At 44.0% G+C, this 243,793-nt stretch overlaps 1 protein-coding gene and 1 non-coding gene across 3 annotated transcripts; both read left to right on the top strand.

The window, feature by feature from the left end:
- The first annotated feature begins 2,798 nt into the window (after nt 1–2,798).
- Nucleotides 2,799–205,605, top strand: PID1 (phosphotyrosine interaction domain containing 1). Of its 2 annotated transcripts, none has more exons than XM_037029295.1 (3): nt 2,799–3,068; nt 98,744–98,890; nt 203,441–205,605. In XM_037029295.1, the coding sequence occupies exons 1-3, from the start codon at nt 3,039–3,041 to the stop codon at nt 203,915–203,917; spliced, it is 654 nt and encodes a 217-aa protein (XP_036885190.1). In that variant the 5' UTR covers nt 2,799–3,038; the 3' UTR covers nt 203,918–205,605. The 2 variants fall into 2 exon arrangements, with proteins under 2 accessions (XP_036885190.1, XP_036885191.1); XM_037029296.1 differs by lacking the exon at nt 2,799–3,068 and adding an exon at nt 22,510–22,531.
- A 31,609-nt stretch (nt 205,606–237,214) lies between these two features.
- Nucleotides 237,215–237,285, top strand: LOC118975458 (small nucleolar RNA SNORD55/SNORD39). Its single transcript, XR_005064061.1, has one exon. It is a non-coding gene; the product is annotated as a small nucleolar RNA SNORD55/SNORD39 (small nucleolar RNA).
- The last annotated feature ends 6,508 nt before the right edge of the window (nt 237,286–243,793 follow it).

The raw sequence follows: 243,793 nt of genomic DNA, 5'->3' as shown, positions 1-243,793 counted from the left end.
TCTCCCTTGAAACAGTATTTATTAAGCTCAGATCTGCTTAGCACATTATGGGGGACGAAGGACATGAAATTAGGCATGCACTTAAGTGCCAAATATTCCTACTCATTGCACCCGAACACCTCCTGCTTACTTGAAGAACGATTCTTCGCTCGGAACAAACCTCTTTGCTTGTAAAGTGGCACCTTCAGACTCACCGGGAGGGGCTGTCCCGCAGCCGAACGCCCAGATCAGAATGCATGTCCGCGTCTCGCCAGTAGATGTCTCTCTTTCATTCACCCTCTCGCCGGCGGGTTCCTCCTGAATGGGAAGGCTGGAGAGCAAAACTGGAGGGTGGGAGGTTGTCCCATCCTGTGTGTCACCATCCACCAGCCTCCCCTTCCCCCCCACCCCGCCCAGTTTTCTGATTCGTGGCACAAAGGTAATGAAACAGAAGTGTCGTCTGAGTTTCAACACATTCTCTCCTTGGCCCTATCTTTTTGCAGGGGGATTGGTAACTGAAAGCAATCTCTATGGAGCCGGAGACTTAGCTCTTTAAATTGCACTGCACCGGGACGAAAAGCTGCATTACTGAGTCACAACAATTAATTACACTAGGAGGTGAGAAGACAGGATTTAACGCTCTATTGGGATGTGAATTGAGGCCCGTTATCTCAGCCTACTGCTATTTAAAACAAAATCACTTCTCCTCAGAGGCATCTGCGACTGAGGAAGGTTTCAGAGCTTAGGTCTGAAGACATCCCTGGCAACCGCATATGCCTGTTTTAGCTTCCCGAGTGGTTTAATAGGCACATTTGGATTTTCTAGATTTTTGTCACGAAAGGCATCTCTTTCTGCTTTGGGATTGGATAAAAGAGAATTAGGAGGCTGGGAAGGTCTATTATTGTCGCCAGGATTTTTTCAGGTGTGGGAGTTGTGCAAGAACAGTTATTGGAGAAGAAAAAACATCGTCTTAAAACAGAGGCCACATGACCGAGCACCCGAGAGGCACGGCCACGTGGGGCTGACACCCTAACCCCTCACCATGAGGGGTTCACTGATGGGCGCAGAGCAAGTGGCAGGGACTGTGGAGGGAGCAGAGAAAGTGGGTCCCAGGGTCTGCAGTCAGGAGGGGGGTTCGGGGGGGGGGGCTTGGGGACGTGGGGGGTGTGAGTGAATGGTGGGTCCTATGGCTATCTGGGGAGACAGAGACCAACCTCTCGGAAGCATCTCTGTGGCTTTGCCAGAGGCTCCTGCAGCACAGGCTGCAGGGACCACAGGCTGCAAGCTGCCTGAGTGGGTGGTACCAACCACCCACTGTGAGGTCTGGCCTGGAAAGGGGCACCGTGGGCAATCGGAGCCCCGGGTCCGGAGCACCACTGGGCCACTTTCCTCCGAGGGCCTCTCCATGGGTGGGTCTGTGGCTCTCTGCTGCACGAGCCTTGGGGGACATACTGGACTTCCTCCCTGAGATTGCTGCTGGGAGGACCTGAGCTGAGTGCTGGGTTCAGGAGGGCTCTGGCATCACTCTACACGCAGGTGATAACGGACAGAGCCTTCTCCGGCATGGGGTGTTGACTTTGACAGCGTGAGGGCTGTGCCCAGGTCCCACTGTGGCCCGTCTTCCACCTTGGCCCCTCCAGGCACTGTGTTCTCCTTCCCATCTCTCCGGTCCTTCTGTCCCACCATCTTCTCCTCCCACACTCTTCCTCAGCCCTCCAGATGCAGCGGGGGCATCTCCGTCCTGCCCAGTTTCTCCTCCCCAGGACCAGGCGGCTCCTCTCTTCTCCAGGTGTTTCCGTGGTCCCACAGCAGTGAGAGCTGCATGGCCAGAGTTCTGGCCTCAAAGTCATCTGAGTGTGCACTCCACAAGCCCAATTTGTTCTCTCTCTATTTGGGAATATTAATACTTATCTTGCCCAGTTGTCCAGATGTGAAGAACCAGGCCATTTTAGGAAAGGTGGTTATTTAGTGGGGAGGGCAACACTAGCCTCTTCACCTGGGAGCTCAGGGTGGCCGGTGGCTTATCTCTGGGTTTGCAGAGCCCTGTAGCACCTGGCAGACGGCAGGGACAAAGGATGGAGAATCTGGGGTTGTCCTCAGGCTGATGGACATGCCCCAGTCTTCATTGGCATGCCGCCTCTCACTACGTATTTTGGGTCTTACTCCAGGTGTTTCCAGGGCCCCATCTAACAAGGTCTCCCCTTCCCTTCTGCCCGCTTCAGCTGATTTGTTTTCTTCCCAAATTTATCACCACCCTGCCTAATGCTAGTTCTCATGTTTTCTCGGGGGTGACTGTCTCCCCAACTGGAATGGAGATTCTTCTGTTCTGTTTGACTGTATCCTCAGACCCCAGCTCAGGGACTGGAGCATGTAATAGGTGCTCAGTTAACTCGAGTGGGAAGAATGAATGGAAGTTTGATGCCCAGCACAGTACCAGGCACATCAGAGGCAATTCAGAGCCTAGGGCCTCAGGGGCTGCGGTTTCGGTTTCTTTCTTCAAGAAGCACCCCTTTCCAGGCCCTTCTCTCCCCAGCGAGTTTGTCTCCTCTCCCAGGCTCCATACCACCTGGGGTTCTTGCCGGGAGCGGGGTTGAAAGGTCGCAGGCTCTGGCCTCCCCATGCTCTCCTCACGGGCATCTGGAGGCCGTTGCAGTGCGTCCCGCGACCCCCACGGCCCGCCCGGGGGTGCTAGCTGTCGGGCGGGCGCCGGCCCCGGGCATGCTCAGAGCGCGCAGGTCCGGGAGGCGGTGGCGGTGGGGGAGGAGGAGGGAGCGGTCGCCGCCGTGCGCTCGCGGGCCCAGGCGGAGCTGCGCAGTCTTCTCGCAGCTGCGCCAGGACAGCCGGCGCACGGCCGAGCCCACAAGTTGCCGGCAGCGGAGCACGGCGCCGCCCCCTCCTGCTTGCAGCCCTCTGTGCCCACCCCGCGGTGTTAGCCCGCTTGAGGACGCACATTCTGCGGACACCGACCCCAGATGTAAAGCGGCACCGAAGCCCCTCGCCCCCAGGCGCATCCACTGAGTCTCGCCAGTGTCTCCTCTGCCAAACCCCGAGGCTGGAAGATGTGGCAGCCGGCCACGGAGCGCCTGCAGGTAAGGGGCACCGGGGGCCAGCCTGGAGGAGGAGGTGCCCGGGCCAGAGGAGCAGAGCTGGTGCCTTTGCCCACTTGCAGGGATTTGCCCCAAACCGTGTAAGACGCATGGATAGGCACATGATGCTGCTGGCTTAACCTAGCGCCAGGCACCCGGCGGGGTGAGGGGGTGATACACTGATGAAGGCATCCCTCCGGGCGTCACAACTTTCGGCTCGGGGGTGCTCGTGCGCGTGTTGGAATACACACGGTTGGGCTTTCTGACCAGCAATGTCAGATTGCATTCCACTGACACAATTTTACCGGTCTGGGGTTAGGGCTTTGGCATCCAGATATTTTTCTTCTTTTTGTCTCCAGGAAAGACAGAACAAATGATTTGTGAAAATATCCATTTGCCAATATAATTTGGAAATATCAGGCTTGGTTTGGCTTGGTCGTGGTATGCTGCTTCTCTCCTTTCCCCCCTTTCGCCGGCGGGCGCTCTCCTGTCCTCTCCCTCGAACCTGAGCTCCCCCAGATATTTGAAAATCAAAAGTTAAGTTAAGCCAGGAATAATTAGGTCCTGGGTCATCCCATCCAAAGTTCTTCATTGTTGTGTCCTGAGATAAAACCCTTTCTTTCATTTGGATTCTGAAACTGTGGCGTCGGGAAGGGGGTCAAAGTGAGAAAGAGCTGTGTTTTCAGAGGGGACACCAGGGACCCTGGGGTCCCCCTGACTTGAGGTTTGATGACGTCGTTTTGCCCAGAGATATCCTCAAGAGGGGGGGCAGCTGCTCCGTGGGATACGATGCCCGGAGCCCCGCAGTGAACTTGTGGCAGGCTCAGAGCCGCAGTGTTCTGTAGTAAAGTTTGAAGAAGTGTGCAAGTGGTAAAATAGAGCACAGTCGGAGGCTGAGTGTGTCTGCAGAGGCAGACGGTGAAGGCCAGGGGCCCTGCCTGGCTTGGAAGGTTTCTCAATGAAAATTCAAAGCTCCAGACTGGCCTGCCATAGGCAGGAGTCACCTGCTCAGATCCTAGCAGGATCAGAGGCCCCTCAGCCCCCCTCTGCACCTCTCCGGGCCTGAGATAAGCGGGGAGTGGGTCCACGGGAACAGAACTGGAGCCCTCAGGCCAGTCTCCCAGGGTGTCAGACTAAACAAGAAAAGGGACCTGTAGCCTTGGGAAATGGGGTGGTGGGTGAATGGCCTTTAGCCTCCTCCTTGTCTTAGTGAGAGAATATCAGTGTTGGGCTCTGAATGATTGATTGATCAAGGGTGATGTCAATGTGCTTTGGCAGTGGCGCCAGTTACCAACTGTGTGTATGAATTCTTCCTTCCATTTAGAGCGTGGATTCTGTTCTAAAGGAGGGGGCAATGGAGGGCTGGGGGGTGCAGGGCTCCCCATCAACTGAGGTGGGTAACTCTCGGGAGGCCTCAAAGAACAGAAGCCACAGTTCCTTAAGGTGGTTCTTATGGCCTGGTGGTCCATGCTTCGGCAGAGTTTGAGGATTGTATCCCTTGAAGTTATTTCTACCGGCCTGTTTCCTTTAGGGACTGCTGTGTGCTCCAGAGCCTGTGACCCTTGGCAGGCGAGAGCTCTGGCTTGCATTCTGCGTGGCGATCGTTCCTCACTAGAAATGTCCTCCTGGCTCTTCTGTGAAATGTACACATGTACAGTTGGCACGAGTCGGCTCATTACAGTTTGTGTTTGCAATGCATGTATTTCATTTAGAGGTGTCATGTTGAGAGAGCCCGGGTTTTGGCTTTTGAAACCTCGAGTAAACACGGCTTGTCGCTGACGAAGATCAAGTCACTGCTGGAAGGTACTTGTCCATGGGGGGCTCAACCTCCGGCTCCTCTAGTTGAAATTAGTAAACAGCCCAGTGCTCTTTTAAAAGTCCATCCCAAGCCTCGTGATGATCAGAGTGAGCCCAAGTGGATAAGCAGACGGCTTCGTACTCATGGTTTCTCCCCAAAGAGCAGCTCGACACTGTTTGAAACACTCCTACTTTGTTTGTTTTTACTTTTTGCTCTGGGGGAGGGAGATGTTGAGTGTGAGGTGGTGAGTGAGCTGCTTGTAATAATATTTTATTTACATTCCTTGTGGTTATCTTTGTCACGGTCTCTGGCATCTGGGATTTTTGTCTTCCCCTTCTTGCCCTCAGGGCACCACCGTTTCTGAACGTAGGTTTCCGATTCCTCCGGAATTCCTCAGTGGATGGGCCGCGTTATCGCGTCCGATTCTGTGGCTGTGGAAATCAGTCAGGTTCCGCGGGGAGATAAATGACAAACCTGCTCTTTAGCAAAGCCCCGCCTTTCTCGCACCAATTTTTTTGACCTTCTCAAGTAACCTCATTAATTTTTTAAATTAATTTTTAGTGCAAACATTCTAATTTAGATGAGCTAGAATGAAGAGAATGCTCCAAGGATGCTTTTCCCAGAGCTTCCTGTAAGGCCTCAGCTGTCAATTTATTGTACAGACACCTCGAAACAGAAGAGGCACCGGAAGTGAAGAATGACATCTTTTCCTCGTTGGTTTAATTAGTTCCTGTTTGATGAGGCCCATTCAAAGGGCCCGTAGCCCAGGGAGTGTGGCAGACCTTTGCCGAGGTCAGTTACCCTCTAACTAATTAGAACTGAGCAGATGGCATCTTTGATCTGGTGGGATTTTCATGATCAGTACTCACTTTTTTTTGCCAAACAAAACGATGCTGATGTTTTCTGATCGGGGTGTTGGCTGTTTGACCCACATCTAGTAGAGGCGAAGCGACCCCCTGCCCCGAGCGGCCCGAGCTGGGTAATTTCTCATTCAGTCACACAGACCGCGGCGAGTTCATCTGCTCCCTTGAATGTTAAAACTTCAGCTGTGTCGCACTCCAGCCCTGGCCGGGAGCTTCTGCCGCAAAAACCATAGTGGGATCAGCAGGGACGCGAAGGTTTACGTCGCTACCCCGACTTCTGAAAACATGAACGGATCTGAATTCTTCCCTTTCACCGTCTCCTCTGAGCCACAGACTTTTGTTCTTGGATGAAGCAGGGCAAGTTACACACTTTTAAAGAGAGATTTGGAGCAGGTTCTGCTCAGAGACGCAAAGGGGACTTTTCCGTGGAAAAAGGCGAGGTATGGTCGTTTAAAGATAGAGATGAGATTACTTCTGGCCTCAGTGTTTAAAATTTGCGTGGATGTTCTGATTGTCTTGGTTATTGGGCTGAGTGGCTCCATTAGAAGTGACAGAGTCATCTGTGCCCGAATGGGGATCTCACTTAGATGTAAAGAACATGTATTTCCCCGAGCATGTGTCTTCTGTGAGCTCTCAGAGCCATTTCTCTTTAAGTCAAGAGAGGAGGAGAGCCCGAGAAGGATGAATGGAGATTGTTAAAAACAAAGGCCAGCCCGTGCTCGGTGGCTCGGTTGGTTGGAGGGTTGTCCCGCACACGGAAAAGGTGGGGGTTCCATCTTCGGACTGGGTGTGTGTGGGCGGTACCCGATGGGCGCTGCTCACATCCATGTCTCTCTCTCTCACTCTCCCTTCCTCTCTCATTAAGATCAATAAAAAGATGTCCTTGGTGAGGATTCAAAAAAAGAAAAAGGAACAAGAAACAAAGGAGGCTGACACATCCTCGCCTGTGGTGTGGGTGTTACAGGGTGGACTGGAATGGGGTCATCAGAAAGGATGGGGAATAAGTCCTAGCATTTTCTAATTGCAGAGTCTGTGTCTAATCATCTTCTCGTGACGCGTTCCATAAAGATTCTGATTTAATCATTTGCCTGTCTTCCCTGAGAATAAGGTTCTCCTTGGCAGATCCAGAAAATACAAAGCCTTTATCCATCAAGCCAGATGTGGGCTTCTCAGCCTGGCCCATTTTTTCCTGCCTCTTCACTTTCTTTTCCCCTCTCATGTTGGCCAATGGCTGGATGTGAGAGCCTCCAAAAGAGGGTGAAAAGAGGAAGTGCCATGAGAAAACCAGAGCCTGAAGAACTTTCTTTTGATTCCTTGTTAAATGTTTGGCTGATGAAAAGGGCGGTGTTTTTAACGCAATAAAATTTGGAGATTTTCGGAGGGAAGAGTCCTTCTCCCCCAAGGATTATCCTGCCCTTACTCTGCCCGGTCGTGTCTGATAAGTCTCACCGTGGCTTGGACTGTGGGTTGTTTCAGATTTATTTCTCTACCATTATGTCACTTCTGCTTTTCCCCGAAGGAGTGAGACCGAAGAACCCTCCAGAATGTCAGCTGGAGATCCTCAAACCTGGCCCATTAGGTGGAGAGAACACCTTGGTAGACAGGACACATTTCTAGGTAGACTGACTTGACGAAAGCGGAGCGAGGAAGATAATGACGAGGCGGCTTTGGTGGGACACGTGTGAGTGTGGCACTGTGCTGAGGAATTTCAGCTGAATTATCCAGCACAGTTACCTCCCATACCCACTTTCATCCCCATGTTATAGATGAGGAAGCTGAAGGGTAGAGCTTCGACGTGACGTGGCTAAAGTCAGACAGCTAGAAATGAACTGAGTGGGCACTTGAACCAGAGCTTGCTTCTGAACCACTTCTCTCTGGCACAGAAGGATTGAGTCCAAGCAGGACGCTCTGCCCGTGCTGCTGCCGTTGCTATTAATAAATAGAATTAGGATAATGGTGGTCTTGTTTGCTCCGAGAGGCTGTGTTCATATTTCTTGTCGAAGCAGAGCGCTGCAGTTGTCTGTGTTGACCCAGGGCGGCCTTCTTTTTGGTGGCCCAGGTCTCTGAGGGAAGTAAGCTGCTGTGTCATACTTAAGCTGAAATTCCCAAGGGCCCTTTAAGACTCTCTTCAACATCAGCGTGTAGCAGATACTCAGACTAGAGACCTTGAAAGCTGGTAGTCAAGCCTTGTTTAGACCAGAAGTGGGGGGAAGGGAGGAAGGAGGTGGGGGCGTTCAGGAGCAATTGCTTGTACAGAGGCACGCGTTTCTCACTAAATCCATTGGAGAGTGGGTTGTTTTCCTTCGTCCCTCATAGTTGAGTAAGCACAAAGCATTGGGTCTTATCGTTGGTAAAGAAAACTCACAGTTATCATTCATTTACTTCTCTCTGAGCTGAAAGGCTGCCTTACATCATTGGGTCTGCCTCTGAGTTTGTCAGCAAAATCTCTAGGAAGTGACTTGCAAAATGCTAACCTTGGGGAAATTTCTCTGTCCCTTGTCACATTGCCTAATGTTGACCCTACTGGGTTATCTTGGGGTGTTAGGCAACTTGTGTGTTTTCTTTGATGTTCCAGGTTAGCTCTCTTCTCCCCCCTTCCCTCAGCACTGACTCCCTTCTACCGTGTCAATTATTCGTCCGGAAAGGTGGATCCTGGAGGAGTCGGCCCTGGACAGCCCCTAGGCTGCTGGAGAACGGCCCCCCTCCACAGTACTGTCTGACTCCAAATAGCAGCAGGCTGGGGACCCGTTAGTGGTCAGCAGAGAAAACTAGTCCAGAAACCCTCAATGACTGCAGTGTGCTTCGTTCAGCCCCGACGGGCACACATCTAAACAGAGGCTTTGTTTAAGTAGAGCAAATAGAAATAGTTGGGATGTTTGTCCACAGACCTCCTAAAGTCTAGTGGAACTAGCTACTATCATTTTGTGTTAATTTAAAAAAAAGTTTTCATTCCAATTTAGTGGCTAACCAGTGATAAAGCATCAGCGTATTCACCAGGTCCAAACCCTCCGGCCACGAACTGGGAAGGGACAGCTCAGGGGTCAGCCACAGACTGGCTCTGTGCCTTTGGCGTATGGCACTGTCGCCGAAGTCTCAGCGAGCTGTGCCCCCTCAGCTGATGCAGGGGCCCCTCGGACCACTCATCCTCCTGAGGTCCTAGGGCTCATGGCCTCCTCCCTCTTCTCTCACTCGTGATGACTGAGGTCTTACTTTGGCAAGAGAGGTTTCAGTTGTGAGAGAAACACCATCTCCTGCTTCTTGAGTGAGGCCTATATATTAGTTGAGTCTTTGATTACTTGAGGCATTTAGACTCACATGGCTACTGAGGGACCAAGATTCAGATTCAAACCCTGGTCTCACTCATAGTTGTGGGTTGACTTAAGTCCCCCCCGAAAAGATATGTCGAAGTGTTAACCCATTGCCTGTGAATGGAGCCATGTTTGGAAATAGGGTTTCTGCCGACGTAATAGAGTTAAGATGAAGTCATACTGGATTAGGGTGAGAGCTAAATCAGTGGCTGGTGTCCTTGTTAGGAGGGCTTTGAGGACACAGAGGGGACACAGGATGGAAGGGCATTGAAGATGAGTCATTGAAGGCCACTGAAGATGGAGTCAGAGCACGGAGTTATGCTACCACGAGCCAGGGACGGCCAGGGTGGCCGGCAGCCACTGGAAGCCAGAGGAGTCAAGGGCGCATCCTTCCCTAGAGCCTTTGGAGGGAGCGCGGTCCTACCAACACCTTGATTGTGGACTTCCAGGCGTTCGAGCTGTGAAAGGATGCGCTTCTGCTCTTGAAAGCCACTGAGCCTGTGGCAGTTCGTTAGAGCGGCCCTGGGAGACTGAGGCCTAACGGAAGCCACACCGCCTTTGACTGTTCTCTGTGTTTCTCAGGGGTTAGGTGTGCCCAGTGTTTTACACCGGGACTAAGTGAACGTGTGTGAGGAGTGTGCTCTGTTTAATGCTGAGTCTGAATTTATTTATAGTGGATGTGAAAAAAAATGAAAGCAGATATTAGAGAACCACCGACATATTCCCTTTCTTGCCCTGATCTAGTTCCGGTTTCGTAGGAAAAGGCAGCAAACCAAGGGCCCCTGGAAAATTCAGTAGATACCTGCTTCAAGAAATAGTTAACTTTGGTAATTAAAGTTATGGCTGGTACCCAGGTAGTTCAGTTGGATACAGCATCATCCCGATGTGCCAAAGTCAAGGGTTCGATCCCCTGTCAGGGCACATACAAGAGTCAACCAATGGAGGCATAAATGGGTGGAGCAGTGAGTTGATGCCTCGCCTTCTCTCTGCCTCTGTCTTTCTTCCTCTTCTTTATTCCTTCCCCCCCTCCCTCGCTCGCTCTCTTCCTCTCTCTCTCTCAAATCAATAAATAAAAAATTCAAAAAGTACGGCTGGGGTGTGAAAAATAGTCACGCAAGGTGGATCTCAGGGGCACTTTTCCAGACAGGCAGAGGCCAAGGGAGGGCTAGAGCTTTATCCCGAAACAGGCCAGTCTGTGCAACATCTCCAGGTGGCGGGTTCTGGGGTTCGCTCTTCCCAGCCAGGAAAATGTGGAGGTTGACCTTGGAGTCCATTTCCAATCGGCCTCTAGGTCAGCCTGAGCGTGTGTCTGGTTGTTGATTATTTGTGTCTGGTGGGGTATCTTGTTTTGTTTTCATTTTCACGTAGTAACGGTATAAATTGTTTCAATGAAGAATGCGTTCCTATTCTGGGACTCCCTGGGAAGACAGAAAATAAACGTCAGGAGGAGTGGGAACCCTTGCTTCCCGGGAGAAGCTGCTCTTTTCCGTGCAGCAGCCGGGAGGCGCAGACGTTCCTAGTCCTGGCGACGGTGAGGAGCTGCAGGGCGGCTCTCTGGGGTTGCGCTTCTCAGAGCGGAGGTGCTCACGTGTCCAGATGCTGTCTGACTTCTCGCTCCCCTCCTCGGTAGGGAGCGAATACCACGTGCATGTGTGTGTGGCGGGGCACAGGAGCCGAGGGGACAGCTGCCAGGAGAGAGGGCTCCTTAATTGTCATCCTTGCTCAAGGATGGAGCCATTCTAATCCTTTCATGACCAGTCTTTCCTCCCAGTGTCTCTGTGATTGTGGGGCTGAGGATCAGCACACAGATTCCCAAGCCCCTTCTGCCCACCACAAGCTTTGATGCCTTGACTGCAGGATGGGCCGGCTCGTCCTCAGGTGTGTGTGACATCCTGGCGGAGGAGCCACCTGTTCGGTGGGGGTCGTGGAAACCCCTGCTTACTCTCTGAGCCTCCTGCCGATGTCCCCTGGGAGTGTGCTGGGCTGTGGGACCGTGGTGCTGACGTGGAGCTATTTTCCTTTGGACTCAACTTCCTGGTGGCTGAGCGCATTAGTGTCCCAGGGTTGCTATAGGACAGTGCCACACGCTGGGTGGCTGAAGCAACAGACATTCACTGTCTCTCAGTTCTGAAGACTGGCTGTGTGAAATCAAGGTGTAAGCTGGGCTGGCTCCTTCCGAGGGCTGGGAGGGAGGCGCTTTCCCACGCCTGCTGCGCTGCTCCTGGCGGTTTGCCGGCCATCTGTGGCGTTCCTGGGTTTGTGGCAGCGTCACTCCAGGTTGTGCACGGCACTCTCCCTGTGCGTCCCAATTTCCCCTTTTTAAAGTAAAGACACAAGTCCTGTGGATTGGGATCCACCCAATCAACTAATTACATCTGCAATACCCTGTTTCCAAAGAAGGTCACATTCTGGGGGATAAGCCTTCTATAATACGTATGAATTTGGGGGGGACAATATTCAACCCATAACACTTAGTGTGGAACTTTCTTTTGAGTACCCTCCATTCACCAATATATTTCTGCCCCGCCAAAAAACCCCAACCATCCCTTCCTCAAAAAAGCAATGGGATATTTTTCTAGGTGGGGGCACTGATGTGAAATGGACGGAGTGACATCTCTGTTACATGTCCCGAGGCCATGATACGATTTTCCACTTGATGAAAAAATGCAAACTAATATCTGCTTAGAGTAACAACGTAACAAATCAGACAGTTTGGGAGTGTTTAAAGAGGTTAATAATACCGTCTTCTCCCTCATTCTCAGTTCTACCCGTGAAGGAAACTGATGCGATCTGTCTGGTGGTTATTTTCCCAAAACTTTCCCCAGCTTTTTGCAAACTTACACAAGTATGTAGCCACATATTTGGGCTTTCTCACATATCTCAAGAAATATATACACATATATAATATATATAACATATACCTACACACACATATATAATGTAGATATAAAATCACTCTGCAGTTTTTTTCTTTGCTTTATCCATGAGAATGTTTCAAGGGTTCCTCTTCTGCTCAGTGTGCGTGGCTGCGGCTCATTCCTTTTAGTTCCTGCGTAGAGTTTGTGGTGGAGCTGGACTGGGATTCATTCGGTCCTCCCTCATTTGGGGAGTGTTCTTGTTGTGTCCGTGTGACTGTCACAAGGACCCAAGCCTCGCCCTTCTGCTGGTGCTCCTGTAGACAGAATGGCTAGGACTGGAGTCGCTGAGTCGAAGCATCTGCACGTTTTAAATTTCAGCAGCTGTCAGCGAGGGCCTTTTATGTGAGTTCTGCTTTTTGATCCCGTGTATGTGATTTTGACAAAAGTGTGAAGAAGATAGTTTGCTGGATAAAGGATAGTCACTTATTCCCAACAAAATGATGCCGGAATGATTGATTATCCCGTTGCAAAACAACAAAAACGACATCAATGACAATAAACCTGCAACTCCAGTCCATAGCTCACCTGGACTGTCTACAAAAATTCACTCACAAGGCATCGTAGGCATACGTGTGACACCTAAAACCATAAAACTTCTAGACAAAAACAGCAGGAACTCCCTGTGACTTTGTATACATCTGTGTAAACAACCAAGATAATGAACAGATCCATCACACCCAGAAGTTTCTTTAGTTTGGGCAAAGATTCCTTAGAACAGTAACAAAAAACATTCAATAAAAAGAGAACTTGGATAAACTAGACTTCATCAAAATTAAGAAGTTCCACTCTTTAAAAAGTGTATATAGGAGTATGAAAATATCAAACAAAGACTGAGAGAAAATACCTGCAAGTCACGTATCTATAATAAAGGACATGTGCCAGGCTATATTAAGACCTGTAGAAACTCAGTAATAAGGTAACCTGATTACTTTTTAAAATGAGCCAGTGATTTGAACAAAGAAATTACATGTATAGAACGTAAACGCATGAAAAGGCATTCAACATCCTTAGGAAAATGCAAATGAAAACTACAATGAGATACTGCTACGCAACTATAGAATAGCTAAGTGAGAAAGGCTTGGACTGTACCCGGTGTGGGTGAGAAGGTGGAGGAAGCAGAACTCGGACTCTGCTGGTGGGGTTGTAAAATGATTGACAGCAGATGGCCTGGGTCTGGGCTGGGAAGAAAGGATTTGAACAGCAGGTGTCCCCTGAACATCTCCTGGCCACCAGGATGTGTGGTCACCCCCATGCTTGGCAGGTAGGATACTTCTTTCGCTGACTGCATTTGCTCTGGAGGAGAGGGAAGAAATAAAATAGGTTGAGCTGAGGGAAAGCAGATGGGCTAGAAAGCTGGGAAGAGGGGACATCCCACTGGGGAGTCTGGGGGGTGAAGGACGATGTGCAGACAGAAAACGAGGAAGCGACGGCAGTGCGGAGGGAGTCGCCTGGGGACTCAGCCGCCCACACGTGTGCAGGCCCAGCCACCTGTCACCAGCTGCTGGCCGTTGGTGCGTTGTTCCTGCCGGTAAAGGTGTCAGTGCACACGTCTGCTCCCCATCCCGAGCGCTTCCGTGGACTCTCTGGTTCTCTTGGAAAGATAGTGTTTTCTCGTTGAAGAGCCTGCATACTCTGCGGAGAGTAATAGAGTATTTCCAAAGTATTTTCAATAGGGGGTGGGCAGCACGGGGGACAGGGGAGGTGACGAGACCGCTTCCGGAGGCTACGAGCCAGCCACCTGTGGCGCACACAGGCTACCATGCAGTGGAAGGAGCGTGGAGTTCAGAGTTAGGCCCCCACAGATGTAAATCTTGGCCATTCCCTATTTCGGGGTTACTTCAGCTTGCCGATTTGTATTTTCTCAACTTTAAAATGGGGATAACAACATTTAGCTCCTGACTGTTCATTGAGATGAGGAATGCAAAGTGCTGCCAGTTATCTGGCAATCTGTGGGAAGGAGGAAGTGCTAGTGTCTCCCCTACTTCAGGTCCAAGGGTCAACGAGGTGGAATGCAGCACAGCATTTTAGAACCAGGCCTCTGAGAGAGGTCTGGCGTTTCCCAAAGTGTGTTCCACGGGGCACCCATTTCGGCGAGCTGCTCCCGTGAGTCTTGCCACGGAGGGTTCAGTCTGCACATGAGTTTGGGAAGCGCCAGGTGGAGCAAAGCGCGTCTGGTTGATGGCAGGACTTCTCACAGCCGTTAGGATGCCATACCCGTGAGTTTCCACGCGGGGGACAGGATGATCCCAGTCCCTTGTGAAGGAGCTTCCGCCCAGGCCGGGGCACTTCAGTGCAGAATCTGAACTCCTTCGAGTTGACAAACTGCGCCTGAGGTTTGGCTCTAGCTTAGAAAAATGTTTTCTTTGGCCTCCTTCAGTGTATATAAAAACTTTACAAATTAGTCTCTGGGACTGAAAAATCAGAGGAATTTATAAGGCAATCTGGGCTTGCTGATTTTCTCCGAAAATGGGAGGGCCTCAGCAGTGTGGGCCTGATTCTCACGTAGTGACCACTGACCGGCTGGTGTCCGGCTCGTCCCAGGCCTTGCATAGCACATCTTCCCCGATTCACCACTTGCTTCGGGTGCTCGAGTCTGGGACCCAAGTCTAGGTCAGGCCTTTCTCTTGGCTGGTGGCAGAACTGAATCCCAAGTTCAGGCAGTGTTGAAATCGGGATCAGATTCTTGGCCTCCTGACTCTTAAAGGCCAAGGTGATAAATAATTGTGTGACTAAGTTTATTTGTTCAGCACCGTTCATTGCTCTCCAGGCACAACTCTGGAATTCACCTTCAGTGCCTGCAGCCCAATTTCTCTCCCCTTTTTGGGAGGAGCTGTGGGGTGGAGTTTGTGTGGCTGGAGTGGGGAGACACCACCGTCTCTTCTCTCCCGGGAGGACATGCCCAGGGGTTGGCAGTGCTGTTCCCCATCCCTGTTTTCTGATCTTGAGCATCTGGGAGGGCTTCCAGGCAGAGGTGGGAGGCTTCACCAACTTGTCACTAAATGCCAATCTCTGTTTCCTTCGTATCCCACGCCAGGCAACTACAATTTCTCATTGTTAGAGTATTGGCTCATTTCAGGCGTTGTTACTGCCAAACATTGGAACAGACTGCTTCCAGAAAGGGGGGGGGGAGTTTGGAGGGTGGCGAGTAGTTTTTAGTCCTCCCCGATTATCAGTCTGCGAAGAACCATTCAAGTGCTATTTCAGGAAACCAGAACTGAAAGCCATCTGTAATGGTGGCAACCCTTTTATATTTAAGAATTCCCATTTCCACCCAGAAAACACTCAAAAGCGCTTTGTTGATGTTTCCTGATCAGCCTGGGAGCTGATCTTGCTTACCTTCCCGGGTATGCCAACTTTCTCTCGACTCTGCCCATGCCCTGCAGAGCTACGGGGTTCTGATTTCAGCGTTAGGCTTACAAGGAAGTTAACCAGAAAACAGCTCCAGCTGTCAAACCCCAGAGCCTCCCACGCTCTACCAGTCTGCCTAGTCCCCGAGGCTCTAAGCTGCGTGCTTCCGGGCGGCTCCCCAGCTTGCCCACCGAGCTCCGCTGCCTGAGCTATAGGTTGGACAAAGTTGCCTACTGCCCTTCCATTGGACCCCCTCCAGTAAAAGTTTATGCACTTTATTGGTAACTATTCTAAGAGTTATTGTGCCCTGTATTTGGACTCTGAGTTAGGTCTGTCCACTCTTCTATCTCATCTAATACAGTCTAATCTTTTTTCCCCCCATAGCACCTTTTAGGACCAGAAATTCATCTGAACTAGTCTCTGCTGCTCAAGTTTCACTCTCCAACAGCAAAAAAAGAGGGAGACACGATGCTGAATGCAAAGGTCCTGGCCAACCTGAAAGTTCAGAAAATGTAGTTGTATATTAGATGCTTGTAGAGTTCTGAAAAGGTTGGTTTTTGGTTAGTAACAAAAAAATCCAAGTGCTTTGGAAGTTTTAAAAATGAAATATAGAATCATTAAAGTATTAAAATAAGAGTGAAACAAAACCTTCAAGGACCAGTCGTACCAGGAAGGGAGGGTTTAGTTGTGCCCGAAAACCTGCACTGAGGATAGCTGCCACACTGCGCTCGAAACTTTTATTTAGCTCTGAGCTTCCTAGCGGCCTAAGTGAGAAAAGAAACATGATGAGTTACTTAGTTCTCATTATCTACTAGGAGAATGTGTGCCAGCTCATCTGGAGCTCCGAACCTTTCCCTAATTTGAAGACCCTGGAAATTACCACGTGGGTCTTTACATGGAACATCGTCACACAGCACTCTGGGCTATAGCATCAGTTGTAGTGTTTGCCAAGGTTGTCCCTAGAAATTGAAAAAATAAACAAGTCAGTGGGAATGCTAAGAGTATTTACGTAGAGTAGAAGTGGATGTCTCCATTTTGTTTTTTTTTCTGCCCAGCTTCATTTCCCCTCTTCTCGTAACAGCACCCTGATACGCTTTTGGGGACTATTCTCCCCCCCCCGCCCCGGGCTCCATTCAGGGGAGACTCCACTTTAAGTCAGTCAATGGTTCCCTTTTAGCCAAGAGTCAGTGTGTGCCCCACGTGTCTGGATCACTCAGGCAACTTTTCTCAGGAGTTGGAACCCAGAGCAGGGTGACAGAAAGGCTGACAGTAACCCAAACTGGCCATGCTGACCACCGGGGTCCGAGGCAGCTCTGTCGTCCTGCTGCATGGACCCAGGCGCTGCTTGATCCCGCCCTTCCTGAGGGTGGTCCGAGTGCCTTCCTTTCCATCCAGCGTCGTCACTGCCGTTGTTTACTTATGTTTTCGGCTCCAGTGGGCCGGCCTTGGTGGCCATTGCGTGCAACCACAAACTCTGATCGCTCCGCAGGTGGAGTTTTCCGTGAACTGTTGCTATGCAGTCTTCAGATTCTGACCCACCAAGTGTGATGCGTGTGGAGCAGAGCGCATGTGTGGAGAAATGTGGGGGAGTCGTGCTTGCCGTACCTGTGAGAGACCAGCGGGACACCCAGGGACACGCACGTCTCTCTTGATGCGTCTACTTTGCTTGTAAAAAGTGTGCGTGCGTCACTGGGGGCATAAAGAAAGGCTGCAAACATTTCTTTCCTTGGCCTTTTAGTGCACCTATCCTTCCTTTAGTGAGTGCCACTGAACAAAAGCGATCCTGGGTATCCTATAGTCCTGGCCCGTAGCTCCCATGTTTTGGCCCATCGTTGGAGAAAGAATTTTGTCTTCGTTGTTTATAAGGGTGTAGCCCTCCTCTGGCATCTGCTATAAATCTTAAGGTTTTTATAACTTGGATGTGTCACTCTCACCTTCCTGCCAAATATCTGTACTGAAAAAGCAGAGTGTCACTGTAAGTAATGATGCTTTCACTGCATCCAAAATAAATAAGGTAATTTCGGTACACATTATAAAATGAATCCTTCTTGTCTCTGAGTCGGGGGGTAGAAGTGGTTTCAGGGACACAAACAGCCGTTTTGGCCAAAATAGCCAAAAAGACACAGTCTCGGGCTGTCTGAGCCTTAGATCTTAAGAAGGATTTGTAGTTGTTGGTTAAAATGTGAATGGCTCCGTAAGTTCACTCTGGGACAATGTGGGTTCTTTAGCCCAGAGAGTTAAATACCTCCAACTCTGGCAGTCCTGACATTCTGGGTAGAGAATGCAGTTCCTCTGTTAGTCTTCAAGATCTGCTTTGCCACTTTGGTTTAATGCAAGGCGGACATCTTCAAAACCCATCTCTCTGGATCCAGGACAGGTCATCTGGCCTCGGTTAGCTTGGGCATCCCCCCCACCCGCCCCCGCCCACCCCCTGCCCCCTTGCCTTTTCTCTAGGGGCTCAAAGCTTTGTGGAAAGTGAATGGCTCTGCAAAGGTGCAAAATTGGGAGATTGTTGTACAACCCAAGAAAATTCAAATTCGCATCCCCCCTGTGGGAACCCTCTTGGGGGAATTGAAATAATTGAAATACTTCATTGCAATATTTCATTCAAATGTTGAAATATTACACTGAAATATTCCCAGGTAGAGTGCAGCGGGGATCTGTTTTAGGTTGTTGACAGACTATCTGCGTGACATAGCTCAATGCTTTTCTGGAAGTGGGGTGGTTTTGAGAATGAAGAATCGAGTCTAGAAACCTCCTGATTGGTGCTTCCGTCTCTCTGCTGTGCTCATGGTGAACAGCACAGACTCAACGCTGCTCCCTTTACTCCTTGGCCCAGAGAAGTGGCGTTTTTCTTCGCAAGGTAATTTGATGCCCTTGTTGAACAGGGGCTGGCCCGTGGGAGACGTGTGTTGGCAGCAGGATACCCAGGAGAAGGGCAAGCGGTCAAGGATGGTTTGGAGGGGGTCTTTTGGACATAAAACTTCATTTGCAAGGATCTCAACTCTACATGTAGGGTAGGCTTACTCTGTGATTTGGGGCAACATCTGTGGGTTTTTTTTGTTTTTTTTTGGACCCTCTTTCTTCCTCACAATTGATGAGTGATGTTCTTTCCATTCCTGAATTTCTTTGAACTCTCTTGCTAACTGCTGAGCCTATAGACATTTTTTAAATGGCTTTTCCAAGAGGCGATCACCACCTCTCCTCTCCCAACTTCCTGTCAGCAGCTGTGGGTTCTTGGTGGGCTGGAAGTCCCAGCTGAATTGGACAGAAACAAATTTGCCTGTTGCTTCAAAGCCATTGCTTTTTGGGTCTATTAAAAAATTCTTTTTTTGTGTGCTTATGATTAAGAGAGCATTTATCTTTGCCTCAGATGGTCATCAAAACTCGTTTCTTGGGTTGTGGATAAGAGAACAAATGGATTCATTTTGATCGTAGGGCTGGAAGAAATCATTATGTTGTTGATTTCTTGTAACGCGCACTTGAAAAAGTCTACCTTAGAACATATCAGATGCCTGTTTTTGGTATCTGAAGGGCCTGATACTCTTTATCTAATTTTATTTCAATCACTGGCCCCTCTAAGTGGGACAGGTAACTTTGCTTTGAAGCTATTAATGCCTACTGGAAAATAAACCATGTGTCATAGAGCCAATTCTTTCTCATCTCTTGCATTCCTGTGGGCATATCAGACTCGGGGGAATGTTTATGTAGTATAACAATTTTATAAGTGTTTACGCTTTTTTTGTGTTTTAAGCTTCACATTGTAAATAGGAGTCGAAGCCTGCCTCAGAAAGGTAAAACTACATTGAAGTTGGCCAGAGTGGAAGGCAGATTCGTAGTTCTGTCATGGCTCTCATCGTCGGGGTTCTGGGTGGTGTGTTGACCGTGGAATGGACCCAACTAACACACTCTTATTAGGGATTAATAATTCTTAACCTGTGGACCTGGGAGCTAGGAGGGTCATGGGATTATTTCAAGACATCTGTGAATCCTACATGCATTACATATATGTACACATTCTATACACCAAAAACATATGCTTTGCAAGTATGTCAACCACATTTCAAATCCTATGTGTTTTATTAAAAATATTTATTTAAATTCATTATTGATCTATAGTGGCTTTTGGACTTTATGCACATTTTCAATTAGTGCACAATTGCTATGTGACGGTCAGCATCCTTTTGGGTATAAAAGGGACCATGGTGTTTGAAAGAGCTGGGCATTGCAGGTTTGATTAGTGCTGAGTACAGGGCGGTAAAACCACACTGAATTTGGTTGAGATTTGTCTCAGAGCTTCTTCCCATGTCCCTTTCTCCCAGGCTTTACTTTCAACAAATGTGTATTGATCTTTTACTTGGGGGGTGAGGAGCCGAGCTAAATTATAAGGTGTGTCTACAGAGGTGGCTACAGGAATTGCACATGCTGGAGAGGGTTTCTTTCGGTGAGGGAAATATAAAGTTGGTTGTTACTATGTGGGGGGGCGGGGAGGAGCTTCCATCCTCAGAGGCTGTGAATGGGGAAGGATGAGGGCCTTTTTGTGAGGAACAGGAAAGCGTCCCCTCAAGTCCTATCCAGGCAGGATTCTAACAACTCAGGGACGAGGACTGTGCGGCATGGGCACATGTTACTTGGGAGGACGCATACTTTGTTTAACTGGGCCCGTTTTTGCTCTCAGCCGAGTCAGAGTTCTGTTAGTAAGGACGAGGGGAAGAGCGGCAGGCATTCCAGCATCAAGCACCACAGGCGCTAACCTGAAAGTGACGGCAGATGCGGGCAGCAGGGCATCCCCGGACTCCGAGAGTTTCTTTGTCTGTCTCAGGACCTTGGCACTTCTCCCCGTGGTTGGGTGCAATTACGTTGAGACTGACACGGTCCTAGACTCGAGCAGTCAGCTGTTGCTGGTCTGATGTGATCCCATGGTTTTCTAGCCCATCTTTCAATACATGTGCTTTGTCCGAGGGCACGTATTGAGAATGGCTGAGAGTACTGAAAAGGGAGACACTGTGGTTAAAGTAGAAATGGCCTCTTGAGTGTTCAGAAGTTTAGAATTTTTGTGTTTATTTGGACAGATGCTGTTTGGCTAATTTCTTATTTGGGAAAATATTATTTAGTTTACATCTCTTGTTTTTTTCCCTCTCCTTGCTGCAGTCTTTTGCACATTGGATGTGGGATGATTGCCTGGAATAAAGCCAGTGAATTAAAATGCTGGTGATTAGGCAGCACCTTTTCTCTCCGCCCTTCCGCGGTCAGTGTTTGCGAAGAAGTGTCCTTATCAGATGCTGGGGAGTTGCTCGGATGCTTGGGTTCAAGCTCATGTGCTATCATTCTCCTCTCTCTTTTCGTGCACCCTGGGCCGCTGTCCACACTTTTGTGTTTTGATGTTCGATGCCTTCACTGTGTTGTTTCCTTAGTTAAAATGTTCTTCACGCCCCACATGCTCTGGTCAGGGGACCATAATTCTGCGGTGGCAGATGGAACCGTCCCTTTTCTGCCTTTGCTGATATCCAGTTGCCATCAATTACCCCTTTTTTTCTGGGTGCCCGCACTTACGTTGCAGTTATACCACTTAGCTCATTCTAGTTGTTCTGGTTATTAGAATTATCTGTGGACTTCCATCTCCTAAGTCTCTAGAGGAAAGAGCCTGGGTCTTTATTTCCCATTGCGTGTCTCATTGCACTTGGCACAAAGCTTGGAGCATAAAGCTGGGAACACAATATAAGCCCGTTAAATATATTTACTTAGATGGTGCTCCAGTAAACTAATGCTATTTTATAATTATTTGCCATCTCTCTTAATTTCTGTGGAAGGGAAAGCAAGAGGCAGTAGGGCGTACATACCTTTGTAAATCAGTACGGGTGCTAAGAGTAGAGGTTGATTTTTGGATTGGGGGGCGGGGCGGAGAGAAAGTGAGAGTCAGAGTCACTCTGCATTTATCTTTAAAGCCAGCTATTAATGGGGATGAGCGCAGTTCCATGTGCCCACATTAAGTTCTTCAGGACATATCCTGGGGCTCCTTGACATTTAAATGAAAATATCAGACATTGTATCTATTTCGTACCCAAGCCATTTCTGCTTCTGGTGGGGATATTATCTGTTAATTTCAGGAATGCAAGAGACATCAACCGTCTCAACAGTTAGAGCTATGTATAACAAGGATGATTGATTAAGACACAAAATACAGAATCTATCTCGTTTAGAGTTACGTCTGTTTCTTGGTCATTGATTATGCCGGCATTTTCGATGGGAGAACTTTTTCAGTTGCTTTTCCTTATGCAAGAGACACTGAATGGCACTGGGCATCAGCAAGAAGCCTGGAGGGTTCCTGGACTGCTCAACATATTACTCGCTGTGCTATAGAGCACCCAGTGTGGAGCCCAAAGTAGACAGTTCTTAAGTGTTGGATGGTTGCAAGGACCCCAGGGCCTTGAAGTCTTTGGAGCTGGGGAATGTTGATTTTTGCACAATTGCAAATGCCATTTTCTGCTATTTTAAGTAGAAAGTTGCACTTAGTTGCACTTAGTTGTGGCCGTATAGCAAGTCTGTTGTAGGCAGTGGGATGTAAGCAGGTAGGATCTTAGAGGGAGGAGGCCTGCTTGTCTGTCCCTCTTCCTCTGCCCTGGTGGGAACGGAAGTGCAAAAGCTGGAGCGTGAACGGCTCTTCTGGACCATCCTGGGGGAGCCCCGTGGGAAGGATGCTGGGGCAGGAAGCTAGGCGGTGGGTCCTTGGTGCCAGGAAGCTGCCACAGTAGCCCCAGGCTGCTTACCCAGACTTCATTTTTTTGTGTGTGTGAGAAAGAAATAAATGTCTGTTTTCTTTAAATCACTGTTATTTTGCTTTTCCTTTCATTTGCAACTGAAGCTAATCCTAAAGGCTACACTGTACTTTCTAAAAATCATCACTATTGAATTTCTGTTCCTCTCCGAGCTTTGAATTCAGTTGGACCCACATACACATTAACTATAGATATCCTCGGGCCTTTCAAAATCTTTTTTTCTTCTTCCTGTTTTCCTGGAGTAGACTTTTTCTTGGGGGAGGGATTCTGTTTCTATCCTTGAGTTGGTAGGTTAGTGTTTGTGGTTTGGGGAAAAGTACCCTTCCCTTTCCTGTGTCCCAGCAAACCTCCTGCGTGTTGCAAATTGCTGAAGTGTCTGAAGAGGCTGTGCGAACCAGCTTTCCCTGGGAGCGTTCTTGTCCTGACAGAGCCAGCTGGAGACCGGATGTGCAGAGGTAAGCCCTTGGAATGATCAGAAGATAGGAAGTTTTAACTACTTCCAGTTGTCAAAAGCATTTTACTTCAGTTGAAGGAGTCGGAGCAGGTTTTTAGAAGAACTGCTTCTGCCCAAAGCGTTTTGTTTAGCAAAGCTTTGTACTTACTGGAATCCACTCCTGTTCTCACTTGTCCGGGGGGCGGTGCTTCCTCTGGAACTGTGTATTGCCACTCAGGTTTGCGGTGCGTCCGGTCCCACAGATGATAAGTGGGGGTGTGTGCCCACAGCACAACATAAATAGGGCAGCCGCCTCCCAGCTTGTGTATCGTTAGGCTGGTATGTAAGCAATGGGCTCAACACGCAATTGTGTGTGTGTGTGTGTGTGTGTGCGGTGAAATCCGGGAACCCTGAAATGGACCTTGCAGGGATAATCCACGGTGTTCTGTCGTTTCCTTTGATGTATTCATTTTTTTTACTGTTACATGAACAAAGATTGTATAGACTTGTGTAATTTCCATCGTAATGTTATTTCATGACCCGGGGGCTCTGTAGTTTGAGCATACTAAGCCTCTGATGGGCCGTATTGATTACTGGTGCCCTGACCAATAGGACTCTGAAAGATAACTGTTAATCACTTGAATATAAAGGATGGATTTTGGAATTGCCATGGAGGAAGTCGTTCAGCTCTTTAAACTCCAGCTAGCTTAGATGGGAATCAGGAATTGCCGTCATATGCAAATTTTGATTTTGTTCCTATAGCAAAAAAGAGCAAATACCTTATGTTCCTAGGGTCAGCTGAAGGATTCCCTGCCACAGTTTTGTCTGCAAAACAAAACATCAAAGGAAAACAATGATCAAACTAACTAAAGCCAAATTGCAGGGGGGAATGCATGATAAAAATGACTTAAATACTCCCCTGGCCTGCATGATTCTGAAATAATAGGACCAGGGCAGAACTGGGAATCAGGAAATCTTCATTCCATTCCAGCCTCATGAGGTCATCTTTGTACGGGCACCTCACACCAACCCCTGCACCTCAGTTTCCCTATATAATAAAGTGAGTCCAATCATGGAGTTCTTCTGAGTGCGAAATGAGATCGTATACGTCAAAGTGTCTTGTAAACTGGAAATGATGTTCAAACATGGTTTAGCAGTCTGCTTATTAAAGGATTGGTATGCCCTCCCCCAGGGCTCCAAGTGCTTGTTTTCCTGTCCTTTGGGCTCTAGGTAATAGTAATTGTTCAGGATTTGTCAAAATTTATATATGATGTGAAAAAAAATATGTTCTGATGAAAATGAATAGCATTTCCATACCCCCAGGATTATTTCTGTTAGTGAAAGCTTATGAGAGAAACTAGGCAAAGTAAAGCAAAGTTGCTTTCGTCCCCTTGCACTTGAGAGCAGGTACACAGCTGTGGCTACCAGGAGCCTTGGGGGGGTTACAGGAAACATCATTTCATCTTGGCCCTCCTTGGAATAGAGAGGTGTATGTCCGGGAGAGAAACTTTATGAGGTTGTGTGTTCTGAACAACCCAGAGAAACTGTGGTGTGGGACACCTAGTCATGCAAAGGGGTTTTAACCAACAGGTGGGTTTTTAAAGTGTGTGATCAAGGAGAAGGTGCCAAAGCCACAGTTAGGTTGAACGGCTCTCTTGGGTAAAAAGAAAAACCTGCCTACTGGCAGGAGATGGGCTTTGTTACAGGACAAACCTACATGTGGGATTTTGGTCTTAGACCATTGAAAAGCAAACAATGTTACTTTTATATTACCTGAAACTTCTGGGTATGGAGCTTTGAAGTTTCTCAGGATGGTGTCATTACTTCTGGGAGCATGAAAGTGACTCCAGCCACAGCAGACACCGTACCTAATACCACCAGAAGCAGCACACTGGTTGGGGAGGCTTGTGTAGGAACCTTCGGAGGGGAATTCAGAGAGCAAGTCTGGAATTGAGGCTCTTAGGAGAAGTGGGAAAGGAAGACTACATAGTTTTAATTTTAAAAGAGTGGAGAATTGCTTTTGCTGCTTAGGCAATGTGTTCAGATTACGGGATGAAAAGGTGTGTTGTGCATTTGTAATAAACACATTATATGGGAAACAAAAAATACAGACCCAAAAGAAGAGAAGATAAGCAGTCTTCCTAGGAGTAGTTACATACTTTTAATTGAGTTCAAATGAAGAAACATGAAAGAATTTTGAAGGACTGATTTAACCAAGGTTTCTATGAGGCGGTCTGCAGAGTGGGGATTCGGGGAAGAGGGTCGTGCGTGTGTTTTTGATGAAACGGCCATGCCTGGTGGCTCCGAGGGGACTCCCTGCAGACGGACTTGATCCTCAGTTCTAGTTTTCTCAGCTGGCTTTAGTGGCTTGGATGAGGATAGGACGCGGGGATATTTGGTCCTGTATTTGGAAAAGGTGATGCTCCACTGCTCAGAAATGGGACTGGAGAAAGGCGACTGAGCGGGAGGTGCTTTCGGAGAATGCCGAGTGCTCAACGAGAAGTCCTGGTTGCTCTCCCTTCCATGAAAACCCCGAGTCTCAGTGGAAATAGTGGTGAAATGAGGTTGCACTAATTTTCTGTCGAGAACTAAAACGAAACATATTTTGTTTACACAATGCTGGTTTTTGCTTTATTCTTATGTTTGTATTAGAAATGAGTAATTTAGTCCCGGAGAAAATACACGTGGGGCTTTCTGCCAATTCCTGGTGCCAAACATGAATTTTGTGATTAAGCTATCCAATATTAATCTTCTCTTAACAAAAACCCAATTATGGTTTCTTAAAGTACTTTTCATAAGGTAAAAAGAAAACATTATAACTAAAATGTCTGAGCTAGGAAATGTTGAAAGCTATCAAACTGGGCTTTGACTAGTATAGCTATGACCTTGATCTTGTCAAAAGAAGAGATTTTTATTCCCCTTGGTATTGGAGAAATGCAGATAGTGATGATTGTGGTTTACACTAAGGCTCCTTGTTCCTTGTTTATTTACTGGGAGGCAAATATTTTATTTCATTCTTGTTTTTCATCTCTGAGCTTTAATACTCAAATGCTACATATTTATTTATTAGTTCAATACATGTTTATTGAGCACCTGCTAGGAGCCAGATACTATGCTGAACATTGTCTTTGTCTTCTGGGAGCTCAGTCTTAAGAATGCAATAGACATAAATATGTCTATTAATGCAATAAATGTGTCATTATAGTACAGTGAAAAACAGTTATGAACCCTGTCCTAGATGGGAACCCTCTACAGAGGAGGGGATGTCCTCTGTTCAAGGATGAATAGGCATTTTCTAGGTAGAAGAGATTACCTTAGGCATCAGTAAGAATGTGCATAGAGCTGTGAATTCAGGCTCATCCAGCTGAGAGTGAGTGCACCATGTGAGGCTGGAGGGCGGGGGCGGGACTGGGGCGAAGGAATGAAGGAGCTGAAGTGTAGATGTGGCACCGTTCGGAAGGGACTTGTGTGGGACATTTCTGGGCACGAACTTCATCTTTCAGGCACTAGGGGACCACTGGGGGCTTAGAGCAGACAGAGGACTCAGATATAGTGGTCTTAGAAAGATCATTCTGGGGTGGCATAGAAAATGAATTAGAAACAGCGAAAGGAGGAGGCCCTTGGAAGTGGTGCCGAGAAAAGAGATGGAGGTGCCATCTAAAGCAGTAACTTTGGGACGAGGGGGTGGCAGAGAGTGGAGTGAGCTAAGGGGCAGAATGGACTGACAGCAGGTTAGGAGGGAGCGGGAAGGGGCTGGATAATGTTGGGGTGCCTAGTCTGGGAAGCTGAGGGAAGCCAGCCAGGTTTTGTGGTAGAAAGAGCAGATTTCAGGTGGGATAGGTGGGGTCCACATCCCAAGTTTTCCTTTCAGACCTACAACCACTTATTTTAGTTTGTGGGCATGGAGTTCTCGTTGTTGTTTTAGTTTGTGGGCATGGAGTTCTCGTTGTTGCGCGGAATATGCTGAGTCATAGCAAGCGGCGTGAGTTTTGATTTTCGCTGGCCTATAATTAGGCAGACCAGGAAAACTGTATTTTAGTTGTTGGATTAAACTTTTTTCCACCTCCTGCTCTAAAGGCAGAAATCTCTGCCTTTAGAAATGACTACTCACTGAGCAATAGCTCTCTGCCTGCTATTTTGCTTAAAAGGTACCTAGTGTTGCAAATACGGTATTTTACAGGTGAGGAAATAGATGCTTATAGAGGTTAAAAATTTGCTAGAAGCAAATTTACTAGGTGAAATCAGATCATGTCTGTATTAAATGTAAAACCAGTTTTGTATTGAATTATTAAAACATGATAAACTTCTGTGCAAAAATTATTGAAAAAATAAAGAGATTGTGTTTTAACAGCAGCAGCTAAATTCTAAGGTATTTGGGTTCTTATTTGGTCATTTAGGCTGATCATTATAACTTCTCTGCACATATGGGAAAATAAAATTTGATTTATACACTTTGTGATTTTTGTAGTACTTACAAGCAAAAATCAGCATTCCTGTTATCACAGAGTAACAGCAGACTCCAGAGCACTAAAATGTGTCATCCACCATGATCAGTGTTAAAAAACATTCTGGCAGGAAATAGAACTTATAGCCAAGAGAAAAAGGAATCAATAAAAACAGATTGTAAGAGGACATAGATGTTGGAATAGCAGAAAAAGGCTTTGAAGCAGCTATTAAAAGTATGTTTAAGAAACTAAGGTTTTTATGAGTGGGAAAAATGGAAAATCTCAGTAGAGAAGTGGAAACTGTACAAAAGAGTCTCCAGAATTCTAGAACTAAAAAGTAAAACATCTAAAATAAAAAATAAATATCTAAAATGTGGACTTAACAGCAGATTGAAGAAGGAAGAAGAACAGGTGAGTGAACTCGAAAACAAGTCAACAGAAAGCAATCCAACTGAAGAACAGGAGTAAAAGATTGAAAAAAAAAGCAGAGCCTCAACAACTTGTGGGACACGTCACATTGTATAAGGTACCTGTTGTTGTGGTCCCAGAGAGGGAGGGAAGACACTGGGCAGAACAAAAAAATGAGGAAAGTGTTTAACCCCCCTGCCCCCAATTTACTAAAAAAGATCAACTTACAGAGACGAGAACCTGAGAAAACACCAAGTAGAAGAAACCCAAAGTCAACTAGATTTCAGCTAATTGTCATCAAAATGCTGAAAATCAGAGAAAATTGAGGAACGTCACAAACAGCCAGAGGAAAACAATCTGTTACATACTGGGTGACAAGGATGTGAATTATCACTACTTCTCAGAAGTCGTGGAGATCAGGAAACGATGGAATGACTGCTTGCAAGTGCAGAAAAAAGAGAACAGCTTGTCAGTTGAGAATTCTCTCTCTGTGTACCTGGGAAAGAGGATTTTCTGCTTACTTAGTTGGAGAACCTCTGAAGCAAGCAAAGTTACACAGGTTTCTGTATTTCATGATTTCTTAATGAATTGAGTTCGACAAAAAGGACATCATGTACCACATTCACCAGTTTTCAAGATTTTCTTTTTTTCTTTATACCAGAAATCATTTATTCACACAGTGTCTCAGGGGATTAGTTTTATTCATTAGACAGTTCTGGAAATCCTAAACTCTGGGGATGAAATGGGTATTATTTGTTCTTTATTTTCACATTCCTGGTATCTCAGGATGAAGTGATTTTAGAAGTAATTGGCAGTCTATCTGTCTGTATCTGTAATAATGAAAATGTGACTGAAGTTTTACTTACACTGCACTTTCTTCCTTTCAGTAGCTCATTTTGGGGGGTTGAATGGCTCTGGGTTGTTGCCAGGTGAGATATTTTCCAGCGGGGCTGTATCGTTCGGCCTTGCCTCTTAGACGGCCTGCGTGTGGATGGAGATAGACCGCCACCCTGAGCTCCCCGTGCATCCTTTGTGAGCATGGTAGCGCCAGGGGGGTCGTGTGGTTTGGATCGCCGTGAAATCGTTATCTTCTGGGTCTCCGTCTTATGCGTATTTCTGTGTGCTCCCATGTGGGGTTTGAAAATGCAGTGTTGTAAATCAATGCTGTAAAAATGAAAGTGATAAAGGTAGTCCAGAACTATATTGTAAACGACTTAGGCCATCTAGTTATAATAAAATTTCAGTTTCTTGAAATGATTTAGGGAAGGATTGACTTAAATTTCATTGTTACTGATGAACGTGACCTTCTCTGGTATATGAGAAAAGGGAGCTTAAGAAATCATCATTTAAATAAAGTTTCTTTTGAATTTGTTTGTTGTGCTCATTTCCCATTTTTAAGTCAGTTACATCTCCCCCAGAAGTCTATATTCCCTTTCCACAAGGACTGTATTGAGGCTCTCATTGCATTAACACTGACTGATAGATGAACTTGTGCTTGTCTTCTTGCTTGTGGGTGTTAAGGATATGATGGGAATTTGTCTCTCTCTGTCTCTCTCATTTTCACTAGGAATATTTTATTTTCCATTTATTTATTTATCTATTTATTTTTAAATTTCTATTCTTTTTTTTAAAGATTTTCTTTATTTATCCTTAGAGGGGAAGGGAAGGAGAGAGAGAGAGAAACATCAATGTATGGTTGTCTCTTGTGAGTCCCCTGCTGGGAACTGGCCTGCAACCTAGGCATGTGCCCTGACTGGGAATCGAACCGTGGTTGTTTTGGTTCCCAGGCCCATGCTCAATCCACTGAGCTACACTAGCCAGGGCTTATTTTCCCTTTAAACCAAAGATTTAAACTTCTTGTCCAGCAGTGCTCTGTAATCAGTCACGTGGACACTCGTTAGGAATGCAAATTATTGGCCCCTCCCACTGACACTGAATCTGACACTCTGAGAGTGGGCCCGGCAGTCTGTGCCTTAACAAACTGCCTCTGTGATTCTGAGCCTCACTGAAGTTTGAGAACTACTGCCCTAAATAAAGAAACACATTTGAATACTTTTCCCATCCTGCTGGTTTTTCAACAGCAGAGGTGAAACAGAAACTAAGAGTCCTTGGTGGTGGTGGTAGAAGGTGTTGGATGAGTCCCTTTCAAACCAAATGAAATATTTTAAACAATAGCAATTGTTAGTGGTGATCATCAAGAAATAATAGGACTTAATATTTAGAGTGTACTTTTCATGGGCCAAGCCCTTTGCATGTCTTATCTCCCCCAATTCTGGTAATACTGAGGTCAGTACTAATGTGATGGCTCCTTATGGGCAGGATACAGGTTTAGAGAAGATACTGGCCAAGGTCAAGATACTCAGTAGGGCAGCCAGGATTATGATTCCGGTCAGACGTGTACCAGCAGCAATGTCATGACCCACTGGTCATGCTGTGCCAGACCTCAGACAGTGCCTCACTCCTCCCACCCCCACTCCCATCTCCCTTGTGAAGCTGGAGACCCGTTTGCAAATTCAAGAAGGGGAGCTAAAGTTCATGTCTTTGCAGATGAGCTCATGTCTTGCTTACTCATCTGTGATGTACCCCCCTCCCAAATTAATATTCAAAGCTACTTTGATCAAGCAGAATGAATCTCCTACTCTCTGCCCTGTGCAAGCAAACTTTTTAGAGCCTGTTTTTTGTTTTCAAAAGTTTATCTCATTCTGGAAGTAACCAATTCACTGACCTTTTATCTTTGGGCTCTAGTTTGTGGTTTTTGAGGCTTTCCAACACAACAGTAATGTGTTTTGGCATTTTTAAACAGTTAATACAGTATCAAGCTGGGTGATTTTGAAAGTAATTAATGCTTGAATGAAGTCTTTATCCTAATGAGCTACGATGCCTCCCTTTAAAAGAAACTTTATTGGATGATTAGAAGCGAGCTTTCAAATACCATTCCTGGTAATTGAGGGATTTATTTTACCTCCAAGATATTTTTGTCTTCTTGAGCAAGAAGGAAATAGAATGTTTTAAAGAAGACAAACCATGTTAAGTTAAATGGGTAGAAAAGGGTCCTTTAGGTTGAAATTCAATATCATCAATTTTTTAACATGAAAGTAAAAACTTAAATGAACCTTCAAAGTTATTAATTAATTGAATGCTAGCCCCACGCCTCCCAACATGTAGCTTCCTTTTGGTAGACGAGCCTGAAAGAAGGACATTAATTAGAATTGGAATGATTAATTTTATTATGTGTAAGTCAGAAAAAATTAATTCCAATGTCAGTATAAATTAGCTCCAGTGTTAATAATGCCACAGACCTCCTTTTCGTGGTTTGCTTCAGTAATTGAGAGTTTATCAGATATTCCTAAGAATTCAAGAAGAGCCTTTGGGTATTTAGGGGAGAACAGGGATGGAGGGTATAAAAATATGCAGATACTTAAGAAATGTCACTTACACACCATTTCTTATTTCTGTTAGCGTAGCTTTCAATTTTAAGCAGAATACCTATTTAGAAGGATAGGAGTTTCTTTTCCACCTCCTTTTTCCTCTCCCTCTGTATTATGTCCAGTCCCCTGTTCTTTTCACATCACACATACGTGTGGAAACAAATGAACAGCTTTGCACCTGCCTGAGATTCAAAGATTGGTTTTTTTTTCTTTGCCTGAAGTGGGTCATTGCAAATTATTGCTTCATCTCCAATCAAGGCTGCACACTACCCAGAGAGTAATGTTTGTTAGGTAAGTTTGATGATGATATTTTTGGAGGACACTCTTAAACGGATATGAACGGCAAGTGGGAATGCCCGTTGTGACATTGGTTTACTTCTTTTCCACCTAAGTAATTCAGCACCGTGGTGCTCTTTTTATGGGTCAGCTATTCATGCTGCAGCATCGAGAAGTGTGATGACTGCACATTTTCTCCTAAGTTCTTTTAGTGTGTTTGCAGAATGAATAAAACTTTGGTTTGAGTTTTATTATCATTCCCTGGAGGTAAAAGGATCTTGACATCCATTATTGGTTTCCAAAGTGGACCATTGTCTTACACATAACCTACCACTGAGTTCTTCTATTTGCTTTAGTCTATTCCTATTCAGGTGAGGTTTTACAATATTTTAAAAACATTTGATCATCACCTATATATCAGGGGTCAGCAATATGTCCGTGTGTGTTTGTGCGTGTGAAAAGAGCTGGGCAGTAACTTTATTTGGCTTTGTGGAACATTCTCTACCACTACACTACACTGATGTGTGAAAACCTAGACAGCACATAAAGGAATGGACATGGCTTCATTGCAGAAAAACTTTACACATGAAAACAAATTGTGAGTTGTTGTGGCCCTGGCTGTAGTTTCCCATGTCCTGTCCTATGCTAATAGCTGTGGACTTATCTGTTCTCTACAACTTGCCTTCTCCATTTCAACCTGTTGGCCCATTTCTTTCTCTCAAGGAGGATTATGGGCTATCCTTGTTCCCCACCTTTGCTCAAGCTGCTCCTCCCACCTTAGAATCCTTTCGTGTCTGTTCAAGCACAATGCTGCTCCTTGAAGGCTCTGAGGATGCCAGGTGACCTGGTGGCAGCCTCGGTGCCCCAGGACGACCAGGGTTTATTCAGTTGGTCTGAGCATCTTGACTGGGCCTCTCTTTCCTCCTTTCTGTTCCAGGAAGGCCCCTCCTGAGGTTGCGGTCTCGGTGGAACAGTGTGGCCTTCTTAGATGAAGGAGGCTGTTTCTTGGTAAGGGGGACACGTGGCTTTGCTCCCTGCCACAGCAGGGCTTGTGGGAGAACCAGCTCCATGCAGATCTAGCTGAGGGCCCCCCTGGAAATGGCTTCCCCTGCCCCCCCAACCTCCCTAGAGGTTTTTGGATCTACCATCATGGGGTGCCTCCTGCTCCTCCCTCCTCTTTCTTCTCTTACCTGCTTTTCTTTGGGCTGAGTTTATGTTAGGGGGGGCCTCTGTTCCTAAAGAAGGGCCTCTTCCTTAAAAGTGAATACCCGAATTGCCCCTTTCAGCGACTCTTTACATGCACTGCATATCATTTTTTAAAAGCGGACACCCCCTACCGATATGGTCACAAAGTAAGCTGCATTGGCCATCTTTGGGGTGATCTGTTGTCACCAGATCTCATGGAGTGTTGTTCCAAGATCCTATTTGTCCCTCTTTCTCCCAAACACAGGCTTTGGTTTGCTACTCCACTGAAGAACTCCTGAAGAAGAAATGTCTTATATTTTATTTTTTTCAAATCATCACCAGAGGGTATGTTTATTGATTTTAGAGAAAGAAGAGAGAGAGAGAGAGAGAGAGAGAAAGAGAGAGAGAGAGATGCCTCCTGTTCATGCCCCATCCAGGAATCAAACCTACAACCTAGGTATGTGCCCTGACCAGGAATTGAACCTGCAGCCTTCTGGTGTATATAGGACAATGCTCCAACCAACTGAACCACCCAGAGAGGGCAGAAATGTCTTGTATTTTGCCAACTTTGGGACAAGCTGCTTCTTGGTCCAGCTAACCATGAGTCCGTTTTCCTCTTGCCCTGAGGACACCTGGAAGCTGTAACAGTGACTGTCTTTTCAGAGAGCTCCTCCTGGTTCAGGTAGCTTCACTCCAAACTAGAATGGCTGGTAGCCGCTTTGCTGGAATGATTTTACCCTCTCATGCCTACTGAAGACCTACTAGGATTCCAATGTCACTGTGATGACCTTATTCCCTTGTTCCAGAACAATAATTATCATTGCTTTATACTGGTCAATTATTGCAAAAGTAGAGGAAGATGACAATGCCAGTGTGCTCGTGGCTATTTCAGGGATTAATATCAGCACTTAAAACAAGAAGTGAATGAAAGAAGGGGAAGGGATTAGTCAAAGAACATATATGCATAACCCCTGGACACAGACAGCAGTGTGGTGTTGGCCAGAGGAAAGGGGTGGGGCAGGGGCTAGATGGAGATGAGCAAAAAGGAGACTAGTGGGCACATTTGTAATAGTGTCAATAATAAAAATAAAGACATATTTTTAAAAAGGAGTGCTCAAAAGTCAGATAAAATCAGTGAAAGGAATCTGAAATTTCGAACGGAAATGAAAAACTGTATTGGAGGGTACCCATCTGGCTGCCGCGGGCTCGTCTGCACCCTGCCCTCCCGCCTCGTCTCCCTGGAGGCTGCTTCTGCTGTCTTGCTCAGCCTGCTTTGGGACTGCCTGCTGTTCGGCTCCCCGGAGCCTAACTTTCAGGACCACAACCTCTGGGCAGCTCCTCGGCTCTGCCTGCTGCTCTCTGGGTAGAGTTGTGTTAGTTTTGATTTATTTCTCCTCCTGAACTGGGTCTGACTTTTTTTTTCTCTCCAGTGGCAAGACTCACTGCTTCAAAGGGCTTCTACTGCCATAGGTGTCAACATTTGGGTGACCAGGGTTGGGGTGGAGAACTGCACCTAGAGGAGCTGAATAGCAAAGAGGAGCAGAGAAGGCTTTGAGGGTGGGTGGGAGGAAGAGAGCCTGGGAGGAAGAGGGCCAAGGGGGTGGGGGAGGGTGATGGGGGCTGCGGTGGGGCAGGGGGGAAGCTGTTGATCAGAGTCCGAACTGGCAGTGTCACAACTAGCATTTCAGTACTTAAAGCATGACCTTCTGAATGACCAGGATGCAGAAAGTGGGACTTTGCAGTCACTAACAATATAAAAGAGAGCAGTCAATATTTATTGAGGGTGGTTATAAGTCAGACACCATGCTAGGCACTCAAAATTCTCCATCTGTTTTCATGGCAATGGCCTTTCAAAATAGGTCCCTGTTTGACACTAACTAGACCTTCAGGAATTCCAGGCTTGTCCACCTGGTCCTGGTAGTTTGCTGCCCAGTAAAAGAGAGGAGCCTGTAGTGCAGTCCCCCCGAAATGTCCCCCCTCTAATACCTGAAACTTAAGAATGCCCTAAGTGTTAGTTTCCTGTTCCTGTTGTGGCCTTGTCACACCTTCGGTGGCCTGAAAGAGCAGTTATCTTTTTTTTTGAAGATCAGAAGTCCAAAATGGGCCTCCCTGGGCTCGAGTGAAGGTGTCGTGGGGCTGACTTTCTTCTGGCCACTCCAGGAGGAACTTCCTTGCTTTTCCAGCTTCCAGAGACTGCCTGCGTGTCTTGGCCCAGGACTCCTGTCCTCAAAGCCAGCCGAGTCTTTTTCGCTGTGCATCACTCTGGCTCTGACCCTCCTGCTCCCCTGTCTCCTCGTAAGGACCCCTGGTCTTAACTTGGACCCACCAGCTAACCCAGGCTACTTACTGTCCCTGGTCTCAAAGGGCAACTTGAGTGCCATCTGCGGTCTTGATTTTTCCTTGCCTTAACATGTGACGCATCGACAGCTTCTGGGGATTAGGATGTGGACATCTGTGGGAGCCATTATCCTGCCCACCACATTACAAAGCGAAAGGAACTTTGCAGATATAATTAAGGCTGTGAACCTTCCATTAGGGGGATTAGCCTGGATCATCCAGATGGGGCCAAATGAATCGAATGAGCCCCAACAAGCAGAGAGTTTTCTCAGGCTGGCATCAGAGACGTGCGGCACCAAGGAAGGCGTTCAGTGGTTCACCTTGCACGGCGCTGCCGCGTGAAGCTTTCTGAGTTTGCTTTTATTCCACTTCGTTTTCGTCCAGAGACCGCAGTGAATTGCCTTTGTCCCTCTCGCAAGCCCAAAGCACTGCTTCAGAGTCTGGCAGTCAGTGGCTCTGTGAGGCTTCGGGTCCTGTAGCCGAAGACGAGCTGCCTGTGTTTCTGTCTGGGCCCTTCGAAGCTGCGTGTTCTCTGCCCGGATCACCTGTCCTGCCTCAGTGTCTCCAATTCCTCCTCGTCTTTCAAAGTTCAATTCAGGTCACACCTTATCCATGAAGCTCTGGCCACTCTGGCCAATGTGCCGATTTCTCCCCATAGCATTTATGATCTGTTATGTAGTGTTCAACTTATTTATTAAGCATTGGGCATTGTTCTCTGGGTGTTTCTTGCGTAAGTCTTCACCCTCCAAAGTGTGTGAATCTTGAGAGTAAAGACATTTTTTCCTGCATCTTCCAAGACGATGTGCCATAATTAGTAATAAGTGTTTGCTGATTGGCTCACTGAAAGTGAGTCTATAAAAATAAGTGAGACATATTTGGTCGTACAGGTTTCCTCACAGCGTTGTTGCCATCAAAAATCTCACACACTGGGTTTTTTGTTACTGGGACTTTAAAACCTTCCATTTCTGTTACCCCCCCGCCCCGACCCATGTACACCTAAAACTAGTAAGTGGCTCAGAAACCCTGGCGGTGGCCTGCTGGTCGGCCTGCCACCCTCCAAGAGTTTCTGCATCACGAGATTTGTCACCCTCCCACTCTCTCTGTAACCTAAAGCCCTACGTTTCACCTTTGAACAAGAAATCCGATGAAAACAGAACAGCTTACACACTTTGAAAAACTGATAGGAAATTTTAACCATTCTGGGTTTTTGTTTTGTAAGAAAATCTTATTTTAAAAATCTGAACCAAGGGGTTGTGGTTTGTGAGGAAAGTTTTCTTGTCCCCCCTGTTCTTGGAAGGATCTCAGCGCTTCGCATCTGAACGTTAACGGCTCAGCTTTCCTGGTAAGTGGGGCACACGTTTGGGTTAGTGGTGATCTTGAATGAGGGTATTGAAAAGAAGACTTAATACATACATCCTCTGATCTCAAGTCAGAGTGATTTCCTGCTGGTTTAGTTTGTAGCGCACATTTCACATGCTTTTGCCAGTGGTTTCTTTCTTATAAGAGTCAGTGTGAGGTGGTAAATACACGTGTGTATGTGTCTCTGGTGGCGTGTAGGTGGGTGACGTTAAGCATGGGTGGGAGCGGTTAGGAGGCACTGCCTTCTGCCACCCGTCTCTGCATGTAGCTGAAGGTAGCAGAAGAGGTGTGGGAAACGGGTTGTGGAAAACAGCTTCTCACATTGGGACGCTGAGATGCAGTGACGGCAACACACATGGTAAAAACACTGTTCTGGGAGAGAACTGACAACAGTTGGGGACCTTTGGTACAGTTGGGAGCGTTCTGCTTTGCAGCCACACACATGTGGGTTGATTTCTGGCTTTGCTACTTGATCAGCTAAGCGATTTCAGCCAGGCTTCTCAGAATGCCTGAGCTCCATTGTGCTCATCTGTAAAATGGGGCTGGTCATCCTTGCCACGAAGGGCTGGGGTAGAGGTTTGGTATCTGGGAAGTGGTAGATACTGAGTCGTTGTCTGAAGGCTGGTGTGCCATAGTCCTGTGATGCCTATTCCAGAGTGACTAACTGTGCAGAGGGGTCCGCTGTAAGGAGAGTGGGAGCATCCAACTATGTAATTTACATAGGAGGACAGTTTGAGGCTTGGGGGACAGTTCCCTATAGACCAAAGGGACAGTTGGGTCTGTGAAGAGGATTATGGGATTGAAATAGACCTTGTTTGCTCAAGGCCTGACCTCTTTGGCTGTTAGAAAACTGAGACTTTGCCCTTGCACGTGCTTTCTGGCCAAACGGGTGGGCTGAGGTGGGCTGAGGGCTTTGCATTGTCCCTGATGCTCCATGGCTGGCTTTTTGCTAGAACCCTGGTGGAGGGGTGAGAACTTGGGGACTCTCATGCCTGTGGTTTCCCCACTGTGGGTGGCCCTTGTTCAAAAGGCAAGGGTGGTGACTGATGTCCCTGTTTGTCTTGTGAGTAGGTCTTGGTGAGACTTTGCATTTTAATAAACACTGCCGAGTGTTATGTGAAACAAAGAGAAACAAATCACGAAAAATGACAGTATATTATACATGTGTATATGGCCAGGAAAGTATATGTATATATTGAGTTCTGTTTCTAGAGTGTATATTTGCGTGTATAAAATATAATCCTTTTGGAGATTACAGTGAGCTGTGTTTTGAAAAGAAGACTGTGACTTGATATAACAAATGAAAATAAGAACTTTTTTCATCCACAGTAACTCACACAAGTCTCCGAGAGCAGATATGACAAAAGCCCAAAGGCAGCAATAAATTTCTCTTGTTGATTTAAATCCCATTAGGGTTCAAGCTTGTGAAACAAATGTTGAAATGGTACAGCTGACAAACCAGATGACTTAGGGGGCTTTATAGCAAAGGGGCTTATGGAAGTTATTCGGAGAAAACCTCGCAATTGTAAATGAGATAAGCACGCCCGGGATCCGAATGGCGTCTGATCTGAGTGTGCAGTCAGGGCCAAGGAGGGTTCTGACCGCAGAGCACGGGGCTCAGTAAGGAATTCCAGCCCCATAAAGCCCTAGTGGTTTCTGCTTCACTGACCAAGTTTATCATTTTTACTTTCTCCCTTTCTCCTGTTGATGTAAGAAACTCCAAACCTGTAGAGAATTTCTATGAGTTTATCTGAGCCAAACTGGTCACAATTGCCAAAAAGCAAAATCTCAATGGATGGAGATAATGCTCTGGAGGATGGCAGTATTGTAATTTATATTATACATTAGACTACAAGGAGGAGATGGCAGGAAGGTTACATGAAATCCATTGGTGGTAGGTGAAGCTGGTGGGAGAAAGCAAAGTGAGGGAGTCTCTGGGATTAGAGAAAAAGCAAAATGGAGAGACACAGAGTTCTTTTTCATTGGAGGCTGTAGGACAGTTAACATTTATAGATAGCGCATAGAGATGTTTGTGGGCAACAAGATAACCATGAGGGTCCTGTGGTCTCACGCTCTGGTGTCCAGGTTGTGTCCTGAGAGGTGTGGGAAAAGGGGATCGCTCTGACATTTCAAAGGTAGGTTAGCTTAGATGCAAAAAGACAATAGACAGCCCTGGCTCGTGAGGCTCAGAATCGAGTGCTGGCCTGTGAACCAAAGGGCTGCCAGTTTGATTCCCAGTCAGGGCACAAGCCTGGGTTGCAGGCCTGTTTCCCAGTACAGGGTGCACAAGAGGCAACCGCCCATTGCTGTTTGAAAAAAAAAAAGACAATAGACAGGCTCACTTGAGGTAAACATTGACCTTTGTCAAGGAAGCCACAGGCCTGGGACATAATTACTCACCGTGACCTGCTTTCCACTAGGAATTTTTATGTTTGGACCATCCTATGTGATTACTTTTGGTGTCTGAGTTTGTAGGGCCCAGCATGTAGGCCTGCCCTGAGCTTCTCTGGTTTAATATGTGACCCTTTTTTTAATTCAAACTCCCTTTATACCTTTCTCTTTCTCCTTTCCCCCCCCGCCCCCCGATGGTAGAATATAATGTGGTACCTGATGTTGGCACCAAATTACAAACATGTTTAATTTACCGACAGCTACATCTAAAACCCCTTGAACCACCATATGTTAGAAATGATTATTTTTAGATTGGCACCCTTTCCAGGCCAAGGTTGAACATTGAAATTTCTCAGATAAGTGGATAAGCAATGAATTAAAATGTCATAAAAATTCAAACGATTGGGTGCACGGAGACAGACAGTAGTGTCACTTCATGATGTCTCAGTGGCACTTTCTTTCAGCGTGCCTTGTGTCTTCATAAAAGTCTTAATATGTACTGTGTATATCAATAGAAGATCTAAATAAAACTTAATAGATCACCTGGGTGAAGTTGTTGAATGAAACATCTGCTCTGAGCCAAGTTCAGATGTCTTCTTGGTAGAATCAGCGTACTGTGATAGAGCCTACATGAAGCAAGGATGGGTTCCTATGTTTTGGATTTTGAAGATGAAATGTAGCTCCATGAAGAAAGAGCACATATGGGAGAAGCCAGGTGGTAGATATGAGATGCCCTCCTGAAAATCTGTGGATATCCTGTATCTGAGTTGTCTGTATGGGGGATCATTTTGCCATGAGGAAAATTATATGAGTTTTTTTATCATAAGCTTATCATCATATCACTTTTAACCATTCCCTTTGTTTGGGACTGTGTGAGGGTATTCAATCATTTTGCAAGTTGGTGTAAAAATAAACATGATGCATTTCAGAAAACTCATGTTTGATGTCTAGGAGGCAATAGTGGCCTCAAAGTTACGTTGCTGGCCGCACTCTGCGAGGAGGTGGTACAGCTTGGGAAAGTAGGTATTCCAGAACAAAGGGTCCGGTTACTCTTTCACTCCCTCCCAAATCCTTGCTCAGCTCCCACTGTGAGTCAGTCCTTGCCAAACACAGAGATGTAGTGATGGGCCTCGGCTAAACTAGATGACATTGGGACTAGGTTGAAAAGGGAGGTCAGTCGACCATTTTGCTATCATACCACCTTGATGTGGAATGTTATAGCCCTCCTGAAGGACACTGCAATGTTTCTTCAGGATAAGGTGTGTTTCTCCCGCCAAATAATGTAAAATATCAACAAGAGGTATTTTTTTTCAAAGCACATTTTAATTTTTATTTAAATCACTTGTTATTGTTAAATTTCAGTTTATGAGAATTACATTTTTAATGATCTTCAAAACTATTTTGCTAAAGCCAAAGATACTTCTTTTATTAATTGTTATTCTATTACAGTCGTCCCAGTTTTTCCCCCTTTGCTTTTCTCCTCCTAGCCGCTACCACCGGCCCACCCCAGCTCCCACAGTCAATCCCCACACTGTTTGTCCATATCCATGGGTCACTTACACAGGTTCTTTGAGTGGTTCCTTGCCCCCTCTTTCCCTGCTTCCCTCTGGTCCTTTTCAGTCTGTTCCATGTCATCATGTCTCTGGTTCTTGTGCTCAGTAGTCTTTTGTTCATTAGATTCCTCTTTTAAGTGAGATCACATGGTATTTGTCTTCCACCAACTGTCTTACTCACTCAGCATAATATTCTTCAGTTCCATCCCTGCTGTCAGGAAGGGTAGGAGCTCCCTTCCTTCTTTCTGCTGCGTAGTATTCCAGTGTGTAAATGTACCCACTTTTTTGATCCACTCATCTACTGAGGGGCACTTAGGCTGTTTTCAGAACTTGCCAAAGATATTTCTTGTGGTGAGATTTCAGGTACCAACAAAGGGTATTTCTATGTATAAAGGAATCTTTCCATTGATCTTTAAGATCATTTCAGGAAAATGACTACCAACATGGTTTTAACAGATACTTTTTTGCTTAAACGTGAAAGAGTGTGAAAACTTCTATCCACATACATTTCTTGGGTGTTTATAAATTTTATATACACACACAGCAGGGGCATATGCTTGTTAAAGAACACCTGTAAAGCAGATGACTTATCCACACGTGTACCTCAAAGATATTTGTGAAAACTCTCTGGGGTATTGCCATTTGCTCTATAATTTCTCATCATACTTTTGAAAAATATGTAAGTATATATTTATTATATATATGCACATATTAAATAGTAAGTGTAAAATTTAATTTTTTGTGTGATTATGTTATCTTCTGAAAGATATGACCCTTAATAGGAAAGTATAAATATAAATTCTTGCTCTGGCCTGTGTGGCTCAGTTGTTTGGAGTATTGTCCTGTCCACCGAAAGGTTGCAGGTTTGATCCATCCCGAGTCAGGACACATACCTGGATTGTGGGTTTAATTCCTGGTCAGGGTGTATATGGGAGGGGACCGACCAATGTTTCTCTCTCTTTTCCTTCCTCTTCCTTTCAAATCAATTAAAAAGTGTCCTGAAGAATCTATATCTATATATATCTATATCTCTCTCTACATATATATTTTTATTAGCAATTTGATTATTCTGTACTTAATGATTCCAACGACTTGAGTTATCAGATCTTGGAACAGATAAGTCTGTAGAGCCTGACCGTTGTAGATGGAGAGCGTAACAGGAGTACGACTGCTTCTGATAGAAACGCTTCTAACAGCGGTTTAACCGCTAGGCCTGCAGTTCCCCGTGGAGCCCGTGTAGAGACCTGCGAGTGTCGGCTCCTCCACCGTCCGTCCGAGTGGCAGGTGCTGTCCGTCCTTCTCTTCTGCTGAGTTCGGCATGTTGACCTTCATCCTCGGGCTTCTCGAGGTGGCTGCTGCGACTCCAGTCTTCCTAGTTAGGTGTGAAGATGCAGAAGGAACAAGATACAATACCTTCACCAGGGAGATCAAGGTTTCCAGGGAGTGGCCCAGCACAGGAGTGTTTCCGTCTCCTTGGCTGGCATCGTTTCACAAGCCTACCTAGCCCATTTAGCCTTTCCAGCCTGGGAAGAGGAAGCCTGAGGGGCAGTGGAGAGCGGGGATTGTCCCCACGGACAGGGTTTGCAACTTTAATAAATTGCCGATGCGTCCCTGCTGCACTATCCGTGAATATGTAGATGGGCATAGTGCACAGAGTGGCGTGGTCCGACCCAGTGCGGTTGATAGAACTCCCTGTGATGGGGAAATGTTTAGTAATCTCTTTGGTCCAGTGTGGTGGCTACTGGCTGCCTGGGGCTTTTGAGCACTTGAAATGTGGCTCTTGAAACTGAGGAACTGATTTTTAAAATGTGTTTAACTTTGGTGAATTTAAATTTAAGTAGTCATCTTTGACCAGGTAAGTGGCAACCATATCGGGCAACACAAGTTTGACCATTGAACCCCTTTGAATAATTTTGGGGAGCAACGTTGGCATTTGAAAGATCAAGTCCTTTTGTGGTTAAGTGAGATTTTATAAAAATATATGTTGCAGAATAGTTATTTCCTCATGTGTGTGTCTTAAGTTTCTATTTATTTATCTGTGCTGTGTAAAGTTAGCCCGAATATCAGTTACCCTGACCAAGCAAAGATTTCTTTGAAAGAAAATCTCAATCCTGGAGATTGCTCTTTTACCGTGAAGAAAATATGACACCCTTGCCAATTAACAAACTAAATTTTAAACACCGTGTTGTCATCCCCATCAGCCATATACGGTAACAGGGGACAAAGTGGCCCTTAAAGGGGGTCATTCTAACAGTTTGGCTCCTTATGGTCTGCTGTTATATAAACTGTAAGTGAATCCCCCACTCCCCATCATGAAATGGCCCCAGTTGTTGAAACGTGTGAGTTTACTTTGGATTTAGTTTTATTCCTGGCACACAGCATGAGAAAGAAATCTTAGAGAAGACCAGGGAGTTTTCAGTGCGGGAGCCTTCCCGGCTCTGACTCCCGGGTCCACATGGGGGAGGGTGAGCACTCTGGCAGGGCTGCATGGCCGGAGCTCTGGCGGCCAAGGCGCTGATGGAACAAACATGTCTGTGCTGGAACAGTTCGCGCATGTGCTAATGGGAAACATCCCTGGAGCTTGGAGCTCCAGAATCTCCGGTGAGGTCACGTGGACTGGGGAGGCGTCATCTTGGGCTAAGTTTTGTCAGGCGATACGGCAGCAGCCAAGCTAGAATGTTCACGCTACTTTGAAATGTAGCAATGATATGCCCTTTGCCTTCTGGGATGTTCAGGACAGAAGCGTTGACATTCTCAAATGTGAAAGTCTATACCCTCAAAGGCAACCCTTACACTAAGCCTAGGAAGTTGGGAAAGGTAAGAATTGCTTACATTTCCACTGAGCTAAAGACTGAGGTGAGACACAGGCCCGGCCACCTGAGTATCGAACCTGGAGTGCTTGAAGTACTGTGACCAGTTCACTTGTTAATTCAAGCGGGAACCAAGATTTGTTTCAGTGTCCCCGCTGAAAGTCAGGTGGCAGAGGATTAACAGGTGACTTTAAGAGCACACTCTCTGTGAAGTGGGGACAGGGTTCAGGGGTGTGCGTGAGAGATGGTGAAACACGAGAGACCAGCATTGGTAGGACACGGGTACATCCTCTAGGTCTGAAAAGGGCCCAGTGGAGCCTGGGCCTTGAAGGAGACACCACCTGATGGGAGCTTTGTCCCTGGAGAGTGGCCACTGTGGAAACCTGGCCCTGGAAGAAGAGCTAGAGAGAAGATGAAAACCCCTGTCTCGCTTTCTCCAGTCGCTTCCTCTGCGTCCCATTGCCTGGCACTGCTCAGGAGCCTGAGGGCCAGTGAAGGGGGGGCGGGGCTGTTCAGTTCTCACCCTGCATTAGCTAAGTCCTTCCTCACCGCAGTCTTTATTTCACTAAGGAGAAGGTTGCAGCTCGGGGAAGTTATGCAGATTTCCTCAAATCCAACAGTTGGTCAAGTCAGACCCTGGCATCCAAGCTCCTAACTTCGATGATGTGAAGTAGCACAAATTGAAGAAATATGGAAGCAAAATCTGTGGTTCCAGTTGTAGTCATGATAATAGGAAGGATGCCCCGGCCTCCCGTCTCCAGATATTATCACACTAGACCTTGATGATATTCTTGCGAGTTAACAGGTTAGGTATTATTATCCTCACTTGGTCAATGAATTATGTCACAGGTTGAGGCCAAATGCCTGGCTACAAAACAGCATCTCAGAGCTGGCATTGGAACACAGGTTTTGTGATTCCGAATCCATTGGTGAGGCAAGCACACCACACTGCTAATTAGAAAAGGCTGGCAACAGGACAGCGTAATTAAATTAAGCTGAGAAACAAAGCAAAACAAATCCAGCGCCATGTCGTACAGATATTCTGCTTAAATATCAGTCTCCATTTTGCCTTATGGATCACTATTTCATTTGGCCCATATTGAAATACTTTGTGGCCCATCAGAAACCTGGGGCACAAATAACATGTGAATCAAAAATGGGAGAAGGAGTAACCCCCCCAGATTTATGCATAACCCATGGACATGGACAGTGATGGGGGTTGACTCAGGTAGAGGAGAGCCTGGGGCGGGGTGGAGGTGGAGAAAGGGAGGAAAAGCAGGAACAGCTGTAATAGCATAAACAATAAAAAGAAATAAATTAAAAAAGAGAAGAAAATGGTCATTGAATAAATGAGTAGGACTTCCTAAAGAAAGAGATAATTTAAAATTTGTGTGATATACCCAACACCAGAAGGAATTCCTGATGGCGCCAGAGGGGTGCGAAAGCTAACGCGCAGGGATCCCACGGGGACGTGCGGTGAAGTGGCCACGTTGCCGGTGCCGTGGCCACGTTGCCGGTGCCGTGCCTGCTGTGTGCCAGGTGCCGGGGAGGGCCTTCACACGGGNAAGAGAAGAAAATGGTCATTGAATAAATGAGTAGGACTTCCTAAAGAAAGAGATAATTTAAAATTTGTGTGATATACCGAACACCAGAAGGAATTCCTGATGGCGCCAGAGGGGTGCGAAAGCTAACGCGCAGGGATCCCACGGGGACGTGCGGTGAAGTGGCCACGTTGCCGGTGCCGTGTCTGCTGCGTGCCAGGTGCCGGGGAGGGCCTTCACACGGGCGGTCTCATCCACGGCTCCCCACCGCCTTGTTCGGGAGGTCGCTGCCCTCTTCCCAGGTGACAAATCGGAGGCCCAGCAGCCGGCCTGTGGCCCTGTGGCCCTGTGGCCCACAGTGGTGCATCCCAGGGCCCTCATCGGCCTGACTGCAGATTCGGTGCCCTAACCACCGGGAGCTCTCAGGGTCCTTCCCATTCTGTCCAGGAGGATGTAGCTGGCAGTTGATTTTCTAGAGAACCTGTTAGAGCTCCGCAAAATGAGCAATAATGTAGCTGAAAGCCGACAGTAAAACAAACTGGGAAAATATTTGCATCCAGTTTAAAAACGGGTTAAATTTTATAACAAATATTTTAACTGCGGCATAAGAAACACCATGTAGATAAATAGATACAGGGTATGAATAAACATTAGCATATGCTTAGTAAACAAATGTGATAAAATTAAGCTTATTAATAATAAAAGAAATGCAAATTAAAGTAATAATGAGTGGGTAGTTTATATGTTCCCAATGAATAATAGGGTGTTTTTTTTTTGTTGGTTTTTTAAGACCAAAGCTAGGGAACATGCAAAGTCGTTGGTGTGGTGGAATTTGTGGGGCCTCCTTGGGGAAGAAATCTGGCAACCGTTATAAAGAATCATGAAATTTCCACACCCTTTGACCCGGCAGTTTCACTCCTGGGGATTTACCCTGAGGCAGTTGTTAAAAACACAACGGGAGCCACGTGTAAGGAAACACTCACGGTGTCATGTTTGTGCCAGTAAAACATTGGGAGCCTCCTGAAGGTCCACAATGGGGAAGAGAGTCGGTAAATTGTGGGTCTTTATAGCCATCAAATTAATTATGGAAGCTCTATAGTAATTTATTCATGGTGTTATGTACTAATAATGCTAATTGAAAAAGGAATGAAAAGTATATCTGTGCTGTGCCTTAACTGCAAAAGAGTCCACATAGGGATTAGCTTGGAGAGCAAGTCCAAAAAACTAAACAAGAATGGATGTAATAGGACAGGGAGGTCGGCGGCTCACCTGAGACTCGTGACCACGGGGGATGTGGTGGTGTGGGCGGGTGGGGTCTGGCTGTATGAGGGGCGGTGGCCCAAGATCAGGCTGAGTGGGTAAGTTGAAGCCAAGTTAGAAAAAATTTCAGATGCCAGCCTAAAGAGTTTGAATTTTGTCCTTAGAGACATTGGAAAACCATTGGGCATGTTATAATTACATTTATGTTTTAGGAACTCAGTTCTGAGAGCTACCCAGTGGGAGGGAGCCACTCAAGAGACCTTTTAATGGCCTTGGTGGGAGGTACTGGGAGCCTCAGTCAGGGGCCCCAGTGGGGATGGAGAAGAGTCGGGGGAGGCCTGAGAGAAGCACTGGGGGCTGAATCACCAGGATCTGTCAAGTGTCAGATTCGGGAATGTGGGAAAGAGAGGAGGGAAAGAGGACTGCCCCCTTTTTTCTTGTGGGGAATGCTATCAAAGGAATGCGAGGCAAGATGACGGGTTCCATCTTGAATATATTGGAAGGTGAGGTATGAGGCATCCGTAGGTACTTGGAATGCGAGTCTTGTGTTCGGTGGAGAGGGAATGGTTGGCTTGTGGGCATAGTGGAAGGTGGGAGGGTAGCGGATGCCCAGGGAATGTGTGACAGGAAGAAGGTGACCAAGGGCAGAACCCTGGGAAGGCCAAGGTTTAGAGATAGATGGAAAGAAGGATCGATGAAACAGATGGAGAAAAAGCCCTTGGAGGTGAATCTGAAGTGGCATTTGGGAGGTTTTAAGAAGAGAGTTGACAGTGGAGCTGAGCAGGCCTGCAGGTCTGAAGGCTGCAGTCCCAGGATGGCCTTTGTTTACGCCCTTGGACCTTGGCCAGAACAGGTCACCTTGGAGGGAGGAGTGGGGAAGGTGGGGGACAGAACCCAGATGACTATGGGGTGGTGAGAAGCTAAAGGGAAGCACGAGGTAGACACGTAACTCTGAAGTACTCTAGACTTGGAGAGGCGAAGACAGAGCGCCCAACTGTCCCCATCACAGGAGACCTGGGGGCACTCCAAGGGTGCAGAGTTTTGATGCCCCAACCAGGAAGGTCCTGGGCCACCCAGGACGGGTTGGTCACCCTACTTACACAAAAATGTGGTAAGCTAAAATATTGTTCTTTGGGAGGCACTGAAGTTGGATGACAGTATCATATATACATACATATGTTTTATATACATATATGTGTGTGTGTGTGTGTGTGAAATGTAGTTAAGTAATAACACAATGGGACACGTCCATGCCACACTGCCAATTAAGTGGGATGGAAAGTTTGGGAAGACTTTTGGAATTATTTTTTGGTTGAAGCAATCTGGTAAAATTTGGAAGAAAAAACGTGGTTTTTCCTTTTAAATTTTTACTTAAAAAATAATCAAGTCAGAGTGGTGTAATAAAACCATAGGAAGTGAAGCAGTGGTGTAAATATCGATGGTTTAAAATGAAATGGCTTCCTTATCTGGGTTTTCCAATTATGATTTTATTTATTTGGTTTTAATTTTATGCCAAGGGGGATGAGAAAACATGTAACAATGCCTCATTAATTTGCATTAATGGGGAAGTAATGGGCTGTCTGATAAGAGAAAGTGCTGAGTTTAAAGAGTAAGTGCTCACAGACCCTGGGTCTTAGAAAAGACACTGGTCCTCTGTGGGTCACCAGGTTCCCAGAGAATCCTTGTTGGCCAGGCTGGGCCTTCACTGATGCCACCTCCTGGGCATTGGAATTCCAGACCTTGGTTCCGATCCCCAACCTCGTAGCCTGCTGGGTCACTGGAGAGCGTAGGCCCCTGGAGTCCTGACTTCTGGTTCTCTGTGACTCAGTTTCCTCATTGGCAGTACAACCCTTTTGTTAGAATTAAATACAATGTTTGGGAAGCAAAGGTGATCCTGTGTCTAGGGCTCTTTCTCCTGGCTTCTTGTCACTTGCTATGAATCCTTCAGTGTTTCAGGACCTCAGGTTTCCTGAAGAGGAAGTTTTGAGATGTTGGGGGGTGGGGTGGGGTTAAAGTTGATCATATATGGAGTGATTCATACAGTGTCTGTTCCACAGTTTTACCGCTATAAGCTGTTGCCCAATCACTTAGTAGCTGCAGGACCTTAGACAAGTCCTTTGGCCTCCAGTTGTTTTCAATCTACAAAAAGGTTCTGAATTAGATGACCCCTAAGGTCTTCTGTCCAGTTCTTGAGTGATGCATTTTTTTTTAGTGTTTGAAGCTTGGACTGGGGATTGATACTTGTGTGTTTATGTGGTGATTTGAGAGACAGACTTCAAGAGAAAGTTTCAGTTGAACACATCTCGACATTTGAAAATGAGAATTTAGTCCGGAGCGAGAAGGACTTTAGGAAGGCTCTAAAGAAGCGAGTGTGAGTCAAGATAAGTTCATCTGACTCTGCAAAAATCCACACAGAGGTGTCTGTTCAGTGAAACATCCCATTGGATAGGTTCAGGGCTTTCTTGCCTGCATTCTAACTACCCATCTTTCTGCTTGTTACCGTAACTCCTTCTTCCTTTCTAAGATTTCACTTATTTATTTATTTATTTTCAGAGAGGGGAAGGGAGGGAGAAAGAGAGGAAGAGAAACATCAATGTATGGTTGCCTCTTGCACACGCACTACCGGGGAACTGGCCCTGGTCTACAACCCTGTGAACCCTTGTTGGTTCACAGGCTGGCACTCAGTCCACGGAGTCACACCAGCTAGGGCTCCTTCTCCCTTTCTAAATGAGACCTTGGTCCTATTTCCACTCCTCTCTTCTCTGAGTCCTAGCCTTTCTCTCTGTTCATGGAATCTGCTTGGAGGCTGGGCCCATCCACCCTATTCTAGGTCCAGGATATCAAAGGCTTGGGGGAGTGAAGGTCTGACTGGTATATTTAGAACAGGAGCAGGTTTGGGGTGAGTAGAGGGTGCAGGAGGAGAAGTAGAAGCTGAAGCTATAGAGACAGAACCATGCTTACAGGGATCTGGGTATGCTGTGGATAAAGATAAAGAGATAGTCAGGTGGTGGTGGGGAATTAGTACAGAATCTGAATGAGTTGAGTCTCAAGTAATGAGATCTGACTGTGAGGAGCTTGGGACATAACAATTTGTAGTTTCAGGTTGGTGCGGTGTTATCTGAAGCTTTTGAGGGTCTTGTTAATAAGGCCAGTCATCCTGGCTCCTCTTCGCACTTGTCCACCGTGCATTGATTTTCTCCCACTGGCCAGGCACTCGGCCTGGGGCCCTTCATTCTTTGGCGTGTCCCTATCTTCAGGGGGAGCTCCCGGCCCACCTGCCGCCTCCTCCCCCTTTTTGGCCTCCCAGGGAGATTAACGAATCTTGTTTACTTCAGAACCAGGGCCAAAGGAGAGGCTTTGAATAGATCATTTCTGACCGTATTTCTTCTGCATGTTATTTTCTCTCCAGAAAGGCACTATCATTAATTAAAGCGCCAACAAACAAAGCAAATCCGAAACAGCTGAGCTTTGTATTTTTAAAGACTCCTACACCTCATCAGCATAAAAGAAATTAAATCCAGCGCTTAGCCGGGGCAGACGTTCCTTTTGATGGAGTGCTCCGAGCCTGTCGTGACTGCCCAGGAAAGTGCATTTGCAGTCACCCCCGCGTGCTGACGGGTCTCCCTGTAGACGCTGGGTGGAAACGAGCTCTGTGCCCAGAAGGCTCCTCCAGCAGAGAGGCGAGTGGAAATGAGGGGACACTTGTGGTCAGCGTATCCCCGGAGATTGGAATGTGGACCCCTGGGCCCTGGTTGTGTCTGTTACGTTCATCTGTTTATTGATTTAAAAGCTGAATCTACTTGTACTTGACCCCTGTACCTTTCTCTCTCTGTAAATTATAACTCTTAAAAAATTCTAAGTAAAAATAGCAGTTTGTTTAAAAATTAAAAAAAAAATAAATGGGAGCTTCCAGGTGCCCTTTTTAGGAGAGGACGTTGAAAATCAAAGGGACGATGACAACATTGAATCATTTCTGGCATTGGGTCCCTTACTTGTACTTTCTGTTTATCAGTTACCTCATTTGAAAAGTTCTGCTAGGTTTTTATTTTTACTTCCGAGTCTTGCCTCTGGTTTACTTTTCCTCCACAGTGGAGTCATATGTAGCAAGTATTTTGTAAAAAACAGCTTAAGGTGTCAAGAGGAGGAAGAGTGATCGTTATTTACTTTTTAAGAACTGGCCAACTCAAAGATAACCCATACATTTCCTGAAAGATCAAATCCACTAACCTTAATCCAAGACCTTAATCCACTAACCCTTTAATTTATAACGTCTCTATCAGTTTTCTGATCCCCTCTCTGGGTCATGTGGCTCTTTAGGGGCTGGCCATCTTGCTGCTGGGTTAGTCTTCTTTCCTGAGTCTCCTTGTTGCTTCCTTGGCCCAGTCATTTTGGGAGCTAACACCACAAGCACCCCTGAGGCAGAGAGATGCAGGATGTCGGGCCCGGGGAGCAGACTGGCAGTATCACCCCCTGCACCTGGTGGGGAAACCTGCAGCTTCGTATGAGCACCCGCTTCTGCTAGAGAGCTGCCCACGCCCGTGGTGCCGGAGTATGTTGCGGGGCCTCCGTGACCGGCAGCATGTCTACTGTCAGCCTTTGAACCAAGCGGTCGCCGTGTTCGTTCCTCTGCTGCCTTGGATGCTGTGGTCAGGATCGCAAGGCCAAATTTACTGATTTCATCTTGTGAGAGTTCTTTTTCTCTAGTGGTGCTCTGCTGGCCTGATGCTTCATCATTTCCAAACCACGTTTAGCAGAGTCGATTCAGGTGTCCCACAAATGATTTTGATTTGGGTTTTATTTTTGAGGTAGGTTTTCACTGCTTAGAAACCATAATAACAAGGCAGTACAAATGGTCAACTGGGTTAGAGATTACAGTTTAGTAGGTTGGGGACCACCAGTCCATGGAATGGAGACTGTGAGTACAAGTTCAAGTTTTTTATCTAATTTAATTTTCCGATTTGACCACAAAATTTGGTCTGTCATGTCTGCACACACATTTGGACTCCCTGACTGGGAGTTAGCTGTACACAGTTTGTTTTGGGATTCAAGCTTGCACCTGTTCATGTACATAACCTTGTCACCGGAACAGCTGACCGCACTGTGATCAAGGGCCCCACTGCAGGTTCAGAGGGCTCAGGTGCACCTGCCGGGTCCACACTCTGCCCATAGCCAAGCGATTTTGTAAGAATAAAGAAGCATGCTGTAATCCAGTACTCTTGATTAAGTAAGCATTTGAAACTTTAATACAGAGGTACCAAAAGGTAAATGACACATTGGGGAAAGTGCCGTGCAAAAGATTTGACCTGTGAAGGGTCTACTTTGTTAACAACCCGAGTACTTGCACCATTGATGTGAAAAAGACAAGGGATCTAGTAGCAAAATGGGCAGAAGACTTCGAGTCACAGAAAAAAAGTACAGACTTCCAGTAAATGTGCAAAAACACGTTCAGCCTCATTCGCTTAAAGAACCGAAAAATGAAGCAATAGAAAGAGTTTCGCTGTCAGGCAGGTGGTGGTTACAGAGTGAGATCCACCTGCGGCTGTTGGTCGAAGCCTCACTGAGGGGTGACCGTCACTTTCTTACGTTATTGGTATTTGTAGGCATGCACGGTGCTTCTGCAGTCCCTTTTTGGAGGGTTTGGGTGATCTGTGTCAAGAAAGTTAAGGCACACTCTTTTGATACATTTTTTTTCCCTTTTATACATTCATTTCACATTTGCCCCAAATAAGCGTTCTCTGTGTTGTTTGTTATAATAACAGCGATGTCCCCGAACTGCTAGAAACAACCTAAATACCCGTGCCATGATTGAACTTGGCACTGAAGAGCTCAGAAAGGAGGGCTGGGTGGAGGGAGGGGGCGGAGGGAGGGAATGAACAGGAATCTGGTGTGCTGCTGTTAGGGGTGAGGACTTACTACAGAGCAAGAGAAAAAGGTAAGCGGTCAAATAGGAATTCAGTGTGGCCCTATTTATATAAAATGGAGGCAAAGGAGAGCTCTTCTTCTGCTTATTACCTGAATGAAAAAATTCTGGAAAGAGATGCAAAAGAGAAAAGGTAAAACAACACAACGCAAACCCTGCTGAGAGTGACTGACTCTGGGGTTTGACACTGCCATTCAGGAACGAGGAGGGGTCTTTCATGTCTCACCCTGTGCCCTTCTTTGGCGATTCAATTTCCTTCTTTTACACCAAGCACAAAGAAGGAAGGATCTTTAGTGGGAGAAAACTATTTGCTAAAAAAGCCCTCCATTCCTTCACAATCATTCTCTAATAACGCCCTAATCCTTCCTTTTATCTGCCTCTAGAATTTTATTTTGTTAAACCTAAGTCGTTGTAGATTTGTTTTTAATAGCCTGAGGCTTCAGTAGACTTCCGATGTACTTACTTAAGGAGTAAGTACTTTCTGACGAACTTATCCTGACAGTTCCCTGGATTCTCTGCAGCAGGATCGGTCAGAGGTCAAGGTCTTTGGGGTTGTCCCCAGTGGGAGAATCTGTGCTGCCAAGGTTCTCAGTCAGAAGAAATGGTCATGAAAGTGGACGTTGGGTCAGATGAGTAGATGACTTGGGTTTAAGTCTTGGCTCTGTTAGCTGTTGCAGATACGTTGTTGGGCCGATTGCTTACCTTCCTTCAGCCTCTGTTCTGCAACTGCACTGGGCTGTGTGAAAGAAAAGCCATACCACTTGTAAAACACTTAGAAGGGAGCTGGGAACACAGTCCTAATCACATCGGGCGTTATTCTTTCATTCTGTGTTTGGAGACATGACCACCTCACCTCTACAGTTCAGTTTTTTAACTTTTAGCTGAAGATGGTTAGATAAGATGAAATGGAAAGTCTTTTCTGGTGCAAAATTGAATGATTTAATGCCTGTATTTCTGGCATACTCTTCCTTAAGATCTACATGGCTTGAGATGGCGTCCAGTTGTTGTATTTGATAGTGAATTTACTGGTTTGATTTTGTGATCAAATGTCTTTGTCTAGCTTATATGGCTTATGGATTTTTTTCATTGACAAAACTCGTATGGATTCTGTACCTAGTAGTGTCAAGTGCTCACTGTGCTGAGGACGGAGAATGGAAAGAATGTCTGCCCTTGAAGGCATGGGGAATGCGGCTTGTAGATTTGGGGGTAACGGCCACAAAATGGACTATGTCAGTCAACACGTTGTTGACTGCAAGGGTATTTAGGGGAAAATTGTGAGCAATTTGTTATTCTTGCAGGGTGCCCTGGAGCTTAAGATGTGGAAAGTGCCCTTCCCTGAACCAACACTTTCGCTGCCTTTTCTGGATTTTGTGTTTTGCCTTTGTGTTTGGCTCCGATCCCCTGAGTTTAATTTCCCTAATTGAAAAAAGCCAACCCTGCAGGCAGACGAATGGTGTGGGCAGGCATGTGCTTTGAGAGGAATGACACCGGAAATGACCAGAAAGCCTGAAGAGCTGAATGAAGGCTGTGGTGGGGGTTCCGTGTTGAGGATGGGGACAGGCTGCCCCCTGTAGGTTGGGCCCCCGAGCTTGGCTTATTCATCTCAATACTCACAGATACCCTGGCAGTCAGACATGTTAGCTGTGAAGAGTAGAGGCGTAGGGGATTCGTTTACTTTACGTGCCCGAAGTACAAAGTTGGGAAGTCACAGAGCCTGCTTTGGATGGAGCCCAACTCTGACCTACTCCTTGACTCATTTTTTTCTCTCTCTCCCTCTAGTCTCTGTGGTTGATTTTGTTTTATTTCATGAGCCTCAGAGTATACACTTAATCCCTTCCCCTGACGTCATTAATTTGTGTTCTTGGTTACAAAGCAGATTGGTTTTTAGAGGGAGTTTGGAAAAGGAGCTTCAAATCGTGGAGTGGGGGTGAGGTAAGTGTGTGCTGGATGGTGGGTTGGCTGGGAAGCACTGGAGAACGCCTGTGGTCGGAGTTCGAAGTCCTGCCTTCTGCTCCTGTTTCTTGCGCTTGCCTCGTGGGGCTTTGGGGCAAATAATGAAGCCTCAGTCTCCTCATATAGAAAATGGGACTAGCATTACCTGTAAAAAGCTCCCTGTAGTTCCCGGCCCACTGCCTTGTTCCCACTCTGCCTCTGAACCTTCATACGGCGGCAGTGACCAGGAGGTCCAGCCTTTGGAAAAGAAACCTGGTCTGTCTTTGTGGCACATTCCTATTGGCCTTTTGGCAAGGATATCTTTGTGTGGCAATGGACTTCAGATGGCACTCGGGAAGGCATACTCCTCCCAATTGCATCCCCTCTCCAGCTCTGGTTAGAACAAGGTACTACTTGAGACTTGTCTTCAGTTCTTAGTGACATTTTCACAGAAGTTTCCTCGGTCTGCTCTGTGGGAACCCCGGGTGTGTTCCTTTTGACAGAGGAGGGGGAAACAGAGACATCACAGAATATGTGGCAGCTATAACAGATCTTTGGATGATGGCTTCCTGTGTAATCTTTAGGAGAATTTTAAAAAGTTGTCCTTTGAAAGAGAATTATAAATTTCCTCAGAAGAAACTTTGGTCACTTGATTCAAGGGTGTGAGGACAAATCTCTTTTAAACATGCCTTAGGAAGCACTCTTTTAGAGGAAAAAAGAAACCAAATAGCTAGAACCCTTAACCAAGCATCGCTTCTTGTTTTCTGCATTTCCCCCCGAAAATGCAAATTCCAAGAAAAAGAGGGTGAACTAAACGTCTACTGTAAATGCAAACTTAGTGTGTCTGCAGTTATCACACAGTAAGCCAGCCCAACACCTTGCATACTAGAGAAACTATGAAATTGATTTCTGAGCCCCACCAAGCTTCTTATTCCTTAGAGAAATCTTCAGTTACTTTCTGAATTTGACTCAACCTCAAGTTGCCTGCGATATAATTTTCTTAGAATTCTGATTAACCAAAATTTGGTAATAATGCCAAGCGGTATGGATAGGGTTGTATAAAAAGGCTCTCTTTCTTGGGAAGTTACTTTTACGACAACTTTGTTCATCCAGAGTGCAACCAGGGTATATGCACAAGCAGGTAAAAACTGCCCCCGCCCCCGCCTTGAGACTCAAACAGCTGGCACAAAGCTCACACATCACGCTGCGTGGAAATCACGCCACTTACAACACACTTGGAAGGGAGTGGGACACGGTTCTAATACCATCCGATGTTATTCTTTCACATTATGTTCATAGGTATGACCACTTCACCTCCGTATTTCACAGTGTTTTAACTTTTAATGGAAGATGGTTAGAGAGCTTACAAATGGAGTGGTACCAGTAGCTTAGGGACAGAGAAGGATACGCTTTTCAGTGGCCCACAAAAGCATGTCTTTGCTGAAGCTTAGTAATGTAATCGATGTTCACATCGGTAGTAAGTGTGGTCAATAAATAGCTATGTTTTAATTGCACACTCTAAGAAAATGATGAGTACCGAAATAAAGATCTGTTCATCGCGGGTGACTGAAGTTTGATGCTTGGAGACATCAGCTTGGCCCTAGACCACTGTCCCCAGATCAATTTCTGCCCAGAAATGGACTGAATGAACAAGTGAGGAAAGAACAGAAGGAGTATAGAATAGACGTTAGATTACACAGAACACCTCATTTCTTGGGGCTGGCCTAAACAAAATAGGACAATAATTTTGAGCCTAGCACATGTTCCTTTATGAAACTCTTTGATTTATTGATAACTCCCTGTCCCCAAACCAGCCCCCTATTTGGTTCACATATTTTATTATATAATCTCCTTCCTGTAATTGTTTTATGGCACCCCGCCTCCCTTTCCCACTTTTCAGGAGAGAGCTCAACATCGCTGCATTAAGTACGTCTTCATTATAAGGCAGCTTTATTTGGAAAAGGGGCTGTAGAATATACTAGTTAATGAAATTTTCAGTGGAGGCTGTCTGCTGCCACTCAAAGCATGATTCAATTTTAATTAAACTATACTTAATTAAATCCTGTTGGTGGAGAGTAAATGGAAAAAGTGATTAACCCTCGTTAGCTGTTTTCGCCAGGCTTTCAGGTGCCCTGCCTGGAGGGGCCGCTGCTGCCGGCAGATGCGGGGTCTGTCTGGAGGGAGGGGGCTTACCTCTGGACCAGCCGGGGTGAGCTGCTGGCTTTTAGCGCTGTACTACCACATCGTGTCTGGCCCTTTTTCTCACTTTCCCAACAAATGACCTGCATGTACAGAAATTATGAGGCCAAAAGCTATCTTCTTTGAATTTTGTGTTGGGAAAATTGTGATGAAGTCTTGTGACTTCTCCCACTCTGGATTTTTTTTTGTGTGTGTGGCAAACTCTTCCTTCCAGTCTACAATGTTCATCTTCCCAATGTCTTTACATAGTTTATTCATGTTAAAAAGTTCACTTATTCCCTTTTTGTTACTAAATTTTCTGGTAGGTCATCTCAAGTGGAAGAAAGGGCAATAAGCAAAAATTAAGGAAATGGAAGTCTGTAAAAAGTAATCACCTTATTCTAATCTATCAAGGATTTGTAATTGGAAATGGGATATGTTATCTCTAAAATCAGAGTGTAGGAACATACGTTCTTTTTTTGGTCTGAGAATTCTTCTCTGGACCAATTACATACACATGTGGAAAGTGATAAAAGACAAAACGCAGTGGTGAGCTGAGAGGAAGTTCTTTCATTTTTCCTGAAAAGGCTGTTCACAGGCCTCGATGAGGCCACTGCACGAGGCGTGCGCCGAGTCACGGGGCAGTGATGGGGCACTTGTCCTGCTTTGCAGAGGCGTGTTGGAGAAAGCCAGAGTTCAGAAGTCAGCTGACAGGGGCTCACTCACTAAGCTTAGACCCAGTGGGGCCATCTCCGTACTATCTGTTTGTGGTGGTGACTAAAAGAGAGAAACCTCAGGCCCTGGAACTGGCCATTGCCCTTGATCCGGACATGGCTAGTGAAGTGCAGGGCCCGTCAGGGGAAGTGGAACCCCAGGTCCGGGGAACCACCGCCCGTTCACCCCTGAGTCTCTGCGTGAGGGTAGGAGTGACCACAGCCTCCTCTCCGGTGCCAGTTTGCTGTTTCCTAAGCCCTGTTGTGAGAGAACCAGTGGTAGGGGTGCAGCATCTCAGCCATGCTCGAGGTGAGGCTCTAGAGATGAGACAGTGGTTTCCAGTCCTCTCTGCCCATCCGAATCTCTCCTCAAGGAGCCAATCAGAATCTCTCCTCAAGGACTTAATAATGCAGAATTCCAAGGTTCCATCTCGGGCTGGAGAACCAGCTGGGGAGAGGGATCTGAATTTTAGCAAGTGCTGCTTACTTACCTGGCCAACTTGGTGCAGGTCTGGCAGTCCCCATCAGAGAAACTCCAGGGGAAGTGATTTCCCTAAGGATCCGTAGCTGAGAGCAGAGCTTCGTCCAACCGAAGCTGCATTTTTTACTACAGATTGAATTCATTCTGTTGGAGCTGGGGTTAGACTGTGTGATGACGTTTGATGATAACCAAAGATAGCAAGAAAGGAGACTCATATTTGTGGAGGACCTCCTAAGCTAAAGCACTATTCATATGCTTTTATTTCATCCTGTGCCGACATCACTAGTACTTTCCATTCCCAGTGTGCAGATCAGCACCCTGAGGCTGAGAGAAGTTCAGGAGCACATTAGCAACCCCATGGTTTTGTTAATGGAAGAGCAGAATGGGATTCAAAGCCAGCTTGTCAGTAGGGTGACCCCTTAGCAATGCCAGGCCAGTATTTCTCTAGATTTCTGCACTTTAAATCTTACTCTAAATTAAAAGTCACATAAAACATGGCTCTAACTCATGTTTACTGATTTAAATTAATAATTGTATTAGTCACAGGAAGAACAAAATTAAACAGAAGCATTTCCATTTCATGCCTGAAGAGAGCTAAGCTCATGAGGTACCGAGCCCTAATCCCAACAGCTTGCTTCTCAAAGGGTGGCCCAGGGAGTCACGTGTCAGCAGCCCCAAGGGATGGATAGAAATGTGAATGATTAAGGGCCGCCCCACACCTGTTGACCCAGAATCTGCATGCTAACACAATTCCCCTGCGGCCCGTATACATGCACAGTCTGACAATCACTGTGCTGCCCCGAAGCGGCGGGGAGCCAGCCCCCTCCGGAACACAGAAACAGGCTCCATCTCAGTCTGGCCAGGGCTCTTGTTTGAAGAGATGGCTGTGGGAGCAGAGGCCTGGGCTTTAGCCCTGCAGACGGTTTTCTAGGTAGAACTAGGGGGACTGACATGGAAAATAAAATGTTTGATTTGGTCCTGTTTGTAGAGCTGTCAGCAGATTTATTTAACTTATGGCGCCAGGGTTGAAGGGCTAGAATTGGATCCATTGAACTTGGAATGTACAAACATACAGCAAAGTACTTCTTATGCAAGGGTGTGTATCCAATGCCTTTTGATGGAGAAGAGGTTTGCTGTTGAAGTTCCATTAAACTTAATTTGAGAGACTTGTCAGATCACAGAGTGTGTTTAATCTAAATAAGTGTCTCATGCCCTGATTATTGTTTCTCTGCGACTCCAATTCTTTTCATGATAACTCTTAGGCAGGATATAATGAACAATGAAGAGAAATCCATGTTAATCATTGCTCACTATAGTTGTTAGGGTCTTTGGTGTCTTTTGTAGTTATGCTAGCTATAACTTAGTAGTAATAATTATTTTTAATGCAATAATTTAAAATTTGCTTTTATGACGAACGTCCCCAGAGTTTGGCTTGCTCACGAATCTGAGCAACTAAACTCACCTTGGCAAATGATCTTGTATAGATGTGTATTTTGGGGTCTTAGTAAGAAAAAATCTACATTTCACCCAAAGTACACAGGATCTATTTTGGCATCAGCCTGTTAATGAGACAGTAATTGGTGTGTAAGCCGTTCATTCTCCAAGTTTTCTCACGGGGCATAATTTGTCTCTTATTTGTCAGGGATGGGCCCTGGGAAACAACACTCCCATTCATGGCGAGCAGAGCAAATGTACTGAAACATTATCATAGCTGGGATTAGCGGTCCACTATGGATTTATGTCAAGAATGTTAATGATTTGTTTATGAATAAGTGGGCCTGTCGCATGGTGAAACAGTGGCCTGCGGAATTGCTGAATGGACAGTTCGCTTGCAGGGGATTCTGGAGGAAATAAATCCTCTTGCCAGGCCTTTTGCAGCTCTTAAATTGCTACTGTGAATTGACTTGCGGATTTCGAACGGTGGCATTTACCTTAGGAAATCCTGGGCTCACTCTTGCTGGTCTTATAACTCTGGGTATAATATATTTTTAGCATTGAACCTAAAGTATTTTTTGTAGAAGATTGTGAAAAAAGAGTGATTTGATTGAATCTCTCATTGAGCAGAAACCACCCCTCCCAGACTACGTATTTTTTTTGAAGTGCATATAAATCTGTGGAAGGCCTAAATTTGCAGATTTTAGTTGGTACGTAAAAGTCAGTGATTGCTAGCTAGAGTACAAGAAATGAAACTAAATTAAGATTATCTAGCCCTGGCTGGTGTAGCTCAGTGGATTGAGCCTGGGCCTGTGAAGTACACAATCACGGTTCGATTCCCAGTCAGGGCACATGCCTGGGTTGCAGGCCAGTTCCCAGCAGGGGACTCACAAGAGGCAACCATACATTGATACTTCTCTCCTTCTCTCCTTCCCTTCCCCTCTAAAGATAAATAAATAAAATCTTTAAAAAAAGACTTAAGATTATCTAATGATTCATATTTGCACACTTAGGTTGATGTGAGCATATGTGTATATACCTGTGTTTGTATGCATGTATAGAGTATGCATGTGTCATGTGTGTGAGTATGCAGGTCTAGGGCTTGCAGTGTAAAGTTTTATGATGGAATTTAATCATGTGTATTCTAGCTACTTTTTAAACATTTACCTTTTTATGTATGATGATGTTGGCTTTCTCTCGAGAAATATAAAGTTAAATGTTATTCTATTTATGGAAAGAATATAACTTCTCTTTACGCTGGGTTAAGTTAGTACAGTCAAGTTTTTCTTGACTTATATTCAAAGGGTCTTAATAACTTAAGTACCAAAGAAAGTTTATATCAAGTTCTAATTGGAATATGAGAAATGTCCTACCACAAAAGTAAACTAAAGGATATTAACGTCTAGGCTCCTATATAATCAGAAAAAAATGTGCAGTATTTTTTTAATGAAAGTGACATCTGCCTTTACTAGCCAGAGAGCACCCATAACTCACTCGCCCCTTGTAGCAGTCCTGGCCGTCCCGTGGTTATCCAGTTCTGGAGACAAGCTTCAGATCAGGACCAGTCGGGTCCAGCTGTCATGTTCTTTCTGCTGTACAACATCGCAGGATCCAAGCCCTGCATCCGGTATGTCCCCCTTTCACCCTCTGTATTGACTGATGCCTAGGTAGGTGGATGAACCTACTGGATGGTATTGAAAGAAAATGGTGGGCACAGATGGCCTTCTATGAATCAGAGAACTCCCTGATACAATGTGACAATCTAGCGTAAATCTTGTATTCCTTGGGTTTTATCTTATTCTTTAAGGGGACTACGGTATGCCCAAAGATCATTTTTCCATGTGGCAAATTATGAACTCAGTGCAGATCTGATCAGACTGGAGTGGATGAACCTGTGGTTTGTCAACTTTTCAGCTTCATTAAATTCTGTTTTCATACTGTAATGGACCTCAATAGTTTGTTATTGTTAGGCAAATGGTTGGATTTGGAACAGAGCTGTTAGCAGAGACATAAAATTAAATCCAAAGGGCATGTGCTGAGCCTCCACTGTGAACAAGGCATTATTCTTCGTGCTTGGGGATGAGAAGATGTGTGGGGCTTGGGCAGGATGCCCAAGGGGCTGAGTCCGTCCACCGACACATAGACAGTGTTCATGGTTCACCTGTGTGTGTGGCTCCTCCTTATTCCACTGCTCCCGTTTCCATCCCGTACATGTTAGCACACACTACACATTTTAAGGTAAGAGGACTTTAGAAATGCTAAATTGTAGTAATATAGCACACCACATATGCCATTGAATGGATATGTACTTACAGTGTTTATTTATGACTGTGTGGTTATTTATTTTTCTTTTCTCCATAGGTGTGATTATAATAAGACTGATTCTGCAGAGAGATAAAAACCTCTCTCTTCACCCCAAAGGCCTCCTGTCTGTGTCAGGTTTTTCCCTCGCTCCATTACCCTCAAGGTCTGTCACCCTCAAGGATGCTGGTCTCAAATACGGGTGTTCATGAGAAGCACCAGGCTTTTGCTAGGAATGAAGATGCCTGTCTTCTGCTCAGGGGTCTTCTGACCTAAGCAGCACTGCAGAGGGTTCTGGTGCGGAGTGGGCTCTGTGTGTGGGTATCCCAGAGGAGGGACCACAAACCCAGAAACTGTTTTTTAAATTTGGCTTCGGATCATTTTTTTCTCGGGGCAGGGGACCAATTCATAGTTTTATTTACATTCTGAAATGCAAAAAGAGTAAATGAGCTATTGTTCTTTGGCTGGAATTAAGGACGTTAATCGTAACCATACACCTGCTATTTTTAGAGCTCAGGAGGTAAATTGATTGAATTTACAGGCAGTGTGATGAAATCATATTGTAATAGAAAACGATCCAAATAAACCATTTTTACTTTCAAACTAAAAGAAACCTATACTTTTAGAATATTATTTTGTGTACTTTGTTAAAAGCACTTAAAATGTCATAAAAGTGGATGCCCAGGTGACATTCATAGAAAGATGAAGCTGGCGTTGTAGATGCAGCAGTACATTAGAAATACCGTACCTGAGCCACGGCTGGGGGAACGTGCAGACACCCTGTGTCCGTTTGGTACACCAGGCAGCCTGAAGAGCCCTTCAGACCGTTCACCAGCCTGGCCCAGTGCCCCTGGAGGTTTCCAGCTCTTGCCAAACCTATCATCTGCCATTCATTTTCATAGGAATAGGATGATAATAAGGCATTAATAACCCAGGGCAGACACATGCTAGTATAGATGAAATAATAATCTTATCTTAGTAATTGACTGAATTCAAAGAACAATTCTACTTTGAGATTCAAAGAGGGAAGTGAATAAAACCCAAATCCGTAGCTTCGTCGGTTCTCTGAAACTTCTCGGTAATGAGGGCTTTTTTGCAGAGTAGTGATAAGAACCTTATGTTCTTCAGACATGTTTTCTACACTTCGAGACAGAGAAATTAATAGGTAGTTTTTCTTTAGGGATTAGGTGTGCTTTTCTCTTTTAAAAATATTTGACAATTGTTTCCTGGAATTGTCAGAGCACTCTCTGTGAGCACAGGTACAAATAATTTAAGTACTAGCTTCACTTCTGTGCCTTTTCACATAATCATGGGTGGCAGGGAGAGAAACACAGGCCCAGAAATACTGTGGGAGCTGCCGTAATGTGGCTTTGGCTAGTTAACACAGGAAATGTGTTCTATCTTCAAGTCAGATAAAAATGTCATTCAAGCAAAAGCGAATATGATGTATCATTAGGGAAATGCAAATCAAAACTACAGTGAGATACCCAGTACCTCACATCCATTTGGATGACTACTGTCAAAAACAAAACAACAACAACAAAAAGCTTAAAACAGAAATTAACAAGGGTTGGCTAGGAGGTGGCGAAATGGGAACCTTCGTGCGTAGTTGGTGGGAAGGTTAAAACAATACAGCTACTGTGGGAAAGATAGGGCAGTTCCTCCGGAAGTGAAACATAGAGTGACGTATCATCTAGCAGTTCCATGTCTGGAGATATACCCCAGTGTAGTCAAAGCAGAGTCTCATGGAGATATTTGTGTATCCATATTTATTGCTGCGTCACTCACAATAGCTAACACGTGGAAGCAACCTGCGTGTCTATTGATGGATGGATGGATAAACAAAAACATTTCATGTGTGTGGAATATTATTCAGCCTTGAAAAGGAAGGGCATTCTAACACATCTACAACATGGATGGACCTTGGGGGTGTTATGCTAAGTGAAGTCAGTCAGAGAAGACCAAATCTTGTGGGCTTCTACGTATAGGAGGTGCTTAGAGACAGAAAGCAGAATGGAGGTTGCTGGAGGCTGGGGAAGGGAGTGTGGAGAGTTCCTGTTTAGTGGGTACCAAGTTTTGGCTTTGCAGGGTGCAGGGTGCTGCCGATGGGTGGTAGTGACGGTTTCACAAAAGCATGAATGTCCTTAATACCACTGCCCTTAAATGGTTGGGATGGCACATTTTATGTTATGTGTGTCTTTCTATGGTAAGAAAGATTGAAAAGGAAAGAAAATGATTTAAAGATGTTTTCATATAATTAAAAAAAAAAAGTCTCTCTTAGTTCTCTGTCTCCTGTGGGCCTGAAACGCCTTTTAAATGAGACTGCGGAGTGCAGAGGTCCAGGTCAGGCTGGGTCTGCTGGTGAGGACGCCTCAGTGAGCGTTCAACACGAAGAAACGGTTGCTGCATTTATTGAACAGATGTCTATTCTGAGTTCTGCTATCCCGGGTGTTGGCTCACACGTGGATGAATGTGGATGAGGTCAAGCTCAAAACCAGACGTGTTTCTTCTTCTGTTTGAGCTGGATAGTTCTACCAGGTTAAAGGTGCCATTTTATCCAAATAATTTAATAGTCTTGGAAGTCTGGTTTTTTTGATGTTGTTGTTTGTTTGACAACAGTTGTATTGTCATGGTAGGAGGTTTCATGGTGTAGAAAAGTATAAAAAATAAACAGAACTCATTAAGGCCCTACTGTTAATGCTTTAGCATCTGTTTATGTTGTTTTTTCCATATGTACATGTATAGGCACACGCATTTATTTACAAAACAGGAAACAGTTGACGAATTCTGATATGTGACCTGCTCATTTAGGTTAATTTGACATAATTCCATGATAATATGATTAATTCAAGGTTTGCATTTTTAATGGCTGGGACAAAATGTAAAAGATTGTTAGATTTTTCAAAGAACATTGTATCATTCTAATGGAGGAGATACATTAAGTCGTCTTAATTCACAGCATGGAGCAACATGGTTGAAATGTAAGGAGAGGGAGTGAGCTGCTAGACAGACGCCTAGCACAGTGGGAGCTCTGTGGCAGGTGCTGGAGCTCAGGCTGGTAGCAGAAGCTGTAGCAGCCGTTAACATGGAAGTTTGGGGAGAGGAGACCTAGCAGGGGTCTCACATTCTTCTTGGATGCTGAGCCTTGTCAGTCTTGTTTTGAGTTGTTTATTCACTTGACAAGTGTGCCTTTGAGCGCCTACCATGTGCTAAGCAGTGTGCTATTTGTAGTAATACTGGGTTACTTTTTCTTTTCCAAGGAGAGCTTCTGGTATAGCAGGGGAGGCAGATACAGTCCCTCACAATTATGCTACAATGGGATGTACAATATATAGAGATTTGGACCAGCTTCTCAACAGCTAACTCAGCAAACATAGACCTCAGACCGGGGATAGTTTCTTTTCTTTTTTTTTTTAAGATTTTATTTATTTATCTTTAGAAGGGAAGGGAAGGAGAGATGGAGAGAGATGTCGATGTATGGTTGCCTCTTATGCGTCCCCTCCTGGGAACTGGCCTGCAACCCAGGCATGTGCCCTGACTGGGAATCGAACTGTGATCCTTTGATTTGCAGGCCCGTGCTCAATCCACTGAGCTACACCAGCTAGGGTAGATAAGTTTCTTTACAGCGTCTATATGGTACAGGGCCCATATTGATGTTAATTCAGCCATCTATTATTCTTTCAGTGTCTTTTTTGGTTTAAAAATGACCAAAAAAAACAAAACAAAAGCAAACAAACTTTGGGATAAACTTTCCTGAAAGTGCTCTCTGTATATATTCACTTGACTATTCAGCCCCTGTAATGAAGGGAGGTGTAAGCAGTTGTGCTCGATGTAGAAGGAATTACAGTAACTACATAGACGGCCATGGCCTTCCTCCCTGCTACATCCAGGGTGAGTTGGAGGAGTGACGCAGTAGAGCGACCACTTAGCTCAATGGCTTCACAGATGAACCAAATTTCCTTCTCCAGGTTCTCCTTAGTGGGAGGATCTCTGCCTCCTGCCAGATGGGAAGAAGTGGGCCTGAGTTTCAAGGTGACTTCCTAAAAGTGTTGGTGATGGTATAATTCCCTTACAGTTGTGTGTGTGTAGCGTGTGTAGGAATATTTTTTTATTTGATAACAAAAGTAAATTTCTTTGATGTAGATATGTGTTTAATCATACAAGAAAGACTGACTTACCGAATACTGAAATATTGTTGAAATACTGTTAGAATTGATTGACTTTGATGGGAAGATATTTTTATATTTTATATTTGCTTATTTTAAATTAGAAATAGTCCATTCATATTAAACAGCTATATTCTTTGGAACATTAAGCAGCTCTCCTTAAATTCAGTCATGGAGCTAGTTTATAGATTTTAATAAATTCACAATATTCCTGCTTAAGGAAGCATATCCTGATGGACCTTAGCTTTTTTTTTTTTTTTACCATCTGTATGGTTGTTATTTGAAAGTTTTTTGTTGTTTTATTATAGCCAGCCACAAAAATGCATACCTATTAAATTCTGCCATGAGCCAGGTACTGTTCTAGGTACCAGGAAAAGTGTTTCCAATAGTATAGTGATGGAGAGCCCTGTCCTCCAGAGCAGATATTTCCATGTTGGGAGACATACAGTAAGTACACCAACAAGAATTGAAAATGTAGTAGAATGTAGTGTGATACTATAACGTAGGCTAACACCAGGTAGTGCTAGCAGTGTGTAGAAGATAAAATGAGGTGACGTGGTGCTTGGTGGGGTCTGTTATCTCAGAAGCAAGGCCTCTGTGAGAAGGGGCCCTTTGAAAAGGTGGTTGTCTCATGAATGTCGAGGGAGGTACATTGCAGGCAGAGGAAACAGCACCGGCAAGGGCTTTAGGTTGGGAGTGAGCTTGGGCACCGAGTCTGGAACATTGTGAGGAACAAGACAGAAGCAGAAAATGAGGTTGGAAGATAGTCAGGAGTTAGACCTTGTCAGCCATGGTCAAGAGTTTGGAATTTTATCCCATGAGCGATGGGGACCTGGGGGTGCATCTTAAACACACAGCAGACACATGATCTACTCTTTCGGAAAGAGCATTGTCTGCATGTGGTTTTGGAGCAAACGTAAGTGGAGGCAGGAGGCCGGTGATGAGGTCATTGCAGTACGTCTAGAGGAGAGATGATGCTCTATCAGGGGAGAAGGTGAGCAGTGGTTGGGTTTGGGACCTACTTTGAGTATCGAGGCAATAGAATTTTCAATAGCTAAGGAGTGGACTCTCAGAGAGGACAAGAAATCCAGAGGGTTTCTTAACTCAAACCAGTAGGAGAAAGGTGGTACCATTCACCGAGATGGGAAGGGCTCCAGGGAGAAGGTGATGGAATATTTTTGGAAAAAGAGCTGTGTACTCTGTTTTGCCCATATTTATTTTGAGGTATTGGTTTAAACGTCAAGATAAAGATACTGAGAAGGCAAGTGTTTATACAATTCTAGAACACAGAGAGGTCCAGTTATGTGTGTTTGAGAGTTGAGCTATTGGAGTAGAGCTGGCATTGAAAACCCTGGGGCAGAATGAGATTATGCTGGAGAGAGTATGGGCAGAGAGTGGGCCTGGGAGCACAAGTCCTCAGTTGGCTACTCCTGTACTAGACCTTGAAACACTCTACTACCATATCGACTGCTGCTGAGGACAGATGTTGAGAACAGATTATTATCCCATTGCATTGTGTAAACGTTTGAAAGCTACTCATGCTGCATATAGAAATCCCCAATTAATTGGGAAACTTTTATGCAAAAACCTCACATGTTTTATTTTGCAACTTCCTAGTGCAATGGGAAGGATAATAAATTTGGGGAGGATTTGTGTCTACAGTTTCCAAGAAATATTTGTTTGGAGAGATGAGATTGCTTTTTCAGTGTGCCAATATTTTATAGCCTCCAGTTACTTTAAACCTGGAAGCGATGAGGATTTTTATTTGCAATTGGTTGGATTTGCACCAACGCGTCAGAAAATTTCATTTCAGCTGTTCAGTGCTACCACCACTTGGATTTTGAGCCCTAGTACTAGATGTTCAATTAGTTTTTCATAGTTGTCTTTTTGTTTTTTAGTAAAAAGATAAAATGTATTTGAAGTGGTTGTAAAACAGTCATAAAAGGAAAAATTATTTAATAAAAAGCAACATTCTATCGTTTCAAGAATTACAAAGAAAATGTACGGCTTACGCAAGGCGTTGATGTTCTCATGCTCCCACTCTGTGAACCTCAAAAATGAAAGCAAGATGAATCGCACCAGTTGTCCTCTGTTATGGGAAGAGATTTTTATCTTGTCATGGTACCAGACTGTAATTGTTTACTATCCACGATGATATGTTTAACACTAAATGTGCACCGTGTCTGTAATTTTAATTATGTTGTATGTGACCTGTGTAATAGCAAGTTTTATTTTATTTGTGCCATCAACAATATATGATTTCCAGTACATAAGATAGCTAACGTATAACCCTAATTACTGTTGTCCAATGCTGCCTCATTCTTATAATGTATCTACTCTTTTCAAGTTTGTAGAGTCAGATTAATATATTGATACCTAATGATTTTTCCATTGGATAATGGGTTCAATTTCCAAGGGTCTTTACAACAAAAAATAATGCCCCAAAAGCCTTTTTTTAACCTTAGTAATTTTATTATAATTTGTTTTCAAAGTTACCATGTACCATCAAAGGGTATTATTTTGATTTATATTACAATATTTGATATAGAAAGATACATGATCATTCCTGTTTCATTAAAAAGTGTGCTTTTTGTCAATATACAGTTAATAAGTGTTTTTGTTTTATATTCTACAATTGGTATTATTTTACTTTTTGTCTGTTTTCTCATTCTTCTATTTTTAATTCAATTGTATAATAGTATATCAGTGTTACTATAATGTTCTAGTGGTAAGGTTTTTCAGGGGGGAGGAGAAGAATGGGGGAGAGGTAGAGGGAATAAGAAGCATAATTGGTAGGCATAAATTAGATGGGGAGAGGTTAAGAATGGTATGGGAAATGGAGAAGCCAAAGAACTTACATGTACAACCCATGCACACAAACTAGTGGGCAATGCTGGAGGGTTGGGAGGGGCAGGGTGGAGGGGGATAGAGGAGAAAAAACTGGGACAATTGTAATAGCGTAACCAATAAAATTACTTCAACATAAATAAAAGGATTAGTTAAGAAAAAAATAGAAGATCTAACTTGGCTGTAAGGAAAGCATATAACTCCCTAACTCCCTCCCTCCCTCCTTCCCTCCCTCCCTCCTTCCCTTCCATCTTCCCTTCCTCCCTCCCTCCCTTCTTTCCTTCCTTCCTTCCATCTTCCCTCCCTCCTTCCCTCTGTCCCTCCCTCCCTTCCTTCCAACACAGTTATTAGAGTGCTGTTGCTGTGGGTCAGGAGTCCAGGTATGGCTTAGCTGGGTTCTCTGCTTAGGGTGTCATGGGGCCGTGATTTCAGGTGTCGGCTGGGCTGCATTCTCATTCAGAGGCTCAAGTGGCCATGGATGTGCTTCTGAGGCTCTTGGCAGCACTCAGTTCCTTGGCTGCTGACAGGCTCAGGGCTTTGGTTTCTTGCTACTTGTTGGCTGAGAGAAGCCTCGGGCCGATATACATCCTTTCTAATCCTCACACAAACTTTGGGAGCCAGGTATTCCATTATATGGGTAAAGGAAGTGAAACCAAAGCGTGAAGATGACCTGTACAGACAGGATTAAATATTTAATAATGGTGGCATTATTAAAAATAATGACGGCCAGGCCTGTCTGACCTTGAAGTTTGCCCGGCATTGTCTCTGCAGGCAGTCTTATAAGCAGTATGACTTGGGGTTCATATGTACCCCAGTTTGATGAAGTGGAACAAGGTGTTTTGACTCATTTAGATTTACTGTGACAACTGATATGCTCATAACCATTTCCGCCATCTTATTTTGAGATTTTTTTTACATGCTTTCTAATACTGTATATTGTAATTGATTACTTTCAATTTTGTTTTCTCAAGTGGTTTTTGGAAGTACAGAAACTTTTAATCTTTGAAGATACAGATCTCTGGGTTATCTTTGAGTTTTGGAAGTACAGAAACTTTTAATCTTTGAAGATACAGATCTCTGGGTTATCTTTGAGGAGTGTTTTAGACACGTTTAACTTGTATTTCTTTTCTTATCAATGTTAACAATGAAATTGTATGTTGTTACTTCAAGTATAAAATGAAATTCAGCAAACTTCTATTTTCTTCTCCTCCCCACCTTTTCATTCTTTTATGTTCCGTCCCGCGGAACAGTCAACGGGGGTCCCGAGTCTACCTGAAACGGATGAATAGGGATGGGAGCAAGAGGCGCGTAGAAAGGCAGCAAGACAAAGGATTCTGATCAAGCTGCGAATTTTATTTTGGGCGGGGCTGTTATATAGGGCAGGGGAAAAGGGGAGGTGGTTCTGATAGGTTGTCCTGTGCATGCTCACTGCATGCTCCTGGCGATGATTGGTAGGTGGGCGCGTGATCAGCATCTTGATTGGTAGCTAGTACTCGTGATCAAGGGATGCCCACAAGGGTGGGGGCTACCTGGCTCGGCTGCAGCATCCTGTTTGGGGCTGCCTCAGCCAAGCCCTCCTGGTGCGATTTTCTTAATGGATTGCATTCACCGTCTTTAGGCCCCGACACTTTTAAAGTATAACCTGAGGGGCTTTTACATAGGCTGCTTATTATTGAATTTTTGTTTTTGCACTATATTTCTTCATGTTCCAGAAATAGTTTGACTTTTATATGTAGTGTTAAGTGTGTATGTGTATACATATATCTTTAGATTAACCTTAGTGTTTAATTATTTTAGCAATCAGTTCTTCAGTAGCACACCTATACTATCCTTGGGTTCTTATCTGTGTTACTTCTTTTAGTTTGCATCTTTTAGCACGTTTATAAGAAAGAATGAAATGTGGGTGAACTATACTTCAAGCACTTGCAATCCATACAAATGACCTCTTATGTGGATTCTTTATTGTTTTATCAAAATTCTGTAATGCTCTGATTGAAAATATAAAATGACGTAATCCTAGGGCTACTTTTTACAATAGTGAATTAGCAAAAGCCAGGAGTAGCAAAAAATACGGCATCTCAAAATCCACAAGGGAGGGGCCAGTTTAATAAACTGTGGGACACGTACACTCTCAGTTCTATGCTGTTATGGGAAAAATTAAGAATTATCTCTAGGGCTTATTGCCAAGTTAAAAATACCTGACATGGGAAGGATTGTGTATATTATCCTTTTGTTTAAGAAAGGAATGGATAAATGTGAATATATGTGGGTGGCAGGATGTATATATATAAGAATATGTGCATGTATGTGCAGAATGTGTATATGCAGACTGTACATACATTCTCCCTATGTATACGAGGTAAGCCCAAGAACTAAAGAAACTGGATTCCTATAGGAAAAGGAGGAAGAGGTAGAGGGGCCAGGGATAGAACCAGAAAGTTCTAACTATAGACAAAATTTTTGGAATCATGTAAATATTTTTACATAATTATAGATAAAATTAAAGTCCCCAATGTGCAATCTCTGAAAACTTGCAGGAAAATTTAAACAATCATGATAACTGCATATAAGGTTAATGATTTAACCCCATAGAGAAGAATTATTCCAAATGAGGATAAAGTGCATTCATCTAGTGAGATAAACTGAAAAACAAAGAAAATGGTCTGCAAAGATATCTTAAAATATTTCTGGTAATAATTTGTTTTACTGATCTTTTTATAGTAATGATATTCACATTGTTATTCTGAGCCTATTAATGTATATATAACTGAATGATATTTGTATGTATATATACATAGTATATATGTATATGTGTGTATTCATAATGCATGTCTAGACCATCATTGTTTTATTCTAATACATCCTACTGTACAGTCTGCTATTCTCTATTATTTATTTTATCTTGTGTGTTTATACCTTCACACTCACACACACTAACAAATGAATAGTAGGCTATACATTCTATTCTATTATGTATATTCTGTATACATTGTAAGATAAAGCAAATCAGTGAGCACGTTATGTTATTAACAGGAACCAAAATTTTAAATATGTGCTGAACACTATGTGTGAATGTCTGTCTCTTTAAGTGTTGGAATGACATTCTCTTTCTTTTGTTCTAGGATATTTCTCAAAGGCTCCGTGTTGGTTTCTTTTTCTTTTTCTTTTTTAGAGAAATGCCTAAGTTCATAAAAATGGAGCTCGTCATAAATCTTAGGTTTTCTGCTTTAATTGGATTACTGAGTTTTGGGGTGTCATTCTTCCTTCTTTTGACCTGAGATTAACTAGCCATTTTGAAATTGCTTTTCAAAAACTCAGAAAGTTCAATATACTGTTGGAGTAGCTGGGTGTCTGCTGTAAGCCCAGCACCACAGATTAAATTTAATTTCCTCCTAGAATTTTCATTAGGTTTTCTGGACCGCCGCTCGGTGGCAAGGGACTGTGGATTATTCTCGTTGTGCATGAAGGTAATAAGTCCTCTTTGACAGTGTCTCCATTTTGCAACCTCAGTGCATCCTCCCGGTGTTCCTTGCCCTCCTGGGAAGCCATTTTGAAAATAGCATATGGCTTCCCTTTGATTTTGTGAAACCGATGTTTAATTTGGCTGTGAGCAACTTGTACTTGACATCAGTTGCACTTGTTTTTATTTCTGGAAAAACTACTCTGAAAGGCCATTTTCCAATAAGGCCACAGTATAATTTTATTAAGTGGATACTATTTATTTATTACGTATTAGTTAAGTTCTTTTCATACACAGTCAGACACTCACTCACACATGACATACAACGAAACATCCTTTTTGGTAAGGCCTCACAGACCTGACTCACATGAGCGGCACTATTATCCGGTGTGTTGACATGGGGCCTGTGTGGTAGATTAACAACAGCTGGAAATGAGTTGCTACTTTTCCCACTGGGAGATGGAGTCCAATTTCACTGCCCTTGAACTGGCGTTGGCTTTAGTAATCTGACCGACAGGATGTGGCAGAAGCAACTTTCCGAGACTTCGGATGCTGGGTGAGATATCTTGCATCACAGCGTTTCCCAGGCTTTTGAAACATGGTCTCTGGGAGCTCTGAGTCACCAGGTGCGGAGCACGACTACCGTGAGTCCATCCCAGAGAGTCATGTCCAAGGATTGTAGCAAAAAGTCCCACTCGAACCCAGCCCTGCAGCCATCCCTGCCAAGGCGGCAGATGTGAATGAAGCCATCTCCATCAGCCTGTTCTTTAGCTGAATGTCACTGAGTCATCCATCTGCATCTTCAAGAAGATGACAATCACCCAGCTGAACCCTGCCCAAATTCCTGATCAAGTAAATTGGGAAATTCAGTAAAAAAAAAAAAATTAAGCCACTAAATTTTGGAGATAACCAGAATAGGATATGAATACTAATCTCTTAAATGCAGTTTAAATATTGTGATGAATGGCATCTTGAGAAGGCAGCATGGAATGAGGAGCTCGGAGGTGTAGGCTTAGTTCTGGTTTTGTTCCTAATAACCTGTGTGGCTATTAGCAAACTATGGGACCTCTTTAAACTTTATTATTTTAGATATAAAACAAGAAAATTGACGTAAATAACAACAAAAACTAGAACAAACAATCTCAATGTAGTAAAAGTAAATGCTCATTGAATGCAGATGTGTAAGGCACTGAACTGAGTGTTTTAATTAATTATCTAATTTAAGCTCCATACCAACCTGGTAACTTGTAGGTATTATTATTATTATTATTATTATTATTAGTATTGCCAGTTTATAGATGGGGAAACAAGTTCAGAGGAATGAGGGCCCTGTTCTTATGTGCTTTGTAAAATATTTTTTTTAACCTCTAGTCTTCTATATTTTGTTTCTAAGATTCTTTGAATTATTTCCAGTGAGTTAGTTTTCTGTGTGTAATAGTTTGAGAATATCTTTTTTATTGCACAAATATAATTTTGTGTTAGTTTTAAATTAGTACAAAATTAGTCACGTGAAGAGACTGCAAGAGTCTTCTGCACAATTCATCCTGGTTCTGTTGGGATATTGGGACCAGAGAAAGAATGGAAGCTTCCAGTGGTTCTTCTGACCTCCTGTCATGCTGTAAGGAAGTCACACTAGAGAATGGGGGACACATCTTGTAAACAGAAACTGCTAGTCATGGCAGTGCACAGGTAGTTCGTAGAAGTGGACCTTGGCAGAAAGAATGGAGAAGGTGCTCCAAGATGACTGGTGCACTGTTTTGGGTAGAGAAAGAACTGTATCTTCATCTTAATTACTAGTAAAAAATAAATTGCTCCTGCAATTTTAGTGTTTCTCTTTCTGTTTTGATTTTTTATGTCCCCATTTTCTTCTAATACTTTTTCTTTTTTTTATACTTGTAGTTACAAAGAGTGTGTGTCATGCTCATTTAAAGAAGGAAAGGAGGAGGAAGGAAAGAAGGAAGGAAGGAAGGGAAACCACTAATATTCATTGATTCATTGGGTCATTCACTATTAGCATAACATATAGCATAGCATATATTTCAGGTTTAAATTTTAAGATGCAGAACATTTACATTGTTGAGATTTGCTCTTCCAAATCCACATGGTTAGTAAAAGGTGGAACTGGATTTTAAATCCATCTCGTAAATCCCTGTTTCTGATACACAGTACACCTGGCTGTCTCTCATAAGCCTGCTCTTTAGTTGACAAGATTTACTTTACTTACATTTGACTTACCAGTTCTTTAAAAAGTCTTAATCCAATTTAAGAGTACTGATTCACATACTGCTTAGCAGTCCCTGGTGCTCTGAACCTATTAATTTCAGTTGAAGTATTAAGAGTGTCTGAATGTAAGCTCATGAATGAACTTGCTGAGTGGATTGAAAAATACCCCTAAGCCTTTTAGGCTTTTGTGGGAGGGTGTGTATTAGCTGTGGAACTCACATTTATTCATGGTGAAGATCTCTTCAAAGCACTGATGATGTACCATTTCGTGTGATTTAGTGGGGATGGCTTTCTAGGTGGGGCTGGCATTGCACCAGGCCGAATAGGCCCCGGGAGAGGAACCTGCTTATATAAGAAGTTCCTTCCGGTCTCCTGAGAGAGGATGTTCTCATCCTTGGAAACTCCCTCTTATGAGAGCACTAGGCCATGTGGCTGAGTTGCTGGCTACCTTCTTGTGATACCCATTTTCTGTAGCCCAGTTGTTCTTGAAGGCAGCAATTTTGCCCTCCTCCCAGGAGGTATTTGGCAACTTCTGGAGACAACTGAAATATCCAGGTGTTATCTAGTGGGTAGAGGCCAGGTGTGCTGCCAAACACCTCACAACCCAGGACAGCCCCCCAGCAAAGAATGATCAGGCCCAAGTGTCAGTGGTGCCAAGGCTGAGAAACCTTACTCTAGTTTTTTGACCTTTTTTTCATTGTTGCCCCTTTAAGGGGCTGCTTTAGACATTTCCCCTAATAACACCCTTCGTAGTGAAGTTTAATATCTTATGTAATGGTTTATGTACTGTATTACGTCTGTACATACTACATAAAAAGAGTAAGACTTTTTTCAGCCACCAAACTCCTCTTTGCCCAGTTGGAGGTGAGGTGGCCTCCACTGAGAGTGTGTGTCCCAGTGGACATGCTTGGGAAGTGAAGGGCATGCAAAGAACCCAGGCCACAATTTGTCCTTGCAGGAGACACAACAACAATGACCACTCAGGCAGAGGTGAAATGCCTAGGACGTTAATGAGAGAATGCCTGGGAGCGCAAGGTCAGTTCACAGCAGTGTCGACAGTGACTATGAGTTGTAGGTGGGTGGATAAAACGATTCTTGCATTCTCTTTCTCCTGCCTCTTAACGGATGATAAAAGCCCCCCACATCCTCCTCCTACACAATCCATAGATGGGACTTCATATCCTCTCTCTGCATGCCCGTCTCCCCCAGAGTTCAGAGATGCCCAATGAATGAACATCCCCGTTTTCCACAATTCATTTGCACAGTACTAAGTGACATCTGTTACATGTGTGGCAGCGTGCCAAGTGCTGGCAATGCCACTGGGGCAGAAGACAAGGACCTGCCCCTCCTGCAGCCTGTGACCCCACCCAGTGCTGGTCCAGCTCTACTTATTTGTATAATATACAATCAGTGCCATTTTGATACCTATGCCACCTCCACAATTTTTACGTAACTGTGGCCTAAGTGAAGTGTTTGCTCTCTGTTGGCATTAAATTGGCACACCTTATTAGGTAATACGTTTTTTTTAAAGGAAATATTTATGCTGTTGCCTTGCATGGGAAACCTTGCCCTGCCACTTGCCATAAATACGAGGTCGAAATAAAAATAAAGTCAGAAAAAGTGCATGAGATATTATTGCTCTCTGAAGGCTCTGAGTTTGGAGCCAGTATCCTTTGGGCTTAAAAGGAGATGAAAGTTCAAGAAAGGCCTTCAGGATCCACCCAGAGTTTCTCCCTGATACTCTTTGTGAAATAAAAAAAGAACTTTCAAAAAAAAAAGACAATTGCAGCGGGCATAGATTTCTCAAGAGGCAATGGGATGATGCGCAGTGCTGTCTCTGTGTACCACTCAGATCGTCTCGTGTCCCCCAGGGGTGCGCTTTGGGAGCCCTTACCAGCCTAAGCCGAGTGAACTGTGGGCCCCTCCCATTTCTGCCCTTTGACTGTCTGCCCCCAAGTGGCATCATCAAGAGTCAGCCATAACATTTGAGGTTTCGTATTTGCCCTTTGTATTCCTGGGCCAAGCACTGTGTCTGGCACAGAGCAGCAGCCCACTGTTTACCTGTCACGTGCTTGGTTGGTTGAAGATGTGTGCTCCCTGACCGCGTGTGCAGGGCCCCAGGTAGGCCGTAGGTTGCGATGGTGTGAATCAGGGTTGGATGCAGCTTCCAGGGTGCGGGCTGCTGAGGGGAGCTTCAGGAGGATTTCAGTGTCCTCCTGCCATTGGCTGAGAGGTACCCTCATGCAAGAGCAGCTCACCCAACCACACCCAGCTGCTTTGTATAAAGGTAGAGGACCTGTGTTTTCATAGGTGAAGAGAGGGCTTTGCAGATGCTCCTTGTGATTGAGGGGTAAGCAGAGAAGCCCAACTTTTCAGGTGTGCCTTCGATGGATTCTGCCTGTTCTGAGGAGCATTTCAGGAGCAGTTACCAGTCCTTGTCATTGAAATTTAACATAGAAGGAAAACAGACTTGGCATAAATACTTCAAAGCGTCCTTCCTGAAGACCAGGGTGATTTAAGAAGCTTGTTTTATATAATCATCTTTTGAATGGTGCTACCTTCCTTTTGTTTCTTCTTTTCCTTCCTTCTTTTATTCCTTCCTCTCCTCTCATCTCTCCGGAGGTTTCCTCTAACCTCTTTTCCCTCTCTCTCTCTTCTCGTTCCCTTTTCTTTTTTAAAGATGTTATTTATTTATTTTTAGAGAGAGGGGGAAGGGAGGGAGAAAGAGAGGGAGAGAACATCTATCAGTTGCCTCTCACAGGTCCCCATTGGGGCACTGGGCCAGCACCCAGGGCTGTGCCCTGATGGGGAAACCAACCTGAGACCTGTTGATCTGTGAGAGGGTGCCCAGCCCACTGAGCTGCACCAGTCAGGGCTCTTTGCTTCCTTTCAAAGTCCCCAATCACCCGAAGGTGAAAGTGTTCCTTTTGTGTGTAGTGCTGATAGCCTGTAGCCAACCCCCCGGGAATGAATGGGGGTCGTTCACAGAAAGTTACGGCAGGGTTGGTTCAGAGTCAAGTCTTGATGATTCTGTTTCAAAGATGAAGAAACAGAGAGATCGAAAGATGTCAGTGGCACAGCTTGTGTGGTTTTGACCATGCATGTTTTGAGACTGTTATTTGTGGTATCCATCATGATTGATGAGGGAACTACAGTTCTACAACCCAACTATAGAGGGACGTGAGGGTAAAAATGGTCCCAGGGATGGAACAGGACAGTTTGTTACTCAGCAAATATTTTTGAGCCCGATCCGTGGAGTGAGGGGGCACAGGCTTGATTAGAAGGGGGTTCTAAAAGTGTGGAGGATTGGGATGGGAAAAGAGGGTGAACAGAACTTAGCAAAGTGCATTTTGCTGCAGAGGAGAGAAGAGAAATGGGGGGGAAACTGTTGTGGGAGGGGTCAGAAGGTTTTTTTTTTCTTTTGGCCATGGGAAATTATACCATGTTTTAAGTTTATGAAAATGATCCTCTGGAGAGGGGAATGTAAATGATGTAAGGGGGAAGTGGCTGGAATGATGCCTCTGAGTGGACAGGCGGCTGGTGTCCCTGTGCAAGAACTGAGAAGCAACAACTAGAGCAGCGTAGGTAGGGGCATCTATACAAAGATGAGGCAGGACGGGGGCTCAGAGGACACAGGGGAGGGATGCGAGTGCAGACAGGCTGTCCTCTCTGTGCACTGACTTCCTCAGAGAGATACAAAGTGTATTCCGTCTCCTAGGGCTGCCGCACCAAGGTGCCAGGTGGCTGGATTAGTCAGGGTCTCCAGGGAAACAGAAGCAATAGGATGTCTGTAGATAAAGAAAGGTTTATTATAAGGAATTGGTGCCTGTGACTATGGAGGCTGAGAAGTCCCAGAATCTGCAGTTGGCAAGCTGGAGACTCAGGAGAGCAGACAGTGTAGTTTTATTGAGTCTGCAGGCTTGGGAACCGATGGCGTGAGTTCCATTCTGAATGTCGGCAGGCTGGGGACCCAAGGAGAGCTGACATTTCAGTTCGTGTCCAAAGGTAGGAAAAGATTGGTGTCAAGACAGCCAGACAGGAGGCAGGTCAGCGTTTTCATTCTATTCAGGTCTTCCACTGAATGGACCATGCCCACCCACGCTGGGGACAACAGTCTGCTTTACTTGGTGTCTGCCAATTTGAATGCAAATCTCACCCAGAAGCACCCTCACTGAAACACCCAGAGTAATACTTAATCATATATCTGGGCACCCTATGGCCCAATCAAGTTAACACGTAAAATGAACCATTGCAGTGGCTAAACAATAGAAATTTATTCTCTCACGGTTCTGGAGGCCAGAAGCTAAAACCCAGGTGTCAGCAGGGTTGGTTCCTTCTGAAGATTCTGAGGGAGCACCTGTTCTGTGTCTCTTCCTTGTCTTCCGATGGTTGCTGGTGGCCCTTGCCATTCTTGGACTTTTTAGACCCATCACTTCAAACTCTGCCTTGGTAGTGACTTGGTATACGCCTGTGTAAGACTGTGCTTGCGTTGCCTTCTCCCTAAAAGAACACAGTGGATTAAGGCCCGCCCTAGTCTGGGATAACCTTACCTTAACTTGGTTATGCATGCAAGGGCCCTGTTTTCAAATGAAATCACATCCACAGGTTCCAGGGTTTAAGACTTCAGACATATCTTTTTGAAGGACACAATTCAACCCATGGTAGGAAGCAAGATGCTCGCTGAGGAAGAGGATGGGGAAGACAAAAGAAGGTATCAAATATACCAAAATATAAGAGAGTGGGTGAGTACGTTTTCAGACATGTGCAACTCCGGGCATTCAGCCTGACTTGAGCAGAAAGTTGGTTTTCGCCAGGGTTGGCTTTCCAACGCAGTTTGATGAAGTGGTTATTAAAAAGCTATGAAAGGGATTTGTTACGATGCTTGCCCTTGGCTATTAAGTTGGGTAAGGAAAGCTGAGGGGACCTGAGAGGGTGGGTCACGGGGAACAGGTGGTAGATGAAATCAGTTGATATTTCTGTCTTGTTGAAGACGGTGGGAATCCAAGATATTTATGGGAGTTAGCTGAAAATATAAGAGATTTTGGTCCAAGAGTTGGATGCTTAAAATGGAGCTGAGGACTAGTGGCCTTTCAGTACTGAAGATTTTAAATAAACTTAAAATCATTCCACTGTTCTTTAGGGAGCTTCTTTTATTACTTGTAACAGTCCCCTTCAATCCTTGGCCTAGGCAAATTCAGAGGGTTATCAATTTTCATTACGGGACAGTAATCTGTTCATGGTAGTGATGCTACCTCTATTTCTTGTCTGTATCATTGAAGTGAGAGGCAGCTCTGGTCATATTTACCGAGGGAAGTAGAGCAGAATGTCACTTCTGACCTGCTGTGTTGCAGTTCAATGATTCGTGGCTTCGGAATGCAAAATTAAAGTGCTAAAAATATTGTAACTACGAATTGTCATCCTTTGATTACCAGTGGTGATTCCTCCCTCGGAGGAAATCTTCAGAGATAAGTGTGACTTCCGGCTTCACTGTCACCTTTTGTTATTTGTAATGTGGTAGCAAATTTGATTTCCGAAGATATTTACTGATGGGTACCGTCCATCTTGTCAGGGCCTTCCCCCGAATTCTCATAGGCTTTGCACAGCCTGCAGAATCTAGTAGAGTCTTTTCTGACCTGACCTGTGTCTAATTTTCCAGCGCCACCTTCTGCCATTCACCTCTTCGTACTGTGTGTTTCAGCCAAACTAGCCTGCCTGCCGGTTCCCAAATACTAAGGTGTGCTTCTTGCCGTTGGGTTTTACCTCGTCCCGTCCTTGGCCTTGTTTACGGACATTCTGTCTTGTCACCTGACTATCAAGGTCTTGTAATTCTCCAACACTGGCACCTATCAGAATCACTTGGAGGGGCTGCTGGGGGCTGATGACCCGTCCCCATCCCCAGAGGTTCTGACTCACCAGCTTCTGAGGTGGGACCTGACACCCTGCGATCCCAGAGAGTTCCCAGGTGACGCTGAGGCTGAGCACCTGGATGCCACACTTGGAGAATGGCCATGCTAGAGGGCTGGTCTTTGTATCGGTTAGACTGACATTTTTGAGACCCTTTCCCCCTAAAGCTTCATGCTGCCATAGGGGAAACGTAATATTAGCAAAGAATTATTAAGCAGTAATTGTTTATCTAATGTCTTCTAGATGCACACAGATTATCATGCTGGATGGATTTCTCATGCCGAAACGCCCCCACAGTATTTACAACACTGAAATGATATTGAAGGGAGTTTAATCTTGGATGAGTCAACAGGGGCCTGTTCTGTGCATTGCCTAAAGGAGTGTCATTATGAATGTCAGTCACAATTTTATGGTACTCTAGAAAAAACTGGGTCATTTAAACTTTCTGCAAAAGCTGATAAAGCAGAGATGTAAAGGGTGGAGACTTCAGATTTGGAATTTGTATTAAAGCGCATGAGGATGTAATTGTCGGCATTTATCAGCAAACAGGCGATTTAGCCAGTCCATAGGACCCAGCTGTTGTGTTTGGGGCGGATGCGGGCTTGTGCTGGAGGGGGGCGTGTCCCGTGAGGGGCTTGGCTGAGGAGAGAAGGAACAAGGCGAACCTGGGCCGACTGGCTGTGTCTGAGCAAAGGTCCATGTGGTCAAGAAGCGTCCAGCCTCTCTTGTGGCTTTGCGTTGCTCCAGTCAGGGCTAAATCCAGGACAAACAAATGACCTACCCGTAGCTGCCTTTGCCTAAATCAGCTCGGCAGATTGTGTTCTCGTAAGCCAGATCAAATCTGGCATTTATTCTTTATCTATCGACTTTTGCTTGTAGTAGAGTTAAAAAAAATAACAAGTTGGGAATCTTGCATGATTGAGTTTTATGATAATGTTGCATTAAAGGGAAAATACAATTTCCAAGAGATTAGTAATGAGAATGGTTTGGTTTTTAAAAGAAATGCTACCATCTGTATGTAAGTGGTATGAAAATGGAAGGGTGTCTTCCACTGCAGACTGCCTTTTGAGTCCTTTGTCTCCCCCCAACTTCCCTCTCTTTGATGTTTCCTGCTCATCACTGTACTTGCTCAGGTTGCCCTTACAGCTGTGAAAGGGGAGCCTTTTCCTAATGGTGCACAAAAAAGAGCAGCCGCCCGTGGAGCCCAGACTTATGCTAATATCCAAGCAGTGATGGAAGTGAGTTAGCTTTGTCCCTGAAGATGCAGTGGGGGCTGATCGGCGTCATGAGGGTCCCAGTCTGCCGGCTCTGTCTTCGAGGACCAACCATCCCCTGGCCAGTTGCCTTCCCTTTTGCCTTGGCTTGTGGGAAACACAGGACTTGCAAACCTTTCCTGTGGGAATGGGCTGGGACACAAAGCCTTACTCTGAGGAGAGGTGGCGTTGAGCTCAGGGCTGGGGAGAGTTGCCAGAGGGCTGGGGACCCAGTGGGGGGTGAGTTTTCACCTTCTCCAAACGTGTGGCAACCAGAGGGTGCGTGTGTAAAAGAGCCACTGGTTGCATGGCTTACGTGCACGTTCTCTGGAAGGAGTTTTTGTGTCCGACCTTCATAGTGAGGGCCTAGCTTTGGGGTGGGGCCTTAGTCTCCGCAGAGTCAAACCAAGCCTCCCTGAGTTGGCTTGTCTCCTTGCCTTGTGAGTGCGGATTTCCCACCATCCCTCCCTCTGCTGGTTCGAGCCCCGGGCACAGGGATGATCCCAGGTCCTCTTTCACAGCTTTTGCTGACACCCCCAGACCAAGAGAGCCTTCCCTCCTCTGACTGTTTGGACATGCACAGCCTCAAGCCCATAGTTTGGTCCTTTGTAATTGACGCTGAAAGGGTAAAAATGAATTTCAGGTTGGGGAAGTCACGTGTCTTTATAACTAACAAAATACATTTAATTGAATATAATTAAGTAACATACACAAGAAATAAACAAAAGGCTTTTTTTTTATCATGACTAGTTATAGAGCATTATGCTAAGTGAAATAAGCCAGATGATGAAAGACAAACACCATATGATCTCATCTATAAGTGGAACCTAATCAACAAAACAAACAAACAAAATAGAACCAGAGACATTGAAATAAAGAACAAACTGACAGTAACCAGAGGGGAGGTAGGAGGGGGTTAATGAAGGAGAGAAGGGGAAGGGTTTGTCAAGGAACATGTATAAAGGACACACGGACAAAGCCAAAGCGGGTAGGATTGAGATGGGAGATGGGGTTGGTGGGGCAGGGGATGGTGGTGGGGGGAAAAAGGAGACAACTGTACTTGAACAACAATAAAAAAAAAAAAGAATGGACCATGGAATTTAGGGCATAGTTTCAAGGAGGATTGAATAAGTGAGAATGATGAGTGTACAACAAAGATAAGAAAATAGAAGGATCACCAACCAAAAATATCATCGGCAGAATTTTTCTTAAAAACAACAACAACAAATGGAAGCAAATATGCTAAAATCTTTTTATAGCACTATTTAATCAAGATGCCTTTTGAGATTATCAGCTTACTGTTTGGGCTGGAAGGAGCATGGCACGGAGGTGGCCTTCCCTGCTCTGGTGTTTGGGTCTGTTGTGGTCACTCTCTGTGGATGGAAGACCCTGCAGGGGGGAGTCACAAGATAAATCTGTGACCACCTCATGGAGGAGAGGTTGTACCTTTTCCCCTTAGCTTCTGATAATATGGAAACACAGCCCTGGAGGGATGTGACAAAGAGAATTGGTTGGATATTTTGATTCAGAGAATATGCAGTTTAAGAAGGGGAGAAGTAAAACTTCAGCCCTAGTCCCTGGCTTTGGCCTCTGCATTGATGCTGGGGCCGCGATGGGCTCCGTGGAGAGAGGAGAAGGTTCGTGGGAGCGAGGTTGGCCCTTGGAGAAGGCCAGTAGCTCATTTTTGGGCATTTTGACTTTGGGCTACATATTGGCTACATTATTTAATCTCTTTGCTCCTCAGTTCTGAGCTCTACAAATTGGGTTTATTTAAGGTTTCCACTTCGGAGGGTCACTGTCAGCCTTTCCTGAGTCATTACACCCAAAATAGCACCTAAGACACAGCTCAATGTTGGGCAAGATAATGGTGATGATGGTGATGATGGTGATGATGTAAGATGTCAGGGGTCCAACTGGATAGTCATTCCCCCTGGCCTGTCTGATCAACATCTTTTTATAGTGATCCTTCCCTCATCAGAGGTCAAAAATAGCAGTCTGCAGAATTCACCCATCAACACATCGGTCTCTCATGGAAAGAAGTCGTCCCTTGGTATTTCACAGAGATGAAAAGAAGACATATTGAAATCAATGTTCAATAAGGAGGGCAAGAAAAGTCACATAACGAGAGTTGAGAGAATGTAAAAAGCAAAAGCAAAAAAACAAAACAAAAACCAAAGGAAGAAAAGAACAGTCCTAGTAATGAGTGCCATTGATTGTGTAGGAATGGCTTGCTTCCCGGTTACAGCCAACCCCCCAGCTCTCGCCCTGTGTGAGGACCTGTGCTAGTCACGCTGCCTGTGCTGGCCAGTCCACCCTTACGCAGCCCTGTGAAGTGCAGGTGCTGTAATTACTGTCACCCACAGATGAGCGCACTGCAGCTTGGGAGGGGAGATGACCCCCGGAGTTCATTCATCTAGTGAGACATGGAACCAGGATTCAAAATCACGTAACCCCCTTGCTTTTGTGGAAGAAAGGAGCTTCTTGGAGCTGTTCTCGACCTACTGGTGGATTCCTCCTACCCCACCACAGCTACTTTTGCTTCTTTTTGTTAAGTGCATGATTAGGAAGAAAGCACATGAAAATATCTGTCATATAAATGAAATGTTTGGGTGCTTAGGACTTATACCATTCCTCCTTTTCACGGTAGGGCTGCGTGAACCATTGATGGCAACAGATGACACGGTAGCTATAGACTTCCACCGAGAATTGTTGAAGTCAGGCATGACTACTCTGCAGACTATATGTTATAGGAAAAGATGTTGCATCAGGAAGTATCCTCAGAGCTATCAGCATCAACTAGAGTTTTCTAAAGTTGCCGGAATATAGGCTTTTGAATTCGGGGGTCTAGTTACTTAGTAAAAACAACATATAGCACACAGTATATTGGGAATGTGCGCTGAATCCAAGAACTAAAAGTTTCCTGCCCCAGGGCAGATTAAGCTGGGTGTGTTGCTATGAGCTGGGGCAAGACGGGGGAGCTGGGAGCCAAATGGAACCAATTAATGCACACTTGGATGTGGACCCAAGGTTGGTTACCACGCCATTGCTAGTGGAGAGTCAAGTTTCTTTATCCTTCTTGTTTGTAATTTAATTTACTAATTGTCTTTAAGGAAAAAAAAGTTGTAGGAAGTTGGGACTAAACTATAAAAATCCAGATTTTATGAGCATGTTGAAGGCAACTGAGGAAATATAAAGTTGTTCTAAATTTACATGCTAAATGGGCACCTGTTTTGAATTTGTTAGCTCTGATTGATATTACTTTTTGGAAGAAGTTCAGGGGGCCTGCGTCTCTCTTGATGCCGACGATGGAAGGCTGCAGGCGTGGGGACAGTGAAATCCATCTTAGGCAATCCCAGAATTCCCTCCGAAAGTCCAGTTCACCAGCAGGAGATTTTATGAGGGAAATTGCTCCCGGCTTTCCCAAAACTCCCTTCGTGGGTGCAAATGCAGAAAAGCCCATTTAAGTCTGTTTCCTGGGAGAGGAAATGAATGAAACCCATGTCATTTGTATCATACAGCTATAATAGCGTGGTGATTGGCGTTAGTCCTATAAAAATATCCTTTCTGATAACTCTGAATCATCATATTGAGTGGCCCGTCTTTAGGTCAATATTTGACTGAGGGTGGTAAGTGAAAGCAATGATGAGAAATGGCCTCATTTTAATCAAAAGACAGTTTGTTTAAGACCAGTGTTCCTCGCGGAGGGATCTGTGCAACGTGAGAAGGGGAGTGTGTCTCCCCCCTTCCTCATGCCTCATTCTGTCCTTCTCCAGGACGAGTGAGGGGTCAGTTTGCCCACCATGTGACTTTGGGAATATTTCCTGCTTGGTTCGGTCCTGTTCTGAATGACTCTTTGGGGGCTGGCTGTTTATTTTCTGTATTTGAAAGTAGTTATCAAATGTCTTTCTGCCTCTTGGAAATACAGTAATGCCTATTGTTCAGGGGGACTTGTGCTGGTTCTTATTGACAGGCCAATGGACTCATAAATAAGAACAGCTTTACTTAGAAAAATGGATATGTATTTGACAGGCAAAGTATGACCTCTGACACTAATAACGAATCCGTCCCTGAAGAACTATGGTACTTGTTTACCCAGGGTTGGCTTGAGTTTCTTCGTACGCAACTCCGTCAAAAGCAGTGAGCAAAGCTTGGTTAAGACTGGATGGTGAAGGGATTAACCACAGACAACACTAGGGGGGTTGGTTTGGGGAGGGGAGAGAGTGAGACTGGGTAGAGGTGGGGGAAGGGAGAAAAAGGGGGGACAACTGTAACAGCATCACAATAAAATACGCATTTAAAAAACCCTGAAAACTTTAAAAAAAGACTGGGGGGTTGGATTTTGCAGTGACTTTGCTGTGAGGTTTCGGAGCTTTGAGTGAGCAGTGTCCTACCAGCATCATGCTTTGGTTGATTATTGCTGTGTTGCAAACCACTTCTGAAATTAGCTGTGTAGAACAGTAACAGTCGTTTGTTTTACTCACAAATCTGCAGTCTGGGTAGGGCTCTGTGGGTCTGGCTGAGGCAGCTCCACGGGGACTGAAGCCTCCCCTGCAAGACGGCTGGTGCTTGGGTCCGGCAGGCGCGTGCTGGTGGTCCGCCTGGGGCAGGGCAGGGTTGCCCTGTTCTTCTGCACCTGCGCCTCTCCTCGGGGCCGCGTGGCTGGACTCCAACACTTGGTGTAGCGAGCTGGAAGCTACCCGTTTCTTAAAGTTGAACCAGCAGGAACCTAGAGACCCTTCCTTTGGAGGTGAGAGGTGTCAAAAACCTGCAGCCATCTTTGATGTGCCACAGACCGAATTGGACTGCTCACCTTTGTCCCTGTAAGCTGTTCACTTTCGTACCTTTTGGCATTTCTTAAGGCACATCTTTACCTTTAATGTCCCCCTGCCCTGCTTCCTTTTTTTTTTTTTTTTTACTTCCTGCATTTCCAATGGGGGCAAAAATGGATTCTTCAAGAGGAGTCAAAAAACTTGGATATCACAAGGCAAAGAACTGTACCACAGAACATAAAGATAAATACCGCGTATGTGTGATATGAAAACTTCGTGGGGCTGGGGGGAGGCAGTGAGGAAAAAAGTCCGTAAAGGCTCCTTGGGGGCAATCGGGAAAAGACTCTAAGAAACACTGCTTCAGTTCCAGCTCAAACCAGGTATCCTCTCTTCCACGATACGTGTCCCAACCCAATGCCAGCGACCTTGGTCCCACTTTCCACAGCTGTAGCCTTTTTATTTGTATGTCTGCAACATATCGAAGCTGGTTGCGTGACGCCTCTTTCTTACCCGACGGCGAGCTGCTTCAGTGCAGGTGCCAGGCATCTACAGAAGGCCTGTAATCCTTAGCTGGTTAATTGAATGAAAATGGTCTACAGGGACATTAAGTTTTATCTTAGTTTGGGTTCTTCCAGAAGCAGATGCTGAGATAAGGACCTAAGTGCAAGTAGCCTTTGGAATGTGCTGGAAATATGGGTGGGAAGCAGGGAAGGGGGACAGGGAAGGAGAAAAAGCCAACGAAGGGGGAGCTAGCAAACCAGCCACCGTGTGTGAGTGGAGCGTAACCCCGCGGGGCATTTCTCAAAAATGTAAAACGCCCACACCGACATCAAGCCAAAGGGAAGTAAAAAGCCCCACAAGTCAGAGTTAAGCCTCTTGCAGGGCGGAGGAGCAGGGGTGTTTTGACTCTTCCTCTCTGTCGCTGATTGACTGAGGCTGCCCAGGGTGTTCATCTACTACACTCTGTTCCTGTGGTTTCGGAAACAGGCCTAGACACGGAGAAGCAGGGTACTGACGTGGAAGTTACTGGGGGCCGGAGTGGGGGGGCCTTGGGCGAGCCGTCCCCAGGACATGATGATGGGAATGGCCAGATGCGTGCTCTGTGTTTGACACGGGGAACTCTTACTTTCTTCTTGTCGTCTCCTGACGTTGAATTCCAGCTCCATGGAGATGGGAAGCGTGCCCGCCAATACTGTATGCCCAGAAGGGTCCCTGACTCAGTAAATAAGAGAGTTAATGAATAAATGCTGAATAAACCAGCACTAGGAATTAAGAGCTGTGTTCTTTTCCTGTGTTCTAATTCAAGGGAGGTCAGAGCAGGTGAGACATGGCTGGTAATAAAACCTGACAGGTGTCAGGTGCTGTTTTCCTTCAAGAGCTCTTAGGGAACAAACAGACTAACCACAAGATAGATTTTTTTTTTCCTGGTGGTGGCCTGGGCTGCTTGTTGAATCTCTGACATTTCTGTGACAGGTAGCCTAGAGTCACATTCAGGTCCACTGAATTCAGACAGGCCCCGGCCAGGTCCTGCCCACCTATTTTGGGGTCTACTCCTGAGGTATTTAACATTATCCTGAGTTCAAGCACAGCAAAAATTAGCAATGTTGCCTGGGGTGGCCAGTGAAACATCTGCGTGCATGAGGAGTCCACATGGTGAGCACCTCTTCTTTCTGGGATGCGCTAACTCCCTGCCCCCCCAAACCTGTGTGTTGAAATCCTAACCCCCAGTGTGTTAGAATGTGACCTTATTTAGTAATAGCATCTTTGCATAGGTAATCAAGTTAAACTGAGGTCCTTAGGGTGAGATGTAATCCAAACGGTGCCCTCACAGAGGAGAACAGTTAGGCTCAGAGACACAGAAAAGAGATGATTTGAAGACACACAGAGAGAAGATAGCCACGCGCCTGGAACGATGCACCTGCAAGCCAAGGCATGCCGAGGCTCTCCGGCCAACACTAAAAGCTAGTCAAGGCCGGGTTCTCCCAGAGAGCATGGCTCTGCCAGCACCTCGATTTTGGAGTTCTAGGCACCAGAACCGTTAGACCAGGGGCATCAAACTCGTTTTCACCGGGGGCCACATCAGCCTTGCAGTTGCCTTCAAAGGGCCGAATGTAATTCCAACTCCTTAACAATGAAGGAGTACTTGTTTTTATCAGCCCTAAAATTATTTTGGCCCTTTGAAGGCGATGATGAGGCTGATGTGGCCCTCGGTGAAAATGAGTCCGACACCCTGCGTTAGACAGTAAATTTCTGTTTCTTGCCACCCAGTTTTTGGTACTTGGCTATAGCAGCCCGGGGAAAGTAGTGCCCTTCGTTTTCTTGTTTTCTTTTGGCAAAGACTCTGCCAAGTGGTAGTCTCCTCTCTCTTCTTCCTCCCTTTTGCTTGCTTTCTTGTGTGTGCTGCATTGATTAATACTTGCTGTTTATCTGTGGTTCCCTCGGGTTAGGAGGGGCGAACCACTGAGAGGACAGAGAAGTCCTTCTTCAGGTGTGTGGCTGTTACTGGGAAGGGAGTTGTTTTCCACACGGAAATGGTTTGCCGGCCCTGCCAGCATCCGGTGTGGACAAGCCTCTGTCGCTGTGGTCGTTGGGCGAGACTGGCCTGGGAGGTGGCCTTCACCTCATACCGGGGCCTGCGGGGGCCTTGCAGGCAGAGCTTGTCCTTCCCGAGGGCATGTGTGTGGTCTCAGTGAAGTCTGGCGAGGCCGCTCATCGTGGTCTCCATGCCTGAGAGTCGTCAGCATCCTGCTGGTGAGACTGGAGCTTTGTCGGTTGAGCACTTGGACCCGAGTGCGTTCGAGGTGGTTTTCCAAACAGGGAGCGCGTTCAGCTCATCGATGGTAGCTGGTGGCAAGGTGTAGGCAAGGGCTGGAAAGGAGTGAGGTCGGAGAAGAACAGCATGATCCATGTGTGTGTTTGGTCCGAAGCCATTGTCTTTTCATTCCGGTAGTGTTGTTTTTCTTCACTCACTTCATCATTTGTTTACTCATTACACGTTCATTTAGTGACCCCTCCCTGTCAGGGGCTCTGCCGGAGACGAGGGATACAAAGCAGAAGGGGCAGCACATAAACAGCACATGCAGGTGTTATAGTCGTATGAAAATACTGATTATTGTTCAGGCATAAAGCAGGCAGAGGTGGGGGGTGAGGAGTTTGAGAAGAGCCTTTATAGGTGTGGTCATAACTGAGAGGAACGTCAATCAAATATTAGTTGCTGTCTCCCTCCATGGAGGCAACGTTTCCCTCCCTCTCTTCCCCCCACCCCCGCTCTCCCCCCACCTTTGCTTCATAAACTCTCTTGAAGGTAGCATCTCTGGCAAATGACTCCCCTGTCCTCTGTGGTGACTTTGCAACACAGCACTCTCTGCGGAGCCTGATCAAAGTGAACTCTGGCTCGCCGGAGCTCTGGCATGTCACCTTTCTGACCCCTTGAAGCCTGGGGACAAAACTATTTTTACTTTCCTTCCAACCTGCCAAGGTAATGTTCAATCCTGTATTGACCAAAACATTGTCCCGCAGAGGAATTTCATGTAGCAAAAAGGCAGTGGAAATAAAACCCAGCGTCTGGGGCTGTAAATACACGTGTGTTTATAACCCATACCGGCTGTGTCGTGATGATCTGGGCGCTCATGGGCACCACGAAGCCAAGCATTTCCAAGGCAAATGTGAGGCTGCCGTGGGACGAGGCTCGGGCTGAAGGAAGTCCTGCGGGGGGATGTGAGAAACCGTCTTTGGAATCTTAACCTCATAACATCCCATTTGGTTTCCAAGTGTCGCATGTTTTGCGGGACTTCTTTTCATTCTTTTACAAGTGTGTTCATGCTGTCCAGTGTGCAGCCTCTTCTCTGTGCTTTCCTTTTTGGGCCACACACACAACACATTCAGAGAACAACAATTCCTCAGGAGGAGACAAAGCCATTAGCAGAACCAGACTCGGAGGCTGCTCAGATACGGAATGGAAAAAATAATTTTGATTAATATATCAATGGTTCTGGTGGGAAAAGTGGAGAGTGTGGATGAGTAAACAGGGAATTTCAGCAAAGGAATGGAGACTGTAAGAAAGAAGCAGATGGAACTGCGAGGGAAATAAAAATACTAACAACAGAGGAGCAGCGTAAAGTCTGTAATGAGCTCGTCGGTAGCCGACATGCAGCCAAGGAAGAATAAGTGAACTTGAAGACAGACCATCGCATTGATTGTGTTGATTTTGTTGTATAGTTCATCGGTCTCTCCTCTGATTTTTATTATTTGGCTTCTTCTCTTCACTTTGGGTTTTAATGCCATTGCCTGGAAATTATAACATCAGTGTCACTTCTGGGTAGGTTTTGATTCGTTTATTCATCTCATTATTTTATGGATTCTGTTTTTCCTGCTTATTTGTATGTCTGGGGATTTTTGATTGGATGTGAGACATTTTGACTTTTAGCTTGTTCATTGCTGGATATTTTTGTATTCCTATAAATATTCATCAACTTTTTTGTGTGTGGAATTCAGTTAAACTACTTCAAAGCATATTGATCTGTTTGGATCTGCTTTTTTTTTTTTTTTAAAGATTTTATTTATTTATTTATTTATTTTTAGAGGGGAAGGAGAGAGGGAGAGAAACATCAATGTATGGTTGCCTTTTTGTGCATCCCCTGCTGGTAGTTAGCCTGCAAGGAACCGGTTTGCAACCCAGGCATGTGCCCTGACTGGGAATCGAACCGCGATTGTCTGGTTCGCAGGCCCGCACTTGGATCTGCTTTTAAAGAATTGCAGATGGAACCAGAGTTGCGCTTATTGGAGTGCTAACGGTCGCCCACCCCCGAGGGCAGGCCTCCTGGAATACTCCGTCCAGTGCCCTAGGACTCCTGCCATTGTCCAACCTGGCTGATGGGACCAGGAACGTTACTGGCTCTGTGAGAACCAGGACTCTAATCTCCAGCCATTTCACTGGTTAGCTTCCTTTCATGCATATGCTGATTAATGCTCAGCTGAATATTTAAGGAGACCCTTGCAGATTTACAGAGTTCCCTCTCTCTGTGGATCCCTTTTCTTTTTTGTCTCCCCAGGCTCGCACCCCTGTCTCTGAAACTCTGGGACTCGGCAGGGTCCTTTTAGGATTTCTCCTCCCTGCACTGCAGGCTGTGTAGTCTCTCAAGGTCGTAAGCTGGACAGGGGCGCAGCTTGCCTCACTGATCTTGTCTCTCAGAGATGCCTGATGTCTCACACATTGTTGCTTCATAGTTTTTTCCCCCAGTTTATTTGGTCGTTATACATGTCAGTGTCAATTTGGCCTCTAGGACTCCATCTCACTTGAAAGTGGAAGTTAAAAATACTGAAATTTAGCAGTTTAATTATATGCAGTGAACAAGATATACTACCAAGGTCGTGTGGGAGTATCTTACACAGAGGAGGATAGATTCCTAGTTCCTGGCCCATGCTAGTTGTGTGGAAAGACAGACAGACACATTGGCCTGCTTATATTATTATGTCTCTCTGTTATTCATTCACTCACGCCTTTTCAGTTGAATTTTCATGATTTAAACACAGAGATGCATTTGGGTGGTGAACGTACAGTACGGCAGACAGATGATGTGTCCGAGAGTTGTGCGTTTAGAACTTGTGTGGTTTTATCAACCAGTGTCACCCCCATAATACAATCAGGAAATAAAAAGACAAATATGTGTGAATGCAGCAGTAGATCACCTTTTTATTTTTTTTTTTGATCGTGGGTGGAATTTTTGCTCTGTTTCTAGCATCTGCTATTTTACGTCAGGGTCGACGTTCGAAGGCCTGTGAGGGTCAAACGCGTGGCGTAGAGGAGCGAAGGCGGGAGAGCACGCGATGTCTGTGCGAATAGTCCCTGGTATTTAGTGCAGAAAAGACGCTGCAGCAGGGGAAGAGCGACCCTGGCAAGCTGCGGAGGAAAATGTCTAGGTAAATAAGGGCAAGGGCAAGGGCAAGGGCAAGGGCAAGGGCACGGCCAGCGAGCACTAGTTGTTGCCATGACAGCATGCAAGTTGCTTTCGCAGATCTTCTGATCTATGGAGAGAAGTGGAAATGCAAATTTTAATCATATATACCCCAATATTTAAATACTCTTCAAAGTTAAGCAGTCCGCAAATCAAATAAAAAAACATTTCAAGGCTAAATGTTGCCTTTGAGCCGAGGGCTTGCAATCTGTGTTTTACAATAGTTCAACTGTTAACATGTAGAAAAATGGTTTGGAAGATGACAGAAACGAGTTAAAACTGAAACTATAGCAAGTGTGTGTATATTTCAGATCAGTAACCAAAAATGACTATACACACACACTCACGTCCCTGAGGGAGCCTTCCACAAGCCTGTGGGCTTTTTGCAAACTCTGTGGGCATGGAGCTATTTTGTGCCCCTCCCACATAATCTTTTGAGGGAATCTGTGATATTCAAAAGAAATACTTCCATAATTAAAACTGCCTGAATAAGTATGGGTGTGTGATCCTGAGTATTTTCAGTTAGTTTAATAATAGCTATCACTTTAATAGATACAGACAGTCTTTTAAATGTATAAGTGTCTGGATGTAGGCTTTTAAAACTAGGCTGCAACTTTTTGAATAAGACACTTACTAGAATAATTGGCAGCCGTAAGGCAAATGCCAAGTTGTTGTAGGTCTTCCTTTTCTTGGAATGCTAGACCAGCGTAAACTACATTAAAAATTAATTCTTCAGGTCAAATAGGGCAATTTTGTATGTGCCAGCTAGAACTGGGGGGACTATTCAACCCTGAACAAAACCCCTTGCATGAAAACATATTTAAATAAAAGGTGAATGTAGTGAAGTAACATGAACCAAAGCAGGCTCTTTGTGTGGAAAATCCCGTGGAAGTGGCTTGGGTGTGCCTGAGTGAAGTACGGGGTCTCAGCTCAGCGAATCCCCAGGGTGGGGCAAACAGTGTGAGCCAGGTGGATGGAGACTCAGATTTGGTGCCTGGAGGCTGGGGTCAGGCCGGGCTCATCAAAGGAACTGATGGCTCCTGTTACCACTTTTGTCTCCCTGAAAGCCACCAGTCCTGCCTGTGCCCTGAAGACAGATCATTCATTTCCTCCCCTTATATCCCTGGTGCCTTTCAAGCTGCTGCCCCAGTGCTGGAGCTCAGTGCTGGTGAGGGCAGCAGCAAGTATCTCCTTCTGTGGGCCCTTTAAGAGGAGCACCAAGGGCTCCAGAAGCTTCTGTCTTACTCAGCCACAATCTCTGATGGTTTTTACAACTGAAAGTTACGGGGACTTTTCTTCCTGGCACTGAGCCCTTGGTGGGGGGTGGGGGGGTGGCCCTCACTCCTCAGTGGTCACCTCTGCAGTGGAGGTATCTCTTCTGATTTTTAACACCCACACGTGGGTGTGGGACCACCCTCATGCTGTCCTCCACTCCTTCTACATGTCTGGATACAGCTTCTTCTGTATGTCCCGAGTGATGGGACTTCTGTCCGGCTGGATTTCCGGCCGTGGTTCTGGAGTTCTGCTGTCATTTCGGCGTGGCGGCGAGAGGAGGTGAGCACTGCGCAGAGGTGCACTGGGCTGGGTGTCCCTCTTTCATTCACTCTCGCTGTTTACTTAACAGAAAAATATTTCTCTGACTTTCATGTTTTTTTTTCTGTGTGTGTGTGAAAATGACTGTTTAAAAGCAAAAATCTAAGAATTTATATTAACAATGGTAAATGGAAGATCTACTGAAGATCACAAGAGAGTATCACAATTGTTTCTTTCCTCACCGGTGGACCTTGAATGTTCCTCTTTAAGGAGTAAGTGCTATACAATGTTAGGAAAATACCACTGAGGGAATTCTTACATGCCCCACAAAGTAATAACACGAAGTGTGGTCACGAACAAATGTCGAAGCCCCACTGGTTTTTGCACACCTGTGTGCATGATTGGGGTACTGAAGTTTTGCACTACTTTCGTTCACCCACTTGTTCCCTGTGGTTCTCTCAAGGAGACCAGTTGCAGTATCGTTGAAGTTTGATTAGGGCATTACGGACTCAGTAATGTGCGAGTTAAAACGGACCATTGTAGTCAGCCTTCGAAATGCAAGGAGGAACCAGGGATTGAAACCTCAATGCCTTCCCTTCATGAGAGTGAGGATTATGGTCCAGTTATCTTAGTAAAAGAGGAAGCAGCATTGCCTTCCAAAGATGCTTTACATTTGCATACAGGATTGATACAAAGGTGGGACCCACCCAATTTGAATGGATATAACATGTAGATCCTTGACTGCTACACTGTCAGAGATTAACGTCTGAACAGGAGGAGGACAAGCCAACTGGAAAATTATACAGGGCGTGGCAGCGATGACCCCATCTGCATACTGGGGCTCGATTCAGAAGCTGTATTTTAAGGTCGCACGGAAAGCGCCAAATGCAGAAAGCCGAGCTTTGTTTAGCGTGTCGGGGGCAGCACCCTAAGTTTCTGCAGCCCTGTTCCTCCCTCCGTTCACGGTGAGTAGCGCATCTTCTTTACGAGATGCTGCCTCTTTCATCTGGGAGCGCAGCTGTGCTGACCTCCACTGTGAGGTTCCTCTCCCATGGTCTTTTTTTTTGTTCGTTCATGCAAAGAACAAGTGAAATCATTTTTGACATGATAATGACACTGTATTTTAAAGTTGACAGGTGAGTAAACTGAGGCCCAGGAAGGACAAGGGCACGCGGTTCTGAGAGAGGTGCTTATAGCTCTGGGTCTTCGTGACCCTGCGGGACAGCTTCCCACCCGAACTGGGTGTCACAGCGGGGGGTCTCTGTGGCCATCCTTGAGGCTTGGAATGGGTATCATTTTGGCCGTAGCTCAGAGGTCTTTATCACAGATATGAATAACCTGGGCACTAGGTAGATTATTATTCACTGCCTTATCATTAAGGCTCAGCCTGTTCAAATAATTAAGTGCAAGATTCATTTAAAATTATATATGTAATGTTGCTTTTTATTTCTGCAGTTTAACATTTATGAATTCTTTCCAAACTTTTCATTAGTGACTCCATTTAATTTTCACAGGTAACTTCTTATTAAAAAGTCATTTGTATTGGTGAGGCTCCCTCATTTGCAAGGATTAGACACCTAAATCAAGCTCTCTTACAGCATGAAATGGGGAGTATTGGTTCATATTCTCGGTGAGACCATGGGTGGATCTGAGTCTGATGCGGCTGAATCCGGACGCTCGGTGATGTCAAGTCTGTGACGCTCCACTTCCCTCCACTCTTTGTCTCTGTGTGGTCTCGCTCTCAGGCCGACCTTGGCAGGTGGGAAGGTCAGCTGCAGCTCCAGACTCACAGCATGCCCGTCTAGCAAGCCTGTAGGGACATCTTTCAGAAGAGTGTGTTCAGCCACTCTTGCGTTTCCTCTGCATCAGTCAATGCCTTTGACTGGGGGGGAGGGTGTGGACTCCCATGGTCCGTGTGTGGGAGTCACATATTCTTTCCCAATGTCAGGGGGACAGGGAATGTGACTGGCAGCCAAAGGAAAGAGGCAGAAGAATGTTCTTATCAGAAATAGCTATAGGCACCGCACTTCTACCATCCAGAACTCTGCAAGAGCAACTCAGAGTTAAAATGACATAAACGTGTCAATTTCCTCTAAGAAGATGTGTTATTGTGGACTTCATGGTTCATCGAATAAGATCGTATTTTATTTCCCCCTTTACCTCTGTCCTTTCACAGTGGGCAAAAGGACAAAACCAGTAAAGAAAACAATCAAATCATTTTCTCTATTTCACTTTTAAATATTCTTACCATATCTCTTTACCTTTTCTAACAAACTTGTCACAAAAATTTGCAGTCGTCGTTCGGTTTCACAGTTTCCACCTGCTGTGAGCAACCCTTTTAAGCAGAGACCGTCACCGTTCCTGATCCAGCTGTGCCTGTGCCTGTGTGAGGGCGGGTGTTCAGTGAGGGCATATGGAATAAACTGACGAGCGAGTGCAAGGGACGCACCTGCTTGTCTGGCGGTGCCGAGGCTCAGAAGAGTTAGGTAGCTGGGGTTTCACAACTCATTTTGTTGAAGTTGGAATTCGAGCTCTGTTATCTTCCTATCCCCAATTTAAGTTAAAAAATTCTTTTAAAAATTAAAAATTTTGTTTTTAGAGAGGAGGGAAGGGAGGTAGAGAGGGAAAGAAACATCAATTGGTTACCTTTTGTGTGCATCCGTCACAGGGGACCTGGCCCACAACCCAGGTGTGTGCCCCGACTAGGGATTGAACCAGCGACCCTTTGGTTTGCAGGATGATGCCGAACCCACTGAACTCAACCAGTCTCGGCTAAAACATTTGTTTATTTCTTTTAACTGGCTCTCGAGCCAAGTCACCACGGGGACCATGCATGTGCCAGTCTGGAACTTTCAGTCTCTCTGTGAGCTTAGTGATGGATCCAGGGGTGAGGACATTAGGTCCCACAGTAGGGACAGGAAGACAGTCTCAGCATTTCTGAGCAGGGTGCTTGTCCAGCCCTTTGAGAACAGAGCCACTTCTGGTGCCGTCTTCAGGAACTTCCTGTGTAGAAGTCAGGCTGAGTGGAGCTGTGGTTTTGTGACTTCTCCTAGAGCTCCAGGAGAATGGCAGGTGGGGACAGTGTCCTCAGCAGCTCCCGACCTCATCTTCTGAGGTAAATGCTCTCCCTTTTATCTTCAACAGCAAACCAACTTCGTCTCTTCTCTCAAGGATCCCTGCTTCTCCCCCAAGCCCCACATTCTCTGTTGGACTGGGATCGATTAAGAACAAAGACAGAATTCCAGCTTAATATGAAAACTTGCATTACATGTTTAAAAAAATACAAGTCAGCGCTGGCTGGTGTGGTAAAGAGGACTGAGTGCTGGCCTGAGAACTGAAAGGCCTTTGGTTCGATTCCCAGTTCGGGCACACGCCTGGGTTGCGGGCCAGGTCCCCAGTTAAGGGTATGTGAGAGGCAGCTGATCAATCAATGTATTTTTCACACGTTGATATCTTTCCCTCCCTCTCTTATTCCCTCCCTTCCCCGCTCTCTAAAAGTAAATAAGTAAAATCTTTAAAAAATACAAATCAATACTTCCTGGGAAATGTAAGGGCACACCTCTCTCCTATTTAAAAATGTATCAGGGCTGGCAACTTGGTGTCCTAAAAGGTGGCCGTGTTCGTCAAGTTAAATCAGAGACAGAGATCTGGTGGGAGATATAGACTGAGATTTACTCAAGGTATTGACTCATGCAGTTTGCAGGGGCTGGTTAGGCAAGAGTCCAGTCCTGGGGAGACTCTGTCAGAGGGTGGGCTGGACTCTCAGGCATGGACCCAAATTGCTGTCCAAGGGTGGGATTTCTTCATGGAATCCTCAGCTGACTGTTACGGTCCTTCAATTGATTGAATCAGTCCCACTCAGATTATCTAGGATAACCTCCCTTATTGCAGTTCAACTGATTATGGACTTTAATGATATCTGCAAAATACCTTCACAGCAACACCAAGGAGTTTAAAGTTTGATTGAATAACTAGGCATGGTAATCTAGCCAAGTTGACATAAAACTGACCGACATCAGAGTAGCCAGTTGGAGTTCTAGTAGATTCTGTGTAGACATGTAAACTGCTGTAAGCCCTTGGGAAATGTCACTGAATAAAACAGTTTCTGCTACTATGGTGTTCACATTCTGGTGGAAAACAGACCATAAAGTAACAATACAACATAAATTTACAGTGGTGATACATAGTCGTAAGAATAATAAATCGGGAAAGGACAATGATGAGTATATCTAGCTACATAATTTGTGGGGCTCAATGCAAAATGAAAATTTAGTGTCTTCTATTAAAAAAGTTGAGAAAAAATGTCATTAAAGGTACTAAAACCAAAAGCTTTTTCTCCCTTTTATGAATCTCTGAAATAGTCATGCTATTTTTTCTTCTACTTAATGTACTTCTAAGTAAAGAAAAATTTAAAGTTATTACCATGAATTTACCATTCATCACTACATTGCAAAATCCCCACTTTAAATGCAAATAAGAGAGCGCAATGACTGAAATCACACAAGTTTCATTTCCTAGTTCATACACGCTCCCATGTTTTGTCCCTACCAGGACAGTGGGAGCTCTCCACAAAACTAACTCTTCTGTTCTTCTTTCACTTCGAATATGCGGACATTCCACTGACCCTGCCTTCTGTTTACTGATTAGTGAGGAGGGACCGGGAGGAGGAGGAGGAGCAATGGGCTCCTACTGGTCCCTTTATGGTATGGTTTTCAGCATACGTGGTTGCCTAGTACGGGAAAGTTATACAGACCAGAAGGGTAGGGTAGGGTGCCTTGATCATCCTTACAGCACAGCTGACTTCTTTCTGCCTTTGAAGCAGTGTGTACTGAGTCACAGACTCAACATGCCTACCTTGTGCTCACTTTGCATCTTACTGAATTTTATACATCAGGGGTGCATGCGTTGTGTGCATCCTTCTCCTCATGAGGGACTCCACTGCCCCATCAGACTTAGCTTACACAAGTTCAGACAGAAAGTGATCAAGGATTCCTGCTCTGAATCTCTTCCTGGTATAGTCATGGTAGGTTTTAAACCACCAACGTTAGACTAAGCCTAGAGCCCTCCTGAGCAGTGGACCCCGTGTGATTGTACAGGTTGCGTGCCCATGAAGTATGTGTATGTGTGTGTGTGTGTGTGTATGCTATTTTAGATGATGTTGATAAGGAAGGACTGTCTCATAGGGTGACATTTGATCAGGGTCCCCAAGAAGGTGAGGAAGCGTTCTTGCAAGTGGTACCCTTGACTACTAGGTCAAGTGTAGCATGTTCAGAGGTTCCAAGGCCACGTGTGTCTGGCTTGTTCTCAGAAAGTAAAGAGGCCACTGAGGCTGTGTCTAAGCAAGTGAGAAGTGAGGGGTAGGAGATGAGATCAGAGAGGCAGTGGGTTTGTCCCTGAATCCCGCCTGGGCTCAAAGGCCAGACTTGGAATTTCTCCATGAGAAGAGTGGAAGGCTTGGGAGAGTTTTAGCAGTGGGGTGACATGTCATGATTAGATTTTAGAAAGATCCTCCTGGCTAACTGTGTGGCAATCCTCTGCACAGGGGGCAAGGTGGGAAGTGGTTGGAGCAATCTGGAAGATGCTAGACCAAACAAAGATGGAGCCTGGACTGGGTGTAGACATAGCAGTGGTGAAATAGGCTGGAATTCTGCATGTGTTTCAGGAGTGGCACGTAGACTGGATATTTCCTTCATTCAGGAATGCTCCATTTCCCAACGTTCGAAAGCCAAGGCAGAGCAGAGCTGAGGGACACAGAAGCCCTGTGTTCTTTTCCACCCATTTTTCCTTCTGCATTATCTCTGAACTTTCCCCCCAGTTGTTCTTTAGCATCTTCTCTTGAACATCTTCACTTCATTAGTGGAATTCAGCAGGGATTCCATCCCTAGGATGTCATCTGTATATGTCACCTGGGAAGACTGTCCCAGAACAAGGTTGTTGTGACTCTCCCAGGGCCCCGTGTTCTCACGATGGCTGTGGGAGGGGTGGCTTCTGTCACATCTTCACTCAGCAGTGTCCTGACAGTTCTTGCTCTCTCACTCACCATCTCTTGGCCTCACCGGTGAAGACAGGGGTAAATGACACACAGCGTTGGCTACTGCGTTTTATGCGCAGCTGCATGCGTACAATTCCAGACGTTTTAACTGTGTTTGGCTTATTGTTTTCCTGCTTTTCAGCACTTTCAGACCATGCTGAAGTCTAAATTGAATGTCCTAACACTGAAAAAGGAGCCTCTCCCCGCCGTCATCTTCCACGAGCCCGAAGCCATCGAGCTGTGCACCACCACACCCTTGACGAAGAGCAGGGCTCACAATGGCTGCAAGGTATGTGGCGCGGGGCCCGCAGGGACTCCCTGGTGGGGCGGACGAAAGGACTTAACACGCTTGTGTCACAATGGTGGCGTTTTTAAAGAATGAAGACGTTACCCAGCTAGCAAAACAAGGTCCCTGAGCGATGGTAGTATGAATTCATGTCCTGCTGCATTTTTCTTAATGACTTAGCACTCTTCGTAATTTGGGGGGTAACGTGAAAGACATAAGTTTAGGGACATGTAAAAGCAAATAGTGTTCTTGCCATATTTTATAGCCCTGTGGAACTTCATATGAACGTTCTGTCCGTAGTGATAATTTAGTTCCTCCCTTTGTATTTGCCATCTGAATAATACATGTCTTACCACGTAAAAAACAAAACAAGTTTCTCAACAGTTGTGTCCTATGAGTCCTCTGGGGGTAATTTTGTATTTTTGTTTTGCTTCAGCTCTCAAAAATTTATACTAATATTCATGCCTTAGAATCCACTAAAAACATTTCTTGTTTATGTAAACTGTAATGCCAGCACAGAAAGAAAGCCGGAAAGGAAATGTGTAACTTCGGTACACTTTTGGATTCTTTCATACGATGTTCTTTTTTCCCATGAGTTAATGAGTATAGATGTCGATTTAGAGGTAACAAAGAAAGCATTTTTTGTACACGTTGTCACCAGAAATTTGTTTTGAGTTTTGAGGAGTGGGGAAAATGCTTGTTTGCCCGTGGGTTTCTCTTATAACCTTCCGACCCAGCAAGTCCACTTCTGAGTAAAAAAGCAGTTTCAGATGGGAACTGCCTCCAGGTTGGGGGAGCAAAGAGCCATTGATCTTCCTTGTCGGGGTGTCCTGTCCTCTCCCAGGTCCTCGCATAGCTGTGGTCAGATTGGGGCCTACGGCAGTCTGGAGCAATGGCGAGGCGCGTGAAGCCTCACACACGTCCCTTTGTCCCCCAAATGGGCATTGGGTGCTCGCCGGCTGCCCGACATTGGGGAGCAACCCCAGCAGCAGCTTTATGGGGTTACCTGCTGGTTGGAAGAGGAGGGAGGAGAAAACACAGGGAAACGAGCATGGGCTGGTGAGAAGAGCTCGTGGAAGAATCCCATCCCGTGGGCGAAGGAACAGGGTGTGCTCATTCTCCAAGGTGGACGTGGTCTTGTGTGTTTTAGAATGGAAAGCAAGGGACCAGAGTAGCTAGGAAGTTGAGAACACTGTGCTGAGTGGTCTCGTCCGGTGGGGGTTCCCAGTGTAAAGAGCCTGGTTGTCATGGAAAGCAGTGTTTGTTCTCATTACTCTGAGGAGCCACTCAGAGGGATTTAGGCAACCAAATTATAGGAAGCCATTTTAAAAAGCGACTTTATTTTAATTAAATTTTATTTTTCAATTACCATTTCTATTTCATATTATTTCTGTATTAGTTTCAGGTGTGCAGCGTAGCAGTTAGACCATCCTACACTTTACAAAGGGACCCCTCTGGTGTTTCCGGTTCCCACCTGGCACCATGCATAGCCATCACGATGCTGCTGAAATTACATGCTGTGCTCCACATCCCCTGGACTGTTGTGTCCCCACTGACCTGTACTTCTCAGTCCTTTCACCTTTTCACCTGGTCCCCCAGGGCCCCGCCCCTCCATCAACCATCAGTCTGTTCTCTGAACTTATGAGTTTGTTTCCATTTTGTTTGTTCATTTATTTTGTTCTTTAGATTCCACATGTAAGTGAAGTCATATGGAATTGGTCTTTCTTTGTCCCATTGTACATATATGTACCACAGCCTCTCTGTCGGGCGCTGCTGATGGGAATGCAGCCTGGTGCAGCCGTTACAGAAAACAGTGTGGAGGGTCCTCAGTAAATGAAAAATGGAACTGCCGTCCGACCCAGCAAGTCCACTTCTGAGTAAAAAAGCAATTTCAGATGGGAACTCTGTGGCCAGTGACTCCAGTTCAACTGGAAAGATCCACGGCACTGGCTTCAGGTCACATCGGATTCAGTGCTTTTGGTGAATTGATGATCTAAAGGAATTATAAAAATACTCACTAAATTTAGAATTGATATGAGATTAAACTGGGTTTTCTGTCCTTTAGAGATTCCTTACAGTCATTTGGAATTCTGTTCCAGTTGAGGACAAAGGCGTCCCTCGGAAGCAGGGTGACATTGGTAGGGACGAGTCTAAGAAGGGCTTGCTTTGATAAAGTCTACAGAGTATGTTTAAATGGGAGGGGAAAATGCGGTTACGGAGTAAAGAGATTTAACAGCCCAATCCAGATTGGGAAGAGGGGTTCATGTGTGTGTGTTTACATATATGAGTATATATGTACATGTGTGCACATTCTCTATGAGGGAGAGATTTGGGAGGAGAATAAACACTGTCATTGCTCTGAAAAGGACCACAGGGTTCGAGATTCACGGGGTGGTTTTATTTCCTGTGTACTGCCTCAGGTCACAGCCGTTTAGTTTACTTCTTAAAGGATGTTGGAGATGCTGGAAGGAGATGAAAAGAGCAGCCACGGAGAGCGAGAGGGTTGCCCTGGCGTCTGCTGAGGGGCTAGTGGACAAAGGGGAAACCACAGGGACTTCAGCTGGACATGGGGAAAAAACTTCTTCCTTCAAGGTGAATGACACATCCCACCAGGCCAGGAAAACTTTGTGAACTCTCCATCCCTAGAAATCTTGAAGAGGAGGTTCTAGGCAGAGATAACTGTAATCCTGGCATCGAGGACCTGGGCAACATCTCTTGGGTTGCTTTCCAGCTTTATGGTTTTATTTGATAGGAGGAAACCTCCAGTGTGTCGTTCTTCAATTTGTATACTATTATATACTTCATACATTTAAATGTTAACTGTAAATGTCCTGGAGTCACAGCTTTTAATTCTCAGGGACAATGTTGCATTTATGTCCAGTCATTCTTTTGTTAAAAAACAGCAACAACAAAAAAAGGGTTAGATTTTGAACCTTGGTATTTCTGTTTGCAATCTCCAGACTTCCCCCCATTTTTCCCCAGTCATCCCTTGGAACAAAGTGCAATGCTTCCTCTCTGATTCCTGCGAATAACTTAGCTCACAAAATGCCAGCTGCAGAAGGAACTCTCCCCGGGGGCTCTCGCCTGCCAGGAATAATGAGCATGGTGTAGCTCGGGCCAAGCTGCAGGGCCAGCATAAGGGACCCCGGACCCCCATCCTCACACAGCGCTAGTTCTTGCCCAACAGCTCCCAAGTTACGCTTGCGTGCCTTTAGGTTTGGGGGAGAGAGAGAGGCAGGGTGAAGCAAAGGACAGGGGAGTTGAAAACGGAGTATGGTGCCGGCTCCTCTCGGATCCCCTATTTCCGTCTGATCTGTATTCTCCGTGGGTCCTGATGGGGTTGCCCTGCCAGGCTATTCATGTTGCGGGCAGCTGGGGCTTTGTGTGTTCTTTCCTATTGCTGCCACTTTTTTCTTCCTTTTTTTCCCTGCAGTGGAGTTCTTTAACTGTAGAACCCAGTGCATACTGTTAGGATGCTCCCACCAGAACCCTGGCTGGAGCTGTTCGCAGGATCAGACGCTGTGTCGGATTTTGCATCGACCACAATGGCCTGTCATTCCTGCCTCCTCCTGCCAGGCTCAGTGCAATCCTAGGCAGCTTCAGCTTGTTAGCAAACATTCATTTAATGAATAGTCCCTGAAAGGCTGCTGTGTGCATGGAATTGTGGAGAAAGGAATCAGAGTAGGTGTTGTGGATAATGTGACTTGCAGCCAAGCAGAATCAATAAAGCGAGCGTGCCCCCTCCCACCCCTCCAAGTCGCCAGGGCTTCTGAGATTCCCGTGGGTACCAGAAACCCCTAGGGGCAGATTTCTGCACCTTTTTCTCCCAGAGATTTTGATTTGGGCACTCAGCTTAGTGGTGGCAAACAAGAGCTTGTACTGAAAGACCAGCCATGTAATTTACACCAAGGGATGCCTGGACCCTGTTTCGAGCTTGAGGGCCTGAACCACAGGTCGGTGGGTGATAAAGGCCATGTAAATAACATAGATGAGTGCACACTGTGTTTGGTGGGAGCTTGGGTGGGGAGGGAGTGTGGGGGCTGGGGGCGCTCGTGGGGCTAGGGTGGTTTGCCACACCACTGACTGGGGGCTGATGTCTAAGCAAGGACCCAAGGGCCTGGTCTCACTTGGGATGGTGCGCTGGCTCCCAAACCTCCCCTCCTCCTGAGTGGGGCACAGGGCTTTGCACCCTGAGAAGCCCCTCTAAGGCCCTGCCATCCTCTTTCAATCTGTAAGGGCAGAAAAATTGAACAATCTAGTTTCTGAGAAGGGCTTCCTGGTTCTTAAACCATAACAATTTTTATATTACTCTGTTTGAGATCCTTTGTCATTAGGAGTAACAGGTAGTCCCTTGGCTCTCAGAGAGGATGTGGTTGGTTTATAGTCTCATGGAACAGAGAAGACAGATTTCTGAGCTGAAGGCTTGCCAGGCAATCCTCAAATCCTGCCATTGCGTGCATGTACCAAATGGCCCAGAATTTCCACTTATCTTAATGAATTCCTGATTTTAATTTCCATATGTTGAGAATTAGCATCGCATGTATCTACTCTCTACACTTATACCTTTGTGTTTATTTGATCAGTTGTGTACCTAATTGGAAATAAAGTTATGTTTTCTCATTGTAGCCAAAGCATCAGTACGAAAGAGAGACACATTAATTATGCGTGTTGTCACGCTCACTGAGGGCATCTTTGCGGCCCTGCCGTGGCCCAGGCCATTTGGTCGTGACAGGCCAATTGTACATACCTTTTTCCCTGCAAAAAGATAAATTTGTGATTTTGATATCAAGGTAGAATATATGTTATATATTTATATGATAACATACAAAATAAGATGCAGTCTCATGGTCTCTATTGGTTGTTTTCCTTTAAATTCAGAGCAGGTATACTCAGTTCTCATTTATTTTCTCTTCATTCTTTCTCAGACTCCCTTGTAAACATCAAAGCACATCATTTCTGCTTGTCTCCCAAACACAGAAAGGTAGAAGTTGGTATGAGTTAACATATTTGAGAGACAAGGTTTTATTTTTCTGCAGTTTCTGTTCTTTGTTGTTTATAAGTTTCTGACTTTCTCCCTCCCTTCCTCTCTTCTTTTCTTCCTTATTGCTAATTTTTCCATTTTTTTCTTTACCCATAAGAATATGTCATACACCCTCAGAGTGTTCCAGGTGTTGATAGGGACACGAAGGTAACGAGTTTAGATGCTTTGGGTAGAATAACAGAAAACCTAACATGAATTAGCTTAAATCGCTGAAATGGATTCGCCCTCAAATCTGCAAACCCAATGGGAAGAATGAGGGAAAGAAGGGCTGGAGAGACCACAGAGCAGTGTCCACTACAGAAAAGACCGGCTTCCTGGCCTGGGGGGGGACAGGCCCACCCTGCAGGAAGTACAGTGGCCGTGAGGGAAAATGGAGTGTCCTCAGGTAGCTGAGCAGAGGGTACCCCTCCCTTCATGGATGCAGCCCCCACCCACCCCCAGAATCCTTAGGGAGGACGTTATTGCCTGGAGGATATGAGCCGCAGTCCGAGGTCAGGCTTCCCTTTCTAGCGTCCTTGCACAGGCAGTCTGAGTAAACCCAGTGCCACGTGGAGGGTGTGGAGGGCACGCTCATTCCCTGGAAAAGTCCTGAGTCCCCCCTTTGCAGGCTTTTCATTCGGGGTCTCTTATTGGACAACCCATCATTCAAGGCCAGGACAGGGCGAGAGAAGCAGGACTTCAGAAGAGGCAGTGAGTTCACACCTGCAAAATGAGAGATGTCTGTGGGAGCAGGATTAGACATCACGCACAGGAAACCTCGCTGTGTGCATCTGGAGTTTCACAGGAGTCTGGAATGGGCTGCAAGAAGAGGAAGGAGTGAGAAAGGCACACACACACAAACGTACGTGTATAAATAGGCACCCACCTCTGATATTTAATGACCAGCGAGAGAAGGATCACTGGAAAAGAAGCATCGTGAAAACCCGAAGTTCCTCTTCCCCACCAGGCACTGGACTCCCTCTGCATCCAGCTCACGGTGCTCACTCTCTGGACCACTGTGTTCACTCTTGTCTCAGAGGCTAGTGGAGCAGAGAGAAAGAGTTGAACTCTAGGGACAGCTGAAGCCCTAGTGTCATTGTTTGGGGTTTGTCTTTATACACACATATCTGAGGTACAGACTGCTTATGCCACCACTGGGGTGCATGCCTAGCATGGAAGTGTATTTTATTTGTGGTTGTACCATAAACTTCTCCGCCATGAGTCCCAGCTTTCAACTTTGAATTCCGTGCTTTGGTCTTCCCATTGAGAGACTCGGTGGCTTCAGCAAAGATGTTTATCCTCTGTGAGCTCACTTTTGTTATTTGATGACTAAAAATCTTTTCCTACGGAGAGTGTCTTTATTGCATCTGACAAAACTCTTTAGAATGTAGATTATTATTCTGCCTGCATGCTTGTTGGTTGAGTAGGAGCGCCAACTTCTTTGCAGGGTCACGCTTTCCCATGATTGATGGGTGTAGTAAAGCTCTTTTTTCCATTGAGGAATTATCTTGGGATCTCTGACACCTCCAAACTATTTATTTCTTAGTGCCCACACAGCGTGAGGGCGGTGGCTGAAAATGGTCATCTTGCTCCAGGGAACCAGATTTGGCATCAAAGCTTAAGCTTTGGATTAACGTCAAATGCTCCATTTTCCTGTATCTCGAAAGTTGTGATGTGACTGTCTACTCTAGCCTCCTGCTTGCCTTTAAAAACTCTTGGGAGATCACCAAGGATTTACTAGTGATAAATGGGAAAACATTCTGAATGTCTAAAAGAGATCTAATATTTTTGTTCCACAATCCTATGGACACATGTAGTCAGTAGAAATTCTGCTGTAGAAATCATACCAACATGGAAAGTGTTCACATTAAATGAATTAAAAGCCAGGTAGAAAAATGCTATCAGGACTGTATTTTTGTAAAATAAAAGAAAACTAAAAATATATGCAAACACTTGTAAGAGAAGGCTCACACTAAAATATGAACACAAGTGATGTACAGATAGTAAGATTACGGGTCAGACGTGATTTTCTTATTTTTTTGCATTTTCTAAATTGTTATCAGTGAACAAACACTACTTTTTAAATTAGTTTTTAAGAACCAGTTATTAAAGAAAAATGTTTCCTTTGGAGAAAAATTTGCATGGAAAGCTATCTGTAAGAAACTCCATTCTAAATGGAGCATTTTAGTAAACATTTTGTTTGGCTGGAATATATGTTCAAGAAGTAAAACCTGTGGTCTTTGTATGTCTAAACATTTCTTAATTCTACCCTCATAATTCTACCCTGTGAAAGTTTGGTCTGGTATGGAAAGATAGACTGGCAGGAATTTCTACTTAAAATTGCGAAGGCACTGCCCAATGACTTCTGTGTCATCTAGGTCTCGGTGTGAATTTTCTCCTGAATTCACCCACTTGGAAAGTGGTAGGTTTTTTGCAACTTGAAGGCTCTTATTTCTTTGTTTTAGGAAAACTTAAGTAAAATTCCAACATTCCTCCCAATTTTGGAACCATTTACGAAACGAGAAATGTGACACAGATAGGTTAGATACAGGTATCGGTTTTATAAAACTTGCTCTGGAGGATGTGACTTAGATGGGTAGGCTCCCTGGAATTTCTAAAACTTTCAAATTTTTGTTGAAGCCTCTAGTATATTACTCTCTTTCATTCATTTTGTTCTTTTGTGGGGTAAGGTCAATGTATCATCTTTATCCAGAAATCCTCTCTGAATTGCTAATCTTAGCTCTTTGAACTTTCCTTGTTTTAAATTTTATCTGAGATGGAAACAGTGATTCTTAACTTACCTTCACATATAGAGGGATATTTATAAAATACTCTGAACTCTTTCCAAGAGCAGAACTGTATAAATAAAATGCTTTCGTTATTCAAATATAGCCCCCCTTTGGTTGGAATGGAAAGGTCAATGAACTGGAGACCAAATGGTAGCAAATGAGGTATGGATGTTAAAGTGGCAATAAATAACCCTCGTCATTAAAAGGTCATCAACATTTTTCTTATATGAACAGCTATTCTTATTGCATCTCTGAATATTTCAGCTCCTGACTACCCAGCAAGTAAATTATAACAAGCACCGTGACAACTGGTGCAGATGTGTACCTTGGTGTGCCGAGTGTTCAATTCTTTATTTTTATTGAAAATATTATACATCCATTTCTTGGCAAGAAGAAATGATGTCTGGACTTCTGTGTGTACTGAGTTCTCTAAATGAGACATTAGTCAGATTGGCATTTATGAGTCACCGGCCATCTTCATAAGGCAAACCCAGGAATTATGAAATAATTTACTCAGGAAGTAATGGGAATAAATGAGGTTTATTATCCTGGGAGACAGGGAAGCTACCTCGTGAGCTAAAGATCCTACCAAAATTATTCCCCCCACCCTCCACCACACTGAAGGGTTAATTCGTCCTCTTTAACACTTGTTTTTTGCGATACTTAGGAGCAGCACTGGAATTCTCCTGTGTCATCATTGAGCTATGCCTCTAACATTTATTTGTTGGGGCAGGAAAGGTGCTGTCCATCGTTGTAAAGACGTTTTACTGTTAGTCTGTTCATAGGATGGTGCAGAACAGGTGTTTTCCCATCAGAGAACTTGTCAGTTTGTTCAGAGCCCCTCATGCCCGTACGGAAAAGTTCCTTCTCCTTTGTTTTGCCTTCCTCGTTCTCATTCCAAAGGTTCTCTGAAGTCCTTTCCCTCCTTGGCTCTTCCTTGCGGTCTCATCCAATAAGAGCCACGGCCTATCAGGACTGGGGAAGCCATGGCGGCTTCGGGGCCCTCCACGTACATCTGTAAGGCGGAGAAATCTTTATCTTGATGATACAACGGAGTCCTTTTGGTAGTATAAAAGGGGCGTGTTCCACAGAATCTTGATTTTGTTCCTCCTTCTTCACAATGGTCACCTCTCAGAAAGAAGGAAGGAGCAGGTCAGGGGCTGTGATCACTCATCCTGAAGTTTGTACACCAGAGTTCTTTTGAGAAAGAGAGCTGAGGAAGGGAATTTGGAGACCCACTGGGGCAAGGAAAATTAGTTCACTCATGCATGGTCAGTAAAATTCCCTGCTAGTTACTTTGTACATTTTTTTCTTTTAAATTACACATCCTTTTAAACAAACATTCATTACTTATAACCATAGCCTTATTGAGATAAGGATTGAATCTGTGCACTCGATACTAACATATATCAATATTTTAAATATATAAAATGGAAATGCTAGAAGACCGAACTAAACCTGAACTAAATGGTATTGTATGTATATATTGTTAATTGTGATGGCTTCACATTACCATTAGTGTAGGCAAGGCTCTTTAATAACAGTGGATGTAAAACCAAATTGCAAGTGACTTTGATCGTTTCTGTATTGTTTAGCTGATCCTCTGGGATCCAATTGGATCCTTAGTTTTCACCTCAGAATGAGGTAGAAGAGATCCCGTGCCCAGAGAAGAAGATGTATCAGCTCCCCCATTTCCTTGTTATCGGTGTGATGTTCTTTTTATTATCTGAAATCTGTCATTTGTTCGCAAGAATCTCAGCTGGGTTTTGTTGAAAGCAGGTTATGTAACCCACGAATCCGTGGAGACGGGCGAACAGGAATTGTAATGCTCTGAGCAGTCACGTGAGCCAGGTGACCCTGTCAGCGTCTTTCCACCCCAGAGCTCCCGCCCTTGGGAGACTCAGCAGACATGTGGTCTGGCCGGGGATACTGGTGCCTGTCTGTGTATTAAGCATAAGTCATTTATTTGAAGATAAAGGTAACTGTAAATAGAAATTCTAATCCTTAACCTGGAAGATTCTTTTGCCTACCTCCTGGGTGGGCACAGTGGGCCTTGGGGCCGAACGCCCTAGAGAACTGTGGTAAAGACATTGAGGCTGCTTGTTGGCTTTGCAGAAGAGCATGCCAAGGTCATTCATTGATGTGTGCTGTTTTCTCAAGAGGAGGAAACGAAGGGCTGGTGTCACATATTTAGATTTAGACCAAATTCCTGTCTTGGACTCCAGGAGGTGGACAAGAAAACCTAGACCTCCTAGGTCGAGTGATATTTTTAACAGATCGATGGGAGATCAGAGTTAACATTTAGCTTCTTCATTTCTGGACCAATCCTCCTGTGACACTACTCCTTCTTATTAGATCTTGGGAGAAATGAGGAAAGGAATCATTCTCACTTGTGTGGATGTGAAAGATGTCAAAATGAAATGCAGTTCATCTAGTTTTGACAAAGCACTGAGATTTAATAGCATCTCACTGCCAGTTATTTTAGTCAAGATGGTTCATTCACTAGGGTAACCTCCATATTTGTAGACCAAGACTTCTTTGCAGACAGTGCAAGAGACTTTCTCAATGCTGGGATATTTAGACTTAGGTGGGTTTTTTTTTCACTATTTTTTATATTTTTTTAAATTGTTGTTCAATAGGTCACAACATATGTTCCTGGAGGAGAAAGATACTAAAGTTAGCACTCTCTGCAATATAGAAAATTCTAGTCTAGGAAAGAAGCAGAATGTTATTTTCATTGTATCTGCAGGATAAATAGACTCTTCACTTAGCTCATTAACCTCTAGTGCTTTGTCTTTAGGCCTCAGCATTTGACTCAATAACTAATGATTATGTTGTTCCTGTGAAGCAGGAGGTATTTGGGACACTATCCTTTTTTGTTCCTTTGAAGTATGGCTGAAGATAGGCCGAGTGCCTTGACAATGATGTGGCAGCAAGATTAAGAATATGTGGATTCTTTGATACTAGGTAGCGTGGTTCCTCCAATTTTGTTCTTTCTCAGGATTGCTGTTGCTATTCAGGGTTTTAAGGCCATAGTAATCATAACAGCATGGTGCCAGCATAAAAACAGACATGTAAGGCAATGAAACAGAGTAGAGAGCCCAGAAATAAACCCACGCCTTTGCAGTCAATTAGGATTTGACCGAGGAAGCAAGCACATAGAATGGGCCAAAGACAGTTTATTCAATAAATGGCGTTGGGAAAATTGGACAGATACATGCAGAAAAATGAAATGAGCACCTTCCTATGCCACACACAAGAATAAATTCAAAATGAATTAAAGACTTAAATGTTAGGCCCCAGACCATACAAATCCTAGAAGAAAACATAGGCGGCAAAATCTCAACCACTGCTCATAGCAAGATTTTTTCTGATACATGTCCTCAGGGCAGGGAAACAAAAAGTAGACAAATGGGGCTACATCAGACTAAAAAGTGTTTGTACAGCAAAGGAGACCATCAACAAAATAAAAAGACAACTCACAGAATGGGAGGACATATTTACCAATATGTCTGATAAGGGCTTAATGTCCAAAATTTATAAAGAACTTACAAAATTCAACACCAAAAAAAATGGGCAAAGGACCTGCATAGACACTTTTCCAAAGAGGACATATAGAGGGCCAATACACATATGAAAAGATGCTCAGTGTTACTAATCACCAGAGAAATGTAAATTAAAACCACAATGCGATATCAGCTCACACCTGTGGGAATGGCTGTCATCAATAAATCAACAAACACAAAGTGTGTGTGTGGAGAAAGGGGAACCCTAGTGCACCGTTGGTGGGAATGCAGACTGGTGCAGCCACTGTGGTAAGTAGTGTGGTGTTACCTCAAAAAATTAAAAATGGATCTGCCTTAGGACCCAGCAATTCCACTTCGGGGAATTTATCCAAAGAAACCTGAAACACTAATTGGAAAGAATATGAGCATCCCTACATTCATTGCAGTGCTATTTACAGTTGCCAAGATTCGAAAGTAGCCTGAGTGTCCATCAGATGAGTGGATCAAAAGGCTGTGGTACATTAGCACAGTGGAATAGTGCTCGGCTGTGAAAAAGGAGACTTTGCCCTCTGCGACAACACGGACGGACCTGGACAATGTTATGCTAAGTGAAATAAGATAAAGGAAGATACCATATAATCTCACTCCTCTGTGGGATCCAGTGAACAGACTGAACTAATAAGCAAAGTAGAGACAGACTCATAGCTGGAGAGCAGGCTGACAGCTCGGGAGGGAGTGCTTAGGGGGTGGAAGGACTGAGCAAAACAGTAAAAGGATTCATGGACTTGGACAATAGTGTGATGCTTGTGGATGGGGGTAGAAGAGGTATAAGGGGGGTAAATGGTAATGGAAAAAGTATAATAAAAATTTTAAAAAACATGTGTTCTGAGGGCATGTTTAGTATAGGGAAGCTGCATTTTCGCCCCCCCCCTTCCTTTTCTCGTCCTTGCCTTTCTACTTCACCCCTTCCTCCCGTCTCTTTTCTGTCCTTCCCGTTTCTTCCCATTCCCCAGTGATTCCCCTCTATCTCCTTTATCTCCACTTCCTGCTTCCTCTCCTACTTTACACGTTGGATCTTATGTGTCAACAAAAGCTTGAAGCTCCTCCAGTTAGATAGGCTTGGCTCCCCTGCCCAGGCCAGTGGGAACATTGTGGCCTGGGGTGGACTACGCTCCGCCGGGCACAGGGCAGAGCTTCCTGGACTCCCAAAGGGAACTGAGATCTGTTGGGACTGTGCAAGGGGAAGTGGAGACCATAGAAAATCAAGGAAGTGTCTACAGCCACTGGCATCTTTGCTTTCTCGAGGAAGAGATTCTTCATCCCTTTCTGTGAAACAGCCATGTAGAACATTAGACTTGAGGCTGCAGGGTGTCTTGGTTCCTCTCCAGTTTTGGTTCGTTGATGAGCCAAAGTCAAATGGGCATTTTAGTGAATGTGAATGGAGATGATGTGCAGGGAGCTTTGTAAGAGGGTCCTGGAACCCATTTTGGAGAGTAGTGGTTTCTGTTGGGTTTCTGGCGATGGGCAGGCACCAGAGAAAAGCTGCCTGGGAAATCCGGAGAGATGGTGGGAGACGCGCAACCACAGGGATGGACCTGCAGGAGCTCATGGGAAGTGAAGTCAGCCAGACACAAAAAGATGAATATTGCATGATCTCATTTCAAGTGGAATCTAAAATAGTGAAAGTCATTAGAGTAGAGAGCAGAGCCGTGGTTCTCAGGGCCTGGGGTGGCGGCGGGTGGGGAGAGGCAGGAGAAATGAGGAGAAGTTGGTCAAGGGTACAGTTTCATTTGTGCCAGAATAAGTTCTAGGGATCAGCTGCACAGCATGGTGACTGTATATAACGGTGTTGTACTGATACTTGAAATTTGCTACGAAGGAAGATCTTAAAGGTTCTCAGTACACACAAAAAATATAAGCTATGCAAGGTGATGGATATGCATATAGCATCGTCGTGGTGATCATTTCGCATTATATACATGTATCAAAGCATCAAGTTGTACTCCTTAAATATATGCAATTTTTATTTGTCAAGTATGCCTCTGTAAAGCTCAGTCACAGCTTAACAACATTTTTGTAAATTCTGGGGTATTTTAGAAAACAGCTTGTACACCAGTTACTCTGGCCTTCACACCTGCTGACAGGAGCGTTGCCACAGTTCCCTCCCTCCTTCCGAGGGTCCAGGACAGAAGGCAGGGCTGCTTTCTGCACTGATGGGACAATGGAGACAATGGGCTGGTTACTTACTGCGCGTTATCATCCCGGGTGCTGAGAACTTGTTCGCCCTCCTCCAGGCGTGTGGTTTCTTCCTTCCACCGGCCTCAGGTGCAGTGATTCCTGCGGAGCGTCGGAGCATCGTGGGAGGGAGGCCTGCACCCCTTTGTTTGCGTGTGGTCCTCTGCACGGAGGAAGAGCTTTGTCTGCTCTGCGCAGCGAACAGCTGAGGTGGTCACTCGTGCTCCGGACGGTCTCTCCCTGGCTTCATTATGGTTTCTCAGACAGAACAATAGGAAGCCCGTCCAGCTGTCAATGGCCGTGAAGTGCCTATATTTATAAGTTAGCCACTTGAAGTGCTTCCTTTATAGAACGAGGAACTCTTCCTGCTGGTTTATGAAGCTCATGCTGGTTTATGAAGCTTCAGTTACCTGCTTAATTGAGGCCATGACATTTGACATAAATCCACCAGTTCCATCCTTTCCTGCATGGAAGTGTCTGCTTGTCTTTATTGTTACTTTGTTTATTACTGATTGTCTTTCAGCCCTTGAGTATTGATTAATTATACAATGTATTGGGTTCATGCCTTTCTTCATTTCTCTGCCTAGATTCAGGAAATAGTAGAGTTAAATCATTAATGCCTAATTAGAAATGTCAGACTAAGTTTAATGGGCTTGATTTGAAATTTAGTCCTCCAGTAAGAAATGAATGTCATCTTTTTCTGTTAGAAATTAAATATGTTTTATGGTAAAGAATGATAGAAGGATAAATGACAATAATGCTCTTTATTTTCCACACACTTAGGGCCCCTGGTTCTTTTCATTAAAACACATTAGTCGTGATTAAGCTACTTATCCATACAAATGTGCATAATGTATTTGCATAGAAATCATTGTGTTCTCTCCACCATTTTTGTTCCTGGGACTTCCTCAAGTGCTTAACGAGAGCAAGTTTTCTTTTAATGAGGAATCAGAAAGGGACATTGCCTTGTGCAGTTTATCTTACTTGAAATTGATGACATATGCAATGATTTGCGATTTTCAAAAAGTAATGAACCTAATTTATTAAAGCTCTTGAACGTAAAAAAAAAAAAATCCCTCCTCTTTGCATTTTTTCCGCCACTGTTACAAGCAATGCTTAGTAGCAGGAAATACCCATTTGCCTTAAGGAAGTTGGATTTTTCTGCTGCATAGCCTTTAGTTTACGGCTCATTTCTTCAGGAGAAACGTATTTACCGTAAAGATCTGTGATGAGCCCTGCCTGGATCAGGATGTAGGAACCGCCACCTAATCTTTTCCATCGCTGCAGTATTTATTCCCCATTACTGCAGGGTATGCTTTTAGGTTAAGGCAGGGCTGAGAATTTTGAGGGAATATTTGTCTGAATTTGCTCTGGGGGGTCAGATAGTGCTAATAGTTTCCTTGGTCAATTTATGTCGCTGAAGGTCAGGATAGCTAGCCAGTAGATTTAAATGTAAGGGAGAAATTACCAGTCTTAATTGATTTTTTTAATGGAGGGCAAATGGTCCATTATCTGTAATTCACAGAAAGAGGCGGGAAGGACTATTTTTATGTATAGGAAGCTTGTTTGGGGGCATTAAAGTATGGCTAGGTCCAAGAGGGAGGAATGTTACATTTTTGAAATGAATCTTTTTAGTAACTAGTGAATAATCAGAAAACTCCCTTGTACGTATTGTCTATTGCTGCATTAAAATAATAACCCCTGAATTACTGGCTTAATGCAGCAATTTTCAACCAGTGTGCCACAAGAATTTTTACAACATGCCAATACCTAGCTATCAAGTCAGGGGCACTGGCCCCTTCCCTTAGATTGACTATGAAAAAATGACAACACCCAGCACAACAATAGCCATTGAGCATGAATGAATCAAACTTATTGGTCAGATCAGGAAAAAATGTAAATTTTTGGTCAGATCATCAAAAAATGTATATTTTTTGGTGTGCTGGAGAATGTTCATATAAGTGTATGTGTGCCATGAGATGAAAACGGTTGAAAATCAGTGGCTTAATGCGACGGACATTAATGTCTCACACTGTTTGTGGGTCAGGAATCTGCCTGTGCCTTACTTAGCTGGCTGCCTATGGCTCGGCGTCTCTCCTGTGGTTGCCACCAAGCCTTTGGCCGGGGCTGCATTCTCATCCGAAAGCTCAAAGGTGGGAAGTCCCACTTCCAAGCTCTCTCAGTTCTATACTGGTGATTGGACTGAGGGCTTCGGTTCCTCACTGGCTGTCTGAGGGAGACTCCCTCAGTTCCTTGCTACAAGAGCTTCTCCACATAGCAGCTGGCTTCCCTCTGAACAAGCAAGGGAGAGAGCAAGAAAAGATGAGCAAGACAGAAGACAAGATATTTTTTGTAACCTCAGGTTGGAAGTGATGTCTCAGAAGCCAGTCATAACAAGGTCCAGACAACACTCAAAGGAGGAGGCATATACAAGGGCATGCATACCAGGAGGGGAGGGTAGTCAGGGCTGTCTCGGAAACTGGGTTCCATATTTGCTGACCACTTTTTCAGACTTCCTTCCATTAATTAATAAACAATCATAAATTGAGCTTGTTGCTCACAGTCTAATAGTCAGTTCTGCCTTTCACACACTCGCTCTTCTCCCTGCTTAAAACACGTCCATCCTTAGCATCAGGGCTTCCTTGCTGCTCTCAAGTTCCTTCTGGACTCCAGAACCTCTTCTCCCCAACCCCACTTCCACTCCAGTTCAGTGTTGTTTTGAATCACTGGACATGCCAGAGACCGGTCTTTCTAGAGCCCTAGGTTTCACTGTAATCACGAAGCCTTGTTGTCGAGTACTTTTGCATCGGGTGCCACCAGGAAGATGCCGCCCCTTCCTAAGACAGTCTATTTGGGTATAAATTTGCAGACCATGCAGCTCACATTCTGAAGCTTAAATTTGCAGACCCCATTGTTTTTCTGGACGTGGAGCTCCCATCGTCTCCATCAGGGTTAGAAGGCAGCGCCAGTGCGGTTTTTGATCGACTGCACCCAGTCGGACCTACATTGGAGAGCTCTGTTCAGATCATAAGAAGTAGATATTGGTGGGTCAATAGCAAGTCAGTGCTGGAGGCATTGGCTGGATTACTTTTTTTCCTGTGTAACAGAGAGAAAAAAATAGGCACTTGACTGAGGTGTTGACCCATTGTGAACTAATGAAGTATTCATGAAATGTTCATGAAAGTTCTGTGAGGTGTGTTGGTTTATCAACCATTCTTGCTTCGTTTGACACTTGGCAATGAGCGTCATGAGAAAATATGATTTCTCCACTATCAAGAGGAGCTACCTACACTCCCATGCTCATTGTAGCGTTGTTCATAATGGCTGTGACATGGAAACAACTTAAGTGTGTGTGGACAGATGAATGGGTAAAGATGATGTGGCGTATCTGTGCACGCAATGCTCTATCACACAGTCACAAGAGGAAGGCAATCCTGCCATTTGTGACAGCAAGAATGTTTCGTGAGGGCATTATGCTGAGTGAAAAAGAAAAAGTCAACTAGAAAAAGACATACTATGTATTCTCACTTATATGAAAAATCTAAAAAAACAACAGTGCATTAAAACAAAACAGATTGATGATTACCAGGGAGATGTCGGCCAGAGGGCATAAACTCTCATTTAGAAAATCAGTGTGTTTGAGGGATCTAATGTACCCCATGGTGACTACTTAACAACGTTATATTGTAAATTTGAAAGTTGCTGTGATAGATCTTAAGTCTTCTCACTATAAACAACAGCAATAACAAAATGCTAATTATGTCAGGTGAAGGATGTGTTAACCTTATTGCGGTAAACCTTTTGCCATATATATATATTTACCAAATCACAACGCAGCACCCGTATACATGGAACCTCTATAATGTTATGTGTTAATTATATATCAACGAAGCAGAGAAGATGAAAAGAGAAAAGATGGTTTCTGAAGTCAGTCACCTATGCACAAAGCACTATTTTTTTCTTACGGTGTTCACTGCCAGACCCAATGGCACAGCTCGTTAATTTGGTTGACTATGTCCCATTCATAGACAACTCCAAAATCCTGTGGCCAGGGAACAAGCGCAGATTAACTGGGTGGGTAAAATTCCTGACTGCAGCCTTACCAGTGCCTTCGCCACCCAGCAAGTGGACTGGCTGTAGATGGACCCTGCGGCCATTTAGGAAGGGGAGGAGTGGGTGGGTAAATGGGAGTGGGTGGGAAATGGGATCGATGCTCACCTGGCGAGGTGTTTGCGAAGACGGAGGAAGATCGAGATTGGCAGCAAATGTTCACGAGACAGGCCTTACTATGAATGGATTGACTATGGGTAATTTTACCCATAGACAGGGTTGACTATGTAATGGATTTGCCTTTTCTGGATACTTCATACAAAAGGAATCATACGATGTGTGGCCTTTGAAGTCTGGTTTCTTTCACTTAGCATAATGTTTCCAAGGTTTCAGGGTTTTTAATTTATGTACTGCGTCCCCTAGGTGCAATAGCCACAGGAAGAATTGGGGGAGGGAAAAGAATGCAAAGAGGGTCCTCTCCAAATGGTGGGCAGCAGCAGTGCCATCTTTGTAGAATGATAAGCCACCTGAGCCATACAAGGGCAGAGAGAAAACAGGAGTAGGAAAGATACCCAAAAATTTATTTCTAAATCAGCTTCTACTGAAACGACTTCCCTTCTCTTAACGTCCCGGCTCCTTCCGCACATTGACCACCTTCCCTCTCTCGAACCTCCCCGGTTCCCTTTCTCCACCTTCTGTTCCTACTCGCCCCACACCCCAACTCTTCCTTCTATTCCTTACTTCTGCCTCTTTATTTTTCCTCCTTTTTTTCATTATTCCCTCTTTCGTTCTCTTTGTGTTGAGGCAGAACTACAAGAGGTTAATACTCTGAGTTTCCATTTGTGGGGGTTTCCCCAAGGACAGCAAAAGTAATTTACATTAACCTTTGGGGTCACATTAAAAAGTCCAATATAAATTTTTTTTTAAAAAAAAGGATGCTAAAGCTCTCGCAAAGAATACTATTTAGCCATGAAAAATCATGTCTGATTTTACCTTTCATGACAGAGCGTATATTTAGAAACAAAAAGGCCTTTTTACAAAATAGTACTACTGTACGGTCCTCAGATTTTAATAATTCAACTGAGTATTACATTTACTCTAGGTGCGTCTTTATGCAGAAAAAGTAAGACAATATGCTTAAAATCATAGTAGTCTGATAGTACAGGACAACTACTGGTGGCTTTTACTTTTCTTGTTTTCTCTATCTTCAGCATTTTCAGCAGTGCACATACCACTACCTTTGGAATCAGAGGAAAGGATAGGAAACATCACGCTAATGAACCAGCTCAGTCCGGGCCGTGAAGCCAGAGGTCTGCCTTTGGTAGACAGGAAGAACTCACCTTGACTGAGGGCTCTCGGACGGTCTGATGGTGTTCTGCACCCAGGGGACATTTGACAATGTCTGACGACATTTTTGTCTGTCACAGCTAGAGAGGTGCTGCTTACTGGCAGTTAGGGCATAGAGGCCAGGGTTGCTACCAAACATTCTGAAATGCACAGGACGTTTTCTCCCCGCCCCCAACAAAGAGTTTTCCAGTCCAAATGTCAGTTGTGCCAAGGGTGAGAAACCTGCTCATTGGCCCTTTAAATATTTTAAATTAGCTCATTGCATAATATCAATGGAAGAGGTCAAATCACCGGGGTTGTCTCTACTGGGTATAAAGAATTCATTTACTTCCAAGTAACACTACATTGACCTAATTCTCCAAGACTTGAGATGAAAGCAAGCTTTTTTCCTGCTTTTGTGCCTACTGCCTACTCGCTGTTTTTTTTTTTTTTTTTTGGTCTGGATAGTGTATCTGAAAGAGAAGAGTCCGGGTAATATATTTGAGGTTAGTATGTTGCTACTAATTTAGGTCACAGGTTTTCATGGAAGAAATGAGCAGAAGGAACGGCCACAGAGTCCCCAGGTCGAGCACGGCGATGGCAAAGCTCTGACTGAGTGAAGAGTGCCACCTACTGCATCACCTCGGAGTTCTCGCAGGTTCCGGGACGCGCAGGTCCAGGTCTGGAATTCCTGCTCTCAACTACTGATCTCGCACATTTTCTAGAGCAGGTACCAGCAGCCCTTTAAACAGTATTCGGTTGTTATTGGATCAAGGTGTAATTGGAAGCAGCTGCAACCTTCGCGTGACCCTCCCCCTNGCCCCCCCCCCCCCCCCCCCCCCCCAGCTCCTGAAGTGCTTGTACTTGAAGACCGTGGATGGGTTTGTAGAGATCGAATCTGGCAGTGAAAACAAATGTTTCCGGTTTCAGGGCAACCAGCTGGCCCCATTTTACCAAGGTCACCTGAAAGATTAAAAATGCACTAATGCACCATTTCCAAATATCCATGGTTTTTTTAAATTAAAGCATATAACAAAATTGTCAACATTACTTCCGTTTTCCTTCCAGAATTTCTGCTTTGATCTTTACTCTTTGTACATTTTAAATGCCCTCATCTTTTTCTAAAGATTTTAAACAGTTTCTACAGTGCAGTGCATACATTTTGATATGTCTATTTAATAATGACTGCATTTTTAGATAGCTCAAAATCATTCTTTTTTATCCCCACCTGAGGACATTTTTTTTTCATTGCTTTTAAGGAGAGAGAAAGGGAGAGAGAAACATTGATGCAAGAGACAAGTATCATTGGTTGCCTCCCATATGTGCCCCAACCCAGTACCTGTGCCGGGAAGGGAGTCAGACCTGTAACCTAGGTATGTACTCTGACCAGGAATTGAACCCTTAACCTTTTGGTTATAGGGTGATGCTCCAACTAGTTGAGCCACACTGGCCAGGGCTCAAGAAATCATTTTGTCCTACATTTTGGATTAAATGTGTCAGATAATTTGTTACCATGGTGAATATCTTTACTGGGATTAAAATAATTTGTCTCATAAAATTATATGCCTCTGTATAATATGTTAATTCTTGCTCCTAACCAGATAGTTAATTACATAGTGAGCTTGGATTAATTTGTAACCTGAATCTAAAAGCTCATTCATACAAAAATCAGAATGGTATATGTCAGAGAGAAACTAAGCATTTCTAGCTATTTGTTTCCAGTTTTAGGCCAACGGTAAACAAGAGGATTTGTGACAGTTTTCAAGGCCAGAAAATGGCCTTGAAGTGCAATGATAACAATGGCAAAAACTGGATTTCTCATAGCCATTTGTTTATTTATTCTGACTTAGTTTAAAAGCCAGTTTTATACGGTTGACTGTTTTCTTGATTTCTCTGGAATGGTGGCTGCCTGTCACGTGAGCACAGAGGGGCCGAGGTAGGCAGGGGGTCCCTCTTCTTGATGTCATTGTCCTAGGAAGTACCAGGGGTTGTGGTCCTCCGAAGATTGTTAAAGGCATGAGTTTGGGAAGATGGGAAAGGGCCATGTTCATCTTCTAATCCTTTTCCCACTCAGTGAAGTGCATCTGTCCTTCCTTTCCTGCAGCCAGTTTTAAGTCTTCCTTCTCCCAGCAGTGAGCGGTCTGTACACCTTTAAAAGGAGGTGATCCTACTATGTGCCATTAAGTAAACAAAAAGCAGGGAACCCCTCTGGACTTCCGGGAAATGCAGAAGGTAATATTGAGGGCAAGACGACATAGACGCCAGTGTCTGAATTGTTCCTCTCAAAGATAGCTCCATACTCAACCAGAGGGGGTTTGCTCCCAGCTGCGAGGATGGTATCACTAGGTCGTAACTGACCTTCTCCCCCTCTCTCAACAATGTAGTTTGGCAGTGATTCATGGTGGAGAAAAATGCTTAGTACTCTTTTCAACCTAGGCTGAGTGCTGTTGCCTCTTTCAGAAAAAGTTGACTCCCTTTAAAAACAGAATTTTGCTTGACTGACCTTTGTGGTTTATTTAGAAGAAGCTCAGCTCCTGAGACCTTGGCTTTTAATTGCGAAGTAGGATTAATTAGTGAAATGGCTGGCATGCCTTTTGGGAGAATGGACGTTTTGCTTGACCTACAGTCTCAGAGGAAATAAATCACTCCTGAAGGCTGGCTGTCATGGTAATTTTTGTGTGTGAATGGGATTTGTTTACTCTTTTCACATTTTTTTCTTGGTCCAAAACAATCAAGTATTGCTTAAAGTTTATTTATGTATGGGTTAAACTGTGTCCCTTCCCCAAATTAGTATGTTGAAGTCTTCACCTCCAGTACCTCATAATGTGTCCCTATGTGGAAATGGGGTGTTACAAGTGTAATTGGGTTAAGGTGCGGTCTGTTGGTGTAAGAAGAGCCTCTAGTCCGATATGACTGGTCTCCTTACACAGAAGGGAGCTTGGACACAGACACGACAGGGAAAATGCCTTGTGACGCTTGGAGTTTTGCCACCACAAGGCAAGGGAATTCCAGCAGCTGGGAGAGAGACCTGGACCAGATCCTTCCCCAGCTGGGCCCTCTGCACACCTTGGTCACAGACTTCTGGCCACTTCCTCTGTGGGGCAATAACCTTCTTTTCAGCTTGTGATACTTCACACGGCAGCTCCAGGAAAGGAACCCATCAGACGTGAACTTAGAAGTTGCCACTTCTAGTTAAGTTCCCTGGGCATTTACGAGAATCTGCTTTTTGCCAGAAGCTGAGCTAGCTGCCAATGACACAGACGGAGTTCAGCCTTCCAGGAACCCAGACTGCTGGGGGAGGTAGACAGAAATGCACTGGGAAGGCGGAAGGCCCTCCAAGTTCGTAGTCACTGCCTTTCAAAGGAGGCATGAAATGACCTAAGAAGCCTACTGGTTCTGGAATTAACGTCACCACCTACTCCAGTGACCTTCCCAGTCACCACCGTCCTCCTGTGCACCCAACCAGTGGCATTGTGCTGCCTGTCATGTGCTCGTTCTTAAGTGATTATATTTTTAAAGACTTCCATTTTCCTTCAAAGGAAGAAAATGGGTTTTCCAAATGGGTAGAGTTCGGTTTGCCTGCTGTCAGCATCAGACAGGTGTCACTTTGCCCCTCTTCTTTGTGGCTTTGAGCGTGTCATCTCCAGGGGAAGGTGGGGGCACTTGAACACAGTGGTGGACATGCTGTCTGCCAGGGGGCATGGAGGGGTGTGCGTGTGTGCGGAATCCCAGACGGGCTGGGGGCTGTAACGCTATAGAGACAACTCCCTTTTCTGCCCCTGGTGACATCGTTGTTCAGCACTTCATTCATAGTCTTGTTGTAACTAAGGTTCGAGTATATTAGGTTTAACAACTTTTTAACACCTGTCTGTAAAAGTGAACTGACATTTATTTTGGTGATAAAGCTGAACAGATGCAGGAATCCCAATGGCGACCTCAGAGCGTCGTGTCCTTGAGAAATAGTTCGTTCTTTGTGTGACTGCTTCAGTTTCTGGGTGGAGCCAGCCATGGCTCCTTTGCTGTAATCTGTGTGAGCAGTGTTGCTGGAAGGTTGCCATGGTTACTGGGGCCCACTGGGCAGCAGGAGAGATTTTTCATTGTCATTAGTGTGAATGCCACACAGCCTGGCCATGGGTGCCGCGGAGCCACCTCCCTCATCCGCTCATGCAGTTTCTGCACAGGGCGACCTGAGGAGGACGAGCGTTCCCGTTTGTTCTGTTCCCTCTGTGCATAGTCTCGGGGAAGAGACCCGTCCAACTTTGGAGAGAAACACACATCAGGTTGTCGTTAGAAATGTGCTTCTCAGTGATGCTGTTCCTATAAGCTGCTATTCCAAGAGAGTGATGAATAGATACTGTCTAGCTGGGATTTAATATGCTTTTGCACAACTTAATATGCTACCCAGTGGAGGAGAACTTCAGGGCAATGCAACAAAGATGGAAATACCTCTTATAATAGTGACATTTAGATTCTGATGTGTACAAGTGCCTGTGGTTGCTGGTGTGGAATTGTCAAGAATTTAAGTTCCTATGGAGACATCATGGGATGGTGGAAATAGCACAAACATGGAGTCGAGGTGATTTAGGTTCGAGTCATGGCTCTGTCCTTCCCTTGCTTTGCATTCGCAGGTAAATCACTCCCCTTTTCTGAGCCTCAGTTTGTTTATCTTTTACAAATACAAAATGATCACCTATTCACAGTATACCGGCAAGCATTAGAGAGAATGAACATAAGTGATCTGGGATTAAATAATAAACCCTCAGTGCATGGTGGTGATCATTATTATTAGTTTCCAGTTTGCAAATTAATTGAAGTGCGCAAAAGCTCACAGTTCTTACTGCAGTGTTAGTGTTATATTCATGACATAGCCTGGGTTTTCTAAGTATTATTATTGTGCAGTAAGTCCACTATATTCAAATAGAAGGACTCTTTGGCTTTGAACAGTTTTTTCCTTATCAAAGATTCATTCTTCTTTTAGCAGTGAAAGTAATAAATAAGTCCCTTTGCACATTTCAACTTGTATAGTTACAGCCAACATCAGAGAGACTCTCGCTCGCTGCTGAAGTGCAACAGCCAGTTAGTTAGAGGCAGAGAACACAGTGCTGCTTTTTTGGACCAAGATTTTTCAAAAGATATATATATATATTTTACTGATTATGCTATTACAGTTGTCCCAATTTTTTCTCTCCTTTATTTCTTTTCCGCCCTGCATGGCCCACCCTCCAGCATCGCCCCCCTACTTAGTTCATGTCCATGGGTTGTACATAAAAGTTCTTTGGCTTCTCTATTTCCTATACTATTCTTAACCCCTCCATCTATTTTATGCCTACTAATTAAGCTTCTTATTCCCTGTACCTTTTCCCCCCATTCTTCTCCTCCCCACTGATAACCCTCCATGGGATCTCCATTTCTGTTCGAGTTGTTTGCTTAGTTTTTGCTTTCCAGGTTCAGTTGTTGATAGTTACGAGTTTGTTGTCATTTTACTGTTCATCGCTTTTGATCTTCTGTTTCTTAGATATGTCCCTTTAACATTTCATATGATAAGGGCTTAGTAATGGTGAACTTCTTTAACTTCACCTTACCTGGGACCAAGATTTTCAAATACCTTTCTATTTGAGTTTTTATTTATTTTTATTATTTTTATTTTTTTAAAGATTTTTATTTAGTTATCTTCAGAGGGGAAGGGAAGGAGAGAGGGAGAGAAATATCAATGTATGGTTGTCTCTGCTGGGGATACACAATGTATTGTGTGTCCCCTGCCAGGAACTGGCCTGCAACCCAGACATGTGCCCTGACTGGGAATCCAACTGCAATCCTCTGGTTCGCAGGCCCGAGCTCAATCCACTGAGCTACACCATCCAGGGCTATTTGAGTTTTTAGAGGGACTTTAAAGAGAATGCGTTTTTCTTAAGCTGGATTATGCTTGGAAGAAGTACCCTGTGATGAGGCAAATGTCGCCTCTCTTTGCTACCTCCTGGGAAACCCCTTTAGCTGTTGGAGAATGTGAGAAGCTTGGGCGACTCTGGTGTAAAAGTCCCCATCCATTTACCTGTTGTTAGAAGGTTGCTGAGTAACCCCCCCCCCCAACCAAATGTGTAGTAACACTGATGTCCTAGGTGAGGGGGAGACAGGCAGAGCCCCTGAGAGCTCTCACTGTGCAGGAAGGACTTGTGGTCTCATTGGTGGCACCAACTCACCCTAGGGTTACACTGTTTCATAATCAAGAACAGTGCTTCTCAAAGATGAGGGGGGCACTTTGGTCCCCCAGGGGACGTTTGAACATGGCTGGGGATAGTGCTGGTCTGTACAACTGGGGAAGTGTGAATGGCATCTAGTGGGTAGAGACCAGGGACGTTAAACGTCCTCGATCCATGGGACAGCCTTATAACAGAGAACCACGTGGCCCAAAATGTCCCTAGTGCCAAGGTTGAGAGACTGGTCATGTGACCAGAGGTGTGTCCAGCCTATGGTCCGTAGGCCTCTTGCAGCCAAGGATGGCTAGGAATTAGGCCCAAGACAAAATCGTAAACTTACTTAAAACCTTTTTTTTTTTTGATCATCAGTTTTTGTTAGTGTTTGTGTATTTAATGTGTGGCCCCAGACAAGTCTTCTTCCAGTGTGGCCAGAGATGCCAGAAGGCTGGACACCCGAAGTCACACCTTCAGACCAGCACATGTCCTTTTTCTCTCACTCCTGCGCAGAATGTCACTTGCTGATAGCTTTGTTTTTGTTTGTTTGTTCCATTTTAGACTCTTTGACTCAAGAAAGAAGTTGTCTTAGGTAGCTTGGACTGCTATAACAAATAGGAGGGGCGGCTTATTCACTATAGAAATTTATTACAATTCTGGAGGTTGAGTAACCCAAGCTCAAGGTGTTAGTCAATTTGATGTCCGATGGGAGCTCCCTGGTGGTAGAAGCCTGCCTGCTCGCTGTGTCGACACTTGGGGGAAAGAGCCGATTCACTCTCTGGCTTCTTTTTATAAGGGCACTAATCCCATTCATGGGGGCTGTACCCTCATGACCTCATGACCCCCCAAAGGCCCTGCCTCCACATACCATCACACTGGGTAGTTCAGCATATGAACTTTGGGGGACAGAAACATTGAACCCAGACCAGGGGTGTCCTAGTTGGTGACTAAAAAATTCTAGCCTCCCATAGAAATAAACTGGCAATGTTGCTCACTCGTAAGTCTCTTACAATTCAGCTGGTTCTGAGTCTGGTGAGTGTCGGGCCCTTTAAAAAAAGTGGAAATACTAAATAAATAAAAAGAAGCAGGAATAATATTAAGTAGGTAGAATTTTATGTCTGTTATATAACAGAAAACAGACAGGTTGTATCTTAGCAAGCAAGAGAGTAAAGGTGTCACCCAGTCTTTTTCCTCCTGCGCACACAGCTAGGTTACGTTTCCCAGTGTCCTTGGCAGGTAGGTGTCCCATATGACTGAGTCCTGGCCTCTGAGACGTGGGCAGAAGTGACATCTTCCATGTCTTTGCCTGGCTCGTTCAATGTGGGGATGGTCTCCTGTTCTCCTTCTCCTGCCATCCACGTGGGGGCGGTTCCAAGTTCCGAGAGGAGGGTGGAGCCACGGCCCAGGAGACCGTGGTGTTTGGCCTGCTGTTAGAGGAACACTGTCTGCCCAGGAAGCTTAGCCTTGGGGGGCTGCAGCAACAAAAAGGAAACCTTCTGCTTCATGAAACCACTGAGGTGCGGAGGATTAGTTAAAGAAGGTGTTCGCCTGCTCTGACTAATAAAACAACGAGGTAGACACGCGCAAACACGAGGGGACATTGTCCGGGGGTATGTGGGGACGTTCACCTCTGCCAAATGTGCACAGGTTCAAAATCGGTGATATGCCCTACAATTTGGTGGTTGTATTTGTACAGGCTGTCATTGGAACCATGTTTTCAAGTGAAAACACCTTTATCGGTATTTTTACGTGATGGGAGAACACTTATTTCTATCTTAGGCAGTCGTCTTAGTGGCTCCAAGTTCCTGAACTGAGCAGGAGGATAACTACATGAGCATGTTACCCCTTAAATGCTAAATGTTGCACGTGAGTCTGGGATTTCACTGAGAAACGTGGAATACAAAGTTTCTTTTGCCAGACCGTTCCCAGTTGGTTTAGCGTCTCAGGAGCCAAAGCTTATTACTCTCCAACTTGTAATTTAAACTTGTTCAATTGCCTCCAGACCCATTTCTTTCATGTAACACAATGGGGAAAACTCAGTGCTTTGGCTCCAAATGTGTTTCTCTTTTATTTGTCTCTCTCCAAAACCCTCCCTCCTCTGGGGATGCCTCGTCATTATTTCACGGAAACTTTGGGCAAGAGCATCTTTTCATGAAAACTTGTCGTGTTTCTGTGTTTGTGTTGTTTTGTTTTATTTATTGTTTGGAGAGAGACATTTGCCATTGCCTGTGGCAGGTGGTGTGGCTTTCAAACTCGTGATAGAGTCACATTTTGAGATCCTCGCAGGACGGCTGTAAGGAGAAATTAGGCTTCGTAACTGTGCGGAACACTGACCTGGTAAACACATTATAGGCAGATTATCCTCCGCTGCTCCCTAACTAGCCCTTGAGGAATGTGCCGTCCGTGGCCATTTCAGGAGCGTTGTTGCCAAGAAACAGAAAGTTTAGATTTTGCTCAATGTGCTGAGTATACTTTGACCGAGAAAGCTTTCAGTGGTACACCAGCTGCCTGCCTGGAGACCAACCAGCTCCCACAGGCATGTAGGGGGCATGTGGAGAAAGGTGCCTGGCGTACACAGGTCAATTATGGTAAATCCTCAATGTCCCCCATTGAAATACCGAAGGAGTGGGGTGACCTTCAGCAACATTGTGTCTTTTCATGGTTTATTTTATTTTCAGGACTGTGAAGCTTCAATATGTTTTTAAAGCCTAGAAGGGGAAGGAAACTTCAGGGTGTGGAACCTGTACTCCAGGCAGCTTCTCCTTGGTGCTTTCTTCAGGTTGCAAAAGGCAGATTCTGCAGCGTGGTCGGATCCAGCTGGATTTGGATTGTCAGTTGCCTCAATAATTAATAGAGAATTCTTTACGTGTGTGGAGAACGGGGCCCAAAATGAAAGTAGCTCTTTTTGTTGCTTGTATTAGTCAGGGTGGAATGTTATGCTGCAGTAACAAACACTCCCCAAGTGCCAATAATCAAAAACAATGCAGGCTTCTTTCTTACTCACATTACATACCCACTAATGGAGAGCTCTGATTCATGTGATCTTGACCGAGACCCAGGCTGAGGGAGGATCCTCCATGTCGAATTTCACATGTCACAGTAATGGGGAACCACACATGGGCTCTGCAGTGCTTCAGCCCAAAGGAGACACATGCCCCTTCTGCTTAATTTTATTGGCCAGAGCCAGACATATAGGCAAATCCAACTTCACAGAGAGGGGGAAGTGTGATTGTCCTAAACACCAAAATAGAAACTAGGTAACAGTAAATTTACTTCGTGTTCTAGCCCAACAGACAACTCACACATATGTAGACATTGAACACTAAGCCCAGTTAGGAAATAGCCCCCCAAGAGAAAGCTAAGAAGTCTCATTAAGGGCAGTTTTGGAAATGTAACTCAGAATAGGGGAGACACACAAAAAACGACACCCTTCTCCTGATTTTGGAGTCTTCCGTCAATAGGTAGTGAAAAGGCGTTTTGTTTTAGGGGCCACCCCTCCACCTTATACTCAGTTAGAAGCAGCACAACATAATTTCTGACTTGAAAATATTTAGTTTGAAACAATAAAAATATTGTTTAAAGCAATATCTCATTTGAAAACATAAATTCAGCTCAGACAGTGTGGTGATTGCAGGGAGGAGGGGTGTGTGTGGAGGTGTAGGGGGATAAGTGGTCATGGAAAGCATACAATAAAAATAAACCATTAAAACACAACAAAAAACATAAATACAGCTTAGACCAAGTTTTGACTTTTCATTTTCTTCGAAAGCAGCAGATCCAATCTGAGTGAGAGATACATCCGCAGATGTGAGACATTTGCACTGGATCAGATTTTCAAGGTCTGTTGAATGGACTAGAGGCAAATAGAAATCATAAGAAAAGACCTTGAACCTGTAAGCAGAGAGCATTAAAGGTGATGCTATCAGAATTTACTGCCACAGATGCAAACTCAGTTCTGTCTTTTTTGTAATTGGGTAAAGCATTAAGAAAATATCTTCTAAGTATTTTTCTTCATTCTTTTTGTTACAGTTCTTAAAAAAAAATTTTGTAACCCCAAAGAAGCGAGATGCCTGTTGCCTGGGTGAAGTCACAAGGAAAAACCACAGCCCTAACGTGGCTGAAGGAAGCCAGGGCAGACGGATAGACTATGATGAGGGAGATGAATGAGCTAATATCGACCTAAGGCAGCCACCAGCAAAAACAAAACTCCAAACTTCTCTTTCAAAACTCCTAATTAGGTCAAAGAAAAAAAATAATAACATTAGCTCAGCGTGATGACTGAAGAGCAAACATTTCCATTTTACTTTGCCTTTGCCCCAGGTTTTAATTTATCAAACTCATACTGAGATGGTCCCTCATGCCACCATCAAGCTTGGTTGTATTTTATTTAACGTAGAGCAGAGCCTGACAGAAATCTGACCTCCAAAGTAGCAGTCCCTAAGGGAAGTTCATTACCGGGCAGTGGTTCACTTTGTGCAAACCATATAGCTGATAAGAAATTTGTGTTCACAATCTATAAAGAAATCTTATAGTTCAATAATAAAAGAGACAAATGACCAATGAAAAAATGGGCAAATAAGTTAAATAGACATTTCTTCTAAGAAAATATACAAATGGTCAATGCACATGAAAAGATGCTCAAAGTCAACTCTAGGGACATGCAAATGAAAACTACCACACGATAGCACATTCCAGCCACGAGGGTGGCTAGAACCCAGAAGACAGATAGTAATAAGTGTTGGTGAGAAACTGGGGAACATGAACCCCTCACACACTGCTGGTGGGAATGTTAAAATGGAACAGCTACTTTGGAAAACCACCCTGGCAGTTTCTTAAAAAGTGAAACTAGCAATTCAACTCCTAGCAATACATTCACAAGAGAAAGGGTTCCAAAAGAAGTGAAAACTTCCCCTCATACAAAGATATTCATAGGAGCATTATTCACGGTAGCCAAAAAAGCTGCCAACCCTAGTATCCACCAAGCGATGAATAAACAAAATGTGGTTTATCCATGCAGTGGAAAATTACTTGGCAATAAACGAAGCACTGATACATGCCACAACATGGATGAACCTTGAAAACATCATGCTAAGTGAAAGAGCCAGTCGTAAAGACCATATATGATTCTACTTATGTGAAATTTTTTGATGGGCAAATCTGTACAGACAAACAGTACAATAGACTCATGTTTGCCCAGGGGTGGGCAGGGAGTGGGGAGTGATGGCTAATGGGTATGGGGTTTCTCTTTGGAGTGATAAAAATGGCATTATAATAGCAGCCCCGATGTTAGTTGGAAATCTTGCTCCTTTGAGATTCAAACATAACTGGCTGAGACCCCAACTCCTAAGTGGTACCCTTCAGAGATCTGGAAGTGTAGGGAGAAGAAGTTCTATGTTCCTACTTCTTTCTAATCAGTGCAAGGTCATTCATTTCCTTTTCTTGTAGATATTGTTCCTTTGCCATCTCACCTTGTTCGAAAGGGGTCTCTCTGTGTAGTATTTTGCTAAACCAAAAAAGAAATTATAGCATTGCCTTAGGAAACAAGAGTGGCTTCCATTGGTGATGGCTTTAAATAAGAAATAAGTAACAAAGTTAAGCATTTGAATTCTTTCATCCACTGACTACTGCTGTTTTAGAGTGCTATTTTCAGGTGCTAAATTCCTCAGCCGTTATCCTGATAAACTAATATGTTGGTCCTGTAGAGATGAATAGCACAATACAGAGGACACACACTTTGGTGAGGATCTTGGCCTTGCTTGTACTAACAATAGAATTTTAGACCAGTTAACTGATTTCTCCAAGCCATAATTTTCTTGATTGTAAAATGGAAAAAATAACAATGGTAAAAGTGCTTTGTTATAGAAGGCTATGTACAAATAATGTCACCAGTGCCATAGCACACACCTTTTTATGATAGCTTTAGTTCTTTAGAAAATGGCTACATGAATTCTCCAAGCTTCCTGTCCAAGGACATTTCTTACCAGCTGAAACTCTGAAAGCGATGTTCCCTTTGGAGTGAAAAAAGCAGTTCAGGTAAAGAAAATGAATTATGTGTAATAAGTTAGAAAGCAGCTTGAGAAATAGTCTGCTCCAATTGAAATTTTTTGAGCAGATAAGTGTCGTTTCATAAAATTGGCTAAATACTTGTGTTCAAGACTCTTGCCCCTGAGATATCCCAGATTTCTTTTCATACTTACACTGGTGAAGATCCTAGTTTTTTACTGACTTAAGGAAACAGCATTTCCTGGGCAAAGATCTGGAGCTTCTCAGCAGGATTAATGGGTTTTGCCTTCTAGATGTATTTTACGTAAAGTCCTTTTATGGGCACTACTTCCCCCCAACCCCCACCCTCGTACAAGTAGCATGTTAACATTTTTTGGAACAAGCCAGCAAACGGGATGCTTTGGTCTCCTTTCTCATTTGTACAAGGTGGTTGGTGGTTTCTGTCCCCTATTGATTGTCATCACATAGCACTGTCCCAAATGGGATCAATAGGATGTCTTACCCCTTCATAGAAGAACTATTGGTACATGAAGCTATGCAGTGTCTTCCCCTTCCTCTTGGAGCTGGCTGGTGACAGAGCCAGGACTTACTCTTTCCTGTGATAGAAATGACCTCCTCTTGTCTCAATTCTCCTGCCACACAGGCATGTGAAGAAGCAGAAATAGCCCTGGCTGGTGTAGCTCAGTGGATTGAGCGCGGGCCTGCGAACAACACGATCGCGGTTCGATTCCCAGTCAGGGCACATGCCTGGGTTGCGGGCCAGTTCCCAGCAGGGGACTCACGAGAGGCAACCATACATTGATATTTCTCTCCTTCTTTCCTTCCCTTTCCTTCTAAAGATAAATAAATAAAATATTTTTTAAAAAGAAGAAGTAGAAACAACAGATTTGTTAGCCTGGAGAAATACAGATTGACATTCTGTTTAGTCCTCTAGAATCATATTGTTTACTATCACCGGTCCTGAGTGGGGGCGGTGAGCTTTCCACCACTTTCCTTTCTCTTTGGTCAGCCTGGGTCTGCACTGGGAGAATGAAAATGGGTGGTTTGAATGCAGAAGAAAACAGAAAAAGAAATTGAACAAATCTTACTGCCTTTCCATTGATTCGCCCATTCATTGACTTACTTACTCATCAAGCATTTTTCTGTGTACTTATTATGTGCTAGGTTTGGTTTGATTCACTGAAGATACAGGAGTAAAGAAAATAGGAAGTGCCCCAGCCTCATGGAACGTCCAGTCTGTGGAGAGAGACAGACGGGCCATGTGTCATTAACGTTCAATATCTATGATTGCAGTGAGGGTAAATTGCATGGCAGACAAGTACAGGAGACCATGAGTCCTTAAATAGGGCACCTCAGCTGAGCATGGGAGTTCGGGAATGCTCTTTACCTGAGAGTAGACATCTGCATAGGTGTGTGGCAGGTGGTGGAGGCAGGGGCGACAGGGATGGCAGGAAGAGTCCAAGCAAAGAAGAGTGTGAGAAAAGGTCCAGAGGTAGCAAGAATCTCGGCGTGTTTGAAACACAGACAAATCTGAAGTGAGAAAGCCAGTAGAATGATATAGTGGATTTCATTCAGCAGGTAAGAACAACTGACAGTCTTTGGTCTTGGTTTTGGAAGAGCCATGGGGATAATGTAAATTGTAGAAGATTTTGGCCTTTGTTCTAGAACAGTGGGAAGATATTAAAAAGGTCTGACAGATGGGGATGTCCACACTTTGGCTGCAGAGAAAGGAAGGGTGGAGGAAGGCAGGGTTGACGAGAGACCAGTCAGGAGACCTTTGCAGTAACCCAAGCAGTAATCATGTTGACTTTGACCAGGGAGGTGGCAGTAAAGAGAGGGATGATGGATCTGACTATATTGTGCAGACAGACTTGATCAGAGATGAGGTCTGAGGAAGAGGAAGATTTGGGTGGAAAGTCCCTGGATTGGGGCACGGGAGAGAGGAGATAGGACGTGATTCCGTTTCCTGGTGGAGGGAGTGCTTAGAAGAAGAACACATTTTTGAGGCCCAGGGGATTAATATAAGAGTTGTCTTTTGGATGCAGTAAGTTTTACATGTGGGCTATCAAACTAGAGGTGCCGATCTTGGCTGTATTGACCCAGCATTCAGAATAGAGAAACGGGGTGAAATTAAACATATCCGAGCTGTCCACTTTTAGATGCTGTATAAGTCCACGTAGGAGGGTAAGACCATCAAAGATAAGAGGTAGGTGAGAAGAGACAAAGGCCCAGGACAAGCCCCAAGGAGCAACTGCTTGGTCTGGTAATATACACAGTACGGGAGATCCTGTTTGGCAAAGTTTAGGACGGGGCAATGGGGTTGAAGGCACCATTGAGAGATCAGAAGGAGAACTTCACAGAGGCAACTGGGAACCAGCAACCAGCACAGCAGGTGAAAAGCCAGGAAAGTATGATGTGGTGGGAGGGTGTGGGACCATTCGGACAGTGGAGAACCCAACTCAAACTGGGTTAAACACTAACGCGTAAAGTCTCAGGGCTTGATTTTTCTCTACCAACTCAATGGCTTATTACTAGGTTGTGTAGAATTCCCAATACCGAATATTTCTAATGATTAAAATGATTTATTTTTTGAATTTGGAAGGAAACTTGTGAAGTAATTAAAAAAAATGATCTGTGGGAGAAGGGGGGTGGGATGGGTGGAAAAGGGCAAAGGGGGAATGTTTGGGACAACTGTAATAGAATAACAGTTAAAAAAATTGAATGACCATAAATGTAAAGGCAAAAAAAAGTGATCTAGTTGACACACTTCTGACTTGGGAGCCAGCAGAAAATCCAGATAGTAACTCTTTATAAATGCTGTTTCTGAATTGTTATGTTGAAGGTTTTGACAAAAGGAAGTACTGAAAATAGTCTTTCCAGTATTATTGTGTGATGTGGGGCATGTCTGGTGTGTCATTATGGTGCACTGGTGTTTCCCTGGTTTCCCAATCGACTTTTGAGTTCTGATCGTGAATAAGGTAGAGTGTAAAGAAGAAGATTTAGGTGAAAGATTTGAAAAATAGAGATGAAGAACAGTATTCCTTGGAAGATTTATACTATGTATTTTCTGTCTTTAACTTACACTTTGAAATGTGTAATTTATAGTACATTTTTTTAAATGGTCAAATTTTTGCCCTGACTGGCATGGCTCAGTTGGTTGGGCATCGTCCTGCAGAGCAGGGGGTCTCTGGTTCGATTCCTGGTCAGGGCACATGCCTGGAATGTGGGTTTGGTCCCTGAGAGGAACTGATCAATTGATGTTTTTCTCCCCCTCTTTCTTCCTCCCTGTTCCTCTCTCCAAAACAAACAAACAAACAAATAAATAAATAAAACCTTAAAAACAACCCAAATGATCAAATTTTTGGTGGGTTTTATAGGACCCCTTTAGTTCTTAAGTATTACACATGAAATAAAGAGTGTAGCTGCTTGTGATGGTGAGTTGAGTTATTCACATAGAAGTACAACATAAAATAAGAAACTGGATTCTCCATTGGATATTAATTCCAGATAATCTTTTATCCTTTCAAAAAAGTAAGATGACTAGAAATCTGAACAGATGGTTTTAAATCTCCCAATCATATAAAAAATAAGGAAACAATCAAATTTTACCCTTCAGGTTAAATTAGGTTTATCATTGACTAGGACTTACAGTCCTTGGTTTCTATAGAACAAATAAAACTTTATGGAAAATCTACTGTGCAAATTTCTAAAAATTCAGAGACACAGAACCTGGTTTCAGGGAGCACACAGATGGATCGGGGGAGACAAGGGTATACAGTAGTTATAAAGCAAGGGAGCAACTTTTATTCAAAAGGTGTGATGTTGGAGCATGAGGATGAACGTGGAATAAATGGTGAGGGGAGGGATTCCCTGGAAATATAACAGTGTGAACCAAGTTGTGTTGTGTAGTTAACATGAAGGGCAAGGACCCAGAGGAAGGAGTTGTTTGGCAGGTTTAGCAGAAAATTGCAGCTAGTGGATTGGAGGTAAATATTGAGGTGGAGAGGACCCAGCTTGTGAAGGACCAGCCTGTCAGGTTAACAGGCTACTGAAGGGTTTCAAGCAGTTGCTTGATAGGTAAGTTATGGGTTACGGGAGGTCACTTATGGCAAAGGTTACACTGCGGAGCAGGTTTGGAGTTGGGGCTATCTCCATCCACCTCTTACGTTTGATGGCCTTACCCTCCTATGTGGATTTATACATGCTGTTGCAGAGGTCTAGATGCAATACCGAGTGGCCCGTACAAGGGAAAATGGGCAGTGGAAAGATGGCTGCCCCTCTCAGAAGCATGCCTAGAGAGCAGAAACACAGATCTACATGTTAATTTTAATTTTGTACCTTTATTAGAGCCCTCCGGAGAAATGTATTTACAGGAATTGACTGGAGTGGTCATGGAGGTCGGCAAGTCCCAAATCTGCAGGGTGGTCTGGCAAGCGGGAGACCCAGGAGAGAGGCGATGCTGCAGTTCCAGCCCCGGGGGGCAACCTGCCAGCAGAACTCCTTCTTGACTGGGGTGGGGGCGGTGTCATCCTTTGCTCTGTGAAGACCTTCAGCGGATTGAATGCAGCCCGCCCCCATCATGGAGGGTAATCTGCTCTACTCAAAGTCTACGGATCTAAATGTTAATCTCATCTAAAAAATATCTTCACAGAAATATCCAGGGACACGTTTGACCAAATATGTGGCCCAGCCAAGCTGACGCATGAAGTAAGCATCACCGTAACCTAAGGCTTAGGCGACCTTAGACCTGTAACTTTCCATTTTGGGGGCTCTGTGCAGCTTCCTCATGTGTAAATGAGGGCATTGGACCAGAGGTCATCAAAGATCGAGCCTGGCTTTGAACAAGAATGCTTTCATCCCTTTACTGTGGAACGAAGAATGGGCACTGCCTTATTTACGTTGAGATCCTAGAATTTTAGGTCCACCAGCCTCCTTTGCCATCTACGTGAACACATTCGTATAATGTATGAGGAGGTAGGGCGACTTGCTTAATTCATGTAAATGAGTGACTCCATCGCTCTCCTTTCAGTATGCAGTAGAGAAGTTCTGCCAAAGTGCAGGAAATCAAATTTCTGCAGCTGAAGTCACGTGTGAAAAATGCTAAGAAGTGTTCCTACTTAGAAGATTCTTCACGTAGGTTCTGGTGGGAATTCAGGTATTAGCATACATTATTGGAGTTTTGTGTGGCAGACGTCCGTCCTTGGCATGGAGGGAGAGTTTTCCAAGACCAAAGACAAAGTGAAATATAGTTCGTGTCAGGAGGCCGAATTAACCAGTTCTGGGGATGAGGCTCGTACATGGCAGGGCATCTGCAGACTGATTTGGGGGTTCTGTTGCTTCGCTCGGTGGTAGTGGCTGTCAGAGTCAGAAAGGCTTCCCTTCTTTAAAACAGTGTTAGAAACTCCTTTCCCCTTCTGTTTAAGAGAGTGTCTCTCCATGTGAAGTGCATTGATACCGTTTTAGTTGCAAATCCTAATGTGAATTAATTAAAACATAACCATCAGAAGCATCTTCTTGTTAGCAGAGAAGCTGGGAAAACATCTCACTTGAAGCTTTCTTTGATTTTTCCTACCTGTCCGGCGTGAGATTTCATTTAGTTCTGTTTGAAAAATGTGTGTGTGGACTAGTGTGGGCTGAGAGCTTTGTGTGAATGACATAGTTTTAGAATTGAAACAATAGAAAAGACACTCTGCACAGCTAGTGGACATTTCTGAATTAGTTATCACATGCCATTGAGTAGTTGGAGCAATGTGCAGCTTAATGTCACAGCTCTGAAGATTCGAGGATGTCAGACACAGATCTTTTCCCTAGTCACAGTAATTCAGACATGGTATTCATTTTGAAGCCTTTGGCTGTCTTTCCTCTTTCTATGCTAGGCTCACTGCAGTTTTGTCTCTGACATTTTGAGATAATTTTTGGACCATCATTTTAAAGTTATTTTAAATTACTTTCATTCTTATTTTGATGTCATTTAATTTATCATATAATCAGGACTTCATGCTCACCGCTGCCCTTGGAAGGCTATTTTAAATCTATTTTACCCTTAATCAATGTATTCTTTAATAAGAGGCTTAAAAGTATTAACATAAGTTCATTACATTTTTTAAGCCTCTGTTTCATTTTGGAATATTGTTTCTGATGTTTCATTGGCTTGGAGTGTTCAGTCTGTGCAGGGAAAAAAATAGGAAAAAGAATTCCTTTTCCATTACTTAAGCTGAGATAGAGAGAGTTAGAAGTGGCTGTGAATTCTTTGCATAAATCCTGTATTTTTTCTTCATCCTTCTTTTTTATTTTAAAAAGGTAGATTTCGCACATGTATATACCATGTGAATTGAGGATGTCTGGGTCAGAAAATACCACTTTCTCGCTACATCTTGTATGACTAATTTCTGAGACAGTACGACTGCACCCTAATCCAATGTCAGTCTCGTAATGGAGACCCAAGGGAGATGCCTCCGTGTGTTCTCTGGAACCCCATCAGTGCCGATTTGCGGATGGGGTGGCTCTGTCCCACTGCCGGCATCTGCTGCTCCGCCATCTTTCCTCGCTGTCTCAGGCTTCCTCCCGACTGCCCAGGGGAGTCGGAGGGCACCTGGGCACCTGCGCTGGCAGGAGGAGGCAGCAGTGCGGAGAGGAGGTGGTTGCATTGCACTGACCAGCCATCTTCACCGTCCACTGATGTTTTCTTCTTCACCTCTGCAAGGACTATGCCATTCCTAAAATGTGATTGGCTAGAGTATATTTGAGTTTGTTATTTTTTTAAATACCCAGGGAAAGTAAACAAGATATAGTTATGAAAATTTTTGAGAAAGTTGGAAGTTCAACCTTTATAGAAATGTGCAATTCCACTATTATATTTTATGTTATGTATATTATTTATGATAATTATAATATTATATAACCATTTTCATTTACAAACTTAGGGGTCCTTAAGTATCCCATAGAGTTAATTTTTTTCCTGTATTATCATCTCTGATAAATAAATTTAAAAAAATTTTGCAACTTTTTGCTGTCAGGTCTTATGACTTTTTCCAGTGAGCAGGACTGTTCCTGCCTGTCTTGGTCTTGTGACAATGTCCTTTCCACAGCTATACCCTGGGACCTGCTTCTTGGCTCTGCCCCTACCTTCTTAGGGAGCCTCTCCTGCTTCTTCTTCCCTCACTTAATCTTTCCTTCCCCTGGTGCAGACCCTTCCTCTTAGGTGGGGCTCTCATCCTTGTCACCTCTCTCGGGTTTGGCTCCTGGTAGGTAGTTCATCTTTCCCACGCCCAACTCTGCTCCAAGATCTCCAGGCCAGCTGAGTCTGGACCCACCCCCGTGGCCAGAATGGTGCTGGGACATCCCTGGCACTTGCGGTGGGATAAGGAACAAGGATACAGAGCACATAAAACCAAAAGGGTCTTGCTTCCACAGTAAAGGAGCCTTTAAAATCAACCGAAGAGCATTGCTGTGTTTCCAAGGTGCTTGTGTCTGGGGTTGCCTCTCAGAGTGAGGATCCAGGTGCTGGCCCGGCAGAGGGGGCGGACACTCCAGCATGTCTTTTCAGGGAACAGAGGATGGTGAAGAGACTCTGCCAGTAATAGGGCAACTAATTGGAGTCTCTGTTAGTAAGATCTGCGAGATGAGGTAGAGAACCTTGAGCAGCTCAGGTATTTAAAGGAAAAACATTTGGTAGATGACACAGGACAGCTGCAATGGCTGAACCTGCTCACACCCATGTCCTGCCACCCTGGCTAGCAATGGGTGCAGTTTTAGACTGGCTGGGATTGCTTTTCCTGATCCTTAACCAACCCAGGATGCCAAGCCTTGCCATGGCATAGTAGACCCCAAGTACTGCATCTGTGTCCTTTGAAAGCATGTGTTTGAATTAAATATAAACTACGATTGTGTCAGATAGTCATAACAGAAATAGACCACACTTGTTTTCAGTGCGTGAGGTTTATTGCACAGGCCCACCCTCATTCCTCACCCACGGTGGTGATTTGGGGGCCGATACTGATGGAGGTCCTAAGTCACCTGTCACTTCTTGCCTGGTGTCTTCTGTGATGGGCAGCAGCACTCTTGAGGCAGCTGGGAGGAGGTGGTGGCACAGTTTGCGATGGTGGATGGGCCCACGTGGGGTTTGGTACCACAGCCGCTGAGGAATTCACGTTCCAACTAGTGTGCATCTGACACATAGGCTTTTCTATTTCCCAGGTTGCCTGGAAAATCCTGTGGTACTTTTCTGACTCCTTGCCATGGACGCACAAGTGCAGACTGCGCTAGGACAGGTTTTTGCAGCCTGAAGAAGCTAAGTTTGCACGTGTCCCCAAGGGCTGCCAGTGCTATATCTTTAAAAGGTTCAAAGACTCTTATCAAACAGGTGATCTGGCTGTTGAGTTACCACAATGCCTGTCTTGACTTTTTAGCAGAAAATGTTCTCAAGGGTCGAAATCCATTCCTTGTTTTTATTTTTGCATAGTCTCCAAGATCTACAAATCTTAGTATTAGTGAGCTTCCTCTTATAACATTTTATTCCACTGAATTCTTCTTCTTCTTATTATTATTAATACTATCTCATTGAATTAGCCATGTGGTATGACCTACACATGTCCTATGTTTTATACATATGATGACACATCCTTGTCATCATAACATTTTTTAAAAATGCTTTATTTATTTATTTATTTATTAGAGAGAGGGGAAGGGAAGGAGAAAGAGAGGGAGAGAAACATCGATGTGTGGTTGCCTCTCATGTGCCCCCTACTGGGGACCTGGCCTGCAACCCTGGCCTGTGCCCTGACTGGGAATCGAACTGGCAACCCTCTGCTCCACAGGCCCGTGCTCAATCCACTGAGCCATACCAGCCAGGGCTCATCATAACATTTAATGTAAGAGGTGTCCCTTTTAGAAGTGTCCCGGTTTTTGCTCGTAGTACATTCGTAACACAGTTTCCACGACTCCACTTTGAACCTGATTCGTGAGATACTCCAGAACGGGAGATCGGGCTCTTTGTTTCCCACCCCAGCAGCAGCAGGGTGGGCTGCTGTCACTCGTGCAAAGATGTGCCGGCCCCGTAGCACGGATCACGCGGCTCTCCCCAGGGACCGGCCGCTGCCGGCCCCTCCGTCTTCATTTCCGTCATGCTCTGACTTCTACTCTGTGCTCCATAGTTGCCAGAACCCCACATTCTTCCATGCCTCTGTGCCTTTGCTTACGCTGTTCCTTCCCCCTAGACTGACTTTCCTACCTTCTTTGCTAAGAGTCCTCGGGCTCATTCTTTAAGACTGAATAGTCAGTGTTTCCTCTAGGAGGTGGTCCCCAAGCCACTGCCCTCTGCCCCCTCCACACACACGTGGGCCCCCTTTGCACTCAGGGCCTCTCTGTATTATAGCACTTCCTCCTTGTGCTGAAACAGACCACGGCCCTCTCGCCTCTGCTTTGTGCAGGGTGAGGTCACCATTTGCTCGTCTGTGTGGGTGTCATCTGTCACCCAGTGCAGTGTTCTCCTCAGGGCTGGCTTGAGAGGGTGATCACCAGCTGAGCTGTCATGGAAGCACTGGGCTTTTGTAATAAAGCAAGTTAATAATAGATCAAAGCCAAAGCTGAAGAGATAATTAAAAAATGCACTGCTTCTGATCCCGTGGAATTTTGGGTCTAACCCTTTCCTAGGAGTCTAACCCAGTTAGAAAATATTGCATTTAATAAATATAGTGAAATATATGAGATATTCCTTTTCATTATTCTTTGTTCTTTTAATCTTCTCTACTTTATTTTTATTGTTGACACTATTACAGATGTCCCTATTCCCCCCTACCCTGGCCTGCCTCCACCCAGCCCCCACCACCTTTTTCCCTCTGGCCATCATGACACTGTTGTCCATGTCCATAGGTGATGTGTGTATGTCCTTTGGCTAATCCCTTCACCTTCTTTCATCCAGACCCCCCTCCCCTCTCTCCTCTGTCAGTCTGTTCCATGTATCCATGCCTCTGTTTCCATTTTGTTTGCTAGTTCTTGCCAAAGTAAAAAAGCTGAGAAGGGTAAAGCATTCGTGTGTGTGCATGTGCATGTTTCATGAGTTTCTTGTCATTCTTCTTTTACGATGACATAATTTCACAGCCACTGAAAGAGTTGTGGAGTAAATACTCCAGAGGAGAGCATCTCAGAATTTAATGTGTCGGCTGAACATCTGCGGCCCCTTTGAAGGATGCAGGTTCAGACTCAGTAGGTCTGACAGGGGACCTGTGATGGTGCATTTCTAATCAGCTCCCAGGGGCGTCAGTGCTACCAGCCCATGGACCACGCGGAGGGGAGCGAGGCAGCGGCATTCAGATGGTGTCTCAGTGTTTTCATCCATTGAGACTTTTAAAGCAAAATTGCTTCCTTCTGTTTCAGAATGCTCAAAAAAAAAAACACCGCAGATGACTTGATTATAGGAAAGCTGAGCAAACCATGCCTGTCTAGGGATGGTTTGGAGTCTAGCTCATGTCACAAACAACATGTGAGGCATCCTAATGACTCCCAGCTCTTTTTCCTGGTGTTCAGATTTAGATCGAAAGGAAGGACATCTCACCGTGCTCCTTGCAGACACTGGATTTAGAATGCACCCTAAATTCAGGATGATTTGATGTCTAGATCCTCAATTACATCTGCAGATACCGTATTTCCAAATAAGGTCATGTTCATAGGTCCCGAGGTTGGGACTAGGCCATATTTTGGGGGGGATACTGTTTAGTCTACTGTACCCTAATTCCCTGCATCCACTGTGGGTCCAAGATACCAAGGCTGGTGCAAGAGGATGACTCGTGCAAACACCCTGTTCTGCACAGAGTGAAGTGGGAGGTCCTTTGTTCCTGTGAGTTGGGGGTTAGGAAGGTGCCTATGTCATCATTCAGTGCTCTGACTAACTTGAAAGAGAATTAGAGAGATAGCAGTGAGCAGGTATTAGATTTTCATGTATGATAGAGACCAGGCAAAAGATTTTCTAAATGTTTCTACTTAATCTTTGCGACTGAGATATTAAAGACTGATTCCCTTCATTTACAAGAAGTTTCCTTTAGAAAAATGATCAGACGGTGTTTATTCATTTCTCCCTCTTTTTCCCTTTCTAATTTTTTACCTCTGTACCAGCCTCTGTATTCTTCTTTACTCCCCTGTTTCCCCTGGCCGACCAGCTCCCTCGCTGTCCACCCAGCTGCTGACTGATCTGTTCAGTTATTTTTACTCCATCTCATTCCAGAAAGTACAAAGGCATTTTTCATGCATCTGGATTATAAATGCCTGTAGGTCATAATTTGTTGTTCATTAATTATTGAGGTAATAAGAAGAATTTAGTAGCCAACACTTGATTAATGGGAAGGTAAAGTATTTGTAAGGCAGTTGAAAAAGATCATTCAATTGATCAAAAATTCAGTTTATGTGCAGTTTTTCTTGTCAGCAGATTGTACACAGCGTGATGTATTCCCCTTGCATCAAATGAGTTTCATAGTTTAGCACCCATTTCCTTTGCGAGGGGCTAAGGAGAGGGGGCGAGATGGTGGGTGTGAAGTAAATTCTTAATTGTATCATTTCTCTAAAGAGGTTAAATTCTGTGGCTATTCGATGTCTGATGAACAAAGTTTTTTCCACCTGGCTGTCGGATCCCAAGTTTGAATACTTGGGTTACTCCCTCTTCACCAGCTTCCTTGGTCCCGAGACATTGGATAAAATAAAATCTCTGCTAAAACAGTGAGGAACCCCGAGGCTCCGGTCCCTGAGAGATGCCATTTCTCCCTTCCCTTAGTGAAGCCTGCACAGGATGCCGTCCTGCGTTACCTGCTGCCTGGCAGGTGGAGCTCAGTTTTGCTGGCCTCGGCCCGTCCAGAGTTCTCTGCGCCTAGTTTTGCCCTCCGAGCACCAGCTTTGACTCTGATTGTCAGGTGGAGGCCTCCCAGGACAGATGCATGTGCTTGCATTGTCCGTCTGTCTGTCTGTGTGTCTCTGCACACACACACATACACGCATGTACATATATATGTGTATATATAATACAACACACACATATGACAATATCTAGCAGGGTCTTTTCCTGTGGATTCCATTCAGATGGCAGAGGGCTTTGGTGGGAATGGCAGCCCTCAGTCAGTGATGGGAGTGGCACACGGCTCCCCGCCTGGTTGCAGTCAGCCCCGGAGACGAGGCCGAGCAGCGTCTCATGTGTGTCTCCGGGTTCTCTTCCCTGCAGAGAGGAGCAAGCTCTGAATCAGTGTGGGGAGGAACTGTCGCTGCCTAGACCTTACCTTCCACCGTACCCGTGGGCCCATGAGGTTCTTCCTGTCAATTAACTTCTTGTTTCAAGACTCTGATTGCTGAGTCTCAGGCTCTATGTTAGGTTCCTGTTGCTGCTGGGCCCAGTGACGTAAAATAACACATATTTATAGTCCAGTTCTGTAGGTCCGAGATGGTTTTCAGTGAGCCGAAATTGAGGTGTCAGCATGGGGTGTCAGCATGAGGTGCCCTCCCTGTTCTGGAGGATCTAGAGGAGAACCCATTTCTTCCCCCTTTCCAGTCTGTAAGGCCACCTGCGCCCCGTGGTGTCTGGCCCCTTCCTCTGTCTTTAAAGCTAGCAGTGGCCGGTCAGCTCCTTCTCAAAGCATATCACTCTGACACTCAGTTTTCTGCCTTGTTCTTCCACACTGAAAGATCCTTACGGTTACCTCCAACCCACCTGGATAACTCAGGATAATCTTGTGAATCCGGATCCTGTGCATATGTTACATCACATGGTAAAGGAGGTGTTGAAGACACCAGGAAGTAAGACGTGAACATCTTTGGGAGACCATTTTCTGTCCACCACAGGGTCCACTATCCCTGTGCATCTTAGATGCACCAGTTTGAGACTAAGCGGGTGCATTTGAAGCAGGAGATCTGGCACCAGAGGGTTTGGGGTTTCTTGCCTTCATGAAGAATGATCTTTGTGATCTTAGGCAAATTCTGGGCCTCTTTGTTCCTTGAATTATATACAATGGACATGCTCACAGGACTGCCCTCACAGGGTCACCGTGCTTTTCTTTTTAAGGTTAACTTTTATTTTTTACTTTTGTAATTTTGCTTTTTTAAAAAGATTTTATTTATTTATCTTTAGAGAGGAAGAGAAGGGGAGAAATATCAATGTATGGTTGCCTCTTGTGAGTCCTCTGCTGGGAACTGGCCTGCCACCCAGGCATGTGCCCTGACTGGGAATCGAACCCTGATCGCGTGGTTCACAGGCCTGCACTTTTAAATCGGATAATACTCACAAATGGTTTTCACAGCATTTGGGCCATAGTGAGAGCCAGTATAGTAGTGGTTAGTAATTATAATTGCTGATACTTTATTGAATTAATTTTGTTGATCACCCAGGGCATGGCTATATCCTGCAAAGCTCATTCAGGGCATACACCTGCATTGGCATTTGCGTTCTCTGGGTGGAGACAGGGTGGCTTTTGAGAAGCATGAAAGCCCTTTTAGAAGTAGAAGCTCTATTTATATGTGCTACCCTGTCCTGATAGTGCTTAGTGGTGTTTTCCTCTCCCATGTCCAGTGTCCAGAGGACACAGCACAGAGGAGGTCTCTTCTCCATTCTCCCCCAGTTTCTGTGTGAGAAGGGAGCCCTTGTTACCCAGTTTCCCCAATTGCTTAGATTGTTGCAAAACACAGACTATCTCTTGGGTAACAGACCACTCGAGGGTTTGTTCGGTAGGAATACATCAGCTGTGTTTATGAGAAGTGTGGCTCGGGCAGAGGGTCTGCGTGATAGAATGAAGGGCTGCCTAGCTGCCCCACCTTATCCTGTGATGTCAGACTTCCCTGAGCACCTGGTCAGCGAAGGGCCAGGGAAGAGCAGGGAAAGGTTGCTGACTTGGAACCTTTTGTTGCTAATCGTTTTTGGCAGAGGGGCCCTGGCTGCGTCTTCAACTTGCCTCTTACCAAAGCAGAGCCAGGGTAGATTTTACCTAAGTACGAGCGTTTTTAGTGGACTAAACCAGCTTGGGGAGTCACAGGGTCTTGGATCTCCCTCTTTGGGGCTGGGCATAGAGAGTGGTTTCTCTAAAATCTGTAGAAGTAGTTGATAGAAGAGGAGAGAATCGGTGGGAGGGGGAATGGTCATGATTAAATTGTTGCCCGTGCCGGAAGTCAGCAGGAGGCTGCAAGTTTGTGTCTTCGTAACCGGAGTGGCATTGTTGTTACATGGAGAAGTCTGGCTTTTATCCTCGGGAAACGAATGCGCTGGATCATTGAGTCCTCGCCTCCTTTGCAGTTTCCTAATTCTCTTCACTCGAAATGTTGCTCGATGTTTTCAAAGGAACCTGTTTGACTGTGAATTGTCAACCAGCACAACTAGCACATTGGTAACATGTATACTCTTTCTGTGAGCAATTGTAGTCCTATTGAAGTTGAGTTTACCATAAAAAATAAATAGGAGGGTGTGATAGTCTAGTTTTATAGTATCAGAAAAACTTTTATAAAGAGGAAAGGGGGTGATTATATACTTTCAAATGTGCATGAGATATGTGAAGTCTTTCTCTCCAGTCGTCTTATGTTTCTTTCAACTTGACCTTTAAGGCAGTGAGAGGATCTATTCACCGAGAGACAGGTCTAGAGGGAACTGAGAATTTGAAGTTCTGGTCAAATGGTGTGGCTCTTGCTGTCATTGGCTCTCAGGCCAAATTTTCACTCAGGGCGAACAGTCCTGTTCAAATCACAGTGCCCTTCTAAAGGATATTTAAATTTTACATGAATGTGCTTATTCCAAGTTTCCAGCCAAATGAACTCTCTCACTTCTTGGAATTTTTTGTGGCTCTTTCCTTGTACATGTTCGCTACAGCGTTAATGGAATCCTGCAATAAGTTAAGCTATTGGTACCCTGCCTCCTGGTATTGAATTTCCTGCCTCAAAATGGTCTGCATCAAAGTCGGGGGGTGCCAGTCTGCCCATGTAAAGTGGTTAATAGAAACCACATCTGCTACTTCCTGCGCAGGAAAGTAGGGAATAAAGTAGGAGTCGGTCCCCTAGTTCCACCCTTGCCCCCTCTACCTTACCCAGTCCCTTACTTCTCTTTGAATTAAAATTGAATTTTTCTTCTTTTATAGACACAAAACAATTCCTCAGCTGGTTTCTAACTTACTGATTATATAGTGCAAAATTTGGCACATGGGCTAGCATGGGGGGAGGACTGAGCCTTTAAACTGTGTCCACAGTGGAACGATGCAAAAATTGTTGGGAAAGCGTTTTCTGGTTCCTGAAAGGTCCCAGGCATGCCCCCACTTCCCCAGGGCAGCACAGTGTGCTGGGCAGGGCCCGGGCCTCCAGCGGTTTGTTTTGGCAGAAGGAGAGCCGGCACTCAGCATCCCTCTAGCCTCGGAGAAACGCAGTGGAGCAGAAAGCCAAAATATGATGATGAGATTCAGTCGGGGGAAAGGGAATAAAGAAAATTGCAAAAAAGCATGAGCTCGGTGAGAGCAAATTGCCCCAGGCTGCCAAAGAAAATAGTCTGTTAACTCCTACCTTGCTCTGAGTAGGAAACCTGTGTTCCGAATAGCGGGAGAGCTGCTGTCTCAGATGGAAGGAAGGCAGGAGGGAGCTTCCGAAAGGCCAAATGAACTCCATCTCAGAAAGCGGAAGAGTTAAGAGATCAAGGCGGCTGTAGGAGTAGGCAGTGAGGGGAGACGGAACTTTGCTCCTGCATATGAAATTCCACTCGGGATATATTATCATCCCAATTTCTTCCCTGCCCTTTGCAGGAAAGAACATTTGCCCTATGTTTAAAGGCAAGGAAGACATGTCTTCTGAAATAGAATATTGGGGGCACATAGCGGGTACTTAGAGCTTTAACTGCTTCAGAATGCTCTAAAATGGCTTGTATATGACTGTATTGGACAACCAGACTTCACTGAAGGATGCTGAGAAGTCGGGTCATGAAGGAGCATGTCCAACTTTATTTAACCACGGTACCGCTTTTCTCTCCTTTTATCTTTGCTTTTTACAGAAGCACTGGTCAGTGAAACCAGTGTAGCGGGAACGCTCGTCTACGTCTGGCATTTTACAAATGGGGGGGGGGGGTGCAGAAGAAAACGCCCTTGTCCAGGATTCTTCGTTCCGGAGGAACTGAGAGTAGAGCAGAATCTCAGTGTTCAGTACCGAGCCGGCTGATGTTAGCTCTCGTCCTGGGAGAGCCATCTGGCCCCGGCCCCCAGCAGGAGCACCCTTTGGGTGCCCTGCCGCATGGGTTCCTGTGTCTGTGCGCCCCTGAAGGATGAGTAAAATTTTACACTGAGTAAAAGTTTTGTTGGATTCAAAGCTCATGCCCGTGGTAAGAGACCCAAGAAGCCCTGGTCGTATAACAGGAGTTCCACCCCATAGAATTCCCAGCTCTCATTTCAAAAGGATTCAGATAAATTGTACATTCCATCAGACTCACAGCAGTTTTACTTACTGAAAGCAGATCTGAGGCCTTTCCATTGCTCCTCTTTCCTGTGGAATCAGAGCATTGCGGTTGCATCGCGGGTCCCATTCATTACCTCCTAAGTAAGAATAACGAGGGAAACTGTAGGCTCGTGGCGTGTTAGGTTAGGAAAGGAAAGAAGAATTTATAAATACTACTGATAGGGGGAAATGATTAGAAGGTGCTTCTACGGGACGGCCTGATGTAGCCTAAGCAGCGTTAACCATCAGGTAGAAACCATCCCTAATTGTGCTTCCCGCTTGAGGTGCTATTTCACTTGTTTGGAAATGTATTTGCCATGGTAGGGTTCATATAGTATCTGATTCTCATACTTCAGGTGAAGGTAATTGGGAAAGAAAGAAATTGGCAACTTCTAATTAAAGGTATATATTTTTCCTCACAACGGCAAATGCAACCTGAGACAGCTGTTAGCTGTGCAATCCCAAGTTAAAATGCTCAGGTTTTTAGTCAAAATGTTCTAGAGACCGTGATTTATATCCAGTCTGACTTTCATTCAAGGGGTTTGAAGCTCAGCATTCCCATTCTTAATAGAGAACCTTGGGTGCTACCTGAGCCAGGGGTCCTTGTTACTTCTGTGGTGTCCCCATTAAATCAGATTTCTTCAGCATGAGGTTTTCAGTAACGCACTTCTTTTTTTATGCTTTTATTTTTATTTTGTTGGTTTTAGAGAGAGAGGAAGGAAAAGAGAGAGAGAGAGAAAGAGAAATACATATTTGTTGTTCCACTTATTTATACATTCATTGATTGATAATTGTATGTGCCCTGACCAGGGATTGAACCTGCAACCTTGGTGTGTGGGAAGGACACTCTAAACAATGAAGCTACTCAGCCAGGGCTTTTTTTTTTGCATTTTAATTAAAAATATTTTATCTGCCAATTAAGGTTGATATTCAGTATTATTTTGTTAGTTTCGAGTGTAAAGCATAGTGGTTAGACATTTGTGTAATTTATGAAGTGATTCCCTCCCAAAAAGCCTAGCACCAAGTACAATTTCACACATACGGTCAGCAGAACTTTGTTTTCATAAATACTTCATGTATTTCTATCCTGAGAGTTCCTTAAAGGCTTTATTTTATCTCATAGCAGCGGTAGACTTCAAACATGGCTGCTTTTGTAAAAATGTTTTATTTTTTAATCAAACACAGTAATTCGAACGAGCTATTTTCACAGCTGAGTTCCCAGTGTTGCAGATTTACAGTGTGTTTCATACGTTCTTACTTAGCTCTCCACTCTGGACTTGTTTATTTTTCACGGCACATGTCTTCTTGTAAACAGGACCCTCTTCTTGAGATCCAGCCGCGGGGTTATTAGTACAGGGGCTTGTTACAGGGGTCCTTAGTGAGGGGTTAAGAGACACGGCTCAGAGATTATTTTCTGACCAAACACGTGCACGACATTTTCCTCCCATGGAGATATGACCCAGACTTGAATTTCTGAAAGCTTTGCATACTCAGGATGTTGATGCTCTTGACAGTATCTGTCTCATGCTTTTTCCTGCATATCAGTATCCTCCAGCTGAGCCACTGGGTGTGGGAGAGAAAGAATTCTAAGGCTGAAGAACTGTAGCGCAGTGGTGAGTCAGACGTGTGATCATGAAGCTGTCTTCTTTATGTCACGTGGTCAACTTTTAGTGAACTCACCCCATGACATGGATCTTAAGGGGGTGGGTCGGGGTGTCTTTATTGGTGATATGGCAAGGGGACTGTTGCTGAGCAAAGAGTCTGACTTTGAGTGAAGACGACAAATGATCTTCACTCCATTTAGCAGGGATATTGCCTCCAAAGCAAATTATTTAGACGAATGCTGGCGTTGTCGGAAAAAGTGTCACACCCCTTCACTCAATAAAATGAGAATATAATGGAATATATTAGCAAATGCTGGCATTGCGATTTTCTTTCCTAATTCAAATTAATTAGTTTTTGTAAAGGAAAAGAAGTAAAAGTGCAATTTTTCCCGAGGTCCAGAGTCTAAATGAATGTCTGCTTAAACTTGTAAGAGTAATTCTGATACACATCTGGCTCCTTTGCTTATAGATAATTAGAGAATTTAGCTTATAAACAAAATTATGGACTTTGTTTATAGACATATCTATTCCTCTATATTACTACTACTACTATTACTATTATCTATTACTTATGTGAGTATTCTCCACATTATTTGATATCTGGAAATGCTTCCAGATTCCCCCTGTGCTTAAAAGTCACGTGCCATATAAGGCTGTTATTATTTACCTTCACATTGGACTGATGCAAAAAAAGTAAATGTCTTATTCCTCAAATCCTGGACATCAAATCAAGTAGAAATGAATAGATCAGAAAAATCCTGTCATTATCGCATATTTAAAGGTGAGTGGTGATTTTATGATGCAAGATCGAAGATGTTTTATGCCTATGCCTATATCCAGAAAAGGCATTTTTCAGTCTAGAGCATGGGTGGCAAACACAAGGTTCGTGGGCCGCATCTGGCCCTCTACCTTGTTTCTACCTAGGGGCAGCGCGGAGCTCCTTGCCCCTAGTCAAAGAGTAGTTACATTTATACAGTTCTAAAATTACATTCAGCCCTTTGAAGGCAACTGCAAGGCTGCTGTGGCCCCCAGTGAAAATGAGTTTGATACCGCTGTCTAGAGCCCTCAGTGAAAGACTGATGAGTCTATCTGGAATGGGGAGGATGCTGGGTTCACCGTGGCTGTGCAGTGTGTGATGTACTGATGGACTGTAATGTCTATAAGGAGCGTCTCTGTGTCAGTGCTGTCGTATGTGAAAAGAAATTTGTTTCTCAATGCAAGGGAAACCACTGGTGTACATTAATTTTATGCAAACATCTTTTCACTTTCGAACTCACTCCTCAATAATGGAATTGTAATTGGATTTCTGAAGGAACATGCCTAGAAAGTAATTTAAAAGGAACCTGTTAATCAGAAATCTCTCCAAATGTGTGCAATAAAAATGAAGACACAAGGCCTTTGTCCCAAAATGCAAAATGGACAGTTTTCCCTAAACACTATGATTTGAGGGAGGCTTACCTGCTGCCACAGCTGATCCTCAGTGATGCTTTAAACTCTACCATTAGAAAATTCACCTTCAACTCTTGGTGTCAAGCATTTTTCTCTCACCTTGGCCTTGAGATGCCAAAAACACAAGATCACGGTAATGTACCAAATCTTTAATTCCTCAGTTTTCCTAAATGTTTTTCATCTGTGTGTCTCTAAGAGGAGAAATCAGGATCTCCTTGTGTTGTATAGTTTAGGGAAGGACAGGGAGTGTAGCTTCCCCATTTTTGGAAGCAGGAAAAGAGAGGGAAGCCCAGCTGCGTGACTCACGAGCCGCGTGGCTTTGCCACGTTACTTCATTACGCAGTTGTCACTGACTTTGTCTGCAGGGTGCGCTCTACCGTCTGAGTGCCATGATCAGATGGTACATGTAACATGATATGTAATGTAGCTCCTCGCCTGTAGTAAGTGGTGACACAACTGAACTCTTCAAAGGATAAGACTTGGAAAAGTTTGGGGCAAAAAGTCACTTTGTTAGGTGTCTTTCCATTTGTAATGCCAATGAATAATGATAATGTGAGAAAAAACACTGTAGCAGCTCACATTCACTGTGTCTACTTCATACCAGGCTCTTCTGCCATTCTGTTTTCTATCACAGCAATCTGGTGGAGCAGGGACAAGTAATAACCCAAAACGATTAGCAGAACAAGTGGTTCTTCCACGTTGCAGTGAGTGCAGAGTGTGGCAGCAGGTGAACGTGAGAAGACTTCGTGAGTGATAGTACTTGATTTCCTTAATGTCGGTAGTTAACTGGACCAAAGATAAGCCCAAGTTTTATATCTGGGAAGGTACTACCCATATTTTGCTGTGTATCATGCTCACCCACATTTAGGGGAAAAATCTTTATTTTTAATTTTTAATTCAATTTTGCATTTATTTGTATTTAGAAACCAAACTGATTATCATATTGCAGAATATTATTTTGCATATGGATATCATTATTGTTTTCTAGAGTTACAGTTTAGAAAAATTTTAATTTAATCAAGTACAGTTTTCTGCCTTTTATTCCCATCCCATCTCAGCCCACCCTGCCAACCCTCCCCCCCCCCCTCCCATTTCCACATGACCCCTTGGTTTTGTCCGTGTGTCCTTTATACTTGTTCCTGCAAACCCTTCCTCTTTTCCCCTGAAATTCCCTCCCCTTTCCCCTCTGGTCAATGTCAGGCTGTTCTGTATTTCAGTGTCTTTGGTTATATTTTGCTTGTTTGTTTGTTTTGTTGATTAGGTTCCTGTTAAAAGTGAGATCATATGGAACTGGAAAGCATTATGCTAAGCAAAGTAAGCCAGGCAGTGATGGAATTACACTTTTAATGCATACACATAAATAAAAGAATCAAGAATATTTCTATAGATACAGAATTGGCACTGCCCATGCACAACCCTATTATTCCCTCAAAAATCTGGGCAGAAACACTGCATGTTACACAGCAAAATATTACAATATTTACTGAACTTCATGCATTTCAATCCATTTAGTGTTTATGTCCAACTTGAGAAAAGTGATGTTGCCGATACAGTAGCTGAGGCTGAGAGAGGCCGAATGTTTGGTTAATGGACACACAGCTAGTGACTGAGAGAAACTTGGCTGCGACAAGGACCCACGTGCTTCCCTTAGGCCATGCTGAGGTGACCAGGGCAATGACCATGCATAGACCATTCATAGAAACAGGAAAATCAGGATCCTAGACTTGAGTTTGGAGATAAAGTCAGTTTGAGTCAGTTTTCGTGGTAGACTTGAGGAGCCATTATAGTGGGGTTGGCCAGATGGCAGTTGGATCAGCTCTGAGAGATGTGGATTTAGGGACCATTCCCAGACCTACTGATCATGGTGGCTTGAAGGAGTAGCTGAGATTCACTTTTACACTTAGGGAGACCTCTCTCACTCTCTGTCTTTTTCTGTGTGTGTGATCTTGCATGCACGTGCATATTTCAGGGGTTCTTGGCACTAGGGATATTTTGGCCTGGATTCTGCTCTGTTGGGAGGGCTGTCCTTCCAGCATCCCTGGCCTCTCTACACGTTATATGCCAGTAGTGTCCTTACCACTGCCACCCGATGTCCTGACAACCAAAACGTCTCCAGATTTTGACAAATGTCCTCTGGTAGGAGGGGGGCAAACTGCTCTGGGATGAGATCCACTGCCGTGTGTGTGTGTGTGTGTGTGTGTGTGTATGTGTGTGTGAATGTATATATGCATACATGTGTGTGTTATGGGCATGCATACACAAATGCATACACACATGGATTATTAGGGAAGAGAGTGGGTAGATTGCTTTGACAGCCTTGATCTTTAGTTCTTTCCCCCTTCCTCTACCCATGCCCACTGCTGTGTCAAGTTACAGCTTCTCTCACTGAAGAGACAGAATGTAGTCATCTGCCTTCCATTTTGAATCTGGGCTCATCTGTGTGACTGCACATTCAGCCTCTCAGCCTCAAGAGGTCATGCATGGTTCCTCTGCCCTCTCACACTGCTGCCATCGACATGGCCGGGCCATGACCGGCATGACACAGAAAGACATAGGGCTGGCCTGCTAAGGTGCCTTACTCAGTCCAGCCCAGCTCAGAGCAGAGTCCCAGCCAGCGTGTACATGCATGAATGAGTTCGGTGGAGATCCACCCACCCTATTGAGCCCCAGTGGGCAGGTGCACAGGGAGGGAAGAAGAGAGACCACAAGAGCAGAGTGAGAAACAGGATTTAGAAGGAAGGACTAGGGAAGGGGGAACATCACAAACCATGAGAAGGGGGCTGACATGAGAAGAAGACCTGCAGTGTGTTATCTGGGCATCCTTTTTAGCCTTGATACAGAACATTTCCAATGGATTTGACACTGGGATTGGAGCAAAAATCAAGTTAGAAGAGAATGAACCAGTGGTGAAACAGTTTAAACAGGATTAGTAGGCTTTTCTTACCCAGAATTTGACAAGGAAGAAAAAGATGTACAGACACTAAAAAATGTTTCTAGAAATGAAATGCCATCATGAGTGGTGTGCTTGATTTTTAGTTTTTCCAGGGACATATTCAGGCGTGAGTCTAACTGATTCATTTTGCAGGGCCTCTGCAAGAGCACCAGTGGGGGCCCTGTTAGCTCCAAAGTCGTGAGCCCAGGAGCTCCAGGCAGCCCTGGGAGAGACGGGAAAGGCTGCAATGCTACTTCATTGCCAGCGCACTGGGGTCTTCCCCAGCGCACACAGGGCCTCGCAGGTCAGCTGGCTGAGAAGCTGGATACTCTGCCCCTCAGTTTGGATCAGGGGGCGAGGGCCTCCCTTTCCCAGGAGGTAGAGGGAGAAGGCCTGCGGGGCTCTTCAACGCAGGTCACCCGAGTCAGTTGAGGCTCTTTTCTTTTCAACAAGTTTCACCCCGTTAGTGTTTTGCCTTTTTGCAGTCTGTAAACATGAGGGTTGGTAGTTCACTGAATTGCCTAAGCCTCTCTCATCCTTCCTTGTGCTGCATTCCTTCTAGACAGGCACTCTGTGCTGGGCTGGCTGACTCTCTTACCAGACCGTGGAGTTTTTAGGTTGGGGCGCTGTGCCATTAGCTTGCAGTGGAGACCCTTAGACGACTAGACATTAAATAAGTGCTTAAATGTCAAAACATTCATCTGAGGGCTATACACCCATACTTGAAACAAATGGAAAGGAAACTTGCTGGTAAATTTGTTAGATCTGTCTGTGAATAAAAGAGATCAGTTTGGCCCCAGGAAGTTGACATTAGTTTCAAGAAGAGGTTGGACGGACATGGGGCTGTCAAGGCGAGGTGCATGTGCCATATGGAATAATGCATCTTCCGTATTGGTTTGTACCAGGAGCAATAGGTTTAGGAAAGGCAGGACAAGTCAGTCGGATAAGGACAATTCCTGGGCAACAGATGCTGCTCACAGGTGCCAATGACCAATACAAATGGATTCCAGGCAAAGGTTTACGTTGTCACTCACTGCAACTACCAAGGCTGATGTTCAAGTTGTCCAATTAATGTGACTGTTGGATGAAGTATGGAGAGGGTGCTGATATTTCCCGAACATGTAGTAATGCATCAGTTTCTTTCTTTCTTTCTTTTTTTTTTTTACCAGAGGGGGTTTTTGTGATCCTTACAAAATGATCACAGAATAACATAATAACAAATTCTGTTATTCATGTCAGCCAAAACACCCTGGTGTTTTTAAAGGGAATTGCACGCCTTTCTTGCTAGTAATCATTATGTGAATTTAGTGCACATGTTTGTAGAAAATAATTATTTTCTAGAGTGAAGAATTGATTTTATCCCTTTTGAATAATATTATGTTATTTGAGTCTAAATGGGAATATGTTTATTTTTGTTTTACTAGATATACAGTATAAGTAATTATTTATGGATACTCAGCATAGAAAAGAAAAATGTCTTGGAAAGTCCTACACAGGGCTTTCTTTCGTGTAAAGTGTCTCACATGAGAAACTGGAATAGGTCACAGAGAGAGCAGGTGACAGATACAGAGACGAAGGCACCCATTCCCAGAGCTTTCGAACCCGGTACCCGACAGAGGAGCCTGAGCAACAGGGTTGCACATGACGGGATGCCCCCAGCTCTCTTAGTCCCATCAGCATCCCGGTTCCTCAAGAGGTCAATGCTGTTGGTGGTAACCCAGCGCATGGCACATATCACATGACTGAAAAATATTCGGATGGATACATCACGATACAAATGCCCGCAGGAGTAAGTGAATGAAGCCAACAGGTCAATGGACTTTTCACGTTCATTTCTTTCCTGGCTTCTATTTCATTTTTAGTTTACTGACATGCAGCACTCGTGCATCCATTAGGGTTAACCGCAGAAAACAAAAAGCATTCAGTATTTTAAGTGGGAGAGGATTCAATGCAGAGGATTGCGTCCTTAAAAACCGCAGGAGCGGCCGGAGAAAGAGGATTTGGGAGGCTACTTGTACTCTGGAGTCCAAGAACACTCATCCAGGGGACAGGGAGGTGGAAGCTGCAAGCCACTGACACTGTAACTGCCCCTTGCCGACCACCCCCTCCCACGAGGCAGAGACAAGGAGACACGGCCAAGCAGCCAGGCAGTGATCTCCGCCTCCACATGCCATGAAAGGACCCAGTTCTCAGTGAGCCTGACCAGTGCCTCGAATGTGTTCGAGTATTCAGTAAAAGTTGGTTACAATGAATTTAATTAAATTAGGCTGTTATTCCCCAGGTTCCAGGTTTGTCTTACTTGAATGTTTATTACAGATCCTGTTCTTTTATTGCTAAGTTGATGCACTTTTGTGATTGGACATTAACAATGAGGAACACATCACTGGTGGGCTGTCATTCAGGTGTCCTGACTGGGGACTGCATAAGAAAGTTATCTGGGGGGTTGCTGTCTGTATTGTAGGGAGATTTGCACTGGAGGGTCCGGATTGAGCTTGAGCTTTGCACAGTAATTACAGCTGAACTCAGGTTTCACTGGGTAAATTAAATGATGACCTTTGACCAGGAAATAGCAGTGAGAACTCCTCACGTATGTTCAATATCTGGGGTGCAAAATGGGTTCTACCACATTGGCATTTTACTTACTTAGGGAACCACAGGCCACAACCAGTCTCAGTTTCAGCCTCCCTCCGTCTCGTGTACTTGCCTGCTTTGCTGCATTCTGCACAGAAGCACACCTTTTAGTGGCTGATAACGGACACTCTCCACCTCGCAGAGCAGAATCACACTGTGGTCTCTAATCTATATTGCCCTTCTTAGGAAACAAAAGCTCCTTTCCTAGACAGACTATGGAGAATTGGCTGTTAGGGTTTCCAGTAGTAACTGCATCCTATTTGCTAATTAACTATGCACTCCATGCATGTTTACCATTGCTGCCATTAATTAATACTCCGCCTAGTGCTTTACAGATTTCAAAAAATAAAATCTGCAAGAAGAATCCCCTCCTGTAAAGCACTCGGGGAAGCCTTTGTGTTTTTCCTTAATGAGTATGACAATAAGCATTGCTCACTTGAGGGAAGTGCAAGCCTAGAGATCAAGGCATGATTATTACCTTTTCTTTCTAAAGGAGCCCAGTCTACTCAAGGTTGACACAAACAAAATCCTAGTAGAGACTAAACCCGTAGGCCTGCTATGATTGAAGACTAAATGTAAGTAACTCGGAAATACAGGAGATACCAAATACGTTTTAACCAGTGCCTTTCGAAGTATATAAGTGAGCTGGTGCGTTCAGACATCTCGAAATATGTAGAGCTTTGCCAGTTCCAGTCAAGGAACAGCTGAAGACGAGCTGCCAGCAGAGGCATCTACATGGGCCAGCGGTTGCTGCAGGTGGAAGAGAATAGGACGTATACAACTAGGAAGTCTCTTCTCTCTCGCCTTCACTTTTATTTTACCTCTACATGTGTTCTAGTATGAAAAACCAAGGCTCGTTCTTTTCGCTCTTCCATTTGCCAATTTGAAGTTAGGACTGAGACAGCAAACACTTTCAAGAGCAGAGGTTAAGAATCTCCAGAGGAGATTATGGAAGTTGCCAGTGCCAACATTACTTTGATCTTAAAGGCAAAAGAATTTATTTTAGTGGCTCTAATATTGTAAGCTACTGGATGGCTTATAAATATGAATGGAAGAGAACCTGAACAAAACTAAGTTCCCACAAAGACAATCTCAAATAGTATTCATGGGGAACAGTGAGCTGGCTTTTAAGTAGTTACTCAGAAGGCTGGAAGCAGGAGCCTCCAGTGTATTTACTGCCTCTGATTTTTTTGTTACTTCACCATGTTTTTAAAAAAATGTATATTTTTTATTGAATTTGTTGGGGTGATAATGGTTAATAAAATTATGTAGGTTTCAGGTGCACGATTCTACAATACATCATCTATCCATTGTGTTGTACGTTCACCACCCCAAGTCAAGTCTCCCATCACCATTTATCCCCCCCTTTACCACCTTCTACTTGTCCCCGCCAGTTCCCTCGGGCAATCACCATACCATTGTCTGTGTCCACAGAGTCTTTCTTTTTTTCTTTGCTTACTCCCTCCATCCTTCTCACCCAGCCCCCAACCTTCTCCCCTCTGACAGCTCTCAGTCTGTTCTCCACTTTGTTAGTTCATTTTCTTCATTGAAATTCCGTATATAAGTGGAATCATATGGTATTGTCTTTCTCTGACTAGCTTATCCTTTTGCGACAGCATGGATGGACCTGAAGAATATTATGCTAAGTGTTCTTTTGCGTTTATGATAGTAAAACACAACTGGAATTAAGGGCTTGGTGTGACTTTGGAAACTACAGTCAAGCGCCTGTGTATTTTGCCATTGACATTGTGCATTTAGTCTCCATTTCAGCTCCATGGCACCAGAGTCCTTTCTATAATAGCATAAAATTGAGGAGACAGTATTTCTTATTGATCGAGGGCTCTTGTTTCTGCCGTGAGGACATATTCTGCCCACACCTCTGACTCATCAAGAACATTCCACGGTCATTTTTCTTTACATTCCTACCCTCTGCTTACTGGGGAGAATTCCTCATGGCCAGGATGTTGCCCCATTCCACACTTTCACGAGGGCCTGGCATACAGTAGCTGTGCAAGAATGTTTTCATAATGAAGATGTGTAAAAGAGAAAAGAAAATTGCTGACCTTCCCCAGATGCCTTAGAGACCCAGCTGTTGCATGAAGAATCTTTGTAACCTTTAGAACACATGATGTTTAGAAACTCCCCAAACTGTTTGCGAGAAGCAGTTAGTGAGAGGCGCTCGGCTCTGTTTCTCAGGGATTAGTTTGCACTCTTGGCCATTCTCACAGACCTCGCGGAAGAAGACCCCTCTGCGGCTTCTGGTTGCGGTTCCTGCACAGAGAGGACCGAACCCCTTGGCATTTACTTCTTTATTTACTCTCTGCTCACTGAGAACATCCAGAGGCGAGGCGCTACCCTGATTTCTAACAGCAGAGATCGATGTTGCATGGTTTTGAACTGCATATAAATGGCATCCCGTAGCGAGAACTCTTCTGTGTCTTTTTTCTGTCATTTAGTGTCATGCCCTTCAGGGCGACTCATAAAATTATGCTGAATTCTACTGCATCTGATTTGTAAGTTGCATGCATTCTTTAGATCATGATGGATTTTTGGGGGTAGCAAATGCCTGGTGTAATTCATATCATGATCTTGGACTCTTCTTTCCACAGGAGCAAAACACCTAATGTAATTTAATAAGCAGTTGTCTAGTGAATTTGGTCAGTGTGGCGTGCAATTCATACGCCTCAAAACCATGAAACCTTACGTGCATCACCTGTCTGCTTTACTTGCCTGGTTCTATTTATAGTTATTTGGAGAGTTCAAACAAGGTGTGCAGCCTGAGAGTATTTGTGGTTATAAATTGTAGCACAGTCACTGGCTACTTCTCAGCGTGTGTGTATGTATGTGTGTGTGTGTTTGCGCGGGCATGTGTGTTGGTGTTGGGAGGTAAGAATGGTGCACACAGAGGGTCTGCAAATACCACGCATACTACCCCGAAAGAGGATATTTCTGTTTCAAAGAGTAAGCTTTTGAATACTATGTGGAAAGCACCATCTCTGTCTTGCCATTTGCACCAGGAAACTTTAATTGGCATCGTTAGCTAGCGTGTCTTGCTTGTTTCCTAGATTTCCATCTCACTCCCAGTAAAGCCTCAGTTAAAGGTTCTCTCCACCCAGAAGTGAAATATAAGTTTCTGTTGAATTAGCAATTATGCCATTTAAATTCTGTTTTACTTTTACCATATCTTTAAAAATAACATAAACAATAGAACATACAAATAAATAATCTAAAATGAATTATCTTAAAAAATACAAATATGTATTATTTTTTCCCATGTCCCTCCACTATATTTTTAGAAGTCCAATGTGCTATCCATTGCACTGCAGAGCACTGTGTTTTTAAATAACACTGTATTTTGAATTTAAATGTAATTAAGAAGTTAAAAAATGTATGAATTGTAGAGCCTATAAAATGCTGGCACTTATTTTTAATGTTGTTGATCTGAATATAATGGTATGTATTTGAAATAAAAGGCAGTTGTTCTTTTAAGTGATTTTTCAGAAGTTATAATCAATTCTCTTTTGAAGGCCTCCTCATGCCCATACCTTAGTAGTTTCAAGTTTACTCAAGTTTTAGTATCCTATGGGTTAAAATAAGTCGGATCAAAGGAATTTTGAAAGGAATTCTGTGGCCTGATGAACAATTATCTAGGTGACTGACGGAGGGACACAGGGGCATGTTGATTGGCGAAACTGGCTTTTCCATTTGCGTCACAGATTACTTGTGTTCTCAAGGTATCACAAATGTGTATTTTAAGCAATGGTGGTTCACGGGTATCTTCTAACTCTCATTTGGCTGGTGTTCCCATAACAGTCAATCACGTGATCCTAAAGATTACAAATGTTTCAGAAGTTGAACGCCATGATTGGTTGGCTTGTCAGCTCTCTGTTGGTTTAATTCAATCTGACAAACTCCAGTTGAGAACCTCTTTAAAGTACAAGGCATGCGTTTGGTGCCAGGAAGGCAACAATGAATGAGACAGCTTTCCTGACTTTAAAGACTTACACTCTCAAGAAGGTCAGACTCCATTCATAAGATCTTTCCTGAGCTTCCTGAAGGACCAAGGAAGTCACTTCAGAATTGTGGGATTCAAGTTCCCTCGTTTGCATGAAGACAACATTCACTCTGTGTATCACAAGGAGTGTGTGGATGAGAGAGATGTGTATGCAATAGGCTTATTATGTTGTTTTTTTAAGCCATCTGTATCATTCAAAGAAAATAGATGAAATTATCATAGTTTATTTACAGATGAAATGTGGTATGTTATCTTATGGTACCAGAGAGCTTTGTCTTAAGTTCTTTAAAGAGAGAGATACTCAGAACCCAGAAACGATAAGGAAAGAGGAAAGGGGAAGAAGAAAACATCTTTTTGAAAGAGGTCGCTTGATTTCCTCCTGGGGTGAACCGTCTCCTTTGAAGTACTAAAGAAAATACCGCGATATTTTTCTTGGGATGTATTCGGAGAGCAAATGAACCGCTTGTTAGCTGTGAATTGTGCAGCTTTAATGCACTGGGCAGAGAGTCTGTGCTTTGCTCAAGGCGACTTGCGAGCCAATGCTTTGCATTTCGTCTCACATGCAATGTCATGTTCTCTGACGTCAGCGTTTGCGGCTGGGTCCCCAGTTTTGCCTTCGGTAGTGAATGCTTGGCCTCTTGGCTCTGAGTTTGGTGAATGCTTTGTCTTCTTCACTCTGAATTTGGTGAACCGTTTTTTAATGGTCATGAAACAAATGTGGTGGTTGAACACTGGTTGCGTTAGCCTTGCTTTGGAGTCTGTCTGTCCGCATTTGTTATTAATCAGAAACATAATTGCATTAGGAGCAAGGAAAAGAAATCATTTATTGTGGCAGGCCGGGATTAGACAGTCGCAATGCACAGAACCATAAACCCACCAGCTGAGTCAAATCATTATTGCCAGCTCAGTCATTTTAAGTTAACCGCGAGGCAAAACAGAGAACTGTCAACACCAGTATCAGTGAGAAGGAAAATATTCTTTTTCTTCCTATTGGCATGATGACCAGTGAAAATGTCCCAGACAGATATTCCGAGGGAATATTTCCACTTTGTATGCAAGGGTGACCAAGTAGGCATTTAATAAATACACATATAATGAGAAATAATACAAGAGCTGACCAGTAGCAGGAAGATGAGTATTCTTTGGTTTTAAATGGGACGTTGTGCCCTCTTCACCCCAAGATCACCAGTGGCATGACCAGGCGCCCTCACTGTGTGTAGAGAGGAGCTCTAGTTTGGAGCTCGCTTGGAGCAACCACAGTCATAAACGCTGGGACTGTGTCAGCCAGCAGAATGTAAATATTTAAAGGGTCCGATTGGCAGTGAGCTGTTTCAAGAGCCTTCTGTTTATAATCATTCACTGAAGTAAATGTTTCCTATTATACAGACAGCATGTGGTCAGTGACTGAACTTCACTGCCTGGCTAGAGTAACAAGAACAATGTAAAAACCTGGCAGCCGTTGAACTTCTTCTTCAATATCCAGCCAACCCTTCACATCTTTCTGCCACAAGGGTGCCCCCGCGGCAGGCCCCACGGGGTGCTGGCTTTTTTGAGCTAATGCCTCTGACTGAGGGTGTTGCAATCTGAAATACCTTTGACAGCTTGCTTGGGTTTCTAAGCAGTGATTATGCTTAGAAGAACCACGTTGGCTTTGAACAGATGACCTTTGGATCCCAATAGCTTCCCTGCGTCAGTTTCACTTTCATTGGACCAAGAGATCTTTTCGCAGCAGAATCATTTCTGAAAATCACCAAGGGATGACCAAACACCCACATCTTTTGACTCATTTTAAATAGTAAACACTTGCCCTTCATTTTAGTTTTGATTGCCTCGGTTCTCTGCCGTCACTCTAGTGTTTAGGCCAATATTGATTCAACTTGTGGGCAGACTCCGAGACTCCTTCCCTTTATCTAATTTAACATCCTGTTTGCTCGTAACATGGAATCTCATTTTTCTTTACCTGGTTTGGGCAGTGATCAATCACAGCGTAACAAAGTAGGTTTCCATGACTTTGACTTCGTGGCGTGGGTGTGATGATCACAGCATCACTCGGTATAAAGTAGCCACTCACATGTCTGTTGCAGGAATGGATGATGGAATGGGTGGGGCCCGTATTATCAGAAAGTAAGGTGTTGTATTGGGCCGTGAAAAGGAATGGGTTCTCCGAACAGCAGCGCAAAGATTATGCCTGCAGGACCTCGTTTCCTTCTATGTGCCTTTACCAAATTTACCATCCTCCAAGCCACTTCTCTTCTCCTACCTCATGGTTTTCATCTTCTGGACCATTTGCACGCTTTATGAAATCTCATTCGTGTAATATATTTGTTCATTTTCAAGACCTCATGTACATTAATTAGTATGTATCAATTTCATAATAATTATTAGTTTTCTATTGCTACAGCAAATAAGCACAAACTCTGTGTGGTGCATGGCTTAAAACAACACCCATTTAATGATCTCACAGTCTGATAGGTCAGAAATTTCGGTGGACTTGACTGGGCTCTCTGCTTAAGGTTTACAAACCCCAAATCAACCTTTCCACTGAGCTGCTTTCTCATCTGGGAGACTTGAAGAAGAACCCACCTGAAGGTCGTTCAAGTTGTTGGTAGAGTTCAGTTCCTTTGGATTGTAGGACTGTGGTCCTTGTTTCCTCTCTGGCCATGAAACAAGGTCATCCTCTGCTCCTGGAGGCCACTCACATTCCTTCAACTTTCAAACCAGTCAGCAACATTGGAAGGCTTCTCATGCTTCAGATCTCTGACTTTTCTCTCACCCACATGGTGGAAAATTCTCCGGTAAAGAGAATTTTAAAGATAATTTCCCTTTTTTAAGATCAACTGATAAGTAATGTTGATGACCTTGGAAAAAATCCCCTGTGCCCTGTAAGGCAGTCTAATCACTAGGGAGTGAAGTCAGGGGGTCCATCTTAGAAAATGAATTTTGCTTATCGCAGGAGGTGAGGGGCAGGCAGTGCCTACCGGATCATCTGTGCACAGAAGGTCTTTCTCTTCAAGTCACTGGTGGTGGTGTGAGTTGTCTCCTCCTTTTCGGCATAAACGACCCACATGGCATTTGTTTCCAGAGTCCAAAAGAGGCTCTGAATTACAGACAGGAGAAGTCACTCAAGGATCCGTGGTGACATTTCAGGAACTCCTGGTCTTGGCTCTGTGGCAGAAACACAATTTTGAAAATGTCATTTTGAGGTGCTTTAAAGAATACTGAGGTTTCGTGCACATTTGCTGTTAGGCTAACCTTATGATTTTGTGTCTTTGCCTTACGTACTGCTGAGATTACACAGCTCCTCCAGAAAACCAGATGCAACTGTAGGCTGGACAGGCACCCGGTGCACTTTGCTCTCACTCCTCTCTTCTGGCTTTGAGAATTGGAGGGTATTTTTTCTGAGGTTTTTGGCGAATTCTTCTGCATTTAGCTGGCATGCACCACAGTCTGCATTCACCACTGCCTTCCGTTTGTCCCGCATTGGATTTCATGCAGCATGCCTTCTCTTGACGATGTAAAGACCTTCAGTAGCAGGAACTGAGGTGGCTTCATAAAGTAGAACATCTCATTTTATCATTCAAGATGAGGAAGCTTAGGGATCTAATTGTACCTTCTCTCTGCACCAGTGGTTTCCCCATGCTCCTGCCAAATGGTTCTTGCAAAACCCCATTCACCTCAGCATGCCGTTCTGCTCCCAGGCTCCTCAGTGGCTCTCCACAGGCTGCTACATCGGCTCAGAGCCTCCTGGCCCAACACGCTTCTCCCTGTTTCCTAGATTAAAATTTCTGCTGTAGTCAGGCTATATCTCAAATTTTTTTCTCATATACTATTCTGTACCTTAGCATTGTACCTCGTATGTTGCATTCTTCTACCTTTGTGTATTTGTTCTTCCCTGCAAGGCCTAAGGGCATAGTGACCATGCCTCACCTCCTTATAGCTTTGGGGTTTGCATAGGCTGCCATGTGGCAGGGAGTCAGGGAGTCAGGAAACATTGGTAAATGCCCTTGAATACAGCAAACATTTCTTTAATAAGTGTTGAGTCCCTGCTGTGTTCCCGTACTGTGCCATTTGGCAGAAAGTTGCACAATGAATAGACCATAACTTTGGCCTTGAGAAGATCCTGGGTGCTGGAGAAGGACGTGGATTACATAATTCAGTGTGGGAGTTATGTGCACAGAGGTCAAAGCTCCTGGTTGCACCTGGTGGGCTTGGGGAGGCTGGGCGAGCCCCTTGGAGGAGGTGATGTCTGACCAGTGTCAGGATGAGAGGGCATTCACGGAGTCACTGTCAAAGCCAGGACAGAGGATGGGAGAACCATTCCTGGATGGGGACACACAATGTGGGTGTGGTGTGATCAAGGTAATGTACAAAGTATGTTAGGGCCTGAGGGCCAGGCATGAAGAGTAGCCTGCCAGGGAAGACGGGGGCAGGATTGTAAAAAGCCTCAAATGGCTTGAGCTTCATCCAGTTAGACAGTGAGCTGCTGAGAAAGAGTTTTCAGGAAGGAATGTGATGAGGTTAGTATTTTATCTTCCTGTTTTGTGTGCTTCTCCATGAACCATGGGAAGACAAGAATTTGCCTGAGTCTGCTACTGGCTGGGTGGCCCACTGGAGGCACCTGTGCTTCTTGGTGTCCTCGTAGCCTGTCTCATGAAGGGTGGACTGGAGGAGACGGGGGCAGGAGAGGGTTAGGCTGGTGTCATGACTGGTCCTGCCTTGTCCCTGCCTCTCTTTGGGCTACACAGCTGCCTGGGTCTCTGCTCCCTCCCTCCATTCCTTGGGCCAGTGGAATCCTCCCGCTTGGACCCACCTCCAAGCTTGCGTGCCCACTCCTCCTTATCCACCTCCCTTCTCTCTGCCTCCCTGTGCTTCGACCTCACCGCCCTGCTCCAGAGTCTCTAATTCTGTTTCTACTTAATAGTCTCATTTTTCCCTTGCAGTGCATTTGGGGAACAAGTGATAGATCTAGTGACTTGATTCCCGGGTTCTGTTCTTTCAACTTTAGGGTTTATTGATTCTTGAAAGAACTCAGAGAAAGATTTGTCGTGTCTTATTTTTTCCATGCTACTATTTATCTCCAAAAGAAACAACCTGGGGTGCCAAGAATCCAGTTCTTGAACCTCAGAGAAGGACAAGAACCATGTAGTCCTCAGCCTTCTCTCACATGCCTGAGTGTCAGGGGTTGGCACCTCATAGCCACCTGTGCCTGAACCTGAATGGGGAACTCAATGTACAAATCATCGACACCAAAATAGAACCAGAGGGATAGCAGGTTGATGGATGGAAGGGGACATGCAGGACATGCTTTCCTAACACGTTTTTAGAGCTTCCCCATATTTTGTTCCTTTGAGGATATACTTTTGATGCACAGAAAAATTAGTAGAGATGTTTATTTTATTGAAAGAAAAACCACCTTTAATGTTTGAACAGTCCTGTTAAATAAAGAAAAATGGGGACAATAAATAAGTATTTTGAATAAAACCGACCTTTTAGCTGTCACGACAAATAGGAAATGTTCCCAAGAAGCATTTCTGGAGCTAAAACAGAGTCCAAGGGCCAGTGCAGTTATCCCTCACACTGGCCCATGTTTGCCCTGGGCTTGGGAGTCACACATTGGTTTTGGTTTCTGATTCACAGAACTTGGAAGAATAGCAGAAGTAGGTCCTTTCTGTAAACTCCTTTTTGTTATTTTCAATTTTTCTCCTTTAATATTTTGAACAGGTCTTTCCACAGGCGCTTGATATCACAAACAATTTCACCTTGGAAACTGAGCATTGCTTATTTTGTTTAATCGATGTTGTAAAGGCATTTTTATTTTAACTACACTCACCTCAGCATTTTTGCCAATTTTTCTCATTATTCTCTGCAAAGTGATTTTTTTCTTTGCTAAGAATTTGGGGAAAGAAGAGTAAACATTCATTATGACATGATATCAATGTACATTCAATTTGGCAACCGGCTGACAAGATGGATTTTTAAGTTTTACCTCCTTAGAAAAAACGTAAGTTTGGTATCCCCACATTTCGTGTTGTACCATATGAGTAGGGCTATTTGACTGGCTGTTTTGCCTCTGAAATCATAGCTTTGTGTTTGTAGTGGCCTCAGAATATGTCCGCCATCTACGTTGTCTTCATGTTACATGTCACAACCTCTGCTCTAACCTTATGTCCTCAAGAGCAGGACCTAAGGCTGTCTGGGGTCCTGGCTGCACTCAGCAGGGTACTTCGTGTCAAGTAGATACCTAGGAATGCTGGGAAACATATTTTTCCGGAAGGGCATATGCACGTTTCTCAGAGCAGAGGAGAGACTGGCTTAGGGAAGAAGGGAGCTATGATGTATCTTGGATACAGAAAGTGAGAGGGGATGGCAGATGAGTCAGGGAAAGTAGTAAATGTCAGATAGGTCATTTGTGATCTGGACTAGAGAGTAGGGAAAGGGGTGTATGTGTTGGAGGTACACATTTGTGAGTTGGCAACATGAAAGTCTCAGAAGTCATGAGAGGATGATTCCTTGAGAAAAGAATTCTAAATGACTCAGAAAAATGGGGAAGAGGGTGAAGAAGATGCTGATACAACCACAGAGGTGATCTGCAGTGGAAGGACAAGTTGGAATCAAAGGCCAATGAGAGAGAAGATTCTGAGAGGGGGTGAGTAACAGGAGGATGGGGTCTTCTGTTGAAACAAGAAACAGACTTTCAGAAAGAACAGCAAGGTGGTCCAAGGGAGTGAGTGTCAAAAATGATGTGGGATTTGACAGTGGGAAAGTTGTTGAGGATCAGGGAGAAGGGTCAAAGAATTTTCAGAAGCAGAAGCCACACCTGGGAGGCTTAATGTTGTTGGGTGTTGAGGAAAGAGGCATGGTTCTCAATATTGACTTCAGACTCATCTTGGAAGCTTGTTAAAGATACAGGTTCCTGGGCTTTCCTCAAAGATGCCCTGCTTCAGCAGGACTGGTGTGGATTAGTGAAGCACATTTTTTTGGGGTTTTAATACTGATTTATTTAATTAAATTTACTGGGGGACATTAGTTAATACAATTATATAGGTTTCAAGGGTATAGCTCTATGATATGTTATCTGTATGTTACATTGTGTGTTCACCACCCAAAGTGAAATCTTCCGAAGCCTCATTTTTAACTAAGCATCCTTCCTGACTTGGGGTTGCAGGTGGTCTGCAGACCCCCTTTAAGAGAAATGCCACAACAGAGGCAACCAGTGGATCCTGTTGCTTCTGGCAGTGAGGCAGGGAAAGGAAGGCAAGAAACAAAGTGGTGGGTGGAAGGAACAGCAAAGTGGTGGGTGGAAGGTGATGCAAAGAGGCAGCTACCACCCCCCACCCCAGCCAGGAAGGAAGATTTCTGATTGAAACACAAATCGGGGTGGGGAGGCAAAGAAGACGCCAGGGAGGGCAGGGACGAGTGTCCATGAGAAGTATCCCTGAGATACTTCCCAAGGAATGAGGAAGGACTGAGAAGTTGAGTGGACCTTTGGTAAGGTTTGGTGCCCAACTTGCGTGACAGTGATGGAGAAGGGTGTCGAGGTGGCAGCAAACGGTAACCCTCTTCTCTGTCACCATGGTCTCTACAGCCTCGATCTGCACACAGCAGGTGTTCAGGGTCACTTCCACTATGTACATGTTGCACAACCTTGGGACTATCTTGAGTACAGATGTGATTCAGGTCGCTTTTTTAGAGTGTCATTGCATTTATGTCACAAAACTCAAACATTTAAAGTTATGAGATTCCTTTTCCGGGAAAGCAATCCATCTACTGTTCATTAATATGTGGTAGGCATGACAGATGGGGCAGGCTTTTGTGAAAAATATGAAAGTGACAGAAATTATCTAGTCTATTTTACTTGAATACTAATGTGGATTAAATTTCCCAGTGCATATGCATTATTTAATTACAAATTCTACCCTGAGCTACATGGGCAGAAAATTTTAAAACAATAAGCAAATAATGGTTGAAATACTTTTGTTCCTGTTTTGTTCTGAGATTTCTTCAACTGTAAGCTTAAATCACCTTGCAGTCTCAGGGTGCATTTTGCCATCTGTTTACAGGATATTGGTCATTTGTAAAAATGGAATTGTTATTTTTTTCAATATTAATTTACCTCATTTATCATCAAAGTTATGTTTCTAAAATCTACTTGACATCCAGAACATAGACTAGGCTAATCAAGTCACTTGTATCTTAACTAGGAAAAAATAGAAAAATGTCTTCTATTCTATGGGATCTGTCTAGGCTTACTTAACTGAAGAATTATGAAAATCACAAGATTGTGCTTAATGTAGAAATTATCATCAAAATTCATTAGTTTTCTACAAATGTATATTAATTTTACTAAAACCCACAACTGTATTTTTAAAAAAATAATAAAATGCCCCCGTGGTCTTTGGTTTTGTGTTGCCTGCTTCTCGTTCTCTCTCCCTTTCCTCCGTTCCTCTCTTTTCTGAATTCGCACTTGTCTCCAACGGAAAGCTCGTACAACTGCCACTGTCCCACCCTTCATTTGTCATTACTGCTTTGACGTAATCCCTTGAGGTCTGCTTTGCTCTGAATTTTCAGGAAGGGGTCTGTGTCCCAGAAAACCTGGAAAATGAGGAGCTGTTGATAGAAATCAAGTGTCTTAAGCATCATTAACTGAAGAGACCACAGCATTTGCTGACACTTCTCGTCCTGTTTTTGTAAACAGGTTTTTCCATCCTGTTTCCCACAAGACGTAAATGGAAATCTTAGTTTGTCAGTCTGTAGCTATGGACTTATGCTTTAATGATTTCTGTGTCGGAGGAGACTTAACAACAATGCATGTGACTTGGTGGATGCAGGAAGTCCACAGAGGCCTGTGACGGGGAGCCTTACCATAGTGCTGAAGTGATACTGTTTACTGTACTCACATGCACTGATTCCCTCCTGCCAGAGGAAAATAAGGTTTGTTTTTATATAAACTTACTTTCTTTCAGCTTTATTCCCAATAGCCAGTGTCTTTAAGAATGCAAAGGCATAGCTTCCTTCAAAATTGCCTTAAATGATAAAAATCTATCTACCAACTCCGGGTGAGTAATGTTAACTTGAACTTTGCTTAAACCCAGCAGAAGTTTGCTTGGATCTGCAGTAGTGTTTGTTGATTTCTTTAAATGGTAGGATTCTGGTTCTTCTGTACTCTGTGATGTCCGGACTTCCCACTGGGTAGTTAAATGGTGGGACAGGCCAGTCCTCTGACTTCTGTAAGTGGCAAGTGGTAGCTCTGTTTGAGACAGGAGTGTATGGGTGTCGTGAGGAGACATGCTTACTCCAAATTCCAGCAACACAGAGGAGAGCTGTGCAGAAAGCCACAATCTAATCCTCCCACTTTTTGGTGAAGCTTAGTTTTCATAATAAATTGTTTTTTAAGCTACCTGTGGTTATTTAGTCAAACACCAGCTGCTTACAGGTGGCAGCAATTACCCAGTTTGTGACGATAGCCCAATTTTAGGCCTTATAATTGCATGCAAGGACCTGGCTGAGGACTGCTGGCATATTACAGCACTGTGGTGGCGGCGGAGAGGGCTTTTAAGCTCGGATTCCAGTTTTGAAAGTAGTCTGATGCCTTTTAGAAGCTTCTTATTTTCCTAGCACATCTTTTTGCACCCTGTCCTCATCCTTCCCATATGATTTAACTCTCATCTGCGGGCAGGAGGTATGTGCAAAGCCAGCATGAAGCTTGGCATGTACATTAGTTTGGAAACAGCAGAAGCCAAACTACCAAATCCATGAGAAGACCTGTTTTCAATGTGGCAACTTTAAAGGAAAGCCCCAGCTAACCCGTCAGTGAGCCTGAAAGCCTGTGGCTATGTCAGAGCTCACATTGATGGTCTGTGCAACATTAGTAGACATCCAGATACTAAAATTATAATAGTAATAGTAATTTATTTCTAGGAAAAGAGGAGCTTCTAAAAGGTATTGGAGTACTTTCAAAACTTGCAAGACTTCTTAAGACTCCCATTTCCATTTATACATCATTTTCTCTTAGCCTGTTATTGTTTATGAACTTGTAAAAGAATAGAAATATGTCTGATTCATAAATGAAACAGGGAGTTGGCGTTGTTCGACTCCTTGGCATTCCCAGTGCTGCGTCAAAGCGCCCAGGCCTGTTGTGCGTTTGAGAATGCCAATGCCGCCGGCAAGAGAATGACATAACCATCGTTTATGTCGGTTTGTATATGATGCTGTGGCGGCTCGAAGCTAAAGAGAGTGATCCTGGTCATTTGCAAGTATCAAAGGAGAAATTTCAATATTAAGGCTGTGATAGAAATTAAACTACTTTTGCAGGAAGGGTGTGGTAAGTGTTTTCCATTCACTGGGAGATGATGTTTAGAAATGTAGCAGGGGTGTCCAATGGGGGGCGTCATTTATTCTTCACAGTCAGTTCCTGTGGCGTTCGAGGAACCCCTACTGACAGGCTTGTGGGTGTCAAGGGGGTGTAAGCACGAGTGGGTCAGGCAAACAACATGGGATATAAGACCGTGATTTTCCCACAGTGTGGCTGTGATGAAACTCCAGCCTTTTGATCACTTAATGGAGAAGGGATTATTGTTTTGTATTCAGAAAGGAATCCTTAGTCTCCATGGAGCCCCCACGTAGAAACTTGCTCATGTTCAAATGTCTGTCTCCGAAGGACCAAAGGATCAGGGATGGAAAATTCTGAGTATGTTTAGATCTGGCTGAAGTGTCATCGTATTTTTGTAAAAAGGACCTAACATAATGAAGCAGTCACCGTGCCGGTAACTGTACCCACAATACCACGGCTGCTGTATTTTGCCTGTGTTTTAGAGCATTCTTCTGAATAGGAAAAGGAGAATGGTTTTCAAGAAGTGACTGTTGTAAATCCTTGGTTAGCTCTTGGGCATCCTTCAAATTTCAGCTCAAGTGTTCCCCGCTCTGAGGACTTCCTTTGACCTCTCCAGTCCTACGGAAACAGGCCCCCCTGTCACTTGACATTTGGCAGATTGAACTGGAACTCCCCGGTCTTCCCGAGAGACCACAAGGGCTCCGACAGCAGGGACTGTTTAATTTTTTTTTAAGATTTTATTTATTTATCTTTAGAGAGGAAGGGAAGGAGAGATGGAGAGAAATATCAATGTATGGTTGCTCCTCGTGAGTCCCCTGTTGGAAACTGGCCTGCAACCCAGGCATGTGCCCTGACTGGGAATCAAACCGCGATCCTGTGGTTCACAGGCCCAAGCTCAATCCACTGAGCTACACCAGCCAGGGCATAATTTTTTGTTTTTTCATCACCTAGATAGTGTGTGGCATAGTCAGGCATTCAATAAATGAATGAATAAATGAATGACCGAGTGAACAAATGAATGAATGAGTTGAATAGAATGTTGGATTCTACTGTATGCTAGCTACTATTGTACTCATTTTGATAATTTATTTATGATAATGTGGCCTTTTTCGTGTGTGTGTGTGTGTGTGCGTGTGGCTTAAAATGTCATTTTATGTGCTTGTTTTTCTTCTGCTGCAGTGAAGTTCAAGGTAGTAAGTTTGCTTGTGCACCACGTGGGTTTTCTTGGGTTACATGAAAAAATGCAAATTATGTCGTTCCAGTACTCATGAAATATTTTAGTTGGGGCCTGTACTTACATTAATAGCTTACTGGCAAGCATATACATTACTTTCATCGACCATGTGACCCCTGGAGCAGAATTCTTGGAAATGTGTTAGAAGATATACATTACTTTCATCGACCATGTGACCCCTGGAGCAGAATTCTTGGAAATGTGTTAGAAGAGATTATGAAGTGGTCAAGAAGGTAGCTACAGTCTGCTGGATTTAACATCCAGGTTAATGCTGTTACGAAACTCTGTGATTTTTCTAACTTTTGCTGTTTTTTTTTTAATCACAAAATGTCCATTTGTAGCCTTAGTTTACGGAAAAATATAGTGAAAAAATCATTTCCCAAGACAATATTATGACCTCAATAAACCTTGGAAAAGTCTCCTTATGGTTTTCATTCTTTTAATTTAAAAATTGCCATGCATGTGTGTGTCTGTGTGTATGCAATGTGTGTATGTATTTGCCTTTTACTTGGCTGGGGGTATAAAGTGAGGAAGGATTTACAAAATTGTAACACATACGGAGTTAATATTGCTTATTGTGACATATACTACCAGCACAGAACAAAGCCAACCATTTCTACTTTTTACGGGATGTTTATAGAAGATGTAATTGGTCACAAAAGTGACTGATTCAGTCACCAGCATTACTGGTCATATATGTTATATTTACTCTGCTTTGGGAAAAAAGAGGTTTGTTTTCCCCCTGACTCACCTAAAGACTGTTCTATAACTTAATGCTGTTTGTTACTGGATGGGAACTCTACAATCCTGATTCTTGCTGCCAGTCAAAAGAAGATTTCCCCTCAGGGTACTCAAGTGCGTAGCTCCATTTGAAACCAGTTTCTGGAAATGCCAGGGACTTGGCACTCAGTCCAGGCCTTTCTTTCTGAGCACCTTGAGGAATGTGCTGTTCATCTGTTTATCTGTTCAAGTAAAAAGAAAACTGGATATGGGGCCAGTGATTGGCATCTAGACCTGGCTCCCTTTGAAGGCTGCTCTAGGCTCATTGCATTTCAGTCTCCATACTCACCAACTGTTCACTACTCAGAGCTGCCCTAGCTTTCCATGACTCCTATACGTTTTCAGTCATGCTGCCTTTATGAAGTCTGCATTATTCTACGGGCTCTTTTTTGTAATCAGCATCCAAGTAAAGTAGGCTTTACTTCTCTTTAATTATGCTTTTAATCCAAGAAGTAAATGATTAGTGTAGAAGAGTGTAGCCTGATTATGTCCTGTGACTTTCTAAAAGTTCTTTTTATTTAAGAGAGAATGGCCACAGTCTAAATAATTTTAAGCCATTAAGCGTCATGGGTAGTTGCAATGTAGCTCTTTAAAAACACCAGAAAGCAAGCTTTTCCCCTGCCCCTCTCTCTGACACGGAACTTGTCTTTGTTAAAAATGGGAGAATTTACAGATTTGAAGAATGAATCCCGAGACAGTGTATTACTCGTGTTTTGAGGAAGTTGAAAGGAAGCGCCGTGCTTCCTGCTGTTCAAAAGAGTTCCTTGCAGAGCGTAATCACTTACCTGCAGCCCAGACCGTATACCGTCACCTGTTCTCTATCACCTGTCTGTGAGATGCAGAAAGGCAGCTTATTCAAAATTAAATTCACCGTTTCCCTTCCTAAATTGTTCTTTACCGTGTGAGTGGTACTGCCTCCCACTCTGTCAAGTGTCCGAGAGGACATCTGATCCTATGTCGTCACTCCCGTGATGAACAACATCTAGTCCATCCTGCATCAGCTTGGTTTTACTCCCCATTCCACCTCCCTAATTCTCATCACTGCTCTGTTCTCCCCAGTGACCCCGATAGCCTCTTACCCTGCCTGCCTGCCGCCAGTCTCTGAATCCATTCACCCCGCTACAATCAGAAGGATGCTTCTCAAATAAAAAGCTCCGTGAATGCTGTTTGCCTGCTTGAAGCTCTTGAGCAGCTGCACCACTGAGCTCAGGAGAGATGACAGACCTCTGCGTGTGACTCACGCACCAGTTTCTCCTCCAGCCTCAACACTTGCTCTCACCCCTTCCCATTGTTCGGGTCTCTCCTTTGCTCTCCTCCTCTAGGGTGCCTCCCGGTTTCCCTCAGTTTGGGTCTGGAGCCTCCCCTGAGCTCAGTGGCCCCCAGTGTTTCCCAGAACGCGGCAGCTAACATACCAGTTATAAGTGTCTGTCTGTGTCTCTGTGTCATCGCTAGGCTGTGTAAGCTCGTGAAACCATCCCATTACATCCCTGGCACTTGAGAAAGTGCCCGCTGCTTAGTATTCACTCAGTAAATACCTGTTGAATGAAGGGAGTTTCACTTTGGGGGGATGTTACAAGATGAGACTCAAATGGCTTCCAACAGATTGTGCGGTTGGTTTATCGAATTCTATTTGCTGGAGTCCCCGTGTGAAGTGAAGGCCTCCTGGCAGGTATATAGTGAACTTGCTAGCTAGGACCATTTGATTCTAGTGTTCAGGTCTTAAGTCCTTTGGCACAGTTGGTTACGAAGCACGCTGAAGCCAGATTCAGAAAATGCTTGGGTTCAAGCCCTAGTGGGATCTCTTAGAGTAGACTGTGGGACAGGACACGTCCATTGACATCTCTGAGACTCAGTTTTCCCTTTGTTAAATGAAGATGACAAAGATCCTGAAATTTACATGTGTGCTCAGATGTGAAAACACCTCACCTGGTGCCTAGAACAAAGTAGGTATTCAATAAATGTTAGTTTCATGGATCACAATGAATGAGAGCTAAGAAATACATTTCATGTTGGTCAAGATGTTTAAGTGTTTATTATGTGAATTCAAGACACTGTGTGATATAATTTACCAATCCTTTCTTAAATGTACTCATTTTAACTTAAAAACCAATAATACAGCCTTAATCAACTTCACCAAACACACACCCAACCACACACACACAGCCCCATCTATTTCTTCAGTTCTATTCTGTTTCTTACCCACTTCCTCATTTCTCATCTGTTTCTCCCTCTGTATCTTCCTCTATCGAAAAATGCACAGTTTGGCCTCAAAAAGAGGAATGACTTCAGTCTAAGTTAGCTTGGTTTTCTTTTGTTTTGAGCTAAGAAATCTTGAAATAACTCAAACTTATGTTTAAAAACTATATTGATACTAGGGAAAGCCATTAGTTTTATTACCCTACAGGTAATGTGACACGCGTTGTCTCTTTTTAGAAGTATTTATCACACCGTTTTTTTGGACTACATCACCTTTCATGGATTTCTGAAGCAGTGGTAATGGAGATTCTCTGTGGCACATTTCATGATTGACAGATGTATCAGTGTGAGATCGATCTGTCACACGGACGTGATCCCATCAGTGGCAGGAGATACAGATACAGTCTCCCAAATCATCAAGCTTTTCCCCCCGTTTTTTTAAAAAACTGTATTCTCAATTTCAGTAGCTCAATGCATAGAACAAAGGCACACCTTTGGAGTTGTTAGTCTTCCCAGGCATCTTTGAAATGGCAATGACCCCAGGTTGGACGGAGACAAGTGGCTGGCCAAGAGCCATTGTTCTAAGCAGACCAATGATGTCCCGCAAAGCTCTGTTTTAATATTTACTGAATTTATTCATTCAACAACATTTTTAAATATTTTATATATTTATTTTTAGAGAGAAGGGAAGAGAGGGAGAAAAAGAAGGACAGAAGCATCAATGTGTGGTTGCTTCTTACATGACCCCATACTGGGGACCTGGCCTGCAATGCAGGCATGTGCCCTGACTGGGAATCGAACTGGCAACCCTTTGATTCATAGCCCAAGCCCAACCCACTGAGCTACACCAGCCAGAGCTCATTCAACAAATATTTTTCAAATGTCTACTGTACACCATACCTTGTTCTGGTACTGGCGATATGGCATAAAGAAAAGAGACAATGTTCCTGCCCTCCTCTTCTATTCTAACTAGAGGAGACAGAAAATAAAGAAGTAAGTGAACTTTATGTCAAGAACAGAATAGAATAGAGTAGAATAGAATAGAGTAGAATAGAATAGAATAGAACAGAACAAGCACTCAGGACAACCACAGAAAGAGTTCTGGAAGGCATGTCAGCAGGAGTATGCTGAGAAGATCCTCTGTCAGATAGGCATCTTCCCAGGACACATAGTTCACGAAGTTGAACGTTCATTTAATCAGAAGAGAAGCCTTTTCTCCACCTTAGCAGTCACCTATAGTTGGTATTGATACTACTTCTCAGCTGGAAAACAACTGGTTACTGCCAGAAACCAAAACGGATCAAGGAAGACTGTTGGAGCATTTCTCCTGTGAACTTATTTATTTTTCTTTTCAGAATGTGGTATTTTCCACTAAAGAAAGAGAATTCTTTAAATAGGCAGTGGGTACAGAGGCTGAATGTGTTTTTCTTGATTTCCTAGGGAGGTATTCAACAATAGTCTATTGTGTATTTGTCCTGGGATGATGTAATGGAGAGGATTGGGAAGTAGTTCTCTCGTATTCAGGTACCCATGCAAAGAAGGAGCCCTGACAAGCCCACAGAGATTGTATTTGTTCTGGCAGCTCTTTACCAAGGGGACACATAGCCATTCACCACGACATAATTGACTTTGCTTATTGTATCTGCCTCAGCAGGGAGAAAAGACCTGCATTTCTAATCTCTTTTTAACTCTTTGGTAAACACTTAGGTCAGCACAATGTCTCTGTCCCATTTCCAATGCATTTTGAATACTAATTGAAAATATGTTCCTCTGCTCCTATCCAGCTCTCAAGAACAGACATAGCAAAGGCTCTGCTCATTCTCTGGGCACTGGTCACTTTGGGAAGAGCGTTGTTCTGCGTGTGCCTTTACAACCTGTCTCTGGAAACTGACAGTGGAGGCCTGTAGATAGTTCTAAAGGGGGACCAATTCTGCCAGCTAGCCGAATCTGTGATACTGTTTTAACCAGACTCTGATTCATGGAGAATATTTCCAACACAATGTGTAGGTATTTTACTTGCTAAATTCTGATTTTCCCCCATAGATAATTTCAGCTTTCATGGCCTTGGGCATGTTCTCATTCAGATTTAATTCTGTTTTCCGTATTTAGCCTCATGTAGATGGAGCAAAAAGCAGCAGCTTGTGTGCCGGAGGAAGGGACTCCAGACAGAACCAAGGATGAAAAACGAGTGTTTGCGTGAACTCTTGTACGCCTCTGGTGTGTTTGTATTTGTTTGTCTGCTTCCGGTGTTGCCCCAGGAGGAGGTAGGCCAATGATTTAGCACATCTAGGGGCCAAGCAGGAATAATCCTTTCCGTTTGTTATGTTAAAGTTGTGTATATGACCTTTTATTTGGAAAAACATATCTTGGAAAAGTACTGGGTCCAGTAAAGCCAGTAATCCTTCCGTGGAATTTGTCTTTTCCTACAGAGCAAGGAACAGAAACTGTTTTGCCACAGAGACGGCAGTTTCTGTCTTTCCTTTGTTCCCTTCAGATAATGAGCATCCAGGAAATAAGGGTCTCCAATATTAGAGTACATCAGAGGATGGGGCACTAGGGACGCTGATGTGAATTCATTTGAATCACACCGGCGATGCGATTTATTAGCCTGGAAATTGATTTTAGTGAGAAGCCCGTGAACATCTTTTGACTCTTCAGACAGCGTGTTGGTTTTACTAGGAAAGGGGGAAAAAAAGAAGCAACTCAGATGAAGAGAGTTATTAATTTGATTCTGGACTGTGGTCAGAGATAGATTGTTATTTTTTAGAAAAGATTCATTTATCTTACATTATTCTAAGGCCTTACTGATGCACTACAATTACCATTAGAGTCCAGTTTCCTAAAGAGAGACCAATGAATTATCCAAGCTTCCTTCTTCCCAGAGAGATATGAGCAGAGGTCAAAGACAAGTAGGTGGTACATTTTAACAAAAGACAGAGTGGACCAGTTATCTGTGGCCATCAGGCATAACCAATCGCTCAAAACTTGGTGGATGGTTAGACAGCAGTATTGTGGACATACATGGCAAAGGGAGGGAGCACATGTCAGGAAGCTAATGTGCCTGACCAGCTTTGCCCCTCTCCGGGCGCCAAGCATCAAGATTGTAAATTGTGTGAATGTAAGCACCTGTCGTGAATGATACGCATAATAGTCTCTCATTTTCTTCAAAGAGTCTGGTTTCTCCCCTTCCCTTTGCAGGGACACCGACCTCTGTCACAATACCCAGGCCCGTGCTGTGACTTTATCTTCCAGTAGGACTTTCCACACAAAGCAAAATCTTGACTTGTCCATTCAGACACGAAATGCACATGTGTTCAGATTCCGTTCTACTCATGAATCATTGCAGGAACTGGGCAGATGTTATAGCCAGTTGAGGAGCGAATCTGAAGAATAGGCTCATTGGTGGATTGGGGCTATTGAGATGAGTGAACGAATGAATGGAAGCAGAACAGTTTTCCCTGTTAGGGTGGGGATAGAAGGGGGCGTGGGAAGTTGCTCCAACTGTTTCTGGGTAGGACAGAATTTACACATCAATATGTAAGAATTATTTTGTGTTGCTATCACTTTTTTTTAACAACTTACAGAATTATGAAGTGCTTCCCACAAAACCAGAATCTGATAAGGCAGAGTGCCGTCTTCTAGAGTCTGGAACATGCATAGTTTTCCACTGAGGACCAGCATTTGTCTCTAGGACCGCCTGGTCACTTTGCGGTTGACTTTGCCTCCCTCGACCAGATGAAACGTCCACGAATACTGCTTTTATCATTTGACTCACCCCCATCACATTTTCCTTGGCTTCCTGTCGTTGAGTCTGTCTAGTCTGAATCCTTACCAGTCATCAAGTTCTTTGTAATCATTTACACATCCATCATTACCTGCCAGTTTCCTCCAAAACACAAACCCTGCTTTCGTCAGACAGCCTTCTGCCCTCCGCATGTGTCATTTGTCAGCCCAGCTTTACGTGGAATCTTTCCTTTTTAACCTACCAACCCCCTTGTTCAAGGCTCGTTTACTTCAGCCTCGTTAAACTCTCTCTCCTCTGACCTCCTGTTGGGTGCGTGGGTTGTAAGGAACAGCCAGCTTAACCTCCTGTTCTCTTGTGTTGCTGGGATTCTAGTTTGTGTTCATCAATTTGAACTTAATTGCAAACTCTTTTCTTTAGTTGATTATATCCCACCCTGCCTTCCACCATTATGAGCATATAAAACCATGTTATATACTTTTTGGCCCTTATTTGCCATTCATTTGTATATTTAAAATGAGAATTGAATAAATGAGAGAGATGGAGAAATTTTTAATATCTTATAGTTGCTCTTATTAAGAACAACTTTGGATTCAAAGGACTTTTTGTGAATTTTAATTCTTAAACCTTCTCCTAGGAGATCCTGAAACCTCGATCATGGGCCTGTGTTGACTTTTTGTTTGGGTTTAAATACTGGTTTAACCTTAGAAAGCGTGTTATTTCTTGGGGGAAGTCACTTGATATTTCATTCCCAGACCGGCTGTAATCTGCAGAATGACATTTCACCTTATGTTCAAAAGTGATTGTCCAGTTTCGTAAGGTAAAAAGCTGACTTGGATTGGTATGGAATGGCGTGATTGGGACCCCACGGAGGTTGAAAGGATGTAGGTGAGGCTGCGAGGGCTCGTGGTGGGATGCCTGCCTTCCAGGTTGCTGCGGCTCCTGGAGGTGCCACCGAGTCTATGCTGGTCCACAGTAAGTCAGAGTGTATGGGTTTTTTCTTTCTTTAAGTTAGAATTTTTTTATTTCACTTGTGTCTGTTTTATTCGCTCGTGTCTTCACATGCCTGCAACAGCCTCTGGCATATTAGCATAGATGCTAAGAAATTGTTTGATGCCGAATGAGCAAATATTTGTTTTTCATTCTCTAATCAGAGTAACATATTTATAGTTTTTGAATTTATGGTTTTTGAAAGTCCTGTTTTGATGGTATTTGAATTAAACCATTTCCCCTAATAGACACAGAAACTCAGAAAAGAATTCCAGTTTTATGACAAATATCCAGTCAAGAAAAAGAGGAGTTAATAGAATTTGAAACAAAATGTGGCACATGTATATTGCACATTTACATACATTTATATGCGTACAGATGTTTTAATTGATAGAAATCTGTGTTCTTCCTAGAAGGGGTTGGTTATATTATGTTTACGTTCATTGATGAGTGTTCTGTTAAATTTTTGTGGCATAGGCTTTTATTCCTTCTTGTTATAGTTGGCCAAAATATCACTTAAAATCATTTACTTACCGCAGTATAGTTTTCACACTAATTGTTTTATTTGGCACACATAAAAGAATAAACATGGTTTGAGACAGAGATGTGTTTTAATATTAAATTCTTTTATTGAATTTAGTTCCTACTAGAAAGGAAACTTTTCAGATGGCTTAAAATAAAATTCTCTGATTTCTCATTCTTAGCCCACTGTCCGTACCTGCCTGGCACTAGCTGACTGGCCTAGTATTGAGTACCTTTCTCCTTCGCGTGTGCTTGATGCCCGGTAACCTCCGGCTACTTCTCAGGCCAGTATTTTTTTCTTCCTGCTTGAAATGAGTATTCCCCACAGGTCAGGTTAGACAGTGGATAGCCAGGTAAATTTATTTCGTGTATTAGGCCTGCTGGAGGAAAAAAGGCCCCTCCCCCAAACTTGTCTTCAAAGCAGCAAGCACTTTATTGATCTCCATTTGTTGAAAAAGAAGCTCTTTAAGCCCAACTCCATGGAAGGCAGTAATTAGGAGGGAAGGTCTTGGCTGCAAGTAGAAATGGTTAATTAGCTCCTTGGAGGAGCACACACGTCCTGTGGAATCTTATTGCTAAACATGTTGGTTGAAATAGACTATATTTAAGTCAGACCATCTAACGGGGTGTTTTTCCCCCTCACATCCAGCATTATATTACTGAATGTTTGGCATTATAATACTGTCAAACCACTTGAGTGAACTGATCTTTTGGAGGTAGGAAGTGGAGGGCAGGGACCAGCTGGAGTCCTGCAGACGTAACCAGCAGCAGGGTCCTGAGCCGGGGAGATTTCGGGCCTCTGTGGGGCTCAGCTCACATATCCCTGCCCTCCAGGGGGGCTAGAGATGGAAGGGCCCTCCTGACATCGCAGCGGGGCGCTGCAGTGGGAAACTCTGTCACCCGTCTGCTGTAGACAGGATGGGAAGGATTTAGGCCAGTGTTACAGGAGGAACATGAATGGCCTAGAGGGCAAGAAGAGGAACCTTTGGGACCTGGAGGAGAATTGGAGCTGGACAGCACGCTGGGCCACACCAGTCTGTGAAAATCATAAAGGCGCTCCTTTCACCTCGGTGGTTCTTTTTGAGACTTTACAGCATGGTGGGCACTTACATCGTCTGCTTTAATTTCCTCCCTGTAAAAATGCTGTACCGTAAATACAGATATTTTTGTTATGTAATGGACTGTTGGTGTCTCTCCCCCCGCCCCCACTGCTGTATTCTCGGAGTCTGGAAGAGAGTAGACACTCGAACGTTTATTGCCCGAATCCTCATTTTGTAGATGAGGAAGCCAAGACTGAGCAATTTGTCCAAGACCGTGGATCAGTTCATTAGCCCAGCTCCTTGCCATCTAAAGTCCACGATTCAGAAAGTGATAAGGGTTCAGACAGCTATCCTAGGATCCAAGAGCTGTTGCATTTTGCCTGTTTATCTGTTTAAATGGATTAGAATGTTCTTTCTCTTCCTTTCTATAGATTTTTATAAAATCTATAGACAGTTTGATTTCACTTCCCCCGTGCGGTAGGAAAAAGGAACAGCGGTTTGCGCTTGAAATAGTTGCTCAGTGGGACAAGGCTTCCCGAGGTGCCCAGAAATTGGGAGGAGGGTTGGGAGTGCCCATAGAGAACCCTGAAGGAAAATCAGAAACTCAGAAACACGGGAGTCAGACCACTCCTTCAGCTGGCCCTCCTGCCGGTTCCGTCACACTTTCCCCTTATGTCGTGTGCATTGCTGGCCTGACAGTTTCTGATCTGTTGTGGGTAACAAGTAATTATTCCCTTCATAACAAGTCTCGGGAGGTGCTCAAAGACTTACTGTGCGAAGAGCAGTGATTGGCATTAAGACACTTAAACTGATGCCAAGCTAGTGACGGAGTGATGGCTTGTTCGGTAGTGGGCCCGCAGTGACTTGTGAGTAGCTTCACCACCAGTCAGAGAGGGGACACTGAGGGGCTAGATGGCTAATGGCAGAGGAGGTATAGGCCTGAAAGTACAAGTACAGATGGTCCCCAACTTACCATGGTTTGTCTTACAGTTTTTCGGCTTTACGGCGGCGTGAAAGTGATGTGCCTCCAGTAGAAACTGCATTTTGAATTTTGATCTTTTCCTGGGCTGGTGGTACTTTCTGGTGATGCCAGACTCCCGCACTGCCACAGGGGTTAGCAGCCCATGCTCTACAGTGTACTGTGTAGCCGGTGGATTTTGGATGTTAGGCATACTTAAGGTAGGCTAGGTGAAGCTATGATGTTCGTTAGGTGAGGTGTCTTCAATGCTTTTTTGACTTAAGATATTTTCAACTTAGGATGCATTTATCAGGATATAACCCCATCGTAAGCTAGAAGTATCTGTATACTCTCTGTATACACTGGCGTATATACAGCACTTACCTACAGTGGCCATGGCTTCCTGGGGCTTTTCCAAATCCACCATTATCTGGCTATGAACTGAGAATATACTTAATGTGTAAATAGTTGGAAAGATGGACTTTTGAAACAGGAAATATTGTTAAGGACCCCTGACTCATTCAGCCCAAACCTCTTCAAGTGTGTACAGTCTGTCTCACCTGAGAATTATAAATTTACTGCCATGGTAGTCCTGAGCCAGGAGCTGAACTCTGCTGGAGAGGCCGTGCGTGGGACAGCTGGAGAAGGCTCTGAGATTTTCATCGGCCCTGGCCCTTGTTTTGCACTGGGACGTGAGGGAGAGGGGAACCCAGTGGCTGCTGCTGTGATGGGGGATTTCACAGACAGGGCTCTGGTGCCTTTTGCATGCTTGGCTACGTTTTCACAGTCTGGTGATGCTTCAGGAAATGCCCGTTTCTTGAGATTTGCAAAATGATAACCTACAGAATCGGAGCCTTCATTTGGGAGTGAGTGGGTCTCTAGCCACATGATTTATTGCTTTGGCATTCTATTATATATTTCTTCTTCCATAATCAATATTTATCATTTTGATGGTACAAGGTTAATGGTGAATGAATCTGTGCATTTAGATATGAACATGTATATATATGTGTGTGTATGTAAACATACATACTTGTGTGTATATAGAAATGTGTGTGTGTATATATAAATGTGTGTGTGTATTCATATATATATATATNCAGGAGCTGAACTCTGCTGGAGAGGCCGTGCGTGGGACAGCTGGAGAAGGCTCCGAGATTTTCATCGGCCCTGGCCCTTGTTTTGCACTGGGACGTGAGGGAGAGGGGAACCCAGTGGCTGCTGCTGTGATGGGGGATTTCACAGACAGGGCTCTGGTGCCTTTTGCATGCTTGGCTACGTTTTCACAGTCTGGTGATGCTTCAGGAAATGCCTGTTTCTCGAGATTCGCAAAATGATAACCTACAGAATCGGAGCCTTCATTTGGGAGTGAGTGGGTCTCTAGCCACATGATTTATTGCTTTGGCATTCTATCATATTTTTCTTCTTCCATAATCAATATTTATAGTTTTGATGGCACAAGGTTAATGGTGAATGAATCTGTGCATTTAGATATGAACATGTATATATATGTGTGTGTATATAAACATACATACTTGTGTGTATATAGAAATGTGTGTGTGTGTATATATATATATATATATATATATAAATTTTTCCTGCAATAGTGATAAACTAAGTCGATTGTTAGAGAATTAAGTGCTTCTGGGAAAAGCTGTTCAATATCATGAGTTCTAATGCAGCAAAATATCCCCATAGTTACAGACGGCTTTTCCTCATCTTCCCTCTGGTTGAATTTTAAAACAGCATGAATACAGTGGGAAAGTTTCATATGACCTTCTGAATACTAGAAAATTAATCTGGATTAATTAATCCTGGATTAAAGAAATGCAAATATGCCTCCTGTATTGTAAGCTTTTAGTTATCAGTTATCTGAGCTACTAATAATTGATCACTAGGTAACAAAGAAGTTGGTGAAATGCATTTGGCTGCTTATATATGCTCAGGGATGTGTTTCTGATATTCTGGAATTGTCGTGCATTTCAGATAATTTCAGGTTACAGACCAGGACTGCCGTTAGCACTGTATTAGCGCTCTCGTTGTTCTGGACTTGTTAGCCCATGGAGTGAGATGTAAAGCAAAGTGCTACAGATATTGGAAAGACGATAAACAACCTTCTGCTGAAACAAGAAGGGGCAAAGTAATGCAACAGGTCATTTGCCAAGGAAGAAATAGGGATTTCCACTAAGTGTATGAAGTAATTTAATCTTACTAGCAATCAGAAGATACCAGGATAACATTTTTTGTCTGCCAAATTAGGAAAGATGTTAAAAACGATGATTACTATTGTTGAAAATGTCTGGCATGCGGAAGAAGTCTCGTAAGTAGCTGTTGGAAATAATAGTTGGCAGAGAGTTTCTAAAAGGCAACTTTAAAATATGCATCAAAATCTTTCCAACTGTGCGCATTCACTGCTTTCATAGTTCATAGTTCTAAGACTTTACTATGGGCAAAGTCTCTTTTTTTCTTTGCATTGCTAATCCCTCTGAAAAATCTGATTAAAGTGATGCCTCCTCTTGGAAAAATTCAGATGTACAATCAAGTTTGCATTGAATTTCTCTGGTCATGGTGGTGACTGCCAAATTCCAGCAAAATGACAACATTTTATATGGCAGTATTAATTTTGCATAACACACCAAAATACTGTCACCTTAAACATTGTAAAGAATTAGTCAAATAAAACCTGTGAACCTCCGTAGTTAATATATTACATGTAGAAAATTACCAGAATGAAGCATAGAGTAAAATCGCATCTTTATGAAAGTTGAAACTAGCACAGCCTACGTTATCAGCTGGACATACATTATCTCCGGCTCGTGCCTTGGCTTCCTCCCCACCACAGCGGCTGCCCCTTCCTGCCTGGATTAGGGCCCCGGAGCCTTCAGGACTGAGATCTGTGGGTCGCTGCTCTGTGCTGGCCAGCACCTTCCATTGGCAAGTTTTGCTCACTCCCTCTTTGCCACTGAGCAGACGTGTTTGTGAAAGAAGTCCCCACCAGTCTCGGGGGACTCGCAGTCCTTAGTATTAGAGAGACCTGCCACCTTCAGAGGGTCCCTTCCACTGGGGCCAGGGGCAGCTTTTTGTTAATTGTTTAGGGAGTAGGTGCCATGAGGATTGGCTACATGCCTTGGGTAGAAGCCGAGCTTGACAGTGAAGAGGGCTGAGATGTGTTGATGTTGCTCTTTCAAAAGGGGCTGTCAGGGTAGAGGACTCTCTATGACTGAGGTCAGTGAAGAGGGTTTTTTGGATGAGGAGAGGTCGTTAGGTTCTATTCAATATGGCTTCAGCTCCTTTATTCATACCCAGGGAGAGACTCTAATAGAACTGTGCAATGATCATCATTCCTCATATCACCAGCAGAATATAACCTGCCTCTACAGGGCTCAACCTGTTTAGGTCACAGTAGATGTCATGAGAGACCTTTGGGCTTCTTGGATCCCTACCCGCGTCCACCCTGCCCCATCCTCAACAACCCTGCCCGGCTCCCGCAGACTCCTGCCTGGAACTGTGTGGAGTCGCTCCATCTCGTGTTTGGTCTTCCTGTTTTCTGCTGCCTTCTAGTGTCCCAACATCAAGAGAATAAAATCTCATGTGACCTCTGCTTTCAGAGGATGATTGGGAGTCGTGGTGAGTTTGATCAGTTTAGAAATAATGTTTCATAACCTGGAGCTTAAATTATATTTTTATTTCATATTTTTTTCTGAAAGAAAATGAAAGAGGAGAAGTTAAGGTGTGTCTTCCATACAATTCAACCAGGTCTGTTAAGAAAAATTGGTGCATGTTTCCTTGTGCTGCAAAGTGCATTTTCTCTCTCTCTCTCTCTCTCTCCTCTGCCCTTTTGTGTGTGCACACACACTCACCCCACACATTTCTAATTGAGCTGTGCTAAAGTTTGTGTGTGCACACACACTCGCCCCACACATTTCTAATTGAGCTGTGCTAAAGTTTCTTTTAGCATTCACACACACACACACAAACTCTGCAGGGAAAGAATTTTAGGAAATTCATGGCATGTGTATGTCTGTGTATTAGGACTCAGGTTTGACTGTTGGGAAATATAGCATCCTTCCCAGCTTGTGTATTTTTTCATTGAATCTCTCCATTCAATGGAAGGAAATACTGTGTTGCTGCAATGTGGTTCCTGGTAGGGTGGGCGAGTTCTTCGATGCAATCAGTGAGGAGCTCCAAGAACCTTTTCTGCTTTGAGCCACTGGATTGAATTGCCACCAGGCAGAGGAAACTGGACAGAGATGGACAACATCAAGTTTAATTTGGGCTGTGCGTACTTGTGGCAGACCTTCCTGTCACAGAAGGAGCCTCATCTGCCAGTTCTAAGGTCGCACAAGAGGCACATTATGTGACAGTGCAGGGGTTTGCTGCCATTGACATGAGACACGGAGGCTGTGAGAAGGCAGTAGAGAGGGCTGAAGAGAGCTCAGCCATGAGGGTGAGTGCTGGGGAGGCGGAGCAGGTGTCTCAGTGTGGGCTAGCATCATCTGTGAAGTTCCAGCCTGAGTCCCAGTCCAAAGGCAGGAGAAGCCCAATGTCCCAGCTTGAAGACAGCCAGACAGAAAGGGCACATTCGCCCTAGTTCCAACTTAATATATTCAAGCCCGGGACAATCTGCTTTATTCAACCTAAGGATTGAAATGCTCATTCAGAAACCCCCTCGCACACATGCCCAGAATAATGTTGGCATGGGTATCTAGACACTCCCTGGCTTAGTCAGATGGCATGACATTAACCATCACACCACCTTCCTGGGAGAACGAGGAGGAATGAGCTGAACCAGCACCATCTCTGTCTGTGACAGGACTTTGCTCACCTGTGAGTCTGTGGATTGTCTGTTAGGTCCTTGGAGGTTTTATCACATGTAGTATCTCCGCCCCTCACTGAGGCTGGTGATGGAGAGGAAGTGAGAAGGTGGGAGCAAACTGGAAGCCTCTGGGAAGGTGATGGAGAACTCAATCAAAAACTTAATATACAAAGACCCATATGTAAGAACTAGTGAATTTAGTTCTTACCACTTTTTACCGTTGTAAGGAGATAGTTCTTAAAACAATGAGAATAAGTTCCCTTTTTAAAAAGGGACCTGCTTTCCTGGCCTGAATTTATGAGTCACAGTTTCTGTAACTTTGCTTTAAAGTGTATGGGGTTCCAGGGTTTAGCAAGTCAGACAGTCACCCTTTGAAGAGCTTCAGAGGTCACAGGCTGGATATTGTCCTTGTTTTTCCTTGGATGGCTACACAGACACCCCTTGGATGCTGTTCACAGGTCTCCACCTCGCACTGCTGGGCTGCATTTTCTGCTTCTCTGGGCTGAGGGCCTCCATGGCACTCTGCTGAGCAAATCAGAGGAAGCGATCGACTCTGAATCTGTCTCCTGGACAGTGACTACACACCTGTCACGGCCAGTAGCAGTCTGCTGGGGACGGGAAAGACTCTCAAGTACAGAACAGTTGCTGTTTGAAAAATAACCAAAGAGCTTCTTGCTTCTTCTTCATCCATCAACACTGAAACCTCTTCTCCAGGGCAAGTGCACTCTTACTAAAAATAAATGTGCTCGCTCAAGTGGTCATTCATCTCAAAAATATCCTGAGTCTGCTTCATCCCTCATTCTTATTTTCCCAGCATTCAAAAAGAAAGAAACTTTCCTTCTTGCTTCATCTTTTGAGAATGCATTCATCAGCAGTGACTCTAACCGGGCATCCTTCAAAGCCATAATACGTTGGAGAGGTTGTGGAGAAGAGGGGGCCCAAATCCATTGTTGGTGGGATTGCAGACTGGTGCAACCACTATGGAAAACAGTATGGAATTTTTCTCAGAAAACTAAAAGTGGACCTGCCTTTTGACCCAGCAATTCCACTGCTGGGATTATAACCTAAGAATCATGAAACACCAATCCAAAACAAGCTATGCACCCCAATGTTCATAGCAGCACAATTTACAATAGCCAAGAGCTGGAAGCAACCTAGGTGCCCATCAGTAAATGAATGGATCACAAAATTAGGGTACATATACACAATGGAATTCTATGCAGCAGAAAGAAAGAAGGAGCTCCTACCCTTTGCAACAGCATGGATGGAACTGGAAAGCATTATGCTGAGTGAAATAAGCCAGGTGTTGAAAGACAAATACCGTATGATCTCACCTTTAACAGGAAGCTAAACAACAAAACAAACAAGCGAGCAAAATAAAAACAAAGACACTGAAATAGAGAACAGGGGACAGTAACCAGAAGGGAGAGGGGAGAGAATTTCAGGGGAAAAAGGGGAAGGATTTACAGGAACTAGTATAAAGGACACATGGACAACAACTAAGGGGGATGGAAATGAGAGGGAGTTGAGGAGTACTGGGGGGGGTGGGCTGGGATGGGAGTAAAAGACAGGAAACTGTACTTGAACAATAATTAAATGAAAAAAAATTTAAAAGCCGTAATACACAAGCCTCTATATTTTAAGTGCTTGCTTCTGTATTTCTAAATCTTTGACATCACTCCCCTTTCTTAAATCTAGTAGGAGAATCCTGTAGGATTTTTTCATTGTGGTAATATTGGTTTGAAGACAGGCAGTAACACTCTTTTCTTGGGCTGAGCTCAGTAGCTAGATAGCAAAAAAAAAAAAAACAAAAAAAACAAACCCAAAAACTATGGTTCCAAGATGACTTCTGACTAAGAACATAAAATTGTGATGAGACCGGACATTAAAAACGACTTTCACATTATCCATTGGTTTCTATTCGAAAACAGAAAATGAATATGACATTTAAAGCTCTTGAGTGATTACTGATTTGATTGCTGGTGTTGTTATTTCATAAGAGGCGCTGCTCATTTGTGGAAGGTCATTTAACGTGTCCTGTGTCCACTTCAATTCTTGCATGTAGGTGCACCAGGACACTCGGACTAGGATTTGTCGCATGTCACTAAGACCCATGATCCAGTCAGCTTGAGGTGGCAGGCTTTGGTCACAAACGGGTCCTTGGCTGGATGTATCTTAAAACTACATTTACTCTTCAGGATATGAACATTGTTTAGTCAACCACATACCTTCATACAAAATGTTTTAATTTTCCATTTAAGTTAGCATTAAGCCAGGGGCCAGTGTATTCATTGACCATCTTTTTAATTTACTGGCGTGAAATAACGTCACATACAAAAGTGCTGAAAAGTTATCATAAAATATTTCCATGTGTACCTCTCACCTGTATTCCCCAAGTATCCTGTTAACTATTCACGTGTCTCTCCCTCTCCTTTCCTCCCTCTCTCTCTTCCTCTCATGGTAAGTTGTGATTATACCCCTGTATTTTGGAGTGTAATTGTTATAAACTAGGATATTCTTTTATGTAACCATTTTGATAGATCCTTATACCTGTGTCTATGTCTATATCTCCTTATATATGAGAATATTCTCTTACACAATTACCAAATTCAGAAAATTAACATTTATACGATACTCGTATCTTATCCATGCCCCTTATTCCTATTTTGACAATTGTGAACTGTCGTAATATATATCGAAAGAAAATGAAATGACGGTCCAGGGTCCATGCAAGGATTACATGACTGGTCTCTTTAGTGTCCCTCAATGGAGAGCAGATCCTTGTCTTGTGTTTTTTTGCTTGTCATTCATATTTTTGAAGGTTAATCAATGCCCCTCCATTTGGGTGTATCCAACATTTCCACGATGAGGTTCAGGTGAGTGGCCAGGAGGCCACAGGAGTGGTGCTGCGTCCTTCACAGTGCACACTGCTCTGTCACTTTGTTGTGCCAGGATCCCCCAGGGGTTACTTTCCATTCATAACTAACAGACGTCTTGTGGGGAGATACTTCGAAGCTGACATGTAATTTTTCTCATCAGACATGTAGTTCCTCGTCTTAGCATTCGCGGACGCCCTTCTTGCCCCGAACACCTATGACTGTGCTATTTGCCAAATGGTGGCTTTTTAATCTCATCATCTCTTCTAACTTCATAAGAACTTGCCCATCCATTAATATATATATTTTACCTATTTATATCAATATCAACTCATGGATTCTTTCTTATATTGTGGGTTTGAATCATCACCATCATCATTATTTATTTATTTCGATGGTCACATTGTCCCTAGTTTGCCAGCAGTAATTCCTTCAAGGCAACTGTCTGTCCTTTGGACCAGATATGGTCGTTCTTTAAACACTTGGCTCCTTTTTGTCACCGCGTGGTATTTCGGAATGACCTCACACTTTTCATGTGCCAGTCCTGGAATCAACTGTTTCTCCTCAGAGGGCTGCTTCCTTTCAGTAGAGACTGGCATGTAAAAGCAGGATTTGGGCGTCAGATATGCTCAGTGCTAGTGACATGTCGCTGCCTCCAAAGCCCCCCTGTGCACACTGCAGTGGAATGCACACGTGTGGGTGATGATGCATTTAGGCACAAACACGCCTCTGCCAGGGTCAGTGCCTACCCGTCTGTGTAGTAAAAACCATACTTTGTCTGGATTACTCCGACTCCAATCTAATGCCACAAGGTTCTTCCTAGATTCTTCTCTTTTTATACTTCAAACGCCTTACTCCAACAGTAAGAAACCTGGTTCTCAATATTTGCAGGATGGATACTTTGAGCTTAACCCTTTAATACACGTGAAGTAAGTTCAGAATTGCCAATAGACACTATTCTGGAAAACAGGCTTACTAACTAAGTCTCAGTGTTGGTTCTGAGTCTGGTCTGTCTTTAACCTGAGGGCATATGTCAAAATGCTCTGTTAAAATGTGTCTTGGGTCTGTTTTCCCTCACTTCACTGTAGTTATGTTTTTTTTCACTTGCATTCAGTTAGCTTTACTCATTTTTATTTTTGTTCCATTTTGAATTTTTCTTTCCTTCCTTCTTGATTGCATTGTTTTTGTTGATATTTTTCTAAGTCATAACTATACAAAAGGTGTACCTGGAGAATATCACTTCTCGATTCCTTCTACCCTAATCCCACACCCCCATCCTTTCATACTCATTCCCAACCACCTCCTGTTGGTAACCAATCTCTGGTTTTCCTTCCCGTGTTTCTTTTTTCACAAGTGAGCAAACATAAAAATATATGTTTTTACTTCTCCTTTTTGCTTACATAAACTAGATAGTTTTTTTTTTTCACGTAGCTTCTTTTCACATAACAATATACGAGGTCTGTCCAGAAAGTATCCAGGCATGTAACATAAAAAATAGAGATGTTTATTGAAGAAGGTAAAAGATACAAAAAACAATGTGCCTCAGTCCCCTTGAAAGTAGGCACTTCGGGGCCTCATACAGTTGTCCCAGCCTCTCTTCTATTGTTCACAACGCTCTGAAAAATCTTTTTTTGGAATCACCGTCAGCTGCCCTGTCGTATTTTCCTGAATCTCATTGACAGTCTGAAATAGTTTCCCTTTCAAAGGTGATTTCAGTTTTGGGAAAAGTCAGAAGTTGCAGGGCACTAAATCTTGGCGGGAGGGGGCTGAGTCACCTGAGTGACTTGGTGTTTCACCAAAAAAAACGCAGGAGACATGACGCATTGTTGTAACGAAGCTGCCAATCACCAGTTTCACATAGCTGTGGCTGTTTTCATTATATTGCATCTCTCAACGAAAGAACATCATCGAGGTAGTACTCCTTATCAGTTGTTTGGCCGGGAGGGGCATATTCATGATTCATAATCCTTCCCAATTAAAAACACAGTTAACATAGTCTTGACCTTGCAGCAACTTTGCCATGCTTTCTCTGGGTGTGGACAGCCAGGCGACTTCCTTTGGGATGACTGGGCCTTCATTTCCGGATCACAACCACAGACCCGCCATTCATCTCCGGTTATGACCTTCTTGAGAAAGTCTGGTTCATTGGTAGTGGTGTGAATCCAGTCATTAGCAACTGCAGCACAACGTTCCTTCTGCTCTGGTAGCAGAAGCCATGGAGTGCATTTTGCCACAACATGTTTCATGCCAAAAGCCTGCGTCAGTATTTCAGAAACAGCAGTTTCTGGAATCCCCAGATCCGCTTGTACTTCTCACACTATCAGTCACCAATCTTTGTTGACTGCAGCCTGTACACATTCAACATTTTCAGATGTTCGGCTCGTTGCAGGCCTTCCAGAACGTGGATCACTTTCAACAGAGACTCTTGACCATCTTTGAAGTGCCTGTGCTGCACCCATTCCATCATCCCTGAAAGCCTTCTGTGTCATCCGGATAGTTTTCTGTGGGGGAATAGTCAAATTTAATACAAAACTTAATGCAGATTCGTTGCTCTACTTGCTCAATTATTTTGAATGTGATGGCCACACAGTACACATGCTCACTCAACAGCGTCTACCTCCCGAACTGACTAGTGCAGGGAAGTCAGCATTATTCCTACATGCACATTCCAGTCCACTTGCATTGACTGTCAGGTGACATTGATGTCGTGTGAACCATTCTTGTTATATTAACAATGGCTGGATGTTTTCTGGACAGGGCTCATACTCTGTAATTCACTCCATGTAAGTACATAAGCTCATTATCATTCTTTTTTACACATTTGTAATAATACATTAGATGGATGTACTAGAATTTATTCAACTGCTCACTTTTGTAAGAGCATTTAGATTTTGTATATTTTATAATAATAAATGATACTGAAGTGGATAAACTTGTGATTATATATTTTCATGGTAATAGAGGGTAGTTTCAGGGTAAATTCATAGACAGGGCATTGCCAGGTCAAAAGGTATGCCTAGTTTTGTTATATATTGCCGAGTCCTTTGCAAAAAATTTGTATCAATTTGCAATCCAGCCAGCAATATATGAGAGTATGTATTTCTCCATAGTGTTGGCAACATAACATATGCCATGTTTTTTAATTTTCACCAATCTGATGGTATCTCAGCGTAGTTTAGTTTGCATTTCTCTAATTATAAGTAGACTTTTTAAATAAGAATCAGTAAGGTAAGACGTAGTCTGGGGGGTTTCATTTAGTTTTCTATAAAATATATCAATATTCTAGTTGACAACATGTAGTTAACTGTACAGCAGGTATTTCTGTCTAACATTTAAATAGTTGCAAAGAATATAATCTACTTTAAATACTGTAATTTTAAATAAAATTTTTACATGGCCCTTTTTATTATAGTGCATATAATCTGAATTCCATACTGCATCTCTTTGAAAAGTATGAACTAGCTCTTCTTTAACAATCATGGATTTCCTAAGTTTTTGCTCCTCCCTGGTCTCTAATAGCCCTTCTGATTCCTCTCCTGCAATGTCATCCTGATATAACACAGGTGTATGCTGGAAAGTCTGTTGACTACCCTATGGTATTACACAAAGAATTAGATATTCAGACCAGAAATCTCAACCAGTACCAAACTTTACTAATAATTTCAGGAAAACAAATCATCAGCAGGCACAAGCAAAGCATGGGAGATCGGTGCCATCTTTCAGTTCTTTCTTGCAGCTTCACAAATGGTCTGGCCCAAATTAACACAGAAGGTACCTAATACTGTACATACTTAAATTAGTTATGCGGGGGAGAGCCCTTTCAATCATTAATGTCTTTAGACTTAGTTATATAGCCTATAACATATTTTCTTGAAAGCCATGTTCTGCAGAGTTCAGGTTTTTTGACCATCAGCAATTCTAGGCAAGCAGGTACATCCTGCAAAAGCCATGCTGTGAGTAAGGGCTTGCTTGCCAGCAAACAGCAGACAGTCTGCCATCAACAAGTAGACAAGGAGATTAGATCAGGTCATTTCATTCTTTTCTGAGTCACTTCCCCTTTGCACAATCACAGATTTCAAAATTGTTGTTTAATTGTATCTTTCCTACCTTCTCATATTTCCTGTGCAAGAAAACAAGGTAAATAATTGAAATTTTCAAAAATGTTTTCCTGTGACCAGAGGTCTTTAAAGTTTAAATGTTCAAGTAATCTCTATAATTAGTTTGCATGCCCATTGATCAGAATAACATAAAGATATTTAAAATGTGATAAATAATTATAAATAAAGGTAGTTTTGTTAGGAAATAACTCTGGGATGAATGAGATATTTTTAGTTGAAATTTTTATTGAGATAATAGATTCACGTGCAGCGGCTAAAAAATAATGCAAAAAGATACCATGTACACTTGAACCAGTTTTCTCCAATGAAAGCACCCTGCAGAACTGTAATGTAATATCACATTAATACAACCCACCATCCGAGTAAAATTATCCTGTTTTACTCAAACTCATTTGTTCGTGTGTGCACTTAGTTCTATACGATGTTTGCACATGTGTGAACTCACATTTTCACCCCTTCCAGCGACACTAAGATGCCACAAATGCCCCTCACCACAATGACCCTCCCCATTGTCCTTCCATAACCATACCCACCTCTCCCATCCCCAACCCCTAGCAACCACTGCTGTGTTCTCCATGTCCACAGTGTTGTCATTTCAAAAATGATGTATGAATTGAACCAACCAGTATGAACACTTTAGGATTGTCTTTGTTCCTGTTGTTTGCTTGTTTATTTTTTACTCGGCAGAAGTCCCTGGAGATTCATCCAAGTCATTCCTTGTGTCCAGAGTTCATTCCTTTTAATTGCTGAATAATAATCCATGGAATGGATGTATCACAGTTTCTTAACCGTCCACCTGTTGGAAGGCATCTGAGCTGATTCCAGGTTTTGCCTCTAACACATAAAGCCACTGTGAACATTCATGTAAAGGTTTTTATTTGAATACAAGTCTTAATGTCTTTGGCATACGTGGTAATTCCATGTTTAGTTAGCCCCCATGTTCCTGTTCTGACTTCAGACCTCTGTTGGCCTTCTATTAAGAGCAATGGACTAGTAGCCAATAGATTGGTGTGTTTATTTTATTGCCTCTAACCAAATGCTGTCTCAACATGATTCTCTCTAAAAATTCAGGTCCTTCACTGGCCCACTCCCAATGAGCTGGACACTAAGGAAAATGACAAAGTCCTACAAAGGCAAAAATCGGTAACGTTTCTCACCTGCCACATTGTTTGCCCCTTCAATCCATTTGTTGGGATAAGTGTCACACAGTGTCCTAGATATCGATTCACCATTTAGAGAAGACTCACTGGGAATGTTTTAGGGCCTAGAGAGAGCTCTGCTGAATTTCTGTCCCTTTCCAGTGTCCGCTGCTGACTAGAAGGCAGAAGGGGAATATCAGACTTGTCGTGACATAGATTGTTCTCGTGCCACTGAGCGGAAGGGCGCCAGGTCTGACTGTCCTCGGGTTGGCTCATGAGAAGTGGCCAGACGGGGGGATGTACGTTTCATTGCGGTGTCATTTTTATGGAGTGACTTTGTCTTCAGGGGCATATGTGGGTGCCTTTCAGATAAATCACTTCTTTCTTCACATATCTAAGAGTCAATTGACAGGACAGATTACATGTTGAGACTGCTCTGATGAGCACAAGGTGGGGCGCAACATTTTAAATCACTCTGTGTCACTGGAACTGAGTCCTAATATGAATAACAGAAATAAATCCGCCACTTCAACGCCTAGTTGTGAGACACATGCTGTATTTAACAGCTGAAGCAATGCCTGTCTCTGCTAGAGTGCAAAAATAGAACTTAATTATTCCCTGATATTGGGTCTTAGTAAACTTGTTGCCCCCTACACCATGGTATACATTTACATAATAAAAAGAAAATACATTTTCCAGTATAGTTCTATTAATGTTTTCATAGATGCAAACAATATAACCCATGTAAATACTTGGAAAGAACTACTAAACAATAAAAATATTCTCAATATCTGTGACCATAGGAAAGTTACTGGAATTTAAGGAAAAAAAATCACTAAACAAAGGCATATGTGTAAATGTGCTGCAGAAAATATGTACTTTAGAAAATCTGCATTCTACTGCCAACATTGTTGCTACTATTAAAAAATATTAAGAATAAGACTGTAAGCCTTTCTGGGTCGGCACCTTTGTTAACTTTGGGGTTAACAAAAGTATGCTGTTCAAGTTCAAGGTAGGCTTACCCCAGGCAGACAGGGTCACTTGCTGCCTCTCGGTCAGCCAACCAAGCCAGGCCAAGCAAATACGAGGCAGAAGACTTTGAAGGGAAGCCTTATGGGGAATTGTAACAATTGGTCTTCATCCCAGTCCAGCCACAGGACAGCTGAGTCTAGTCTTACACTGGTGAGGATTAGGTAAAGCCACCAAAAAATAGGCCTCAGAATGGCACCCATAACCCACTCTGGAGAAAAAAAATACCTTGTTTTGTTTCAGAATCATCTGGGCTTCTTGTGTGTGACCCAGAGAAGCCTGAGAAGCTGAGTGGGACCCAAAGCTGTAGCAACCATGGAGGGTGCCCAAGTCTTTTCTGAGCCGAGCTCAGGCCTCTCTGCTGGCCCTCTGGCCTCTCAGCTGCTGTGAGGAATGTGCAAAGCCCTGCCCAGCATGGTGTTTGGCGCCCAGAGCAACTCTGCATCACATGTCTGGCCTGTTGGTACACGGCACACAAGAGCAGGGTTGGGGCCAACTTAGCACATGTTTGATATTTGCTCTTTGGAATTATTTTTTGAAGTGGGGATTGTTTGCTTTGCAAAGCACCGTTTCAGAGTTCTTTAGGAATGTGATATGTGAATATTAAGTATGCACCCTTATCTCCTTTCTATTACTGGTGCTAGCATCATAACTTAAATCTCTGGGCAAAGCACACACATCTCAGGTTAAGGACTCTTTAACTCTCGACTCCAGACCCTTTTCAGAGTGTTTTACAAGACCCGCTAGAGTGTCTGTCACTGTTTCGTGTCCCTGATCAGGACTCAGTCTCAGGCGGACATTTGAAGAAATGGCCAGAGAGAAGTAGATATAAAAATCCACTGTGTATAAAAATTAAAAATAAGGAGTCTGGGCACCTTTCAGTAAAAGAGATTGGAGGAGTGGGAAGGGCCTTGGCCTTGGACTAGAGGACCTGTGTTCTGTATCCTGCTCTTTGAGCAGGGTGATTTGGGGCAAGTGTCCTTATCTCCCTGGGTATCAGAATCATCAACAGTTAATTGCAATGTAATTATCAGTACTTTGAGTTAAAAGTCTGGAGAAATTTGCTGGTCAGGTTTCCTAAGTTAAGAAGGAAAAGTCCACAGGAAAATAGAATAGGTAGTAGGCAGCCTGAAACAACTTACAATGTTGCTACAAGATGGTAATGAAGACAGGTTGGTTTGACTGGAATACCCTAAGAGTGGAAACGCAGGTATCAGGTGTGGCCAGGTACCCCATCTGTCCAGTCACCAGGGCAAGTGTAAAGTCACCAATGGCATTGTAGCGGCCAGTCCGTTTTGTTTGTTTGTTTGTTTGTTTGACTGCCAAAGTCTACTTTCGTCTCCCGCTTCCCTGTCTTCCTTGCTCCCGCACGCCTTCCCCTTCCCCTGGCATTCTTCCCAAGGCCTCACCTGCCTGGCTTTCTACTTCAGCAGCAGCTCAGGTAGCCAAACCACAGTCAATGCCAGGACTGATCAACCTGCATGGGGCACAGCTCGATCCAACAGATGAACTCCAAATGGGGATTGGTTTTGTCCTCGTTGCGCCGTATGAGAGGAAAGGCCTTTCTGAACCAAGAAAAGATTTCTGGCTCATTGAAAGTAGTCCTGGAGGCACACGTGTGCGCTTTCTCTGCGGGCTAGCCTTGCCTGTGTAGTGTTCAGTTCTGTAAACCTAGTGCTAAGTATCGTCGGTGTGCTTAGAATGTAAGTCCCAAGACAGAAGAGAGTTTTATCCACATTTTGTTCACTGATTTACCTGGTTCCTAGTAGGTGCTCAACACAGACTTACGAAATCAATGTACAGCTAAAAAATTTAATCGCCAAGCCGAAGCTTATCACTTTTATATTTCTCCCAATAACTTCATTGATTTCCCTGTAAACAGCATTTATCCTTTAATACTTTCTTCATGGCTTAAAGCGTGTAATACAGGTTCAAGGTCATGGTTAGCACTGTGTTTGTGTTTGCATTGTGGATTGTTATGTAACTGGCATATGGATCCCTCTTCGCTCTTCAAAGTGCCTAGTGAATCTGTGGTCTTCCGTGGTCAGCAAGGAAGGAGCTGATTCAAGCTATGATCATAAATCTCAGGGTTTTGTCCTTTCTCTGCTCTCCGAAGTGTGCAGGTGGGAATAATGTGGGAACAAAGAGCTTGACTCTTGTATTTGGCCCCAGGTTGAGAGAGGCTCCTCTTTTTCTCATCTCTTGCCTTGTAACCCAAAGGTTATTAGGATTCCCAGGTAAGTTATCTTCATTCTGTGCTCATATCATGCGATTCTGTGTCCATTGGGGAAAGGAAGTCTCCTACAGACAGAAAGAACACGGAGACCTTTCATGTCCCAGAATTCCTCTGGACAGTCCTTGTTCTTGACATGTCACCCCAGAGAAACCCCACAGTGAACCGAGCCAAAGCCAGGCTAGGAGGTCACAGAGCTGGGTTTATCCATCCTGGAAGGTGGAAGATGCCCAGGAAACCAAGTGCTTGGGGTCTTCTGTGCCACCCATCCCATGCCACATTGTTGTTTAGGGACCTTTCTCATTACCCAGTGCCTCTGACCGTCCTTTTCACGGGGAGGTGAGTCAGGGTCCTACACAAGGGTTTTTCAGGGTAGAATAAAATATGGACTGCCACCAAGAGGAAGGAACAGAATGGTGTCTGCTCGGCCAGAAGGGCATATGTCGGGCCACCAGGGTTTGTTTTGCCACACAGGAGCAGGGAGGGGTGACTCATGAATGGAGAGTTGGCCAGGGTGTTGGAAAAGTCGTGGGTGAGAAGGAGAGGTTCCGAGGACTCCTGTCTCTCCTGAGCTGATGCTGAGACACTCTGGCGGGCCCGCTGGTTCCAGGGCCCCCAAGCGTTTTCACATGCTGTGAATGTGCTCAAACTTTTTTTTCCAGTGGGGTTGGGCCAGGCCCATTCACACATACTGCACACATCTGTATCTGGGGCATCAGTTTATGCTGTTGAATGACAACATGAGGAAAATTTTTCATTTTTGCTCTGTTTGTTTCTCTCAGAGTGATTCATTCGTAATATGTTTCTTGCCTGGTGCCTGTTTTTGCAACCAAAGAAAAGATGCCAGTATTTACTGCATATTTCCAACGGATTTTTACCCCTGAAGAATCTTCTTGTCCTGTTCCAAGTGCCTCTGTTCCAGCTCCCCGGGAGGTGACAGCTAAGAAAACAAACCTGTTTACCCTTGTGGACATTCAGTGACCAGTTTCTTGACTCGGTGTTTCTTGTCTACTTGGTGGCTCTGGCTGATGATGGCAGTTCTTAAGGACAAGGCTCAGAAGGGACCCATTCATGTAGAAGACACTCCCCTCTTTCATAGGTGGGCAGGAGAACAAGATCCTCATTAACCAGAGCTGACATCGGTGTGTGCACAGCCTTGCACATTAAGTCCTGTGTTCCTACCCACAAGGAGGAAGTGCCCACAGGAGGGTGTGCAAGGAAGTCTCCGTAGGAGGAATACGGCAGCAAGAAGAGGTCTCTCTATAGACATATAGACAAAATCCCTGCAACGGTGTTGGCAAAGGAGGGTGCAGGGATAACACTGGCATTTCAGGGATCCTGTTTATTGAGACGCATGCACACTGTGGGCCCTTATCCACAGAGGGCATGGCTGCGTGCACAGCATGAGCAAGTTGTTGTTATTTCGAGACAATTAATTGAACAGCTTTTGCTCTATTTCCCTTGAAAAGCAGAGTCATAAGCTACATTTCTCCTAAACTATATAGTTTAGTGAATATGTATATATTCACCGTTTTCTTCAGTGACTTATTGTCAGCTCGATGGGCTAATGCCAGACTCTGGAGAATATAATGGGAGATTTAGGAAATACACAGGCTGGTAGTAAACAATTGGCTAATGAGGGGGAAGCTCACAGGCAGAGTCAGGATTCCAGAGCACGGGCCATTGTGCTGAGAACAGGGCTGATTTAAAGGGGTTACTCCGAGGGGAGGCTTTGTTGGCACACCATTTTGTCACTTCGCATTGCAGTTTTATGGAAACTCTGTTCGAGAATTCTTTTTATTCCATTTCTAGGGAAACTGTATTCAGATCTTTCTTTCCCTGCATTTCTTTAAGAAGCGCCAACTTGCTGGCCTTATGTCTTTGTATTTATGTAACCTCATGGGATTTCAGACGATGTTATCACCTCCACAAAGGCAACAAAACAGGAGTTTCATTGACTTCCCCAGGTTGGCCTCGGCCTGAGTTAGACCCTCAGACTCCTGCTTTGGTTGACCAGGTCCTGCAGGAACCAGTTCATCACTGGTTTGGGCAGGGTTAGCTCCTTTGGCCAGTCGGAGGCACTGGGTGGGAAGACTCAGCCCGCAGCCTTGTCAAGGCCTGAGGTGAGGAGAGCCCCGTACTTTGAAGAAGCAGGTGCTGCCGTCACTGGAGGGTTGGCATCTTCTGGAGCTGCAAGAGCGTTTGTGCCAATCCTGTGCTGGGAGGCAGGGCTCGTCTGTCCACTACGGCCTCTGTGGCCTCCATTGCCGATTCCAGTTGAGACGCACTTCACCTGCGGGTCCCCGGTGAACATGTGGTGGGATGATTGGCCCCTGCCAGTCTCACAGTGGAGAGCAGTCATCACACGGTCCACTCGGAGCCGACCTCCGTCTGCACAGTTGCCGATGCTCTGCAAGGTGAAGCTGATGCAATATTCAGGGGTAGGGCCACAGGACCTATTCATGCTTCTCTTTTCACTTTTGGAGAAATGCCAGAAGTCTGGAGTTCTTGCGATGAAGTTTTATTTTCTTTGGTTTTATTTTAAATATCTTATACATTTTTTGAGTTTTAGATAGCAGGCTTTATATATTATAACCAGACTATTTATGATGTTATATGATAAGTAATACTATATGTGGGTATTATTTGAATTATTTGTGCCACTTTTTACCTGGCAACTTCAGAAGGTTTCTGAATCTTCCTTTCTGCAGTTACCAATCAGAGCACATTTTTAGAGAAATGCCCAGGCCTATATTGTCACGGAGAAGAGTGTCACTAGCTAATGCACCAGGCAGAAGAATGTTGTTCATTCTATGGAAGGACCCACAGCATTTGGATGCTCATATAATAACGTAATTTCTCTGACACTCCAAAGACGGGAATAATGAATGAATGTCTCGAAGTGAGATCAGTGGCAAATGGCTCTCATCTGCTAGTAAAATGCCCAGGAATTCAACACATGTCTTTTTAGGCTGTCTTTTTCATGCAATTTTCTTCACGAATAATCAAAATATTCCTGCGATCCCAACACATGGTAGGATAAATGATGTCTCCCAGTGCTACCCCCTGATCTAAGATTCTCGCCTTCCAAAGAGGGTTGGTGATGATAGCATTCCATCCTGGACCACAGTGTCGTCAGTGGATCTAGAGATACTAAGTGCTTTTTACCTGGAGTGTGATGCAGACATTCATCACTACTGTTCAGTGTCTGTGCGGCTCGACTTGACTGAGGAGTTTTGCAAATGGGGACCTTATGGTTGATGTGTAGTGTGCTAGGCAGGTGACCATGGTGAAGTGGCAGCACTAAGTAAAAACTTCCATAATAAGTTTAATTTCAAGAGATTGCATCTATGTCGTGCCTCAGTGTTTTAAAATTGCTTTTTATAAATGTCTACATATCATTCGTAGCTTTCACTGTTGTCCTATCAAACCTTTTGAGCTACTGATCTCTGTTCCATTCTCTCCTTAAGCACACTTCCGAAACAAAATTTTATGTCCCTTAAAATCTTTAGCTTTTAAGTGGTATTAATAAGAGATGAATACATTTTGTCTTCATTGTCAAAATTTTACTACTATGAAATTGCTTTCCATTGGAGTGAGTCACTTACAACTTCTAAGAAAGTTTTTAAAGTCATCTTTTAGTTGTATGAAAATAGAAGTCAGTATGTAATTTTTGAAAAAATTTTATGGTGGGGGGAAGGTATGTACAAGCTTGGAGGAAATCAAAGGAGATTTCATCCCGATGAAGGACAGTTGTATCAAATATAAAGTTATTTCTAGTTTCAGTGGATACTAAAAGAGAATATGTTTTCACTTCAAGAACTAAAACTTGTTTTCCCCATGTGCTTTTAAACTTCCAAAAGTAAAGATGTCAGGGAAAGGAGAGAGGTACTGATGCATGGCACAGCTTAGACAAACCTTGAAGACATTATGCTGAATGAAAGACCCAGACAGGAAAGGTAACGTATTATGTGATCCCACATAAATGAAATATGAAGAAGAGTAAATCCACGGAGGAAGAATGCAGACTGGTGGAGCCTTGGAGAGGAAGGCAATGGAGAATGACTGCCTAATGGGTGTTATGTCACCTTTGGGGGTGATGAAAATATCTTGAAGCTAGGTAGAATGGATAGTTGTGTAACATTTTGACTACTAAATGCCACTGAATGCTATGCTTTAAAATGGTAACTTTTATGTGGTGTGAATTTCACTTCAATAAAAATAAAGCTGTTAAAAAGGATATCACGAAATAGCATATACAGAAAGTACCTTTTCCGTAAATGGTATTCAAGAACCCTGTATTGTGTGCGTTGGCTCACAGCGCCGTCTACCATGTGACTCCAGTCCCGAGTGACAAAGAGTACGGACACTCGCAGCGTCTGAGATATTTTCCCCTTCCAGTGTATGGCCAGTTTTATCTCTGTAATATCGTTCCCGTGCGCCTTCTCTGCCCTTCCTCACTACTGACCCTCCCGGCTGTGCTGTTGCAACAACGTCTTGCCTGAGCATTTTGCTGTTGGTGAGCCCTCCCCATCCTTCTTGCCTCCTGGCATCAGCAGGTCTTTCAAGTTTACAGCCTTGATCAAATCCAGGTGCTCCTTGCTGTAGATCTTTAGTGGCATTCCATCAAGAGCAGAGAAGTCCCTACTCCCCAGATTTCATGCGGGGTCATCCTCCAAGGTTTAGCCCGCTTTTACCCGCCAGTCCTAGACCTTCTGTCTCTTCTCCAAGGCTGTCGTATGCTGCAGCCTAGTATGTGGTCAGTTCAGCATGGCCTATGTGTCCACGTGGGGGCTTTCCCTACAGCCCTTGTCTTTCTGCTCCCTCCTTCTTGCACCACCTTGACCTGCTGGGCTCCTATCTGGCTTTTGAGGTCCCGGTACCCCAAAATCCCATGACTCTTCTCTCTGAGGCCTTCTGCCAGCGGGGCACCACAGTTCCTTCCACTGAATGTTCAGGGTATTTGCAGTCCCCCTTGCTGCCCTTCTCAAGGTCTTCCTTATCATGGTTATGTCTATGCGTGTGCAGAAAGAGGCTTAGCAGTGTGCCCAGAGCCGTCCACCTGGTGTAGGGTGGACATAGGATTTAAATCTTCACTCTGCCTGCCTCTGACCAAGTATCCAATTGTTTCCCATTACGTTTTTGGGCCACTCCATCTTTGCCCTCCTGTCCTCCATGCCCACCTGGCATATTGCCAATCTGTATAGTAGATTCTGAATAAATATTTCTAGAATGTGCAGTGTTTATGCCTCTTTATTAAGGAGCTATGTTCTTGCATGGAGTGTCCAGTTACCTCTAGTTTAAGAGATAAAGTGCGAGACGTTGTGACAGTACTTCTGTGTTCTGAGATTATTGTATGTGGCCTTTATTTATAGCCCCAGTAAATGTCAACATTGCTTTGGAATCACTGGGGTCAAATGTTCTTTCTCAGTTCACATCATTTCCATGGACCTTTTATCTGGTCTTTTTCTCCTCAATTCTGTAGCATTTATACCTGTGCTATTAATTTGTACAAAATTATGTACAATTTTGTGTTAATTCTGAAGTCATTTCTTCAGTATTACGCATTTTCAAACTGGTAGCAATTCTATCTCTTTTGATGAATAAAACATGAAAGTCCCTTGCTGGTATTCAGAAATCGGCTTTTAAGAACACACTGTTTGAGTCACTTGGAAGTATTTTTCTTTGTTTTTGTGCTGCCCAGCTAGCTATTTGATAAGTATGCATCTAAGTCTCCAACCATCTGTAGGTCTTTCATTTATTATCACTAAAACCAGATGGTGCCCATCAGTTCCAAACTGTTTAGGTTGAAACACAACTGTATTTCTATATTTTCAAAAATTATTTTGATGTTTGGGACCATAATTTAAACAGAACATGTGTGTGTGTGTGTGTCCTTGGCATTTTCTAAAAGCTAGTCACTTAAGTGGACATGAACATTGACAGACTTAGAAAGAACCGAACTAGGAGATGTTTAATAAAGACTTTGTTTTTCACATGCTTCATCCTTTTGACTCCTGCTTGTTTTTGGTTGAAAATAAACTCTAAGTGGCTGTACGACTTTAAAGAAATGCCAAATTATGTAAAATATATTAATCACTCAATTTAATATGAGCTTAAAGGAAAGGTAGGGAGAGTAATTCTCTAGAAATTAGGTTGTTTAAATCCAACTCCATTTAAATAATTTCAGTATCTTTGTCAAGTGGTTCACTTGTTAGGGAGAAAAGGCAAAAATTCTGATGACAGTTATTCATTGAGGGAGCAAGAGAGATGCATCTCCACCTTCCCACTGTGACACTGTGACTGGAACTTGGAAATGAACACCGAGAATGGAGAGTTGACTGTTGACCTCTCCTGTTTTCTTCCTCTCTCCTCTGCAGGTTACCTATCTTGGTAAAGTCCCCACCACAGGCATGCAGTTTTTTCCAGGCTGCACAGAAAAGCCAGTCATCGAGCTTTGGAAGAAGCACACACTAGCCCGAGAAGACATCTTTCCAGCCAACGCCCTTCTGGAAATCCGACCATTCCAAGTGTGTCTCCATCACCTCGACCACAAAGGGGAGGCCACGGTCCACATGGATACCTTCCAGGTGGCCCGCATCGCCTACTGCACCGCTGACCACAACGTGAGCCCCAACATCTTCGCCTGGGTCTACAGGGAGATCAACGACGACCTGACCTACCAGATGGACTGCCACGCTGTCGAGTGTGAGAGCAAGCTGGAGGCCAAGAAGCTGGCCCATGCCATGATGGAGGCTTTTAGGAAGACTTTCCACAGTATGAAGAGTGACGGCCGGATCCACAGGAGCAGCTCGTCTGAGGAAGTTTCCCAGGAATTGGAATCTGACGATGGCTGAAGGAACTTAGGGCGCTTCAGCAAAGGCAGCCTTGGTCCAGGAGTTCCAGACCATAGATGAAAAACCAACGATTCGCATTTCAGATGAGAGACTGCCAAACTATTGGCTGACCAAGCTTTTTAAATTCAGAAGAGCAACTCTAAATCTAAAGAAATGTATTATTAAAGTAATTATGTTACATTGAAACCTGCTACTGCTGTGACTATGAGGAGGGTGGAAGTGTGGATGGGGGGGGAGCCCTACACTCTTTCTCTCTCCCCCTCTCTCTCTTTTTTTTTCTCATTCCCCAGTGCCTCCCAGTAGAAAAGCTCCATGCTGATTTTCACCATTCTCAGGCAAATACACTGAGGCTGTTATTTGACAGACCATTCCAGTCTGCCTTATGAAACCCAACAAGAATGCACTTATCCGATCCCTAGTCCTGGGTGGGAGTGGGGTGGAGGGGTGAGTGTTGATGCTGGTATGGAAGTCACAGGGCTAAAGGAAGGGTCAGGTGGATTCAATCCTGAGACTCCTCCCCCATGGCATGTTTCCGAGTCTCTCCTCAGTAAGCCAATCAGCACAGCCTTCATTGAGCTTTACAGCTAACAGCCTGATAGTTGGCAGTTACTTCACAGTTAAAGACAATGCTTTTATTTACATAAATATATCAAGTAGTACCCTCTTATTGTATTCACTTCATCTATTTTCTTAGAATCCTTGCAACAACTAATAACCCTTCCCTCCTCCTGCCCCACCCACCGCCTTTCCCCTTCCAACCCATGCCGACGTCCCCACAGGGGTGACGCTCATAACACTGCAGGACACCAAAAGGGAAGAAGACAACTGAGCAGATGGAATCAACCATCAAACCAGCTGGGAGTTTAAAACCACCACCACCACCACCACCACAGAGACCTTGGAGAAAGGGAATGAGTTGTCAAAAAGTGAACAAACTCCTTGGAGGCTGTCCTTTGTCCAGCCACGATGTCCGGTAACTTACCTAGTTGACGGTCCTGTCTGATGCACCCAATCAGACGGCGCGCTGCCAATCTGATTTGATATCACCAAGGAAGCCTGCCGCTCTCATTCAACCTTGCACTCCAGTGAGTTCTATAAACTTGACTTCTCTAGAGAACCTATGTCCATCTTGATCGAAAGGGAAATCTGACTCTGCTGTCTCCAAATTGGTAACATCTCCGGGTCACGTTTGCCAGTGTGTTCACTGTGTCTGATGAGAAGTTCTCACTAAGCCCGAGGATGCTCAGTTTCATGGATCTTTCAATGCCGTAAATGCCAAGGGTCAACATTGAATGAAATTGTACGTATTTGTTAAAATATATACATTTAAGGCCCAGAGCAAAAGGCTGGTTTCCCAGGCAATGCTGCTCGTTTATGAAAGTGTTTTCAGTCCTGGTATTGTTAGGGGCACTGGGGCACCTTACAAAAGCCTTAAATGCGAGCTCATCACATCCGGGAGCAATGGAGTTGGTGTTTTGGTCTAGGTATGTGTGTGTCCCTACATATGTCTGTGTTGTGTCTGTGTGCTCCGTGTGTGGACCTGGGTTTAAGGCATGTAGAATTAGCATGGAGTCCTATTGAGGAGAGCCCGCCTCTTGGAGATATGCTTGCTGCTTTCCAACACATGTAAACTATTCTTTAGCATAAATGCATTCATTCTTTAATAAAAATATGTTTGCATTAATAAAGCTGAGGCATTTCCTATTTTATGGGTTTCCATTTTATGCAAAAATAGAGCACACTGACTAAAGAGGAAATTCAATCTAAGCACATTTTCAATCTTGGTCATAAATAACCCATTTCTTGATGGTGTTTAAAAAAGTGCATTTTGTTTTCTAATGCTTGATTTAATTTGAATTACTGCCCCTTAACTGAGATGGTAAGATGTCAACAATGGACACAGTTATTAGTGTGTTGAACTGATTTCAGAAGAGAGCCATCCAGAACATTTTGCAAATGATTAGAATTTATGAAAATCTCCCTGACATCTTTGGAGTGCCTGCAGTGAAGCCCAGGGAGGTGAACACGGAGTGATTCCTTCTGACAGCACTGGTTAAAAATGTCTCCACTGGGCCATGCTTTCTCAGAATGGCCCATTTTCCTAGCAAGGTGGGTGGCCATGGGCCCCGTGTTTCTTGAGCAACGCCCTTCTGGAATCAGCAACAAATGTAAGGCCACCTCTGCCGTGAAAACATGGTGTCCGCCGAGAAGATGAACTTGAGTAAGTATCACTGCCTAATTCCCCTGGATAAATGACATTTTTTTCTCAAGTTGAACTTATTTCACTATTGGGTTTACTCTATCGTCCTTGAATATGCACCTAAGAGGGGGAGGGAAAAAATAAAAAGCCAGTCAGTATGTATTTCAAAACAATGCCATTTTCTTCTCCTCTCTCAGTACAAGTTGAGTCCCGAGTACACATATAATTACTTATTGCAGAAAGCATTTTCTGGGGTTTTTTTCCAGAGTAATAAGGGTGACATGCTAAGTAATTAGCTCTGATAATATTGGCAGGAGCTTTTGCTTGAGATGATTGATAAGCAATTTAGGGCTCTGACACAATGACCTCTTTCAAATACCTAGTAGAATGTTTTGGGGGATTCACTGCTAATTCCCCCAGCAGGGGTGGTTCGCGCTGGTGCTAATACCTTTAATGTGTCATATGCTCTGTCTCTGTGCTGCACTTTCCATACTGGCCGTCACCAAGTGCTGTCATGTGCAGTAACTCATTTGCCCCTCGGCTGGATCCTGTAGGTGGGTACAGCAGTCACTGTAGAGATGAGGAGACTGAGTACAGAGAAGTTACCTACTTGGCCAAGACGGCACAGCTGGGATGTGTTGGGGCAACTGGGACCCTCCAAATTCTTTCTGATCCAGGCTGCTGCTCTGGTGAGGCAAGATCCACCACTTCTGAATTTTTCGATTTCCATTCCTCCTAAAACCCTCTAGCTTATGTTAAATTAACATACTAAACCACTATAAATAAACTTTGTTTTTTCTTCTTCATTGCTGAAATCTTTTTGATCCCCATGGAAAGAGTTTTAAAAGCAAACAATGGCCCAAGGAGTTTTGTTTCAGCACAGATAACATCATATGAGTTTTTGCCTAAGTATTTTATTGGCTGTGGTTAACAGACAAAATACTCTCGCCACCCCTAAAAAACCAGGGTCCGTTTTTTTTTCCCCCTCGGGACAGGTGAAAACTCTGAGTCAAGTCCTTTCATTACAGGATTCTATAGCATCCTATAATTTCCCTTCGTGTCATTCATTGCAGTTTTCAGTTATGTATTTTTATATAGTTCTGTAAATACTTGTTGAAGCCCCTGGGGTGTATCTTGAAGATGGGGACTTGGTCCCTTTTGTTCACATTTTATCCCCATTGTCTCAGGCAGGACCAGTCATGTAGGGAAAACTCTATACATTTCTGTTAGCAGGATGCATGAAAATCACTATGTGAGCCTTTGATTTGCAAGTTCTAGCAATCCTGGAACCCAGGAAGGCATGGTGAAGACTTTCCTGTTCACTTCCTTGAAAGGTGAGCAAACGGCCTTTTACTGGAGAAAAACATCATCCCTTACTGAATTGCAGAAAGAGTCAGTGGCTGCTTGTGGGAAGAAGAATAATGTGCAATGCTGGCTACATGATGGAAACAGAACAAATGTTATTCCACGGCGGCAGGCAGATAATGTACTTTAAGACACCTGCATGTAGTAGATTACGGAATCCTTGTCATACATTTGTTTCTGTTTATTTCTGTCACCGAAGAGAAGACGGGAGAGTGATGGGGGAGGACATTTTTATTTTCTCACTGTATGAAGCATATGAGTTTAACTGGCTTTTCCCCAAAATTTATACTTTAGAAAACATTTCTTTTGTTTTCTCTTCTGCTTAACCACACTCCCCCACTGTTTTCCTTTACTCCCTCCTTTCCTACCTTAATGATTTAATTATGTACGTGACATCATTGCTGACTTTCTCCCATTGCAGCGGGGAAGAGCATCTATGCTCTGACTCTGAGATGACATGTTTTGACTCTTGAAGCAAAATTTAACGAGACTGTTGGATGCTGCAGATTATCCTAATTGCTCTCATTTGTTATTATTTTTTAGTCAGATGGGCATGGTGACAGTTTAATACTTCATGACTTACTATTTCTTAGCATTCCCCAAACAGGCTATCTTCTCTTTGTCCTAGAGAAACCTTAGACTGCACTGGAGTGAAAGTGAAGATCTCAGTAATTGCCGAATTCATGTTGATCTTCAAGAAGCTTTCTTATTGTTTGCCAAGATTCGGCTTTTGGAGTAATTTTATGGGACACATTGCTGAACGTAAGGACTTTGGGTGGTCCTTCTGAACAGGCGCCAGCTGATGACATATTGTCCCCAAAACAGAACTGAGCAAAAACCCAAGGTTAGGATAAAAAACAATAAAATGAGTTAAAGCAAATTGCTACGAGAAGAAAAATCTAAACCATCTTATTTTGAACATTTTCAAGTAAACTGTATTTGTTGAAAATGAATCTAAGACGTAGTCTTGTACACTTGAGCAAAGGTGTCGTTCACAAAGAGATTTGGAGAAATATTTCTCTTGGAATGCCCTGGTGAGATTACTTAAGTTCCACTTAGGCACCCAGGTTGGTCATTCAAAATGAACTTGAAGAGTTTTTGTTTAGGAAATGTGCAGCTTACACTTAAAAACATTCTCAAGTTCATACTAAGTTTTCAGTAGGTTGGCTTAGGGGCTACTATAAGAAGGTACTGATGTAATCTGAAAATGGAATTACTGAAGTATTAACACACATTTTCAACCCCTTCATAATTACCAGTAATTATCAATACTTTCATGTCTATAACCTTATATAACAATTATTGTCTAAATAAAAATATTTTCATTCCTTTATCTAAACAAGCATATTGGACCAAGGTAGGGCCATTTGGAAGCATTAGGAGGTTTGTGAAATAAGATGCGTTGCTACATGGGATTTGCTTGATTTCAAACCTGTCATTATGTACCCTGGTTGCCATTCCAGAATATTCTTTGTTCTTTGGAAGATATTTTTAAGAGTAACATTTAAGGAAATACCTAATTAGAAGGAAGAGCCAAGAGTTGACTCCAGTCCTGGGTTAGTTTTTTACATAAATTTGGGATCATCCTAGACTAAAGCTCATCTTGTAGATGAATTTTGTGGACATGAACTTCAGAACCAGTGGTTCTGGTTCCAATTTTGTGCAGAAAACAAAAGCTGATAATAAGTTTTGTTATGTTCATAATTGGAATATCTTTATATAGAAGATATTATGGGTATAAAAATATTTTAATTGGGGCTTAGGATGGAATTAGACCTTTAATTTAGCTGTTTGCCAAATATTTGATTGCCTTTCTCCATTTTAATTGCAATAGCTTTTCCTAGAATTTAGTATTACACTGTTAGAAATTAGTACAGAAAAACCTCATTAATTTAGATAAAACTAATTAGGACCTTGTGGTTTTGGCCCTGAAAAGCTTAAGTTTCACACGTATTTTTAGTAAGCAAATAAATAGGATGAATAATGTTATTAGAAATGTTTGCCTACTAGGGAAAAGACTTCTTCTGCATATTAAAATCACAATTTACTAGGTATATTGTAATTTCAGTATAAGTAGAAGCTGGTACAACTGAAATCGAGACTTTGATGTGTCAGTCTCAAGATATTCTTTTTTACTTATTGAATAAGCAACAGATGGTTAATGCAGTTCTTGGATTCAGAGCCCTTGAAAATAATCAAGTTCCTTTGAACATACTTATTTACATACATCTTTCCATTTAGTTAGTATTCTATAAATGTTTGGTCTTATTAACCAACCACCTCCCTCCCAAAATCTTGAAGTGAATAACTCCTGTTTCTCATAGAAATATAGCAATAAAACGAATTAAAATGATTTTTCTGACCATCCAGCTTTAATAAATTTCTCTTTGCTGCTCGTACTTTTGTCCTGAATTGTTGTGGCTCATCTTAAGAAGCTCAGTGACTCATCAAAATTGTAGAATGAGTCACCTATGGCCAATTGTATTTAGTGGTCTGCTTTGTGTTTTATTTAAAGTTCCACATTGCATAACTCCTCAGATCTGTGACTGTGCTCATGATTGGTGGCGATCCACTACCAATCTGATCACCAGGCTCGCTCCACCTGGGTGGTGCAAGAGATTCTGAGGGTGACTGGCCCCGGAGTGGACCCTGTGGCCTGCCCAAGTGCATGTGGTAGAGCGGACCAAGGGGGCTGTGTTGGCAACCGGCCTGCGCACTGCCATCGGCGAGGGTCTCTTGGCCCAGGGGACTGGTGTCAGCTCAGAGGCACCACTTTTCAATCCATTGGCCAAGAGAGGTGTCTTTGTGTAATTATATCTTTAGAATGTAGGTAACTTTTTCTCTCAGGGTAGAAACTTCTTCCACAGTTCATCTTAAAATAGCAGCTATGAGTTCTCTCTGTATTTTTTCTAGACCTATGAACTGTGAAATGATAGGCACTCTACCACATGTTTCATAAACCAAAAGAGGGCACCTGGGGACAGCCTGAGACCTAGGGACCACTAATACCTCTAAGGTCATATTTTGAAAAAGGGCTACTTAATTTAAAGATGCCTCACTTTTAGACTTAGAATTAAAGCAAATTGTGAGCTTTAAATCATCATGTTCTAAGTACCTTTATATTTGAAAAACAATGTGTTTTAAAGAATCAGAATCGTCGTTTCATTAGAGCTATTTCTTCTCTATTAATCTTGAAGGGGAGGTGAGATGCACCCCACGTACCAGGCAGCCTCAGAAAATGGAAAACATCATTAGGGAGGACCTCAAGGATGTCTGAAGGTGAAACCGGGCATCACTCTCGTCCCCGAGGTGGACCTACCTCTGAGGTGGAAGTCATATTGATTTCTTCTGCTACTTCAATCCTGCCATTGATACAGGCTGTTTGCATGTCCAGAAGCATCAGGGCAGGAGTGGGCTGATGTCAGAGAACAGCAGGCCCTGAGGAAGGAAGGAAAGAACCTGCCCGGTGTCACCCATAACTTGGTTTTAGTCAGACAAGCTCTGTGTCCTCCTGACACTGCTACATCCCTCCAAGGCCCTAGTGACAAGAAGTTCTCCCATTTACTTGTCTATTTCTGGGCAGGGAAAGAGCAAGAGCATCAGCTTCTCACCAGAACAGAGTGTCCAGCCCACCCCCCTTCGTGGCCTTGGAGATCCTATTGCTCTGAGACTCAGATTTGGTTATGCCAGACTCTTGCTTAAAACCTTTCCATGGCTTCCTTCCTACATGTAAGAGAAACTGTTTCATATCCTCCCTCCTGCTCTCCTTTAATTTTATATGTTATTATGATATGCATGCTTCTTTGCAAGCTGGCGCTCACCAGCTATTCCGGGCTCAGGTTTAGAGTCTGTGTTGTTCTGGGCAAAGAACTTTGCACGCCAGGCCGCAGTCTCCTCATCTGTAAAATGAGAAGCAAAGGTGCTAAATCATAGAGCTGTCAAGAGAATGAAACGAGGGAGTGTATGGAAACCAGTTAGCCCAGGGCTGGCACTTTGCGTCGTTCAGTTAATGCCTCCAGTGTGAGGTTTTCACTGCCTCCTCTCCTTCACAGGGACCTGTCAGGTAGCCCGAAGAGTTCTTTGCAACTCCCCCAAAAAGCTGGACTCTGGGCCTTGTCTGTCCTGCTCCCATGCCACGTAATGGTCCCCTATGGTTGGTGGAGCTCCTTCTTCCAGGCTTGCGCAGACTTGGGAAGGCACCGCTGTTACTGCCTTGACGCTTGCTTCTACGCCTCCTGCCCCTGGCCCGAGAGCTGCCACAGCAGTATGGCCTGGCAGACATCCCCCCTCCAGCCCCATATGTAATGTTAAATTTGCTGGTACCCAAGTTAACAAACTAAAGAGAAACAGAAGAAATTAATTTTAACAATGTACTTTATTTAACCCAAAGACCTTAAAATATGATCATGTCGACACATCAATATAAAATGCATTGACAAGACAGTTTGCCTTCCTGTAGGAAGTCTTTGCTATCTAGTATGTATTGTAGACTCTATAGTACATCAAATACTCAGTAGCCACATCTGATGAGCACTCTTGTAGTAGACAACACAGTCCAAGAGGTGAGAAGCATGCCCTGATTTCTCTGCATCCACAGAGCCCACCCAGGGACTGACACGTAGGAGGGACTTGTACATGCTTATGCAATGAGACCATTAATTCCATCTGGTAGGCAGGCATATTAGTTGGTTAGGGCTGCTGTAACAAAGTACCACAAGCTGGGTGGCTTAAACAACTGGGACCTCAGAGCTCTGGAAGCTGGAAGGCTGAGGTCAAGGTGTTGGCAGGGTTGGTTCCTGCTGAGGCTATGAGCGGAATCTGATGGAAGCCTCTTCCCAGCTTCCTGTGGTTTGCTGGCAATCTTTGGTGTTCTTTGGCTACTACTCAGTCAATTTGCTTTCTGCCTTCACGTTCACAAGGCCTTCTCATGTGTGTGTGTGTGTGTGTGTGTGTGTGTGTATGTGTGTGTCTACCTGTCTCCAAAACTCCCCTTTTTATAATGGCATTGGTCATATTGGGTTAGGACCTCATCTTAACTAATTACATCTGCCATGACCCTACTTCCAAATAAGGTCACATTCTGAGACACTGGGGATTAGACCCTCAACATATGGATTTGAAGGACACAATTCAACCCATAATGATAAGACAGGTAGTGACAGTCATGCTTTAGGGCTCCTGGCGGGGAGCGGCAGAGCCGGGCATCACTGCCAGTTATTCAATCCCAAGTTCAGTGCCTTTGCAGCTGCGGCCCCTGGGGAAAGTTCTCCTTGTCTGGGTTTGGTTGTTCTTGGCCAGCCTGGGTTGTGGTTGGGTTATCAAGGACAGAACAGACCGTCCTTTGAAGTATATTTTCATTTAAGTTTCTTGAGTTTCCTTGTGAAACAAAAGTAACAGAGTTCTTACATACACATGCATTTCTGGGAGATAAAATTCCCCTGAATTTGCCCTTTTGCGTCTTTCTCCATTGTAATTGTTTCCTTTATTGCGTTGGTGTCTGGTAATCACAGGTTTGGACTGTCTGCTGAGGGAGATGAGGTTGTGAGGGACAAGCAGTTTGTCAACTAAAGAAATAAGAAAGTTCAAAGCAGGCAGAAGGGCCCTTTCTGTGTGGGACAACATTAGCTAGCTCTGAAGTCCAAGTTTCCCAGGCTGGGCCAACACTGGTCTAAGCCAGGGCCCACAAGTCTGCTCATGGAGCCTCTTGTTCTTTTCATTGGGAATTGGTGTTTTCCAGCCATCTCGGTGTGATCCAACTCAAATCCCCACATCACAAACAGAAGAAGCCTTTGAAGGCCAGAAGTTGGGATTTGCCAATAAGGCAGGGATTGTGGTGTGTGGCTGCGTCTCCAGATCCAGGTCGTGTGGTTGTGCCTCGCTTTGTCTCCTTTGTTCTTCGTGCCACGCTGAAGAGTCGGATTCCTCTGCCTCATTGTGGAGGTGCATCTTCCCCCAGCATTTAAATAGCATCTTCAATGCTGCTCTGTTAGTATCGGCCTTACCAATACTCGACTGGCCAGCAACCAAAGAACTTCTGTGTAGCTGGGAGAACTCACTACTAAAAATTATTTTCCAGGCTGATTATTCCATTCTTTCGTTTAAAGGTCAGACTTGGTTATATGATGATTAAAAATTCCTTTTTATAACTTGCATTTTTCTACACCACAGGCTACCATCACAGGACTTGAAAAACTTTTTTTTTAATCCTTTTCTCTGACAAATCAACGTGCCTTGCACAATTCCTTTCAACTTAATAGTTTGGGTAGTGCTAAAGTTTGTTTTTTTGTTTTTATTTTTGTTTTTTTTGGTGGTTGTTTTTTGTTTGTTTTTAGGCAACTCCAACTGACACCACAGAGTACCCACTCTCTCTTGGTGACGGTCTAAGGAGATATTTGAGCATCAGGCCATGGAGTTTGAAGTAGTATGTTCTAGGATTTCTGTTTTAGGCTCAAAACTATCCTGGGACGGGGTCGCAGGAAGCACGTTTGCAGGCTCTTCCTGAACTTGTTGCTGGGGAGACAGTCAGGTGCAAGGTGGCAATAAAAATTCAGTTTGTTAATGCTCAACACCGCCCTTTGGCTGCACCAGGCACTTTGCCAAGGGCAGGGGTGGAGGGTGGAGGTTAGAGACAGAAGAGGCTTTTAAAGGCATCAAATTAATAAGAACTAATACTTTTGAGCAACACGAAGGACAAGGCATTTTAAATACAGCATCACATTTAATCCTCATAGAACCCTATGTGGTCAAATTTGCCTTTCCCTTATTATGGAAGAAGAGTTGATTTTGAAAAAGCTTAAGGAAGTCAGCCCACAATTCCTAGGAAACAGGAACTGAGCTAGAACTGAACTCAGGACACTCAGATGCCCAAGCCTGTGATTTACCTACATGCTCCAAAGACACTCCTGAGTCACTCCCACCTTGTAGCAGGGTGGGAGAGACCGTGGGGTCTCCCAGATTGGGACCCCAACTTCTCCTACAGGTTAGAGTGCCTCGTGCTCAGACCCAGTGTAGACCTGGGAACCTACTGCCTCCTGCCTTCAGCCGCCGATAAGCCAGCCAGTAGCGACTTTTCACAGCCTCACCCCAACACTTGTGTGGCCAGTGAACCCCTAGAATGGCCTATGCTCAGTAGGTCTCTTTTTCACAAATGTGAAATGCTGAACTTCCCCAGGACAACTTGGATGGCTTTTTTTGGTCCCTACCCTGGCACCTCAATGCATTTCCCTGGTCCCATCAGAAAATACATTTTAGTTCTCCTTTTCCTTCATACACATGAGGAATCTGGACCTTGAGCCCAAATCATGTGAGATTTAAATGAGATAAAAATGGAGCAAACATTTATTGAGTGTTTACCATGTATCAGACTTCAAGTTTCTTACTGTCACTGTCTAATTTTACGGGCCTCACAAAACCCATCTGCAAAGAGAACTATTGTCGTTATTTTATAGTGGAGGGAAGTTAAGAGAGGTATTTGCTAAGTGTCACCGTCCTGGGGAGGTGGACTGACCCCTGTCTCTGCACGTCTTATCCAGCATCACATGTGCGTAAAGACCTTGGGACCAGTGTCCGGCACTGAGCATGCTCGGTCCAGCTAAGTCACAACGGTGTGTCTGCAGCCTTGTTCTCTCCTAAGTCACTCCTCACAAGCAACCACCTTTCTCCTGGGTAAAATCAATTATGCCTTGGAACCCAATTCAGGGCTTTTATTCCTAGCAAAAGCAGAGAGGAAAGATTTACTGATGTCTCGGGCATCTTTATATATTACCTATTTTAATCCCAGGTGGTAAATCTTTTTTCAGATAAAAATACTGAGACCCAGAGAGATTAAACAATTTCTCTGACTTTACATGAAATTAAGCCAAATCCATGATACTCCTCTCCATTCTTCGTTTGGAGGGCATTTTCTGTGTCCCTGCGGACTACTTCGTATCACTGGGTCGAGGGGTGTCTCACGTACACCATTGTTTTTATGTTTCCTTACAATGTTTATTTCTCATTTGGGAATTCAATAGTGGAAATGCAGAGTCCATCAGGAGTCAAGGACTCTAGGGGTAGGGAGCTAATGTACAGTGTGTCCAGTGCTGCTATCCGAATAATTCGAATATATGAAAAGTAGAAAAAGTGCCAAATCTGTACTGAGCAGAGTTGCAGCTTAATAATTGGATCTTTTTTAATTGTTTCCCAGACTCTTTCATTGTCATAAATGTGTCATTTCATACACTGCCATTTAATCAAACACACACCATTTATTCCAATGAACCTTGAATGGTATAATGCTAATTTTCATAACTTCACTAAAAATGTTGCTCTTAAACCCCTCCAGTTTCAGGGCCTGTTATGTCTATCTGCCTTCAGCATTTTTGTACACATCAAACCGAGAATGCCCTCGGGTTCTAAACTACTCTCTCCCCTTTTGTAATTTATCTTTGGTTTCTCAATTTTAAAGAAGAATATTAATATTTATGACCAGATTGTGATTCCAGGGCGAGATATCACAAGTCTGGCTTTATTTTGTGACATGCTCTTCAGTAACTTCATTTTATAATCTAAGGAAATATGTTTATAATAGGGAAGAAAATAGTAATCTTAATATATTGTTGTGTCAAGAATGACCTTTTCATGTTGATTTGATTAGGGAATAATTGTTCCTTTCATAATTTTTCTCATGTTTGTTAATGAACATGAAATGTCATATATATACATATATGCACATGTATACATATACATTGCATTTGAAAATGACTTGTTGCTCTTTAATTTCTGAAAAAAAGCGCAAACACAACATTGTGAAAATTCTTCCCAGAAGACACAATATGGTATGAGATATTTACTAACAGCAGGTGATATACAAAGCCGTTTCTACTTGAAAATCTACCATCTGGGAAGACAACAGTTTGTGAAAATGCATTTCTGCATGATTGTGTTATCCTAGGTTAATGATGATGGCAACTGCACCATCGAAGTAGTGTTTTCGTAGGAAATGGAAGAGCATTTGGAGAGAACCGTTACGAGTAGCCTTTGGTTACATTTTCTGGCAACTGCGTCATGCCCAGAGCCTGAACCAAGCCCGGGCTGCTGTTTCCACCTGCTGAATAAAATGCAGGAAGAGGGGTCAAGGGAGCATGGAGTCCTAATACGGCTGAGAAGACAGAGTTATCATGAAATAAACCCACAAGGACCTGATTGCAGTCCTCCTGCTCTACGTGCCTCAGCGTCCCGGTCACCTTCTGGTTCCTCAGATGCTCGGGCCACTGGTCTTGGTCCATGTGTTCTCTCTGCTCCGAGTGGTGCCCACTTCCTGCCTTCAGCACCCCGGTCTTAAGCCCCACCCCTACGACATAGATAATACATGTTCAGCCCCTGAGTAGCATCCTGAGTCTTTTCTACCTACCGAGCACTTATCATAGCTGGAATTGTGCTTTTATTGGTGTCTCCACAAACAATAGCTGTTGATTCTCTGCTAGACTGTAAGTACCTACCACGTGCCTGCCTTTTAGACAAGCCTCACGAATAGTTTCTGGATGGATTAATGACATGGCTTTGGCGTAGTGATAACCGTGGCCTTGGAGCATCTTCCTGAGGTTCCCGCTAGTTTCACTAAGTAGCAGTGGCTGGGCTGGTGGGTGGCGCAGTTCGCCGGCTGCATTCGAGCACAGCCCGTGACAGTGGAACAGAGATTTCCTCTGTTTGAAACTGTCTGGGTTGTGTGGGGATCAAAGTCTGGAGAATTAGAACAACTGATTCCTGAATCAACAGAGCCAGAATGACTTCAAAGAGATTTCTTTCTGGGAAAGAGTGGGCAAGAGCGCAGAGGAGGGTCAGAGCCTGGATGTAGGAAACGTTAAATCTTGTGTTCTGACTTTATGAAGCTCTGTTTCTACCGCACTGCAAATGTTTCCAGTTTAGTTGCAGGCGTGTGCCCAAAGAGAACAGCAATGGCTGGAGTTACAGGTTTCAAGAACTAGGAAGGGTCTTAGAAAATGGTTTAACAGTTTTTTTTCCCAGATGGAGACCTACAGAAGGCCAGTAACTTGCCCACAATTCCTGGACCAGTGACAGGATCAGGTCTGGAATCCAGCGTTCTTTCCATCAGGCTGGGCTTCAGCTTTCTTATGATACCAAGTCTGCTCCTTAGATGCCTGGCGCCACTCGCTCATATGCCTTAACATTTAGAAGGGCAGTGGTGGAGTAGGGGCGGGCGGTCAGGCAAGCCACTTCACCTTTGGGGACCTCTGGCTTTGACTCCCCGCCTGTAGAATGATGAGCCTTGCCAAATAATCCCTGAAGTACCTTGAATGGCAGATCATTTCTTATTTTTCACCAATCCTCTGCTCTTCCAAAATCATGTGTCCTTGGGTGCCACTTCCCAGCCCAAGCCCTATACTACAAAGTGTGATACGCAAGTTTTATATTATTAATAAGCGACACTTGTACAGCACTTAGGATGCGTAAGATCCAGTTCTGCGTTCCGTAAGTAACTAATCTAACCCTTACTGTGACCAATCAGAAGCGCTATCAGTTATTTACTCCTCTTTTGCATGGGGGGAAACTGACACCCAGAAGCTTACCTGTCACACCCATGGCTTTGTACAGGCTAAGTCACAGGGCTAGTATTCGAACCCAGGCAGTCTGGCTCCAGAGTTCGTGCTGACCCGGTTCACAGACAACTATCTGTGCAGAGTGGACTCAACGTTTATATTATTTATTACTCCTTTTTTCAAATGCACTTGAAGTGCCTTACAGATGTACCCATTACACCACATACAAAATACATGAATAAACAGGGGAGAAGGAAAATTGATGGATGAGGTCAATACCAAACATCTTTGAATACTTGACTAGATGTAGGCCTAACACTAGGCATTGTGTGTCCTAGTTGTGAGTAAAAACAAACAAAAAAACCCCCACTTCAATTCCACACACACACAATTACCTTCATCCATCTGAAACAGGATTTGAAAAACCTATTTTTAAGAATCTTCGCTAAATTGTAGAAGTTTGTTACACATTTTGAGATTAATCCCTTATCATATATATTGACTGCCAATATTTCTCTCATTCCTTAGGTTATTTTTTACCCTTTTGATTCTTTCTGTTGCCGCATCGTTTTTTAGTTTTATAGAGGGGTGGGCAAAAGGAGGCTTACAGTTTTTCCTCTGGAAAAAGACTTGCAGGTTATGATCATTACAAAGCTTTATTAACTCGGAAGAATCTCGCTCACAACCGTAAATCTGCCTTTACCCACCCCGTATACTCTCACTTGTATTTGTTTTTGCTGCCTGTGCTTTGGGCTCCATACCCATGAAATCGTTGCCCAGAACAATGGACTCGAGCATTTTTCCCACATTTTCTCCTAGGAGTTTTACAGATTCATTTCTTATGTTTAAATCTTGAATCTACTCTGAGTTGACTGCTGTGTAAGGTATAAGATGAGGGTTTACTTCCGTCCTGTTGCATGTGGACATATCGTTTTCCCAACACCGTGTGTGTGTGTGGACCAGACGATCTTTCTCCTGCTGTGCATTCTCGGCATCCTTGCTGTCTCTCAATCCACTCTCCAGCCTCCCCCACAGTGAGGGCTGGCTTCCATCTGGCTCACTTGTCCTCCGGCAGCGTCTGGTTTCAGCTAATGGGAACTGCTGGCCAGAGATCGGAAAGTAGGTGAAGGACATGTCGGCGTGTTAGTTCCCCTGGCTTCTTCCTTGCTGGGTCATCCTGAGTGAAAATAATAATTAAAAAAAAATCCTAAGCTCTTAGTTTCAGTACCATTATTTTTATACATAAACTTTTTTTATATTAGATTTCATTTTTTGTGTAAGATATGAGATAGGGAACCATTTTAATATTTCTCTATGGTACACCACTGTAAATCCAGTTTTTGCCTACTGATTTGAAATGTTATCAGATATACAATATGCCAGTTTTTAACATTTTATTTCTGCATATTTTTGTAATAAGCATTTATATTTTCTTCTATTGGCTTCTTTATCAAATATAATATTATCCAACACATTTAATTTTCTATTTTATGACACAAAATTTATTCATTTCTTATTGAATAATAATGAAATTTGTAAATATTTAGTTCTTTGTCCTTTTCCTCCCTTCTCCTTCACCACCTAATTTTAACTAAATATATTATTTTTCTCAGTGTTTACCGTCATATCTTTAAATCCATACTTACATGTTTGTTACTTGATTTACTGGTTTTAAATAGTCCCTTTGACTACAAGCTGAGAAATAATTGGAAAGCAGCATATTCATATACCCATATTCATATACCCATCTTACCTGTCTCCAATCCTCTCTCAGTTTCCAATAAATGGATTCTGTATTATTCAGGTGTATTATATGTAAACATTGTTATACACTGATAATTAGTCCTTGGCAAAGTTCTGCAGTTTAATATAAATTAAAGATCACTTTCAATCCTTCTTCTGTCATTTTTTTAAACATACGTTCTGCCTGAGGTGTTTCTTTTTTTAATGGAGAAATTTCTTTAAGAAGAGCTAGTGAGTGTTTTTTTTCCTGAGTTTTGACATGTCCAAAATTTTTGTTACCCTTCCTCTTCCATCTTGGTACGTAGTTTGTGCTCAATGTTTCATTTCCTTAGGACTTTGTACAGAGTTCTCATCTCCTTTCTTCTATAATCTTCTAGAGCTGCTGTGGGTTGGCAAGATGGCGTGTGGCCAATCAGATTTCTACCCGTAGGCTGATGTCATTTTTGTAGTAGCTGCCTAAATATTTATCACAAAGATAAATAACTTGTCCTCAATACCCTTAATTTCAATGTTGACTTTCTATTCTGTTGGTTACGGGGATGTAGTCAATCCCTGCAATCTATAGAGACGTAGTTTCTTATAGCTCTTAAATTTTTAGAAAGTATATCTTTAAACATTTTCTTCTTTCATCATATTGGTTCTCTTCTTTGGGGACATCGATTAAGCTTTTTCAGTTTTGCATCCTAATTTTCTTTTCCTTGTTTTATCTCAGTGCTTTATTCTCCACGTTTTACTGTATTTTCCTGACATGTTGCTCTAGAATGGAGTTCCTTTTAGTTTTTGTTCTTCTGTTTTTTTTTCTTGAGTTTTGCTTCATCTTTCAAAAACATTTTTGTCTGGCTATATTTTTTCTAAACTCTGTTATCGCAGCCTTGAATTTCTGTTTTATAGTGGTCATATGATGTTTTTTAAAAATTGATGAAAATATGTTTAGTTATAGTTTTGATCTGTTCCTTGGCTATGAAATCTTGGTGAGTGTACCTTCATCTGCCATTTTTTTAAAGAGAAATCTACTTCCTCGCTGGTCTGGAAACTGGGAGTCTGAGATCAGAGAACAGTGTGGTCGTGTTCTAGCGAGGAACACGTTTCAGTGAGGACTGTGTTCCAGTGAGGACTGCGTTCCAGTGGACCCGTCTTCCTAGCGGTCAGAGGGCCACCTTGTCTGTACACAGAAGATGTGAAGGGAGAGTGAGGAAGAGACTGACAGCTCCGATGTCTTTTATAAGGGCACCAATGTTACCTTGAGGGCCCATCTTCATGACCTCATCTAAACCAAATAGCCTCTTCAATGCTCCATCCCCAACACTCACCGCATTGGGGATGAAAGCTTCAACACATAAATAAATCTGGGGGTAGCGGAAGCTAATATTCAGCCCATAACCTTTTCCTTCTTTCCTTTTGTGTTATCTTTGTATATATACTGTACCTGTTTATTTTTAACTTTATAATGTATCTCAGTGTGGTTTTCAGAATCCTGGAGGTTGGTCCCTGAGAACTTTCATAGGGGGTCTGCAAGGTCAAAACTATTTTGATAACAACACCAAAGCCTTCTTTGTTGTTTCATTGATTGGATTTTCGTACCAACAGTGCAAAAGCCTTGGTGGCGGGGTCTGCCGGTGCCAGGGCATAAATGAAGGCTGTGGCACCCAAACATACTGGCACCATTGTCATCTCCACCGCCACAGGCTCACAGTTCAGACAGATTTTGTGTTAGTTTTCTGTAAAGGTGGCCTTAGGGAAGCAGAAATCATTGTTGATTTCACTTACATTTTGTCCCGTGATTACGTCTTTATACCATCCTGCAGGATGAGATGGGACTAACACGCAAAGCATTTCTGCTGAACGTGAGTGTGGTGGTCGCCACAAAGAAGCCGGCTCCTTATTCATGGAGTAGCATCTTCACATAAAGAGAAACTGACAGGGAAGCTACGGCTTTTGAGATCTGAGCATTTGGCAGCTACGTTATTGAAATGAAGCAAGTGAACCTGTTGCATCAAAGAAGACAAGTGACAGTGTTTGCTGCCAATGAAAAAGAATCAGACTTTCAAGCAAAAAAAAAAAAAAAAGAATCGTGGGAAACATTTATTCAGCATTCTGAGCTTGACGTCTCCAAAAAGGAGCAATTTTGTGTAAGTTCAGTAGTATATTCACAACATGATTTTTCAATATTGCACAACAATATGTGAACATTTGAAATGTTCTGCATTAGTCAGTGAACCAGATTACCATTGCATGATGTTGCAAATGATGCGTGTGTAAAAAATTTATTCAAAGTACAGTTTCAACCAGCGGATTTTAACGTAAGAGTACGGACAGGCTGCAGCTATGGTTTCATATCCCACACTGCAACTATCCTTTAAGAAACTACAGCTTTTCAGGTTTTGTCAGGTTAAAAAGGAATTTCAACAGTTTTCAAAATGGCTTATATTAAAATATTGCTCCTTTCCCAACTGCCTGTTGTGGAGGGGCAGACTTTTTATATGCTTCAACCAAAATAACATATCTCAACAGATTAAATGTAGAAGCAAATATTAGAATCCAAATTATTTCTATTAAGCCAAGACACTAAAAGACTTGAAAAAATGCAAAACAATGTCACTCTTGTCACAAATTATTGTTTTGGTTTCAGTAATACAGTAATATTTCATTAAACACTTCTTATTAATCTTAGCACTTTATTGATTTTATTATTACTTTTAAATGAATTACTAACTTTTAAAATCCCTGGGTTTTTATTTCTCACATGGTCAACTCTGACACACAGAGCCCACGAGGACAGATGCTACTTGGGATCCTCAATGATTTTTCAAGTGCCGTCCTGAGACGGAGGTGTCGGAGACTGGTTGGTGTGGTGGTCAAGAGCATTAATTCTGGGCCCAGCTGGTCTGGGCCAGCATTTCAAATACCCTTCCTAGTTACACAACCCTGGGCAACTTCCCTCACCTCCTTGGTTATTCAACCGCTCTGTGTTCCAGTTTCATCATCTGTCAAATGGGGATAAGATGAGCACCTAGTTTAGAGCTGTGAGAATTAACCATAAGTAACATGCTTAGCATGTTGCCTGGACCAGAACACGGACTACATGTTTCCATGAGATTCATAATGCTAATAAGCCTGTTGCTCTTACTGAGACTTGAGTGCAACTACCATCCTGAACAGTTATTCCATCAATTTTCATCAAGAAGGACCAAGAGCCGTGCCATGAGTGAGTGGGAATTCTTAAGTTCAAGGTTTCACATGTGAGTTCCGAGACTTTGCTCCTTCTCGGCTAACAGAGACAAGCTGCTGCTGGGTTCTTCCCCAGGCTTCCTTGGCTAAGGGCCTAGGGATTAGTTGATTTACTGGCTAATTCTGCATTCATACCCACTTTCCCTGCCTCGCAAAGCTGGGGGTCACAAGGGTTCAGGGAAGCTGCTGCTGCTAACGTGTGTGACCATACCCGCTGGATCCGAGAGGAGAGTGTGGGTTTGCCACTTGCTCTCAGGAACTGAGCTCTCTGGCTTTTCTGCCGTGAGGGCCCTGGTCCGGTCCTCTTGCTGTGCACGAATCGGGCAGCACTTCTCTTTGTATTCTCTTAGCGGACAGTTTTATCTAGTCTCAGCAATGTGACAACTTTAAATTTCACCTTAATACTCATTCTCTCCTTTTCTTGTCACTTTTGGGACATTTTCAAGAAGAAAAAGTGAGACAAATCTGTAATCCACCTATAAGACTAACCACCTGTTTTAATACTAGCAAGTTCTGTGTTAACACAGCTCAGTGGCATACGTTTTTTCCCCTCACACCCTGAATATGTATTTTGAGCTGTTGAAAAGAAAGAAACCACCTAAGATGAGTAATATAAATATTTTTGTTATTATTAAATGATGTGTGTGGCTTGATCCTATTCTCTTACCAAACTAAGGATAATAGATAACTGGAGGCAGGTTCTGTCCCTGTCACCACCGTCCAGATCTGGTTACACGTATCCTAAGAAAACAGAAAAGCAGAGCAAACATATTCTCCTTGAGAAGTCATTTTTGGAAATGTCCCCTAATCCTCACTCTAAGGTTACCAAGTGTGAGTTCCTGTTATATGTCTCCTTTTCTTCCCCAGAAGTCACATCACTCATCTGACCTCAGCCATGTCTCCCCTGGCAAGATAGGTATGAAGGACAAAAAAGAAATAAAGAAATGGCCCTGACTGGTGTGGCTCAGTGGATCGAGTGCTGGCCTGCAAAGCAAAGGGTCACTGGTTTGATTCCCAGGCAGGGTACTTGCCTGGGTTGTGGGCCAGTTCTCCAGTAGGGGACACCTGAGAGGCAACCACACATGGATGTTTCTCTCCCTCTCTTTCTCCTTCTCTTTCCCTCTCTAAAAATAAATAAATAAAATCTCTTAAAAAAGAAATAAAGTAATGATTTGGAAGCATTTAAAAGGGGAAAGAGAAAGCTGATGAGTTTGGGAAGGGTGCTGAATCAAACCAGTTTCCCTTGACACTACACTGCTGCTTGTCTCTGGTGTCTCAGACTTAGCAAACAGGATTTTAACTACCTGCTATTAAATGATTTTCCACCAAAGCAGAAAATTAAAAAAAAATACGTAATGGATTCCAGATTCAGTGCAGCTTCAAGAAACATGAGATGTTTCAGAGCCCTGGAGGATAATGAAATGTTAGAAAAACTTCAAAGCAAACCTTGAAGAAGAAATGCTCCAATTCACACCGTGAGCTCCCTTGGCTATTTTTCTAACTATGAGAGAGGTCAGCCTTACTTAAACATAGACACAGGTGAAAAATGGACAGTTAGCCTAGCCAAACACTTTTCGCTGCTACCCTTGGGGTTGCTTTTTCCGCCCACCCAGCGAATGTAGAGCTAGAATGTGATTAGCGACTATTCTATGCTGGATGCCATAGAATGGTGCCAAGCTGAGTTTCAGTTGTTTAATCACTATTTTCTTCATGTGGCATTGGAGGGTGGGGGTGGCTGCAGGTCTGTTGGGGTCAGACCAGCCAGAGCTGGAGGCTTTTGCGGACAGAGTTGTTCATGCTTCTTACTCCCGACCAATGGTGGGAGCTCAGGAGAGGCTGTCAGTGATGAGGAGTCAGGATTTGATTTTTTTTCCTGCTCAAAGCTTCTTTCTTGTTTTCATTTTGTCCAACGCATGGGAGAAGGCTCCACAGTGGTTAAAAAGATGCCTAAGAGTTGCAGAGAGCAACTCAGGCAGAAGCCAAACACCAGAGGGATGCAGAGGAGGCCGTCCAAGGGCCTTTGGGCTCCAAATGCTTCTAGTCTTTGAGAGTAAGCCTTTCAAAGAGATCCTCACCCAGCCCAGCCTGGGCGACAGCTAGCCTGCTGATGCATGTCAGGTGCTTGCCCCTCTTCTTGAGGAGTTTCACCTGCGTATCCAGGAAGTGGTTCTCCAGGAAGTCACGAAGCTGAGGGTATGTGCGAGCAGAACCCAGAGCCTGTAGATACAAATGGGCCTGGGTCAGCTCCTTCCCCAGGACGGTGGCGGCTTCCATGGCCTCCCGAGTTTTACCCTACTCATCTTGGACGGCTTCAGCTCATCCTGGAAGAGAATGAACCCCGCCCCCATGCTGGTTTTGCAGCTTTAAGAGAGGCTCAGTGGCCCTGAGCTTTCTCAGGCAACTCACAGAGGAGGTGGCCCAAACCCTCCAGAGCCACAGCGGCACAGCTGAGATAAAGCCCAGAGAGAGGTAGGTGTAGGAGGCCTGCGGATGCAGGGTGGCCAGGTTGTTGACAGGGCCACCACCTCGGTGGAATAATTCTGAGTTTCAGAGCTCACTGTTGCTTGGCAATAAGGAGTTAAGGCAGCAAAGCAGTGTTGGCTGGCCTTGAAAACTGAGGATGGCTGAGGTGGTTCTGAAGGTGGTGAATGGGAAAAGGCTGGGGGTGGTTGGAGGCTGGAAGAAGGCGCCTCCCTGTGTCTGTTCTGTCCAAACATTGTTGAAGCGAGAGCTGGATCTGGGGAACTGCTGAGGGTGCTTCTGGATTTGATTGTTTAACTGGAGCAGATGTCAACTAGTGTTGTGGACCGCTCTGCCTGGTTCTGGGAATTGTGTTTCGACCCCTTGTGGCTAAGGGCAAGGGACGACCTTTGGAATGCGAGCCGCAGGAGACAAAGCTCATTTCTGGTAGCAAATGCTGCCCCAGTTTCCTCTCCCTGCCTTCAAAGCTAGGTCGGTAAGTCAATGATGCCCCCTCATAGCAGGGGGCAACCTAAGCCAGACTCGATCACTTGGGAGGCCATCATGGAAGGACTCGGGGGGCTGCAATAAAGAGCAATGGACTCTCGCCCCCTGGCTTTGACATAGCTCGAGTCCCCATGTCCTCTGGGAGAAGCGGTTCCTGGCTCTAATCCCCTTAAGCCTGCATACCTGATGGGGAGGGGTGCAGCTCCTTGCCTTGCTAGGGCGTGTCCTGGGGAAAAATTTGGCATCACAAAGACTTCCTGATAAACCTGTGAAGTCTGCTCTGCTAAGAGTGCTTTCATTGATATGTTAAGGGTTCCAGCAGGAAACCCTAAAACTCTCTTCCTGACAGACTCATAGTAAGCCCTCAGATTTCTTTGAAATGTTATCTACTGTTTGGTCCTTGCCACCCTGTATCCTGTGTATTACAACCCAATAAAAGCCCTTGGAGGAAGGGTCTCAACGCCTTTTTCCCCTGAGAAACCGGCCACTGCTCACGACCTTTGTCCTCTGGGAAAATGGCCACCTCTCCTCCCCAAACATCACATCATGTCTCAGTCATAATTACTCTCGTCTGTGGCACACGGGGGGACTTGCGAGGAAAGTTGCCCCCACAAACTAGGCACAAATATGAGACTCATGACCAACACTATTGCTATAGGTTATGAGATAAATAATAGTGTCAACATTTAGGAGAGCTAGGAAAGGAGAATTTTTTGCCAGAAAAAATTGGTTTGATCTGGAGAGTTAGATGTTGGCAGCAACCAGCTGGATCATTTCTCTATAAGGGTTCTCCCAGACCTGGACCATTTTTTGCTCCTACTTTGAAGTTGCCTGCCACATTCCTTCTCTGAAAAAAAAATACTGAAAGCTTGTGAATTTCCCAAAAGTGGTGGTAGGCAATTCAACCTGCAACTGTGTTAGGGGACCTGGTTGCTGCATGTACTGGAATCCTGCGTTGCCATGGGCAGGGGATTATGGAAAACAAAACAAAGCAGAACCTTCCCAGGCAGGCGCGAAGGAACAGAGTGCTGTTCATTGATATTCGGTGGAGAAAGAAGCTGAGTTATAGGAACTTCAGTGAGAGCTGGATGGCCTCTACCATGTCCCCTCAAGGCCCATGGCCAGGAAAAAGTGATGGTGTCATTAGCTTACGTGACTATGAGTCCTGGAACCTCATACACTTGATACAGTATTGTTTATCTTATTGAAATCCCACATCTACCACTCATTAACTAGATCACAGGTGGCAAGCACAAGGCCCGAGGGCTGAATCGGCCCTCTATGTTGTTTTATCCAGCCCGGCACCTTGTTTCTACCCGGTGGCAGCACCGAGCTCTGGCTGAACTGTTAAGGAACAGTTGCATTTATACAGTCCTAAAATTACTTTTGGCCCTTTGAAGGCAACCACAAGGCATGCATTTGACACCCCTGAACTAGGTGTTTGGTGTATGAGACCTCTCTGTACCATCTTCACAGATTTCTGTTTCAAGTATAAAACTATTCTGTGATAAAACACTTATTTAAAAATGTGATACCCAATGGTCAAAAAGCGGAGCAGGGTTGGGGGAATGGATGGACACAGACCTGTCTCCAGGAGACAGGCAGGCACAGAGGGTAGAAAGTGAACCCAGCTGCACCGAGACTCCAGTTAGAAGGTAGCAAAAACTAAAGGGACCGTTTTCATCATTTGAATAATGTAATTTATCCATGGACAACTGGGAGTTGAGACCTGTCCAATAGTGAGTACGTAAGAAAGAGCCCCATGATGAACAGGTGTGGACAGTCCTGTCCATTCTCCTCTGGCTCCACATGCAATGGGACACTTGACTGATAGGTCTGACCATAGGAGAATGGGCTGTTAGGTTGTTGATACCTGGCCCTGTAATTCCAGGTGGTAATGGAAGTACCCAAATTTCCTCCTGCAACATGGTACCAAACAACTGGGAGTGAACCACCGTGAGTAAGGGGGGCACCTGAACACTTTTCTGGAGCGTCTGGTTAAGTATGGTTATTTGACTGCGTGAGCCCAGGCCCACCTCATGTATGCGTGTGCTCTGTTGTTGGGTCCTGAGCCCGTTGGCGTGGCCTTCAATAAGGCCTGGGAAATGCATGTAGGAAAGAAGATAAAAACTCATTTTCAAATCTTCTCATTCCTTGGAGGAACACTATCATTTCTCATTATTATCAATGCTTTCATCTGAGGATCATGGAGCATGACCCCAAATGTTTTCCAGATGCCTAATGGAATGTGTGCTGGAGGGAAGTAACTGTATTTTGTTTGGTGCACAGTTGAGCTCTGTTACTTATATGACAGAAGAAAACAAATGGACTCTGAGAGCATCTTTTCTACTCGACATCACTCGATATTAAAAATAGAAGTAGAAAATATACAGTAATATATCATATAAGTAAAAATGTTACCCAGGTACAAAAAACTTCCTCTGTTGAAATAACTCTCTCTTTGGTTATTTTTGGGGTATGAATCACCTAGAGTCCTGGACTCTTTTTGAAGTTCTTCAGCTGATTAGCTTACTTATCAACCAATAATAAAACTTCCTTTTTGCCCCTATCCTACCTACATACTTTAGTATTACTTAGTGGCATGACTTACCCAGGGTACCTAATACACTCTGCTTTTTATAGCGTTACAGATGTTTGTACTGCTTACTTCTAGAATGGATCAAGTCACCTAGTACACGTGGTGAGTGTAACAGGTTGTGGTGATTTTTCTCCCTGCCTACAACATGGCACCGCCTGCATGGGCTCCATGAATATACATGATCTCACTTCCTGCCGTGCGGCCGGCTGATGAGGGGTTATAAAATTCAAAGGAAAACCATTCCTCAGTTCAAACTGAGATCGTTAATTTCTTGCCTCTTTGAGACTTGGCAGTCAGAATGTAAGGTAATAACTTAAACAGGAGAAATCCCAACCTTACATAAAGTTGACTTTCTATATTTCCATGATATGACACGATGTTCCCTCAACTATAAAACATTTTGACTCATCTGGCTTCTTATTTACATAGTAATTCCATTATTTAATTTGATGGGTTGTCTGAAAGGTAATTTATAGAGTTGTTGAAAATATATTGACTTCAGGTCCTGAAGCCACCATGTTTTTCATGCTTCAAGTGCTAAAGAAAATGAAAATAATCCCCACGAAAATAGCTCTGGTCCACACATGTGAGTATTTCCTCACTGGTTTCTTCTCAAGTGTCCCTGCCCGGGCACTGTCAACTCATTTCTGACTCCTGTGGGCCATCCTTCAGTGGTTACATCACAAAGAAGCCTTTAAAATAGAGCGTCCACTTTAAGAGCAGAAAAAATTATACAAATGAGGCAAGTAAAAGATATGATGAGAATTTTTTTTAACCCTGAACTTGGCTGTTATTAGATTCCAGGCAGGTGACTAGTGGCTTTAACCTACTCAGCTATTTGACGGTAGCATGAGAACCGCAGCACAGATGTCTCAAATAATGCTCACATTCGTGTCTTGTTCCCAAAGCTCCCCTAAGAATCATCTCACAGGACAATGAGTCTTAAAATTTGGGGATAAATATGACTATTATTCTTCAGTAGAATCTTAACTGCTTGAAAAAATATTTATAGATTCTTATTTTCAATATTATCGTCGCTCATTTTCAGGGGAAGAAATCCTGAGCGGTGGGCTCCAATGAGTCGGTCCGGAATATCCATAGCTATTTTCATTACAAAGCAACAGCTAGCTACACTAAGGAAAGTTGCCACTGTTGAGTATCTACTTGGCCATAGGCTCCGAGATACATGCAGGATTATTTCTTTTCTATTCCGTTATGTAAACAATGGAGCAAATGTCACATAATTTGAGTGCATTGCTAATGACACAAGGACAGTTAATGGCCCTGTGAGTATTTTAGTGGCTGTGGTGTGCTAGTAGGCCCTCCTCTCTATCGCGATTCCTTCCCCTCTGCAGAGTGTCCAGGTAAAGATAGGGAAGACATCCTTCACTAATGGGCAGGCTTCCCAGACACTATCACACCGGCATGGCAACAATAGGGTCTCTCTCTACCCGCCCCCCACCCCCACCCCACACACAGACACATATCACTCAAGAAACTCCCATGGTCATCAAGGCCTGAGCAAAATAGAAATTTATTTCTCTCTCTACAAAAACATTAAAAAACCTATCTCTTCCAGGTAAATTAAAAGAAATAAAATGAAGAAATAGCATTTTTCAACTCAAAACTGAAAAAGTTGTGAGATTCTGGATAAAAGAAGAACCCAGAAAGCTCAATAAACAGTTTTCACATATTTGGGGAAAAACTTATTTCCCAGTGCCTCTGTGCACAGAACAGATAAATAAACAACTTGGCTTAGAATATAGCATGAAGACAGTTAAAATGAATAATTAGCTGTGAATTACGACTTAGGGTGGGAAACTGATGATGCATACGGACTCATTAAATCTCTTGCTCTAAAAAAAAATAGCTCGCTGCTTCCTGGAAAGGCTTCTCTGACACTCGGGGAACAGTGCGCCGCAGCGGTCACCCGACCAGCCTGGTTGCCATCCCGGCAAGCTGTGTGACCTCGAGTAGGTCCCTTAACCTCTCTGAGACCTCATTTTTCCCATTTCTATAGACATATATTATCCATGATAAAAATGTATATTTTGCCTTTACATAGTGACTGACACACAGGTAATGCATCTCAGCTACTACTGTTGCTTTTGTACTTAGATACAGTCTGGACTGAAAGCAGAACTGTGGATTCCATTGCGTCTCCATTTCCCTTCAGGCAAAGAGACATGCCACGAATGTTTGGCTACCCAGAATTTAAATGGATTTCATATTAGGCAGGGATCATGAAGTTGGGACAAGCCACAGGGAGGCAGATATTCCTTCTCCCAACTTCTTAGCTTTAAAGTGGAGACATGACCTTGGTTGGTGGATTAAATGTTCCAGCTTGGGTTGTGCATATGCTTGAGTGAAGTGGTGGGTGAGAGTGGAGGTCTCCAGGGATTGTCTTCTGGGGCTGTGGGAGGAATAATGGGACAGCATATGCCTGGGGATTTCGGGACATGGTGGGACAGTGGCCAGTCTCCACTGATAATGACATCAGTGGTAACATCCTACATAGACTCTGTAGTGGAGACTTGGCCATTCCCAGCTCCCTTTGGCTCTTGTCTGTATTCCCAAGCTCGATTTTCTTGTCATTATAATGACCCTAAGATGTATCCCTCAGCTATATCCACAGTAATTCTGTGTGCCAATTCTCTGCCCCTACCCACCCCAAAATAAACCCTCTCGGTGGTATTTAACATAAACATTTGTTTCAAATTACTATGAATGCAGGTTGATAGGGGATTGGCTCTTATAGGCTGGTCTTAAAGGGGCATGGGTCCAAGATGAGTTTACATCCAGGTCTGCTCCACATTTTCCTCATCCCCACTGAACAAGCAACTCTTGCAGGCATTTGCATCTGATGGTGAAAGGCAAGAATGCGCAGCAGCAGGCCCGACTGAGCAAGCACATTGCAGACATCTGCTAACATGCCATTGGCCAAAACAAGTCACATGGTTAAGTCCCATATCAGGAAAATATACACTGCCTGCTGTGGAAGGAACAGCAAAGTCCCAGGAAGAGGGTCCTGCAAAGTCTGAGGCTATGTATTCAGAACAGGGTGAAGAACGGAGGGCAGTAAAGAAACTGACCACCTATGAGTTCCTCTCATTTTTCCAACTGAAGTCTTTTCTGCTTAAATTAGTATGTGTTGATATATTTTTATAACCATGTAGCTTGCTATATAATACAGAGACTATTAAGGGAGTGAACCGTGTTTCTTTACAGAGTTTGGGGGAATCTCAGGTTGTTAACTGGTCTGCACAGAGCTGGAGGCAATGGAAATCCAGTGTCTTCCCATATATTAAACAATAGGAACCTGGCAGCCTATGACATACAGTTGCATCATGACTTGTTAAATTGTCTGTGTGACCTGGAATGCAGTCCCCACCGAAGACCATGGGGTGACTGCTGCTATAGAGTAGCATAAAGAATACGCATCATTCAAAAAATGCAAGGTGGGGTGTTCACATCCAATAGCACTGGGTAACTTTAAAAGGAATAGTAAGCTCAACCTTATATTTTTTGTCTCAAGACACAAACTAAAAACCAACAACTTTATGTGACTGCTAAAATAATATGTTTTATACATTTCTACCTGCAGTGCTGAGGTCATGAGCTGAAAAGCAAAAATGGAGAGGATTCTACGCTTTGTTGCATTGCATTAGTTAACTATACAATGTTTTCCAAATCACTTAGAACACTGATTGAGAAAGAATGGGCTTCTGAGAATAGGACTGGTTGTTCATGTGGTAACATTTGAAAGAATTCCACCTCCCTAAGCCTCCCCAGTCTGCTATGCCTGATTTGCTCCTAAAACAAGTTCATTTTCCTTGTCTAAAGAGACTGTTCCAGCTTGGCTTAAAAACACCATGTCTCCTTTGCCTGTTTTTCAAAAGGACACCAATTTCTCCCATTCCTCCCTCACTTCTTGTTTTGTACAAACTTTAGGTAGGGTCAGATCGCATCTTCCTGTGGGTCTGAAGAGGTCTCACACACAAAGAAAATTACAGTTCTTTGTTAATTTGTATCACGAAAAATTCTGAGCAGTATGAGTGGGAAAGGATTCCAAGGACGTGACAACAAATAGGAAAAAACATAAATACAGATCAGACTCATTTATTTTGAAATCTGGAAGGCAGAACAGATTCTGGATTCAATGTGCTGGAAGAGTGGAGGAGGTTCTGAATGTAACTGGAGAAGGGACGTTGTTCTTCTGCATAACAAAGAGGGGGTTGTGATGGGGTGAGTTTGCAACCCGCTTTCCATCCATAGTGTACCGGAAGGCAGAGAAGGGTGGCCCATCCCGAGGCCCTAAAATGTGATTTGTGAGGGAAGCATTAGCATTTCTGAATGATATCTTAGTGGTACAGTAGCCACACATTATCCATGGGATATATGTAGGTGCCTAAAACTGCCGATAGCACTGAATCTTACAAATAATGTTTGTTTGTTTGTTTCTGTATGTGTATACCTTTTGTGTAAAGGGAGCGCATTACGGATTCTCTTCAGCATATCTGCATTGCCCTCATCGCTGCTCTTGCGCTTTGGGGCCAAGCTTAGGTAAAACAAGGTTGACTTGAAGACAAGCACTGCGATCCCTCGACAGCTGGTCTGATAACTGAGACAGCCATGGAGTGACTGACGGGCAGGTGGCGTGGACAGCGTGGAGACAGTGGACAAAAGGCTGATTCCCATCCAGGGCAGGTTGGAGTGGGACAGTGTGAGGTTTCATCTCACTACTCAGAACGGTGCACCGTGTTAAATGTAGGAGTTGTTTGTTTCTGGGATTTGCCATTTAATATTTTTGGACTGAGGTTGGGCAAGGGCGATGGAAGCTGAGGAGAGAGAAACTGTGGAAAGGAGGGACCACTGTGCTCTCGGTAAGCCGATGGGCTCTCTGGTCTCAGTGCCGTAAAAGTGTGGAGGATGCCAGGCACCTGCTCACTAGGAACATCAGGGAGAAGGTACAAAGGTCCTGACTCAGAGCGAGCTTTGATTATGACTTTCTGATCATGAGTCCCAGGGACTGACATTAGGGGGAACTCCCTAAGCTGCTATTTGAGTTAACTCAAATAAAATACAAACAAAAAAATCGAGATCTCCTTGATGGAGAGACACAGCTCCTTATTCAACTCCCAGATACGAATCAGTTCCAAAGCTGTAGAGAAGTGGGTGCCGAGGGAGCCGTAAAGAAGAGCCAACCTCCCCACATCCTCACGGGCACCGACCCGTGCATCCGCAACCCCGGGCACCTGCGTTCCTTCTCCCCTAAAAAGACTTGCAGCCATTTAACACGACGACAGTCAGAGGTTTGCGGTTATTTATCACAGCCTTCGGGAAACCCATCAGGAAACTTCAGTTATATTTGGAGGCCAAAGTGTCAAGTGATACATGGAAATTTGACGGGAGACTGCCTCACAGTAGGTCCACCTCTGAGCTCATCAAAAGTTATCTTCCTAGTTGCTAAATGTTGATGCACAAATATTCAGCAATGATAAGAGTTCTCACACTCATCGTCTGACCCACTGAGTAAGTACGATGTTTGTAATAAAGGCTCTCATTTCTTAGCAATATAGTGAATATAAAATTTTATGTAGTGGAGGCAGCAAAGGCCACATAGATTCACCACTCCTAACTGCTCAAGGCAGTAAACAAACAAAACACTACATAAAGCCCATACTTCCAGAATTATTAGAAAACACAGAAAATCCAAATTTTAGATTACTTGTCAGTAGAAAAGTAAACACCAAATCCTACCAAGCTGTTACTCACTGTTCCTGCCACATAATTTGACTGATTCAAGGATAGTTCTGGGGAAAAAACTGCACTAAAGAGAGTATATGGGATTTTATGGCATGCTTAAAGTTGATTTAAAATTAACATTATGTCCTGGCTGGTGTGGCTCAGTGGTTGAGTGCTGGCCTGAGAATCAAAGGGTCACCAGTTTGACTCCCAGGCAGGACAAATGCCTGGCTTGTGGGCCAGGTCCCCAGTAGGGAGCACATGAGAGGCAACCATACATTGATGTTTCTCTCTCTATCTTTCTCTGTCTCTTCCCCTCTCTAAAAAGTAAATAAATAAAATAAATAAATTTATAAAAAAAATAAAAATAATATTACCTAAGAGGAAGTCTACACAAACACAAAAATACTTGTAATTTTGCTTCAGAGCACAGCCTATAGGAAAAAGTTAAAAATGCTTTGGGGCCCATGGAGTCAGTCTTGGGAAAATGTTTCAAGGGAAACAAGAGGGTTAGAGGGAATGGGTGAGACTTTTGGAAACTGAGCAGAAAAGAGAAAAATAAGCAAAAGGAGAAAGCCTAATAACTTTTGAGATTAAAAAGTAAGAGTAAAATGGTACACTGAACCTTTCTTGGCTTCTCTCTCACCTATCTCCCTCGTCCCAAATTAGCAAAGAAACCTTTGCTACACTGACTGCAGAGAGGCTTCTGAACCTGGAATCTGACAAACCACCCAACCATCAGCCCTGTCCGTGGAAAGCAGAGGCGGAAACAGCCAGCCTGTCTATGCACTTTTTAAGAACCTAGAGAGCTAAAACCCAAATAGTTCAGCAGGTGAACACTTTCCTAATAAGTTAGAGTATATTAAACTCAGGAAATTTAAAAAGATAGTATAATATCAAAAAATAGAGATTAAGTTACAAGTGGCTTAAAAAAGAATAAATATAATTGAAAGCAACAGGAGGGGCATGTAAAAAACCAGGAAAATAAGGATAATAGTAAAAATCAGATTTAAAAAAATTAGAAAGGGTCAGAAAGAAAGAGGTGAAAATGAAAGACAAGCAACAAAAAGATAGCAAATGTGTAATTGGAGTTCTGAAGATTAAAAACAAGAATAATGAAATAAAAGTAGTATTTAAAAGTGTAATTTGTCATCTGTACTCTCAGTAATGCTAAGAAAGCCCAACCAGATGAACTCTTCTGTGGATAACAACTATAAAATTAGAAAAAAATACAAAGGGTGGTTGCTGGAGACAGAACAGAGGCAGGCAGATTTTATGGAGCCCATGTTTGGAAACAAGAGGGAGAGTTGTACAGTGTGAGTTCTCTGTGATTTTTTTTTTTTTAAGTTTGGGGAAGGTGTACTTGCTGGGGCATTGGTGGAAAAAGTACAGTCTTTTTGGCTAAAGAACCCAATGTGGACTGGGAAATGTGGACTAGGAAAAACCAAGGCACTGGAAAAGGAGAGCTATTTCCAAATAAGAACAAGCTAGAGAGGGAATATTTGATTCGTACCTGCCTCCTCCCTGGATGGCTTCGGTGCCATGTGTTATTGAATAGGCTCAAAAAACCTTAGCTAAAAAGGTTTTTATCTGAGAGTAGAGCTAACTTCCAAGAATGAATTTGCAGTTGAAGTCCAACCAAGTTAGATATCTGCTAAAACAAACAAACAAACAAACCTAGAAAACAAACATTCATCAGCAAAATAACAACTGAGAATCTCCTTGACATTACAGCAGTCATGCCCCAGATTGGCTGACATATGAAGAACTAGGAAAATAGAACTCTTTATCCAAAGAAAAACAATAAAGATCGCAGTGGAGATGACTCAGATTTTAGAATTAGCAAGCACTTTAAGAAAGATATAATGTCCTCAATAATGAAAAAGAAAATATGCTTACAATGAATCAAAAGACACAGATTAAAAGTAAATGGATAGAAAAAGATATTCTAAATGGAATACTACACAGCAGAAAGAAAGAAGGAACTCCTACCCTTCTGACAGCATGGATGGAACTGAAAAGCATTATGCTAAGTGAAAGAAGCCAGGCAGTGAAAGACAAATACCATATGATCTCACCTATAAGTGGAATCTAATCTACAAAACAAACAAGCAAAATAGAACCAGAGACATGGAAATAAAGAACAAACTGACAGGGACCAGAGGGGAGGAAGGAGGAGGGTAATGGGGGAAAGTAGGGGAAGGGGCAGGTCAAGGAACACGTATAAGGACCTGTAAGTATGGACAATGGGGTGGGGATTGACTGTGGGGGTGGGGAGGGTGGGCAGAGCAGGAGAGAGAAATGGGGAAAAATGTGGGAGAAAATAGAGATTAAACTATAATTGAACGATAATAAAACTATAATTGAATGATAATAGAAATATTTTTTAAAAAAGCAGGGGTAGCTATCCTTACATCAGACAAAGTACACTTTATGCTAAAGACTGTAAGAAGAGACAAAGTCATTTTAAAATGATTAAAAGGTCAATCCAACAAGATATAGCATTTATAAATATCTATGCACCCAATATAGGAACATCTAAATATATAAAGCAAATATTAGCCAACCCCAAGGAAGAAATTGACAACATTTCAATAGTATTCAATATCCCTCTTTGATATTGGGGATTCAATATCCCACTTTGAATAAAGGATACATCATCCAGACAAAAGTCAGTAAGGAAACATAGGTATTAAAATACACATTAGGGTGGATGGACTTAACAGACATTTACAGACATTCTGTTCATCAGCAACAGAACACACATTCATCCCAAGTGCACAGGAAACATTGTTCAGGACAGGTCATCTGTTAGGACCAAATAGTCCAAATTAACATGGCTGTTGGGCCACCAATGGGGCTGCGAGGGTACCAACATGGCTGTGGCGGGAAAGGGTGTGGGCTGGGCCACATGCGTCTTGGCGCTGCTGTAAACCCCTGAGTGCTCACTGGGGAAGCCAGCCTTGAAGAGTTTGAGTGTGCTGCCTGCCCAGTGTGGGGTTCTGGAGCTGGGAAGGCAAGTCCTGCAACTAAGTAGCTCGATATCCCGTCCCTAACTCCCATATACAGGCATCTGTTGGGACAACTGACACAAGCACCACAAGACCCAGGGCAAGAGAAAACCCTACCTACCACACAAAGCAAAAAATGAGCTGGGATACCCTGCTTTGACACTAAGACTGGAAAACCAGGCCTCATCATACACCGCATGTTGGGGAGTCAGCAGTAAGTACTGAACTTTGAGGCCAAAAGCTGCAGCTTCTCTTGGGGCTCCCAGGGTCGTATGAACAAAACAAGGATTATCAACATGGTCTGTGTGTATCTGACAATGAGCTGGTCCACACCAAGGCCCTAGCAGAGCTCAGCATTGTGATCATTGATGGCACACCCCACCAACAGTGCCCTGAGTCCCACTAGGCACTTCCCTGACATACCATATGATCAGGGAAGGAGAGAGAAAGGGCCACAAGACAAGGGCCAAGCTGATCTCTGAGAAGGAAGAGATTTTAAACAAAGAAAAGATCAAAGAGAATTCAGAAGAAATATGATGAAAGGAAACGCAATGCCGAGATCAGCAGTGTTCTAAAGGAATGCTGCGTGCACACCTCGCTTCCAGACCAGGCCAGTGTGGCTGCGCAGATGGCCCTGCGCTGGGGGGCTTGGAGCTGGGACTGTGAGTGAGGAAAATCGAGGCCCAGAAAGCAAATAAATCCTCCTCCCTCCTGTCTTAGCTCATGGAGTAAAGGTGTTTATTGTTCTAAAAAAATTAACATTGCCTGTAATTGGACTAATCAACAGCATGTACCTCCTGATGTTAGGCACTAAAAAGGCAATCTCATTTCTATTGTTTTCTTGCCAACAAAGCATAACTTGAATCTAACCATAAGGAACCATCAAACACACACGAATTACACTCTATGGAGTAACTGATCTGTTCTATTGTTATCTGTTTGTTTTTACTTCCAAGGACTTGATTGTAGAACTGGCAACATCTGCTGATGTCTGTGAAATTAGGCAATGTCTCATTCGTGTTAATTCCTTGGTTTGGATAAAGTTTCTATGGATATTTAGGACAATTCTATACTTTAAGAAAATGTACACTGCAGTATCTAGGGGCCTGGGGTATCAGGTGTGTAATTTCCTTTTAAATGGTTAAGACATAAATAATAGTAGGAGACAGAAAATAATGAAGAGAAAGGAGAAGGAGGGATGATGGAGAAGGAAAGGAAAGAGAATAAAATGATGTTGGGTGAAGGGCTTCAAAGGATTTTTGTGCTCTTCTTACAACTTTTATGTAAGATTTAACAGTATGTCAAACATAGAAGCAAAAATAAACATTTTCCATGGGGAAAAACTATTGTGATCTAGGTGCTGAGGGAAACTCCATATTGCAAAAGTTGGAAAGTGCACAGGTGGGAATCACATCCCCATGTCCATTTAGCTTTCCAGCTTGACCAGTGAAGAAGATGGATTGGCCGTTTCAAGCCCATTAGTAATTGTAAGTTTAATCAGAGGATGCCACCAGTTAAAGCTGCTGCTCCATATGTGGTCTCCTTATTAGAACAAGTCAAGCCCTGCCTGGCGTAGCTCAGTGGATTAAGCACAGGCCCGCGAACCAGAGGATTGCGGTTCGATTCCCAGTCAGGGCACATGCCTGGGTTGCAGGCTAGTTCCCTGCAGGCCAACTCCCAGCAGGGGACGCACGAAAGGCAACCATATGTTGATGTTTCTCTTCCTCTCTCCTTCGCCTCTAAAGATAAATAAATAAAATCTTTAAAAAACAACACATAAATGCATTCTTCTAAAAAAAAAAAAAAGAACAAGTCAATAGAGCCAGACCTGGCAGGTAGCTAATGATTTTTTCCCCCAGTGCTGCTGAAGATCAGCAATAGAGATTATGGCACAAATGACAACATTTCCTTGAGGTAATATAAACCACCAGCTTTGTCCAAGGTAAACATTTTGACCATCAGACTTTGTTTCAAATCAATGGGGATTTGGGATGGGCACCAGAGGACAGAAACTTTTATAACCACTGTGGCCTTAGGATAATTGTGATATGAGGACTGAAACATCAACCCACATTTCCTTCCTGAGTGTGTTAAGTATGTATTTATACATTTAACTAATTTCCTTTTGGTTCAACTCCTTCTATTCATATCAGATTTACTATTAAAAATAATGTGACCGCTTAGTTCATCGTTCATGACATCATGGGATTGCCCCCTAGGCGGAAAAGGAATGGCCATCCTTTCAAAGCACAAGACGCTGCTGGAGTTTAAGGAAGATGCGGAGGCTCATGGAGCTTTAACCTCCTCTCCTTGGGAAGAAGGTGAGTGTATTTTAAGTTGTATGAGTGATAGCTGACTTTTAGTGAGATTTTTTTAAAGCATAAGAATGTGGAAAATGATGTGCGGGGATATTCCATGTCTAAAGGGAGACCGTGGGGGACATTTGTCATTCCTGTCTGCCTGGCATCTAAATGGTGAATTGTAGAAGAATGATTAAAACCTGAGGTTATTCGGGGAGCATTTGTGGTTAGTTGCCACTGATGTGTCCATTCAAAAGGAAGAAATGGCCTCACCATCCTCTGGGGGAGTTTGGGTTGCATCCTATATCTTTTAACTACTATTTCCCAAGACTGTTTTGAACATTACTAATAACTCCCCCACATAATTTTATGAATTGCCCAATGTAATTTCAATAAATCTATTCAATAAATAGATTTCAAAAAATCTTATTAACATGCCATATACAGTACAAACTAAGCTACTGTAACAAAAAATCTCACAGGTAGAGTTTTTTTGGTCAGGTAAGAGTTAAGATGTGTGTAGTTCAGAACTGTCCATCAACTCATCTCCACAGCCTCTGGGGGGCGGGGGGGGGGAGGGAATCAGAATCCTGTCTCGATGTTCACATCTCGTTCTGGTCTTTGCGTTTGGAGCTGGATCGCCACCACCATGCCCTTACTCCACCTTGTGGGGGGGAGGAGAATACAGTGAAAGGAAAGAGACTTCATTGTAAAGAAAGGATGTAGATGTTTCAGGGACCATTTATTATTTTACATTTGATTTTTGAGAATTTAGTCATATGACCATACAGCTATAATGGGGGGCAGGAAACAGTCACTAGCTCGGATGCTTTGTGTCCTAATACAACTCAGGACTAGGAACACTTTTATTGTTAATGCAAGAAGAGGAAATTAGATCCTGAGAGATAATTATAATGCTGTGTCACATTTGGATGGAATTAGTTGCTGTTGTTTACAGCCAAGACCCCCTGAATGGTACAGTCTCTCCTTACAGCTGTTTTGACTTTCTGTGCAGATACTTGAAACTCTGAATCTGTTTTTGCGGGGAGCTGGGATCAATACCCAAACATTCTCTAGCACTTCCTTTAACCTTGGTGAGTGCTGTCCCCAATGCACTTCAAAGATGATTCCGTTTACACACACAAAATGGAGTTTCCCTAATACAGCTGTGTAAGAAAGCTTCCAGTTCATGGAGTGTTACCAAGTGTTAGAATAAATTATGAAAGGAGAGACCAGACTCTGCTTTAATAATGAGGGATTATTTGAAACAGGATATATTCTTTGTTCTTCCCTGTTTGCCTCCATTTGCTCAGGCACACAGGCACCTATGCATATCATGCCTATTTCTAAAAGAACTTAAAATGGCTTAAAATTTAGAAGGTGCAAGTAAAATCAGAATAAAAAGTAATACAAGAAGAGTAAAAAAGAGGAATTGCAATTAATAGAAGAGGGGAAGAGGGGAAGAGAGGAATTGCAATTAATAGAAGATGAAGATGAGCTAGAAAATCACGTGACTGGAGCAAGAAAGCTACTGCAAATGGGCAGTGCACGTGTTTGCCCGTGTGCATGCGTGTTCTGAAAGTCCCAAACTGGGCAAGGTAAGCCATCACAGGTCAACTCATCCCTGCAGTGTTTTTAAATATTTGCCAGATTATTAAACATGAGGGATCTGGGAGAGTATTAGTGTAGCATGGAATGACAAATTTGAAAGTACTAATTAAACATTTACTAACATGTCTCTTTGAAAAGCTTTCTGTTTTCACTTGATGCCTTACCTGTAAGTCTAACCTGGCCTGTTCGTCAGGCCCCTCCCTCCCTTGCCACTGCAGTGGCTCATGCTCAGGCAGGAGGACTGCCGGGCTTCCAGGGAGCCTGGAGAATTAGAAGTTGCCTGTGCTGGTGGCACTGTGTGGGCGAGGGTCTGTGTGTGTCCCCACGCACCCTTGCTCTCATGCTTTGGTTCACTAGATAGAACACTGCAATCATCAGATTATTTCAGGATTTATACAGAAGGCAAGACCAAAATCACAGCCTTTTCATGCTAGTGATAATTGGTAAGTCATTTTTATACATATTTCCAACGATGAGCTTCTCCTCATCCCAGTTTGCCGGATGGCACCTCCCAATTCCGCATTGGAACGGAGTCTTTCGTTTCACTGATTCCACTCTCAAAGGGACTCACGGGTTTCACAGCCTCAGCTCTCATTTCCCTCCACCTGTAAAGTGTCTCTTTTGCTCTCAAGTGGAAGGGTTGTGAAGGAAAGGATCGTCACGCCCCTGGTCGGTGCAGCCTGGGCTGTGACAGCACACACGTGCTCACAGGAGGAGTCTTCCCAGGGTGTTTTTAATTGCAACATGTTCTGTTGATTTTTTATTGTGATGTTGCCATTCTGTGGCTGAGGAAACTGACTTTAGAAGAATGTCTGCCTGATATGGCGTGAAATTAGGTTATCAGAAAAGCATATAAGGGCACAGAAGCATGAATACATTTAGCTTTTTTTTTGGATGGCTGATACAGTGAATGCCCTTTAAGAGAGGATAGATTCTCCATTGCTAAAGATTCTAGGTTGGATCCTTGAAATTTTGGTAAGGATAGCCAAAAAATTGTTAGTCCTAGGGGAAGTCCATTTGGTGTTTTTATTCTAAAAGACTGGGGTATAATAATACAAAGACCTTTGAAATTTAAATTTTTAGAACTTAAAACTCACATGTAGTCATCATTTAACTTTCTAGAACTTGTAAATTTCATTAAGGATAGCATTTTATAACCAAGTTCACTGGTGAAAAAATTTTTTTAAAAAGGAGTTAAAATATTTCAAGTGATCTCTATTTGATATTTTATCACCTATTATAGAGTCAAGTTCTCTAATATGTATAGCTAATTTTTATTTATTTATTTAGTTATTTATATTTTATTAAATTTATTGGTGTGAAATTAGGAGAATGGGAGATGGTGGCACAGGTAAACAAACATGCTTGCCTCCTTATACAATCATATCAGAATTACAACTACATTATAGAACATTACACTTCATTCAGAAGTGTCAGAAGTTGAGCTGAATGGCAGTATTACAACTACAGAATTAAAGAACAAACTACATGGAGACTGGGAGGAGGGGTGGAGGTGCAGAATGGGCTGTTTACACACCTGTGTGTGGCAGGTAAAAATTAGGAAGGAAATCTCAAGAGTGAAGGGTTCCAACCCCATAATAGGCCTCCAAGCCCAAGGTCCCAGTGTGGGAAGGGGAGTTGCCATAACTTCTGGCTGTAAAAACCATGGGGATTGAGGCTTTGGAAGACAGAAACGATGGGAATCCCTGGAAGTTGCTCTTAAAGGGCCCATGCACAGACTTACTCAGAATCATTCACACTGAGCTCCAGCACAGTAGAAGCAGGTTGAAATGCACCAGGGATTTATGGGGAGGAACTGAATTGCCCAGCACCAGGGTGGACCTGGGTGGTAGCTTTCTCCCAGACAGAAGTGCTGGCAGAGGCCACTGTTCCTTTTCTGAGCCCTCCCCCCACAGAGTTACAGAACTGGTAGGCAGGTGCTGTATCTGAGACTCCACCAACCTGACTCATGCTGTTTGTCCCACCCCGGTGATTCCCTGAGGCCTTGCCTCACCCAACTTTCAGGCAAACCCAAGCTGTTTCCAGTGGCTTTTCTAAACGAATGGATTGTCTTGGCTCATGCTACAGATTTTCCTAAATTCTCTCAAACAAGCAGCATCTGGCTTCAGTGACCTACATACCTTTCACTAAGTTGCCCCAGGCCCAGAACTAGCAGCAGTCAACCTTGGTTCAGAGGTTGACCTTGCCTAGGTACCTCCAAGTCCAGCATAACTAGAAGCCATCTGCAGATAGCTTTGTTGCTTATGCTGTGTGACCCTGGACAGAACACAGGTGGTGGCTGATCTTGGACCTGCCAACAGCAGTCAAGGCTCAACTACAACTAGAGGGTGTACACATCCCATACAGTTGGTGTTCCTTGAGTAACAATCCTGGGTAATAGAGGAGGCTGTGCCAATATTAGGCCACTCTACCAAGCTTGGGAGATGTAGCATCTCTAAATAAACATAGAAACAAACCAGAGATGCTGCCAAAGTGAGGAGACAAAGAAACGTGGCCCAAATGAGACAACAGAACAAAACTCCAGAAAAAGCCCTGGCTGGTGTAGCTC

The sequence above is a fragment of the Sturnira hondurensis genome, unplaced genomic scaffold (genome assembly GCF_014824575.4).
Source record: "Sturnira hondurensis isolate 20B ecotype Veracruz unplaced genomic scaffold, ASM1482457v3 Scaffold0020237, whole genome shotgun sequence".
NCBI classification, from domain to species: domain Eukaryota; kingdom Metazoa; phylum Chordata; class Mammalia; order Chiroptera; family Phyllostomidae; genus Sturnira; species Sturnira hondurensis.
The sequence above is the reverse complement of the archived record's forward strand: the minus strand, read 5'-3'. Positions and strand labels throughout refer to the sequence as shown.

Excerpts from the sequence above, each read along its gene's own strand:
- PID1 (XM_037029295.1), top strand. The coding sequence starts at position 3,039 with ATGTGGCAGCCGGCCACGGAGCGCCTGCAG. Across the intron at positions 3,069-98,743 it reads CGGCCACGGAGCGCCTGCAG|CACTTTCAGACCATGCTGAA; the intron begins GTAAGGGGCACC and ends CCTGCTTTTCAG. Across the intron at positions 98,891-203,440 it reads GGGCTCACAATGGCTGCAAG|GTTACCTATCTTGGTAAAGT; the intron begins GTATGTGGCGCG and ends TCTCCTCTGCAG.